At 40.1% G+C, this 253,140-nt stretch overlaps 4 protein-coding genes and 1 long non-coding RNA gene across 18 annotated transcripts; 3 read left to right on the top strand and 2 right to left on the bottom strand.

Annotated features, from left to right (window-relative positions):
- Positions 1-46,588: 46,588 nt before the first annotated feature.
- LOC118283566 (girdin) lies at positions 46,589-177,074 on the bottom strand. Of its 11 annotated transcripts, XR_004784592.2 has the most exons (38): positions 176,408-177,074; positions 176,198-176,298; positions 154,980-155,088; positions 109,078-109,147; positions 104,255-104,313; positions 102,905-102,988; positions 102,548-102,688; positions 101,624-101,796; positions 98,561-98,642; positions 97,642-97,800; positions 97,043-97,189; positions 96,131-96,275; positions 94,844-95,022; positions 89,312-89,449; positions 88,201-88,384; positions 87,974-88,104; positions 85,429-85,722; positions 84,405-84,587; positions 82,926-83,204; positions 82,326-82,450; positions 81,823-81,961; positions 81,130-81,306; positions 80,848-81,009; positions 80,106-80,383; positions 79,437-79,580; positions 78,440-78,626; positions 67,547-67,692; positions 67,325-67,417; positions 66,673-66,875; positions 63,996-64,073; positions 62,953-63,168; positions 62,691-62,744; positions 52,791-52,880; positions 51,451-51,731; positions 50,431-50,872; positions 48,291-48,399; positions 47,616-47,653; positions 46,589-47,522 (listed from the first exon to the last, which is right to left on the bottom strand). XR_004784592.2 is itself a non-coding variant. In XM_035605691.2 (36 exons), exons 1-36 carry the CDS (start codon positions 176,468-176,470, stop codon positions 48,344-48,346), a joined length of 5,592 nt encoding a protein of 1,863 aa, XP_035461584.1. In that variant the 5' UTR covers positions 176,471-177,074; the 3' UTR covers positions 46,589-48,343. The 11 variants fall into 11 exon arrangements, 5 of the variants coding, with proteins under 5 accessions (XP_035461584.1, XP_035461579.1, XP_035461582.1 ...); XR_004784590.2 differs by having other exon boundaries at positions 46,589-47,653; XR_004784591.2 differs by lacking the exon at positions 47,616-47,653.
- LOC118283567 lies at positions 139,543-141,111 on the top strand. Its single transcript, XR_004784593.1, has 2 exons — positions 139,543-139,676; positions 140,935-141,111. It is a non-coding gene; the product is annotated as an uncharacterized LOC118283567 (long non-coding RNA).
- Positions 177,075-178,843: 1,769 nt separating the features above from the next.
- LOC118283979 (polyribonucleotide nucleotidyltransferase 1, mitochondrial) lies at positions 178,844-189,237 on the top strand. The gene is made up of 28 exons (XM_035606494.2): positions 178,844-179,077; positions 179,990-180,050; positions 180,749-180,823; positions 180,986-181,091; positions 181,226-181,275; positions 181,413-181,476; positions 181,575-181,622; positions 181,761-181,874; positions 183,188-183,374; positions 183,645-183,696; positions 183,946-184,003; positions 184,114-184,210; positions 184,325-184,427; positions 184,653-184,723; positions 185,530-185,566; positions 185,678-185,744; positions 185,869-185,958; positions 186,144-186,197; positions 186,523-186,632; positions 186,857-186,928; positions 187,073-187,136; positions 187,232-187,315; positions 187,419-187,502; positions 187,639-187,745; positions 188,147-188,202; positions 188,345-188,423; positions 188,517-188,564; positions 188,658-189,237. Exons 1-28 carry the CDS (start codon positions 178,959-178,961, stop codon positions 188,811-188,813), a joined length of 2,313 nt encoding a protein of 770 aa, XP_035462387.1. The 5' UTR covers positions 178,844-178,958; the 3' UTR covers positions 188,814-189,237.
- A 3,281-nt stretch (positions 189,238-192,518) lies between these two features.
- On the top strand, positions 192,519-209,566 carry ppp4r3b (protein phosphatase 4, regulatory subunit 3B). 2 transcript variants are annotated; one of them, XM_035605973.2, is made up of 16 exons: positions 192,520-193,000; positions 193,596-193,651; positions 197,978-198,076; positions 201,850-202,473; positions 202,942-203,019; positions 203,584-203,700; positions 203,852-203,968; positions 204,272-204,403; positions 204,697-204,799; positions 204,883-204,924; positions 205,282-205,440; positions 205,691-205,860; positions 205,974-206,113; positions 207,514-207,659; positions 207,739-207,881; positions 208,310-209,566. In XM_035605973.2, exons 1-16 carry the CDS (start codon positions 192,859-192,861, stop codon positions 208,418-208,420), a joined length of 2,379 nt encoding a protein of 792 aa, XP_035461866.1. In that variant the 5' UTR covers positions 192,520-192,858; the 3' UTR covers positions 208,421-209,566. The 2 variants fall into 2 exon arrangements, with proteins under 2 accessions (XP_035461867.1, XP_035461866.1); XM_035605974.2 differs by lacking the exon at positions 197,978-198,076 and having other exon boundaries at positions 192,519-193,000.
- Positions 209,567-210,740: 1,174 nt separating this feature from the next.
- cfap36 (cilia and flagella associated protein 36) lies at positions 210,741-250,731 on the bottom strand. 3 transcript variants are annotated; one of them, XM_035605989.2, is made up of 11 exons: positions 250,317-250,731; positions 249,934-250,125; positions 249,285-249,349; positions 248,060-248,161; positions 244,093-244,207; positions 243,544-243,631; positions 241,501-241,660; positions 222,612-222,678; positions 222,029-222,204; positions 221,461-221,625; positions 210,741-211,660 (listed from the first exon to the last, which is right to left on the bottom strand). In XM_035605989.2, exons 2-11 carry the CDS (start codon positions 250,037-250,039, stop codon positions 211,580-211,582), a joined length of 1,125 nt encoding a protein of 374 aa, XP_035461882.1. In that variant the 5' UTR covers positions 250,040-250,125; positions 250,317-250,731; the 3' UTR covers positions 210,741-211,579. The 3 variants fall into 3 exon arrangements, with proteins under 3 accessions (XP_035461882.1, XP_035461883.1, XP_035461884.1); XM_035605990.1 differs by having other exon boundaries at positions 250,219-250,321; XM_035605991.2 differs by lacking the exons at positions 248,060-248,161; positions 250,317-250,731 and having other exon boundaries at positions 249,934-250,295.
- Between the last annotated feature and the right edge of the window lie 2,409 nt (positions 250,732-253,140).

Raw genomic sequence — 253,140 nt, 5'->3', positions numbered from 1 at the left:
GTTTTGACACAGTATCACAGTTTGAACCTATTGTGTCAAAACTAGCGTTTTCTCATTGAGTTACGTTGGTTTTGACACAGTATCACCTATTGTGTCAAAACTAGCGTTTTCTCATTGAGTTACGCTAGTTTTGACACAGTATCACCTATTGTGTCAAAACTAGCGTTTTCTCATTGAGTTACGCTAGTTTTGACACAGTATCACATTGACCTATTGTGTCAAAACTAGCGTTTTCTCATTGAGTTACGCTTGTTTTGACACAGTATCACCTATTGTGTCAAAACTAGCGTTTTCTCATTGAGTTACGCTCGTTTTGACACAGTATCACCTATTGTGTCAAAACTAGCGTTTTCTCATTGAGTTACGCTCGTTTTGACACAGTATCACCTATTGTGTCAAAACTAGCGTTTTCTCATTGAGTTACGCTGTTTTGACACAGTATCACCTATTGTGTCAAAACTAGCGTTTTCTCATTGAGTTACGCTAGTTTTGACACAGTATCACCTATTGTGTCAAAACTAGCGTTTTCTCATTGAGTTACGCTGTTTTGACACAGTATCACCTATTGTGTCAAAACTAGCGTTTTCTCATTGAGTTACGCTTGTTTTGACACAGTATCACCTATTGTGTCAAAACTAGCGTTTTCTCATTGAGTTACGCTAGTTTTGACACAGTATCACAGGTTTGAACCTATTGTGTCAAAACTAGCGTTTTCTCATTGAGTTACGTTGGTTTTGACACAGTATCACCTATTGTGTCAAAACTAGCGTTTTCTCATTGAGTTACGCTAGTTTTGACACAGTATCACAGTTTGACCTATTGTGTCAAAACTAGCGTTTTCTCATTGAGTTACGCTGTTTTGACACAGTATCACCTATTGTGTCAAAACTAGCGTTTTCTCATTGAGTTACGCTCGTTTTGACACAGTATCACCTATTGTGTCAAAACTAGCGTTTTCTCATTGAGTTACGCTGTTTTGACACAGTATCTTGAACCTATTGTGTCAAAACTAGCGTTTTCTCATTGAGTTACGCTGGTTTTGACACAGTATCACCTATTGTGTCAAAACTAGCGTTTTCTCATTGAGTTACGCTTGTTTTGACACAGTATCACCTATTGTGTCAAAACTAGCGTTTTCTCATTGAGTTACGCTAGTTTTGACACAGTATCACCTATTGTGTCAAAACTAGCGTTTTCTCATTGAGTTACGCTGTTTTGACACAGTATCACCTATTGTGTCAAAACTAGCGTTTTCTCATTGAGTTACGCTGTTTTGACACAGTATCACCTATTGTGTCAAAACTAGCGTTTTCTCATTGAGTTACGCTAGTTTTGACACAGTATCACCTATTGTGTCAAAACTAGCGTTTTCTCATTGAGTTACGCTTGTTTTGACACAGTATCACCTATTGTGTCAAAACTAGCGTTTTCTCATTGAGTTACGCTAGTTTTGACACAGTATCACAGTTTGAACCTATTGTGTCAAAACTAGCGTTTTCTCATTGAGTTACGTTGTTTTGACACAGTATCACCTATTGTGTCAAAACTAGCGTTTTCTCATTGAGTTACGCTAGTTTTGACACAGTATCAACCTATTGTGTCAAAACTAGCGTTTTCTCATTGAGTTACGTTGTTTTGACACAGTATCACCTATTGTGTCAAAACTAGCGTTTTCTCATTGAGTTACGCTCGTTTTGACACAGTATCACCTATTGTGTCAAAACTAGCGTTTTCTCATTGAGTTACGCTCGTTTTGACACAGTATCACCTATTGTGTCAAAACTAGCGTTTTCTCATTGAGTTACGCTAGTTTTGACACAGTATCACCTATTGTGTCAAAACTAGCGTTTTCTCATTGAGTTACGCTTGTTTTGACACAGTATCACCTATTGTGTCAAAACTAGCGTTTTCTCATTGAGTTACGCTAGTTTTGACACAGTATCACCTATTGTGTCAAAACTAGCGTTTTCTCATTGAGTTACGCTGTTTTGACACAGTATCACCTATTGTGTCAAAACTAGCGTTTTCTCATTGAGTTACGCTAGTTTTGACACAGTATCACCTATTGTGTCAAAACTAGCGTTTTCTCATTGAGTTACGCTGTTTTGACACAGTATCACCTATTGTGTCAAAACTAGCGTTTTCTCATTGAGTTACGCTGTTTTGACACAGTATCACCTATTGTGTCAAAACTAGCGTTTTCTCATTGAGTTACGCTAGTTTTGACACAGTATCACAGTTTGAACCTATTGTGTCAAAACTAGCGTTTTCTCATTGAGTTACGTTGGTTTTGACACAGTATCACCTATTGTGTCAAAACTAGCGTTTTCTCATTGAGTTACGCTCGTTTTGACACAGTATCACCTATTGTGTCAAAACTAGCGTTTTCTCATTGAGTTACGCTGTTTTGACACAGTATCACCTATTGTGTCAAAACTAGCGTTTTCTCATTGAGTTACGTCGTTTTGACACAGTATCACCTATTGTGTCAAAACTAGCGTTTTCTCATTGAGTTACGCTGTTTTGACACAGTATCACCTATTGTGTCAAAACTAGCGTTTTCTCATTGAGTTACGCTGTTTTGACACAGTATCACCTATTGTGTCAAAACTAGCGTTTTCTCATTGAGTTACGCTCGTTTTGACACAGTATCACATTTGAACCTATTGTGTCAAAACTAGCGTTTTCTCATTGAGTTACGTCGTTTTGACACAGTATCACCTATTGTGTCAAAACTAGCGTTTTCTCATTGAGTTACGCTAGTTTTGACACAGTATCTTGACCTATTGTGTCAAAACTAGCGTTTTCTCATTGAGTTACGCTGGTTTTGACACAGTATCACCTATTGTGTCAAAACTAGCGTTTTCTCATTGAGTTACGCTAGTTTTGACACAGTATCACAGTTTTGAACCTATTGTGTCAAAACCAGCGTTTTCTCATTGAGTTACGCTTGTTTTGACACAGTATCACCTATTGTGTCAAAACTAGCGTTTTCTCATTGAGTTACGCTAGTTTTGACACAGTATCACCTATTGTGTCAAAACTAGCGTTTTCTCATTGAGTTACGCTCGTTTTGACACAGTATCACCTATTGTGTCAAAACTAGCGTTTTCTCATTGAGTTACGCTCGTTTTGACACAGTATCACCTATTGTGTCAAAACTAGCGTTTTCTCATTGAGTTACGCTAGTTTTGACACAGTATCACATTTGACCTATTGTGTCAAAACTAGCGTTTTCTCATTGAGTTACGTTGTTTTGACACAGTATCACCTATTGTGTCAAAACTAGCGTTTTCTCATTGAGTTACGTTGGTTTTGACACAGTATCACAGGTTTGAACCTATTGTGTCGAAACCAGCGTTTTCTCATTGAGTTACGCTCGTTTTGACACAGTATCACCTATTGTGTCAAAACTAGCGTTTTCTCATTGAGTTACGCTGTTTTGACACAGTATCACCTATTGTGTCAAAACTAGCGTTTTCTCATTGAGTTACGCTGTTTTGACACAGTATCACCTATTGTGTCAAAACTAGCGTTTTCTCATTGAGTTACGTTGGTTTTGACACAGTATCACCTATTGTGTCAAAACTAGCGTTTTCTCATTGAGTTACGTTAGTTTTGACACAGTAGAAAAGTTTTGAACCTATTGTGTCAAAAGTAGCGTTTTCTCATTGATTTACGTTGGTTTTGACACAGTATCACCTATTGTGTCAAAACTAGCGTTTTCTCATTGAGTTACGCTAGTTTTGACACAGTATCACCTATTGTGTCAAAACTAGCGTTTTCTCATTGAGTTACGTTGGTTTTGACACAGTATCACCTATTGTGTCAAAACTAGCGTTTTCTCATTGAGTTACGCTAGTTTTGACACAGTATCACTTTGACCTATTGTGTCAAAACTAGCGTTTTCTCATTGAGTTACGTTGTTTTGACACAGTATCACCTATTGTGTCAAAACTAGCGTTTTCTCATTGAGTTACGCTCGTTTTGACACAGTATCACCTATTGTGTCAAAACTAGCGTTTTCTCATTGAGTTACGTTCGTTTTGACACAGTATCACCTATTGTGTCAAAACTAGCGTTTTCTCATTGAGTTACGTTAGTTTTGACACAGTATCACATTTGAACCTATTGTGTCAAAACAAGCGTTTTCTCATTGAGTTACGCTTGTTTTGACACAGTATCACCTATTGTGTCAAAACTAGCGTTTTCTCATTGAGTTACGCTGTTTTGACACAGTATCACCTATTGTGTCAAAACTAGCGTTTTCTCATTGAGTTACGCTAGTTTTGACACAGTATCACCTATTGTGTCAAAACTAGCGTTTTCTCATTGAGTTACGTCAGTTTTGACACAGTATCACTTTGACCTATTGTGTCAAAACTAGCGTTTTCTCATTGAGTTACGCTGTTTTGACACAGTATCACCTATTGTGTCAAAACTAGCGTTTTCTCATTGAGTTACGCTGTTTTGACACAGTATCACCTATTGTGTCAAAACTAGCGTTTTCTCGTTGAGTTACGCTAGTTTTGACACAGTATCACAGTTTGAACCTATTGTGTCAAAACTAGCGTTTTCTCATTGAGTTACGTTTGTTTTGACACAGTATCACCTATTGTGTCAAAACTAGCGTTTTCTCATTGAGTTACGCTCGTTTTGACACAGTATCACCTATTGTGTCAAAACTAGCGTTTTCTCATTGAGTTACGTCGTTTTGACACAGTATCACCTATTGTGTCAAAACTAGCGTTTTCTCATTGAGTTACGCTGTTTTGACACAGTATCACCTATTGTGTCAAAACTAGCGTTTTCTCATTGAGTTACGCTCGTTTTGACACAGTATCACTTGACCTATTGTGTCAAAACTAGCGTTTTCTCATTGAGTTACGCTGTTTTGACACAGTATCACCTATTGTGTCAAAACTAGCGTTTTCTCATTGAGTTACGCTAGTTTTGACACAGTATCACAGTTTGAACCTATTGTGTCAAAACTAGCGTTTTCTCATTGAGTTACGCTGTTTTGACACAGTATCACCTATTGTGTCAAAACTAGCGTTTTCTCATTGAGTTACGTCAGTTTTGACACAGTATCACAGTTTGACCTATTGTGTCAAAACTAGCGTTTTCTCATTGAGTTACGCTGTTTTGACACAGTATCACCTATTGTGTCAAAACTAGCGTTTTCTCATTGAGTTACGTCAGTTTTGACACAGTATCACATTTGAACCTATTGTGTCAAAACTAGCGTTTTCTCATTGAGTTACGCTTGTTTTGACACAGTATCACCTATTGTGTCAAAACTAGCGTTTTCTCATTGAGTTACGCTAGTTTTGACACAGTATCAATTTGACCTATTGTGTCAAAACTAGCGTTTTCTCATTGAGTTACGCTGTTTTGACACAGTATCACCTATTGTGTCAAAACTAGCGTTTTCTCATTGAGTTACGTCTGTTTTGACACAGTATCACCTATTGTGTCAAAACTAGCGTTTTCTCATTGAGTTACGCTCGTTTTGACACAGTATCACCTATTGTGTCAAAACTAGCGTTTTCTCATTGAGTTACGCTAGTTTTGACACAGTATCACCTATTGTGTCAAAACTAGCGTTTTCTCATTGAGTTACGCTGTTTTGACACAGTATCACCTATTGTGTCAAAACTAGCGTTTTCTCATTGAGTTACGCTGTTTTGACACAGTATCACCTATTGTGTCAAAACTAGCGTTTTCTCATTGAGTTACGCTGTTTTGACACAGTATCACATTTGACCTATTGTGTCAAAACTAGCGTTTTCTCATTGAGTTACGCTGTTTTGACACAGTATCACCTATTGTGTCAAAACTAGCGTTTTCTCATTGAGTTACGTCAGTTTTGACACAGTATCACATTTGACCTATTGTGTCAAAACTAGCGTTTTCTCATTGAGTTACGCTAGTTTTGACACAGTATCACCTATTGTGTCAAAACTAGCGTTTTCTCATTGAGTTACGCTAGTTTTGACACAGTATCACCTATTGTGTCAAAACTAGCGTTTTCTCATTGAGTTACGCTGTTTTGACACAGTATCACCTATTGTGTCAAAACTAGCGTTTTCTCATTGAGTTACGCTAGTTTTGACACAGTATCACCTATTGTGTCAAAACTAGCGTTTTCTCATTGAGTTACGCTCGTTTTGACACAGTATCACCTATTGTGTCAAAACTAGCGTTTTCTCATTGAGTTACGCTGTTTTGACACAGTATCACCTATTGTGTCAAAACTAGCGTTTTCTCATTGAGTTACGCTAGTTTTGACACAGTATCACAGTTTGAACCTATTGTGTCAAAACTAGCGTTTTCTCATTGAGTTACGCTGTTTTGACACAGTATCACCTATTGTGTCAAAACTAGCGTTTTCTCATTGAGTTACGCTAGTTTTGACACAGTATCACCTATTGTGTCAAAACTAGCGTTTTCTCATTGAGTTACGCTCGTTTTGACACAGTATCACCTATTGTGTCAAAACTAGCGTTTTCTCATTGAGTTACGCTGTTTTGACACAGTATCACCTATTGTGTCAAAACTAGCGTTTTCTCATTGAGTTACGCTCGTTTTGACACAGTATCACAGATTTGAACCTATTGTGTCAAAACTAGCGTTTTCTCATTGAGTTACGTTCGTTTTGACACAGTATCACCTATTGTGTCAAAACTAGCGTTTTCTCATTGAGTTACGCTAGTTTTGACACAGTATCACAGTTTGACCTATTGTGTCAAAACTAGCGTTTTCTCATTGAGTTACGTTGTTTTGACACAGTATCACCTATTGTGTCAAAACTAGCGTTTTCTCATTGAGTTACGCTCGTTTTGACACAGTATCACCTATTGTGTCAAAACTAGCGTTTTCTCATTGAGTTACGCTGTTTTGACACAGTATCACCTATTGTGTCAAAACTAGCGTTTTCTCATTGAGTTACGCTAGTTTTGACACAGTATCACCTATTGTGTCAAAACTAGCGTTTTCTCATTGAGTTACGTCGTTTTGACACAGTATCACCTATTGTGTCAAAACTAGCGTTTTCTCATTGAGTTACGCTCGTTTTGACACAGTATCACCTATTGTGTCAAAACTAGCGTTTTCTCATTGAGTTACGCTAGTTTTGACACAGTATCACCTATTGTGTCAAAACTAGCGTTTTCTCATTGAGTTACGTTGGTTTTGACACAGTATCACCTATTGTGTCAAAACTAGCGTTTTCTCATTGAGTTACGCTAGTTTTGACACAGTATCATTTGAACCTATTGTGTCAAAACTAGCGTTTTCTCATTGAGTTACGTTGTTTTGACACAGTATCACCTATTGTGTCAAAACTAGCGTTTTCTCATTGAGTTACGCTAGTTTTGACACAGTATCACTTTGACCTATTGTGTCAAAACTAGCGTTTTCTCATTGAGTTACGCTAGTTTTGACACAGTATCACCTATTGTGTCAAAACTAGCGTTTTCTCATTGAGTTACGCTGTTTTGACACAGTATCACCTATTGTGTCAAAACTAGCGTTTTCTCATTGAGTTACGCTAGTTTTGACACAGTATCACAACCTATTGTGTCAAAACTAGCGTTTTCTCATTGAGTTACGCTAGTTTTGACACAGTATCACCTATTGTGTCAAAACTAGCGTTTTCTCATTGAGTTACGCTAGTTTTGACACAGTATCACCTATTGTGTCAAAACTAGCGTTTTCTCATTGAGTTACGTTGTTTTGACACAGTATCACCTATTGTGTCAAAACTAGCGTTTTCTCATTGAGTTACGTCAGTTTTGACACAGTATCACAGTTTGAACCTATTGTGTCAAAACTAGCGTTTTCTCATTGAGTTACGCTTGTTTTGACACAGTATCACCTATTGTGTCAAAACTAGCGTTTTCTCATTGAGTTACGCTAGTTTTGACACAGTATCACTTTGACCTATTGTGTCAAAACTAGCGTTTTCTCATTGAGTTACGCTCGTTTTGACACAGTATCACCTATTGTGTCAAAACTAGCGTTTTCTCATTGAGTTACGCTGTTTTGACACAGTATCACCTATTGTGTCAAAACTAGCGTTTTCTCATTGAGTTACGCTAGTTTTGACACAGTATCACCTATTGTGTCAAAACTAGCGTTTTCTCATTGAGTTACGTCAGTTTTGACACAGTATCACCTATTGTGTCAAAACTAGCGTTTTCTCATTGAGTTACGCTGTTTTGACACAGTATCACATTTGACCTATTGTGTCAAAACTAGCGTTTTCTCATTGAGTTACGCTGTTTTGACACAGTATCACCTATTGTGTCAAAACTAGCGTTTTCTCATTGAGTTACGCTGTTTTGACACAGTATCACCTATTGTGTCAAAACTAGCGTTTTCTCATTGAGTTACGCTGTTTTGACACAGTATCACCTATTGTGTCAAAACTAGCGTTTTCTCATTGAGTTACGCTGTTTTGACACAGTATCACCTATTGTGTCAAAACTAGCGTTTTCTCATTGAGTTACGCTAGTTTTGACACAGTATCACCTATTGTGTCAAAACTAGCGTTTTCTCATTGAGTTACGCTAGTTTTGACACAGTATCACCTATTGTGTCAAAACTAGCGTTTTCTCATTGAGTTACGCTCGTTTTGACACAGTATCACCTATTGTGTCAAAACTAGCGTTTTCTCATTGAGTTACGCTAGTTTTGACACAGTATCTACCTATTGTGTCAAAACTAGCGTTTTCTCATTGAGTTACGTCAGTTTTGACACAGTATCACCTATTGTGTCAAAACTAGCGTTTTCTCATTGAGTTACGCTCGTTTTGACACAGTATCACCTATTGTGTCAAAACTAGCGTTTTCTCATTGAGTTACGTCGTTTTGACACAGTATCACCTATTGTGTCAAAACTAGCGTTTTCTCATTGAGTTACGCTGTTTTGACACAGTATCACCTATTGTGTCAAAACTAGCGTTTTCTCATTGAGTTACGCTAGTTTTGACACAGTATCACCTATTGTGTCAAAACTAGCGTTTTCTCATTGAGTTACGCTGTTTTGACACAGTATCACCTATTGTGTCAAAACTAGCGTTTTCTCATTGAGTTACGTCAGTTTTGACACAGTATCACCTATTGTGTCAAAACTAGCGTTTTCTCATTGAGTTACGTTGGTTTTGACACAGTATCACCTATTGTGTCAAAACTAGCGTTTTCTCATTGAGTTACGCTAGTTTTGACACAGTATCACCTATTGTGTCAAAACTAGCGTTTTCTCATTGAGTTACGTCGTTTTGACACAGTATCACCTATTGTGTCAAAACTAGCGTTTTCTCATTGAGTTACGCTCGTTTTGACACAGTATCACAGGTTTGAACCTATTGTGTCAAAACTAGCGTTTTCTCATTGAGTTACGCTAGTTTTGACACAGTATCACCTATTGTGTCAAAACTAGCGTTTTCTCATTGAGTTACGTTCGTTTTGACACAGTATCACCTATTGTGTCAAAACTAGCGTTTTCTCATTGAGTTACGTCAGTTTTGACACAGTATCACAGGTTTGAACCTATTGTGTCAAAACTAGCGTTTTCTCATTGAGTTACGCTTGTTTTGACACAGTATCACCTATTGTGTCAAAACTAGCGTTTTCTCATTGAGTTACGCTAGTTTTGACACAGTATCACTTTGACCTATTGTGTCAAAACTAGCGTTTTCTCATTGAGTTACGCTAGTTTTGACACAGTATCACCTATTGTGTCAAAACTAGCGTTTTCTCATTGAGTTACGCTCGTTTTGACACAGTATCACCTATTGTGTCAAAACTAGCGTTTTCTCATTGAGTTACGCTGTTTTGACACAGTATCACCTATTGTGTCAAAACTAGCGTTTTCTCATTGAGTTACGCTAGTTTTGACACAGTATCACATTTGAACCTATTGTGTCAAAACTAGCGTTTTCTCATTGAGTTACGCTGTTTTGACACAGTATCACCTATTGTGTCAAAACTAGCGTTTTCTCATTGAGTTACGCTAGTTTTGACACAGTATCACCTATTGTGTCAAAACTAGCGTTTTCTCATTGAGTTACGCTGTTTTGACACAGTATCACCTATTGTGTCAAAACTAGCGTTTTCTCATTGAGTTACGCTAGTTTTGACACAGTATCACCTATTGTGTCAAAACTAGCGTTTTCTCATTGAGTTACGCTAGTTTTGACACAGTATCACATTTGACCTATTGTGTCAAAACTAGCGTTTTCTCATTGAGTTACGCTGTTTTGACACAGTATCACCTATTGTGTCAAAACTAGCGTTTTCTCATTGAGTTACGCTGTTTTGACACAGTATCACCTATTGTGTCAAAACTAGCGTTTTCTCATTGAGTTACGCTAGTTTTGACACAGTATCACCTATTGTGTCAAAACTAGCGTTTTCTCATTGAGTTACGCTGTTTTGACACAGTATCACCTATTGTGTCAAAACTAGCGTTTTCTCATTGAGTTACGCTAGTTTTGACACAGTATCACCTATTGTGTCAAAACTAGCGTTTTCTCATTGAGTTACGCTGTTTTGACACAGTATCACCTATTGTGTCAAAACTAGCGTTTTCTCATTGAGTTACGCTAGTTTTGACACAGTATCACCTATTGTGTCAAAACTAGCGTTTTCTCATTGAGTTACGCTCGTTTTGACACAGTATCACCTATTGTGTCAAAACTAGCGTTTTCTCATTGAGTTACGCTCGTTTTGACACAGTATCACAGTTTGAACCTATTGTGTCAAAACTAGCGTTTTCTCATTGAGTTACGCTGTTTTGACACAGTATCACCTATTGTGTCAAAACTAGCGTTTTCTCATTGAATTACGCAGTTTTGACACAGTATCAATCCTATTGTGTCAAAACTAGCGTTTTCTCATTGAGTTACGTTGGTTTTGACACAGTATCACCTATTGTGTCAAAACTAGCGTTTTCTCATTGAGTTACGCTCGTTTTGACACAGTATCACATTTGAACCTATTGTGTCAAAACTAGCGTTTTCTCATTGAGTTACGTCGTTTTGACACAGTATCACCTATTGTGTCAAAACTAGCGTTTTCTCATTGAGTTACGTCAGTTTTGACACAGTATCACCTATTGTGTCAAAACTAGCGTTTTCTCATTGAGTTACGCTAGTTTTGACACAGTATCACATTTGAACCTATTGTGTCAAAACTAGCGTTTTCTCATTGAGTTACGCTCGTTTTGACACAGTATCACCTATTGTGTCAAAACTAGCGTTTTCTCATTGAGTTACGCTAGTTTTGACACAGTATCACCTATTGTGTCAAAACTAGCGTTTTCTCATTGAGTTACGCTCGTTTTGACACAGTATCACCTATTGTGTCAAAACTAGCGTTTTCTCATTGAATTACGCAGTTTTGACACAGTATCACAGTTTGAACCTATTGTGTCAAAACTAGCGTTTTCTCATTGAGTTACGTTGTTTTGACACAGTATCACCTATTGTGTCAAAACTAGCGTTTTCTCATTGAGTTACGCTAGTTTTGACACAGTATCACCTATTGTGTCAAAACTAGCGTTTTCTCATTGAGTTACGCTCGTTTTGACACAGTATCACATTTGAACCTATTGTGTCAAAACTAGCGTTTTCTCATTGAGTTACGTCGTTTTGACACAGTATCACCTATTGTGTCAAAACTAGCGTTTTCTCATTGAGTTACGCTAGTTTTGACACAGTATCATTTGACCTATTGTGTCAAAACTAGCGTTTTCTCATTGAGTTACGCTGTTTTGACACAGTATCACCTATTGTGTCAAAACTAGCGTTTTCTCATTGAGTTACGCTCGTTTTGACACAGTATCACCTATTGTGTCAAAACTAGCGTTTTCTCATTGAGTTACGCTGTTTTGACACAGTATCACCTATTGTGTCAAAACTAGCGTTTTCTCATTGAGTTACGTCAGTTTTGACACAGTATCACCTATTGTGTCAAAACTAGCGTTTTCTCATTGAGTTACGCTCGTTTTGACACAGTATCACCTATTGTGTCAAAACTAGCGTTTTCTCATTGAGTTACGCTGGTTTTGACACAGTATCACCTATTGTGTCAAAACTAGCGTTTTCTCATTGAAATACGTCAGTTTTGACACAGTATCAAGTTTGACCTATTGTGTCAAAACTAGCGTTTTCTCATTGAGTTACGCTGTTTTGACACAGTATCACCTATTGTGTCAAAACTAGCGTTTTCTCATTGAGTTACGCTGTTTTGACACAGTATCACCTATTGTGTCAAAACTAGCGTTTTCTCATTGAGTTACGCTGTTTTGACACAGTATCACCTATTGTGTCAAAACTAGCGTTTTCTCATTGAGTTACGTCGTTTTGACACAGTATCACCTATTGTGTCAAAACTAGCGTTTTCTCATTGAAATACGTCAGTTTTGACACAGTATCACAATTTTGAACCTATTGTGTCAAAACTAGCGTTTTCTCATTGAGTTACGCTCGTTTTGACACAGTATCACCTATTGTGTCAAAACTAGCGTTTTCTCATTGAGTTACGTCAGTTTTGACACAGTATCACCTATTGTGTCAAAACTAGCGTTTTCTCATTGAGTTACGCTCGTTTTGACACAGTATCACCTATTGTGTCAAAACTAGCGTTTTCTCATTGAAATACGTCAGTTTTGACACAGTATCACATTTGACCTATTGTGTCAAAACTAGCGTTTTCTCATTGAGTTACGCTCGTTTTGACACAGTATCACCTATTGTGTCAAAACTAGCGTTTTCTCATTGAGTTACGCTTGTTTTGACACAGTATCACCTATTGTGTCAAAACTAGCGTTTTCTCATTGAGTTACGTCAGTTTTGACACAGTATCACCTATTGTGTCAAAACTAGCGTTTTCTCATTGAGTTACGCTTGTTTTGACACAGTATCACCTATTGTGTCAAAACTAGCGTTTTCTCATTGAGTTACGCTTGTTTTGACACAGTATCACCTATTGTGTCAAAACTAGCGTTTTCTCATTGAGTTACGCTTGTTTTGACACAGTATCACCTATTGTGTCAAAACTAGCGTTTTCTCATTGAGTTACGTCAGTTTTGACACAGTATCAATTTGACCTATTGTGTCAAAACTAGCGTTTTCTCATTGAATTACGTCTGTTTTGACACAGTATCACCTATTGTGTCAAAACTAGCGTTTTCTCATTGAGTTACGCTCGTTTTGACACAGTATCACCTATTGTGTCAAAACTAGCGTTTTCTCATTGAGTTACGTTAGTTTTGACACAGTATCACCTATTGTGTCAAAACTAGCGTTTTCTCATTGAGTTACGCTGGTTTTGACACAGTATCACCTATTGTGTCAAAACTAGCGTTTTCTCATTGAGTTACGCTCGTTTTGACACAGTATCACCTATTGTGTCAAAACTAGCGTTTTCTCATTGAGTTACGCTCGTTTTGACACAGTATCACAGGTTTGAACCTATTGTGTCAAAACTAGCGTTTTCTCATTGAATTACGTCAGTTTTGACACAGTATCACCTATTGTGTCAAAACTAGCGTTTTCTCATTGAGTTACGTTCGTTTTGACACAGTATCACAGTTTTGAACCTATTGTGTCAAAACTAGCGTTTTCTCATTGAAATACGACAGTTTTGACACAGTATCACCTATTGTGTCAAAACTAGCGTTTTCTCATTGAGTTACGCTGTTTTGACACAGTATCACCTATTGTGTCAAAACTAGCGTTTTCTCATTGAGTTACGCTCGTTTTGACACAGTATCACCTATTGTGTCAAAACTAGCGTTTTCTCATTGAGTTACGCTCGTTTTGAGACAGTATCACCTATCGTGTCAAAACCAGCGTTTTCTCATTGAGTTACGTTAGTTTTGACACAGTATCACCTATTGTGTCACAACTAGCGTTTTCTCATTGAGTTACGTTCGTTTTGACACAGTATCACCTATTGTGTCAAAACTAGCGTTTTCTCATTGAGTTACGCTCGTTTTGACACAGTATCACCTATTGTGTCAAAACTAGCGTTTTCTCATTGAGTTACGTAGGTTTTGACACAGTATCACCTATTGTGTCAAAACTAGCGTTTTCTCATTGAGTTACGCTGTTTTGACACAGTATCAATTTGACCTATTGTGTCAAAACTAGCGTTTTCTCATTGAGTTACGTCAGTTTTGACACAGTATCACCTATTGTGTCAAAACTAGCGTTTTCTCATTGAGTTACGTCAGTTTTGACACAGTATCACCTATTGTGTCAAAACTAGCGTTTTCTCATTGAGTTACGCTCGTTTTGACACAGTATCACCTATTGTGTCAAAACTAGCGTTTTCTCATTGAGTTACGCTCGTTTTGACACAGTATCAGTTTGACCTATTGTGTCAAAACTAGCGTTTTCTCATTGAGTTACGTCAGTTTTGACACAGTATCATACCTATTGTGTCAAAACTAGCGTTTTCTCATTGAGTTACGTCAGTTTTGACACAGTATCACCTATTGTGTCAAAACTAGCGTTTTCTCATTGAGTTACGTCAGTTTTGACACAGTATCTTGAACCTATTGTGTCAAAACTAGCGTTTTCTCATTGAGTTACGTCAGTTTTGACACAGTATCACCTATTGTGTCAAAACTAGCGTTTTCTCATTGAGTTACGTCAGTTTTGACACAGTATCAAGTTTGAACCTATTGTGTCAAAACTAGCGTTTTCTCATTGAGTTACGTTCGTTTTGACACAGTATCACCTATTGTGTCAAAACTAGCGTTTTCTCATTGAGTTACGTCAGTTTTGACACAGTATCACCTATTGTGTCAAAACTAGCGTTTTCTCATTGAGTTACGTCTGTTTTGACACAGTATCACCTATTGTGTCAAAACTAGCGTTTTCTCATTGAATTACGCTAGTTTTGACACAGTATCACCTATTGTGTCAAAACTAGCGTTTTCTCATTGAAATACGTCAGTTTTGACACAGTATCACAGGTTTGAACCTATTGTGTCAAAACTAGCGTTTTCTCATTGAAATACGTCAGTTTTGACACAGTATCACAGGTTTGAACCTATTGTGTCAAAACTAGCGTTTTCTCATTGAGTTACGCTCGTTTTGACACAGTATCACCTATTGTGTCAAAACTAGCGTTTTCTCATTGAAATACGTCAGTTTTGACACAGTATCAAAGGTTTGACCTATTGTGTCAAAACTAGCGTTTTCTCATTGAAATACGTTAGTTTTGACACAGTATCACCTATTGTGTCAAAACTAGCGTTTTCTCATTGAAATACGTCAGTTTTGACACAGTATCACCTATTGTGTCAAAACTAGCGTTTTCTCATTGAGTTACGTCAGTTTTGACACAGTATCACCTATTGTGTCAAAACTAGCGTTTTCTCATTGAAATACGTCAGTTTTGACACAGTATCACCTATTGTGTCAAAACTAGCGTTTTCTCATTGAGTTACGTCAGTTTTGACACAGTATCATTTGAACCTATTGTGTCAAAACTAGCGTTTTCTCATTGAATTACGCTCGTTTTGACACAGTATCACCTATTGTGTCAAAACTAGCGTTTTCTCATTGAAATACGACAGTTTTGACACAGTATCACCTATTGTGTCAAAACTAGCGTTTTCTCATTGAGTTACGTCAGTTTTGACACAGTATCACCTATTGTGTCAAAACTAGCGTTTTCTCATTGAGTTACGCTCGTTTTGACACAGTATCACCTATTGTGTCAAAACTAGCGTTTTCTCATTGAAATACGTCAGTTTTGACACAGTATCACAGGTTTGAACCTATTGTGTCAAAACTAGCGTTTTCTCATTGAGTTACGCTCGTTTTGACACAGTATCACCTATTGTGTCAAAACTAGCGTTTTCTCATTGAGTTACGCTCGTTTTGACACAGTATCACCTATTGTGTCAAAACTAGCGTTTTCTCATTGAGTTACGTCAGTTTTGACACAGTATCACCTATTGTGTCAAAACTAGCGTTTTCTCATTGAAATACGTCAGTTTTGACACAGTATCACCTATTGTGTCAAAACTAGCGTTTTCTCATTGAGTTACGTTCGTTTTGACACAGTATCACCTATTGTGTCAAAACTAGCGTTTTCTCATTGAAATACGACAGTTTTGACACAGTATCACCTATTGTGTCAAAACTAGCGTTTTCTCATTGAAATACGTTAGTTTTGACACAGTATCACCTATTGTGTCAAAACTAGCGTTTTCTCATTGAGTTACGTCAGTTTTGACACAGTATCACCTATTGTGTCAAAACTAGCGTTTTCTCATTGAAATACGACAGTTTTGACACAGTATCACCTATTGTGTCAAAACTAGCGTTTTCTCATTGAAATACGACAGTTTTGACACAGTATCACCTATTGTGTCAAAACTAGCGTTTTCTCATTGAAATACGTCAGTTTTGACACAGTATCACAGGTTTGAACCTATTGTGTCAAAACTAGCGTTTTCTCATTGAGTTACGCTCGTTTTGACACAGTATCACCTATTGTGTCAAAACTAGCGTTTTCTCATTGAAATACGACAGTTTTGACACAGTATCACCTATTGTGTCAAAACTAGCGTTTTCTCATTGAAATACGTCAGTTTTGACACAGTATCACAGGTTTGAACCTATTGTGTCAAAACTAGCGTTTTCTCATTGAAATACGTTAGTTTTGACACAGTATCACCTATTGTGTCAAAACTAGCGTTTTCTCATTGAAATACGCTCGTTTTGACACAGTATCACAATTTTGAACCGTTTGTGTCAAAACGAGCGTTTTCTCATTGAGTTACGTTGGTTTTGACACAGTATCACCTATTGTGTCAAAACTAGCGTTTTCTCATTGAAATACGACAGTTTTGACACAGTATCAGTTTCCTATTGTGTCAAAACTAGCGTTTTCTCATTGAGTTACGTCAGTTTTGACACAGTATCACAGTTTGAACTATTGTGTCAAAACTAGCGTTTTCTCATTGAAATACGTTGGTTTTGACACAGTATCACCTATTGTGTCAAAACTAGCGTTTTCTCATTGAAATACGTCAGTTTTGACACAGTATCACAGGTTTGAACTTGTGTCAAAACTAGCGTTTTCTCATTGAGTTACGTTGGTTTTGACACAGTATCACCTATTGTGTCAAAACTAGCGTTTTCTCATTGAAATACGCTAGTTTTGACACAGTATCACCTATTGTGTCAAAACTAGCGTTTTCTCATTGAAATACGTCAGTTTTGACACAGTATCACCTATTGTGTCAAAACTAGCGTTTTCTCATTGAAATACGTCAGTTTTGACACAGTATCACAGTTTTGAACCTATTGTGTCAAAACTAGCGTTTTCTCATTGAGTTACGTTTGTTTTGACACAGTATCACCTATTGTGTCAAAACTAGCGTTTTCTCATTGAAATACGTCAGTTTTGACACAGTATAAAAGGTTTGGACCTATTGTGTCAAAACTAGCGTTTTCTCATTGAATTACGTTGTTTTGACACAGTATCACCTATTGTGTCAAAACTAGCGTTTTCTCATTGAAATACGTCGTTTTGACACAGTATCACAGTTTTGAACTATTGTGTCAAAACTAGCGTTTTCTCATTGAAATACGTTAGTTTTGACACAGTATCACCTATTGTGTCAAAACTAGCGTTTTCTCATTGAAATACGTCAGTTTTGACACAGTATCACCTATTGTGTCAAAACTAGCGTTTTCTCATTGAAATACGTCAGTTTTGACACAGTATCACAGTTTGAACTATTGTGTCAAAACCAGCGTTTTCTCATTGAAATACGTTAGTTTTGACACAGTATCATAGTTTTCATCTCATTGTGTTAAAACCAGCGTTTTCTCATAGAAATACGTTAGTTTTGACACAGTATCATAGTTTTCATCTCATTGTGTCAAAACCAGCGTTTTCTCATTGAAATACTTGCGTTTTGACACAGTTTCATAGTTTTGAACTAATTGTGTCAAAACCAGTGTTTTCTCATTGAAATACGTTAGTTTTGACACAGTATCATAGTTTTCATCTCATTGTGTCAACACCAGCGTTTTCTCATTGAAATACCTAAGTTTTTGTCATAGTATAATTTTTTTTAACAAATTGTGTCAAAACCAGTGTTTTCTCATTGAAATATGTTAGTTTTGACACAGTATCACAATTTTCATCTCATTGTGTCAAAACCGGCGTTGAAAACGTGCGCTTTAACACAGTTTCATAGTTTTGAACCAATTGTGTCGAAACTAGAATTTTCTCATTGAAATACGTTAGTTTTGACACAGTATCAGTTGGTTCAACTCATTGTGGCACCAAACAAGCGGTTTCTCATTAAATAAATTACTTTTGACACAGTAATATAGTTTTGAACATATCATGTCAAAACCAGTGTTTTCTCATTGAAATAGGTTAGTTTTGACACAGTATCATAGTTTTCGAATCATTGTGTCAAAGCCAGCATTTTCTCATTGAAATACGTCAGTTTTGACACAGTATCATAGTTTTCATCTCATTGTGTCAAAACCAGCGTTTTCTCATTGAAATACGTGCGCTTCGACACAGTATTATAAGTTTGAACGTCAAAACCAGCGTTTTCTAATTCAAATATGTCAATTTTGACACAGTAATATAGTTTTGAACATACCGTGTCAAAACCAGTGTTTTCTCATTGAAATACATTAGTTTTGACAGAGTATCATAGTTTTCATCTCATTGTGTCAAAACTAGTGTTTTCTCATTGAAATACGTGCGCTTTGACACATTCATAGTTTTGAACTTATTGTGTCAAAACCAGAATTTTCTCATTGAAATACGTTAGTTTTGACACAGTATAAGTTGGTTCAACTCAATCTGGCACCAAACAAGCGTATTCTCATTAAAATACGTCCATTTTGACACAGTATCATAGTTTTCATCTCATTGTGTCAAAACCAGCGTTTTCTCATTGAAATACGTGCGCTTTGACACAGTATTATAAGTTTGAACGTCAAAACCAGCGTTCTCTCATTGAAATATGTCAATTTTGACACAGTAATATAGTTTTGAACATATTGTGTCAAAACCAGCGTTTTCTCATTGAAATATATTAGTTTTGACACAGTATCATAGTTTTGAACTTATTGTGTCAAAAAAAATGTATTTTCTCATTGAAATATGTTAGTTTTGACACAGTATTGGTTTTGACACAGGATCATAGTTTTGAACTTATTGTGTCAAAAAAACAGTATTTTCTCATTGAAATACGTTAGTTTTGACACAGTATAAGTTGGTTCAACTCAATGTGGCACCAAACAAGCGGTTTATCAGTGAAATATGTCAGTTTTGACACAGTATTATAGTTTTCATCTCATTGTGTCAAAACCAGTGTTTTCTCATTGAAATACGTGTGCTTTGACACAGTTTCATAGTTTTGAACTAATTGTGTCAAAACCAGAATTTTCTCATTAAAATACGTTAGTTTTGACACAGTATCAGTTGGTTCAACTCATTGTGGCAACAAACAAGCGGTATGTCAGTGAAATATGTCAGTTTTGACACAGGATCATAGTATTGATTTATTGTGTCAAAAAAAACAGTATTTTCTCATTGAAATACGTTAGTTTTGACACAGTATAAGTTGGTTCAACTCAATGTGGCACCAAACAAGCGGTTTATCAGTGAAATACGTTCGTTTTGACACAGTATCATAGTTTTCAACTCATTGTGTCAAAACCAGCATTTTCTCATTGAAATACTTCAGTTTTGACACAGTATCATAAGTTTGAACGTCAAAACTAGCGTTTTCTCATTGAAATATGTCAATTTTGACACAGTAATATAGTTTTGAACATATCGTGTCAAAAGCAGTTTTTTCTCATTGAAATACATTAGTTTTGACACAGTATCATAGTTTTCATCTCATTGTGTCAAAACCAGCGTTTTCTCATTGAAATACGTGCGCTTTGACACAGTTTCATAGTTTTGAACTAATTGTGTCAAAACCAGCATTTTCTCATTGAAATACTTCAGTTTTGACACAGTATCATAAGTTTGAACGTCAAAACTAGCGTTTTCTCATTGAAATATGTCAATTTTGACACAGTAATATAGTTTTGAACATATCGTGTCAAAAGCAGTTTTTTCTCATTGAAATACATTAGTTTTGACACAGTATCATAGTTTTCATCTCATTGTGTCAAAACCAGCGTTTTCTCATTGAAATACGTGCGCTTTGACACAGTTTCATAGTTTTGAACTAATTGTGTCAAAACCAGAATTTTCTCAATGAAATACGTTAGTTTTGAAACAGTATCAGTTGGTTCAACTCATTGTGGCACCAAACAAGTCGGTTTAACAGTGAAATATGTCAGTTTTGACACAGTAATATAGTTTTGAACATATCGTGTCAAAACCAGTATTTTCTCATTGAAATACGTTTGTTTTGACACAGTATCATAGTTTTCAACTCATTGTGTCAAAACCAGCATTTTCTCATTGAAATACGTCAGTTTTGACACAGTATCATAAGTTTGAACGTCAAAACCAGCGTTCTTTCTCATTGAAATATATTAGTTTTGACACAGTATCATAGTTTTGAACTTATTGTGTCAAAAAAACAGTATTTTCTCATTGAAATACGTTAGTTTTGACACAGTATGAGTTGGTTCAACTCAATGTGGCACCAAACAAGCGGTTTATCAGTGAAATATGTCCGTTTTGACACAGGATCATAGTTTTCAACTCATTGTGTCAAAACCAGCATTTTCTCATTGAAATACATTAGTTTTGACACAGTATCATAGTTTTCATCTCATTGTGGCAACAAACAAGCGGTTTGTCAGTGAAATATGTCAGTTTTGACACAGGATCATAGTATCGAACTTATTGTGTCAAAAAAACAGTATTTTCTCATTGAAATACGTTAGTTTTGACACAGTATTAGTTTTGACAGAGGATCATAGTTTTGAACTTATTGTGTCAAAAAAACAGTGTTTTCTCATTGAAATACATTCGTTTTGACACAGTATCATAGTTTTCAACTCATTGTGTCAAAACCAGGATTTTCTCATTGAAATACGTCAGTTTTGACACAGTATCATAAGTTTGAACGTATCGTGTCAAAACCAGTGTTTTCTCATTGAAATACATTAGTTTTGACACAGTATTATAGTTTTCATCTCATTGTGTCAAAACCAGCGTTTTCTCATTGAAATACGTGCGCTTTGACACAGTTTCATAGTTTTGAACTAATTGTGTCAAAACCAGAATTTTCTCATTAAAATACGTTAGTTTTGACACAGTATCAGTTGGTTCAACTCATTGTGGCACCAAACAAGCGGTTTAACAGTGAAATATGTCAGTTTTGACACAGTAATATAGTTTTGAACATATCGTGTCAAAACCAGTGTTTTCTCATTGAAATACGTGCGTTTTGACACAGTTTCATAGTTTTGAACTAATTGTGTCAAAACCAGTGTTTTCTCATTGAAATACGTTAGTTTTGACACAGTAATATAGTTTTTAACATATCGTGTCAAAACCAGTGTTTTCTCATTGAAATACGTTTGTTTTGACACAATATCATAGTTTTCAACTCATTGTGTCAAAACAAGCATTTTCTCATTGAAATACGTCAGTTTTGACACAGTATCATAAGTTTGAACGTCAAAACCAGCGTTTTCTCATTGAAATATATTAGTTTTGACACAGTATCATAGTTTTGAACTTATTGTGTCAAAAAAACAGTATTTTCTCATTGAAATACGTTAGTTTTGACACAGTATAAGTTGATTCAACTCAATGTGGCACCAAACAAGCGGTTTATCAGTGAAATATGTCAGTTTTGACACAGGATCATAGTTTTCAACTCATTGTGTCAAGACCAGAATTTTCTCATTGAAATACGTTAGTTTTGACACAGTATCAGTTGGTTCAACTCATTGTGGCAACAAACAAGCGGTTTGTCAGTGAAATATGTCAGTTTTGACACAGGATCATAGTATTGAACTTATTGTGTCAAAAAAAACAGTATTTTCTCATTGAAATACGTTAGTTTTGACACAGTATTAGTTTTGACACAGGATCATAGTTTTGAACTTATTGTGTCAAAAAAACAGTATTTTCTCATTGAAATACGTTAGTTTTGACACAGTATAAGTTGGTTCAACTCAATGTGGCACCAAACAAGCGGTTTATCAGTGAAATATGTCAGTTTTGACACAGGATCATAGTATTGAACTTATTGTGTCAAAAAAACAGTGTTTTCTCATTGAAATACGTTCGTTTTGACACAGTATCATAAGTTTGAACGTATCGTGTCAAAACCAGTTTTTTCTCATTGAAATACATTAGTTTTGACACAGTATCATAGTTTTCATCTCATTGTGTCAAAACCAGCGTTTTCTCATTGAAATACGTGCGCTTTGACACAGTTTCATAGTTTTGAACTAATTGTGTCAAAACCAGAATTTTCTCAATGAAATACGTTAGTTTTGAAACAGTATCAGTTGGTTCAACTCATTGTGGCACCAAACAAGTCGGTTTAACAGTGAAATATGTCAGTTTTGACACAGTAATATAGTTTTGAACATATCGTGTCAAAACCAGTATTTTCTCATTGAAATACGTTTGTTTTGACACAGTATCATAGTTTTCAACTCATTGTGTCAAAACCAGCATTTTCTCATTGAAATACGTCAGTTTTGACACAGTATCATAAGTTTGAACGTCAAAACCAGCGTTCTTTCGTATTGAAATATATTAGTTTTGACACAGTATCATAGTTTTGAACTTATTGTGTCAAAAAAACAGTATTTTCTCATTGAAATACGTTAGTGTTGACACAGTATAAGTTGGTTCAACTCAATGTGGCACCAAACAAGCGGTTTATCAGTGAAATATGTCCGTTTTGACACAGGATCATAGTTTTCAACTCATTGTGTCAAAACCAGCATTTTCTCATTGAAATACATTAGTTTTGACACAGTATCATAGTTTTCATCTCATTGTGGCAACAAACAAGCGGTTTGTCAGTGAAATATGTCAGTTTTGACACAGGATCATAGTATTGAACTTATTGTGTCAAAAAAACAGTATTTTCTCATTGAAATACGTTAGTTTTGACACAGTATTAGTTTTGACAGAGGATCATAGTTTTGAACTTATTGTGTCAAAAAAACAGTGTTTTCTCATTGAAATACATTCGTTTTGACACAGTATCATAGTTTTCAACTCATTGTGTCAAAACCAGCATTTTCTCATTGAAATACGTCAGTTTTGACACAGTATCATAAGTTTGAACGTATCGTGTCAAAACCAGTGTTTTCTCATTGAAATACATTAGTTTTGACACAGTATTATAGTTTTCATCTCATTGTGTCAAAACCAGCGTTTTCTCATTGAAATACGTGCGCTTTGACACAGTTTCATAGTTTTGAACTAATTGTGTCAAAACCAGAATTTTCTCATTAAAATACGTTAGTTTTGACACAGTATCAGTTGGTTCAACTCATTGTGGCACCAAACAAGCGGTTTAACAGTGAAATATGTCAGTTTTGACACAGTAATATAGTTTTGAACATATCGTGTCAAAACCAGTGTTTTCTCATTGAAATACGTGCGTTTTGACACAGTTTCATAGTTTTGAACTAATTGTGTCAAAACCAGTGTTTTCTCATTGAAATACGTTAGTTTTGACACAGTAATATAGTTTTTAACATATCGTGTCAAAACCAGTGTTTTCTCATTGAAATACGTTTGTTTTGACACAATATCATAGTTTTCAACTCATTGTGTCAAAACAAGCATTTTCTCATTGAAATACGTCAGTTTTGACACAGTATCATAAGTTTGAACGTCAAAACCAGCGTTTTCTCATTGAAATATATTAGTTTTGACACAGTATCATAGTTTTGAACTTATTGTGTCAAAAAAACAGTATTTTCTCATTGAAATACGTTAGTTTTGACACAGTATAAGTTGATTCAACTCAATGTGGCACCAAACAAGCGGTTTATCAGTGAAATATGTCAGTTTTGACACAGGATCATAGTTTTCAACTCATTGTGTCAAGACCAGAATTTTCTCATTGAAATACGTTAGTTTTGACACAGTATCAGTTGGTTCAACTCATTGTGGCAACAAACAAGCGGTTTGTCAGTGAAATATGTCAGTTTTGACACAGGATCATAGTATTGAACTTATTGTGTCAAAAAAAACAGTATTTTCTCATTGAAATACGTTAGTTTTGACACAGTATTAGTTTTGACACAGGATCATAGTTTTGAACTTATTGTGTCAAAAAAACAGTATTTTCTCATTGAAATACGTTAGTTTTGACACAGTATAAGTTGGTTCAACTCAATGTGGCACCAAACAAACGGTTTATCAGTGAAATATGTCAGTTTTGACACAGGATCATAGTATTGAACTTATTGTGTCAAAAAAACAATGTTTTCTCATTGAAATACGTTCGTTTTGACAAAGTATCATAAGTTTGAACGTATCGTGTCAAAACCAGTGTTTTCTCATTGAAATACATTAGTTTTGACACAGTATTATAGTTTTCATCTCATTGTGTCAAAACCAGCGTTTTCTCATTGAAATACGTGCGCTTTGACACAGTTTCATAGTTTTTAACTAATTGTGTCAAAACCAGCGTTTTCTCATTGAAATACCTAAGATTTTGTCACAGTATCATTGTTTTGAACAAATTGTGTCAAAACCAGCGTTTTCTCATTGAAACACGTGCGCTTTGACACAGTTTTGAACTAATTGTGTCAAAACCAGAATTTTCTCATTGAAATACGTTAGTTTTGACACAGTATCAGTTGGTTACACTCATTGTGGCACCAAACAAGCGGTTTATCAGTGAAATATGTCAGTTTTGACACAGTATCATAGTTTTCAACTCATTGTGTCAAAACCAGCATTTTCTCATTGAAATACGTCAGTTTTGACACAGTATCATGTTTGAACGTCAAAACCAGCGTTTTCTCATTGAAATATGTCAATTTTGACACAGTAATATAGTTTTGAACATATCGTGTCAAAACCAGTGTTTTCTCATTGAATTACGTTAGTTTTGACACATTATCATAGTTTTCAACTTATTGTGTCAAAACCAGCATTTTCTCATTGAAATACGTCAGTTTTGACACAGTATCATAAGTTTGAACGTCAAAACCAGCGTTTTCTCATTGAAATATGTCAATTTTGACACAGTAATATAGTTTTGAACATATGTCAAAACCAGTGTTTTCTCATTGAAATATGTTAGTTTTGACACAGTATCATAGTTTTCATCTCATTGTGTCAAAACCAGCGCTTTCTCATTGAAATACGTTAGTTTTGACACAGTATCATAGTTTTCATCTCATTGTGTCAAAACCAGCGTTTTCTCATTGAAATACCTACGTTTTTTTCACAGTATCATTTTTTTTGAACAAATTGTGTCAAAACCAGTGTTTTCTCATTGAAATACGTTAGTTTTGACCCAGTAATATAGTTTTGAACATATCGTGTCAAAACCAGTGTTTTCTCATTGAAATACGTTAGTTTTGACACAGTATCATAGCTTTCATCTCATCGTGTCAAAACCAGCATTTTCGCATTGAAATACCTACATTTTTGTCACAGTACCATTGTTTTGAACAATTTGTGTCAAAACCAGTGTTTTCTCATTGAAATACATTAGTTTTGACTCAATATCATAGTTTTCATCTCATTGTGTCAAAACCAGAATTTTCTCATTGAAATACATTAGTTTTGACACAGTATCAGTTGGTTCAACTCATTATGGCACCAAACAAGCGGTTTATCAGTGAAATATGTCAGTTTCGACACAGGATCATAGTTTTGAACTTATTGTGTCAAAAAAACAGTATTTTCTCATTGAAATACGGTTGTTTTGACACAGTATCATAGTTTTGTTTTCTCATTGAAATATGTCAATTTTGACACAGTAATATAGTTTTGAACATGTGTCAAAACCAGTGTTTTCTCATTGAAATACGTTAGTTTTGACACAGTATCATAGTTTTCATCTCATTGTGTGAAAACCAGCGTTTTCTCAGTGAAATACGTTAGTTTTGACACAGTAATATAGTTTTGAACATATCGTGTCAAAACCAGTGTTTTCTCATTGAAATACGTTAGTTTTGACATATTATCAGTTGGTTCAACTCATTGTGGCACCAAACAAGCGGTTTATCAGTGAAATATGTCAGTTTTGACACAGGATCATAGTTTTCATCTCATTGTGTCAAAACCAGCATTTTCTCATTGAAATACATTGGTTTTTGTCAGAGTACCATTGTTTTGAACAAATTGTGTCAAAACCAGTGTTTTCTCATTGAAATACATTAGTTTTGACACATTATCAGTTGGTTCAACTCATTGTGGCACCAAACAAGCGGTTTATCAGTGAAATATGTCAGTTTTGACACAGGACCATAGTTTTGAACTTATTGTGTCAAAAAAAACAGTATTTTCTCATTGAAATCCTTTTTTTTTGACAGAGTATCATAGTTTTCATCTCATTTTGTCAAAACCCGCGTTTTCTCATTGAAATACCTACGTTTTTGTCACAGTACCATTGTTTTGGACAAATTGTGTCAAAACCAGTGTTTTCTCATTGAAATACATTAGTTTTGACACAATATCATAGTTTTCATCTCATTGTGTTAAAACCGACGTTTTCTCATTGAAATACGTCAGTTTGACACAGTATTATAAGTTTGAACGTCAAAACCAGCGTTTTCTCATTGAAATATGTCAATTTTGACACAGTAATATAGTTTTGAACATACCGTGTCAAAACCAGTGTTTTCTCATTGAAATACGTTAGTTTTGACACAGTATCATAGTTTTCATCTCATTGTGTCAAAACCAGCGTTTTCTCATTGAAATACTTGCGTTTTGACACAGTTTCATAGTTTTGAACTAATTGTGTCAAAACCAGTGTTTTCTCATTGAAATACGTTAGTTTTGACACAGTATCATAGTTTTCATCTCATTGTGTCAACACCAGCGTTTTCTCATTGAAATACCTAAGTTTTTGTCATAGTATAATTTTTTTTAACAAATTGTGTCAAAACCAGTGTTTTCTCATTGAAATATGTTAGTTTTGACACAGTATCACAATTTTCATCTCATTGTGTCAAAACCGGCGTTGAAAACGTGCGCTTTAACACAGTTTCATAGTTTTGAACCAATTGTGTCGAAACTAGAATTTTCTCATTGAAATACGTTAGTTTTTACACAGTATCAGTTGGTTCAACTCATTGTGGCACCAAACAAGCGGTTTCTCATTAAATAAATTACTTTTGACACAGTAATATAGTTTTGAACATATCATGTCAAAACCAGTGTTTTCTCATTGAAATAGGTTAGTTTTGACACAGTATCATAGTTTTCATCTCATTGTGTCAAAACCAGCGTTTTCTCATTGAAATACGTGCGCTTTGACACATTCATAGTTTTGAACTAATTATGTCAAAACCAGAATTTTCTCATTGAAATACGTTAGTTTTGAAACAGTATCAGTTGGTTCAACTCATTGTGGCACCAAACAAGTGGTTTATCAGTGAAATACGTCCGTTTTGACACAGTATCATAGTTTTCATCTCATTGTGTTAAAAACCAGCGTTTTCTCATTGAAATACGTGGCGCTTTCACACAGTTTCATAGTTTTTAACTAATTGTGTCAAAACCAGTGTTTTCTCATTGAAATACATTAGTTTTGACACAGGATCATAGTTTTGAACTTATTGTGTCAAAAAAACAGTATTTTCTCATTGAAATATGTCAGTTTTCACACAGTAATATAGTTTTGAACATATCGTGTAAAAACCAGTGTTTTCTCATTGAAATACATTAGTTTTGACACAGTATTATAAGTTTGAACGTCAAAACCAGCGTTTTCTCATTGAAATATGTCAATTTTGACACAGTAATATAGTTTTGAACATATCGTGTCAAAACCAGAATTTTCTCATTGAAATATGTTAGTTTTGACACAGTATCAGTTGGTTCAACTCATTGTGGCACCAAACAAGCGGTTTATCAGTGAAATATGTCAGTTTTGACACAGGATCATAGTTTTGAACTTATTTTGTCAAAAAAACGGTATTTTCTCATTGAAATACGTTAGTTTTGACACAGTATCAGTTGGTTCAACTCAATGTGGCACCAAACAAGCGTATTCTCATTAAAATACGTCCGTTTTGACACAGTATCATAGTTTTCTTCTCATTGTGTCAAAACCAGCGTTTTCTCATTGAAATACGTGCGCTTTGACACAGTATTATAAGTTTGAACGTCAAAACCAGCGTTCTCTCATTGAAATATGTCAATTTTGACACAGTAATATAGTTTTGAACATATTGTGTCAAAACCAGCGTTTTCTCATTGAAATATATTAGTTTTGACACAGTATCATAGTTTTGAACTTATTGTGTCAAAAAAAATGTATTTTCTCATTGAAATATGTTAGTTTTGACACAGTATTGGTTTTGACACAGGATCATAGTTTTGAACTTATTGTGTCAAAAAAACAGTATTTTCTCATTGAAATACGTTAGTTTTGACACAGTATAAGTTGGTTCAACTCAATGTGGCACCAAACAAGCGGTTTATCAGTGAAATATGTCAGTTTTGACACAGTATTATAGTTTTCATCTCATTGTGTCAAAACCAGTGTTTTCTCATTGAAATACGTGTGCTTTGACACAGTTTCATAGTTTTGAACTAATTGTGTCAAAACCAGAATTTTCTCATTAAAATACGTTAGTTTTGACACAGTATCAGTTGGTTCAACTCATTGTGGCACCAAACAAGCGGTTTGTCAGTGAAATATGTCAGTTTTGACACAGGATCATAGTATTGATTTATTGTGTCAAAAAAAACAGTATTTTCTCATTGAAATACGTTAGTTTTGACACAGTATAAGTTGGTTCAACTCAATGTGGCACCAACAAGCGGTTTATCAGTGAAATATGTCAGTTTTGACACAGGATCATAGTTTTGAACTTATTTTGTCAAAAAAACGGTATTTTCTCATTGAAATACGTTAGTTTTGACACAGTATCAGTTGGTTCAACTCAATGTGGCACCAAACAAGCGTATTCTCATTAAAATACGTCCGTTTTGACACAGTATCATAGTTTTCTTCTCATTGTGTCAAAACCAGCGTTTTCTCATTGAAATACGTGCGCTTTGACACAGTATTATAAGTTTGAACGTCAAAACCAGCGTTCTCTCATTGAAATATGTCAATTTTGACACAGTAATATAGTTTTGAACATATTGTGTCAAAACCAGCGTTTTCTCATTGAAATATATTAGTTTTGACACAGTATCATAGTTTTGAACTTATTGTGTCAAAAAAAATGTATTTTCTCATTGAAATATGTTAGTTTTGACACAGTATTGGTTTTGACACAGGATCATAGTTTTGAACTTATTGTGTCAAAAAAACAGTATTTTCTCATTGAAATACGTTAGTTTTGACACAGTATAAGTTGGTTCAACTCAATGTGGCACCAAACAAGCGGTTTATCAGTGAAATATGTCAGTTTTGACACAGTATTATAGTTTTCATCTCATTGTGTCAAAACCAGTGTTTTCTCATTGAAATACGTGTGCTTTGACACAGTTTCATAGTTTTGAACTAATTGTGTCAAAACCAGAATTTTCTCATTAAAATACGTTAGTTTTGACACAGTATCAGTTGGTTCAACTCATTGTGGCACCAAACAAGCGGTTTGTCAGTGAAATATGTCAGTTTTGACACAGGATCATAGTATTGATTTATTGTGTCAAAAAAAACAGTATTTTCTCATTGAAATACGTTAGTTTTGACACAGTATAAGTTGGTTCAACTCAATGTGGCACCAACAAGCGGTTTATCAGTGAAATATGTTCGTTTTGACACAGTATCATAAGTTTGAACGTCAAAACCAGCGTTTTCTCATTGAAATATGTCAATTTTGACACAGTAATATAGTTTTGAACATATCGTGTCAAAACCAGTTTTTTCTCATTGAAATACATTAGTTTTGACACAGTATCATAGTTTTCATCTCATTGTGTCAAAACCAGCGTTTTCTCATTGAAATATGTGCGCTATCATAGTTTTCAACTCATTGTGTCAAAACCAGCATTTTCTCATTGAAATACGTCAGTTTTGACACAGTATAATAAGTTTGAACATCAAAACCAGCGTATTCTCATTAAAATACGTCCGTTTTGTCACAGTATCATTGTTTTGAACAAATTGTGTCAAAACCAGTGCTTTCTCATTGAAATACATTATTTTTGACACAGTATCATAGTTTTCATCTCATTGTGTCAAAACCAGCGTTTTCTCATTGAAATACGTGCGCTTTGACACAGTTTCATAGTTTTGAACTAATTGTGTCAAAACCAGAATTTTCTCAATGAAATACGTTAGTTTTGACACAGTATCAGTTGGTTCAACTCATTGTGGCACCAAACAAGCGGTTTAACAGTGAAATATGTCAGTTTTGACACAGTAATATAGTTTTGAACATATCGTGTCAAAACCAGTGTTTTCTCATTGAAATACGTGCGTTTTGACACAGTTTCATAGTTTTGAACTAATTGTGTCAAAACCAGTGTTTTCTCATTGAAATACGTTAGTTTTGACACAGTAATATAGTTTTTAACATATCGTGTCAAAACCAGTGTTTTCTCATTGAAATACGTTTGTTTTGACACAATATCATAGTTTTCAACTCATTGTGTCAAAACAAGCATTTTCTCATTGAAATACGTCAGTTTTGACGCAGTATCATAAGTTTGAACGTCAAAACCAGCGTTTTCTCATTGAAATATATTAGTTTTGACACAGTATCATAGTTTTGAACTTATTGTGTCAAAAAAACAGTATTTTCTCATTGAAATACGTTAGTTTTGACACAGTATAAGTTGATTCAACTCAATTTGGCACCAAACAAGCGGTTTATCAGTGAAATATGTCAGTTTTGACACAGGATCATAGTTTTCAACTCATTGTGTCAAGACCAGAATTTTCTCATTGAAATACGTTAGTTTTGACACAGTATCAGTTGGTTCAACTCATTGTGGCAACAAACAAGCGGTTTGTCAGTGAAATATGTCAGTTTTGACACAGGATCATAGTATTGAACTTATTGTGTCAAAAAAAACAGTATTTTCTCATTGAAATACGTTAGTTTTGACACAGTATTAGTTTTGACACAGGATCATAGTTTTGAACTTATTGTGTCAAAAAAACAGTGTTTTCTCATTGAAATACGTTCGTTTTGACACAGTATCATAAGTTTGAACGTATCGTGTCAAAACCAGTGTTTTCTCATTGAAATACATTAGTTTTGACACAGTATTATAGTTTTCATCTCATTGTGTCAAAACCAGCGTTTTCTCATTGAAATACGTGCGCTTTGACACAGTTTCATAGTTTTTAACTAATTGTGTCAAAACCAGAATTTTCTCATTAAAATACGTTAGTTTTGACACAGTATCAGTTGGTTCAACTCATTGTGGCACCAAACAAGCGGTTTATCAGTGAAATATGTCAGTTTTGACACAGGATCATAGTATTGAACTTATTGTGTCAAAAAAACTGTATTTTCTCATTGAAATACGTTAGTTTTGACACAGTATTAGTTTTGACACAGGATCATAGTTTTGAACTTATTGTGTCAAAAAAACAGCATTTTCTCATTGAAATACGTTAGTTTTGACACAGTATAAGTTGGTTCAACTCAATGTGGCACCAAACAAGCGGTTTATCAGTGAAATATGTCAGTTTTGACACAGGATCATAGTTTTGAACTTATTGTGTCAAAAAAACAGTGTTTTCTCATTGAAATACGTTAGTTTTGACACAGTATTAGCTTTGACACAGTTCCATAGTTTTGAAGTAATTGCGTCAAAACCAGAATTTTCTCATTAAAATACGTTAGTTTTGACACAGTATCAGTTGGTTCAACTCATTGTGGCACCAAACAAGCGGTTTATCAGTGAAATATGTCAGTTTTGACACAGGATCATAGTATTGAACTTATTGTGTCAAAAAACAGTATTTTCTCATTGAAATACGTTCGTTTTGACACAGTATTAGTTTTGACACAGTATCATAGTTTTGAACATATTGTGTCAAAAAAACAGTATTTTTTCATTGAAAAACGTTAGTTTTGACACAGTATAAGTTGGTTCAACTCAATGTGGCACCAAACAAGCGGTTTATCAGTGAAATATGTCAGTTTTTACACAGGATCATAGTTTTGAACTTATTGTGTCAAAATAACAGTATTTTCTCATTGAAATACGTTAGTTTTGACACAGTATTAGTTTTGACACAGGATCATAGTTTTGAACTTATTGTGGCACCAAACAAGGGGTTTATCAGTGAAATATGTCAGTTTTGACACAGGATCATAGTTTTGAACTTATTGTGTCAAAAAAACAGTATTTTCTCAATGAAATACGTTAGTTTTGACACAGTATCATAGTTTTCAACTCATTGTGTCAAAACCAGCATTTACTCATTGAAATACGTCAGTTTTGACACAGCAATATAGTTTTGAACATATCGTGTCAAAACCAGTGTTTTCTCATTGAAATACGTTTGTTTTGACACAGTATCATAGTTTTCAACTCATTGTGTCAAAGCCAGCGTTTTCTCATTGAAATATGTCAATTTTGACACAGTAATATAGTTTTGAACATATCGTGTCAAAACCAGTGTTTTCTCATTGAAATACATTAGTTTTGACACAGTATCATAGTTTTCATCTCATTGTGTCAAAACCAGCGTTTTCTCATTGAAATACCTAAGTTTTTGTCACAGTATCATTGTTTTGAACAAATTGTGTCAAAACCAGTGTTTTCTCATTGAAATACATTAGTTTTGACACAGTATCATAGTTTTCATCTCATTGTGTCAAAACCAGCGTTTTCTCATTGAAATACGTGCGCTTTGACACAGTTTCGAACTAATTGTGTCAAAACCAGAATTTTCTCATTGAAATACGTTAGTTTTGACACAGTATCAGTTGGTTCAACTCATTGTGGCACCAAACAAGTGGTTTATCAGTGAAATATGTCAGTTTTGACACAGGATCATAGTTTTGAACTTATTGTGTCAAAAAAACAGTATTTTCTCATTGAAATACGTTAGTTTTGACACAGTATCATAGTTTTCAACTCATTGTGTCAAAACCAGCATTTTCTCATTGAAATACTTTAGTTTTGACACAGTATTATAAGTTTGAACGTCAAAACCAACGTTTTCTTATTGAAATATGTCAATTTTGACACAGTAATATAGTTTTGAACATATCGTGTCAAAACCAGTGTTTTCTCATTGAAATACGTTTGTTTTGACACAGTATCATAGTTTTCAACTCATTGTGTCAAAACCAGCATTTTCTCATTGAAATACGTCAGTTTTGACACAGTATCATAAGTTTGAACGTCAAAACCAGCGTTTTCTCATTGAAATATGTCAATTTTTACACAGTAATATAGTTTTGAACATATCTTGTCAAAACCAGTGTTTTCTCATTGAAAGACATTAGTTTTGACACAGTATCATAGTTTTCATCTCATTGTGTCAAAACCAGCGTTTTCTCATTGAAATACGTGCGCTTTGACACAGTTTCATAGTTTTGAACTAATTGTGTCAAAACCAGAATTTTCTGATTGAAATTAGTTAGTTTTGACGCAGTATCAGTTGGTTCAACTCATTGTGGCAACAAACAAGCGGTCTATCAGTGAAATATGTCAGTTTTGACACAGGATCATAGTTTTGAACTTATTGTGTCAAAAAAACAGTATTTTCTCTTTGAAATACGTTAGTTTTGACACAGTATCAGTTGGTTCAACTCAATGTGGCACCAAACAAGCGTATTCTCATTAAAATATGTCCGTTTTGACACAGTATCATAGTTTTCATCTCATTGTGTCAAAACCAGTGTTTTCTCATTGAAATACATTAGTTTTGACACAGTATCATGGTTTTCATCTCATTGTGTCAAAACCAGCGTTTTCTCATTGAAAGACGTGCGCTTTGACACAGTTTCATAGTTTTGAACTAATTGTGTCAAAACCAGAATTTTCTCATTGAAATACATTAGTTTTGACACAGTATCAGTTGGTTCAACTCATTGTGGCAACAAAAAAGCGGTTTATCAGTGAAATATGTCAGTTTTGACACAGGATCATAGTATTGAACTTATTGTGTCAAAAAAACAGTATTTTCTCATTGAAATACGTTCGTTTTTACACAGTATTAGTTTTGACACAGGATCAAAGTTTTGAACATATTGTGTCAAAAAAACAGTATTTTCTCATTGAAATACGTTAGTTTTGACACAGTATAAGTTGGTTCAACTCAATGTGGCACCAAACAAGCGGTTTATCAGTGAAATATGTCAGTTTTGACACAGGATCATAGTTTTGAACTTATTGTGTCAAAAAAACAGTATTTTCTCATTGAAATACGTTAGTTTTAACACAGTATTAGTTTTGACACAGGATCATAGTTTTGAACTTATTGTGGCACCAAACAAGGGGTTTATCAGTGAAATATGTCAGTTTTGACATAGGATCATAGTTTTGAACTAATTGTGTCAAAACCAGAATTTTCTCATTGAAATACGTTAGTTTTGACACAGTATCAGTTGGTTCAACTCATTGTGGCACCAAACAAGCGGTTTATCAGTGAAATATGTCAGTTTTGACACAGGATCATAGTTTTGAACTTATTGTGTCAAAAAAACAGTATTTTCTCATTGAAATATGTCCGTTTTGACACAGTATCATAGTTTTCATCTCATTATGTCAAAACCAGTGTTTTCTCATTGAAATACATTAGTTTTGACACAGTATCATAGTTTTCATCTCATTGTGTCAAAACCAGCGTTTTCTCATTGAAATACGTGCGCTTTGACACAGTTTCATAGTTTTGAACTAATTGTGTCAAAACCAGAATTTTCTGATTGAAATACGTTAGTTTTGACACAGTATTAGTTTTGAAACAGGATCATAGTTTTGAACTTATTGTGGCACCAAACAAGGGGTTTATCAGTGAAATATGTCAGTTTTGACATAGGATCATAGTTTTGAACTAATTGTGTCAAAACCAGAATTTTCTCATTGAAATAAGTCAGTTTTGACACAGTATAATGAGTTTGAACGTCAAAACCAGCGTTTTCTCATTGAAATATGTCAATTTTGACACAATAATATAGTTTTGAACATATCGTGTCAAAACCAGTGTTTTCTCATTGAAATACATTAGTTTTGACACAGTATCATAGTTTTCATCTCATTGTGTCAAAACCAGCGTTTTCTCATTGAAATACGTTTGTTTTGACACAGTTTCAGTTGGTTCAACTCATTGTGGCACCAAACAAGCCGTTTATCAGTGAAATATGTCAGTTTTGACACAGGATCATAGTTTTGAACTTATTGTGTCAAAAAAACAGTATTTTCTCATTGAAATACGTTAGTTTTGACACAGTATCATAGTTTTCAACTCATTGTGTCAAAACCAGCATTTTCTCATTGAAATACGTCAGTTTTGACACAGTATTATAAGTTTGAACGTCAAAACCAGTGTTTTCTCATTGAAATATGTCAATTTTGACACAGTAATATAGTTTTTAACACATCGTGTCAAAACCAGTGTTTTCTCATTGAAATACGTTTGTTTTGACACAGTATCATAGTTTTCAACTCACTGTGTCAAAACCAGCATTTTCTCATTGATATACGTCAGTTTTGACACAGTATCATAAGTTTGAATGTCAAAACCAGCGTTTTCTCATTGAAATATGTCAATTTTGACACAGTAATATAGTTTTGAACATATCGTGTCAAAACCAGTGTTTTCTCATTGAAATACATTAGTTTTGACACAGTATCATAGTTTTCATCTCATTGTGTCAAAACCAGCGTTTTCTCATTGAAATACCTAAGTTTTTGTCACAGTATCATTGTTTTGAACAAATTGTGTCAAAACCAGTGTTTTCTCATTGAAATACATTAGTTTTGACACAGTATCATAGTTTTCATCTCATTGTGTCAAAACCAGCGTTTTCTCATTGAAATACGTCAGTTTTGACACAGTATCATAAGTTTGAACGTCAAAACCAGCGTTTTCTCATTGAAATATGTCAATTTTGACACAGTAATATAGTTTTGAACATATCGTGTCAAAACCAGTGTTTTCTCATTGAAAGACATTAGTTTTGACACAGTATCATAGTTTTCATCTCATTGTGTCAAAACCAGCGTTTTCTCATTGAAATACGTGCGCTTTTACACAGTTTCATAGTTTTGAACTAATTGTGTCAAAACCAGAATTTTTCTCATTGAAATACATTAGTTTTGACGCAGTATCAGTTGGTTCAACTCATTGTGTCAAAACCATTATTTTCTCATTGAAATACGTCAGTTTTGACACAGTATTATAAGTTTGAATGTCAAAACCAGTGTTTTCTCATTGAAATATGTCAATTTTGACACAGTATCAGTTGGTTCAACTCATTGTGGCACCAAACAAGCGGTTTATCAGTGAAATATGTCAGTTTTGACACAGGATCATAGTTTTGAACTTATTGTGTCAAAAAAACAGTATTTTCTCATTGAAATACGTTAGTTTTGACACAGTATAAGTTGGTTCAACTCAATGTGGCACCAAACAAGCGTATTTTCATTAAAATATGTCCGTTTTGGCACAGTATCATAGTTTTCATCTCATTCTGTCAAAACCAGCGTTTACTCATTGAAATACATTAGTTTTGACACAGTATCATAGTTTTCATCTCAGTGTGTCAAAACCAGCGTTTTCTCATTGAAATACATGCGCTTTGACACAGTTTCATAGTTTTTAACTACTTGTGTCAAAACCAGAATTTTCTCATTGAAATACGTTAGTTTTGACGCAGTATCAGTTCGTTCAACTCATTGTGGCAACAAACAAGCGGTTTATCAGTGAAATATGTCAGTTTTGACACAGGATCATAGTTTTGAACTTATTGTGTCAAAAAAACAGTATTTTCTCCTTGAAATACGTTAGTTTTGACACAGTATCAGTTGGTTCAACTTTTTGTGGCAACAAACAAGCGGTTTATCAGTGAAATATGTCAGTTTTGACACAGGATCATAGTTTTGAACTTATTGTGTCAAAAAAACAGTATTTTCTCATGGAAATACGTTAGTTTTGACACAGTATTAGTTTTGACACAGGATCATAGTTTTGAACTTATTGTGTCAAAAAAACAGTATTTTTGCATTGAAATACGTTAGTTTTGACACAGTATCAGTTGGTTCAACTCATTGTGGCACCAAACAAGCGGTTTATCAGTGAAATATGTCAGTTTTGACACAGGATCATAGTTTTGAACTTATTGTGTCAAAAATACAGTATTTTCTCATTGAAATACGTTAGTTTTGACACAGTATAAGTTGGTTCAACTCAATGTGGCACCAAACAAGCGTTTTCTCATTGAAATACGTCGGTTTTGACACAGTATCATAATTTTGAACGTCAAAACCAGCGTTTTCTCATTGAAATATGTCAATTTTGAGACAGCATCATAGTTTTCATCTCATTGTGTCAAAACTAGAATTTTCTCATTGAAATACGTTAGTTTTGACACAGTATAAGTTGGTTCAACTCAATGTGGCACCAAACAGGCGTATTCTCATTGAAATACCTTAGTTTTGACACAGTATCAGTTGGTTCAACTCAATGTGGCACCAAAAAAGCGCTTTATCAGTGAAATATGTCAGTTTTGACAGGATCATAGTTTTGAACTTATCGTGTCAAAAACACAGTATTTTCTCATTGAAATACGTTAGTTTTGACACAGTATAAGTTGGTTCAACTCAATGTGGCACCAAACATCTGTTTTTTCATTGACATGTCAGTTTTCACACAATATCATAGTTTTGAACTTATTGTGACAAAACCAGCGTTTTCTCATTGAAATACGTGCGCTTTGACACAGTTTCATAGTTTTGAACTAATTGTGTCAAAACCAGAATTTTCTCATTGAAATACGTTAGTTTTGACACAGTATCAGTTGGTTCAACTCATTGTGGCAACAAACAAGCGGTTTATCAGTGAAATATGTCAGTTTTGACACAGGATCATAGTTTTGAACTTATTGTGTCAAAAAAACAGTATTTTCTCATTGAAATACGTTAGTTTTGACACAGTATAAGTTGGTTCAACTCAATGTGGCACCAAACAAGCGTATTCTCATTAAAATACGTCCGTTTTGACACAGTATCATAGTTTTCATCTCATTGTGTCAAAACCAGCGTTTTCTCATTGAAATACCTAAGTTTTTGTCACAGTATCATTGTTTTGAACAAATTGTGTCAAAACCAGTGTTTTCTCATTGAAATACATTGGTTTTGACACAGTATCATAGTTTTCATCTCCTTGTGTCAAAACCAGCGTTTTCTCATTGAAATACGTGCGCTTTGACACAGTTTCAGTTTTGAAATAATTGTGTCAAAACCAGAATTTTCTCATTGAAATACGTTAGTTTTGACACAGTATCAGTTGGTTCAACTCATTGTGGCACCAAACAAGCGGTTTATCAGTGAAATATGTCAGTTTTGACACAGGATCATAGTTTTGAACTTATTGTGTCAAAAAAACAGTATTTTCTCCTTGAAATAAGTTAGTTTTGACACAGTATTAGTTTTGAGACAGGATCATAGTTTTGAACTTATTGTGTCAAAAAAACTGTACTTTCTCATTGAAATACGTTAGTTTTGACGCAGTATCAGTTCGTTCAACTCATTGTGGCAACAAACAAGCGGTTTATCAGTGAAATATGTCAGTTTTGACACAGTATAAGTTGGTTCAACTCAATGTGGCACCAAACAGCTGTTTTTTCATTGAAATACCTAAGTTTTGTCACAGTTTCATAGTTTTGAACAAATTGTGTCAAAACCAGCGTTTTCTCATTGAATTACGTCAGTTTTGACACGGCATCATAGTTTTAATCTCATTGTGTGAAAACCTGCGTTTTCTCATTGAAATACGTCCGTGTTGACACAGTATCAAAGTTTTCATCTCATTGTGTCAAAACCAGCGTTTTCTCATTGAAATACGTCGGTTTTGACACAGTATTATAATTTTGAACGTCAAAACCAGCGTTTTCTCATTGAAATATGTCAATTTTGAGACGGCATCATAGTTTTCATCTCATTGTGTCAAAACTAGAATTTTCTCATTGAAATATGTTAGTTTTGACACAGTATAAGTAAGTTCAACTCAATGTGGCACCAAACAGGTGTATTCTCATTGAAATACGTCCGTTTTGACACAGGATCAACATTTTGAACGTGTTGGTCCAAAAACAGTGTTTTCTCATTGAAATACGTTAGTTTTGACACAGTATCAGTTGGTTCAACTCAATGTGGCACCAAAAAAGCTGTTTATCAGTGAAATATGTCAGTTTTGACACAGGATCATAGTTTTGAACTTATCGTGTCAAAAACACAGTATTTTCTCATTGAAATACGTTAGTTTTGACACAGTATAAGTTTGTTCAACTCAATGTGGCACCAAACATCTGTTTTTTCATTGACATGTCAGTTTTCACACAATATCATAGTTTTGAACTTATTGTGACAAAACCAGCATTTTCTCATTGAAATACGTCCGTTTTGACACAGGATCAAAGTTTTGAACGTGTTGGGTCAAAAACAGTGTTTTCTCATTGAAATACCTCAGTTTTGACACAGTATAATAGTTTTGAACTAATTGTGTCAAAACCATCATTTTCTCATTGAAATACGTTAGTTTAGACTCAGTATCAGTTGGTTCAACTCATTGTGGCACCAAACACCTGTTTTTTCATTGAAATACCTCAATTTTGTCACAGTTTCATAGTTTTGAACATATTGTCTCAAAACCAGCGTTTTCTCAGTGAAAGACGTCAGTTTTGAAACAGTATCATATTTTTTAATGTATTATGTCAAAACCAGCGTTTTCTCAGTGAAATACGTCAGTTTTGACACAGTATCATAGTTTTTAACGTATTGTGTCAAAAGCATCATCTTCTAAGCGAAATACATCAGTTTTAACACAGTATCATAGTTTTGAACTTATTGTGTCAAAACCAGCGTTTTCTCATTGAAATACGTTACATTTGACAGAGTATCAGTTGGTTCAACTCATTGTGGCACCAAACAGCTGTTTTCTCATTGAAATACGTCAGTTATGACACAGTATCATAGCTTTGAACGTATTGTCTCAAAACCAGCGTTTTCTCAGTGAAATATGTCAGTTTTGAAACAGTACTAGTTGGTTCAACTCACTGTGGCACCAAAAAAGCGGTTTATCAGTGAAATTTGTCAGTTTTGACACAGGATCATAGTTTTGAACTTATCGTGTCAAAAACACAGTATTTTCTCATTGAAATACGTTAGTTTTGACACAGTATGAGTTGGTTCAACTCAATGTGGCACCAAACATCTGTTTTTTCATTGACATGTCAGTTTTCACACAATATCATAGTTTTGAACTTATTGTGACAAAACCAGCATTTTCTCATTGAAATACGTCCGTTTTGACACAGGATCAAAGTTTTGAACGTGTTGGGTCAAAAACAGTGTTTTCTCATTGAAATACCTCAGTTGTGACACAGTATAATAGTTTTGAACTAATTGTGTCAAAACCATCATTTTCTCATTGAAATACGTTAGTTTAGACTCAGTATCAGTTGATTCAACTCATTGTGGCACCAAACAGCTGTTTTTTCATTGAAATACCTCAATTTTGTCACAGTTTCATAGTTTTGAGCGTATTGTCTCAAAACCAGCGTTTTCTCACTGAAAGACGTCAGTTTTGACACAGTATCATAGTTTTTAACGTATTGTGTCAAAAGCATCATCTTCTAAGCGAAATACATCAGTTTTGACACAGTATCATAGTTTTGAACTTATTGTGTCAAAACCAGCGTTTTCTCATTGAAATACGTCAGTTTTGACACAGTGTCAATTGGTTCAACTCACTCTGGCACCAAACAGCTGTTTTTATCATTGAAAGACGTCAGTTTTGACACAGTATCATAGTTTTTAACGTATTGTGTCAAAAGCATCATCTTCTAAGCGAAATACATCAGTTTTGACACAGTATCATAGTTTTGAACTTATTGTGTCAAAACCAGCGTTTTCTCATTGAAATACGTCAGTTTTGACACAGTGTCAATTGGTTCAACTCACTCTGGCACCAAACAGCTGTTTTTATCATTGAAATATGTCAGTTTTGACACAGTATCATAGTTTTGAACTGATTGTGTCAAACCAGCGTTTTCTCATTGAAATACGTCAGTTATGACACAGTATCATAGTTTTTAACTTATTGTGTCAAAACCAGCGTTTTTTCATTGAAATACATCAGCTTTGACAGAGTATCCTTCATAACCTTGCGCCTTATGGGGTAGGCCTACATGGAATGCAGGGTCTCTGTAAGCGGGCAGACCACTCTTGGCTGCTGGTCTGCTCTGGGTTGCAACCCCAGCCACATATTCATGATCCCCTTCTGGCTGCTCGTCACTCTGGCCAAGGGTGGTGGTGGTTCAGGCCGATCCTTTTCGGCCTCATCTTCTGCTGGTGACATGATGTGGACTGGTGGGGCTGCGTACAGTCTCCTCAAGCATCCTCATGTCCTCTCTGACTGAGTGCAGTACCATTTGCCTCACGCAGTGCAAACACAGCTCCTTCGCATAGAGTTGGTAAGGTTGTTGATTGTGGCCTGTGGAATGTTGGTCCATTCCTCTTCAATGGCTGTGCGAAGTTGCTGGATATTGGCAGGACCTGGAACACGCTGTCGTATACGCCGATCCAGAGCATTCCAAACAGACAATGGGTGACATGTCCGGTGAGTATGCTGGCCATGCAAGAACTGGGATGTTTTCAGCTTCCAGGAATTGTGTATAGATCCTTGCAACATGGGGCCGTGCATTATCATGCTGCATCATGAGGTGATGGTCGTGGATGAATGGCACAACAATGGGCCTCAGGATCTCGTCACGGTATCTCTGTGCATTCAAAATGCCATCAATAAAATGCACCTGTGTTCGTTGTCCATAACATACGCCTGCCCATACCATAACCCCACCGCCACCATGGGCCACTCGATCCACAACGTTGATTTCAGCAAACTGCTCACCCACACGACGCCATACACGCTGTCTGCCATCTGCCCTGTACAGTGAAAACCGTGATTCATCCGTGAAGTGAACACCTCTCCTAAGTGCCAGACGCCATCGAATGTGAGCATTTGCCCCCTCAAGTCGGTTACGATGACGAACTGCAGTCAGGTCGAGACCCCGATGACGACGAAGAGCATGCAGATGAGCTTCCCTGAGACGGTTTCTGACAGTTTGTGCAGAAATTCTTTGGTTATGCATTCGATTGTTGCAGCAGCTGTCCGGGTGGCTGGTCTCAGACAATCTTGGAGGTGAAGATGCTGGATATGGAGGTCCTGGGCTGGTGTGGTTACACGTGGTCTGCGGTTGTGAGGCCGGTTGGATGTACTGCCAAATTCTCTGAAATGCCTTTGGAAGCAGCTCATGGTAGAGAAATGAACATTCAATTCACGGACAACAGCTCTGGTGGACATTCCTGCAGTCAGCATGCCAATTGCACGCTCCCTCAAAACTTGCGACATCTGTGGCATTGTGCTGTGTGATAAAACTACGCTACATTTTAGAGTGGCGTTTTATTGTGGCCAGCCTAAGGCACACCTGTGCAATAATCATGCTGTCCACCTGTGAGGTGGATGGATTATCTCAGCAAAGGAGAAGTGCTCACTAACACAGATTTAGACAGATTTGTGAACAATATTTGAGAGAAATAAGCCTTTGGTGTACATAGAAAAAGTCTTAGATCTTTGAGTTCAGCTCATGAAAAATGGGGGCAAAAACAAAAGTGTTGCGTTTATAACTTTGTTTAGTGTATGTTGAAAGGTCAGAGAAAGTAGTTTGAGCAGATGCTCTGCGTGTCGCATGGACGAGGAGAAATAACTTGATGTGTTAATATATGGTTTGGCAATAAATTCAGCTCGCATTAATTTCACCACCTGTTGCATTGAAAATGAACAACACGACAGAAACATGCCTTGGATATAGTCTGCACGATGATTTGTTCAGAAACATGGGAAAGGCAGAGAATATGAGAGAGGAGATGCTGTGCTACAGTTCCTCCCCCTGGTTTCCAGGTTGAAGCACTCACTGCCAGTCACATCACAGCTCACACTACAAGAGATAGGCTCGCCATCGCATCCAGATATTCAGCCTGCTAGATATCTGGTAGATGTCGGCGAGGTGGCAATTTGAAAGCTCCCTGATTTCATGCAGATTTTTCTCCTATTTGCGCAAGCTCCAGAATTTGTCAGTGAGCGGAAAATCAGGCTATATATTGTGTAGTGTGAACTTGGCATTATGTGTTAACTTATAACTTAAAAAAATGCAATTAGTATAAATAAATAAAATAAATAAATACATTTTATTTATAGTGCCCTTTTCATCTAAAGATCTCAAAGGGCTACAGGTTAAAAGCAGTTTTGTTAAAAATAAGAATAAAAAGTAAAAGTTTTTTGTTTTAAATATCTTAAGACCTTTTTCAAAGCAGTCAGTGGCTTGTGGTGCCCTCAAGGTGTCAGGGAGGGCATTCCACAGGCGTGGGGCAGCAGCACATAGGCCTTATCTCCCATAGTCTTAAGTCTGGTTCTGGGTAAGTGTAGGATGTTTGAGTGAGTGGAGCGGAGGGAGAGTGTTGTGTTTTGTGGTTTTAGAAGTTCTTTGAGGTAGAGGGGGGGATGTCCATGGTGTGTGAGGAGGGAAACCATATACTCAATCCTGGTGGAAACAGGAAGCCTGTGGAGGATGGGGGTAATGTGCTCATGTTTGCGCACTCTCATCAGGATCCTAGCTGCAGAGTTTTGGATGAAGCCTCTGCAGGCTCTTGCTAGGGATCCCGATGAGAAGTGTGTAACAGTAGTCCAGTCTGGAGGAGATAAAGGCCCATGCCTGTTTTTCGGCGTCTGAGAGGGAGAGAATGGGGCGGAGTTTGGAAATGTTGCGGAGGTGATAGAAAGAGGTCTTGCAGAGGTGGTTGATATGGGATTCCAAACTGAGTTGGGGGTCCATTTTTACTTCAAGATTTGTGACTGCTGATAAGAGAGGGATATTGGAGCCAGAAAAGGTGATGCTGGTTATGGGCGATGATTTGGTCTGGTGAGAAGTGCCGACCAGGATGGCTTGAGTTGGAGGAAGTTGTGCTCCATCCATACCTTTATCTCCTCCAGACACATGGTGAGTTTTGACGGGGATGGCGGTGATGATGATGGTGGGGTTGCAGCTGTGGCATTGACATTGAGCTGTGTGTCATCGGCGTAGCAGTGGAATGAAAGTCCATGGCGGCAGATGACCTGACTAAGGGGGATGAGGTAGAGGATGGGGCCAAGGACTGACCCCTGGGGGACACCGCAAGTGATTGTGTGGGTTTGATTTGGAGGGACCCAGGGAGATGTATTCTTTCCGGTTTGTGAGGTATGACTGGAACCAATTGAGGGCAGTGTCAGTGAGTCCAGTGGTGAGGTGGAGCCGGTTTAATAGAACGTCATGGTCGACTGTGTCAAATGCAGCAGATACAGTAGGTCAAGAAGGATGAGGAGGGAGGGAGAGCCAGCATCGGATGACATCCGGAGGTCGTTTGTAACTTTTACGAGTGCAGTTTCTGTGCTGTGGGCTGTATTTGTTTCCATAGAAGTACTACAGAGTGAACTCCATGATTCAGCTGAAGCTGAAGCAGATTCATTGTTATGTAGTAGATTACACTTTAACATAACAGGCCTCACTAGTGTACATAGGTCACAGACTAAATCTAAACATGATAAGGGCTGATTGCACCATCTACTAACAAGAGAAAGACCATGGACTGTATTTATATTGCTTTTTTTGTCTTATAGACCACTCAAAGGTCACATTCACACACATTCATAGTGCTGCTATTGAGCTTGCTTTTGTACTATCACATTCATACTCTGCTGGAAGAGCCCCAGTAGTAATTAAGGGTAAGGTGTCTTGCCCACAGAAATGCTCAAAACTAAATTTGAAAAGGGAAAATGAAAACCATAATTTTCAACAGCAACACTATATATGCAGTTTCACAAATGGAAGAAATATGCACAACTACTTTCTTGTAAATTTTTTTTAGTGTTTACCTGATAATGAATTGGAAATGTATGTTACTTGCATCCTTGAGGTTTTGAAATGGTTATCTTACATTAAAATGCATAAAAGATTAGAAACATAATGTTTAAATATCCTTCTTATTAAATAATGACAAGTAAATTAAAAATGAATGTATATTCTAGGTTTTAGTAAAAGCGTACAACACACATTTTACAAATGTATTCAACGTTGCCCTTTTGTTTTTACAGATGATTTTGGATACAGTATGAGTGCAGTATTTATGTTTTATACATCAGTATCTGGAAAGTATTCTTGTTTATCTCATCATTTTATGAGTCATTGTAATAACTTTGCTTCTCTGTAGTAATTTTGCTACTGTGGTGATTCTGCATCCCTTTGTAACAATTTTGCACCCTCAGTGGCTGCTGTAATCATTTAATTAACTTTCTGTCGAATATTAACTCACTGAATACAGGACCCTGATCCTGGGAGTAAAACTTGAAGCAACTTGAATGAAATTATGGTACATAAAAATAAGACACACCTAGTGCTTAAGCATTAATTAAGCTCATTTTCTAATGTTGATTACAATCTTGGAGATATTTTAGCTAACCTCTACATCCATATCAGTGCTACACTAAAACAAATCTTGTGTCTCTCTAAACTAAACTGGACATAGTCAGTGGCTGTATTTCTGTCAGAATCATTCGCTGGTGATTCTAAATCATTTGCAGTATCTCCAACAACACTTTCCATAACGTTAACTGGTACACTGCCAGTTAACTCAGTTGCTAATACTGTGCTAAAGGCAGCTCAGTCTACTGACCAAGTCAAGACAGAAGTAGTAGATTCGATGATCACACCACTGTAACCATACGGCTTCAGACTTGAGTTAAGCCTGCCAACCCAAGTACCATTTATACCCTGACAGACACAGAAATAAATTTAGACATTTAGAAATACATAAATGTATTAGTGTAGAAATACAGAAATAAATAAATAGTCAGTGGTTCTATCCCCTGCTCATCCAGTCTGCTTGCTGAAGTATCTTTGGTGGCAGTGTATGAATGATGTGTGATAGAAAAAGCACTGTGTATATAAGTGGTCAATAAGATTCGAAAAGCGTTCTGTAAATAATAGACCATATCTCCTCTCTGTCGAGGTCTCGGGGTCAAACTGGTAGGGTTGGAAATTCACCAGTGATGTTTAACAGTGTGTTTTCAGCTGTTCAGCAAGTCAGCCTGTACCTGACATGGGAGTGACACTTCGTAGGTGCTTCTTATAAAATGAAAAAGTATATTTTTTCATATAAAAATAAATTTGATAAAGACACAAAGCAAAAAGACACACAGTAGTCTTGATGAGTTTTATTATATCAAATGGATTTATGTAAAAGTGGAAAAGGAGGAAAACATCTGGTCTCATCACCATCATGTTCAACATCACAACAACAGAAATGTGTATATACTAGGCAAGTTACAGGTCACCTATAGTCCTTCTAGTCAGATTTATAAAAAGTATCTTATGGAGTGCCTTATCACCATGTTAATGAACTGTCGTCGTGCTTTTACCATCTTATTATAGCAGGATAGGAAGCGATAGGTGAGATTATTTAGTGTGAGATGAGCAATGACTTACTATATGATGATATATAATTTAAGCTAAGAAGAAAAGTGCAGGGTTTGTTTGAGGGTGTCTCTCTGTGATGACATTAGCCACCACTGTCGTAAAGGGGGCCTGTAACACTCCCAAGGCGAGTCTCTCTCTCAGATCACACAAACTTCACTGTTGATTAGCAGGCAACAGACACCAATCACACAGCAGTAACGGTTTTCAGTCCGTCCTTTTGGCATCTTGGCAAGCAAAATCCCTACTGAACAAATTGCTCTGCTTGGATTGGACAAAGGAAGTGGTATAATTGATTGCTCCAATGCAAATGTGATTATTCAGTCTCAGAGTATGTTAAGTCAGAAATGTTTGCGCTGCCATGCTTTGTAAGTGCCTGATTAAATGATAGTTTTGCTTGTGCTGCTCATTTTTTCAGGATCATGGCGTCGGGTAGAAGAGGGTCCAACATGTAGTCATCGGTCTCCTTTTGGCTCGTGTGAACATTGGCACTCACATTTAGTCTAGTGCACATCTAGGAGTCCAACATGTGGCAGTGCAATCTGCCACAGCATTCTATGTAGAAAATCTGTCAGCGCAACACTTTCTTGTATTTTTCTGTTTCCTTGATTCAAGGCAGAAAAAAAAGAGCAGGAATCCACTGTTCTCTACTGAAGTGTCCTGGGTAAAAAAAAAATGAAAGGAAAGGAAAAAAAATGGCATATACAATCTTTTGTCACTGTAGATGGTCTCAGCAGTTTAACTGTAGCTTACTAGTTTTCAGATACACAGCTCCAAGGTCACCTTTCTCTCTGAGTCCCAGGCAAGCAAAATATGGAAAGAGTAAGAAAAGAAAGGAAACAGATTAGAAAGCTGAAAAAGCCAGGGTAGAAGAACATAGAAAAGCACAGGAAGACAAAGTAAACAGAGAAAAACAAGGTTATATGTCTGAAATTGTATCAGTAAAGACTGTTAGTGATATACAAGATGGGACAGCAGCCAGGCTAGGTCAACATGCAGGGTCCAGGAGAGGTGAGGGAGGAAGGGTTTTAGCTTACACCCAAGCCATGCAGCAACAATAAGCAGCCTTAAAACAGCCTTGAGCTTAAATTACCTATTTTTTTTACCAGAAGGATACTGAGCAGTCATCTTTACCAAAAAAACAATAAGCATTTCAGAGAAGAGCTGCTGGAGTCATAGAACTCTTGCTTGGGGATTCAATGGATTTCATCCATTCAGAGAAATTTTGAAAGAAAGCCCATATGCCATGCAGACCAGGGTCCCATCAGGCTGTCTGAACAGGCGTTTGGCACCTCAGGGACAGTGGGGCAACAGACAGGACAGTGAGGGGGAGCTTAGAGAAAACAGGGGAGGCAAGTGTACGGCAGAATGGACGACACCCCCCCCACACACACACAACCTATTCCTCCCGCTCGAGCACTCACTCACCACGCGCTCACAGCATGGTACCAGACAGTCGAGGGTGGGGATGGGGGCAGGGTTTAGCAGCTTTGCTGCGGCTCCCCGCTCCTGCTTTTAGACTTTCTGACCTTTTCATCTGTAGGACAAAGGCAATGTTTATGTTACATCTGTTGGCAGTGACCAGAACATTTTCATCTACTTCATACTTGCGTCTATGGTAGATCAAGATGAATACAAAAAAGCAACTTCAAAACAATAACTACAGAGTGAAAAAAGCAGAAATAAATAAGGAGCAGATACTGACGGTTCCACTATTATTGGCACATAATGCACTTCTCGTCTCTGATTATAACTTAATGATTGAAACAATCTGTAGAAAATCTTGTAAGTCTTAAATACAAAATCAAATAGTATTCAGATACCAAGATAAATTATGCTGGCTTCAGTCACAAAACAATTAGACCAATGTAAACTGTTCTCAACCTATTATGACGACTCCCTCTTTCAATAACTATCAAAACTGCCTAAAACTGAAATATAACTATCACTCTGATCATGTTCCACTACCTTCACTGTCAACTCTCACTTTATCAATTAAATCTTCCCCTCAGATCATTCTGAGATTGAAGCAAAACAATTTTGTCATCAGGCCAAGAAATCCACTTGGTCAAAACCCAGTTAATGTACAATCTAATCCCAAAAAGAAAAAGAAAAAAGCAATCCACACTGTCAATAGAAAACAAAGAGGATAAACAAACATTTTGATCACAGTAATCAAAATGACTGTCAGGAAGGACAGAGAGAACAAAGGCATCCAGTTTAGTGGATAATGCAACTGAGTCAGAAGCAGTGAAACACACACTCTCCCATAAAACATTATGATAAACATTATCATAACAATTATTATCTGACATACTGAAAGACTGTAAAGCTATTTATGCGATAAACATTTTCAGTACTTTACTGGCTGAATCTCTTACATTTCTAATCATAGGCAATTTAATATAGAAGCTCTAAACAGAAATAATAAGTCCTTAAAGGGGCAGTAAGCGATTTTTGAGAGAGCCTGTTTCTCTCTTTGTTGTTGTTGTTGTGATTTTACAGCTCTGGCCCGGACGCGAACTCACGACCTCCGGTATGGGAGTCACCCACTAGCACGTGTCTTAAGATGTCAACAAGTGATGTTTACAAACTGCACTCGCAGTGTTGTGTGGTATTTTTTTATGTTCGATTTACAGAGCCAAGACTGAAACGAAAAACAAAGGTTTCTTTTCCGCTGCACACACACAAGCGACAGTTAACGGAAGGTGAGGAAACATTCTGTGATTTTTACAAAACGTGTATTGCTTTAGAATCACTTTCTGCCCCTTTAACTGTGAGATGTTTTGTAAAAGCAAGAAAGTAGTGTATAAACCCACTACACCTGATAATAATTTAGCCTAAGCCAGTGAAACAGATTTGAAACAATAACATGGTAAATGTTGCTGGACTGAGGAACATTCAAAGTCCAACCTTGGAGAACAGAATGGGACAGATGGAAAAAAAAGGTGAAAATTAATGGTGACAAAAAAAAAGGAAAAAACAAAATAAGATATGAAATCACCAGTCAGCACCATGGCAAACAGGAAAGCATGAAACCAATACACCACATTGAGCTGCTCTGATAAATACATGCAGCGGAGGAGAATTTGCCTCCTTGTCATTCACACACACCCATACTCATACCACAGAGACTGGTTGTCCTCTGGGCTCAGTGACTGGGCCGAATTATTCACACAATTGCGATCAACACCCTCGTCATAAACTTCCACACTGGCTGGGCCAGATCTCATCTGGCTGATTGATTGGCAGTGAGTTGTCTGGTTTTGGGTGGAAATGTTGTTTGGGATAGGTGAAGCAGGTGGGGGTTTATTTGTAACAGGTGGCCCACTGATATTGCTGACTAGGGTGGGGTTAAGAGACAGGAAGGGGAGGTTTTTGCCCACTGAATCACTAAAAATGGAGTCAATGAACACAGACTCTACAGTAAAGGAAGGCCCAAGGAAAGACTCAAGAGTGGAGAGGTCGGGGTCCTCCAAGCTATGGCAAGGTAAGCTGAGTGACTTGGGAAGGGTGGTGGTGGTGATAAGGGGTCCTTTCAAGTTGGAGCTGTTGGGGTGGTACTCACTGGGAGTAGGCTTGGAGCGTACCCCAGCCTTGTTGGAAGCGATGGGAGGAGAAGAGTCGACAGAAACAGGCTGCCGGTTGTCCTTTGACAGCAGGTCGTGGATGCTGGTGCGCCGCGTGGAGCCTTCAGCCGTGGAGATGACGCTGCTAGCTCGGGGCAGTGTGGAGGAAGCAGAGTCCAGGCGTTCTGAAACGGATAAGGCTTTCCCTTGCGATGATAGACTGGAGCTGATGGGGACAGAGCCTTTCACACGGGTGCTCTCCGCCTTTCGCAGGGTTGGGCGCCCTGGCTGTCCAGGTCTCGGTGGGCGGTCAGAGCTGACTGGTGCGGCTTTCCCACTAGATGAGCGTAATATGCCCCGGCCCTTTGTGGAAGTGTGTACATGCTCAGAAGAATTGGAGAGACGATGGGAATCTACACTGAGGTTCTCCTGACTGCCAGACTACAAAACACATAGCAAACATACATGAGTACAGTAAAACATCATACAATTTGTTTAATGTAGATTTTAAATAATTTATCACCAAAAATCACTATTTGCACATTATGTTAAATATTGCCCTTAAAACGATTAGTTGATTAATCTGTGAATTGACAGTTAATTGATCAGCCACTATTTTGATTACCAATCAAACATTGTTTTTTTATTGTTCCAGTTTGTCCAAAAAGAGGCACTGATACTTTTCTCTGTCAAGTGAGGTTGTAAATAGAATATTCTTTTGGACTAATGATTACACAAAACAAGCTGCATGAAGACTTCATTGTGGCAACTGAGACTTTTCAATGTGTTATACTATTTTCTCTCACTTTACAGAGAAATTAAACCAATAAAGAAAATAATTGGCAGATTAATTGAAAATGAAAATAATTATTAGTTGCAGCCTTACATTGATTCCTCATATGATTGCAAACCAGCATTATAGCTTGGTGAAATGTGAAGATTGTTTTCATAAAAGCTCAGTCTACTTCATATGCATGTTTCAATCAAACAGAAAGTTGTAACGTTGTGAGAGGCCTTACCCCTGCACGATCAATACCCTCATCCAGGAATTGTTGCAGTGAAAGAACATCGCTGCCTGGGATACCCATCTTCCTGATCTGGGTTTGGCCGGGGCTGCCTGCGGTGGAAGATGGGTTGAGTGACTTGCCCAGCTGCAGGAGGCTCTGGTGGTAGGAGCGCGATGAGGTGGGCTGCTGGACGGGGCTGCTGCCGCTGCTTGACCACACCTCCTGGTCTAAGCTCAGGCTAAACTCTCCGCTGCTCTCACTTTGAGGACGGCTGAGGCTGCCGTTCAATGTGCCTGTGGGGAGAGGAGTCAATGATTAGACCATGGGGAAATTGTATATATTTTCACAATATATGCAGTAATAAATTAGTTAATTAGAAAAGAGTGACATCTACTGCAAAAAACTCTATTACTTCAATGTTATTTGCTTTTGCTGCTTGAGATCTAAGCTTATTGTCGCTCTCTGATTTATAAACAGTATAATTTACATGAGTATATTTATTTATGACAACAATCACTGCTGACTCAAAAATGAAAGAAAAGAGAAAGAAACAAGGAATGTGTTGGATTACAATAAGAAGTGGGGTAGAAGTGCAGTGGTGACCTATTTTTTTTGTAATTTTCTGGCAGTATCTGGTGGTAAAGTTGCAAACCGCAACCTACTAAGCAACCGACATGACACTGCGCTACGCTATGAGTACACATGTGTTATATAGAACTTCTAAATTATTCACCAGATGCTTGAGCTTAAATGTCATTACTACAGTGGCCCTCACGCTTCACGCTCACTGACCCATCTAGATCTCAGCGGCCTTCTGGAAGGCGTTTCACTCATTCAAAGTTGACAAAAAAACATTGGTTCTTTGTTGCAGGTGATTATACATATATGAACACATAGTTATGGTGTAAATAGTTACTAAATGGAGCTATCAGTACATTACAAGTACAATGGACTATCCTAATATATTGATATTGGGGCTTGAACTAATTATTATTGTCTTTTGATCCAGACAAGTGGTAAATGCCAAAGCCATCATCATCAAATCACCAAATTTCCTAGAGTTGGTGACATCGATAAATGTCTGAATTGTCTGACCAAAAGTCTAAAACCCCTAACATTTTCTCTTCACCATAATGTAAAATCTCACATTTGAAAACATCAAGCATCATTTTGCTATGACATAATTTTCTTTTGTGTAATTAACTGGCTAGTTAGCAGCTCTACATCAATCGATTAAGAAACTAAATTTCTATACTGCATAGGAGGGAAAAGAACAGGAGGTTTGAGTAAAGGCAAAAGAGGATAGAAAAAGGGGTTAGGGGAGAGGGGGCTTAAGGGAAGGAGGTGCATACCTTTGCTCTCCAGAGGAGAAGTGTGGTGGGAATTATTGTTACTATTACTACTGGTGGTCCTGTTCCTATGGAGACTGGAGGGTCTTGTGGCTGGGATAGGGACAAGAGGGAAGACACATGCACACAAATATACACACACTTAGGTTATACTGTATATACACATACAGTACATGTGTCCTCATCACCATCACTAACAAAAAGAGTAATATTTTTGGGCTCAAGCCAACAGTTTGTGAGATCATCTCCTGCTGTAACAGCAGATGGCACATGTCAGGCACAAGGACAGGAGAGGTGGCTCAGTGCCAGGCTGCATCTGAAATATGTCCAGTTACTAAACAAAAACTACTGACGGAGGGGGCCAAGTAACCTAAATCCTTGGACCGCAGATACGAAGGCTAAACTGGGTGAGGCTGAAGAGCGGACAATAAAAGCCGAGGAGAGAATTCAAAACACAGAAGATATCCTAACAGAAATGCTGAAGCTACAAGTTAAACTGGATGCATATTAGGGATGCAGGATATATATCGGGCCGATAGATTATCGGGGCAGATAGTGGGAATTATATACTATAATTTATCTACCGGATAATGAAATTATAGCCGATAAGTAGTCTGATAAAAAACAGCGCGCGGCTCGTGACGTCATACTGTGGCAAAACTGCGGCTCACAAGCGGCATGCTGCTCTCTCTGGCTGTGTGGCTTCTGTGTGTTTAGCGTTAGCAACCGTTCGCAGAGCAGCTCTCAGACTGCAGCCTGCTCCTCTCACGTTCTACATTTACGCGTGCGGATAACAAACTCTTTCGGTGAATCGCGACTCAGGACACAGAACCGAAACCGGAGACTTAAGTGTTGTGGCTGTTGTTGTGAACACACCGTTGTCACAGTTGGCAACGTCTTTACTGTCGTTGATCAGCTGTTGATAAAACACTGAACGTAACGCATGTCCAGCGCTTTCTTGGTCCCATAACAACACATGACAAGTGTGAGACTGAGAAGATGAACGGTTCTCGAGATATGACTGACTGACTGACTGACTGACTGACTCACTCACTCAGACTAATAGTGTTTTATACATCAACATGTCTGACTTGAGATTATCAGTGCATTTCATTTATTTTTAGGGTTAGAATATTTGATAAGCTTTGTTATGATTTAACCAAAGTACAGAAAAATCACTCAGAATAAACGAAAATTTAAAGGTCAGAACCTTTGGGTCGAACTGTTCTTTGTTTTTGTTGTGTTAAAAATAGGGATGTCAAATGCTGGGGATAGGGATATTAAATAATTCATCTTAGCTCACTACATCTGGGGTCTCATTTAAAAAAAAAAAAACTGTGCGTAGGATCCTTACCAAAAATGTGCCCAAAAGCCGAAAATGGCGTACGCCAAAAAACATTCTGACTTATAAAACCGTGTGTACGCACACCTGTGCGCAATTCTCCATTTTTATAAATCACAGATCACTGACAAGTGTGCATACGTGAATCAGCCTCATATGCCGCCCCGTACACGCCCATTTTTAACCATAAATAGTCAAGGCAAATCACTGCATGAATGCTGATCCGTATATTAATGAGCATGGCATCCAATTGTTGTTCGTTTCGACAGGTGAGTAAAGAACAAAAAAACGTCACTTCTCAGACAATGACATCGACACACGCCTGTAGGGGAGGTTGATGCCCGGAAAACAACGTTATTGTGCCACAGCAGCAGGATCACTAATAAAAAGCAGCAGTGCGAGTGGCGATGTGTTCCTGCTGCTGTCAACTGTCAGTCGGACAGAGCGGACAGTGGGAGTGTGTGAGTGTGTGGGGGGGGTTGGGGTAGTGGATTTTTACGGCAGGTTTCAGTCTGTCTGTTAAAACATGCTCAGTGTCTCATACCTTTTTCACACCAAAATTACCGTTTAGACCTGGGTTTTTTAAACGCGGGTCAACCCACAATTGGCAATTGGCCACTTTCACACTGCGAGCAGACCAGGGTCTGATGATCGTGTAGTGACAGGTGGCGGCCATAGATGGCGGTAGAGAGCGGTGTGCGCCATAAAACAAAGAAGGAGAACAGTGTAGTAAACAACAGAAAGCATGGTAGCCAGTGAGCCGTTGGTCAACGTTACCTTATATCTTGTACTTGTCACCGTCACTCTTTCAAAGTTTACAAACTCAGAGCTAAGCCTGGCCCTTTAAGCAAGGTGGCTTTATGGGTTTTGAAGTGTGTGTGTGTGTATGAGAGAAGAAGAAGCTTGGCTCTGTTGTTGTGTACGTAGCTGCAGCCACAAGGAGAATGGGCTCCGCACATCATCCATGTTAGCGACAGTTTATGGCCTCTGTGAGAAATGAGAGCCCGACTGATGAGGCCTTGTATGTCCGCCCAAGTGATCATAGATAATCTGGATTGTGTTAGTTGTTACCACCAACGAGCCAAAGCTAGGGTAAGCGAGCTAGCTACATGCGAGAGGTGTCTTTACTACAGTTGGTGAGGTAACAGCAGTTACCGACGGAGGAGACGAGCCTTCATTGCCTCCATCATCGCTCAAATTAGCGTGTTCACCCGGGTGTGACGTTCACATCAATGCTGATCGGAGGTGAACCCGATTATTACTCGAGTCTATTACAGAGTCATTTGACCCGGGGCTGAATGCCGATTAAACGTTTTCACACTGCAGAAAATGCCGGGTGTTAGCGGGTTTAAACAGGTTTTCTGGCCAGTGTGAAAGGGGCAAAGGGCAAAGGGCAAAGGGGCAGGATTTCTCTGTGTTATATGCCGCTATTGAGGAAGTAAAATGAGTTGGTCCCTGGAGCGAGAGAAAAATGATTGCGAGGCGCTGTGTGTGAGCCATCAATTTTTATAATCATTCTTCTCACATTTACTTTCTACAATCTAATTTTAGTTCACTACCTCACCATAGGCTGCACGGTGGCGTAGTGGTAAGCACCTTCACCTCACAGCAAGAAGGTTCTAAGTTTGAGTCCCGGTTCAAACCAACCAGGGCCTTTCTGTGTGGAGTTTGCATGTTCTCCCCGTGTATGCGTAGGTTCTCTCCGGGTTCTCCGGCTTCCTCCCACAGTCCAAAGACATGCAGAATGGGGTTAGGTTCATTGGAGACTCTAAATGAACCGTAGGTGTGAATGTGAGAGTGAATGGTTGTCTGTCTCTGTATGTGGCCCTGTGATAGGCTGGCAACCTGTCCAGGGTGTACCCCGCCTCTCGCCCAATGTCAGCTGGGATTGGCTCCAGCCCCCCCGCGACCCTTAAATGGATAAAGCGGTAGACGATGAATGATGAATGAATACCTCACCATATGTGTCGCCTATATCCCCTTGTCTCCTGAATGTGCGTACGCATGGGCCAGAGTTTGCTTACGGTGCGCACATTCTCCTGTCAAGTTTGTTTTTTATAGATTATTGGGGCGGCTGTGGCTCAGGACGTAGAGTCCTTCGTTCGATCCCAGGTTCCGCCAGGACACATGCTGTTGTGTCCTTGGGCAAGACACTTAAACTTGCCTCTGACGGCTCTTCTGACAGTGTATGAATGTGACAGAAAAATGCGTGGTAAATAGCAGCGCTGTATGAATATGTGTGACTGGGTGAATGTGACTATCCTGTAAAGCGCTTTGAGTGGTCAATATGACTAGAAAAGCGCTATATAAATACAGTCCATTTACCATTACAACCTTTGCATGGGAAGTGGCGTACGCTCTGTTCCAGCCCTGTTTCGTGCGTATGCCATGTTTATTAATGAGACCCCTTAGCCTTTTTATGCTCAGTGATGCATTAACTACAGTTATGAACTTATTTTTCAAATACAAAATGAGAAATTATCGGTATCGGCATTGAGAAGCAGGTAATTAGCAGTTATCGCATCGACTGAAAAAATCCATATTGTGCATCCCTAATGCATATAACTGACCAGGAGAGCCACACGAGAACATGAGGACATAAAGAGTTCCCGAGCTGTGCCGTTTTTGGTGTGATTTCATGCATGCGAAATCAGTAAAAAATGTGATCAGACGCGACACAGAATAATAATGAGAAATGGTGCAAATGCAAGAGGGCCTTTGCCAGCTTCTAGCCAGTCGGCGCTCAGGCCCTAACTAGAATGTGACACGTCGGAGTGTGCAGTTTTTCAAACTGCCAGCTGTGTAAAGCAGGCCCTCGTGTACGTGCAGGTCGGGTGTGTCACGGATTTCACACATACATGATGCTTTGAGTGCACTGTGTAAACGTCATGTAAACCGAATGTTTGTCACAAAATTTTGCTTCCTGTTGTCAGTAGGTGGCGCTATGACCATGGCTCAATATTGAACATGTGTTTCTAAAAAGGGGCCAACTCCGAGGCTGAGATATGAAGCCAATGTGGAAGTGCAAAAACTTTCAGTTCACTAAATGGCAGCTTGAGGCTGGCTCCAAAAGCGAGTCAATCCCCATAGACCCCCATATTAAAATGCCTAACTTTACAGCAGAATTAAACATGTTTACAGCCCGGTACAAAAAAAACGGTTTTGGTCCCAATGGCTAGGTGGATCTGATCAACCACCTAGGAGGAGTTTGTTAAAGTATGACCCCTTCAATAAGCCATAAAAAAACAAATTTGCACACTTAATTAAAAATGTCTGACTTCAGGTTAGGCGGAGCTAATGGCTCCGCCTAACCTGTAATGCCCTTTTTGTAGGGCATTACATGATGCACTTGCCTACCAAATTTCATTTATCTACATCAAATTTAAAGGTGGGAGCCTTATCGAACCATTTTGACTGAATTTGACTAAAATGCAATTTCCATCAATCGATCAGGAATTGCCACTCTAACATGTCTGCCAAGTACCGTGAGCTTCTAAGTCCCTCAAACACATTCATATTTGATGGCGAACAATGCGTTTGATATATTGTCAAAAGTTTCACACCATAACATCATCAACGTCTCACATCTTAGCTGACCAAATTAGGAATGGATCTTCGGAACAGCAAGTTTGAAAATATACAAAACTTTTAACTTCCTATTGCCAGTAGGTGGCGCTATGAACATGGTTCAATATTGAAATGCAATTGTGTTCCTGGAGGGACTGTTATCATTCCTAAGAAATTTGGTAGAGATATGACCACATATGGTTGAGTTATGACAGTCTGATGCTTCATGGTGGCACATTGAAAATTCGCCGCCATGCCACGGGGGTCTGATGGAAACTCAGATTTCTCTACATCACATCACCTAAGTGTTTTAGCTTTTTTGAGCTTGATCTGGTGAACCTGCAAGGCATAGGCCATAAAAGTATTAAACACGTCACTACCTGTTCCCAGCAGTTGGCGCTATGTCGTTAGGTCAATATTGACCGCAGATGAATTAAGGGCAGGACAGTTATCAGTCTGGGAAGTATGGGTCAGATGGGAATATGTACCTTCAATTGCAAGAAACTTCCCTTTTCATGGCGAAGGATTGAAATTCACCTAGCCATCAGGGCAAGGGCCTATGACGAAAAGTCAGAATTTCAATACATTTTCATCCCATAGGTATTTAGGTGACCCACGCCAAATTAAGGTCATGTGAAATCTGTATGAAGGAGTTTGATAAAGTAGGATGTGTGAAAATGTCAAAAAAAATCGTCAAAACATCCAAATGGCGGGCTTCCTGTTGGTCGGACATAATGGCGGCCGCTGACTTTTTTGTAGGTCTTTACATGATACACGTGCATACCAAATTTTAGGGCATGCTATCGAGTCTTTTTTGCCACAACCATGCAAAACATACCTTTAATGCAAATTACATCACATTTCTGGCAAGTGTGCAAATTTTGGGGACTGAAGTAAAATTTCTACTCTACTCTTCATTACAGAGGTGGACAATACAGCTGTTGCCACTTAATTTTCTAAAGCACCTTGCATATGGATCATCTCTGCAAATTAATCAAATGACTGTAAAGCTGATTAAAGAGTAGTGTTTTTATTATTTTGAAATTTGATTTTAGATTTAGAATGTAAATTTTCCAAAAAATATAATACATTTTAATGTAATGTAATTTCACATAACATCAACATTTATGTTTGGCCCCTGGCCTTCCATCCAGATACATTTTTGACCCTTCATAGGAAAGAATTTGGGAACCTCTGGTTTAAATGAATCAACACCTCCCACTTATAATAATACTCATATTCCTGCGACAACAGGCCGAGGAAGGGTAGCAGCAATTTTCCAGTCAGACTTATTGCTCTACCTTCGACCTAAACATAGTTTTAACTAATTTGAAAGACCTACTCTTAGCCTCATACACCCAAGCTGGAAATGTCAAAAAAGTGTTATCCTAGTCGTTGTATATCGTCCACCTGGTCCTTACTCAGAATTTTTAGCTAAATTTTCTGACTTTTTATCTGAGTTTGTGCTTTCAACATTCATGTAGATGTTGCCAACAACAGTCTTAGTTCTTGTTTTATTTCACTAATAGACACAATAGGTTTTATTCAACATGTGAATAAACCTTGTACCTTTTTTAACCACACCATTGACCTCGTTCCAAAATACGGCATAGAAATTGAAAATCCAATAATAACTAAAAACCCTCTGTCAGACCATCTTTTAGTCATATTTGAATTCTCAATTATTAACTACACTCAATTTGGAATTTGGAAGTTTTTATTACAGCAGGTGTCTATCAGAAAACTAAATAAATTCAAGAAGAAAAAAAATGCAATCGTTATTTACTCCAATGCCATGTGTCGGTACAGTGCAAGATAGTTATCAAAACTGAACTCCCACAAAAATTTATGATGTCGTTGATAGTGCACTACTATGTTCCACACTCGACACTGTCACCCCTCTGAAAAAGATAATAGTTTAACAGGCGAGGTACAATGCACAAACACATGCTTTAAAACAGACATCACATAGGTTAGAAAGGAAGTGGCATTCCACTAATCTAGGTGATTCTCACCTAGGCTGGAAAAATTGTTTAATTACATATAAGAAAGCCCTTTGAAATGCCAGAACCACATAATATTCTTCACTAATTGAAGAAAAAATAAAAACAACCCCAGATTTCTCTTCAGCACTGTAGCCACGCTGACAAAGTAGAAGCTCTATTGAACAGTCTATTCCTCCAACTCTTAGTAGTAATGATTTCATTAGCTTTCTTAAAATTATTACCGTCAGAGAAAAATTTGATCAGATTCATCCCACTAATAGCACGGATACACTGTACAACAAAGTAGTCTCAGCACCAACAATATCGCCTTATTTATATCTAGACTGCTTTCCGCTATAGACCTGGCTGAGCTGACTTCGCTGGTCATTTCATTAAAGCCATCAACCTGCCTTTTAGATCCTATTCCATCAAAGCTGTTTAAGGATGTATTACTTTTAATCAACAGTTCCATGTTGGATCAGATCAGTTTATCTCTTTAAAGAGGCAACGTACCAAAGGCCTTTGGAAAAGCTCACCACAAGCTTAAATCAGACTTTTTGAACTATGGCTGCCTGGATACCACCTACACCCAGCAGGACACTGCGGCACCGGGCTTGAGTAGGCGGCACAGCCGATGGACAGCAGAGCCGATGGCCAGCGCACACAAGGCGGAGAATAGGCAGGATAGGTGGGCTACATGCTAGGCTAAAGGCTTCAGCTACACGACCACCACTACCAAGCCTGCTGATTGCTAACGTCCATGCCCTCGAAAATAAGATGGATGACCTCAGAGCAAGGACAACAACACAACGTGAGATGAGAAAGTGCTGTGCTCTGATTTTTACAAAAACCTGGACTACAGACAACACGCCAGACTCCAGCCATCCAGCTTCAGACCCAGTCCGTCCACCGCGGAGACCGCACATTGGCCTCGAGGAAGAACAAGGGCGGCCGGTACTCGCGGCTGAGGTTGAAACTGGAAATCGTAGCGACTTAGAACTTTGACGTGACCCCCGCAGTTGACTAATTACTCCCAAATTCTTGCCCCTCTCACACACATTGGCAAACACTGGCAGACAAAGAAGTCTCGCAGTCTTGAGCCCTGTTGCCTACATTTGCATATTCGACAGCGATTGGCTGTCGTATTTGTGACGTACCAAATCTAGCTTTAACAGGATTCGTTTGAATTTGAAATTTCAGAGAAGTGCACAGAAATCTCCTCTTCCAGGAGAAGAATGTGAAAACACCTATATAGTGAAAAAAATTGCTCAGATACAAGTCCCTATAGTCAATGTCAGACATTTGTAGAGGACAGAAGCAGAATAAAAACACTATTTTGACTGGAGGGGGTCTTTAAGATGAAAGCAGCAGGAGATTGTCTGAGACAGACATGTTCACAACAGCAGGTTGAAACACCAGAAACATTCTGTGGTGCCTTGTTAGAGTATTCAAGGGGCAGCACATGCTGATAAATATACTGGGGAAACCAATGTTTTTGTTTGCAGTCATCAACATGCCTACTCACGCTCCGTAAATTTTCCAGATGTACTCTCACAAGTTTGAAGGAAACTTCACACTACTCATTAATGCTACCTACAATGCAAAACAAGTAAATTTGAGTTTGCTTTGGTTTGAAAGACAGACAGAAACAAAACCTTATTGAAAAATAGCCAAAAGTTACTAAAAAAAGGACTGATTCAGTGCAAAGTAGTTGTCACTTACTACAGATGTTACAAGGCAATCTGCAACTAATGCTCAGCTCAACAGGGGAAAGATACAGAGCCAAAGCATAGCTTTACACCTGCAGACTCAGACACATACATGAACAGTGTAACACACCTTGTGTATTGTGACACGACATGTTTGAAGGATACTTCACACTACTCATTAATGCTACCCACAATGCAAAACAAGTAAAGTTGAGTTTGGTTTGGTTTAAAAGACAGACAGAAACAAACCTTATTGAAAAAAGCCAAAAGTTACTTAGGTATCTGAAACTGCAATCAATGACTTGCATTCAATGCATTCAATAACATCTCTAGTAGATTACCTAATGGCTGATACATTATAAGTAATGTCCGGTGTGTTTCACCAGCCATTACAGAGATGGATCTGGCAACAGTGTAATGGATTTTCTGAGTGCATTCTGGGAACTCATCAGCTAAGTAGAATTCAGGTTGGGCACTAGCATTCAGCTGGACAGCATTGTCCGGCTGAATGCACCACCTAGTGTAAGTGCTAAGAATGTGTCAGTAGTTTCGTGGCAGTTTAACAACTGGGTAATCTCCATTAAAGTGGCACAGAACTAATGAATAGTTGCTTGACCACAGATCAACTTCCCTGGATAACACTAAGGCCCCATCCACACCACAAGATATTTCAAAAACAATCTCCCCCCCCACCCCATTTTCCTCAGCAGGGGGGCCTGAAACTTCTCCTTAATGATGGATTCATTGGAAAGACGCATCTAGCTGTAGAAACACTGTAGTACCTATTCCCGGCCTATATGTGGCACTGTTTTCTGCTACAGAACTCCACCAAAAAAGAAGAAGAGGCGGAGCATACAAATACTCATGGAAGAAGAAGCCGAACAACAACAACAGTACGAGGATGGCGAGTGAGAAGGGAAAAGTAGACTCCTTTGTTTGGTCCGATTCTGAGTGCGAACTGCTGTTGCGACTCGCACTGGACTACAAGGTTACAAGCCTGTAGTCCGCCATTGTTGTTGTTGGAGATGCCGCGGGCGAGCGGCGAGGGTGGAGGGGTGGGGTGGGGCGATGACATCATCGTTGCGTATCTGGCGTTCACATAAACTCAAATACACAAATGCAGAGGGGGGAGATTTATCTTCTCCACCCTGGGACCTGGATTCAAAAGAGTGCGTTTTCAGGCAGCGAAAACTCCGGGTGTGTCTGGACGGGAGGCCCATACGTGCAAGACTTCCGCGTATTTACAACAAATTCTTTTCTTTTTTTTCATTTGACAGTTTGATGTCATGTCAAGACATACCTTGAATCTTGTGGTCATCATAGGAGCCGGCAACATCCTCACAGGAGGCATTATCTGTTGAGACACAGCTGAGGGTTATACTACATCTAATTTTTACCCTCTAAAACCGTACAAATTTCAATAATGTCATATGACTTTTCAGTCTAGTCTACTATCTTTGGGGAAAATATATCCCAAACATACCAAGTCTCATACCTGAAATGTGAGATTTAATATGCCAGATTTTCCCCACCCCCCACACAATAAAAAACAGCTCCCTGACCTTTGACCTGAAGCTGGTGCTTAGCTCTGTTGGGCAGGGTGAGAGCTGCACAGTCGATAGCGTTGGTAGAAAAGGCAAGCTCTTTTACGTGTTGCCTGCCACTACCTGTCATGCCGGTGTCTCCGGCCTCAGTTCCATCTAGGTTGTCAGTGCTGCTTGTCCACTGAGCCCCGGGACCACCTACTACTGCCATCGTCTGCAGCAGGTCATTCAAGGCTGAATGGAAGGACAGAGGGATGGAAATGATCATGAGGACAGGAACATTATAAAATATATACATTTTATCAAATCAAATCTCAATGTAAGTCATGACCCAGATTTCGTAGCTAAATTTTTTTTCAAGACATTCATATAATAATCAGATGATAAAACTATTTTGGAGTCATGCTGAAATCAAAGATGGGAGCAAACACAGCACAGGCACAAAAGGCGAAATAGCAGTCTCTAACACTGCCTGCCGGCACGCACGCACACACACAAACTGTATAGTACATTGAAAGAAAGAAGTCTTTCACTGTCCTTTTTTTCAGATCTCCCATTAGTGTACGTATTTGCTGTCAGACAAAGTATGTGAAGTATGTGTTCATTATCTTTCGTCGGTTAGTAGTGAGGATTAAGTGGCACTGGTGGATGCTGATAAATCTTAAGAGAACACACTACAGTGAAAAGTGGAGGTGGCAGACGCAGGGCGGAGGAGGTTACAGAGGGGTTGAGTTTACTTGGACACTGACACAGCATGGGGTACCATTACTATGCAACAAATTTTTATTTAAATCTTTAATAGATCTTTGGCAGGCATCTCTAAAAGGCATCAGCTAATGTCACCACTCTATCAAACTCAGTCTTAAATATGACATTTTAAGTAATCCAAATAGGTTTAAGGTCAATGACTGAAACCTGAAACTGCCGCACTGACACTGCCACACCCCAACAGGGCAGACACCCTGAGATCAGTGACTATTCATCCTTTGTTTCTCCTAGTGTGACAATGACAGGGAGAAGAGGCAGTGGAAGGCTAGCATGGCCGCTACTGGAGGTCTTACACATGGAGCGCCGGTAGGTGGCCTTGACCTTGTCTTTGTCCTTGGATCTGTTCCTCATGAAAGGCAACCTTTTAATAGCTGTCAGAGCGCAGCCAGAGACAGACAGAAAGGGGAGAGAAAGTGACAGTTCATACCCGAAGGAGGCAGAGGAAAAGAAAACAAAGGAAAAGGGGGGGCATAATAGAGGGATGTGGTTAATGTTTTCGCAACGAGAGCAAGGGGAGACATGCCAAGAGAGCTGAGCTCAACTGGACACGGACCACAATCGAATCAAACTGACACAATCTATGACTTATAGGTGTGTATCATGTTTCTAATTCCATTTGATTTTAATAGATTCTACATTTCAGCGACTTTAATGCACATGACTTTTTTAAAACCTGAATATTATTTTTAAGGGCAGACTCTTTAAAAAAACAAAACATTATGCAATACAATAAAAAATAGGGCTGGTATTGTCAAGAACCTCACAATTTAATTCAATTTCAATTCTTCAGGTCACGATTCGATATCGATTCAATTCAATATTGAACCAATTTGTTTCAATATCGATTCAGTAATACGTGAAGATGACAAAAATACCTAAATCATTAATTAGAATACCTTTTGATATATTGTTAAATAACAATGTGTGCATTATTGTATGATTGATTGATTTAAAATTTGTAGTTACGTACTACATGTGCACATTGAGATTCTGTGTTTCCTCCAGGATTTTTTTCAGTAGCGGGGGCAGGCCAATAAAGTTCATCCATCCATCTCTTCATCTATCTATCTATCTAAAAGTCAAATTCAAGGAAAATAAGTCCATCAAAAGCAGCAATAGGGGCAGAATGTGGTAACTAAAGTACATTAGTGTACAACATCTAACTGCATGTTAAATATCTTTACTGGAGGAGCAGGTGCTGATCAGCAGACAGATTCAAGGTGCGACCCGACTTGGAGTTAATAAACGCTCCGCATTTACTGCACTTGTCACCACTTTCTCTGTTAAATACAGGCTGACTTTTGACTGTTTATCTCAGTCCATGTTTCACTCTGTGGCTCGGACGTACAAGCGCTAGCTTGTATCAAAACACGTTGATGCGATCTTTTAGGAACCGATTAGCATAACCGAAATAATTTTTTTTTCTCACTGGTACCTGGTAACCCCTACTCTGTCCACCGCTGAAAAATGAACATAAAGGAAACCCTGCCTACCAACCGTTTCTGTTTCCATTTTTTAAATAAACAACATGCGTTGTTTGTTTAAGTAGGGCCTGTGTACAAAGCAAATCACACTACAGCTGCACCCACAGGTGTGAGGTTTCATTCTAACGGAAATAATCGATAAATGGATTTTCTTAATATTCTTCTTCTGTTGAATTGGCAAAAAATATATTGCAATGCATTGATGAATTGATTTTTTTACCCAGCCTTAATAAAAATACAATAAAAAATAACATTGTGGAAATACACACAAACAACATACAAGCAATCATGTTTATGTTCGTAACAACTGGTTTGAAAGCATTACCAACATTACACAACAACACAACTGTTAACACATTACCACACCTAGATAAGGTAACACAGACAAAGACAAAGAGAATTAAAGGGTGCAATCAGGAGAGTGAAAAGGTAATTTTGATACAGTTGTCTTTCACTCTTCCTTTGACTTATGGCACTTTAAAAATAAAGTCTGTCTTTAATGTTTTAATTTTAGTGATTTCCCACTGATGTGAAAGAAACCCACAAGCTTACATTTTATGATGTTCACCTACTTGTCACTATATAATTCAAAAGATTACAAGTAAATATGACCAACTTGTTTTTTAACACATTGGATCTCGTGCAATAACTGTTCCTACGAACAGATTTATCCTTAATTTGTGCGTAAGAGTGATTTAGGAATGAATGAATCCTGCATTCACCAACGTTCTCGTTTTTTGAATTTTCCTTCAGGTCCAAACACAATTTATGAGTGGTCCAGACCTGTTGCAGGAGTCACAAAAATTTGTCTGCCGTTAGTCAAACTAAGTTTTGCATCATGTTGAAGCAAAAACTACATATAATCATGAATTTTAAAATAATTCCAAATTTATTCATGTACCTGCTAAACATTGTTTTACAATGGCCAGGGGAATGCACATCTCAGTTGGCATATGTGTTGTGCAAGTCGCGCAGGGGAATGGCTCGCTTGACGCGTCAATTGTTGCCATGAAAGCCTTTTTCAGATAATCAACTTAAATTCATTCAAATTATCTCATGACTTCTTAAGTCAACCCGCGAAACAGCCTATATGCGCACTGTGCGCCACGGGAAGTTAAATCGAAATGACGTCACCGCGGCTGTGCAGACGGACTGATGGGTCAAGCATAAATCCAGCTTTAGGCACACGCATGCACACACACGCATACATACACACCAAGAAGTACTGTGTTAATGTGTTTCCTTGTAACTTGTGGGTTATTATTTTGTATCAGGGTAAAATAATATTCAGCATCAAAAGAAACTTGATAACTACTGTTTCACTCTCTTTAAGTGCACATGTTTGCAATGAAATTTGCCTCATTTATCTTGAGCACACTGAGACAAGGTCCTGTAGTAATGTTTGAAACTGTACCTATGCTGACTTAAATGAGTGACTGAAATTTGGGTCTACATCTGTTTGTAAACGTGTTTCCTTTGTACTCACTGCTGCTCCTCTTTTGTGTGAGTGTATCATCAAGCGAGTTGGATCCGGAGCCAATGGAAGAGTTGTCCTTGCTCTCCTGGGGAAAAGTAAGATAACTGTCGCCAGACTCTGAATGAGGCGAAGTCAGCGTGAGAGAACGCATCCTCTCACGGCTCTTTGGCTTTATGAGCTTTCTCATCTTCAGAGTGATCCAGTTGCCACGCCTACAGAGTAGAGACAAGACAGAGAGATTACTGGAATCAGGAGGAGCAAAGAAAAGAGACAAAAAAGACTGAAGTGGTTGGAAGCTTTTCATCCGTCTTATTTATCTCCTGTGTGCTATACTACTTTAAGGTTTTCTTCCAGTCTCACAATACTCAAGATAAAAAGTGTTGCAATGTACAGCTGTTTAAAGCTCTGCAGACAATACATATTTGATACATCCCTTCCTGAATCTTCATTACGAGTGTTTTCTGCTATTCCTCAGCCTCAAAGATAAGACTTGACAAGCAAATACATTTATGTCATCATGGTTTTCCATGATACATTGATTTGTCTGAGACACTCAGATTCCCTACTGTTACACCACTCATGTTCAGGTCATTTACACAAACTAAATTAATTTGTTGTAAAATATTATTGAAAAATGTAACTTGATGAAGTTTAATTTTACCTGCGTGGAGGTGAGGGGTCGAAAAACTTGTACTGGTCCATGATCTTCTCCTCTAGCTTCTCTTTCTGTCTTCTCAGCTCATTGAGCTTGTCTCTGAAAAGACAGGAGTGGACATGCATACCATCCAAATGAAATGCAACCAATCAGTTTTGAAGAGAGCATATTGGTGGCGTATCAACAGACACTATATTTTTTGTGTATTTTAAACAAAAATTGGTTTACATGTATTGCCTTTGCTCTACGTGGAACAGGTCTTTGCTCTCCATTGTCTGCTCCAGTAGTGTGCGATTCTGTATCATTAGAGTCTGGATCTGGTCCAATAGGTGACGATTCTCCTCCTCCAGGTTTCCCTTTAGCTGGCTCAACAACTACACACACGCACACGCACACACACGCACACACACACACACACACACACACACACAGTCAGCAGTGGGGGAGACTTGGAATGCAGGAATTCAAATGATCATTCTAAATTATGTATAAACAGTTACAATCAGACTTGGAAACGATCATTATGGAGATCAGACATTACTTTTGAAGTAAATTAGATTATATGTAACTATTCCTGATGACAGAGATTAAAGAATAAAACAGATAAAAAAAAAGAATCTGTCGATGACTGTATGCACCACATTCAAACATGAGCCCACAGGTCATTGAAACGCCAGTGTGATATGGAAACCCAGAACCATAAGGGTTGTGATAAAATGACCATTCCTAATCTTCACCTGTTTGAATGAATGTTGAATGACAGTCCCAATAACACTGCATACGATGGAGCATTTTCTGTAGCTATGGCTAAGATGAGGGGGCTGAGACAGGACCTTAAGGAGAATGCGGGCAAGGACATGGGATTGGTTAGAAATATTTGGGAAAATGGGGAGCACTGTGTATGATAGGGATCAGTGCATTGGCTGTCCTAATTGTAATTCTTCTATTTTTCATGTTGCATCGTACCAACTGAGGAGAAAATGTCAGAGGAACATGGACAGACAGATGAGCATTATGGCCAACGCGCAAATGGCTCAGTGATCAACGTGATGGCGGCTGAGCAGATGGACAAGACTCAGTTTGCTCAAATGGTGATTGGACACCCGGATCTTTTTCGTAGTCCGGGTTGTCTGAACGAGGAGGAAATTGTTTGAACAGAACAATAAAAAGACGAGGAGGAAGTTGTTTAAACAGAACAAAAAAGTGAAATGTGTCTGTTTCAACGGGTGGAGCATGCGGGAGCGGAGGACTCGTTCTAATAATCACTATAAATCACGTTACATGTAAAGCGATCTGTCTGTCCATGTTACAAATGAGTTAGTTTTTTTATGTTTTAAGTTAGTTTTGTTTTCAATATTCCGTGTCTACGCTGATTGTTCACACAATTATTATATGCATTTTGGGTAATAATTACACTTTCATATTTCATCTTGTATTCATTTTTAATTATATTTTATGACTATATTTACAGTCTTCCTGATTTTCATGTTTTAATTATATATTATCACTGTATTTACAGTCATCTTGATTTTTATGTTTTAATTATATTTTGTGACTATATTTTCAGTAATCTTCAGTTTCATGTTTTAAATCTTTTTTTACATTTTGTTTATTATTCATTCATAATGTAAGGCAGATTCAATTCATGCCAAGATGGTGGCCGCTCTACACGGGAGGGGTCCATGAATGCTGTTTATATAGGTTTTTTCGTCCTAATATGTTTTGAATCTGTGTGGATCTTATAAAGGTTGAAGGCACTGAAAATGTCTCATTGTTGATCAGCATCGTTATAGTAATATCTGAATGATTTTCAGGTATTTGCATTTTTAAAGATTAATGCATGATTTTAGGTATTTGTATTTGTAATAATGATTAATGACACAGTGTTTTGAGGATTAGAAGACCCTAAAAAAGGGGGGATGTTTAATCCGAATGTGTCCTGATTGTAAGCAATATGAACAATATCTTGTTGGTGTTAAACATAATCATGCTAGCGCTGATGTGTCCTTGCTCTGACCAGTATCTTGTTGAAGCTATCTAATATGATGACACAGATGACCAGTATCTTGTTGAATCTACTGTATCTAGTATGATGGCGCATATGTGTCCGTCTGTGGACAATCGAACATGTGACACCTCACACAGACTGTTTCGTAGACAGTGTGAACTGTACACCCAAATGCACTTTGATTCTCTTCGTTTTATGCTGTGAACCACATCTCGAAATAAACGTGTCCCGCTGAAACTGCTCATCAGCTTCCTCAACTTGTCTTTCTGCAAACCTCCTGAAACCTGAAAATTCTAACACTACCTCAGTCAAATGAATACCTGGGGCCAGAGCAGGGGACGTTGAATCCTATTTAAAACTGCTGGCCAAGGATAACGGCAGATATGGTAAAATTATTATTCACGTCGGCAGTAATGACACCCCACTACGCCAATCGGAGGTCACAAAAGTGAATACTGATTCGATGTGCTCACATTCAAAAACTATGTAGGACTTTTCTCTGGACCCCTGTCTAACCTTACTGGTGATGACATGTATAACCGCTGGTTGTCGAGGTCGTGTCCAGATAACAGCGTGAGCTTCATAGATAACTGGTGCACCTTTGGCATTTGCAAAAGTAAATAAGAGATTTGTGACAGTCAAACCTTATAAAAATCAACACTAATACAATAAAAGAACCACAAAATAGAACAATTAAATGTGGATTATTAAGTATTAGGTCACTTCCATCTAAATCTTTGTTAGTGAATGATCTGATTACTGATGGTCACTTTGATTTATTCTGTATGACTGAAACCTGGCTACAGCCAGAGTAATATGTTAGTTTAAATGAATCAACACCTCCCATAATAATACTCATATTCCTCGGATCACAGGCAGAGGAGGAGGGGTAGCAGCAATTTTCCAATCAGAATTATTAATTAACCCACAGACCCGAAAATAGCTTTAAAGGTCCTAAATTGTCAAAATTGAGATTTCTTGGCTTTTTTAAATAATAAATAAGGTCTAGGGGCTCTGTCCGTACCATAAAAGTGTTAAAACGGCCAATCAACAGACAAATACACACAGACTGCATTCAGCAGCTGTTTTTATTTTTTCAGGGCGTAAGGACTTCCGTATTAATGTGATGTCACAGCTACGCAGTCACTGCCTTCAGCCTTGCCCCCAGTGTTCACCCGTCATTCCGTTGCTGAGCGATCAACAACACGAGAAAATGCCAAGGAAACGCTGTTCAGTCGCTTGATGTTAGGAAGATACATAATTGCACAGGCTTCCTAAGGATATTAATACAAAATTCATCGGTAACCGCTGTCGGCCACGGCCCGCATCTTGGAGCTGTTTGCTTGGGCAGAGACGTCGGCTGTTCTTGACGGTGAGTGAGCGGGCGGACCTCCGCTGTGGCTGCAAGTGAGCGCTCCTTCACCGTCCAGAACAGCCGGTGTCTCTGCCCCATGTCACGTAAGCTTTTTCCAGCTTCCAGTCCCTCAGCAGATCGCTCTGGCGTCTTCCACCTCGGGGGCCGCCACCGACACCGGTTACCAATGAATTTTAGTCAGGGAGCAGGGAGATAGGGCAGAAGCTGCCTTGCTCCAGGACAGCACGGCTCTGAGCATGGTGAACAGACACACCGTGAACAGAGGTGGTGGTTGGCCTGGCAATGCAGCCAATCAGAAGATGGCGCCGTGTATGGCTGCCTGGTGGTGGTATCTGTTTCTACATCAACAGTAGCTGGTGCAAAGATGTGACAGTGATCCTACAACACTGTTCTCCTGTTCTGGAAACTTTCATTGTGAACTGCAAACCCTATTATTCCCCCCCGTGAGTTTGCTTAATTCATTCTGGTCGGTGTTTACATCTCGCTGCAGGCCAACGTGCAGGAGGCACAGCGCGCGCTCGCTGACCAGATAATGTGTGTGGAGCGGAAAAACCCGGACTCTTTTGTTATTGTTCTTGGTGACTTTAACAGAAAGTAACACTAACACAATCCAGATCATCGGTGAGGTTTAGAACGGGGCACTTTATTTCAACCTTCGGTGGACACACACGGCCTCATCAGGCGGTCTCTCATTACACAGTGGCCATAAACTGTCACTAACATGGACGATGTGCGGAGCCCATTCTCCTGGGCTCCAGCCCATTCTGCGCTGAGCTTGTAAACTTTGAAAGAGTGACAAGTACAAGATAGAAGCTAGTATCCCCCCACCGGTAATTTTGGTGTGAAAGAGGTATTACAGACTATTTAAGAGACAGAACCCCCGCAAAGCAGCCGGACCAGACTCTGTCTCTCCCTCAACTTTGAAGTACTGTGCCAATCAGCTGTCTCCGGTGTTCACAGACACTTTTAACACCTCACTGGAGACGTGCCATGTACCAGCCTGCTTCAAGACCTCCACCATCATTCCTGTCCCCAAAAAAACAAGGCCCACAGGACTTAATGACTACAGACCCGTTGCCTTGACCTCTGTGTTAATGAATTGAGGACCTTGTCCCGTCTCATCTCAAAGATATCACTGACCCACTCCTGGACCCCCTGCAGTTCGCCCACAGAGCCAACAGGTCTGTGGACGATTGCTGTTAACATGGCACTTCACTTAATCCTCCAACATCTGGACACTGCAGGAACCTACGCCAGGATCCTGTTTGTTGATTTCAGCTCCGCCATCAAAACACAAATAATCATGACAAGCTCTCCCAGCTGCACGTGCCTGACCCCACCTACAGATGGAACACCAACTTCCTGTCTGACAGGAAGCAGCACATAAAGGTGGGGAAGCACGTCAAATTGGCGCACCAATAATCAAGATGATTCTCACCTAGACTGGAAAAATAGTTTAATAACATATAAGAAAGCTGAGACACAGCATATTACTCCAATTCTTAGTAGCAATGATTTCATGAGCTTCTAAACTAATAAGATTATTACCATCAGAGAAGATTAATCAGCTTCTTCCCACTAATAGTACAGACACACTGTCCAACACAGTAGCCTCAGAACCAAAAGTATCACCTAATTGGTATTTAGAGTCCCCTATAGATCTGGCTGACTTCACTGGTCACTTCATCCAAGCCAACAACCTGTCTTTTAGATCCTATTCCATCAAGGCTATTTAAGGATGTATTACCTTTAATCAACAGTTCTATATTAGATCAGATCAATTTATCTATATTAACAGGCTACGTACCAAAGGCCTTTAAGGTGACAGTAGTTAAACCTCTGCTTAAAAAGCCGACTCAGATATCTTAGCTAATTATAGACCCATATCAAACCTCTCTTTTATCTCAGAATTCCTTGAAAAATCTGTTGCTAACCATTTATGTGACTATTTACACAGGAATAGTCTGCTTGAATATTTAGAAAAACATCATAGTACAGAAACAGCACTGCTGAAGGTTACCAACGACCTTCTCATGGCCTCAGACAGTGGACATGTTTCTATTCTTGTCCTATTAGATCTTAGTGCTGCATTTGATACTATTGATGACAATATTCTATTACAGAGACTTGAACACATTATTGGGATTAAAGGAACAGCACTAGAATGGTTTAAGTCTAACCTATCTGATAGATTTCAGTTTGTTAACATTTAAAACCAATCTTCCATTCATACAAAAGTTTGCCATGGAGTTCCACAAGGTTCTGTGCAGGGGCCAAAACTTTTCACTGTATATAGGCTTCTTTAAGGCAATATTATAGGAAAACACCACATAACCCTAACCCTTTCGATTGTTACGCATAGGATACCCAGCTGTTATATCTATAAACCCAAACTTCAGGACTGTCTTAAAGACATAAAGGCCTGGATGACTTATAATTTTTTACTTCTAAATTCTGACAAAACGGAGGTAATTATACTCGGCCCTAAACTCCTCAGAGAAATACTATCTGAGCATATAGTGACCTTGGACGGCATTACCTTAGCCTCCAGTTCTACTGTGAGGAACCTTGGAGTTATCTTTGACCAGGACAAATCCCTTGACTCACACATAAACGAGTCTCTATGACAGACTTTTTTCACCTGGTAGTTTCAAGAACATTAGAAACATCCTATCTCAAAAGGATGCTGAAAAACTAGTTCATGCATTTGTCACTTCTAGACTGGACTACTGTAATTCATTACTGTTAGGATGCCCCAATAGTTTGTGAAAAGCCTCCAGTTGATCAAAAAGGCTGCAGCATGAGTTCTGAGGGGAACTATAAAAAGAGATCATATTTCTCCAGTGTTAACGTCTCTACAATGGTTTCCTGTAAAATCCAGGATTTAATTCAAAATACTTCTTAATAATCAGGCCCCATCACATCTTACAGAGCTCATACTTCCATATTATCCTAATAGATTGCTTCGCTCTGTAAACTCAGGACTACTTGTGGTTCCCAGAGTCTGTAAAAGTAGAACGGGAGGCAGAGCCTTCAGCCACCAGGCTCCTCTCCACTGGAACCAGCTTCCAGTTTGTGTCAGGGAGGCAGACACCCTCTCTACATTTATAGTTAGACTTAAAACCTTCCTCTTTGGGAAATCTTATAGTAAGAGCAGTGTCGACCATCGGAAGATCCTCACTTCTCCCTCTCTCACCTTCTCTCCCTCTCACTTCCCCTTTCAGAGAAGTGATCAGGGAAACAGCCTAGACAGGCAGGGGTGGATGTCTACACCGGGCACGCCACTTATCTCCTCTCTCTCACCTTTCTGCCCACCTCTTCTCTCTCCCCCTAAACAGTACTATTTTTTGTAATTTTAAGTATCAGTCTGGTAGAGATTAAAGCAACTGTTATACAACTCCCATCTCCCCTGATATGTTTAGTATACATGTCACTAACTGTCTGTGTTTTCTCTCTCTCCTAGTGTATCTCTGACTCCAGAGATGCAGGACCCAAATCTGTCATTATTATTATTAACAACAACAACATAATTATACCTATAAGTGTCAGTATTATTTTTGTTATTTGAAGTATCAGTCTGGTAGATATTTAAGCTGCAGTTGTACAGCTGTTCTTGATCTCTTTTCTCTCCTCCTGTCTCTCCTCTCCCCCTCTTACTGCCCGCCTCTCCTCTCTCCCCCATTTTCTCCTCACCCCAACCGGTCGAGACAGATGGCCGCCCACACCTGAGTCCGGTTCTACAAGAGATTTCTTCCTGTTAAAAGGGATTTTTTTCTCTCCACATGGTCGCCAAGTGCTGGCTCATTGTGGGATTTGTTTGTTTGGTTCTCCCTGTAATATTGTAATATTGACCTTACTATGTAAAGTGCCTTGAGACAATGTATTGTATGAATGTGTGTGAATGGGTGAAGGTGACTTTCCTGTAAAGTGGTCTATATGACTAGAAAAGCACTAAATATAGTCCATTTACCATTTACTAAAAGGGAGATCTTTATAACCCAAAGTGAGGAAGAGAAAAGAGAAAGATGTGAAGGGGAGCTGTTTTTTTATTGGCTTGGTGACCCCCTGGGTTCTGGGACACAAGGACCAATGGTAGCTATAGACCAAGATTTGATACAGTACGGTGAATAACCATTGTAGTCTGAGTTTTCTTGGTTTCCTTTGTCTTTGGAACAAAGGACCACATGTTCAAAAACCCTATATGACAACTGGAGGAGAAACCATTTCCATTTCCAGGCTGGCTTACAGTAATGCCCAGAGAGAGCTGAAGAAGGGCATTAGAGAAGCCATCATTAGAGAAGTCAAGTGCAGGTACCAACAGCGCATTGAGGGGCACTTCATTAACAACAATTCCAGCAGAGCTTCACCCCACAGAACAGCCACACTTCCTGACATCTTGAACGAGTTCTTTGCCCGCTTTGACGACACCATCAACAGAGAGGAACCTCAGGAAACCACAAACCAGTGAAGAGTCCAACAGCACCACCAGGTTAGATCCACTCTAATGAAGATTGCTATCACCAAAGCAGCATGACCTGACAGGGTGCCAGGCCTTCTTCAACCTCTCCCTTTGGCAAGCTGTGGTCCCTACATGCCTCAAATCATCCACTGATCTGAGGAAATGAGGGGACTCATTACAGGGAGGAGACGGAATATGTGAACATCATCAAATTCCTGGGGACCCACATCACAAATGATCTGACAAACCTGGTGAAAAAGGCTCAACAGAGGCTTTTCTTCCTGAGTGTACAAAAGTCTACCAGTACTACCTCAATATGGTCACGTTGCACATGCGGACTAACTCTCTCCCTCTTTCATCTTCCTGACACGGAGTCGCTGATCCGCTGTAGTTAACGAGCAGAGTTTTATCCTGCTGTCAACGTGGTAAAAACCCGTCGAGGGACAACAATTACTCATTGATGTGTGCATGAAGGACATACATGTTAGTTGTTGTGAATAACTGTCAGGAATCGACCCTTTACTTAATTATTCTACCTCATCTTGTAATGTTGGTTTCGTTTGTATACTAGCCAATCTTTTGGTTAGCTTAACTATTTTGCAAGTTTGGTAATTCGTAGACATAGTTCCCTTACAATCACTGTTAATTGTGTATTACTGTTCATCTGAGGAGTGTGTATAACCCCTCCTGCCACAACGATTCTATGACTGGAATCTAGAGATGTCACCAGAACCGATACTACCGTACCAAGTCGGTCCAAACATTCTGAAAACGTGATGGTACTTGGTTTTCTGCAGTAGCGTAAGTACCATGTGTAACCGAGGCAGTAATTCTTTCGGAACAGAGCGGGGCAGCATATAGCTTACAAGTGTTGTAGTCTGTCCTCAAATGGTAAAGAAAAAGAAGAATGCCCTCCAGCACACTGAAAAAGTACGAGTGGCAGATGGCAACAAGTTCTGCTCCGTCCTGACAAGAGTCACATGCGTTCGAGGCGGACGTCATAATTAATGCGCTAAAGCCTATATGCAAAAGATGCCATCGTGCATTTCAAACCACGGGAGTTAACAGCTACAAGACAGGCATAAAGATCAGTTCAAATAATTCAAGGTAAGTGAGTTTCAATTCATATTAACATTATATACAAACTGTTTAACTTCTAATCCGTATGCTGAAATCGCCATTCAATGTTAGCAATAGCCGTTTGCTAACAACGCTACCGCTAACTCGTATTGAGCTAACAGCTGTTCAGTCTTGTGTCCCGTCAACATGTTGCTGATGATCAGAGTATTTAAGGTGTTTGTGAGTTCCTGTGTGCGTCTGTGCGCTCGCATGCCTTTGTACTGTACCTGTAACCTCTACTGTTTTCTTAGTCATTGTCAGACGGTATGTTTGTTAACTGAAATCTCTCTTTTTTTCCAGTATGAGCCAGAGGAGGATCCACCAGGAGCAAAGTCAGCAAACCATATCAGAAGCTCTTCAGAGGCACAGACAATATGATTTCTGAATCTTATTGTGTTGTATTGTTTTAATACTTGGAAGGCTATATGCCCTGTTATTATTTTTTGCCATATTAAGAGTTGCTTAATTTTATTTATCATATCTAAAAGCCTTCCAATGGGCGGGTTTAAAAAAAAATAAAGTTGTGCCATAATAAAGTTTATTGCATAGTATTTCCAGCTTTTTTTGTAATGTTAAATTGTTTCTTTTCATTTATTATTTGAAGGCTACATGCCACTATTGTTGTTGTTATTTTTATGATTTATGTTCAAATATTTTTTTAATAAAGGAGTTATTGTTTAAGTATTATTGTCCTTTTTTTTTTTTACACCTTGGTATCGAATTTGGTATTGAGTAACGTGTTTTTGGTGGTATCGGTGCAGACTACTAGATTTTTTTGGTATCATGACATCCCTACCGGAATCATTTCCATAGTGTGCCAACCCATACCGTTTACCGTGTTTGCAATTCCTCACACTGAGGAAACTCAGGAAAGCCAAACTCCCCTCTCAGCTCATGGTGAACTTTTAGGGGGGCACTATAGAGAACATTCTCTGCCATGGCACCACAGTATTTTTTGATTAAGTATATATTTTTCAATTAGTTTTGTATATATATTTTAGATTTTTCTTCCTCTTCTTGTTGTTTTATATTGCTGCAGGTGTCTCCGAGATCTCCCAAACAAAATTTTGTTGCGAAACTACAATGATAATAAAGTCTCTTATGTCTTAGATAACCGCATGCACACTTTCACTGTTGCACCCTCCCATTTCTTTGTTTGAAAGCCTCAAAAAGCTACCAACACTTTTACTAAAGTCATCCCAGCAGACTGGGCACTGCCTGATCCCTCCATTGATCAACCAACAAAGCCTCACTCTTGCCCAATTAAGTTAAGCTACCTGACTTGAAACAAGAACATAAACATCATCTGCACAACCAGTAGAGCTGAACGATTAATCGTTTTCAAATCGAAATTTGATTTGAAACAGCTTTGCAAATCGCAAAGGCTGCGATTTACAATATGTTATGAAGTGCATCTGACCCAGGGTTTATACACCCACCAATCAGGAATGCCATGCTGCGCATGTACTAGTCATTCTCACTAATCAGAAATTGCCCAGGGCGACTGCGTATACACCCACCAACAACACACGTGTGAAACCAAAGAAAAACATTGCATTAATGGAGTGACCTCCGCAGAGCCAGAAGCAACGTTGGACAATTCATTCCTGACTAAAAGCCGCAATTCGGTGATACAGGAGTATTTTGGGTTTGAGCCGACAGATGTGCAACAAAAGAAAGTATTGTACAAAGCATTCAGTCGCTACATCCCGAGGCAATACCACTAAGCCGTATCAGCACTTGACAAAGCGCCACAGGCAGCGACATGATGAGTGTACGGCCAACAAGTCAGTGAAAGTAGTGACGTTTAGCAAACACGGTACCAAATCAGAGTCGTTTGCGACTGTTACTCCGTATGAAAATGTCTCACGTAAAGAACACCACACTATTCCCTATTTAAAGAAACAGGCTGCTAACAGAGAGAGAGCTAAAGTCTCTACACCGTCACCGTGTGTTCATTCACTGTTCTCTCCCCTTCTTCTCTTCAACACATTTCACTCTCTTTCAGTGTGTGTGTGTCTGTGTGCGCGCATGCAAACAGTAAGCGGATGTTCGGAGTCTGAAGACCCAGGCAATGAAAGACCACTGAGCCAACACCTCATCCTGCACAGCAAGGGCTCGACAGCTAAACTGTAACTGAGAAGAGAAGAAAAGACTGACTTCACACTGGTTGGTGAGCTTGGTGGAGGTGATGTCTAGTTGCTGGTACTGCTCCTTCAGTTTAGAGAACTCAGCCTCCAGCTTGGTCTGCTCCAGCTTGGCACCGTTTAACTGGCTCTTTAAGTTCTTATGGTCCAGCTGCAGATTCTCATTGTCCTTCACCAGCTGATGATAGGTAGTATTAAGTCTGTGGAGAGAGCAGATGGACTTTTCAATTTATAGTAGAACCCGACTGATATGGATTTTTGGGGGGTCAATGCTGATATTGATGTTGATATCTTAAAGGTTGATTCCCATAATTAATGTTATTTATTGATGTTAAGGGTGTAACGGTTCACAAAATTCACTGTTTGGTTTGATACAACCCCCGGGGTTAGGGTTAGATTTCAGAAATCACGTTCATTTTCATCCACAATCTTTTATAAAGGAATGAGGAATAAGGTGTATGAGAAAGTTGACCTTAAATGACTGGAATCCGTGATTATAAATGCACCAATTGTTGTCATTATTTGTTTTTCCCAGTTGCTCTGGTTTTCCCGTTTGAATCAGTTGACTGGCTGCGTAAATGCTGCGCGGATAGTTTGTAGCGTGTGTTGCTCTGTGTTTCCCACTAGTTCCACATATTGACATATGGGGTGATGTCATCGTAAATGAGTTGACATGTCTGAGGTAGTTCCGCTAAGACAGATGCGATACACCATTGTTTTAATGGCATTACTAGCCATGTTGCGACGAGCTAGCTTAGCTTAGCCCCCCGTCCACCTGCGGCCCACACTGCCTTGTTGTGCGCTGCGTGGTTGAGTGCAGTGGCTCTGAGAACATTATATTTTAAACAAATTAAGCTTGATTTAGGATTTCAAACGAATGGTTTGGTTGTTAACGTGTGATGACCCGAAAGCCCCGTACCGAACAGTTCAATACGAATACATGTATCGTTACACCCCTAATTTATGTGTATAGATTTTGAGAAAAAAATATTTATACAGGTTAATCTGACCTATCGTTTTCCTCTTTGAGTAATTTGCATTTGTCAGCTGTGGCTTGGTGTGTTTCATTCTCCAGTGCCATCATTTCCTGCTGCTCCTTCAGATTTTTCTCCAGCTCCTCCAGCTCCCGCTTCCCCTGCAGCAACTGCTTGTACCTGCATTCATTAAATCGCACATACACATTACAAACTGTTTTGATGGCAGTCAAATAAAGAAATACAACCCAAAGTAGATATATTTTCTTTATCCAAGGGGTCTACAATTTCTGCAAGTTTTTCAGCTAGGTGGCTTTTATGATTGTTTAAAGGGGCAGTAAGCGATTCTAAAGCAATATGCGTTTTGTAAAAATCTGTGAATATTTCCTCACGGTCTGCTAGCTGTCAGTTCTGTTTGTGCATTTTGTTGTTTGTTTGAGTGCAGTTTGTAAACACGTCGACACCTTACAGTAAGAGACGTGCTGGCAGGTGGCGCTGCAACTCCGCGGTTTTGGCCTAGTGGTTTGCGCATCGGATTCCTATACCCGTGGTCGCAGGCTCTCGGCCCGGCCACAGCAAGAAAAGCACAACAACAAAAAGGAGAGAGGGAAGCTTTCTCCAAAATTGCTTACTGCCCCTTTAATGCTTCCCTCATAGGATATTTTCTTTAATTAGATCATCCAATGCTTGTGAACCCCCACTCACTTGTCCACCAAGTCCTTATGCTGCTGCTCCAGGGTCTTGAGGGAACTCTTCAGGCCCCTGTGCTTTCCGATCAGTGCTTCATACTCGCCTGCCTGCCTTTCATGGAGTGCTGCAAGCTTCTCGTGGTCACGGAGGAGCAGTTCGTAGGTGGCCCTCAGCTCCTCTTTCTCCTTCAGTGCAACCTCGCGCTCACCCTCAACACTGCTCTGCTGACTCTGCAGCTGGTTGTTCTGGGCCATGAGGGCAGCACTCTGTGAGGTCAGGGTGGAGTTCTCCACCTAGAGGAGAGGATGGAAAAAAATAAATGAATTAAAGTAGTATGATGTGGGAGGTTTAAAAGGAGAGGAGAAGTAAAAAGTGTTGGATAAGTATGGAAATGACGTCGGAAAATAACAAATAAGGCACAAAGCTAAGAGAAAGGAGAGCTCAACACTGTCAGACATGCTCGCTCGACAAGTTGAGTTTTGAGACAGCCCAAAGCTCGCAGTGCAGAAATGCTCACACGCGAGTATAGTTTTACTCTCACGGTGTTGTTCTGTGCTCTCAAAAATTTCGTATTAGTCTCAAAACTTGCGTACGCAAGTTTTGTGACTAATTAAACGGCATAATCCTGAGATTTTAGATGTACACTGAAAGCGATATAGCTTTTCTCTCTGTACATATAATGTGTAAGCTATCAACCATTGTATGGTCACAATGTTTATTGAACAATGTGTATTATGTAGGATATGTAGGGGATTACCTGTAGCTTGGCATTCTGTGTCTGTAGTGTTGTATTGTTCTCTTGTAAGGAGGCGGTCTGTCTCTGCAGGGCCACTATCTGAGCCTGCACATTGGAGCTTTGAGTTTCCAGTTGTTTAAGCTGGCTCCTCAGGGCCGCCTTCTCAGCCTGCAGCGTGGCATTCTGGGAAAATCACACAGGTATAATATGATATCACACATCTATGTGTATGTGTGTGCGCGCGCCCATTGCTTCTAAAGAAACATAGTCACATAAGCAATTACAGCCCTGACATGAACTTACATTCCTCTCCACCTCAATGAGTCTGTCTTTGACTTTCAGCAGCTCCCTGGTGGCTTCATGACTCTCCTTCTCCCATTTACTGACACACCGAGGGTCCTCCCTTCCTCCAGGGGGCAAGCTTTCCACCATCCTCTCCTCTTCCTCCCTCTGACGCAGCGCTTCATAGTTTTTCTTCACCTGAGACAAATTGTCAACACAATCGCATAATACTTAAGTATATTAAAATTTACACTTGCAACACACATTTAACACAATCAAATCCAAGATGGTAGAGAGTGAGACAATGATCTAGGTTTGACTGGAAAAATATTTACTCACAACAGATATTCTGAATATAGCCACAGAACCCTCAACTTTTCCAATCAACATTAATGGTTTGGATTGGATTTGTGTCAGCAAGTTCAAAACACAAACACATCTAAAGGAAAGCAGACATCAAGTCCAGATTCCTGCCACCTCATGAATAGATAAACTGAGCAATAGAAGGGAAAGAGTGGATGAATAAATAATGCATCTGCCTTGAGAGCCCCTGTGTTTTTGTTGTTCCTAGTGTTTTACACTGTAAGTTGTGTTTTGGGTTTGTGAGAGTTTGTGGGATGTGTTTTCATACTGGGTCTTCTGTATTGTGTTAGTGCTGTTTCTGTGCAGATATTTGTTTGCTTATTAGTATGGATTTCTATATGTTTTACTTACTGTCTTGAGTTCCTGGCGAAGTTGCTGGTTGAGGTTCGAGGACTCCTGCAGTCTGGCCTCTAGAGCGGCAATCTTCTCCTCTTTAATCTCCAAAGATGATTTCAGTGTTGACTCCAGTTTGGTTTCCAGGAGCTTAAACCTTAGAAGAAGTTCAGTTACCTTGATGTGTGTGAGTGTGTGTGTTTGTGTCCAGTCTAGAGTGTTATTACATACTGTTATGTTAAATACAGGTAGACTATCATCATAGGCCACAGTAGCAAAGCCAACTGACTTTTTGCAAGGGTGTGCAGGTGGGGGTAATATAGGTTCAGAAATCTCCCACAGGTGGATTTTGCATTAGAATCTGAGCTAAAATAAGCGACAGACCAGAGTCCCACTTATACTGATCATTTTTAATGATTCTGATACAAAGACAATTTCTTACTTTGGGCTCCACGCTGAAACAGTTTAAACAGCAATTGCAGAATAGTAACTGTGGCTTGTGTAAGAGTTTGAGCCAATACCTGTCGTCCGAGTTCTCGTCATGTAGCAGCCTTTCCTTGTTCAGTCCAATCTTCTCCAACTCATTAGTCAGTTTCTCCAGATCATTAATCATCTGCTGAGTCTGCAGCTTCTCACTCACTAGCTCCTAAACACACATGTACACTGGATATCACTGACAAAATCAATTCATTAAAAAAATCCAAATTTTCAAGTTGAACGATTTTAATGGAAGAATTATCAGTCCTCAATGATCAGGATTGACAAAAATATAAATATTATAATATATATTTCAATAATCATCAATGTTTAATTGTGACATTACATGTAAGCAAAGTGTAAATATATTTTTAAATGTTTCTAATTCCTGCAGTAATCTAAAAGGCAGATCATTTAGAAACATTCCTATGATTAATCGAATACAATAATATATTGAAAAACACATTGCATTTAATTTTAATGAACAAAATTTTAGCATTGAAAAAATTCAGATTAAAATTATTCATTGTAGTTATTTTTCTACACATGTATTTGATGGTACTACAAAACAATGAATATGATTCTGAAATCTAGACATTTTAGAAAAATCTCCAAATGTCAGGCACAGTAAAAGGGCTGCTTACCTCTCTGAGTGTGACAAGGGTCTTCTTATCGATGGTGGCCTGTTTGACTAGCTCCTTGTTCTCTCGCTCCAGGTCTTTGACTCTAGTGCAGGAGTCCCTGAAGAAGATCATCTCCTTACCCATGGTTCGATTCTCTTTCTCCAAGGTGGAGATCTGCTGGTTGCTGTCGTCCAACTTGCAGTCGCGGATCTCTGCTTGTTGCCGCAGCCGTTTGTTTTCCTTTTCGAGGAGCTTCTTGTCTTTCTCTAGCTGAGAGCTCTCCTGCTCTAGAGTCTTGTTCTGGGGAAAAGGGTATAATGGAATATGAATTGAACATAATTTGATGGGATTACATTAAGTCTGAATAACATAAAAGTTTAACATAAAAGACCAAAAATCTAATTTGATAAATAATCTTGGATAATCCACATCTGCTGGGAAACATGTTGTAATTTTTTAGAATGTACTACAAGTGTTGCAGTGTTGTTTAAGTGCTTAATAACACATTTTCACATATTAAATACACAAATCTTTAGATTGTTATATCAAAAACACGACAGAGTTTTTGGGCCAATTGACAGGCTCCTGCATTCTCCCAGGCAGAATCAATTCATCCCACACAAGCTGTGTCAGTAGACCACCTACAGCACAGCTACCTGTCCTGCTCCAGATAAGCGTGCAGTCAAAAAAATTGTCTTTTATTTCATTCACCGTGACAGGCTGCCATTTCCCGCATTCCAGCATGTGATTATCTCATGTGAACTACAGATTTCCAATAAAACCAGCAAGGCAAAAGTGACTCACTGAGGCCTCGCTGACATGTCCAGATATCTAGCAGGCTAAATATCTGGACATGTCGGGGAACCCATCTCCTGTGTGAGCTGTGTGTGTCAACCTGGAAACCACAACAGCACTGTTCACCCATATTCTCTGCCTTTTCCGTGTTTCTGAAAAAAGCGCATCTGTCATGTTATGCGTTTTCGTTGCAACAAATGATGAGTGTGACCTCGAGCTGGGTTTATTGCGGAACCACATATTAACACGTCAAGTTATTTCTCTCTGTCAGCACAACACAGAGCGTCTGCTCAAACAACTTCACATAAGTGTTTTCTGACAAAGCGTTCCTTGGATACATTTCTCCTGGTGAAACATCATGTACTATCGTTGTGTGAACCCCCGTCGCAGATGAGTCACGTAGTGTGAACAGCACAACGACTGAAAGCCTCTTGATTACAAGAGAGCACGTTGTGTAGTATGAAGGTACAGCGATTTTACAAATTTGAAAATCGTGTAGGCATTGTTCGTATCCATCTTTAGCTAGGATGGCTAATTGCTAACGGTCATACGGCACACGTTGTCACATAGGTCAGCCGCCGCAGTAAGTAAACAAAATGCATCATTGGAGTTGCAATTTCTTAAAGCGTTAAACATTTCACAATTAACGCGTTAATTTTGACAGCACAACATTAAATTAAGGCATGGTAAGTCATTATTTCCTACCTCCTGCTCCAGCTGCTCCAGGCGTTTGCTGGAGATTTTGAGCTCCTCCAGGTTGCGTTGGAGAGTGTTATTCTCAGTCTCCACCTCTTGCAGCTCTGCCTCCAACTGCTGGATCTTCTTGTTGCTGTTCTCTAAAGCCTTCTGCAGGCGCTGGTTCTCTGTATCTAGGCCCTGGTAACTCACCTGGGAGAAGAATAGCCACAGTATTAAAAGCTTCCATGAACAAGTTGTTCTGTGATGCTTTTGAATGCTAGACCCTTGTAACTTACCTGTAACAAACACAGCTATTTTGCACAACCTTGACTTGTGTTATGGTAATTTTATGTATTAACCTTCAGTATGTGTATATATATGCATATATATGTATATATATACAGTGGTGTGAAAAAGTGTTTGCCCCCTTCCTGATTTCTTTTTTTTTGTTTTGTCACACCTAAATGTTTCAGATCCTCAAACAAATTTAAATATTTAAATATAAGACTGCATTTTGTGTTTACCTGTGTTATCTTTGTCTTATATTTAAATTTGTTTGATGATCTGAAACATTTAGGTGTGACAAACATGCAAAAAAATAAAAAATCAGGAAGGGGGCAAACACTTTTTCACACCACTGTATATACAGTATATATACAGTATATATATATATATGTATATTAATTAATCTCCATTGTATGTAATCGTTCTTATGTGTTTTGTACTATTCCTCCTACTATTCCTCCAGACAACTGCTAAAACTCTAAATAAGGAACATTCTTTCCTTTTATAATATGTGAGAGACCCTCTCCTCGGGTATTTTTCTCTTCTGCTGCATCAGTGTGCATGCAGAACAGAGGTCCTCTGCACAGAGCTGAATTTATACTTTACAAATAAACCAATAGACTACTTTGCAAGAATCTTTATTTCGTTCATCTCATCTAGGATCAAAAGATTTTCCACCACACTTGCCACACACTTTATTTTATCTGTGCTTTTCTGTCCAGTCAGACAAGAATTAGTTGTAAGTCTGGCATTACTGAACTCTTACCTCTAACCTCTCCGTCTTTTTGGATGACGCTCTCAGCAGTTCCAGGCTGCGCTTCAGCTGGCTCCTCTCACTCTCTAGCTCACTGTTCTCGGCTTCTAGCTGAGCAGCCTTTGCCCCTGCTGACCGGAGACTCTCAACTGTGCGCCGAAGCTCCAGGTTCTCCTTCTCGAGTTGGGAGTTCTCCTTTTCAAGAGCCTCCAGCTGAAAGGCCATGTTCTTCGTAGCATCCAGCTTCTTCTTTAGACGACGGCCCTCTGCCTCCAGTTCTGTATTCTCCTTCTCCAAAGAAGACACCTATATGCACAATAAATAATAAATAAAATAAATACATAAGTAAATAATGTGTATTCTTGAGAGTAGGACTTCTAGATGGACAATGTGCTTGTTAAATTGTTGTTATTGCAACACAACTCGAAATACAAGGCTGTTTTGCTCCAATGTTTACAAACAACACAAATGTAATGTACAATTTAAACTATACCATACAAGTAATTAGCAAAAAGTTTACTCAGTGCATACAGATTTCAAGAATCCAAATACTGGTGATGAATATTGCATACAATTTACAGCACCAGTTAATAGATCGCCTTTTACTTTTATATTTATGTTGAGTAGTTACTCCATTGGTAACTGCTCAATAGAGTATCTGTGTTGGCCTACAATAAATAATACGGTTTTATTGTAAGTCAAAAGGCATGGCTGTGGCGACTCATGATTCGCCATGAAATGGGGTTAGGGGTGCTTGAAACACACAAATCTTGGCACACGCATTACAAAAGATGAGTAGTTTAATCTGACATGAGCTTGGGTATTGCAAAATGGCTCCATAGCAACCCCTAGAAATGTTCTAAAAGACCCTCCTTACCTTTATGTACTAAATGTCAAGGGCACATGTCTCATCTCCAGCCTTAAAAAAAGTTGGGTTTGAAATTGTAGGCTTAAAACAGGCTTAACTGACTGTTACACTTTTTGTCAATATGTGGAGCAGGAAAGGTGCCTGATGGGAGAAAGTAGCCATCACATGATCTCAACTCAAAAATACATCAAAATTCTGAGCATCGTAAAAAGGCTCGCTGTCCGCCCGCGACTGCAGCATGCCCCTACTTGGGCATATGTGCGATGGCCCGATCATCGCTGCGTGCAGCTTTAATTATTATAATTAATATTATAATTATTATTAACAATGTCATTGTTTCTAGAAGCATCAGTATTTTTATTGTCATTATAAGAATCAGTCGGCTAGAGCTTAAAGCAACGGTTACACAACTCGTCTCTCTCTTCTCTCTTCCCCTCATCCACCCACCTCTCCTCTCACCCCAATTGGTCGCGGCCCACAACTAAATACGGTTCTGCTAGAAATTTCTTCCTGGTAAAAGGGAAGGAATTGTTGGGGTTCTCTGTAATATTGTGAGGTCTGAACCTTAAGTGCCTTGACATAATGTATGTTGGATGTATATAGGAAATACAGTGCTTGCAAGGCAGCAAAAATATAAAACCTTAAAGGTGACACATTATGTAAAAATCCCTTTTCCAGTGTTTGTGCACATAAATGTGGGTATCTGTGGTGCCTGCCAGCCCACAAACTGTGAAAAAAAGACCACCCTGTGTTTCCTTGTGAGCTGGCTAAACCCTAAAGCCTGGCTCTGAACAACTGGTTAAGATTTCTCTCCCACTCTTATGTCACAGTTTTACTCTTTTGGGGTAATCCCGGCTGTATTCTGAGAATCTCCACTTTTCTGGTGAAGGCACGTGACATGTCCTGCATATTTTGAAATCAGCTTACCAATCGCAACAGACTGGCTCAGCTGGCCAATCAGAGCAGACTGGGGTTTATCGGGAGGGGCTAAAAGAAATCCAGTCGTTTTAGACAGAGCACTGATAAGAACACTGATGCTTTTCTGAACATTAGGTGCAACATGAGGTTTCAAGTGGTAACCCAAATTAAAAGTATGAACCTGAATATGAGAAGAATATGTCAACTTTAATGCCATGAAAGTCTTTTAAGAAAGAAGGAAGAGAAAGAGTATGATAGACAGCAATAAAGTAATTGCTGTTAATCATTAAGCTTTATGCTTCTAGATTCATAATAGGAGGGGCGGGGCCTAAAATAAATGTGATTGGGTCAGCCGAGCCCAGCTGCTGTTCCTGCTTTATGGGCTGGTCATCGGTCAAAGAGTGTCGTTGTTGTTTATTTTATTGAAATAAATAATTATAAATTAAAAATGGAAAAATGATCGCCGATGGTCAAAGATATTTTATTCCTGAGGCTGACAGGGATAATAACAGACTTGAAAATGCTGCTAATTATAGAATATTATTTAGGATGCACAAGAGGCAAATACAAACATATATTGTTTCTTTTTCATGTTACTGCTAAATTTACTTAAATGACTCGGAGAATAACTAATATTAAAAATTATATCTGATATTATTAAACAAATAGTGTTGTAGTTGTATGTGAGGAAAACAATGACTGACTTACTGACATAGTACACACAAACACAACTTAAAACACAGACAAGGCATAAAAAAAAATACCCCAGACCTTATCACAGGTGATTCCAAGACTGGCCACTTTCTTCTGAAGGTACTCATTGTCCCTTTCAAGTTTCTGCATCTGAATCTCTAACTCCTCTGCTCTCTCACCTTTCTCCTTCATCACCTCAAGCTCCTTACCTGCATACAAAAGATGCACAAACAACCAAAATGTAGTAAAACAGAGTAGACATTAACACTTTTTGCAATAAATCACAAAAACAAAATGTCACTCACGTAGTTGTTTCCTGTCAAACTCCATCTTGTTGAGTTTGGCGGTTGTCTCACAGATGGACTCGTGGAGAATCCGATTCTCTTTCTCCACATCCTTGACCCGGGCCTCAGTGCTAACCTGGCAGCGCTGCCGCAGCGCTGACACCGTCTGACTCAAGTGCTTATTCTCCTGCTCCAGACCTTTCAGCTGAGAAGCAAACCATTATAATGACTTGGGTAGTGTTTAATACAAAGGATTTAGGGGTATAAACTTTCCATTCGGTATTACTCAGACAGGCGTCTCCCACTTGCAGTTTGTTGATCACTGAGGCTGCAGAATTCTGTGCTTTGGGATTTTTCTAGGGGCCAAGCTTGATGTAATGATACTGGTCATGGCAGATACAGCTCATACAAGCCATAATTTTCTGCTTAACAGTTTCATTTAATCTTATTTACTGTAGATGTTTCTCGAATAAACTCAAAAAATTCAAAGATGACCACTGATGACATGAAGACACAGAAGGCACAACAGTTTATGATGAATTTTCTAAAAACAGCAGTTCATTTGAATTGGTAAAGGAACTACAGAGTGTTAGTTATATTTCATTATGTTTAAAACCAACTACATTTTACAAATTAGATGGTTAAACTAATTATAGGTTTTCACTTTTGGGTCTAAAAGTTATAGGAGACACAGTGAACAACTGCCTCTGGACATTTTGTGATAGTTCCACATTTCTTTGAGCCAAATACAAATCAGTCAAACAAAGATTGCTCTCTAGAAAACGCAGCTTAGGCATTAGTAAATTACAATTTAGTCATGTTATTTTCTCGGAGCTTCTGACAACAAGAATCAATGATGGTTATGTGGAGAAACCAGCGTGTATGACTCACTCTTAAAGCAGTTTGTCTGTATTTGACCATTAACCTGTACAGCATACAGTTTCATAAAAGTTAAAAATATTTTAAGGCACAGGTATGATTTTAGTCATTCTCAAAAGAGGAAGAAAAAGTTGTTCTGCCATGTGAAAAATGTATTAAAGCAAAGAAATGTGTCTTCCAGGAAAAAAATGGCCAATTATTTCTGAGAAGATTTAATGCAACACTTAATTTATTGTGTGCGTGTGTACTGTACCTGTCTCTCAGAGTTTTCTCTGAGTGTTTCGAGAGTTTTCTCCAGTAAAGCCTTCTCCTTCATCAGGTCAGTACTGAGTGATTCAGTGCTGCGAAGTGATTCTCTCTCTGCTGTCAACTCCCTCTGCAGGTGATCCATCTGCATACAAACAAAGTAATATTTCAAGGTGTTATACTGTCTTGATTGGGCTGAAATGTATATTACGTTAACTGATGGTCACTCACCAATGGCTATATCATATCGTATATCATGGAGGAGTGCTAGTCAAATATGCTAATCTAGTGATACTGCAAAATGTTTTAAGACATAAAACGCTCTCAAGTTATCTTAAGTAATAGAACTGAAACATCTCATGTTTACCTTACTTACAACTAGTTTGAAAAAAAATGTATGTACTGGAAGCATGTTCTAACCCACAGATGTAACGGCTGATATTCCACACATGAAATAATATTGGCCAAATTAATGCATATTGTGTAAATATTTAAACAATTTGACCATTTCAAGAGCCGCGTTTTGACCGCAGGAACCAGGGTCGAAATTTAGTTCCTGGGTAGTTTATTAACCCTCCAAAAAGACCCTGCTTGGGAGGTAGTACTAACCGAAGGTTCAGGAACTATGGGGGATGCAGTGCTAAAGAATTGTGATTGGTCGAGTACTCGCCGTATTTTATTTCACCAACTGTGTTTGAAAGCCGGTGTGCAGCTGCAAGCTCGCTACTGTTTTGTCATGGACACCGACGACGAGGTGCAAGTTCTGCTGAGGATTTTCGCTACGGATCACTAAACTCACAGTTTGGATCGATCCGTGACTTTTGAGTGGCAGATCGGATCAACAACAACAACAAAAAAAAGAGAAATATAACATTGCTTTCCAGAACAGTTAAGCAGAGAACTGTTGCCCCGTGGACTTAAATGAAAACAACCTTGTTGTTTATATTAAATCTTAAAATAAAAAGTTGAGCAGGTGGTAGAGAATGGTATCGTGGTGCGTGATACTTTCACGCTGGTTCTCCCACTGTTGAACCCGGCGAAAAAAGATAATAATATCAAACGCACCTCCGTTTAATAAAAATGAAAATCTGGCCAAAGAGCTGTCAGGCAGCTCGTGTCCCCGATTAAACTGGTTCTGCTCTGGGAGCAAGTCTCCTAAACTGAAGCATGTTGTGTGCCACAGAAACAAGTTTATATGATCCCCAGAGACAGTACAAGTGACATCAACCTGATGTTCAGTTTCAAGGTAGAGGGTTTCAGTTACGTGGTGTTTGCCACTTCTGAAACCATGAAGTGTTTTGGTTGTGGGGAAGAGGGACATTTGATCTGACAGAAAAGAGAGAGCGGGCCAGGCTTAGCCGGCCGACTGGCCGGCCGGGCTGGAGCAGGCTGCTCTACAGCCGAAGGGCAGGTCGGTGTCACCTGATGTGCCGGAGCCAGCGGGTGACGCCGACTCGACCGGTGCACAGCGGTCTGTGGAGAAAAGACAGGAGACAGGACAGGAAAAAGAAATGGCAAAAGAGGGTGAAAAAAACAGTGAAGGAGAATGTAGCAGGAGAAGTGAGAAACTAGGGGCAAAGAAAATATATATAAAGATAAGGGAAGCTGCAGTGGTCAGAGTGAGAGTGTGAATGATAAAGGAAGCTGCAGTGGACAGAGTGAGAGTGTGAATGATAAAGGATGCTGCAGTGGACAGAGTGAGAATGTGAATGATGAAGGAAGCTGCAGTGAACAGAGTGAGATTGTGAATAATATAGGAAGCTGCACTGGACAGAGTGAGAGTGTGAATGAGGATGCGATGATGAGTGAACAGATTTCTGAATTTGAGAAAAGTCTGGTGAACAAAAACAAAAGAAAAAACAGCAGTGACAAAGGTCAGAACGGTGCTAAAGCGAGGAAAGCTCTGGAGAAGATTTCTGATAATGATGAAGAGTGTGAGTGGAGACAGGAGGAGGAAATGACTTTCTATCCTCTGGATAAAATCAAGGCCTTTTTGTCGCTCACTAAGGGGCTGAGGGCCGTGAAGACACAGGAGTTCTTCCCTGATCTTAGAGGGTTTGTGAGCTCTGTGACTAAGCTGAAGAGGGAAGATGACGCCTTCACTGACCAAGAAGTATACAGGCTTAACAAACTGGTGACAAAGGTCCGAGCTCATCTGATAGAAGATGATGTATAGTTTTAATATATTTCTCAACATACTTGTTGTATGTGTTTTTGTTGCTTTGAAATTTTTTTCTATGGCTGATATAAAATTAGGCTCTTTAAACATAAATGGAATAAGAAGTGATTTAAAAAGAGCTTCTCTTTATATGTGGCCACATATCCATGTGCAATATGAAAATGTAAAAATGTTTTTTATAAATATTTATGCACCAGTTTTTAGTACTGAATCTTTTAAAACATTTTTTTAGATGTTTTGAGTGATGTGATTGGATCTTGTTCTGATGAGTTTTTATTTCTGGGAGAAATTTTAACTGCACAGAAAATGACAAACTAGACAGAAACCACCTGGAGCCTCATCCTTTCTTCTGCAGCCAAACTTCGACATATCATCGCAGCATACCAGCTGAAGGATGTGTACAATACAATACACCTGGAGTCACTCCATAGATATTACCTCTTATCGTTAGCCAGACTCTACTGTTTTTATTGTTTTTAACATCAGTTTGGCATTTTTAAATCCTGTCAGATATCTTCAGTTGGGTTGTTGGACCATTGCCTGGTTCAATGCTCCTTTTATTTTCAGAATGTCAAGCTACAAAGTGCATATTGGCATTTTAACACCACTCTTTTAAATGACAAAGCTTTTAAAGAAAGCAGGAAGGTTTTAATTAAGCAGTTTTGCCAACAGTATATTCGCAATGTCACCAAGCACATTACCAGGTCAGATTCTACAGGAAATCAAGGGCATATTGAAGCTCATAAATCTAAAAAGGCTGCTTTAGCAAACATATTGGATGTTACAGCACGGGGTGCTCTGGTCAGATCCAGATCTTTGAACGCTTCACAGATGGATGCCCCCACACAGCACCTCTTCGGCCTTGAAAGGAAGAATGGACAAAGAAAAACCATTCACTCCCTGAGTGCTGAAAACAGATCCAGCATAAAAGAAACTATAGAGATCCAGAGATACGCCACATTTTTCTACAAGGAACTCTACAAGAAGGAGTATGTAGAGGATGCAGACGTGGCAGGATCCTTTTTTAATAGACTTCCTCAAGTCAACGCTGCCTCAAACACAGTTTTGAATGCAAAACTGACCAAAGATGAGCTGAATGAGGCAGCAATGAGTAAGGCATGTGGTAAAGCTCCCGGCATCGACGGATTACCTGTAGATTTTTACAAGTCGCTTTGGTCGGATGTGGGTGAGGATCTGCTGGAGGTCGTCAGTGACAGCCTCTTTGCAGGTCAGCTGCCACTGAGCTGCCTAAGAAAGGAGAACTGCAGGATTTAGAAAACTGGAGACCTGTGTCTCCTGTCAAAAGTTCTCGCCACAAGGCTTCGAAAGGGACTAGATGAAGTTGTTAATGTGGATCAGAACTACTGTGTGCTGAGGTCATGCTGGCCTGGAGCAGTTTGTACAAGCCTCCACTAACAAAGAAGGTGGCTGACCTCCAGTGGCGGCTGCTACACGGAGCAGTAGCAGTCAACGCCTTTGTGTCCATTCTGTCCAGACAGAGAAGAGCATCTGCTGCCGCTCTTCAGGTTGCTGCAGAGTTTGTTCAGCAAAGCAGGTGAAACTTTCTCGGAACAAACGTTCATACTTGGTTTTAGGTCCCAAAAAAATGTGGAAACACAAATGTCAACTTATCAATTTTCTTTTGGGACAAGCCAAAATGGCAATTTATTTGTGCAGGAGGAAAAATCTATGATTCAGTGGACATTGATCAGAATGATCAAGGCAAGAGTGATGATAGATTTGAATTATTATAGAGAGTTGAAAGACATAGATGAGTTCAGCAGGAAGTGGACTTATGGAGATGTCCTCTGCTCAGTAAGGGAAAACAAGCTGCTGTTTCCTGTAAATCTGCTGTGATTTTATCATGTTTATCTATTTATTGATTTGGCTGTGATATGAAGACTATTGTTTGTTTGTTTGTTTGTTAAATGTTTTTATTCAGTTTGTTTGAAAAATGTATAAAATAAAGTTTCTACCGCTGTAAAAATACCTTGTTCACATGAACAAAAAACGTCCTTCAACATCTCCCCATCATTATATTTTCCATGCAGTTCTCTGCATTTACATTTAGGGAATATTTTACGCTACTTTAAAAAGTAACAGCGCCAGTAAATAAAAAAGTAAAACGGTATTTTATGCATTATGGTAAATAAAAATTTGCAAGAATCAACTGCTTTTCCATACATCATCGACCTGATTTGCATGAGCTTCCCGGAACTCAGGCCCGTCGCCAGAATGTCAGGTGGCGCAAAGATGATGTGTTTTTTTTTTCATAAGTGCGCAGCAGCGAGCGAAAGCGAGATCAGTGTGCGCCAAGCTCCCCTGTTGACTGGAGTACAACAGGGAAGTGGCACGGGGACGTGCGCGACCGGGCGGGGAGAGAGACCCGGGGGGAGAAGTGACGATCCCCAGTGAGGATGCACAGATCGGCACGGGGGGCGACGGGCCGAGGGACGAGAGAGGAGGCAATGAGGGATCAGCGGGGGTGAAGTGTCCCGTGCAGGACTCAGTCCTCAGAGTTCTGAAGCCCTGCTGCTACACTAACTAACAGCAGTTCACCTGTTTATTCAGAGTTCGTTGAAGCTCAACTCAGACAGAGCCATGAAAAGGAGAACAACACGCCTTTGTCGTGATTGACAACGTCTCTCGTTGATGAGTCCCAGCTGCAGCTGCTCTAGAGCGACTATCAGCTGTTTATTAAAAATGTATCATGGTCATAACATGTCCAAATTCAACACTGCATTTTTTGGGCCCATTAACAACAAGAGTGTGACAGAGACAGACATATTTCTTGCTAGATTGGTACAATGTCTCAAGCAGTGGAGAGAACATTTACATTACATCACATTCTGCTGCCCTTTTATATAAAATGTCTGAAAATTATCTTAATTTCTTTGAGGATCACAAAACATATGTATGATAGGGGTAATTAAATGGAAATCATAATAAAGACAGAATTATGGTCTTAGAAATTTGAGGAAAAATCATCTGATATCTACAGATGATTTTTTATCCTCAGGAAATAATCTCTTCCAGCAGCACATACCTGTTTACAAGAGCATAAAGTTCTCCATAGATATAGCCTCCTAAATTGCTATCAAACTTCACCAGATTGTTGGATTTAACTATAAAATGTAAGGAAGAGTAGTTCCAGGAACGAAAAGTTCAATAGTTAACATTGTGTTTAAGGGATGCAGAAATGTTAAAAGACCACATTTTTTGTATGTAATTCAGTCATGTAATATAAGCCATGAATATGTTTCCTCAGAATAAAAAACAGGAAGTTATTTAAACTGTCAACAAGCCTTCAGTTCTTACCAAACCAAAGAAAAATACTGGAATACACACTTAATTACTTACTTTTTGGACTAGTCTCTGGTTTTCTTGAGCAACTCTAGACAGTTTTGCCACAGCATCCTGACTGGCTGCTCCTCTGAGCTCTTCCACTGTCTTCAGCAGGGTCTGGTTGTCTTTCTCCAGCTTCAACAGGCGACTCGAGGTCAGCTCATTCACCTCCTCACCCAGAGACTTCTGAGGGACTGAGTCAATTCCAGCAAGAAAATGCACCTCAGTGTTTTAATTCATTATAAAAACATGGTGTCACTGGGAATAAGGTAAATCCATCAAAAATCAAATTAATACAAAGTCCCATGGTCTACAGGTGGGGTGTCAACCTAATTTTCACCCCGGGCCACATCAGCATTATGGTTGCCCTCAAAGGGCCGCCGGTTGTAACTGTAAGACTGTATAAATGTAACTACTCATTAACATATTGGTAAATTTATGTCTCTGCATTTGATTATTATTTATTCAAGTGTGTAAATATTGTACATATATTTACATAAATGTAAAAAATATATGTAGGCACTAGGGATGAAACGATTACCGATTTCAAAGTAAACCATGGTGAAATTCCCCACGGTTAGTTCTACCGTTTCAAATTTTAAATCATTAAAACCATGGTTGATTACCACAGAAGTTTTCCCCAGTAAATACTGTCCAGCTCAGTTAGCAAGAGTCTCACAGATGCAGGCGCAGCAACATGGGTTTGTTGTGGACCTGAATCGAGCTTGGGAGTCGTTCTTTTTATTTTTCGGAGAGAATCAGTTAGTCATGAGAGCTATATGCTGTAGAGGTTCAGCGCAGAACACACACTTTCAGTTTCAGTTTCCCCTCCTGCACACTAGAGAGAGAGCCGGTGGTCTATGGAGTTATTTTACTATCTTTATTCAAGAGCGTGGTCTTTCGGTTTGAGCGCATTATTTACTGATTTCACATTTAGATTTGTCATTCTTTTCTTCCAACTCTGCCCTCGCACTCAAATAGCTCCTTCTTGTGCTCAAATAGTTTCTTCTGGTATTCACGTTTAATGTCCTGCTGCTCAAACTGTATGCTTGTGCACAAATATATTGATGAACGCACTTAGATATGTTGTTGCTTGCAAAGATTTCCTGCTCCCAGCTTCAGCTCTTCTCCTCACACTCACACTGCTTCTGTACGCTCTTGAGTTGTCTGCTTGCGGATTTCTATTGCGCGCTTGGATTTTGTGTGACAACCCTATCAAAAATCCTCGAACAATAGGATTCCAGGTGTAGTTTTGACCAAGGAAAAGATCGCTGTCTCCTTTCCGTTGCGTCTATGTCCTACCTTCAGTCAGCTCTGGTGTCTTGGACAGTTGTTCCAGCTCCCAGCCCAAGTGCATTGACTCATCCATGCTTTGTTTCTGGGCCATCTCAAGCACAAGGTTCTCCTCCAACAGCTCCTCTATACGCCTACGGTCAAAGTCCCGCTCCTGGAGTTAAAAGAAAGATTAAGGGTGTGTTGAGATAAACAAATGCTGACCAGATTTTTTTTAAATTTCTAAATGTAAATTATAGTTAGCTAACAAAATATAAAATGATAACAGAACTGAATATGTCTGTATGTTTCATAGCACTAGGATTATTAGTTACTGCATCTTATACAGGCCATAGCATGGAAGGTCTTCTGATGATTTGGTAACAATAACATCAACGTGTTCCCTTCACATGCATCACTACAAGCAACAGAGTGTCATCGGATAGACAATATCAGGCGTGAAATTCTTGCCTGTTGGATCCTATCCCACTCCTCCTGAAATGCGGCCACAGGTTTGTCAGCTGTTCGCCAGCTGTTGTCACTCATGGCTGTCCCAGTCATGGCCTATCAGTGACATTTCAAGTGATTCTCTCTTTTGCTCATGCAAGATGCTTATTGTGCTGTGATCACACCCCATCTAATGCAATACTTCACTACAGCTGAGGCCTGCCTGGAAAGAGGTCTATAGCACATTGTCCTTGTTTGATTGAAAGTTGCATACTGTGGCTGTACAATACTGTTCTGACATATTGTCTTCTTCACTTTTTTTACATGCCAGCTTAGCTTTAAATAGGCAAGGAGCCACACCCAAAATTTTACTCTCACATGAGGAACCATCCCTGATTCCAACAACTGAGTGATAAATATGGATACAACCAATCTATAGATTCAAAATGGTAGTCGCCAAAACACTCATGCTGATCCATAAATCTATCATCTCACCATCTCTAGGTCATGGATCTTGGATTTGAGGTGCAGATTCTCTTTCTCCAGGAGGTGCAGTTTGTCTGATCGGTTCCTGCTGGTATCCAGCTGTTCCTCCAGCATAGTCTTAGTCTCCAGGAGGACCTGATTGTCCTCCTTGAGCTCCTATAGTAACCACCATATTATAAGAGAAAACAAGTAAAAACATTCCCACTGCAGCTTGCACAACAATGTTTGTGAGTCCTTGTTTAAAACCCTTACATTCTTAGGTCTTTTATTTTACATTTCAGCTCTCCCTCTTCACAGTTTGCTTAGGGGAAAAGTGTCATTGAGGCAAATGCTTTAGCAAAGCATGTTTGTATGAGGTTGGCACTAAAAATTAGGGTTTTTAATCAATTTATTATACAATTCAGAGCACTGTATAGACAGTCACTGTTTGTCACATTTTGCTTTTTAGCTGTTCACACAGTTTGAACTCATTATCAAGATTTTTTTATGTTTTCATTTCTATCAAGAAGCTTTAATGTCAGCCAGATGATGCTCAAGTATTCCCAGCATGCGATTTTACCAACACCTTCTTCTTGGCTTAATATAACAATTTGTGTGCTGTTGTGTACCTCGACTCTGGCCTTATAAAACTCAATGTCATGAAGTCTCTCCTTGTATCTGCTCAGCTCACTCTCCAGTTTGTCCACACGAATGGCTTTCTCTCTGAGTGCATCCAACTCGTCACGGTATGCCCTAGCTGACCGAGCGTCCGACAGCAGCTGGTAGCTCTGCAGGAGTCGATAAGCAAATATAGAGATAAAATATGTGAAAATATCTTTAAATGTTTTTAAATATTCACCAAAAATGCATTCATCAAGAGAATATCTCCAAATAACATACTACATGAACAGAATGTACATAGATATATCTAGGGCTGCAACTAACGATGATTTTCATAATCGATTAATCTGTCGATTATTTTTTCGATTAATCGATTATTTGTTTGGTCCATAAAATGGTGAAAAATGTCAATCATGTTTCCCAAAACTCTAAGATTATGTTTTTCTTTCGTCCAGACACCAAATATATTTAGTTTACTTTCATAGAAGAGCAAATAAACCAGAAAATATTCACATTTAAGAAGCTGAAATCAGAGAATTTTTGACTTTTTCATAAAAACACTTGAACCGATTAATCAATATAGTTGGTGATTAATTTAGTTATCGATTACTAATCGATTAACTGTTACAGCTCTAGATATATCAGGAATTTTAAAAATATCAATTTTGTTTAGAAGTCAGTACATTCACTGACTTTAAACTAAATTCAACACGGGCGCACACACTTAAAATCAAAGCCATGTGAGGGTAATGCTAGACTTAAGATTCCTCTAATAGCCCCTAATAAGCTAAGGCATTAGCTATCTGATTGGCAGCATTGCAGAAACAAAGTACTTAGAAGGGAGGAGCAGTTGTAGGAGAGAATGTCAAATGACTATGCTCTGTGTCTATCTAGATTTGTGTAGGTAGTTGTGACTAATGGTATTACCTCTTGCTGAAGCCTCTTGAACTCCACCTCCATTTTCTCAAGCTCCTGTCTGGTGTCCAAAAGCTGCTCACTCTTCTCCTCTCTGAAATAGAAGTAATAATTAGTGCTGGCAATCAATTAAAAAAAATAACTAATTAATCGCTCAATTTGCTGTGATTAATCGCGATTAATCAAATTTTTTTTTCTTAAGACTGAAGTTTTTAATAATGGATATTTAAATGTAAAATGATGGATTTAATGTAGAATCATCACAAAGGAATTATTTAAATTTAAATACTATTGTTTATTAGCATCTCTTTTTCGAACAAAACCATCAAGGCCAAAGTGACTCAGTGAGGCCTCGCTGACGTGTTCAGATATTTAACAGCTAAATATCTGGAATGGTCAGGGAACCATCTCGTGTGTGAGCTGTGATGTGACAGGTAGTGAGAGTGTAAACCTGGAAACCACAACAACACTCTTCAATCATATTCTCTGCCTTTTCTATGTTTTTGAAAAAAATCGTCCTGCAGACTTGCGGGATTTGTTTCTGTCATGTTGAGCGTTTTCGATGCAACAGATGACGAGTGTAACCTCGAGCTGACTTTAATGCGGTACCACATTAACGCTTCAAGTTATTTCTCTCCCTCCGCATAACACAGAGAGCCTCCGCTCAAACTACTTCCTGTTTCTTTCAACATAAGAATATCTTGCGACACATTGATCGCTTTTCTTTTTGTATTCAGAGTATAAACAGGGACATTCTTTTAAGGATATTTTGATTTTAGGACTTGCAGCTAAATTATTTAATGGTGGAAACCTATTGCACAGGACAGTTTATAAAAATTTTCCTGATTAGCTTCACTATTTTTACTTTCAGTTTTTACAAGAAGCAGTTTCTGCACCTTGCCTTGTTTCAGTAAACCATTGCAATTAGTCATGCAAGAGGTGGAAGTAATGCAAGCTCTATTACGCTAAATGTGTTTTAATGGGAATAAACAGGAGGAAGAATAGCAGCCAAGCTGTAGTAACTTTAACAGAAGCATTGTCAAACAGACCCCGTGGGAATACTGAACCAGGGTCTATCTATCTACCCCATCTCTGAACTAGGGTCTATACTACAAAGCAATTTCAACATAAACTGGATATCTTTTCATTTTCTGGTTCAACTGAGACAAACATCAGTTATCAGTTAATTCTATGTTTTCACATCCAGCTTCAATTGCATTCATGTGGAAGACGTCGATAATTACAAGCAACATCATCAGTACCATGAAGGTCTTAGTATGTTATGAGAAGAAACACGTCACATGGAGTTAAATTAATTTAAAGAAACATCTAAAAGTTCTTTTATATATATATATATATATAATAAAATAACTAAAAAAGAAAAGAACCACTCAGTATACATTTTTATATTTAAAGTCAGCCTAAGAATATGTTGTAAATAAGTTTTAAGAATAAGAATTTTAAAATTAGGTTAACTTTTTTTTGTCTGACAATGATGAAACTATTAAAAGCTGAATTGATGTCAGACTGTTTCTGCTGCTAAAGCAGAGACCAGAGGAGAGAAGAAGTGAATGTAGGTAAAGCAAACTGAATTGTTCATTTACAAGAAATGGGAAATATTGAAGATTATGTGGATCATTTTTAGAATAAAAGACATAGTATTTAGTTTTTATTTCCATTTATCTTCACACTGTATTCTCCTGTTGATCCAAGATACAGTGATAGAATAAGACATGAACAAAATAACGCAAATTTTGTCTGGAATCAAATAATTTTTGTTGAATTCAAATGAAGCTATAAATGGATTAGCCTATACATTATTTGGTGTGATAATCTCTCCCTCCATTTATTTGAAGCTCTGTTTAAAAACTGGAAGGAACAGCAACACAATTCCACTCATCTATAAATATCTATAGCGCTTCATTATTTACCACATTAGTAAATGGATAAATGCACTGTATTCCTTTTCTTTGCAAGTGTCTTGCTAAGGAGTTAAGTGCTTGTTAAGTGTCAAGGACACAGTGGCATGTAGACTGGTGAAAGCTGCGATCGAACGGTCAACCTTCGGGTTGGTGGACGAACGACTCTACCTCCTCAGCCACAGGCGCCCCATCAAGGTGGTGTACAGATAACAATGTGGGCTTCATAGATAATTGGCACACCTTTTGGAGAATTCCTGGTCTGATGCGGAGAGCATTCATCCTACTTTGGATGGTGCAGCTCTCATTTCTAGAAACCTGACTCCTAGACGGCCAAACCCGTTACACATCAGAGTTGGGACCAGGGAGTAGAGTTGCAGTCTTACATGCTTCTCTGCGCTTCTTTTACAGCAGTCGCCCCCACAATACCCCATAGAAATAGTTTCTGCCCCCTGACCACTTTGTAAACAGAAAGTAAATAAAAGAAGTGTGATTCATACAAAGCTTATAAAGATCAACACAAATCCTCGTGCTGTTAATATGAATAGGCTGGACATAGGTACATGGGGCCATCGTGCAGAGTTAATTAGCTCACTATAGTGAGGAAGGGGGCAGAGGCAACCTGATGTAATTGTGTCCCTGCCAGGGTACTTACCAGAGTCATTTGCTCAGGAGCAACTCTTGCCGCTGTCTCTCCCTCATCAGAATGTTCAGGCTCAAGGTGTTTACTGCTGGCAGTTGCACTGCAGCCAAAAAGTTATGTTTTTTTGTCTTGGTTTTACATTTCAAAGCGTTATTTTTTAAGGACTTAGCTTTTTTCAATTTTTTACTTTTCCCCTTTGTCTTTATGCTTTTTGCTAGCCATCAAATTCTTCTTTGCGTTAGTTTCAGTATATTCTAAGAAAGTAAATTATTGCATTAGCGCCCCCTGTTGTTGTCCCTCAACGTCACTTCATCTGACACTTTTTGTTTGATAAACCCGTCGGGCGGACGGCCATTCTGGACTTCTCCAGAACGTCCAGAAGGCCAGTCCGCCCCTGCAGGTAGGGGTGAGCAGAGAGTAATGGGGGAGAGAGGAGGAAAGAGAGGGGGATATTTGTCACATATGCCCAATTTCATTTAATAATTGTCTAACTGGTAAAGCTGTGGCACTCACAGTTCCTGTCGAAGGCGCCTGATCTTTGCCTTGGCATCAGCCAACTCCACAGAGAGATGTTGTCTGCTTTCGGTCCTCCTCATGCTGGGGGAGTCACCGGGAGAGACGGTTGGAATGGGTGCCATTGGAGACAACTGCACACAATCTCTCTCCTGGGTTAACTCCACTATTGTCTAGATGGAAGGTGAAAAAGACAAAGAGCAGGAAATCAAATTGTCATCAATATTGCGACTTTTCAAAGCCAGATTTAGAAAAAAAAAAAAATCAACATACTGTAAAAATCTTTTTACAATATCATGCTGAATTTGTTGAAGTAGAGCTAACCAGTCACTAATTTCTAAGGCAACAATTAAAGGTAAGGTATCAACAATGGGACTAGAATTGTCTTCACAACAAAGGGGAGATTTGGCAAAAGCACTCCCATCCCCAAACCAGACAACAGGCTTTGCATTTTCTTTCATAGGGGAAAGAGAAGGCGCTGGTGTCACCAAGGAAGTGTTTTCTGGTTCTTCAGTAGACGGCAGAAATTTTTGACTTGCATTTGACTTTAAGTGCACAATGTTTTCAAATTTCTCCCACTAGAAACGGCAACACTCGTTCACAGACATTGTGGAATCATCATCACAGGCATCTCCTCTTTGCACGCTCTAGTCTGTTGACATTTTCATGTTGCACAACAAACGTCACATGATGCATTCCTCTCATTGATTGTATGTCTATCCAATTGCTAGAATAACTGTTTTTTTGCATATGTCCGTTGGTAATGCCTCTTGGAAATCGAAAATGAACCTAGAGGTCCCAGAATAATACGCATTTGAGTAGAAGTCTGGCTATGCCAGGCTAGTTGTGCTTTGCTCTGGCCTGTCTATTGTACACGATTGTTTAGCTCATGCTTCTTATTAATAAAAGTAGTTTTGTAATTACCTCCAGCTGTGTGTCCCTTTCATCCACCAGACGTTTGAGGTGGAAAGCCAGGTTTCTGGACAAGCAGTCTAAATCCTCAGAAGGAATTTCTCCACTTTCCAACCACTGCAGGTCCACTACATTCTCCTGGTTATGAGTCACCTAAAATCATCACCATCATATCATTAATTAGACTCAGTCACTGCTGGAAAGCAAAGGATTGCTCTTTAGTCTCTAGTTTGGATACTGGTACTGACATATTTATCAGCCCATTCCACTATAGCCACACATAAGGTAACACAGCCAAATTGGGTCTAGGCAGTTCTAAGAAGTTAAATATCTGATTACTCTTCAGTTTTCTTTACTATTGAGATATACCTCTTGGATGTGGGATGCTATGGCAGCTTTGCTGTCAAAGTCCAGGGTCTGGATACGCTCAATGTACTCCTCCTTCTTCTCGCACTGTGAGAAAGGGAGAGAAGAGAAACAATATTAAGTTCAATATTGAAGTTTAATTGTTGTATTCGTGAGTTTATCTAATGATACAAGTTTTAGAGTTGGTGAAAGGTTAATGATCTTGTTTGAAATGAAATAAGAGCTTAAAGGGGAAAGAGTTTGCTATGCGATTAGAGGGTCACCTCTAAAATTATTGCCGCCGCTCCTACAGAATTTCATGAAATGTCATGAAGTCCCAATTACACGACTCTGAGAGGGCTTTTATTTTGACATGACAAGACACAACGACAGAGCGCTGTAGGCGAAGCGCCCTCGAGGAGAGGGAGGGAGAGAGACAGGACAGAGTAGGGTTACCGTGTACATGTGAGAAAAAGTTACATTTCGCTTCTGCGAAACCCTAACCCAATGTAACTGCACCTGTGTTTTGATAGGAGCTAGCGCTTAGCATGCACTGCTACACTGTTGGTTGTCCTGCAGGCTCTGCGTGCGACTGCCTGCTGCTCAGGCTCCTCCAGTAAAGCTCTTTAACATTCAGTTAGATGTTGTGCACTGATACACTTTAGTATCACATTCTGCCCCTATTGTTGCTTTGATGGACTTATTTTCCTTGAATTTGTATTTTGACTCGTAGATAGATGGATGGATGAACTTTTAATGATCCCAAACTATACGAAAAATTACGGTGTTACAGCAGCCGGTATCGTTCACACAACAGACCTTACAAAATATATAAGAAATACAAATGTAAAAATATAAGAACTGCAAAACTATACAGGTATGAGGAATATAAATATAAAGAATGTACCTAATATTTGTGCAAGTGTGTAATCAGTTACCAGTAATGTGCATGAGAAGATGACATGAAGGTGAAAATGTGCTGGATTTGTGTTAAACATAGAGTCCAGATTGTCTCTGTTAGACAGAGGTATGGTGTTGTACAGTCTAATTGCTTGTGTCAGGAAAGATTTCCGATAATAACCAGAATTGATAAGAAGGATCGGAATCAATAAAATTCAAACGATATCCATCCCTAGGACAGAGACACTGAGAGGAGATAAGTGAGAGAAAGGTAGATTTAACAAGCCAACAGAGAATAGAGAAAACACTGCATTAACTGCGCAGCATTACCTTTATGAAAGAATTAAGAGTTTATTCAATTATGTATTCAGATTAAAAATCAAAGTAACATACATACTACTTGAAACCACAATTACATATTTAAGTGTTTAGTGTTTAAGCATTTACTGTAAGTGGACTACACAGCTCTTTTACCTGAACAGCACAGCCGAGTAGCAGCAGCAATAGTTTCTTCATTTCCTCCAGACCTTGTTCTAAAACACACACAATAATGTATTAACATGTTGGCAGCGGACAATTTGTAATCACTGTAATTCTGTCTTGTATGACAAAAACACAGAGGTCAACAAATTAATTCTGTTGATCGATGTTTGGTTGATAGTGGTGGAAACCCAATTAGCTAAAATCTTGGTTCGTAACAATCCCCCCTAATAAAACCCTATGCCAAAGTGTTTTCCACAGTGTAGTGGGTTGGGAGGATGAACATCCAGAACTTTCAGGACAGATTAATAGAAACTGTTGAAACCCACAAGCAGCCGGTGACATGCTCAAAAGGGCTGAGCTCATTTGTGGGATTTGGGACTGAACAAAACTAAATCAGGTGGTGTATGTGTCTGTTACACTCACAATGTGCATGGTATATATACAAGATGTTGGCATCTGTTTTCCATGTGCGTGCTTGGGTGTGAGAGAAAGAGATAAGCTAGCTCATCATGTGGTTAAGGGGGCGATGGGTACCTTCATAGGCTCTAATAACAATAAATCCAGATTATTAGGAGTAAGTAGGAGGATCTCTGGAGAATTCCCAGTGAGCAAATAGGCATGTTGATGACTGTCAACACGCAGGAGAGTTATCACCATATCCTGCCTCCTGCATGCTTTACCAAGATGCCACAGAATGTTTTGGAAATTATTTTGCTGTTGTGAATGCTCTAACTCAAACAATATCCTGCTGCATTCATCATATGTAAATGACAAACTCCTGATAATGTCCCAACACAATTCTGTTGACGTTGTCTTGAATTAATTTCTGAAAACAGTTTCTGTGACTGCAACCATTTTAGTAGGACCCAGACATACATGACATGGCTACATGGGTGTTAATTGGGACAATGCTGGAAAAGTTCATTTCCATTGCTTAAATCCATTATTAAACATATTCTATAACAGTAATAAGTGATTAAAAGCAAGAACTTATTGGTTATCTGCAAAGAGGGTGTACTAATGTTTTCAGAAATTAAATATAGTGGTGTGCTTACTCAGTCTAGTAGTCAGACTAATATTCAAATATGTATTAGTCTGGGACCTTGGATTTCCAAGAGAAGTTACCAACGGACGCAGAGCAAAATGCCTCTGGCCACAGTAGGATAACAATGTGACATCTGTTGAGTGACGCAAAAATGTCAACAGACTAGAGCAGAGAGGAGATGTCTGTGATGATGACGGGGCATAAAAGAGGTTACACACAATATATATCACAGAAATACCCGCGAAATGCATTACAACACACAATACTCACTCTCTTCAAGAATGCATTCCCCATGAGAGCTACGGTTGCCCCCGTAACATGTATAAACGCACTCTTACAATGTAAACAAAGGTCAGGACCCGAAGCTGCGCTCCGATGTCTGCCAAAATAGCCTGACAAAATAATGACAACGAAACTCAAAATAAAGGGGAATTTACAACAATATCTGGAACATTAAGTCAAATACTCGTTCATTAGTGGCAGCCTTGTGTCACTTCCGTCCAAGCATTACTAAGTGATTTCACGTTCAGATTTGTCATTCTTTCCTTCAAAATCTGCCCTCGCACTCAAATAGCTACTCCTTGTGATCAAATTGTTTCTTCTTGCATTCACATTTATTCTGCTTCTGCTCAAACTGTACGCTTGTGCGCAAATATATTGTTGCTTGCACAGATTTCCTGCTCTCAGCTTCAACTATTCTCCTCGCACTTCTTCTGTGCGCTCTTGACTTGTCTGCTTACGGATTTCTGCTGTGCACTTGGATTTTTTGAGTGACAACCCCATCAAAGATCCTCAACCAGTAGGATTCCAGGTGTAGTGTTGACCACTGAAAAGATCGCTGTCAATTTGCGGGTGCGTTCGGTTACTTCTTAGAACGTCCCGTACGAGCAGTTACTCTGTAACCCGGTTCAGCCACTCCCCTCCACCCCCCAGATTAAGAAATTGACATCGCCTTCTTGACTTTTAAGAGAGTCCGTGAGCGAATGGCCGGTGTTATGGCCCAACTGGTTTTCGATTTAACTGGTTCCCGAACCGTAAAAAATAAAGTGAAGAAAATTAAATTCTTACAAGATAGCATTGAGCTGGATTCGATCTCACCACAGCAAACATCTCAAAAGTGAAAGTCCTGGATAATCACCGTGAGCCACGACGACTCTACGAGGTGCAGGTGTCCTTCACATACTGAAATGATGTCATCCTCCGGGGAACAGTTTGATTTGGGTTCACCTGAATCAACTCGTTACTTTCAGCTCCTCTCAGGAAATACACAAACTGATCAAGACTGTTTTCTCTATGGTTCCGCCACATTTACCTCCACATTACAGCTGCGCACGACAGTACACACTAGGACAAAAATACTTTTAAATTGTAATGATCTAAGTCCAACTATATACTGTCAAAACACACTCAAGAATTAATTGTTAACGCTGACCCGCAGGAAGAATAAAATACGAGTGGTTGGTAATATTCTTTCCTATCAGCGCAGTACTGAAGGCATGGACTTTCAGTAATGATATAATGTCACTCTCCCTCCTTTTGTGTTGATATATTGGTTTATAAAATACAGATCAAGTGCTCATCAATACCGTGTTATTTAAGAGCTTTACGCCAAACTAAGTGACTTACTTATGAGTTTTCAAGCATTTATTACAAGAAAAGGCACTAGAAAAAAATTTAATTTATTTCCAAAGGCTTCAATCATTACCACTCGTATTTTACTCCTCCTGCGCTCTAAGAAGTAAGTGAACACACCCGCAAATTGACAGCGATCTTTTCATTGGTCAACACCTGGAATCCTCCTGGTTGAGGATTTTTGATAGGGTTGTCACACAAAAAATCCAAGCGCACAGCAGAAATCCGTAAGCAGACAAGTTGAGAGGGCACAGAAGAAGTGCGAATTGAAGCTGAGAGCAGGAAATCTGTGCGAGCAACAACATAATCTAAGTGCGGGCAACAATTTATTTGCGCACAAGCGTACAGTTTGAACAGAAGCAGAATAAATGTGAATGCAAGAAGAAAGAGCTATTTGAGTGCGAGGGCAGATTTTGAAGGAAAGAATGACAAATCTGAACGTGAAATCACTAAGTAATGCGCACAAACCGAAAGACCACGCTCTTGAATAAAGATAGTAAAATAACTCCATAGTATTCTGGCAGAGAAAATTAAATGAACCCCCAGAATTCGTCTGAATCCCAGGCTAATAGAAAAATACAAAACATGTGAATTCATAATCAGCACCTCATTCATCATATGAAAGTAAAAATTCCAAGTGAAAATATAAAGCAAATATTAGCAATATCTGAGTGACAGACTTAATCCTCACAGCTGCAGTCTGCCCAGCGCGGCAGGGGATTGCTTTTCCATTAGAGCAGAGCTACCTTGTTGTGGGTGTGCTCTCAACTGATGATGCGCCGCCCTGAGATGATGACGTATAAACCCACTGCCCACTCTTGCTTTTTACTTTTGCTTTGTGCAGCGGTTGTTGGTACGTCTCATGATGGATTTCCAGGCTGTTGTTTTGATTTTGCTCGGCACCTACCGCTTATGGTGCATTCACACCGGATGCGATGCAAAAATTCTCGTTGCTTTGCTTGCACGGGTTTGGTCGCAAGCAAACATTTGTGCTTATTACCATTATTTGCGCTATTATTTGCCCGTTCTTCCTTCCACTTTCTCCGACAAACCTCATCTGAACAAACGCGCGTGCACACACGCAGGTACACATGAACTGCTGATTTCAGTGCATTCCCACTGTTTAGTGTTGTGAGGAGACCCTTCCCCTATCCACTGACTAAACAAACGTGCATGCACTCACACATGAAGAGATGCCCCTGCCCCTTAATGAGGGCATAATAAAAGCCACATGGCCGATGATTTTCAGCTGGCAGTCACTGAACCATAGAGCCACATTCCACAGCCACCGATGGTCTGACTTGCTGGCTGACTGACATTATCTGACAAGCTAGACGGTGAAGGGCAAAAACCCTGAGGAATGCATGCTAATGCTTGTGAACCCGCTCTGGTCCTCTTGCTCAGAGCTGCCCAAAAAACTCTTGTCTGCTGTCGGTGGGCCCATGTGGTGGTGGCTCCATGTTTTCCCTTTCCAGGCAAAGTTACTGTTCTTTCACATGGCAGTCTCATCGAGGAACTTCTGAACCACTCTTAGTCTGGGGCCTCCCCTGGGAACAATTGGCCTTGGGAGCCCCACCAGGGACTAGTGCCCAAGATAACACACGTAAGGCTTCATTGTGGGCACATAAGAACATAAAGTAGCATTTGTTGCAAAGGTCAAGGTGCTCAAAATGTTTTCATGAAACACTTGACACTTCACTACTGTTGCTTGGCTGCTCCGACATCAAATGGGATCGGTGGGTTCAAAATGTCCTAGCTTTGCTCCAAAAAGGTTTAACTGAAGTCCACAGATTTGAACTCTAATGTGGAGGTGAATGTGAGGTCAACTTATTTTTCTCCCAAAAGGAATCAAAAAGTTATACCTAAAAATAAAATCAGCATTTTCCCCCTGATTAATTCTGCCATAATTGTGCATTGGTGAATAATGGCTAAATAGAAAGCCAAATACTGAGTAACAATCAACATTCATCGAGGCATTGTAATGACGTGACGGAGGCAATGCAAAATTGTGTCCTCTTTGTGATCTGTATGCAAGCTTACTGTTCATGTGATTCAGCTGGAGGTATGTTTTGGAGAAGGCATGAATAATTTTGTTGTTGTTGTTGGGGTTGTGGTTATTTAGTACACTGACACTTACCAGACAGAGGGTTCCGACCCAGTGTCAGCACATTTGGTAAAGGCATCATTACAAGTTGCTGGAGACTCTCCTGTGACACAAAGAAAAACAAGAAAGTGGTCAGGAGGAGAAAGCACTGGACAATATTTACTTTTAAAATTATTATGTATGAGAAAATTAGAAATTGAGAATACAACACTATGATGGCGATCTTACAGTTACAGTAAGAGCAAGGTGTAACTTCAAAAGTTATCAAGACAGGCAATGGACACGAACAGTATCAATAGTGTGTGTGGTGTGTTAGAGATGATTCTAGTATCCACGTATTACAAGTATATATGTAAGTTAATTCCTGTTGATATTTATATTTGAGACATATTTTCAAATTGTGGGCAATGCAACACAAGCTACCTACAACAACTACTTTCATTCTTACATCCATTACATAATCATACTGCCAAATGTTTGCTATTATGCCAAGCGCATTCACTTGAAAAGGCCATCTGACTAAGCGCAGCCTGCTTGGAGGAGAGGCCGGCTCGCTTTGGCCCCACTCCAGAGGGAAGGTCCATCTGGAGTGGGGCCAAAGCCAAATTGACACCACAGTATCATGGCCAGACCTACAAAAAAGCCTCTGGGAGCAATGCCCTATAACCAACAGAAAGTCTGACATTTTGTTTCAAAGTCCAATTTTTGGAATTTTACACATTTTTACACATACTATACTTATGGGACGCTTAGAATCTCATGAAACTTGGCAGACGCGTTAAGAGGGGCAAATCCTGATGTTAGAAATTGCTCTTTAGTCAGATTGTGTAAAAATGGCGCGCTAGCACCCCCTATAACATTTTTAAGTTTAAGCCCCTTTAAATTTGATGTATATTACGAAATTTGGTAGGCACACGTATCATTTGAGCACCTACAAATTAGCTCTGCCCAACCAAAACTTGACCATTTAGATTTTTGCAAATTTGGTGCATTTCAGGACATTTCCTAGCATCATACTTTAACAAACTCCTAAAGAATTTATCACAGCGACTCCATATTCGGTCGCTGTCATTTAAAGACCTTGTGTTGAAAAGTTATAAAAAACATTTTTATTATGTTGAAATGAGTGGGTGCCGCCATGAAACATCAGAATGCCATAACTCCATTCTGGCAAGAATCTGGCGATAAGATACTTATCAGGATACAGGGGTTGCGATTCAATATATTGCGATATTTTAAATCTATTTTTAGTATAAAGAATACACCATATGCATAGAATCGTAGTAATGTGCTTTAAATGTTCACAATATGCCACTTTTTATTCTTGTTTCTCAAAAGAAAATGCATAGTCCCTGTAACATCCAAATCACAAGACTTTTGTGCTGTGAAATCTCACACGATGGGAAAAACATCTGCCTGTATCAATAAAAATAAAAGTACTTGCAGGATTCCCAAAGAAAACATTAAACAAATGTAAACAAAAGCTCATACTGTAAGAGTCCAACTTCTACTCATCCGTTATGTAGATAGATAGATAGGAACTTTATTGATCCTAAGCTGGAAAATTCCGGAGTGTGTGTGTGTATCTGTGTGTGTGTGTGTGTGTGTGTGTGTGTGTGTGTGTGTGTGCGCGCGCACGCCCCCTCCTAGTTCCTACCAAGTCAGTGATATGTTGCCGGGAGGGTAAAGAGTATGCATCATATTACGGAAGCCTTTGTTCTCCATAACACTGAGAGGGCACATATATTTTCAAATTAAATAGTATTGACCGAGTTATTTCTGTTGCACGAGTTGAGGTCGGTGGTAATTTCAGTTAGTGAATTTGGTCCACAGTGAGTTGAGACCAGGTTGAGACGGATCACCGCGTTTAACGTTACTGTTTGCTGTTCCTATAGCGGCAAAACAGAGGGGTGTCTTGCTAAGTGTGCCCCTCAGAATTGTTGTGTTCCCCGAGTTTTTTACTTTGGCATAGCACATTTTGCAAACGGCACGGCTCTGTACACCGGGGGACCCGGTCTAATGTTTTCGAAAGCAGCCATGGTCAACTATGGCTAGGTTAGCATCAACGTCTCTGTTAGAACCGCAGTGCTTCTTTTTGTTACTACCGGTCCCAGTTCATGTTGGAGTGAAATGGCTGCACACTGCCATCTAACAGTCGGAGTTAAACACAAAATGAACAAGGGCTTCCCAAGAATCTTTGTCGCAATGTCGCAGAGTGAACCGGTCAAATGCCTGGTTGTACTTCATCAAAATCGATGGAGACAACGCTTGTTGCCACAAGTGTAAGAAATGTTTTTTAAGTTGGCGGTAACAAGAGCAATCTGTCGAACATTTAGAGAAAGTGAAAGTACACTCTACTTCTGCTTGTCCAAGTCTTTTTCTGACATGACACTCTTTTTTGGCTCAGTTGTTTTCTTGGGATAGCCTAAAAGGTGGGAAAAATTGTTATTCAGATCGTGGATCGTGATTCTATCCCAAAAGATCTTCATGCGATCTTTTGGTCAGATAGCCCACCCCTATATCAACCCCATGTCTAATAAATGCATGGAGAATTTACATCAACAAATAAGATGATGCCAAAAACAACACTGACAATGATGATATACTGTTATTATAATCAGTTATTATTAATATCAGGCAGTTCCAGTATGAAATGACCAAACAGCCATAATATATGAAGACTGAGACAGACTCAGCATCAAACAGAATAATCAGCATTCCCAGATATTCACTGTTGTTTTCTTATAGAGGGCCAAATTACCATGTAAAACTCATTACAGCCACTCTGCACCAAATCTGCCAAAACTAATAAGGGCAAAGAAACTAAGACAAAACCTCAAGTCTGCTGTTTTATGTAATACTGCTATGCACAGTTAGTGATACGGGAAGAAGCTGTATGGTTAAGTCTTGAATGTAAACACCTTGTATTTATGCTGCTGTGAACAGTTAGACATGAGAAAAGTTCACTCCGCCAAAACCACCTGTCCCACCTCTGACCATCACTCCCCATCAACTCATGCTTGCACCTGTCCAAGAGCCATATTAGGCTTGGCAGAAAGTGCTGTGCAAATGCGACATTTCAGCCTGTAACACTTTTCATGCCAACCAAAGATACAGTGATGAGTTAAGTTATCACTATGGGTTCACACAGTTGGGATTGAAGGATTTGGTTTATAATGAACAAAAGTGGAGGGCAAAGTTAAACTAAAGGCTTAGCTTCAGTGCACGGATCTCTTTACACAAACATATGGTGTTCTTTCTTGTTCCACCCCAAAAATTATTCAATTTAACTGATTTCTTCTCCTTTCAGTTAAAGAGCTTGTAATGGAATGATGTGTGATGTTCAGAGTCATGAGCTTGGTTCAACACCATAATTTATTCAGTATCGCTTTTCCTTACTTTCCATCCCTTCTCAGGGGTCCACTGAACTGCTCTTTTCAGTCTCTATTGCTAATTTTCCTGGTGTTAGCTTGGAGCTTTTAGAAATCGACCTAAATATCATGAGATTCTAATGCGTCTCTTAATTTTAATATATATTTAGCTCCTGACTTTATAACAATTAAAAGACAGGCACATTATCACTTTTTCTCTTTATAAACCGCAGATTAAGGCATGCAAGTACTGTACAACCAACTTAATCTGTTTGTTAATAAAACTGGATAATAACTGTACTACTAATACAGCACCTTAATTACAAATGTACAAATGTACCTTATTTTTGAGGGTTGTGAGTAATAACATGCATTGAGGATCAACTGCAGGCTTTTAACAAAGTTAAACTACAGTAACCTAATATGCCTCTTGGATTAACTGGCAAAGGCTTAGCTCTCATACATAAAACATGATGGACACTTCAGGACAGACCAGCCACTAACACCACATTGCGTATGTCATGCACACACATGCTAACAGCTTTGAAATGGCTTTCCCGGCATCACTGTGGCTGTGAGAGCAACGTCCTTGTCTCTTTCCCTGATCAGTTCACAATCTCACCAGAACACATGGGCAATGTGGAATAAGTCATTTAAATTTAAAAAAAAGCGGGGGGAGGGGAAGAATGTGATTAAGAGAGAGATGCACCATCATTTTTCACTCCAGGCATGCATGGCTGAGCCGCCTCCTGCTCTCTTCTTGCTCTTCTCAACATCTTACCTTTTCTCCCCCACCCCCCTTTCCTGACACTTTGCAGTATTATTGATTCCAGCAGGATTGTTGTTCCATCCTACGAAGATATTTAGTTATAAGAGATGTTTTGTTGATGGGGGACTTTTACTTAATCAGCTAAATATTGGCTGAATGGGCATCTTCTGACAATGATGATAATATTGTGATTGTGACAGTAGCCAGGCAGCTAATGGTCTCACACACAGACACAGGATGAAATATTTGACAAGCCCCATGCTAAGACAATAGTGTATGTGATTTTACTAGTAGGTAAGTATAGGCGCATAGGGGTGGGTGATCTGGCCAAAAGATCATATGACGATCTTTTGGGCCAGAATCCACAATCTGAATCGGGATTTTTCTCCTCCTCTAGGCTATCAAAAAACAAAACAAAAGAGTCAAAAAACAAAAAAAAACAAGTGAGCTTCTTGTGTCAAGAGAAGACAAATAAAAAAAAAAGTATTTCAGAAAATAAACAGGTCTGGTCTTTGACTTGGATTAGCAGAAGCAGAGTGTAATTTCACTTTCACTAAATGTTTTTACAGATTGTTTGTGTAACTGCCTTTACTTGCACATTGGTTACAACATTTGTTACACTTGTGGCATAAACATCTCCATCGATTTTGGTGATGTACAACCAGACTTTCGACAAGTCCACTATCTCCATTGTCACACGGAGAAGAGTGTCTCTGTCTGTGCTGCGTGTGTTAGGCAGTGAGAGCTGGCCACGCCCCCTCCACCGGACAGACTCGGATGCAGAAAGAGACAGAGATGCACAGATCTCTCCTCAGTACACTGGTACTCTCTCCATTAAAACGTTTGTATCTGTTGGCTGTAATGAATGCATACACAGTTTTATGTAACAAGACTGTCTTGTATTAGAGTAATTATGGTATCCGAATCTCCAGAGCGTTGCAGAAACTTCCCTGCGATCTGTACGATTCCTCTGTAAATCAGATCATATGCAAAATTAAGATGGATTACGATATCAAATCGTCAGATTGCCAAGCCCCTAAGCACATGCACATGTGAGTCTTAAAGTGGTGTCAGTGGAAAGGTTATCAACTGCTATGTTTCAGTCTGTCACCCCCCCCAACACACACACACACTAACACCTCCCATCTATCCACTCAAACACAAGTTCTGCTATTGACACAGCTTTAACAGGGGACTAATTGTACTGCTCTGTGTGTGTGTATGTGTCTGTGTTTGTGTAAGTGTGCATGTGTGTGCGTAGGTAAAAATGGTGTGTTGAGAGAAGTTGAATAAAAATGATGAAAGTGAATGAATAAATCATAGTGGTGGTAGGAGTAATCCAACTAGCCCTAGATTTGCAGGGACTGCTTAAAAATAAAGCGTATACACGCCAACAACACACAGTAACTATAAGGAGGAAATCTCCACCAAAACCTTGGCCCGAGCCTATATGTTTTATTATCATCATTTTATATTTTATCATTTCCCCTACATGCATTCAGGAACGCTACTGGATTTTGGCCGCTGCTCCAGAATTAGTATTATTCATAATTTTTTTTAACGAGAGAAGATTGGGCTCTGACTTGTCAATGGTTGGGAACAGAAACTCATGATTAAACGGCCCCGGGGCTGAATTATGAAAGACCTTAGTATCAATAAGCTCCGACGTTATCTGTGCTGCTCACAGTATTGAAGAAATTCATTCATTCAGTCGTCGAATGATGAATCTTCCCTATTCTCAATCCTGAGTCTCTCTGTTGGAGCCGATGTGCAGGGGGCTTGGCCAGCTCTCACTGCGCAACACACAAAGCACAGACAGAGAACCTCACCTGCTTCGTGTGACGGTGGCAGAGAGTGAACGTCTCATTGTACTTCAAAAAAAAGAAAACTTTATTTTCACAAGTGTAACAAATATTTTGCAAGTGAATGCGGTAACACAAGTGATCTGTGAAATATTTAGTTAAAGGGAAAGTGAAAGTTAACTCTACTTCTGCTGGTCCAAGTCAGAGACAACAGCTGCAGTCAGATGGAAGATGACTGAGGAGAAGGAACCTGGTTCATAGTGAAAGGCCTACTTTACATTAGTTATTTTTTCAAAATAGTGCTGTTCAGTGTTCAAAAATTTACTGAGTACAGTGCTAAAACAAAACATTTGTCCATTAAATTTTATTTTCATTTGGTTAAATTTTTTCTACTAAAAAGGAAACAAGAACTGGTAAGAGTACCGGCTCACAATTTTTCCCCCTGCACGCAGGCACGCTTCACCACCGCTGATACAATTCCATCCAAGGGGAAACATTGTTATATTCATTATATAACCAGTTTCATCATTTATTCAATGCTTGAAAGACAGAAAGTATTTGACAGTATTAAAGGTTGAAGGTTTTGAGTTCAAAAACCAAGTAATGCTTTTACCCCCACCAGGGGGCGTTCAGAGGATGAGGGAGGCGTTGGAAGCAATATTTGGGGGGCGTTTGTTTTAAGGCGAGTTTACACCAAAGACTCACAACAATTCAAAATTACACTTTAAACTTGTGGTCAGTGGACTGCAACATTAAAACCTTATAGCTTATGCCACTGCAACTGGATGAGACAGTGAATCATAACTCTTCTTCTCTTCTGTGCTTCTGTCAGCTTTGTGTGGCGCAGCTTCGTACTACTTTCAGGGGAACGGGACATCGAAGTTAAATTTTATATGAACTGCGTACTGCAGTTTTATAAAGCAGTCTTGTCGTGAACTTTAAAGTCTTCATTAAACATTGTTGTCATGTAGGGCGGAATGATTAATTGTTTTCAAAACTAAATCACTTTTTGTAACAGCGCGAAATGCAAATCGCAAAAAGCTGCCATTTACAATACAATATAATACAGCCCATCTGACCACGGTGACAGTCATGCCCATCAATCAGAAATGCCGTCCTGCGCACGTACAAGTCATTCCGACCAATCAGGAGTTGCCTATGGCGACTGCGTATTTGCCCACCAACAACACACGAGTGAAACCAAAGAAAAACATTGCATTAGCGGAGCCAGAAGCAATGTTTGACAATTAAGTTCCGAAGAAAAGACGCAATTCGGGGATACGGGAGTGTTTCTGGTTTTAGCCAACAGATGTGCAACAAAACAAGGTATTGTTCAAAGCATTCAGTCGCTATGTCCCGAGGCAACAACACCAACCCTTTATCAGCGCTTGACACAGCGCCACTGCAGCTACATGACGAGTGTACAGCCAACAAGTCAGTGACAGTAGTGATGAACACAGAACCACACGAGTTGTTTGCGACTGTTACTCCGTATGAAAATGTCTCACGTGGCACCGTGAGGTAACGAACACCACGACTATTCCCTCGTTAAAGAGACAGACTGCTAACAGAGAGAGAGCTCTCTCCCTTTCAACGCATCTCGCTCTCTTTCAATTTGTGTATGTATGTGCGTGCTATTTATAATCGCAAATCAATTAGCAATCGCAATATCTGTTAGAAAAATCGCAATTAGATATTTTCCCCAAAATGTTCAGCCCGATTGTCATGTTCATTGCTCTCTGTCAGCTAACTTCATTAATTCTTCATTATCTCCTGTCACTGGGTGCGCTTGTTTATGTCACCTTGCTGGAGACTAAATAAAAGGTTCCCCTCATTTTCTCTGTTATTCAGTAGTGTAATTCAAATAATATTCTGTACTGAACTCTAGCAGCCTCTTGTGGCTTCGCAGTGCTTCGAGTTCTGTCGGCTTTCTTCGTCAGTTAAACTCCCGTAACCCCTGGGTCAGGGCTTGGACTCTAGGTGACCTTAGCTGGGCAATTCCTTCGGGAGGGGTCTTCACTGCTCCCACTCAGTGGGTCTCAAACAGAGACCCACTGAGTGGGAGCAGGCTGTCGGCAGCTTGACAAAAACTGGCGGAGGTGGAACCTCTTTTCGAGCTAACTCTGTCTGGGTGAGCCGACGGTCTGCTCCTATAGGTGGAGTGTTGTTCTGTGCAGTATCGAGTTTTCATAGCAACAGAGAATGTTTCATATAAGATTATTGGAGAGTGACTTGCTATGCAAACTGGTAAGGCCAAGATGAAAGGCAGAGGATTGGATGGTTTGCTGTCAGTGTTGCTCTGAAATAATCTTAAGAAACATAAAAGCTTTTGAAAATTTAAAAGAGACATAAATTGATTTGATAAAAAACTTTAGAAAACTAAATTAATAAGATTTCAGATAAAAAGTGTTTTTCCAATTGAACTTGGTTCCTTTAAACAGAAGTTCACACATTTAAAAAGATAAATAGAACCAAATAGCAATAGAGAGAAGACATGCTTTACACTTTTTTAATTTCTTTATTAATTTAAATTAAAGTTTAATTTAGTTTAAATTTTATTTTGAATATGTTAGACATGGTTAAACATTTTGTGATGAAATTAAAATCACATAAGGTTTCCTATTTTACGCTACGGCGAAACATTACTGATAACACATCTCATATGGGTAGAGAAGCCCTATGGGGATTTTTTCTCTGAGCAGGGGTCTCATTTATAAACGTGGCGTACACACAAAACAGGGCTGGAAATGTTCGTAAGCCACTTCCCATGCAAGGTTGTGATCTATAAAAAACTAACTTGAAGGGAGAATATGCACACCTGTAAGCAAACTCTGACCCATGCTTATGCACATTCTGGAAACAATGGGGAATAAGCGACACAGATGGTGAGGTAGTGAACTGAAGTCAGATTGTAGAAAGTAAATGTGAGATAAGATTATAAGTATTGATGCCTAACACACAGTGGCAGATTTAGGCATAGGCAACATGGGAAGCCGCCCATGGTGGCATTCGACCGGGGGCGGCATGGAGCTCTGGCAAAAAAAGAAAATTCTCGCTCCGGTGACCAACTTCTTTTACTTCCTCAACAGCGGCACATAACACAGAGAAACTTCCCCTTTGCCCTCATACACTGCAACATTTATTAACAGACAGTCTGAAACCTGCCCTGCAAATTCCCTACTGCAGCCAACTCTGTTTCTCCGGACTTCCCTGCTCACTGTTACACTCGATCTGCCCCCCACCCCACAATCCTCAAAAACTCAAGCAACACAAATTAAATACATATTGGTAAAGTAGAAGAAAGGTGTAGTATACCTTCAGATCGGACCACTTTCCCCGATGATTCACCGTAACGAAAGAACAATTGCATGCCGGGCTCATTAATATACGGATCAGCATTGATGAGGTGATTTGCATCGACTATTTATGGTTAAAAATGGGCTTGTACAGGTATATGAGGCTGATTCATGTACGCACACTTGTAGGTGATCGGTGATTTATAAAGAGAGAATTGCTTACAGGTGTTTGTACGCATTGCTGACCTGGAAGGTTGCGCTACTGACCATGAGACCCGCATCACAGACCTGGAGAAACGGTGCGAGGAGCTGACAGAGATCAACAACACCACGAAGCGCAAGCTCATTGACCTAGAAAGCAGATCGAGGCGCTCGAACATTAAAATTTTGGGCCCACCAGAAAAGGCGGAAAAGGCCAACCCGACGCAGTTTGTGGCGGAGTTCCTACCGCAGCTTCTTGGGACAAACAACTTTCCCCGGGTGCATCGTATTGGAGCGCAATCCTAATCTGCACGCCCGCGCTCTATGATCGCCAAGATCCACCATTTCCCAGGAAAAGAGAAAATCTTGAAACCTGCCCGGTTACAAACTCCCCTGTCGTTCAACGGAATTTCTCACCTCAAATAATGGAGGAACGTCGTGCCTTTAACAGAGTCAAGAAAAAGCTCAGAGATGCTGGGATTAAACATGGTCTCATTTTCCCTGCGCGCCTGATCTTCACGTTTGGATCGGAACAGAAAACATTCCAGGACCCAGCAGCCGTTGAAACGTACATAGACAGGTTTATCAATGTTGCGGCTGCCACTGCCGACCACCTTGCCGATGCCAGCTGCGCAAGAGGAGCCTGCTGTTCTCAGGCTTTTTGTTAAGAACTTTTTGCTGCTCAAATTAATCTTAAGAGCAATCGTTATGGACATGAGGGTAGATGGGACTGTTCAACGAGACTTCTGATAAGGTATGCTATTTCTATTAGCCTACGCAGTTAGTATGTTAAGGCATGTAGTGCCCAGCTGTCTCTCAACGTCCATGAAGAAATTTGCACTTCGTTTGGGGAAGTGGAGGAATGGGGGGGAGGGTTTCCTGTTGTGTCTTTTTTTTATTGTTGTTTAGTTGTTTGTTTGTGTTTACCTAGGCTACTCCTGCTCTTCCCATTCTGCACTGTTGCCAGTGTAACTGTTCATATATTAAAACAGCCTTGCTTAGCAATCCTTAATTACAGCCACTAGAAGTTCTCATCTTTCGCTACAAGATGGCACCCTATCATTAAATTGCTGGAATGTCAGAGGTTTAGGGTCCATTCTGAAAAGAGGCAAGGTCTTTTCTCATTTAAAATCTTTATCTGAGGATATTATTTTTATGCAAGAAACACACATAAAGCATAGAGAACAATGGAGGTTAATATGTAGTTGATATCACAGGTATATATGTCCACCTTTTCATCCAAGGCCAGAGATGTAGCCATATTAATTCGTCAAAATATCCCATTTGAACATGTCTCAACCATCTCTGACCCAAATGGACGTTATCTCATTGTAACAGGCCATATATTATCACGACATGTGACTTTTCTAAACTTGTACGCACCAAACTTCGACGATCCTGGTTTTTTAAGGAGAGTTTTTAATCTCATCCCAGACCTATCTACTACCCACTTAATTGCAGGTGGAGATTACAACACCATTTTCGATTGCTTCACTGATAGGCTTTCCACCCGTCCTGTTTCCCCCTCTAGATCCTCTGTCGCATTAAATAATCTAACTGTAAATATGAATCTCGTTGATATCTGGAGACTGCAACACCCAACTGACATAGATTATTCTTTTTTTTTACCTGTACATAAATCCTATACAATAATTGACTATTTCCTCACAGATGCTGGACTGACTCCGGAAATAACCTTTACTAAATACCACAATATTACAATTTCTGATCACAGTCCTGTCGAATTAAAAATCACGTTTGGCAGAACAAAGCCCACATTCACTTGGCGATTCAATCCATTACTTTAAATGACGCACAATTTCTCCAAAACACATCCAACTTAATCACAGACTATCTTTCTCACAATGACACCCCTGAAGTGACTGACTCAACTATAGTGTTGTGCGTGGAAATATTATAGCCTACGAGGCCAAACTGAATAAAGACAAAAAGAAGATGTTGTCTGAAATTACCACACAAATTTCAAAGCTGAACAGGATTATAGAATCCCTCCTTCGCCTACCAAACTAAATGATATTATGAAACTGAAATTTTAATTTTATATAATTCTATTCTTTCCAATCAGGTGAGCTTGATGCTTTTGAAAATAAAACAAAAACATTTTGAGATTGCTGACAAACCAGATAAACTACTGGCCTGCCAGCTCAAAGGCCTACAGGCTAGGAGGATGATTCACAAAATAAAAACCAAAGCGGGAACCGTTTCCACAGACCCAAAAGAAATATATGAAAGCTTTCGTTAGTTTTTCTGAAGACCTTTACACCTCCAAGACCTCAGCTGACACTTCAAATATCCAACTTCCTTCGAGCCCTTCACCTACCTAAACTAAGCCCTCCTGCACAGAAAGAGTTGAATGCAAATATAACATTAGAGGAAGTTAAAGAAGCAATGGGAAAGCCCCTGGCCCACACGGATTTAGCATTGAGTTATATAAAGCGTATTCAGACAAGGTCGCTCCAATTATGTTAAGGATGTTTAATCACTTTATTGTAACCCGTCATCTACCTGAATCTTTATATTCTGCTAATATCTCCTTGATATTGAAATAGATAAAGATGAGACTGATCCTGCCTCATATCGACCCATTGCCTTACTAGGCTGTGATCTCAAGGTTTTCACTAAAATACTCGCAAATAGACTCAATAAATGTGTCGTATACATAATCCACCACGACCGAACGGGATTTATTCCAGGAAGATTTTCTTTTTTTAATGTCAGACGGCTCATGAATATTATGTGCACCAGATACAATGATTCTAAAATTGCTATTTTAGCGCTGGACGCCCAGAAAGCCTTTGACCAGATAGAATGGCGATACGTCCTAACAGTAATAAAGGAGTTTGGTCTTGCTTTGGCTTTGCTTCCTGGGTCGAAATGCTATATGCTTCTCCAACAGCCTCTGTCATCACTAACTATAACAGGTCCCCCATTTTCTCACTACAACATTCCTGTAGTCAAGGCTGTCCTCTGAGCCCATTACTGTTTGCGATTGCGATGGAACCCCTTGCCATCAGTATAAGAAGTCATCCCTCTATCGCCCAATTAATCCTAGGTAAAGTAGATCACTGCATCTCACTATACGCGGATGACGTGGTTTTGTACCTATCCCACCCCGAAAAATCCTTACCCCCTCTGCTAGAACTTATTAAAACATTTGGCAAATTTTCTGGCTACACCATAAACTGGGAGAAAAGTGAACTCATTGCCTCTTGTTGGAGACTTGGACCCTGATTTTCTTATCAATTTGCCCTTTCATATCACTGCAGACAAGATTAAATATCTAGGAGTTGTTATTCCCTAAAATCCTAATCTGTTTATAAACTGAATTATTTGAACTTGTTAGAAAAACTGAAGAGCAACATTGAGACTTGGAGACTACTACCTGTGTCAATGATAGGTCGCCTTAATGCAATTAAAATGGTTGCACTACCCAGGTTCCTTTACCTCTTCCAAAACCTGCTTATATTTATACCTAAAGCATTCTTCAAGCAGCTAGATTCAATTATCTTACCATTTGTCTGGGGATTTAAAGTTCACCGTATTTCTAAAAAGCATATAACTAAGCCCAAATCTGTTGGGGGCCTCAGCTTGCCTGTTTTAAGGCACTACTCCTGGGCTGCAAATGCTAGAGCACTAATGTATTGGCAAGACTCAAACACAGGTAACATTACTGCTTCCACCCCACCATGGCTTGCCATTGAGCAGGATATTCCCAAAAGCACTCTACCTGCTCTTCTCTTCTCATCAACCAAACCTCTCTCAACCATATCAGGTAATAACTTTATGATAAAACGCTCTTCAAGAATTTGGTATCAAATAAGGAAATCATTTCACTTGCCTGAAACCTCTATTGCCACGTTCTCTATAATCATGCCTTCCCCCACTCACTCACTGATACTGCTTTTGAGATCTGGAAAAATAGAGGCATCGTCACTGTAGCAGACTTCTATGTCAATAACACTTTTGCCACCTTCATCCAACTGAAGGAAAAGTTCACTCTCCCACCTACACACTTTCTTCGCTACTTCCAGATTAGAAATTACATCCGGACAAATTTACCACATTCTGAATTAATGCCAGCCCCCATTGAACTTTATACTTTCATGAATCAGCCCCCTGACTCCAAAAAATGTGTCTCTCGATTTGTTGACCTGTTTACAGCATTTAACCCAACTTGCACACAGAATTTAAAGGACGCGTGGGAAAGGGACCTGGGTGTGACAATTACTGAAAACTGGTTGTCTTATCTATTTAAGACATTCACAAATGTTGTCTCCCCAACCTGTTCAAAATGTAAGTCTGCAGAGGGCACCCGGGGTCACCTCTTTTGGTCCTGCCCTAAGTTGAACAGATATTGGTCAGATATCGCTTGCCTCTCCAATGTTTATGAGTGTGATATTGTACTAGACCCGTGTACTGCGGTTTTCGGCAGGACCAGTCATCTAAAAATGTTGCACCACCTACATCATAAGAGCAATATGGCATGATTATTGCCAAATATTTTAACATTGTGGAAAAGTGAGGATGTCCCCTCTTTTAGGACCTGGCTAGCAGAGATATCCAACTTGCTACATATGGAAAAAATACGATAGAATGTCTCTCTCAACTCCCATTGACGAAATGTGGCAACCATTTTTGTCTTATCTATCAAGAATGTCTTAAAATGCTTGATTTCCACTTGGTGACTGTGTCAACTGGTTTTACTGTTTCTCAGAAGAGCAACCTTTCTTTCTTTTACTTTATTTATTTTATTTGGACCTGTGTTTGTACATGTATATATAATGTATGCATACAATATTTTCTTTTTCATTTAGCTACTTAATTATTAGTCTATTGTTATTGTTTTTTGCTTGTCTATGAGTGGGTTACTATGCTGTGTTCTGCTGTGCTTTTTTCTTGTTTGTTAAACAGAAAAGCTATAAATAATAAATATGTTTTTTTAAATCTTACACTTACTTTTTTCTGAATCAGAATCAGGAATTGTATTTTAAAGGACACCCATTATGCTTTCTTTAGTTTTCCCTAAAGGGATGGGCAACTGGCAGCCCCCAGGCCACATCCGGCCTGCGCTGTCACTCAATGTGGCCCGCGAGTCAATTCCGAAATATCATTATATATCTATATATATCTATATAGAGATATAGATATATAGAGATATAGATATATATTTTTAAATATCAATAAATTGTTGGTTTCACAGGCGCAAGCGGCCCATTTGACCACATTTGAACCGGATGCCCACCATTAAAGGGCGCTCCCTCGCAAGGCAAGAGGCTACTTGGAAGGGGGATTTAATTATTGCATGTTTCGTTTTCATGTGCACCTGTAACAGTGTTCAGAGCTCTAGTCGACTGCTGCGTTGGGCAGTGTATCTGAACCTCATTTGGGGTTTAGCTCCTTGCTAGCGCAGGTCGTGAGTTTGAGTCCACCCTGTGACACATGTACAAGGCAGCTTTTGGGTGAGCATCACTAAATGCATTTGAATATGAAAAATAGAGATGTTGGTAAAATAAACTTTGATCACATTATAAATTTTGTCAAGTATTCATTAATTTAGTAGCTATAATGACCCGGAAGTGGCAAGATGGCGCCAGTCTGTTCGGCGATTCGTCTTCCACGGGCGCTCTGTTTCACGTTTGTTACAGCCCTGTTTTTATGCTTCTATCTGGATGTGTCTGCCCTACTGTGCTACGATCGTCAAGCCCTGTTTAACATCCGCGACCTAGATCTCCCTGAGGGTCAGGCAGCTAGACCCGAACCAGGAGACTGGACCAAACCTCCCCCTCCCGTGCTGTCAGGTATCCCAGCTTACCTGCGCCGCACGCCCGCGGCCCCTCCTCACAAGAAGCGCTCCAGGAGACGAGGAAGGAGGGGAGGTCTGCTGGTGAAATTTAAGATCCTCCATAGTTGCTTTGCGGATTATCACCGAGCCGTTAAAACCGCCAAATCAAAGTACATTTCCTCCGTGGTCTCCAGAAACAGTCACAAACCCCAGGTTCTTTTCAATACACTAAATTCTCTCATAAATCCCCGAAATGAATCCCCTGTTGAGCCCTCACCCGCCCTCTGTGAAAGCTTTCAAAAATTCTTCATCGAAAAGATTGCAGCACTCAGGCCTTCTGATACCTCTGCCACCCCACTCCCCGCCCCTCCCCCCCTCCCCCAGGTAGCTGTTCTCGAGCAGTTTGAGCCCATTACCCTATCCTCCCTCTTTAATGCAGTCAGACATCTGCAGCCCTCCAACTGCCCCTCTGACTGTCTACCCTCCCGCCTACTCAAGGATGCTACAGTTTTCGACACAGTTGCCCCCTTCCTTCTACTGTTGATCAACATCATCCTCTCCTCTGGTTGCGTCCCGGCTGCCTTCAAGCATGCCGTGGTGCAGCCACTACTAAAGAAGCCAAACCTTGACCCCTCTATCCTCTCAAACTTCAGGCCTATCTCCAAACTACCCTTCCTCTAAAGTCCTTGAGCGAGAAGTTTATGTCCAGCTGAAATCCTTTTTAACTAACAACAACATTTATGAGAAATTCCAGTCTGGCTTTAGAACAGCCCACAGCACAAAGACTGCTCTCCTGAGAGTCCTTAATGACCTGCTCCTAGCTGCCGACTCAGGTAGCCCCGTGATCCTGGTGCTTTTAGATCTTACAGCAGCCTTTGACACTGTGGATCACAGGATCCTGCTGTCTCGACTCGAGCAGCACGTAGGCATCAAAGGCACAGCCCTGAAGTTCTTTCAGCTCTACCTGGCCGACAGGACCTTCTCTGTCCAGCTTGGAGATTCCACCTCTTCTGTTGCCCCCCTCACCTGCGGGGTCCCTCAAGGCTCTATACTAGGTCCCATTCTATTTCTGTTGTACATCTTACCCCTAGGGGAAATCCTGGTCAAACACAACATCTCCTTCCACTGCTTTGCCGACGACATCCAGCTGTATCTCCCCCTAAGGGTAGATGGGCAGGCTGCACTCCATCCATTGCTTGACTGTCTGGCTGACATCAAGGCATGGATGGGTGCAAACTTCCTCAACCTCAATGAGAGTAAGACAGAGATCATTGTTTTTGGCAAATCATCAACGGGCTTCTCCACCGATGCCCTGGGCCCTTTTGCCTCTAACATCAGGCCTTCTGTCAGAAATCTTGGCGAGATTTTAGACAGTGCCTTCAAGCTCAAGCAGCAGGTCAGTGCAGTAGTTAGGAAAAGCTTTTTCCACCTGAGAACCCTAACTAAGATCAAATCCTACCTGCCCCAGAGTGATCTAGAGAGAGTCATCCATGCCTTCATAACATCTCAACTGGACTACTGTAACGCTCTATACACCGGCATTGATCAATCACAGCTCCGCCGCCTGCAGTTGGTTCAGAACTCAGCCGCCCGACTCCTCACCTGCACAAAAAAGCGCGAACATATCTCCCTGGTCCTCGCATCACTCCACTGGCTCCCCATCCGCTACCGCATTGATTTTAAACTTCTACTGACTGTTTACAAATCCCTCCATGGTCTGGCCCCCACGTACCTGTCTGATCTTCTCCACCACCACATCCCGTCCAGAGCACTACGGTCAGCTGACCAACTGTTGTTGGAAGTGCCCAGGTCCAAGCTGAAAACCAGGGGGGACAGAGCCTTTGCAGTAGCGGCCCCCAGACTCTGGAACTGCCTCCCCCTGCACATCCATGCAGCCCAGTCTCTGAATATTTTTAAGTCCCATTTAAAGACCCACCTCTTTTCACTAGCCTTCGATTAGTGTCTCCTTTTTTAAGTGCCAGTGCATAGTGTTCCCTGGTTACCTTTTAAATTTTCTTTTTGCTTTACTTTACCTATTATATTATTCTTTGTTTATTGCACTTAAGCACTTTCTTGTGAAGCACTTTGGTGTGGCTCAGCCGTCTGTAAATGCGCTATAGAAATAAATTTGACTTGACTTGACTTGATAATTGGCTAATTGAATGATGGGGATACAGTATCCTACTGGTGAAAGTGCACGTCACAATCTGGCCCTCGTAGTGAGGATAACATTTTTGTGGCCCTCCCTATCATCAAAGTTGCCCATCCCTGCTCTAGTGTGTTGTACAGCCCAACTCTCATCCCTCATTGGGAGAGACACGCAAGGCACCGCAACATCACAAACAAGAACACAATGCCAGCGTTCCCTGCTTCCAGGTAAAGCTGTCGCCCTGATCAGATGATCTCTGTCCGACAGAGGAAGTAACCACATCTAAAAGTAGATTTCGTCCCCTGCGACGATTGTGACGATATATCGGCAGTACATCGGTTTCGCGCCTTTTTGATTAATTTTGCTCTGCCTTCACGTTGTGTTGGTTATTTGCGGTCTGATTCTGACAACAGCTGAGCTCCGTGTCTCTCTCTCTGTGTCTCTCTCTCCGTGTCTCTTTCTCTGCTCCCTTCACAGCGAGTGCCGTGAAGGGAGCATGGCTAGCTCTCACACACGGAGTGAAGATAGAGACCTGCACCGTGTTAAGGTGGCAGAGTGAACTGGTCGAAAGTTGGTTGTAATTCACCAAAATCAATGGAGACAACGCTTGTTGTGTAACATATATGTTGCAAGTAAAGGAACACAAGTGATTTGTAAACATTTAGTGAAAGTGAAAGTACATCTAAGCCCGAAGCCCAAAGCCCCTTCACAGCTGCAGCTAGTGGGAGGATGACTGGGGAGAAGGCGAATGAGGAGAGGGTGATGAGTTCCACCCTGTGACCAGGTTCATGGTGAAAGACCTACAACCCTTTACAACAGTAGAGTCCAAGGGCTTTAGGTAACAGTCTGTCTGTACATATTGAGTTGTGTTATTTTATTTATTTGACAGGCTATATGTTAGTCCTATTACTCAACACACAACATCATGTACTTAAAGGGGCTGTCGGTAGGATTTGCAAAAATAACTTTTTTTCATATTTGCTGAAACTGTCGCTATATTCTGGTAGTTATATGTGAGACAGATCGTCTGTGACAGACTCTGGGTCATTCAGCTCCCCCTACTGCCTTTAATGCCATTTGCCAGAATGCCCCGCTTGAACAAAAATCTCCAATCACAGCCAGGGGGCGTCTCTCCATTCTGTCAATCATCCATGTACGAGCTGCAAAGCGCTGCAGAACCTTTGCACAGACTCACTCGGTCGGTCACGACCAAGTTCATGTCTTAGCAACGGGGAGCTCGCAGCAGAAGCGGAGTAAGTTTAAAAACACCGTGGCAGAGAAACACCAAGCATCGAAAAAACTGCCCTCCTCCTTTGCCAGAAACTTCATATACGACAAAGACCATGAGCAAAAACGAGCTAAAAAGAAGGAAACAGATCGAGCAGATGTAAACATCGGAGCGGCTCCTCAGAAGCAACGACACCGACAGGGTTCACAAACAATGCTTTCTGCTTGACCAGGTAATTATCTCTGTTTCATTTATCTTTTATTTTCTATGTTATTGTCACACTCTGTAACCATATGCTACTCTGTTGTTGTAATCAGGCTGCTAGTTGCTACGTTCACAGTGCTAAGGCTATTGTTTAGCGGTGTTTGTAGCATAATAGCTGAAAATATGTTTGTTTCCAAGCGGTCTAATCTGTTTTTGAGAGTATTCCAGACGTGTGTCGTTGTCTGTGATCTCGCAGCCAAATGCTCCCCCATCAGTGTCGTACTGTTTAGTTAGCATCACTATTTATCACCAAAAATAGCATCCCGTGCTATGCTAAACGCTAAGTATGTGTCGATATTCCCAGCTGTGGCAACAGTCACGTTCACGTACTGAATTTGCAAATGCGTGATAAATTTGCGAGGAAGAATAATTTTTCCTGGATCATAGTTTCACATACTCATGTTGCTTTTCTCCACAGATGCTGACTTTGTTGGGGGAACAGCTGAGGAAGGAATATTCAACACACCTTCTGTATTTTATTCATGTGGAAAATAAAGCTTGACAATATTATATCATTGTGTACTTTGTTGAGTTTGTTATGCTTTTCTTTGAGATACTGCATTGGTTGTACTGAACCAGTGAATCTTATAACCCCAAATTAATATTTTTGTAATGCCTTGAATTGATTCAAAAAGTATATTGATAAAAAAATGAAGTAATCCTCACATTGTTGTATATTTATGCAATGAGAAACCAATCACTTTTGAAAATACACTTTATTGCAAAGCAAATACTTAGGTTGCATAAATATTAAAATATAACGTTGAAATAAATAAATTAAAGGTACCAACTGGCTCATCACATGAAGATCAGCTATGTCTTCGGCTCCCAGGTCCTTGGGTGTCAGGCCGACATGCTGACATGCCGACCTCTGCCCCGTCTCCCACGGCTGCTGCACGGTGCGCCTCGTATGCGACTCCCTCTTCTCCTTCCTCATCTACTCGTCGAAGCAGCCGTGTTCACTTCCTCATCGGAGTCCAGTGTACCAGTCTCAAAGCTCTAATAATGTTATAAAATATAGATAAAACCGTCAGTCATCTTGCAAAGCAACAAATGATGTATGTGAAGATACAGCTGTTCATTTACAGGCCTACCATGTAACACTGCAGTAGCTAACGTGCTCCCTAGCGCTAGGTACGTCAACAAGCTAATATAAACTGATTTACGGCCGCCTACGTTCAAAAGCACTGATGATGTTGTTTTCACAAAAAGTCACACGTGAGGCAACGGTAACTAAAAAACGTGTTATAGTCTATCAATGTGGACAGTAGTCTGTGTTAGCTTCAGGTTAGCTTCTTACCAGTGGGAACATCATGTTACGTACCTTGCCTGGCTTCAGTTGCCATGGTAGCGTGCACGGGCACGGCGGGCTGGGAGGAGCTGTGGAGGCAGAACCGAGGTGCAGCAGAGAGGGAGCAGGAGTCGTTGGATTTTGAATGTCCACACTTCTCTCAATCCTACTGACAGCAGCTTTAATAGTTGTTATTTGTTCAAAATAGTGCTGTTCAGTGATCAACAATGTACAGAGTACAGTTCGAGAAACAAACATTGACACTGAACTGCTGTGTCTCAGTCTGCGGCCATTCTATCTACCTCGGGAGTTTGGAAATATTTTGATATGTTCACTCTATGTTCCCCCCGATGGTAACGCCTCCAGAGCTGCTTCCCTAGTGGCGGAATGTGTACATGACCAGCTGCAAGGGACACCAAATGCTCCCATATTCATCATGGGAGATCTGAATCATTTCAACCTGAATATCACACTGCCTGGTGTTAAGCAATATACAAAATGTGACACCAGGAAAAACTAAATATTAGATAATTGCTATGGTAGTGTTAAAGGTATATACACTGCTATTGCAAAACCACCCTTGTCCAACTCAGACCATAACACTATCCATCTGACACCTACATATAGAACAGTACTTAGGAGCAGCAAACCTCTGGTCAAATCTGTCAATGATTGGTCAAAGGACAGCATTGAAACACTCAAGCGCTGTTTTTTATGTACAGTGGGACACATTCTCTGAGGAGGAAAATCTAAACTATGCTACAGAGGTCACTCCTGACTATTGTTTTGCATAGGTTCACTACTAGTTAAATTTGAATTCTCAATTATTAACTTTACTGAATTTGGAGAAAAGTTATATTACAGCAGTTGTCTATCAGAAAACATCATAGTACAGAAACAGCACATCTGAATGTTACCAACGACCTTCTCATGGCCTCAGACAGTGGACATGTTTCTATTCTCGTCCTATTAGATCTTAGTGCTGCATTTGATACCATCGATCACAACATTTTGTTACAGAGACTAAAACACATTGGGATTAAAGGAACAGCCCTAGAATAGACTAAAATCCTGCTCCTTACCTACAAAGCCCTTAATAATCAAGCTCCATCATATCTTACAGAGCTCATAGTTTCATATTATCCCAATAGATCACTTCGCTCTGTAAAAGCAGGACTACTTGTGGTTCCCAGAGTCTGTAAAAGTAGAATGGGAGGTAGAGCCTTCAGCCACCAGGCTCCTCTCCTCTGGAACCAGCTCCCAGTTTGTGTCAGGGAGGCAGACACCCTCTCTACATTTAAAGTTAAACTTAAAACCTTCCTTTTTGATAAAGTTTATAGTTAGAGCTGCTCAGGTGTTTAATAAACCATTTCTTTACTATGCTGCTATAGGCCTAGACTGCTGGGGGGACATATATCATGAGGATCTTTGTTTGTTTGTTTCTTTCTTTCTTTCTTTCTCTCTAGCTCTCCCTCTCTGAGGATGAGGACGACAGGATGGGGATGGAGGACGAGGAGGAGGGCGACTTTACTACAGTCAGTCCGCCTCTTACTGACTCAAAGGTCACTGTTGGTTCGGTGCAGGAAGAGATGTACCACGTACAGCAGATAAAGAAGTTCCTTCAGAACACGAAACACTGCAAAAATGTCAAGTTTGAAGACCATTTTGGGGATAAGATGGTGTTGTTGACCTCAATGCGAGCTCAGATGAACCTTAGAGGTGAAGGAGGCTTCACGGAACAGGAGTTCTAAAGATTAAATTATCTGGCTCGGAGGGTCAAACTTAAGCTCTGTGATTGAGGAAAATGAAGACATGTAAGGCAGTCCGTCTGCTGTCGGCCTCAGCTTTTGAGTAATTTTACCATCTGCACTCTTAATATAAATGGTGGCAGGGATGTGAAAAACAGGGCTTGCCTCTTTGAGCATTTACAGCTTAAGAGAATAAACATAGCAATGCTACAAGAAATGCTACAAGAAACGCACTGCAATGCTTTAAACGGGACAGACTGGAGGCGGGAGTGGGGTGGGGAGGTGGTTCTAATTCATCTTAGCAGCACCAGCAGAGGAGTAGCTCTCCTGTTTGCTAAAAATTTTCTGCCAGAGTCCCAAACTGTGGACGAGAGAATGGAGGGCAGGCTTTTGGTAGTCAGAGCCAAGTATGAGCTTTTTAATCTGTTTTTTATGAATGTCTACGCTCCAAACTCAGGACCTGATAGAGTTCTTTTTTTGAATGAGCTCGGTCAGGTTTGAGTGTGACCCAGTGGAGTATTTGTTTTTAGGGGGAGATTTTAACTGCACTAGTGATGATGGACAGGAATCATAGTGAACCACATGCTCCTTCTAAAAAGACCATGAAGCAGCTGATGAAGACACAGTTTGGCAGATGTGTGGAGAGAACGACATGCGGCACAGAAGCGGTACACATGGGTTCATAGCAGGGAAAATGTTTTCACTATGGCTAGATTAGACAGGTTTTATTGTTTCACGCACCATCTTAATGTTTTCAAGGGGTGCACTATATCACCTGTTGGTTTATGTGCTCATTCATGTGTCTTGCCATGTATATATTTCTAACATAAAAAGCAGATCTGCATATTCACATTTTAACACTGCTTTGCTTTTGGATGCACACTTTAGGGATGTTTTCATTTTCTTTTGGAAAGGTTTTAGAGACAGACAGGGAGAGTTTAGTTCACTGAGGCTGTGGTGGGACCGGGGTAAAACTGACATCAAGCAGCTTGAAATCGGGGTTGTGTTGACGACCTCAGGAAGGGAAAAGCCGTTTTTGCAAACCTAATGGGTTTGAAAACACAGGGGGCTCTGATTCGGTCCTGGTTCCGGAGCGCTGCACTGATGGACTCGCCGACAAAGTTTTTTTTCAGCCTGGAAAAGAAGAATGGACAGAGCAGAATGATCCACGCTCTGCTTTCGGCAGGAGGACAGCAGCTAACCACGGCGTCACAGATAAGGGGGGGAGCCGTGGAGTTCTACTCCGACCTGTACGGGATACACGGCAGATGGCGAGGCTTTTGATGTGTTCTGCAGGGGCCTGCCCACGGTTTCTGAGGACGACAACTAGGAGTTGGAAGGGCCCCCGACTGAAGAGGAGGTTTTCAGAGCACTATAGAGCATGCAAAGGGGAAAAGCCCCTGGCATCGATGGTCTCCCCCCGGAGTTCTACAAGACTTTCTGGGAGGAAATGAAAACAGACATTATGGATGTGTTCGCCGAAAATTTTGGGGACTGTTCACTTCCGCAGAGTTGCAGGAGGGCAGTGTTAACTCTCCTCCCTAAGAAAGGTGACCTAATGGACATAAAGAACTGGAGGCCGGTCTCTCTGCTGTGTTCGGACTACAAACTGCTGTCCAAGGTCCTGTCCTCCCGGCTGAAACAGGTGATGGACCAGGTCATCCACAGGACCCAGACCGTGTGCCCGGCAGGTCCATTGTTGACAATGTGTCTTTAGTCCGGGATCTTTTGACCATCTCTGGTTTATTGGGTTTAGCTACTGGGCTAGTTTCATTGGATCAGGAAAAGGCTTTTGAGCGGGTTGAGCACCGTTACCTGTGGAAAGTGCTGGAAAGGTTCGGCCTCAGCCCTGGTTTCATCGCCAAGATAAAGGTAATGTATGAAAACATTGAGAGTGTGCTGAGAATTAATGGTGGTTTATGTAAACCTTTCAAGGTGACCAGGGGGATAAGGCAGGGTTGCCTGATGTCAGGTATTTTATATGCTTTGTCTATCGAACCCATGTTGCAATATGTCCGCTCATCTATCAATGGCCTGGTTTTACCTGGTTTTAACACACCTTTTACTGTATCGCCCTATGCAGAAGACATCATAGTTTTTACAAAGGGTCAAAAAGATGTCGATAGCTTAGGACACATTGTTGAGGTTTTTCAGAAGATCTCAGAGGCCAAAGTGAACTGGGCCAAAAATGACGCCTTGGCTGTGGGGAGATGGGCGGGAGGTCTCCCTCAGCTTCCAGGTGGGTTGACCTGGAAGAGAGGGGGTCTAAAGTACATGGGGGTTTACCTGGGGGATCAGGGAACCACGGCAATGAACTGGGAAGGGGTGGTTGGCAAAGTGGAGGGAAAGTTGAATAAATGGAGGTGGCTGCTTCCCCACATGTCATACAGAGGCAGGGTGCTTATCATAAACAACTTGGTAGCATCCAGCCTCTGCATCCAGCCTCTGGTCTTTTGAAGAGTATCCAGTCGATCATCCTAAAGTTTTTTTGGGACGATCTACACTGGACTTCTCAATGTGTTTTGTACCCGCCAAAAGAGGTGGGTGGGCAGGGATTGGTGGACTTAGTGAGCCGGACAGCTGCTTTTAGACTACAGTTCATGCACATATTTTTATTTGAGAATGATGATGTCGTATGGAGGCCAGTGGCCAGCACCATTTTAAGGGGGGTAGCAGGTCTGAGTCTCGATGCTTCATTGTTTTTAGTGGACTGTAGTTTTGTCCCTTTGTGTAAACTGCCTAATTTTTATCAAGGACTTTTTAAAGTGTGGAGACTTTTTAAGTCATGCTGACTCACCGGACACTGCTGCTGATTTTCACATGCAAACTGGAAAAGGTTTGTACAGAAACTGTGTTCTGGCCACTCACAGGAAGACGCTGGGTGAGAGGAAGGACATGGTGTGGAAGGAAAGACTACCACGAGGCAGCAAGCCGGTGTGGAGACTCTTGTACAAGCCTCCACTGAACAAAAGGTCTGAAGACCTGCAGTGGAAGATCCTCCACGGGGCTCTGGCAGTGAATCTCTTTCTGTCCAAGATAAATCCCGCCATGTCGTCCACATGTCCATTCTGTCCACACACAAAGACCATCATTCACTGTTATCTGGACTGTCACAGACTGAAACCTCTTTTTAACATTTTAAAAACTGTGTTTTTCGACTGTGGGGAAGTTTTTACGGAGACTGTTTTTATTTTGGGGGCTGGCTACAGCAAACAAGATGCGAAAAAGTGGCAGGTGCTGAATTTTGTGGTTGGTCAGGCCAAACTGTTGATTTATAAAAGCAGGAAAGACAAGATAGGAAATGTGTCCGGACACGAGCTGACAAAAATGTACGTGTCTCTGGTAAGAGCCAGAGTGAGAGTGGATTTCAGATTCCACTCTCTGATGAACGACGTACAGGAGTTTTTAAACCAGTGGTGTTTCACCACAGCTGTGTGTTCAGTGAAAGAAGGAGAGCTCATCTTTCACTCTGTTTTTATGACCTGATTTATTCTGTTTTTTCTGGGGGGTTTTTAGTTTTGTGTTGTTGTTGTGTGTTTTTTTTCCATTTCATTTGTAGAGGACCGTGATGTTCTCTGGTAAATCTTAATAAACATTGTTAAAAATCCTCTCTCTCTCTCTCTCTCTCTCTCTCTCTCTCTCTTTCTCTCTCTCTCTCTCTTTCTCTCTCTCTCTCTCTCTGGTCGACCCGCGTTCAATAGGCAATTGGCCACTTTCACACTGCGAGCAGACCAGGGTCTGATGAAGGTGTAGTGACAGTTGGCGGCCATAGATGGCGATAGAGAGGAGTGCGCTCAGCGCAGTGTTACGAGCCAAGCCTGGTCCTTTAAACAGATGGCCATATGGGATTTGAAGTGTGTGTGTATGAGAGAAGATGAGGTTGGCTGTGTTTGTGTACGTAGCTGCAGCCACAAGGAGAATGGGCTCCGCCCATCATCCATGTTAGAGTCAGTTTATGGCCACTGTGTAATGAGAGACCGCCTGATGAGGCCGTGTATGTCGGCCGAAGGGTTCAAATAAAGTGCCCCGTTCTAAACCTCATTGATGATCTGGATTGTGTTAGTTGTTACCACCAATGAGCCAAAGCTAGTCTAAGCGAGCTAGCTAAATGCGAGAGGTCTCTTTGCTACAGTTCGGAGGTTGCGAGCTGGTGAGGTAACAGCCGTTACCGACGGAGGAGTCGAGCCTTCCTTGCCTACGTCATCGCGCAAATTAGCGCGTTCACCCAGGTGTGACGTTCACACCAATGCCGTTCGGAGGTGAAGCCGATTATTACCTGGGTCTATTTCAGTCATTTGACCCGGGGCTGAATGCCGATTAAACGTTTTAACACTGCAGTAAATGCCGGGTGTTAGCGGGTTTAAACAGGTTTTTTGGCGAGTGTGAAAGGGGCTCTAGTGTATCTCTGACTCCAGAGCTGCAGGATCCAAAATCCGTCATTATTATTATTATTATTATTATTATTAACATCATTGCATTTATAAGTGTCAGTTTTTCAGTAATTATAAGTATCAGTCTGGTAGAGATTAAAGCAATTGTTATTAAACTCTTCTATCCCCCGATATGTTTACAGTACATGTCACTAACCCTGTTTGTGTTTTCTATCTCTCCTAGTGTATCTCTGACCCCAGAGCTGCAGGACCCAAACCCGTCATTAGGGCCCGAGCACCGAGGTGCGCGGACCTGGGGCATTGCATGCACCAGGGCCGCATGCACCGAGGTGCAAGGCCCTATTGTTTCCGTAAGGATTATTATTATTATTATTCTTATTATTCTTATTCAGCATCGTTCACTCATTTTACACCCTGTTCCCATATACGCAAATACGTGAAAATTGGCACACACGTTAAGAATTGCTCCCGCTACTCAGGCCCAGAGGCCCGGCACTGGGTGTGGCCCAGGGCCTCCACAGCGCCCCCTGGAAAAATCAGCAGGTATAGGAAAAAAAAATTTGGCATATCCTACATAAATGAAATTTGGGAGGCAGATACATCTTGTCGGGACTGACAAAAAACCTCTTGGCAAAATTTCCTCTGACCAACAGGAAGTCGGCCATTTTGTGTCAAAATCCATATTTCACATGCCATATTTTAATGAACTACTCCTACAAATTTCACATGAGCAACTTCAAATTTGTCGTGTGTCATCTGAAGACCCATGGGATGAAACGATATCAAAAGTTTGAGTGTACGTCAGAGCCCCCCGCTGTGACGGCGTGGCGAAAATGTGGCGAATTTCGATCCCTCGCCATGAAAACGGAAGTCGCTCGTAATCGAAGGAACAGTCTCCGAACGGACCCAAACTTCTCAGGCATGATAACAATCTCGCCCTGAACAGATTGCCATGTCAATATTGGACATAGGTCATAGCGCCACCTACTGGCAACAGGAAGTAACATGTGTGTACACTTTTACGCCCTCTGTCTTATAGGTTGACCACATCATCATCAAATTTGGTCAGCTAAGTTGTAAGAAGTTGCTAACGTGGTACTATGAAATTTGTGACCATATGTCAAACGCTGTCGCCATGGTGACGCCTTGTTCGCCATAAAATACGAATACATATTTGAGGCACTTATGATGCTTTGTGTCTCACGAAACTTGGCAGACATGTTCAGAGTGGCAAGTCGATATGTCCGATATGTGTCTTTTGTCCAATTGTGTCAAAATGGCTCCATAGCGCCCCCTACAACACTTAAAAGTCAATTATCCCACCTTTAAATTTGACGTAGAAGAACCAAATTCGGTGGGCTCATGTACCTCCCGACGAACTACCAAAAAGCCTCTTGGAGCAATTAGCTCCGCCCAACCGGAAGTCAGCCATTTTGATTTTACCTTGGCGTAGGCGGCGAACGGAAGGCGTCGTACTTTCGCGAACTCCTCCTAGGCGATACATCGTATCCGTCTCAAACTTCGGTAACGCGTAGAGGAGGCCTTCCGGATCAAACGATATCAAAAGATTTAGTCTACATCAAAAGGCGTGGCCGCGGTGAAGCGTGATTCGCCACGAACAGGAAGTTGCTCCAAATCAAAGGTACATGGTCTAATCTGATCCAAACTTCTCAGGCATGATAACAGTCCCGCCATAAACACATCTACATGTCAATTTTGGACATAAGTCATAGCGCCACCTAATGGTAATAGGAAGTTTGAAATTCTTCTTTTACGTCCTGTGCCTCGCAGGTTCAATGGAGAAACCTCAAATTTGGTCAGCGTAGTTGTGAGACGTGGCTGATATTGTACTGTGAAATTTTTGACCATGTGTCAAACGCTGTTGCCATGGTGACGCCCTGTTCGCCATCAAATACCGATACATGTTTGAGGCACTTATGATGCTTTGTTTCTCACGAAACATGGCAGACATGTTCAGAGTGGCAAGTTGATATGTCCGATATGTGTCTTTTGTCAAATTATGTCAAAATGGCTCCATAGCGCCCCCTACAACATTTCAAAGTCATGGCCCCCGCCTTTAAATTTGACGTAGATGAACGAAATTCGGTCGGCTAGTGTATCTTCCAACGACCTACAAAAAAGCCTCTGGGAGCAATTAGCTCCGCCCAACCGGAAGTCAGCCATTTTGGATTTTACCTTGGCGTAAGCAGTGAACGGAAGGTGACGCACATTGATGAACTCCTCTTAGGCGGTTATTCGGATCCGCCTCAAACTTTAGCAACGCGTAGAGGAGGCGTCCCTGATCAAACGATATCAAAAGATTTAGTCTACATCAAAAGGCGTGGCCGTGGTGAAGCGTGATTCGCCATGCACAGGAAGTTGCTCCAAATCAAAGGTACATGGTCTAATCTGATCCAAACTTCTCAGGCGTGATAACAGTCCCACCCTCAACACATCTAAAATGTCATAATCTAACACAAGTCATAGCGCCACCTAATGGTAACAGGTCGTTAGAAATTTGACTTTTACTTCCTCTGCCTGGCAGGTTCACTGGAGAAAACTCAAATTCGGTCGGCTTAATTGTGAGACAATGCTGATACTGTACTGTGAAAGTTTTAACCGTGTGTCAACCGGAAGTCGACCGTTTTTATTTTTCAACCTGAAGTCTGTCGGTGACACGAACTGAACCCGTCGGGAAGACGGCATTTTCAAAGTGAGGACACGGGGAAGGGAAATCGGCGCGTCCCGACCGGCCGTCGCGGGACTCGGCGGACGCGTCGAGAGCGGCTGCCGGCGCGACTCCGACGGCGAGAGTGCGAGGGCCCGATCATCGCTGCTCGCAGCTTTAATTATTATTATTTTTGTTATTATTATTAACAGTAATAACAACAACATGATTGTTGAACATTTATAAGTATCAGTCTGGTAGAGACTAAAGCGGCGCTTCTACAACTGTCCTCTCTTTCTCTTTTCTCCTACTGTCTCTCTTCTCACCCTCTTTCTGCCCACCTCTCCTCTCTTCCCCATTTCTCTCCTCACCCCAACCGGTCGAGACAAATGACCGTCCACAACTGAGTCCGGTTCTGTGGTTCTGTCAGATCTCTTCCTGTTAAAAGGGAGTTTTTTCTCTCCACCGTCGCCAAGTGCTTTGCTCATTGTGGGATTTGTTGGGTTTTCCCTGTAATATTGTTATATTGACCTCACTATGTAAAGTGCCTTGAGACAATGTATGTTGTGTTTGGCGCTATACAAATAAAACTGAATTGAACCTGGGAAGTCACATGCCGTCAGACAAAGGTGGGGCTTGAGACGTTAAAGACATTAAACGGCAGCTACCTTTAATCATGTAACTAGAGATCGGGGACGAAGTCAACTTCCCTTCTGCAGGGATCATTTCACAGAGTGTTCCGTCGCAACGGCTCTGTCTCGGTACCGGCGTTGTGTTTTTCAACACGCACAGAGAGAAAGAAAATCTACCAATAAGGTGGGAGATGCAGGCCGCTGCGGGGGTCCAAGAGTCTTTGCGCTCTTTTCTTTGTTTGGCTTCACTCAGGCTTCTGAGATGACATGCAGGCCACAGTTCATGTTCATGTCAATTTCTGCATCGACTCTGTGATCCTAAAAAAGACAATAAAGGTCTTCCCAAACAGCAATCCTCTCATCACAAAGGAGATCAAGGACTGTATTAACAGGAAGAATACTGCATTCAAGAACAAAGACCAACTGTTACTAAGAGCAGAACAATCAGAGTTAAACCAGAGACTGAGAGGCAAAACAACAGCATAAGATGACACTTGAGGACAACCTACAAAACATGAACATTTGGAAACTATGGGACTCTGTGAAAACTACAACCAACATGAAATTCAATAAGAAATTATTACATGCTAAGGACGAGCTATCCAGAGCAAATTAATTGAACAGTTTTTATAAAAGGTTCGACACACATTTCTCAACTGAATGCAGCAACGTTTTGGAAAACATGTCCACTGATGGGGTGGAAAGACACTTAATTGACCCCAGAGAGGTGGAAACTGTTTGTTTTTTTAAACCGTTACTGTAAAGAAGGCCGCTGGACAGGATGTCATTTCAGTATTTGTGTTAAAAACATGTGCGGAGAAATTAATATTAGCCTGGCACCCCATCTTTCAGAGGTCTGTGAATAGTAACACTGTTCCAGTAATATGGAAGAAAGCAGTCATCATGCCTGTGCCCAAAAAACCCGTCCTAAAGGATATAATGATTTCAGACCAGTTGCATTAACCCCTGTGGTGATGAAATGTATGGAAAGATTGATGGTGAGCAGATGGAGATCTGAGGTAGGCCCATACCTAGACACATACCAATTTGCTAACACACAACAAAGAGGCACCGACGATGCAATCAATAGCTTAGTGCTGGAGAAACCAAAGGCCTATGCTAGATAAGATAAGATATATCTTTATTCGTCCCACAATGGGGAAATTTGGTCATTACAGCAGCACAGTGGAGAGAATATAGAAGAAATAGCAGAATAGAAAGAAATTTACAGGAATTTTTTAAAAGCAGTATGTATATACAAAATATAACAAAATATAAAAATATAACTAATATGTACAGAGCAGTAGCAATAGTTGCGCATGGAGAATAAATATAAATATTGCACAGTTGGTTATTGCACAGTGGTTGAGTCCTGTGTGTGTGCTTGTGTGTGTGTGATAGTGTGTGTGTGTGTGTGTGTGTGTGTGTGTGTGTGTGTGTGTGTGTGTGTGTGTGTGTGTGTGTGTGTGTGTTCTATTGGGAGCAGTGCTGGTTGTACAGTAGACTATTGTTTGTTGATTTTAGCTCTGCATTCATCAACTTGCAGCCACACATATTACTCAATAGTTTAAACCAGCTCAATGTCAATCCATTCATCATCAGGTGGTATCTTTCATTTCTCACTAGCCGCACCCAGCAAGTCAGAGTGAACAGAACACTGTCTGAACTCATTCTAGGACTTGTTCAAACCAATTCTGATGTTCAGAAGCATAAGTCTCCCATTCAAAACTTTGTACAGTGGTGCGACAAACACCATCTTATCCTCAACACAAAAAAACAGAGGAGATGGTGTTTGACACACAGTCTCTTGGTGATCATTCACCAGTCATCATTAATGATGGGCCATAGCGTGGGTGGACTCCTACAGGTAGTCGTCGACTCTTTAGGCAGTGGTCCTGTAGAAAGAATGTCACAAGAATAAATCCACTTACTGACAAAGACAGACAACACTACAGCAGCATTATCTGCAATGACAAACACAGTTTTCTGTTTTCATGATTTGTTGGTGGACCAGCCACTTTTTCATATGGATGTGTTATGACTTTGTTTAAATAAATATTGAAGATCATAACAATTAGTTCTGAGGTTCAGCATCTGTAAAAAAAATTAAAACAATCCGCCTGGCATAAATGTTTACACTTTGGAATTGTTGACAACATTGCCATATGGATTTTAAATTAGCTTTTATGCAGAAATATGTTACCACTTCATACTAAACCTAAAGTATCAGAAGCTGACTCTCAGCCTCTGCTGACTTGCTTCTCTTGCTGTTGACAGGATCGTCTGGTCTTGTTGCTCTGGTCCGTGGCAGACAACCTCCAGGTCCTGGACTTCTTCATGTACAACTTGCCATACCTGGTATAAGAGAAAGGAGGTCAACTTAGTGAAATAGTCATATTACCTTAGATTGAACAGTACTTTCATTTCCTGCCCGTCGTCCAGACAGTATTCGGGGAGCAGGGAGACGGTTTCTCTAGGGCCGAAGGTCTGCCTCGCTCCGGGACCTACCCCACATGTCGGGCAGCGTGATGAAAAACACAGAGAGTTCTTGATGGAACTTGAGGCGTTGCAGCCTTTATTATTGCACGCAGACTGCAATATGCTCATTAACTGCTACTACAAGCCTCTAGCCACGCACACTGGGCATTCTCACTACGGCCGCTCCACACACACGTAGCGTTATGTCCCATTCAAAGCTAAAATATATAAACAATCAAACCACATTTGCTCATAAATACAATGAAGACACCCAGCGATCGCACAGGCAGCGTTAGCTGTAGATACACCCCTGCTAACCTAGCATTAGCTAACATACCTAGTGTCCTCCAGCGAAGCTAACTGGTTAATAAACACGTTATCTCACAGTTCTGTTGGTTACGCAGTGCAAGAAAATGAACAAAACAAAGTATATAATTACCTTTCACCCTCTTTTCCTCCCTGAGTTGACGCCAGCGTCAACTCAGCGTCAACTACTAATTCTTGTAGTATCCATCCTCTTTTTGTCCGTAGCCGTCTCTACTGCTGTCTTTCTGTTGCGACCGGAAGCTGTTGTACTTTCTGTGCCGTTTCTTTAACTCTTTTCTTCTTTAATTCAGTCTGCGAGCTGTAGCTTTAGCTCTGTAGCTGTAGCCTCTGCTCTGGTTGTTTGCCGTGCAGGAGAGTGGTCACGCGCCCCACTGTTTGGTGAACGAGAGGAGTGTGCGCAGGCAGAGAGAAAGCTGGTTCATCCAATAATTTTCTTCAACTTTCTGATTGGTCGTGGTTTTTACAGTCCTGCCACTGCCACAGATGAGGGATTGTTTTCGTTTCAGTTTCAGATCATTCAATGTATTCATCGCTATCGGTACGTTATGAGAGTTTCAAGTAATATGACAGAAAGTTCTTCTCACAAAAAATGCCTACCCCACCTTTAAACTTCGTTGCAAGCCCATTGAAGCGACAATAAAATTTAAATTTGCCTGCTTAATAAGTGAAATTGTTATGTTTAGTTGAAAATATTAAATCATTGTCCACTTGTTATGCTTTTCTTTGAAATATTGCCTCTGTCGTACTTAACCAGTGAATCTGATTACCTCAAATTAATATATTTGTAATGCCTTGAATTGATTCAAAAAGTTTATTGATAAAAAATTAAGTAAACTTCACATTGTTGTATATTTATGGAATGAGAAACCAATCACGTCATTGCAAGGCAAATACTGAGGTTGCATGAATATTAAAATATAAGTGTAATAAATAAACTGAAATGCAAAAAAGTGTAGCTACACCATCTTTGAATGAAACCAATTCAAGCAGCAGATACCAACTTGCTCATCACATAAAGATCAGTTATGTCTTTGGCTCCCAAATCCTCATCGAAGTCCAGTGTACCAGTCTCAAAGTTCTAATAATGTTATAAAATAGGGCTGAACGATTTGGGGAAAATATCAAATCGCGTTTTTTTTAACAGATATTGCGATTGCGATTTGAGATTATAATTGTCTCCCGTGGCACCGTGAGACATTTTCACACAGAGTAACAGTCTCAAACAACTCTCGTGTGGTTCTGTGTTCATCACTACTTTCACTGACTTGTTGGCCATACACTCGTCATGTAGTCGCTTTGCCAAGCGCTGATAGAGGTTGGTGGTGATGCCTCGGGACGTAGCCACTGAATGCTTTGCACAATACTTTCTTTTGTTGCACATCTGTCAGCTCAAACCCGAAACACTCCCGTATTACCGAATTACTTTTCTTCTGGACTAAATTGTCAAACATTGCTTCTGGCTCCGCTAATGTAATGCTGTGGCACTGTGCCAAGCGCTGATACAGGTTGGTGGTGTTGGCCCGTGAAGTAGCAACGGTAACGCGGCATGTTCTGCACTACACCTGATGCTGCGCAGCATCGCCCTTTTTAAAACCGACGTTCTGTTCCTCTTCGAGACTAAAGTCTCCGCTGTATCAGTTTCCGACTGTTCTGTCGAGCTTGAGGCCATTGCGCAGCAGGTTAGTGCAGCGTGACTGATGCTTGTTCTTGGAACCGAGTGCTACACTAGCTCGCATATCACGTGACCCATGTAATCGCGTCCCTTGCGGTTAGAAAATCGCATTTTATCACATCACGATATTATCAAAAATGCAATTAATCGTTCAGCCCTATAATAAAATATAGATAAAAAGCGTCAGTCATCATGCAAAGCAACAAATGACGTATGTGAAGATAAAGCTGTTAATTTAAAGGCCTACCATGTAACACTCTGTAGTAGCTAATGTGCTATGTAACGCTAGGTATGTAAACAAGTTAATATAAACAGATTTACTGTCGCCTACGTTCAAAAACACTACTTGTGACTTTCACAAAAAGTCACAGGTAGCTAACCCTTACCCTAATGATGTGAGGCAACAGTAACTTAAAAACATGTTATAGTCTAGCAATGTTGACAGTAGTCCGTGTTAGCTTCTGGTAGGAACCTCATGCTACGTACCTTGCCTGGCTTCAGCTGCCATAGTAGCCTGCGCAGGCAAGGCTGCTGGGAGGAGCTGTGGAGGCAGAACCGAAGCACCACGGAGAGGGAGGGGAAGGGAGCAGGATTCGTTGGATTTTAATTCTGAGACTAAGTCCACACTTCTCTCAATCGTACCGACTGCAGCTTTAAGCTTCTATCTTAAAATAAAAGGTTCTAATTTCAATAATCTGGCTTAATGTTTTTGAAATTGCTGGAGTCTAAATGTAATTTTAGACGCAGTCAGCAGCAGCTCACATGTTGATGTTTAGGTTACTGCGGTCCTGCATATCAGTCCGTCAGGAGTGAGAGCGACATAAGTGAGAAAATGACGACAGGAAATGTTAACTCGAGCGAGCCCATGGCTCAAAAGACGAGGACATTGTTTAAAAGACGGGTCTGAGGAATTCGGTAGTGTGGAGATATTTTGGCTATTTAAAGTCCGACAAGAAGCTGAGTAGTAGTTTGTGCTGCAAACTGTGTCGAAAGCATATGTAGCAGTTGCAGCAGTAGAATTTATACAACTGCATTATACAGTAGCAGTTGTATAATGTTTTACAGCACATTTGTCATGTTCAAATTCTAACAGAAAATAATTAATATTTAAAGCAACAGTGTACAATATTTTGAAGAATTTATTCACAGAAATAGAATATATTTTACATAACTATGTGTTTATATATGTATAATCACCTGCAACAAAGAACCAATTATATAGTTACATTAGGTGGAGCCAACCTCCGGGTAAGTAGCCATGTTTGCTAACGTTGTGTTAAATACAGTTGCACAAACACTCCAGAATACGCGCAGCTAGAGAAGCAAGTCAGCAGAGGACCAGGTGAGTCAGCTTCTGAAACTTTACGTTTAGCATGAAGTGGTAACATATTTGTGTATAAAAGCTACTTTAAAATTGAATTAGCGGTGCGCCACCATAAAGTGTCACTATCGGGACCACAATTACCTTTGGTTTAAATATTATAATATCTTCACATCTCACAACCTTTAAGCTTGACAGAAATAGTGATTTGATTTATATCATGATATAAATCAATATGAAAATAATTATCATGATAACATTTTTTCCATATCACCCAGGCCTAAATTCTTGTCACATGAGTTACACGACTTTTGCAAGACGAGCGCTTACCCAAAATTCTTTCTTGTATTAAATGTAAATGAACAGGAATGAATACCCGTTAGTGAGGATTGTATAAAAGGACTGTATGTCTAACACTTCTACTGCTTAGCTGATTCAGCTTCAAGCTTCGCTCCAGGTGTGTCTATTAAAACACAGATGGGGACGACTTCTCTCTTTTCAGGCTTTAACAGTCTTCAGCACAGTACATGAGCTGCAGGTGAATCGGATTTACATCGAATGGTATGAACATGAATGTGAACGTGCCTGAGTGCACGTGTCTGAGTGAACGTGGTGAACACGGTTTCTCAACTTTTCTCCTTTTCTCCGCGCTCCTCGTTTACTCCGTCGCTCTCAGTCTACAGCCCCTTCCTGCTCTCTCTGTGTCTGCGCGTTCCCGAGCAGGGTGTTCCGCGGGTGCGTGTGCGCTCTCTAAAGTTTCATGCGCACTCTCTCGGAGGCCGCTGATTGACTGCATTTGTACAACCCCATTATCATTATCTATAAATCATAAAAAAATTAAACATTAAAAAAACAGACAACCTGAGAGGAGTAATGTACAAGTAATATATTGGTGAGGATTGTATACAATAATATATTGTTGAGGAATGTATACAGTAATATATTGTCATTATATTGTTGTTATACTCTAGAACATAGCATTCAGCATTTAGAAATCAAATTAGCCTTACAAACAGATGCAGGTATTAACATATACAGCAAAATAAAAGTGACCTCTAGTGGGTATACAGACAGAGCTGCTTGGATTTCATCCACCTGTGTCACACTGTTCCATGAGTAAATAGGATTCATATTTTAGTTATTTTTACAATTGCCCCATTTTAAAGACAAACTCGAAATGTAATCAAGTAATCCTTGACAATCTAGCTATAATTCTAACTAGAGGATGTCATTGTGTGCAGTTTTTCAAACTGCGAGCAGTGTCAAGCGGGCCCTCACTTACGTGTCGCAAGTCGGGGCGTGTTGCAGATTTCACATCCTGTGTCTGCGTACATGATGTGTTGAGTGCACCATGTAAATTGGATGATGTTGGTCACATAAGTCATACTCTCTGTTGTCAGTAGGTGGCGCTATGACCATGGCTCAATATTGACTTGCAAATGTGTTGAAGGTGGGACTGCTTTCATTCCTGAGAAGGTTGGTGAAGATATGACCACATGGAGTGGAGTTAGCTGTAACGTCACAGACGTGTCTTCATCATCAAGTGTTTTCTGAGGAAGTTTGAGGTGGATCTGCTGAACCTGGGAGGTAAAATAAAATTCCCCTATCATAGAGCAACATCTAACTTTGCCAGGAGGCCACGCCCATGACGTTTTGACATCATAAAAATCTTTTGATAACTTTTTCATCACAAAGTACTTCAGATGACAGCAACCAAATATGGAGTCGCTATGATTAATTCTGCAGGAGGAGTTCTTTAAAGTATGATGTCCCGAAATGCAGCATTTTTGCACACAAAAATCTAAATGGCCGACATCCAGGTGGGCGGAGCTAATGGCTCACAGAGGCTTTTTTATAGCTCCTCAAATGATACATGTGCGTAGCGAATTTCGTTCATCAACATCAAATTTAAAGGTGAGAGCCTTGACTTTGAAATGTTATAGGGGGCGCTGGTGAGCCATTTTGCCACAATTAGACTGCAGAGCCATTTCAGAAATCAGGATTCGCCCCTCTTAACGATGTGTTGAGTGCACCATGTAAATTTGGATGATGTTTGTCACATAAGTCATTATTTTGTCAGTAGGTGGCATTATGACCATGGCTCAATATTGACATGCAAATGTGTTGAGGGTGGGGGACTGAAAGTTGGTGAAGATATGACCATATGGAGTGGAGTTATGGTAGTCTGATGTTTCATGGCAGCACATCTAAATTCGCCGCGACGCCACAGTGAGGGCATTAGTCGAAACATCATAGACACCTTCACATCACATCATCAAAGTGTTTTCTGAGGAAGTTTGAGGTGGATCTGGCCAACCTGCAACACCTTTCCAGCAAGTCTGCAAATTTGGTGAGTTTTCATACATGTGAAACCAATGAAAAATGAGCTCAATCAGGAAAGACATTAATAATAAGAAACAGAGGAAATACAAAAGGGGCCTCGCCAGCCTCCTACTGGTCGGCGCTCAGGCCCTAATAAGAAACAGAGCAAATACAAGAGGGCCTTCGCCAGCCTCCTGCTGGTCGGCGCTTGTTATCTGGTCTGATTAGTTACAATTTTTTTTGTAATCTGATTACATAATCCAGATTACATGTAATATATTACTACTTAACAGAGGAAAGAAGAACCCATCTTCTAGCTTCCCCTTATACAGCAACTCTTCTAGTGCTTAAAATAGGTCTTTTTTAGCATATGGGAACCTACTCTAGGTCATTATTGCTGCGAATTCCCCCTTACGTGCTATCTCTCACTAGGCACACATATATACAACTTAAATTCTTGCAGATATGTATGCAGTTATTTTGGTGAGCCAATGTTCAGTTCCCATTCAAGGCTAGGATTATATGATGAGTGTCTCTGGGCGTATACTGTAAACACATCTTAACATGAAGGTCTTTAAAGCTCAAAACTGGATGGATGGATGATAGATTGATCAGGAAAACTACTTTGTGTGACTGTTCAAAATGATGGGAAAATAAAAGTTGATAAGTATGCCACATGGAAAGCCATCACAGCACAGATAGAGTTATAGAACCATCAAAAACAAAAAATGCAAGGCTTAAATGAGTTAAATTTATTTTATGACTCGAGCCAAATAGAACAATCCAATTCACATCCAAATTGAATTGCATTCCCCTTTCAGTGTTTACAGGGGCTTCAAAAATATTCTCATATTGGTCTGTGATAAACATAGTCTACAGATGATAAAAATAACAGCTAAAGAAGGCCCGATAACCTTTTCTGCATTACCCATTTTCACTGCTTTGCCAAAGAACCTTGCAAATCTTTGGGGCCAAGCCTGCCCTAAATGAATGGTGGCCTCTGTTACCCTTTAAACAGTCAAACTTTATACAGCGGTTTACAAGCCTGCCAGGGAAGGCCAAAAACCATCACAATATAGTTTTATAGCTCCTATCTCAGGAAACAGGGCGATTTTCGCCTGTATACTTAATATTCATGAGCCTCTCTTCTGATTGGCCGACTGTTTTCTGCGTGGCGCACATCCAGGCCAACCACAGATAACAAATAATCTGTGGTTGAAATAAAGAGTTGATAGATACTATACTAGATAGACAGATACTGAAGTCTCGGGGCCGGCTGTCGGTTACTTTTCCCACCAGTAGCTCAGATATTGGGCTGCTGACGCTTTTGTCGCCTTGGTGGTTGCAACCTCAACCCATGGGTTAAAGCTCCATTTCAGACGCGAGCCTCCAGTTCAACACCTCCCTCTTATAATAATACTCATCACTACTTAGTTACATTTGAATTCTTGATTATTAACTTTACAGAATTTGGAGAAAAGTTCTATTAGAGCAGGTGTCTGTCAGAAAACTCTAAGTAAATTCAAGGAAAAAGTTCCATCATTATTTACTCCACTGCCATGTGTCGATACAGTGCAGGATAGTTATCAACAGTTTACTCCCAAACAAATTGATGATGTTGTTGATAGTGCAGCAGCCTAACTACGTTCCACACTCAACACTGTTGCCCCTCTGAAAAAGAAGACAGTCAAACAGAGGAGGACATCTCCATGGTTTAATGCACAAACACGTGCTTTAAAACAGACGTCACGTAGGTTAGAGAGGAAGTAGCGTTGCAATAATCTAGATGATTCTCAATTAGAGTGGAAAAATAGTTTAATTGCATATAAGTAAGCCCTCCGAAATGCTAGAACCAAATATTATTCTTCACTAATAGAGGAAGATAAAAACACCCCAGGTTCCTCTTCAGGACTCTAGCCAGGCTGACAGAGAGTAAAAGCTCTACTGAACAGTCTATTCCTACAACTCGAAGTAGCAATGATTTCATGAGCTTCTTTACTAATAAGATTATTACCATCAGAGAAAAAATTGAACAGCTTTTTCCCACTAATAGCATAGATACACTGTCCAGTAAGTAGCCTCTGAACCAACAGTATCGTCTAATTTATATTTAGAATGCTTATCCCCTATAGATCTGGCTGAGCTGACTTCCCTGGTCACTTCATCCAAGCCATCAACCTGTCTTTTAAATCCTATTCCATCAAGGTTATTTAAGGATGTATTACCTTTAATCAATAGTTCCATAATAGATCAGATCAATGTATCTATATTAACAGGCTATGTACCAAAGGCCTTTTAGGTGGCAGTAGTTAAACCTCTGCTCAAAAAAATGACTCTAGACCCAGATTTCTTAGCTATCTATAGACATATCAAACCTCCCCTTTATCTCTAAAGTCCTTGAAAAATCTGTTGCTACCCAGTTATGTGACTATTTACACAGGAATAGTCTGCTTGAAGACTTTCAGTCAGGGTTTAGAAAACATCATAGTACAGAAACAGCACTGCTAAGGTTACCAACGACCTTTTCATTGCCTCAGACAGTGGACATGTTTCTATTCTCGTCCTTTTAGATCTTACTGCTGCATTTTATACCATCGATCACAAGATTCTGTTACAGAGACTAGAACACATTGGGATTAAAGGAACAGCACTACAATGCTTTAAGTCCTACTTATCTGATAAATGTCAGTTTGTTAACATTAACAACACATTTTCCATTCATACAAAAGTGAGTCATGGAGTTCCTCAAGGTTCTGTGCTGGGGCCGATACTTTTCACTTTATATATGCTTCCTTTAGGCATTACTATAGGAAAACACGACATCAATTTCCATTGCTACGCTGATGATACCCAACTGTATTTATCTATAGAGCCAGATGAAACTAATCAGGTAGACAAACTTTAGGATTGTCTTAAAGACATAAAGGCCTGAATGCATTTTTTATTTTTTACTTCTAAATTCAGAAAAATGAGTTTTTACTCGGCTCCTAAACACCTCAGAGAAACATTATCTGATCATATAGTTACCTTGGATGGTATTACCTTGCCCTCCAGCTCTACTGTGAGGAACCTTGGAGTTACCTTTGACAAAGACATATCCTTTGACTCACACATAAAACAAGTCTCTAGGACAGCCTTCTTTCACCTGCGCAATATCAAGAGCATTAGAAACATCCTATCTTAAAGGGATGCTGAAAAACTAGTCCATGCATTTGTCACTTCTAGATTGGACTATTGTAATTCATTACTGTTACGATGCCCCAATAAGTCTGTGAAAAGCCTCAAGTTAATCCAAAATGTAGCATCAAGAGTTCTGACAGGAACTAGAAAAAGAGATATTTCTCCAGTGTTAGCATCTCTGCATTGGTTTCCTGTAAAATTCAGAATAGAATTCAAACTCCTGCTCCTAACCTACAAAGCCCATAACAATCAAGCTCCACCATATCTTACAGAGCTCATAGTTTCATATTTTCCCAATAGATCACTTTGCTCTGTAAACGCAGGACTACTTGTGGTTCCCAGAGTCTGTAAAAGTAGAATGGGAGATAGAGATTCTAGTTAGAGCTGCTCAGGTGTTTACTAAACCATTTCTTTATTATGCTGCTATAGGCCTAGACTGCTGGGGGAACTTATATCATGAGCATCTCTCTACCTATCTCTCTCTCCCTCTCTCTCTCTGAGTGCATGCTGGGAGTGAGTTGTGTGAGCGAGAGACGGAGCGAATGATTTAATTTTCTTTTTTTCGATTTCTTTAATTGTTTAAAAGTATTATTTTCCTATAGTTTATTAGTTATAGTTCACTTTGATTTAGATTTGGTGCTTTAGGTGGGGGTTTAGGGGGGTTTTCTTTGTTTGTTTGTTTTCTCACTGGCGTCTTGCCAGTGGCGTGGCAGACGCCATGAACAGCGGGGATTTTAAAACCCTCACCTGCAAACATGGTGTTAAAATCACTGCCACATTCCCCTGCAGCGTGGAAGACATCAGTCTGGCTGTGGGGGAGAGGGTCGGACATAGCAGCATTAAATCGGCTGCTCGGGTGAACAGCGCCGTGGTCCCCTTCCTGGATCAGGTGGAAAAGGTGAACAGAGTCGTTGAGACAGGAATCACCGTGAAGGAGAACTTCGTACAGGTACTACCGCCATCACAACCGGCAACCAAGGTAGTCCTGTTTTCCATGTTTTTACTGAGTGTAAGAGACTCACTGGTTTCTTCTCTCTTTTAACAATGGTTTTTAGTCTCTTTAATGTGTTTTTTACGGAGAGGGTTTTTATCATGGGAGCTGGTTACAACAAGAGCAACAAAGAGAAGTGGCAGCTTCTTAATTTTCTTTTAGGTGGAGCTAAGATGGCCATTAATGTGTCCAGGAAGAACCGGGTAGAGAACAGGGAAGGGCAGGTGGCCAGAACAGTGTGGTTGGTGAACCTCAGGGCCAGACTCTGGTTAGAGTTCAGATTTTATTAAAACATAGGAACTTTTTAAAAAAATTTTGTGTTACGAAAAAATTCTTTGTTATGCTGGTGATGACGATTTACAGTTTGCACAATTTTTAACTGACTGATTTGTTTAAAAAAAAAGGGAAGTAGTCACTTGCACTGTACTTGAACTTGTTTTATTGTGAAAACATGTAAATAAAGTGTTTTTGAAAAAATAAAAATCTTTCTCCCTCTTTTTCTCTCTCTCTCTGCCCCCATGTATTTACATTACATGTCACTAACTCTGTTTTCTCTCTCTCCTAGTGTATCTCTGACCCCAGAGCTGCAGGATCCTAACCTGTCATTATTAGGGTCTGAGCAGAGGTGCAAGGACCCTATTGTTTCTGTAAAGATTCTTATTATTATTCTTATTCAGCATTGCCGCAGCATTTTTCAGGCTGTTCCCATATGGGAAAACTCATGAAATTTGGCATAAACGTCACAAATTGCTCCCGCCACTCAGGCCCAGAGGTCCGGCACTGGGTGTGGCCCAGGGGCTCCATAGCGCCCCCCAGAAAAATGGCCCTCTATGGGGTAATTATCTGTGTTTCCAACATGAACGAAATTTGGGAGGCAGATGCATCCTGTCAAGACTTACAAAAAAGATCTTGGAAAAATTTCCTATGACCAACAGGAAGTCGGGCATTTTGTGTCAAAAATCATGTTTCACGTTCCATACGTTAATGAACTCCTACAAATTTCACATGAGCAACTTCAAATTTGTTGTGTGTCATCTAAAGACCCATGGGATGAAACAATGCTAAAAGCTTGAGTGTACGTCAGAGGCCCTTGCTGTGACAACGTGGTGAAAATGTGGCGAATTTCGATCCTTCGCCGTGAAAAAGGAAGTCGCTTGTAATCGAAGGTACATGGTCCGATCGGACCCAAACTTGTCATGCATGATGACGGTCCTGCCCTCAACACATTTACATGTCAATATTGACGGTAGGTAATAGCACCATCTCCTGGGAACAGGAAGTAACATGTTTCTATACCTTTACGTCCTCTGTCTCATAGGTTGACCACATCAATGTCAAATTTGGTCAGCTAAGTTGCGAGAAGTTGCTGACATTGTACTATGAAATTTTTGACCATGTGTCAAACGCTGTCGCCATGGTGACGCATTGTTCGCCATCAAATACGAATACATACTTGAGGCACTTGGGATGCTTTGCGTCTCACGAAACTTGGCAGATATGAGTGGCAAATTGTGATGTCTGAAATGTCTCTTTTGTCTAATTGTGTAAAAATTGGCTCCATAGCACCTCATACAACATTTCAAAGTCAAGGCCCCCGCCTTTAAATTTGACGTAGATGAATGAAATTCGGTCAGCACGTGTATCTCGCTACGACCTACGGAGCAATTAGCTCCGCCCAACCGGAAGTCAGCCATTTTGATTTTCTTATGCGAATCAAAGGTGTTGTACTTTGACGAACTCCTCCTAGGCGGTTAATCGCATCCACTTCAAACTTGGGCAACGCGTAGAGGAGACCTTCCCGATCAAACGCTACTCAAAGTTTTAGTTTAGATCGAAAGGCGTGGCGAAGCGTGATTTGCCATGAACAGGATGTTGCTCGAAATCAAAGGTACATGGTCATATCTGACCCAAACTTCTCAGGCATGATAACAGTCCCGCCCTGTAATTACAAGTATCAGTCTGGTAGAGATTAAGCAGCGGTTGTTCAACTGTCCTCTCCCTCTCTTCTCTCCTACTGTCTCTCTTCTCACCCTCTTTCTGCCCACCTCTCCTCTCTTCCCAATTTCTCTCCTCACCCCAACCAGTCGAGACAGATGACTGCCCACAACTGAGTCCGGTTCTGCCAGAGATTTCTTCCTGACCAAGTGCTTGCTCGTTGTGGGATTTGTTGGGTTTTCCCTGTAATATTGACCTCACTATGTAAAGTGCCTTGAAACAATGTATGTTGTGATATGGCGCTAAACAAATAAAATTTGATTGAATTGAATTTGGCATCCCAATCCTCAGCGCCTCCAACTGTGGGTTTGGTCGCTGGAGGGTTCGAACTGTTGCTGAAAATATTAGAATACCACAGTTTAACCCCCCACCAAGCGAGGGAGTGAACAAGCCAGAAATGCTGTGCCCAGTACAGGCCCTGAGGACTTATGTTCCAGCTACCATAGGTTTTCGGCAGTCAGAACAACTGTTCCTCTGCTATGGTGGCCCGAATAAAGGTTGCGCTCTCGGAGCAGCGCCTCTCCCACTGGGTCGTGGATGTCATTAGCCAAGCATATGGGTTGAGTGACCATCCCCTGCCATCTGGTGGAGGTGCCACGTCATGTCACGCGGAATCCTTGTGATCCTGTGAGAAGATTCCGTAGGAACAGAACCTCTGATGACACTGGAAGATATAGCCTCTCGGGTCATCCAGGTGTCACAGGTGTGACATTGTTGGTATACATACTCGAACTGCGCATGCGCTAAGGGAATATTCAGTGCTTAAACCACCGTTTCTGGCGGTCTTTCGGGATTCATATATACCTAGTTACGTTCGTAACTTTAGTTTTAATCTGTTTAGTACAGTGGTTCTCAACCATTTTTGGGCCAGCGCCCCCCTATCCATTATCCAGGTCGCTTACCGCCAGATATCGTTAATATTCCATGAATATTAATGATTAGGGCCATATTAGTATTATTATTGTTATGATGATTATTATTGTTGTTGTTATTAGGCCTGTTATTGTTGTTACTATGGTTCAAACCTTTAATTCGTGTTGCACAAAACTCTTGCTCAGCAATGATTGGAAGGACTGTCAAATTGATGATTTAAACCAGTCTGAATATTATTTGAATTACACTACTACATAACGGAGAAATGCGGAAGCTTTTATTAAGTCTCCAGTCAGGTTACATAAACAAGCGCACCCAGCGTGAAGAGTAATGAGGAATGAATGAAGTTAGCTGACAGAGCAGGGGACTTCACATGACACGGCTGAACGATTTGGGGAAAATATCTAATTGCGATTTTTTCTAACAGATATTGCTTTTTGATTTGCGCTTATAATTAGCACACACGCAAACACACAGGAACACACACTGAAAGAGAGCGATATGTGTTGAGGAGGAGAAGGGGAGAGAGCTCTCTCTGTTAGCAATCTGTCTCTTTAACGAGTGAATAGTCGTGGTGTTCGTTACCTTACGGTGCCACGTGAGACATTTTCATATGGAGTAACAGTCGCATACAACTCTTGTGTGGTTCTGTGTTCGTCACTACTTTCACTGACTGGCCGTACACTCATCATCTAGCTGCTGTGGCGCTGTGTCAAGCGCTGATACAGGTTGGTGGTGTTGCCTCGGGACGTAGCGACTGAATGCTTTGCACAATACCTTCTTTTGCTGCACATCTGTCGGCTCAAACCCGAAACACTCCCGTATGACCGAATTACTGCTTTTCTTCTGGACTAAATTGTCAAACACTGCTTCTGGCTCCGCTAATGTAATGTTTTTTTTTGGTTTTACCCGTGTGTTGTTGGTGGGCGGATACCCAGTCGCCCTAGGCAACTTCAGATTGGTCAGAATGACTAGTACGTGCGCCGCACGGCATTTTTGATTGGTGGGCATGACTGTCACCCTGGTTAAGATGCGCTTCATTATAATGTATTGTAAATGGCAGCCTTTTGCTGTTTGCATTTTGTGCTGTTTCAAATTGCGATTTCGATTTGAAATCGAAAAGTGATATGCGATGTTGACACATAGGCTGAAATCAATCTTACCTGATAATAGGCTTTGATCTGCCTGATGAGAGTAGAAAGGTTCTGGATTCGCAGAGTGGGATCATTGTTCACCTTTTTGTTGGTCCTCTGCACCATGGCCTTAGGATTTCTGTAGGGAAAAGGTTGCATACTATTATGCAAAAGCTGTTTATAGCAAAGAAATGTCAGATGAATATGTGGACGAACATTATCAAAGTTAATGTTATAAACCGCTACAGGGCCAGCCGGGAAGCAGACCAAGGGTGGAAGAGAACACTGAAGGCGAGTCGGGAGACCCTTGCACGCGCGTAATCCAGGCATTGCCCCATTGGCAGAGGAGGTGGATCTACACTGATCTCATGCGTGGCCTTTCTGGAATCTAACTGACGTAAATCATAATGACTAAGAACTTTAATTCCTGCGTAGACGCCAAGACGCACCGAGGAGGGACCCCCGTAGTTGACTAATCACTCCCGGACTCCGCCCCCTCTCACACACATTGGCCTACACTGGCGGAGTGCTTTTTTTTAGGCAAACTGTACTTGAAAAACGTGAAATAATTTGGTCCAACTTTCAATTTGATGCAACAACAACAAAAAAACACTTTAACTGGCATATCAAACAGGCTATCTTGTTTTAAGAAGTGTACCATAAATTGTAATTATTTATATAAATATGAAATATTATATAATACATTATACATAAATATACATTTTTTAATTATCAGAGACCAGTGTGCGCCATTAACGGGGGAGCGGCACGAAGACACGCACGACTGGGCGGGGAGAGTGACCCAGTGGGAGAAGTGACGCTTATTTCAGTGAGCAATGCATTCGTCCTTAGCAAAACCAACTGCAGTGGTGGAAGTCCAACAGGCACTGGTACAAAAAACAGTGTGCCAGCGGAGCGTGTCTTCTCCGCAGTGGGACTGATCATAAACAGAATGCATTCTTGCCTTTCTCCCTAACACGTTGACATGCTTGTTTTCCTGAGAAAGAATGTAATTCATTTTAGGTTTCCAAATTAAATTTTTTCTGTGTTAAGCCCATGTTTGTTTGTTTGTTGTTTTTTTTTGGGGGGGGGGGGGGTGGGGTGGTTACCATTACAGGCCTACAGCATTTGTAAAGTGTGACCTGGGAATTTCATTACATTTTTGTAAGGAAGTTTTTTTGAAGTTGTGAAAAACAAAATCCTTAAATGGTAACTGTGACTGTTTTGATTGAGAATGAGCATTACGTGTCGGGTAAGCTGTATTGCCGTGTATCATTATTCCTGCAGAAAGATGCTTAGCATTCTAAAAATAGGTTTAGAAAAACGAGTACTCGATTGGCCCTCAAGGAATTGATGCGATCCCTCGATCTTGGAATTTACTACTCGTGCCCATCCCTACATTTTACAATTATGCAGATAATTTTGTTCATAGTGGACTATATCAATAAATTAAACAATGAGCAGATCATTTGTAGTGCCAATTAACTGTGATGCTTATCAAGTTGCTTCATGCAAGTTAGTACATTTACAATTAACATTTAAGAAAAGCAGAACGTTATATGGACCAAAAGTCATATCTCGATATTTTTTAGCTGAATGGCAATACTCAATATATATGTCAATATTTTTTCCGGTAGAGAAACAACAAAAACAAAGTAATTTCCAAGTCAAATCAACATGTGCAAAATGTCACATAATAACCAGCTGCACAATATCGACATTTACATGAAATTGACACAAAAATAAACTAATGGCTTGTTAAATAACAATAAATAATAATATTAAAAAAATGTTCCTTAAATAAAAATTGCTCCTTTTTTTGCACAACAGAATACACAGAGCTGTGCAAACATGCACAGCAAGGCTGAATGAAGCTTGCAATGTTTGTTTTCGGTGCAGAAGGCTGCGAAGGCTTCAATTTCAGTGTTGCAGCCCTACGTTTTACTCACTCGTAGTACTGCACTTCATGGCGCTGTTGTAAATGGTGGTCGAGATTCGTCATGCTCGAACTTTTAGTTGCAACCTTTTTGCGGGATACTATACACATCTGAAACTTGGAATCCAAACCATCTCCGAATAATCGAGCCAATATTTTTAATTTGACTAACCAACTCCCCCTCTTGTTTGTGTCAGTCTCCATGTTGGTGCTGCATGCAGGACTTGTGAGCGTGAGTGGGTAGGGGAGGGGCAGGCATTGTTTCGCTCAGAGAGGAGGAGAGGCGGGGCAAGGCGTGAGCTAAAGGCAGCGCCGTAGTGTGACCAAGTAGAAGTTTCTATGATCACACCACTGTAACCAATCCGGCTTTAGATCGAATTATGCCCGCCTACCCAATTACCCTTATACACTAACACAGAAACATAGAAATATATTAATAAATAAATGTAGAAGCGTTGAAATACAGAAATAAATAAATATAGAAATAAACAAATGTAGAGAAATAGAGAAATTGCCTTTTTCATCTCAAACTTTGCATTAATACATTTATTTCTGGATTGAATTATTTGTTTCTGCATTTATTTATTTATTACCCATGTCATTGTCCTTCATAGGAGTGAACAGTCATCTGAGCTAAAAAAAAAAATGAGGTCAATAATTATCTCATGATCTCTATTTCTTCTTGTTTGTCTCAATCAAAGACAAGCTGTATCTTCTTAAGGCTTGTAGAATAGAGAGGATGTGTGTTGATGTGTGTTGCCTAAGGGACTTGGAGCATGCATGCCAACCAAAGTTAACGCGGGTGTCAACATGTTTGAGCCTCGGACATTCCACACACTAACACAGTACCACCTCCACAGCTGCTGTCATCTAAAACAAATTATATTTGCATACATATTGAAACCTTTTAAAATCAAATGTAGGGACAAAATGATTATTGTAACTAAACTAAAAGTATGTTCAAGTGCTAGTTTTTGCATACAAGTAAACGGTTTGACAGAGGAACACTATGCAAGACCTGTGGCCTTAATGTGATATTTACTATGACCCAAGGGAATTTACCATTTCATACAGGGCTCCACACCCAAAAAAATATTTAGGAGCCAAAATCGAGGTCAGAGTACAATATTGCTTTATCTTTCCTTTCCCCTCTGTGCTCTCTGCCTTTGTCTGCCCTGCATCCCATAGTGTGCACAATGATTCTTTGCACACTATGTGCCCTGTCCAATATGCTTCAATCTTGTTACAATAAATGTCCCCCAAAAAAACTAAAATAAGCACATGAAGCTGTGTTTGCCTATTTGACAAATGTGTATGTACTTGCACTTTTAGGTAAAAAAGATTTTAGTCTTTTTATGGTCAACATTATCCAACTATGTGGTTAGCTACATTTAACATGTAAATGCAAACTCCTTCAAACAAAATGACATTGAAAATAGCCTTAATAAAACACATATGATACCATTTCAAAGTTATAAAATGAAACGTGATTTTAAACCGTCCTCCCGGTGTTGCGCTATAGCGGTGGGAGACAAACACGGCGGCAGAGAAGCTAACGTAGGAGCGCTGCTCTCTGTGCTGCTCGATGATTTGGAGATTTTATCCCGGTGAAGTTTAACTTCAAGTGGCGATGTCTTTGCATTGTGTTTTCAATTTGCTGCAGTTAAAGCCGTTCCTTCCTTCTCCTCCTCTGACACCAGCACTCCCGCTGTCTTCCTCAGCCTGTCTTCAGGCTGTAACATTACAGACCGACCGTAATGTGTCACAGTCAGCCACCGTCATGCCCAGTAGGTTCCCACGTCACCTCCCCTCTGTCCCGCACGAGCAATCAGCTACACCCACCTCATCACCTCACCTGGCCCCGCAGCTGCAGCTCATCACCAATCAGGTTTGTATTTAACCTCCTCTCACTCAGTTACTCACCGCCAGATTGTACTGTAACGAACCAGTTTAGACCCAAACGCGAGACACACGTAGCTCAGTCGGTAATCAACTTTATTGTGGAGAACACAAGCAAGGCTCAGAGTCAGGGACAGAAGGTAGACGTCTTTTCCGGGATCGTGGCGAGATGGGAAGGTCGGGGGCAGCAGGCAGAGATCTTTACCAGGATTCAGGCGAAACGGGGAAACCAGTGACAAAGGCAGGGTCGTAACCAGGGCTGAGACGATACGGGGAAGTCGGGGGCAGAACCAGAGCCGAAACCGGGAGATCCGTCCGTGGGTTAACGCTGGAAAGTCTGACATGGAGTACAAAGAACAATCTGGCCAGACATGGACCCAGCGGACGCACCGACACCTGCCAATCAATTCGAGCGGATTGAAGGCGTTCTTCAGCGACACGAGGAGGCAGCCTGCCACCAGGCACAGGCGCTGGACAGGTTAGCTACGCAGATGCAGCAGGTAGCAGCGGTGCTAACGCAGCTGACTTTGCCGACACCAGCGGCGGCTCCAGCTCCGGTTCAATCTCCGGTTCCAGCTCCGGCCAGAGAGGTTCCAGAGGTGTTTCTAACGAACTGTACGCTTCTGTTCCACCTACAACCCCACACCTTCGCTTCAGAGGATGCTAAGGTGGCGTTCGCAATTACCCACCTGACGGGAAGAGCTCGGCTCTGGGGAACCGCCGAGTGGGACCGCCAGACCCCCGCATGCTCCTCGTTCCGGGCATTCTCCGAGGAGCTCCGTAAGGTGTTCGGCGTGGGAGATGTCAGCTCGGAGGCGGCACAGGGTTTGATGAGCCTGCGTCAAGGAGACCGGTCTGTGGCGGACTTCTCCATTGATTTTCGCACCATGGCTCGCCAGAGCGACTGGAACTCCCCGGCCCTCCGCGACGTTTTTCTGCACGGTCTCGCGGATTATATCAAGGACGGCCTGGTGTCACACGAGATCCCACCGACGCTTGATGAACTGATCGGGTTGGCGAACCGGGTAGATTCCCGGGTGCAGGCAAGACGACGGGAGAGGAAGTTGAGCATGGCAACGCGTCCTCCTCAGAGTCGGGCTTTTACTCCCGCCAGCGGCTCTTCTTCACCGGCAGGAGCGCGGGTCGAGGAGGCGGAGTCGATGCAGCTCGGCCGATCCAGCCTCACCCCGCAGGAATGGGAGCATCGCATGCAGTTCAAGTTGTGCATGTACTGTGGTCGGCCTGGACATTTCGTGTCCTGTTGTCCGGTAAAAGCCAGGGCTCATCAGTAAGTAGGAAGGTGTTGGTGAGCCATACCTCCATTAAAACCTTCCAGGAGAAGAGACCTCTGTTTCATATCAAGCTGTTCCTCCCGGAGGCCTCTCACACAATGTCAACCTTCATTGACTCTGGGGCTGACGCCAGTATTATGGACGAGGGGCTCGTACAGCAATTGGGGATCGATCGGGTTCCGCTTCCTCAACCAGTGGCAGTACACGCGCTGGATGGTCACCTGCTGGGGACAGTTACTCACCAGACTGCTCCTATCCATATGCTCCTGTCCGGCAACCACCACGAAACGGTGCAGTTTCATATTTTGTCGTCTCCACGCATCCTGGTGATTTTGGGGTATCCATGGCTACGCCGACACAACCCGCATCTGGACTGGGCCACGGGTGCCATTTTGGGATGGAACCCTTCCTGCCATCAGGTGTGTCTCCAGGGAGCGGACGTTTCTCGGCGCACCACTGCTACCAAATTGACTCCAGAGATGGTGGGGGTCCCGTCGGTGTATCACGACTTACCTCCCCATCGGCCGTATGACTGCGCTATCAACCTGCTACCCGCCACGTCTCCACCCAGGGGACGCCTGTTTTCCTTGTCGGCTCCAGAGAGGGGGGCCATGGACATATACATAAATGACTCTCTGGCTGCAGGCATCATTCGTCCCTCCTCTTCGCCAGCAGGGGCAGGATTTTTCTTCGTGGGGAAGAAGGACAAGACACTGCGGCCATGCATTGATTACCGGGGACTCAACGATATAACCATAAAGAACCGCTATCCCCTTCCCCTCATCTCTTCCGCCTTCGAGTTGCTGCAAGGAGCCACCATTTTCACCAAACTCGACCTCCGCAACGCCTATCACCTGGTACGAATCAGGGAAGGGGATGAGTGGAAGACGGCCTTCAACACCCCGTCAGGACACTACAAATATCTCGTTATGCCTTTCGGACTTACTAACGCTCCAGGAGTTTTCCAGGCCCTGGTGAATGACGTTCTCCGGGACATGCTCAACCGCTATGTTTTTGTTTATCTGGACGATATCCTAATTTACTCTGAGTCACAAGAAGAGCATGTCCACCATGTCCAAGCAGTTCTCAAGAGACTCCTGGAGAATTCACTATTTGTAAAAGCGGAGAAATGCGTGTTCCACGCCCCAACCGTCTCCTTCCTAGGATACATCGTGGCTCAGGGGACGGTAGAGATGGACCCAGAAAAGGTCTCTGCGGTCTCCTCCTGGGCGGTTCCGGACTCAAGGAAGCAGCTACAGAGGTTCTTGGGATTCGCGAACTTTTACCGCCGCTTCATCCGGAATTACAGCACCATTGCCGCTCCCCTCACAGCCCTTACCTCCTCCAAGGTCTCCTTTACCTGGACCCCAGCCGCCGGGGAGGCTTTCCAAACTCCCAAGAGACAATTCACCTCTGCTCCTATCCTCCAAGTTGCGGATCCGGACCTACAGTTTGTGGTGGAGGTGGATGCCTCGGACGTAGGAGTAGGGGGGATTCTCTCTCAGAGGTCGCCGAACGACCAGAAGCTGCATCCATGCGCCTTCTTCTCCAGACGGCAACCGGGAACTGCTTGCCGTCAAACTGGCGCTGGAGGAGTGGCGTCACTGGCTGGAGGGAACGAGGGATCCTTTCCTGGTATGGACTGACCATAAGAACCTGGAATACATCCGAACCGCCAAGAGACTCAATTCACGCCAGGCCCGGTGGTCCCTGTTCTTTACGCGATTCAACTTCACCCTCTCCTACCGGCCGGGGTCCCGGAATACAAAGCCTGATGCCTTATCCCGGCAGTTCCAAGAGGAGGAGAGTACACCCACCGGGCCTGAATCCATCCTTCCGGTCCCCTGCCGGTTGGCGGTCCTTACATGGGGGATAGAGGAGCAGGTGCGATTGGCCACCGAAGGCCAGCCCGGGCCCAGTGCTTGTCCTCCTAACCGGCTATATGTTCCTCCTAACCTAAGGTCCGACGTCATCCAGTGGGCCCATGCGTCCAAACTCACCTGCCACCCAGGTATCCAAAGGACTCGTGATGTCATCGTTCAGCGGTTTTGGTGGTCAACTCTGCAGGAGGACACCAAGGAGTTTGTTAATGCCTGTCCAATATGCAACCAACACAAACCTTCTCATCAGGCGCCAGCGGGGCTCCTCCGAACTCTGCCGGTTCCACATCGTCCCTGGTCCCACATCTCCCTGGACTTCGTCACCGGTCTACCCCCATCGGAAGGTTACACGGCCATCCTCACCGTGGTGGATCGATTTAGCAAGATGGCTCATTTCGTTCCCCTGGTCAAGCTTCCTTCGGCCAAAGAGACCACTCAGCTGATCATCCACCACGTCTTCCGGCTCCATGGTCTTCCGGTCGACGTGGTGTCTGACCGAGGACCACAGTTTACATCTGTATTTTGGAGGGAATTCTGTGAGCAGCTGGGGGCCTCGGTCAGCCTCTCCTCCGGGTTCCACCCTCAGTCCAATGGCCAGACGGAGAGGAAGAATCAGGAGATGGAGACGGCTCTCCGGTGCATGACATCCAGAAACCCCTCATCCTGGTCCCAGTTGCTACCGTGGGTTGAGTATGCGCACAACACACTAACCAGCTCTGCCACGGGGCTTTCCCCCTTTCAGAGTGCATACGGCTACCAACCTCCTCTCTTCCCAGCCCTAGAGAAGGAGGTTTCCTGCCCGTCCGTGGAGGCGTTCATCCGCCGCTGCCACCGCACCTGGTCTCAAGCCCGAACGTCGCTCCTCCTTTCCGCCGAACGGTACGCCACGGCTGCTAACCGTCGTCGCTCCCAGGCACCCACTTACCAGGTTGGACAGAAAGTGTGGTTGTCCACTAGGGATCTTCCCCTACGAGTGGAGTCTCAGAAATTGGCACCTTGATTCATCGGGCCATTCCCCATACGGAGTATCATCAACCCGGCAGCAGTAAGACTACAGCTTCCCCAGACTATGCGATGTCACCCCACCTTTCACGTGTCAAAAATTAAACCTGTACAAAAAAGTCCTCTGGTCCCGGCTGCCCCTCCTCCTCCTCTCCCTCGACTCATTGGTGGAGGCCTCACGTATTCGGTCCGTCGCCTCATCAGGTCCCGAAAGCGAGGGAGGGGAATTCAATACCTGGTTGACTGGGAGGGGTATGGCCCGGAGGAAAGATCCTGGGTTCCTGCTCGCCACATCCTAGACCCTCAGCTTATCCTGGAGTTCCACCAGCAGCATCCCCAGCAACCATCTCGGTCCTCAGGGGATCCGAGGGATCCTGGGGATAAGTTGTCCTCGGCTCCTCCCCTTGATCTTCCTGATGAGGGGGAATCATCGTCAGACGGGGAGGAGACAGCTAGGGAGGACCAAGGATCCCTCCACCGAACCCCCTCCACCCGCCCAGCTGAAAGTATGGATAGGTCAGCTTCTGACGAATATTAGGCCCACTTTTTTCCAACCCTCCCCCTTCCACCCATCTGTCTGTTTCCGCTTATTTGTTTTTGAGGACGTCAGGAGACGTCCCTTGAGGGGGGGGGGTTCTGTCACATTCAGTCACCGTCATGCCCAGTAGGTTCCCACGTCACCTCCCCTCTGTCCCGCACGAGCAATCAGCTACACCCACCTCATCACCTCAACTGGCCCCGCAGCTGCAGCTCATCACCAATCAGGTTTGTATTTAACCTCCTCTCACTCAGTTACTCACCGCCAGATTGTTCTTTGTACTCCATGTCAGACTTTCCAGCGTTAACCCACGGACGGATCTCCCAGTTTCGACTCTGGTTCTGCCCCCGACTTCCCCGTATCGTCTCAGCCCTGGTTACGACCCTGCCTTTGTCCCTGGTTTCCCCGTTTCGCCTGAATCCTGGTAAAGATCTCTGCCTGCTGTCCCCGACCTTCCCATCTCGCCACGATCCCGGAAAAGACGTCTACCTTCTGTCCCTGACTCTGAGCCTTGCTTGTGTTCTCCACAATAAAGTTGATTACCGACTGAGCTACGTGTGTCTCGCGTTTGGGTCTAAACTGGTTCGTTACAGTCATGTATGTGAAACAGAAACCAAAGCCGGTCATGCAGGGCAGGTAGATGCAGGCGCGAGGAGATGAGAATTTATCGGGCAACACAAACGAAACATATGCATTTTGACTTCTGGGATTCTACTCAAAGACTGCTAGATTAACGGAGTGTATTTACTTTTCTGAAATTGGCATTTTCTGCTAAACTGTGCTCTATCTGTTGTTTCTGGTTTTCAGTTTGTCTTTGTAGACTGTCTAAGCTAAGTTATGTTGTGATTAGTATTATTGAGCTACATTTACTTATCTTCTAGTTTTAAAAAGCCTTGTTTTAATACACTGTCTCTACAGACTGATTTTAAACTGTTCTGCTGTGATTGAGTTTATCTGTGATTAGTATCCCTGAGTTAGACTAGTTTCTAGTGATCTAGATAGCCTTGTTTTATTCAATTGTCTTTGCTGACTGATTCTAAGCTGTGTTCTGCTGTGATTGAGTTTATCTAGTTTCTGAAACTGGAATTTCCATGCATAACAGTGCTCTGCCTGTTTTTAGATTTAATAATTTGGCCTTGTTGACTTAAATCTAAGTAATGTTTATTGTCCATCTTAGAAATATATCTCCAGTGACTAAGGTGGAATCTGCTGCAGTTCACCTGTCTCTCAGCAGAGGTAGTTTCAATTGCTCTCTCACCAGGGGGGCAGAGTTGGCTGCAGTAATGAATTTGCAGGTTTCAGTCTGTCTGTTAATAAATGCTGCAGTGTCTCAGTGCAAAGGGGAAGTTTCTATGTTGTGTGCCGCTGTTGAGGAAGTAAAAGGAGTTGGTCACTCGAGCGAGATGAAAAAAATATTGCAAGCGCTGTGTGTGAGGCATAAATATACTAATTATCGTTCTTCTCACATTGACTTTCTACAATCTTACTTCAGTTCACTACCTCACCATCTATGTCGCCTATTCCCCTTGTCTCCAGAATGTGCCATACGCATTGGTCAGTGTTTGCTTAGGTGTGCACATTCTCCCTTCAAGTTTGTTTTTATAGATCACAACCTTTGCGTGGGAAGTGGCGTACGCATGTTTCCAGCCCCGTTTTGTGTGTATGCCAAGTTTATAAATGAGACCCCTGGTCTCCATAGCCATGGAACCATAGCTATACAGATGGCACCCAACTCATGTGGTCCTTTCCACATTCTGAAACCAAGGTGGCAGCATGAATCTCTGCATATCTGGCTGACATTTCTCAGTGGATGTCGACGCACCACCTGAAGCTGAATCTGGACGAGACAGAGATGCTCTTCCTCCCAGGGAATGCGTCTCCCACCAACGAGCTCTCCGTCACCATTGAGAATTCGATGGTGACCCCTACTCAAACTGCAAGAAACCTGGGTGTGACACTGGATGACCAGCTGTCCTTCACTGCCAACATTGCAGTGACGACCCGCTCCTGTATATTCATCCTCCACAACATCAGGATGACACGTCCGTTCCTCACAGAGAAGATGACGCAGGTATTGGTGCAGGCTCTTGTCATCTCACGCCTAGAATACTGCAATTCTCTCATAGCTGTTATGCCATCCGACGAGGCATCCGACCTCCGCAGCTCATCCAGAATGCAGCGGCCTGGGCGGGTCTTCAACCTACCAAAGTTCTCCCACACTATATGTCCTCCACACCCTGCACTGGCTTCCGGTGGTTGCTGGAATCAGATTCACGGCACTTTTTGAGTAATATCTTCATGGTGGAATGCACTTATTGTAAGTGGCTTTGGACAAAAGCATCTGCTTAATGAATGTAATGTATATGGCCATCTCTATTTTTATTTCAATGTATTGTTTATTTGCGTCTGGATGGTTGCCACTGGCGAATGGCAGAAAAAAAACTGGTCGCAAAATCGCTAGTCACATTGGTGAGCATTTTAGTCGCCATCTGGAGCCATCATAGACTGCTCACTTTACAGAGCAGAGGTGGTGACAAAGCAGCAACTCCACACCGGATATGTTTTCACAATTAGCACACACTTTAAAAGAGTGGACACTTGGATCTCAAATATCTGTGTAAGGCAATGGCTAAGGATTTGGCTTTTTCCTCCAGTGTAATTGTTCTGGATAGCTTTATTTTCTTTACATGAGCCTCGCTTCTGAAGTTAAAACGTAATGATGCAAACTTTTTGAAGAAAGAACAGGGTTCTCATTGCTTTCATCTTCAGTGATGTGACTCAAGCTGTTTTCAGACATGAACTCCAGAAAATTGGGTCCAGACTGAAATGGAATAATTTATGGAGTGGATGCGGATTCAGGAAGACGGTAACCGTGGATGTCTTAAGCAGAAGAATTTCTTATAGGAGCTCAATATATATCAAGGAGATTCATGAGATCATGAGGAGATCATGTTCATTTACACAGATCAACAAGGTGGTCAGTGTATGACGTCCCAAGACAATCTGGCTGTTCCCGGTCTCTGTAGTGTATTTAGTTTAGGGTAATGTCGTCATCTCCCTGCGACTATGACACCTTGAGAGAGACTTCAGCTGCTCAATGATTGTTTTGGTTTGCCACAGACAAGATGACCTTGTTTGGTGCCTGAGAAGACTAATCTTAAGAGTTTTTCAGGGAGGATAAACAAAATTCCACAACACAGACATTTTCTGGAATTTGCCTTTAACATATGACCAACGCAGCAGGGGACTGTCTGCAGGGGACACTGAGTGAGTGTCGCCCCTCTCTTCCCCTCCACTCCAAGTGTCGCTCGCAGAACAGCAGCGATGTGTGGGGTGGTGCTTAGATATCATAATTTCACTTATTTAGAAGGCATTGAGGGTCAAAGTTGTGTACACACTATCCACCTTTTTGTATGAAAACCTATGGTAAGCGACCGCATGCCAGAAAAAAGTGGCCTATAAAAAAGTAGATGGTGAAAATGACCTGGCCAGAATTTTTTTTTTTTTTTTTTTTAAATCAATCAGATTCTATTTTTTTGCATTAATCCCTGGTAACGTCTCACTCAACAATGGCAAAATAACCATTGACCCCTTTTCCTCATTCAATTCAATTAAATTGTTTTAATGTGAACTTAAAATAAAACAGCACATTGTCATATCTGTCAGTTGTCTATTCATTACCAATGCATTTATCAGTAATACAGTTAAAATGGGCAAAAATGTTGTAATGTCCAATTAAGGGGCTACAGTGCTCCTAGTAGAAGTTAGTCTGGAGCCCTGTAAATGCTTGATTCATACCATATAATTGATATATAAGAGCCGAAGGGAAATCACATCATCAAAATCATGACTTGTATCGCAATCTATCAATGTAATCGATCAATATGATCGTTCTCAATTACTATACTCTCAGCTGCTGTCTGCAGCGCAGCTGATTAGCTCATGGAGCTGCCGACAGCAGAGTTTCTGCTGTAACTAGTTTGTGAAATACATGCAGGGAAGTTAATAAACAATGACCCCATCATTTCCCTTTTCAATATAACGAATTCATTATCCCTGCTCCCGACAACCAGCATGTCACTCATGCTTGTTAGCTGCTAGAATTTATCAGAACAGTAATGTAGCAGGTTGAAAGGTAAACATCAGATCATCTTTCTGCAGCTAAGCAGACAACAGTGCGGTGGTGGATTGAGTCTGTTGAGTGTTGATTTCACCGATACGTTGTTACTTAGTTGGTGAGATGCAGAACTGGAAAGCTAAAGCATGTAGCTACTTTCATAGCTTGTCAGCTGAGTGAAAGCTAATGTGTGAGCATCTTAGCCCATTCTACCTATAATGCTACGTTATAACATTAACAGAAGTGTAACTAACGGTAGCATGTATCCACACCAAACTGTTTTGTGCAGGACTCGCAGTTTGGAACGCCCTCCAGCTGAAAAGTTTCAGTGGTCACATTTACAAGTCACAATTTAAAAGTCTTGTTTTGCCGTGCTCTGATAGGCCAGACGTCGGCTCAATTGCATGCAGGCTCAATTGCTTTTCCTATCCTGGGTAGCCCGGAAGTTACTGTGTGAATTTTTCGATCTGAATTGTTTCTATCTGAATACTGAAGTAAAATAATTAATAATTAATAATTTCAAAGAGATGAATTCCGAACAAATAAATTCAGATACATGTTTTACAAAATAAAATATTTCAATATTAAGTATTCAGTGGCTGTTAAAGTTCAAAGACTTATGTCTCTTATTTCCTTCCATAGTTTTCCACATTGAATGTTTCCCTTGAACGTTAGCAGAGGCCCTGTCGTTGTTCATGCCTTGACTCGGCAGCAACGAACCATAAGTTACTGTTTTTGACAGTTTACATTGTACATTACCAGCGAAATATTCCTAAAGATGACATGTTTTGATTAGCAAGAAAAAGTGTTTCTGATTGGAGTTCAAACCATTGAAATAATGATTCAGAAACAGAACAAAGCTGTAGCTTGAATCTAATAGCTACCTTGATAGACTAGAGAATACCTGGTTTAGCAGAGAGCCTTGGTGGAATGTAACTAAGTACATTTACGGAAGTTCTATGCTTTAGTACATTACAATTTAGAGGTACTTGTACTTGAGTATTCCCATTGCATTTTCTGCTGCTTTATACTTCCACTCCACTTCATTTTAGAGGGAAATATTGTGACATGTAGATGTATCATTTGATGAAATTAGCTTTCCCATAAAGAATATCAGCCGATATATCAATATCGGAAATCTTTTAGTCTGTAATATCGGCATCAGCCCCAAAAATCCAATATAGTCGGGATCTAGTTGCCACATTAAATAAACACCATAAAAGTATTGTTCACTGTTTAGTTGAGGTAAATAAACTAATAACGTCACAGTTGACATGCTAGTATGTAAAAAATAATACTACATCTGCAGTAAAATGAAAAGTAGAGCAGTTCTTCAGATGCCAAGATGGAAAAAAAATGGTAAAATCCGACCAACTCCCTCTTAAAAATACATACATTTGATACATTTGCCTTGGCGTTGTGTAGAAAAACAACACTAGTCATGTACTTGAGACTTTTAAAGTCTAACATCAAGACGATTAGAAAGCAAACTATTTTCATTTCGCACACTTCAGACTTCAAAGCATGTATGTCCCGGGACCCATATATAAGGGTCAAAATGCTATAAGTAGTGGAGGGTCCCGGCAACTTGTGAATGTTTGCATGCATGTGGAGTGTAGCGCATGTTTAGTCATGCTTGCCTGTGTGTGCATGTCTGCATCTGTGCTCTTGCACTCAAGAATAACATGACCATGTCTGTGTATGTTCAATAAAGTTAAATCCAAATATTCTTTACTTTATATTAACTGTCGTACTCTGTCTTAGAGAGGGGGTCAAAGTTGAAGCAGTCTTCATCTTCATCATCATTAGTCAGTCTATTAAGACTGATTAAACATCAATTTCACGGAAAGAAGTGGTGTCAGGAATTTGCTAGAATACTGCTTAAATAGCTCACCCCTAAAATCGAAATTGTCCGAAAGTATTTGTATAAAGTATTATGTGACAAAGAAAAAAGGGTTGATTGTGGTTTGAAATGAAAAAGCTGGTCTCAAGTCCATTGGCTACAGTGTAATTAGCGCACGCACACACACACACACAGATCTTTTTAATAGGGGCGTCCCAAGACCTCCCCATTTCCCCCCCCTCCATACACAGTAAGCCCCTTTTGAAGGTCCATGGTAGGGGGTCTATTTAACCCATTAATTAGAAACTAAAGAGGAGGCTGTAATCCTGTCAGGGTGAGGATGGCGATGTGGTGAATGAGTTGTGTGTGAGAGAGGCTGAAAGAGAAAAACTGCAGGAAAAAAAAGGTTTCCTATTCACACATTCCATCCTAAGACCATGACAACACTATAAATTTCCCCTCTAGTACCTCTGACTCCATCTCTAAATTCCACACAAACAAGCAATAGGACGAAACAGGCCAATTTTAATACAGGGACTTAATACAGTAACAGTAGTCAAAAACATATTCCCTGTTCCTGCTGATAAAGGAAACTCAGAGCGACAGACAGACAGTCAAAAAGCCAGCAAACAGCCAGCAAGGCAGACGGCCAGTCAATTAGCCGATGCCTTTGATGGGCACTGGGCACTGCAGCCTTGTGTGGAGCCTGGGGGTATGCGCTTTCTCCTCCCATCTCCTGGCTTTGCTAGGCCGGGTAGGTTTGGGAGTAGTGTTAACCTATATATGACAGGCTACATTACAGTCAGCGGGGCCAACCATGCACATGCGCCCCCCGCCACACACACAAGGCTAAATGCACACACACAAAGAGAGAATTCATGCAACATTTGGCCACGTGCTAGGGACAGAGCACAGGAATAGTACTGTCCAAACACAGCAGGAGGAGTATGTTTATGCCTCCATTTAAAACACATGCACGCACGCACGCGGTAAGAGGAATATCAGGAGGATGAGCTCTTATTTAGCTACAGTGCCATGGTTAACAGTTCATTTCAGAATTATTCTCCAAATTTGTTTCTGTAATATCTTAATATAAACAGGTTGACACCAACATGAGCACTCATCCACTCACAAACACTCATCATTGACAAACATCAAATCAAGTTGTAAATTTTTTCTATACTCTTTAGAGGCAGATAACTCAGATTTAAGTCTAATTTCAAATAAAATATTTACATAGAACTAACTCAGCAACCAATTAAAAATAATTTTTTTATATATAAGTATTAGCTGACAGGCTGAGCTGTTTGAGCTGTACTTTGAGATTAAGATCCCACTGAAACTGCATTCTTGAGTCTCTTTTCAATAACTCCAACCATGACAATGGAAGCTTCTAAATAAAGTAAGCTTAAAAAGGCAAGATGTGGCAGTTGTGAAGACACTGTTAATGAAACTCAAGACATCCTGTTGGATGGATTTCACAACTGAAATCTTCCAAGGAACAAACATAATATTGCCCCGAGCCACCAAATGGCCTGTAACATGAAACAGAGGAAGAGTTGCCTTTTCATTAACAGCAAACAGCAGCAAAAGTAAATTAACAGTATGGGGGCAGATCCATTATAATCAAATATAAAGAATGGAAAAATAGAAATAACCACTTGTCTCTGGTAACACTTCAGTTTCAAATAAACATCAGGTTCTTTCTTAAATTGAGGTAAAAAAAAAACTCCTATTGGCATGCCCCCAAATTATCAATGGAAGCTGCAGTCCATCGAAAAACAAAATGTGTAATTTGTATTGGAATAATATCTACTGTGTTTCCTTACAAATGCTGAAGATGGTGAAGATGATAAATTCCGATATATTTCTTTAGAGGGGCAGTAAGCAATCTGTTTTTTAGGCACAGCCAGGGGCGTATCTAGCCCGTTTTTAGGGGTGCTCAAGCACCCCTAAAATTAGTCAAAGCACACCTAAAAAAAGTGAGGTGGGTTTTTTTACGCAAGTTCGTGTTTGACGAGCTTAAACATGGTCAAAATAATACACTATGGGTACCTAGTGGGTACCTCCCTAAAGCTCTGATCCTAGAATCGCCCCTGGCCCTGGCTCTGAATGTTAAAAACAAAACAAACGGTGCAGACCACACATCACAACACTATGATCACAACACCGAACTAAGCGGCTGCTTAGGGGCCCCTGACCACCAGGGGGGGCTCAATGTCCAATGTAGCTATAGGCACGATACAGCCATAGTCAGTCAGACAAGATGGAAAAGGCAGTAGCGTTTAAAGTTAAAGATAAAGACAATGTCACAAAAAAGGACATGCCTGACTATTTTAATGTTTTACAATAAACATTCACCGGCTAGATAGCCATCAAAAAAGCCTTAAGTTCAGTCAAGGTATCTTCAGCTAACATTAGCCAGAATACCATTAGCTCAGGAAATATAACAACAGCTAGATTCCACTCAATACTGTATCACTTTGAATATTAAAGAGTAAATTAACACTGGACCACTATTGTGAGTTTTAACATTAAACAACATAGACACATAAAGGCCGACATTGGTATAGTGTAAGCAACACAGCTACAACTAATTTAATTGATAATGGGTGTGTTAGATTTACAGAAGGTGTGCGATCAAGCATTGACAATAGTATTAGTGGCGTTGGGGGCCAACCAAATCAAATTCTGCTTAGGGCCCCATATAGGCTAGGGCCAGCTCTGGGTTTGACAGAACTGAGGGGCAATCGTATTGGCTGGGAAATGTCAGCGACAAGGGGGCTGGAAGGTGGGACATGGCGCCATCTGGGTGTCAGCAAACCGTTAGATAATCCTGGGGTCTCTTTTTCTCTCTCTGTGCTATCCCAAACTCTCTTGATGAAAACTGCTCCTAGCCGGTCTGCTATGTGTGTTTCTAAGTGACAGCCAGAGCCAGAGAGAAAGAGAAAAATGTAAAGTTAAATAGTCAAATTTTCATTTGTGCAATACATTGCCCCATGCTGATGTTCATCTACTATCATGTGTAGTTTTATTATCCACTCTAGAAGATAAGCGTATTTCTTGGCTGCACTGAACATTTTTCCTAAATAACAACAATGGACATCAGAACAGAGAGAGCAAGGAGAAAATGCAAATGTCAGTGAGATTATGGGAGCCCAAAATGGGAGAGAATACTAACCCTGTTAATTACTGTTTACAGTATTTCGAGGAAGTTGGAAAACCCATCTGTAATGAGAGTAACAGTGTCAGAAGTAGATGAAGGAAGGGAGGGAGGGAGGGAGAGAGGGAGACATGACTTAACAGCCATTTAATTCTTCCAGGCAACCAGCAGTTTAAAATTTGAACAGCCTATGGATAATGCATCAATTCATGTGACGGTTTTGAAAAAAATTGTAGGACTAGGGAAAAAAGATACAGTACATGTGTTTGATGGGTTTCGCTATCCAAAACTCCCTACAAATAGCAGCAAAGTTTAAATGCATGGGCTCTAACAATACGTTTTAGCTAATGATACATGCAATTTATTTTATCTAAGCCTGCTGGAGTTTAACTAGCTTCTGGTTTAGTGAGAGAGGCAAACAAAGAGTCATCTCACCAACATAACATCTGACCAATACTGAAGGCCTTCTGTGTGGGAGGGTAGCTGGGCAAGACAACTACCAACAGCTGCTTCTGTCCAATATCAAATACACAGGGGGCAGAAAACAAAGACACCCGCAAGTATACTAACACCCACGCAGACACAGAAGTCCTGCAGAAGCGCCCGCGCTGAGAGAGAGAGAGAGAGAGAGAGAGAGAGAGAGAGAAATGGCGCTGACTGGCAATCCCTGACATCCTGTCAGGCGACCATTAAGCCACACAGTTCATTTCAGCTCAACGCTGGCTGTTCCCTGTAGGAGCAGTCAACCAAATCCAGAAAATTCCCAATCAAGCACATTAAATGTACTTGGAGACAGAAATCTCTCTCGGTATTTGTTCAAACATTTTATTCTTAATATGAAGGATAAGGAGCAGCCATGTGGCTTGGCAAACCCATGGTCTTGAAATTGTCTTTTGCATGTTACACTTACGTACTTTCACGCTCACTCCTCCAACCTTCCCCTCTCCTCTCCAATTGCTTTCCACTACACAATGTCCCACAGTGGAAAATACTGCTGAATGGTTCACTGTTTTTAAGAGGCTGTGTGTGGAGGAGAAAGACACACTTGTCAAACTAAACCTGCATGGCCTCAATAAAAAACACTGTTTTGAAGGATTTCTCTTAAGAGTCTACAAGCAGTCTGAATAAGTGGGAGGATGAAAAACAAGCATGGGTAGAGAGGTGTGTGAAGGTTGTCAAAATCTGAGGGGAGGCAGGATTTTCTCTACGTCCATTTAGAGGATTTTAGGAAATGTCAGGAAGTCGAAATTACACGAATCTGTGAGGACTTTTATTTTGACATGACAAGAAACAATGACATAGCTATGTAGAATCTTTGGGCGAAGCACTACCGAGGAGAAGGAGGGAAAGAGACGAGCAAGGACAGAGTAGTGTTATTGGGTACCCGTGAGAAAAAGTTACATTTTGCTTCTGCTTATCGGTTCCCAAAAGATCGCATCAACGTAACGTTACGTGCATGCTAGCACTAAGCTAAACACTGACGTAACGTCTAAGCTAGGGAAAAAAATCCTAGAGGAAACACTGGTAGATAACATGCAAGAATGATACAGCCAAGCAGCAGGAGGTCGAGGACAGAGGAAGAAGAAAGAAGTAACAACACCAACCAGAGACAGGAAACAGCGAATCGGGTTAATCAACTCCTCATTCAACACAACTATAGCTTAATCCTTCTTGACGCAATTCAAATTACCTACTGAAGTAAACCCTGCACAGATGGAAATACAAAGAATACCAGCTTCAACATATCCATACAAATCTGCCAAACTAACCTTTGGATATGAAATGCAAGTTGATACAAGAAGTTGTAAATTAAATTCAAGTGCAACACAGTATAACCTCTAAAGAAGTGAAAATCACATTTCCACTTGAAGAAAGCTTGGTTGAATGCTCATTTGGAGGTCACGTTTCACGGATTTAGCCCTGATTTCCGCTGGCCGACAAATTCTGGAGTTCGCGCAAATCGGGAAAAAAAGCAAGAGGTAGGCTAATGCTGACAATTTTTTGATTTTACAACCAGTTTTTTCCTGCTTATACAATACATATAAATAAATAATTAAAAAAGAAATGGCCATATATTTCTTTTGTGTTGCTAAACTCTCATCTCGTCTGCATCTACCTGCCCTGCGTGATAGGGTTTGGTTTCGGTTTCATACATTGTTGGTCTGTAATGTTACCAGCCTAAAATCAGGAAGACAAGTGGTATCAGAGGAGGAGAAGGAAGGAAGCGGTTAGGAAACTGCATCAAATAGAAAACAAATCAAAGACACCGCCACATGAAGTTAAACTTTACTGGGATAAAAACTCCAGGTCATCCAGCAGCACAGACAGCAGCCGCTCTAACGTTGTCTCATCCGCCGCCGTGTTTGTCTCCAGTCGCTATTGCGCAACACCAGGAGGAGGGTTTAAAATCCTGTTTAATTTTATAACTTGGTATTATGTGGTTCATTTAGGCTATATCAATGTAATTTTGTTCAACAGAGTTTTAATTCATTAGTTAAATGTAGCTAACCATATAGTTGGCCATGAAAATAAATGCGTAAACTAAAAGTGCAAGAATCAATAGATTACATAAACATTTGTAAAATAGGCAAAAACAGCTTCAAGTGCTAATTTTAGTATTTTTTATATTTATGTATTTATGGTAACAAGACGAATTGAAGCATATTGGACATGGCTCATACTGTGCAAAGAATACATTGTGCATACTATGGGATGAGGGCAGACAAAGGCAGACAGTACAGAGGGGAAAGAAAGGGTAAGGGAGACATTAGACATCGTACTCTGACATCGATATATTTTGGCTCCTAGATATTGTTTTTGTCTGGAGCCCTGACTTTGTCTTGAGCTAGACAAAGAAAAGGATAAATGCTTTCCCTGCCGACATCTAATATTAGGCAGTGACTGGAAACTCAGATTGGACAGCTGATGCCACAGCCTCATCCAGCAGCCACCATGTCTCACAACCAGGAGAACTGCTATAGCATCCACTTTACTCTTAATTGAATAAAATAAAACAAAGTGTGTGTACTAGCCACATCAACATGAAACGTGAGCACTGCAATGTCCAAGGGCAGGATGTCTCCCAGTCGGATGCAGATGACAATGTAATGTGAAAAATAAAACAGAGCAATGGTAAGATGTGGAACAGCTTGCTGCCTCCTTCCACCACAGAGGCTTGTAGACAATCTGCACAGATCTGGAGGATACTAACAATAGCTGCAAATATTTCTGTCAGTGTGAACATTGCCCCCATTACAAAGTCCCTCTGTGCACATGCATTTCAATTCAGGAGCTGGACAGAGTTTGCAGTCCTTTAGGAACTGCTTGATTTGCTCACAAAAAGAGGCCCCAACTACACACATAAGCCTATATACTCTATATCTAACTATTGAAAGTGGCAACTGTATTATGTTTTTGAGGCTAAATGTGTCTATTAACATGGTGAGTTTGAAAACCCATGCATACAGTCAGTAGGCATGCACTTATTTGGCAAATCCTTTTACACTGTGGTGGCTGGCAAATGTAGGGGACAGATGGATTGGCCTGGATCATTTCTGAATGCGTGTCAGATTACTTACATCTCCAGCATTATCTCGTTTAGGTAAATCCCATCCACTAATTCAATATATTCCGATAAATTAGTGCCATTGGTCACTGTCGGCTGGCCAACTGTCTTCACCTGAAAACAAAACAAGAAGGTGTTAAGGTAACCTATACACAGTTAAAAGAAACGCTTTCACGGGTTGGGGGTGTTTAATCACATTTGAGTGGTTAATTAGGGATCTTACCCAACAGACCAGAGGCGTCAGCATGAACTGCTCCAGCAAAGGGGTGAAAACCTCGCCTTCCATATTTTCCAGAGCAACTGGCACCGCTTATTTAAGCAGAAATGGAGGGGGGAAAAACACGGCGCAGTGCCCGGGAAATGGGTGTTTGTTTATACTCCACTTATGTAGCTTATTCAGTTAAATCGACGCTCATTTTGGATGAAGGCCACAGAACACGCGTCCGGGGTTTCTTCGGGGGGGAGGGGGGCGTTAATCCACAAATCTTCTCGACACGACCCAGCTGTTTCAGATGACAGACACGACGAGGCTTTGTGTTCCTCGTGGAGAGCAAAATAACTCACATTTTCCTTGATAAAAACCCCGGAATTAAGGGTGTTGTCCAATTTTTCTGTCCAATCTACATACAGACTACGAGAGCCGTGCCAGGTAGGCTATGGCTTACTATGGAAAAAGGACCGTTACTAGCAAAACATCTCAGCTAACAGAAGAACATCTAAAGACAAACATTCCACCGGCACGATTAAATAAAAGAAAATCTCCAGTCCGGAAAAATCCAGAGGTTTATTTCACTCCGCATAAAAATTGTTGAGTAATTTGTGACCGGTTACTTGTATCGTCCGCACGTCCGCCTCTGTTCAAATGCTGCATAGAATTGAACAGGGAGGGAATTGAGAGGATGAATGGAGGACCGCCTCCCCCACTGCTGTGCTGCTCCCTCCGCCTCTTTGGCTCTGAAAGAAAAAAGGGGCATTGCTCAAAACGTCCCTTTCTATTAAAATGTATTTTTAAGTGTCAGTGAGGCTGTCAGTAAACATTTTTTTCATAAATTGCAACTCGTTTATTTGAAAGAGCTGTGTGGGAAAGAAGAAAGGGGCTTTTAAGGAATGATACATCCATAAATGGGATGGAAAACAAGTTTAGAATAACTCTAGTGATATGGTATACAGTTGCAAAATTTTTTTACTTTCACTTTTATTACTTGACAAGTATAAAAACTTGCAACCCATGCCTACAATTTGTCTGTTTTTAACCTACATTATACAGTGCGTTATACACTCAAGGCAAGTAAGCTACTGACACCTAGTGGGGTTACTGTAAGGTATAGTAAAAAATTACAGTGAGAGCTCTTTCAAAATGTATATGTAAAAATAGTACTATCCAGTGAATTACATTAGACTCATGAAGCTGACATAATGCACTTCTCTATGTGGGAAATGCATTTGTCTATTTTTACTATTTTTACTTGTCACTATAAAGTTGCAACTCAAAATTATTGCTAGCTATTTCCTCTTTTATTGATGTGATCTGTTAACCATCAGAAAACAGAGAAAATACTCATCATAATAATACTATACAAAATAAAGCATGAAATCCTCAAGTTTAAGATCCTGCAGCCATCACATTTTGGTATTTTGCTTGAAAAATGACATTGAGCAGTTAACTCAAGAGGTCCAGATGGATTTTATGTATAATATCCTATCTAGCAACCATCTCAATAGATGATCAATTATTTAAGTCAGTTTCTAAACAAAGATGCTAAAAGAAAATTCCCTCTAGTTTCTCTAGTGTGAGGCTTTGCGGCTTTTCTTTGTATTGTACAATCTGGAACTTCTTTGGGTTTTGCTGTGTAAATTGGCCAAAACAGAATATTTCAAAAAGATAGTTTGGGCTTCAGGACACTGTGATAGGCTTTTATAGTAGGTATACATATTTTATGCACATATTGATTTTGTTTAGATTGTTTGTAATGCTTGAGTTTTATTTTTGAAATCAAAGGTTTAGATTTTATTGATATGTTGTGATTATGTTATAAAAAAGTTGTATAATTAAAGACAAGTACTGAAGGTCTTGTTTCTGTTAGATAATTATTGTAATATTTCAAATGGATTTTGAAAATCTTGTGTGTTCATTATGAAAGATAGCGTCCTTTCTCCCTGTCCTCATTCTGTTGGTATCTCTGACTCTGGAGCACCAGGTTCAAGATTTGACACTACTACTCAACTTTTGATATTGTTACCTATTATTTATTATAATTATTATTATTATTATTATTATTATTATTATTATTATTATATCATTACTATCGTAATTACTACTTTCAGTTGGTGTTGGTATTATCGCAGTTGTTTGAATACGATAATTACATCTATAAGTATCACTATTATTGTACAATTTAAATGGTTTATTTTTCTCTCCACTGTCACCACTGTGGGGACTACGTTTCTCTCTACAATATTGTAAGGCGTCTCCATTACTATGTGAAGTGCCTTGAAAATACTTGTGCGAAGAGCTAATTCAATCGAGAAAAGTTCCCGTAAAAAATAATATTCCGAGTAATGGTAACGTGTAGCGGAACGAATGTGTGTTGGGTTGTACGGATGGTACGGACACTTTTGATATTACACCATCTCCTCGGTCAGTCCAATCAGATAGCGCGGCTCTACAACGTCTTTCCGTACACGTGATGGACTGTCATGGAAGCCCCCGCACGCAGATATAAACTGTAAAGGCACCGGATCATTTGGTAGTTTTGTGTTCTTGGTTTGTAGACATGAGGGACTTGCTCCGACTGCGGCTTTCGTTTGCCCGCCTTCATGTCCGGTTATGTCATCAAAGTGTGTACAACAGCCACGCTAAGCTAAGAAGATTGGAAGTGGACCTTGGGGAAAAGTGAGTTGACTTTACAAGCTTCTTGTTTCTTCCAAGAGCTGTTAACAAACAAACCATGTGTTTTCCCTTAAACTCAGATTACATACACCGGTGTGCATATTTTGATAATTTTGTCGATCAACCCTTGCAGCAGACATAACTTTAAAACGACCCCTTCTCAATTTGTAAATGAGCTGTTATTTTATACTACATGAACTAAAACTTTAAGGTCAGCGCTTTGTAACCATGCTTGGCCGTGCTGTCAAACACTTTTTGCAGCCTGCTAACACTCTTTCAGTTCTTGGTCCTCTTTGCTTCTAGTTCTGAGATTCTTTTTCTGCCTTCTAACTCAGAGGACTATGAGTGTCACTCTACAAGCTTGAGATTTACATTTGTTTTGTTGTCTTCTGAATCAATTATACCCTTTATCCCTGTAATATTTACTGTGCCACTATTAAGACTTTGACACATGCAAAAATTACTGTTTATATTTTGTCAATTTTTTGAAGTTCGTGAAAAAAAGTGTCTGTGTCTCAGGAGAAGGAGAGGGTTGTCTACTAACCAGTCGATGGTTCGATCCCCAGCTCCTCCAGTCTGCGTGCTGAAGTGTCCCTGGGCAGGACACATAATCCTCAATTGCCCCTGTCGGCTTTACCGACAGTGTATGCATGTGTGATAGAAAACAGCTGTATGATTGTGTGTATGAATGGGTGAATGTAACTTGTTCTGTAAAGCACTTTGAGTGGTCAATAAGACTAAAAAAAGCCCTATATAAATGCATTCCATCTACCATTGACTTGTCAAGAATGTCATATATGTCTGTTTGGTGCACAGGTTGTTTTTACTTATTCATACTTTAAAATGTATACAACTTTAGATATTGGATGTAAACATGTGAGTGGTTTGTGTCTCCTATATTTTTATGTTTTGTAGGAAACTTGAGATTTCTTCTGGGAAGTATGCCCGGTTCGCTGATGGATCAGCTGTAATACAGGTACAGAAGAAAGTCAATATTTGCAACAAACAAGTGCTTTGTGTAAGAATTAAGAAACATTCCTACATATGATCTAATATAAAGTTACACAGACTTTTCTGAGTTTTCGGATGATTGTTTAATTTGTTATCGTGTACACTACACATTTATAATGTTGTGTCTCAATAGTTAGATTAACCCATTTGGGAGCTTGTGCAAAATTACTTCTGATCCTTTGTTTGTGGAAGTTTGGTTTAACAAAAATGCATGTAGGAATATGCGTCATGTACATTTCCAGCACCACTGAAAAACAGTTTGACAAGCCAGTTGATAATGCACAACCCGATTCTAATAGGCTCTTATTTGGGTCAGTGTTGTACATGACATTTGTATATTGCCATACAAATTTGTAGTTGATCAAATTAACGCCAACCAGTTGAAACATGGTATGGGACTAAAGGACCTATGCAGCCTTTGGGCACTTTGAACAATTTGCCAAGCTGGAAATCCAGTAACTTTGTATAATTGAGCTCATGTAATCTTATGTAAAGCCTTTTCCACAAAAAAATGCACGTGGCTGATACCTAAAGTGTAGTGCAGACTTCTTCATGAAGAGATATAAAGTGTACTGTAGGACTAACTGGTCAGTCGTAGATGTTGGTTATTAGGTGTGTTGTATTAATATATATAACCCGTCCCATCATTTTCTCTGTCTAAAGTTGGGGGATACCTCTGTGATGGCGACTGCTGTAAGCAAGACCAAGCCTTCTCCATCTCAGTTCATGCCTCTTGTGGTACGTTCTCCCAACAATGTTGCCAAAATAGATTTGGTAGAGATAGAAAGTATTATCCAGTCTGACACCACGAGTCATTTGTAACTCAGTCTTCCTGGACTAAGATTTGCTTATGGATAAGACGATTTTGCACAAAGTTTGTGTCTTGTCTGCGATTGACAGGTGGACTACAGGCAGAAAGCAGCTGCTGCAGGACGAATCCCCACAAACTACTTGAGGCGAGAGCTGGGCACCACCGACAATGACATCCTCACCAGCAGACTAATAGGTAAGTTGATATGAATGTGTCTTATTATATTTGTACCTTTGATGCAGCAGGTCTGTGTACTGCTGTTGTAGTGTGAATTTCTTGAGTAGTAGACTTGAGTAGTTTGACCAATTCCTCATGTTCCTGGTCCTCAGACAGGTCGATTAGACCACTTTTCCCCCCTGGTTACTTTTACGACACACAGGTGAGTTCTGATTGAAAGTGCTTTCACCATTACATTATTATATTTTTGCCTTTTTTGCATTTGTGAAAAAAAAAGATATAATGTGAATCTGTCCCCAACTTTGTGTCAGCTTTTTTATACGTTCATGTCTCCTGAAGATCCTTTGTAATCTGCTAGCAGTTGATGGTGTCAATGATCCAGATGTGCTTGCTATAAATGCAGGTGAGTTCAAACTCATTCATCTATGTTTTCAAAAGAGCATACTTTTGTTTTTTTAGATTATTAGCTAAAACAATATTTCTTTCTTTCTTTCCTTAAAGCTTCCGCTGCTCTGGCACTTTCTGACATCCCTTGGGATGGACCCATTGGTGAGGAACACACAACCTTTTTATGCCTATCCAAATATTTTAGTGACCCTAAATCCTGTTCAATTTTAGTTACTGGGGTATTATTGTACTCTTCTTTAAGTCCAACTTGGGGCTACTTGTGCCTTTGTGTTTTTAAAGGTGCCGTGCGTGTGGGCATGGTAGATGGACAGCTGTTGATCAATCCCACCAGGGTAGAAATGACTTCCAGTAGTCTTAACCTGATTGTGGCTGGAGCCCCGAGCAGTCAAGTTGGTAAGTTGGCAGACACGATAAAGCTCCCAGCTGAAGCTAAGGGGTTTGTTTACTGAAAACACTTTCACTAAGCACAAATAGTAATTTAGTATTAATACTTTACATTAACATTAAAATATCATAATACCATAAAATTACAACAGCTCAAAGTTCAGTCGCAGAACAAACCTCTCACAGTATGTTTCACCTAGATTCATGAAATTTGGTTGGCAGATATATCAGGCCAAGACTTGGTTTACCAGGAAATCCACAATTTTGAATTTTTGTATTAAGTATTTGGACAGTGACAACATTTTTGTAATTTTGTGTCTGCACACTACCACAAAATAAAGCTGTCGAGATGTGATTGAAGTGTAGGCTTTAAGGTTTAATTCAATGGGTTTAACAAAAATATGGCTTTAACCTTTAAAGAATTACAGCCATTTTATTCATAGTCCCTCCATTTTCAGAGACTCAGAAGTAGTTGCACTGACAAGCAGTTTCGTGGCCACGTGTATTCCCTCATTATACCCAGACAAATTAAGCAGATAAAAGGTCTGGAGTTTAAATGTTGAATTTGCATTTGGTAGGTGTTCGGTGGAATTCTCAATATGAGATCTAAAGAGATGTTGATGCAAGTGAAGGAGGCTGTCATTAAGTTGAAAAAAATAAAATAAACCTATCAGAGAGATAGAGGAAGAGAAAGTAAGTAAGGAGCTTATCAATTCTAGATCTCTCTTCTAAGGCCTGTTTAATATCAGATTTTGGTACCCATCCCTAAATAAAGTTATTTTACTTATTCGTTCAGTTTCTCCCAGTCATTTGCCATGTGTTTATGGTGCAAATTCATATAGGTTTAAAGACAATTTATCATTCAGCACTACTACTGTGATTTCTGATATTGCTGGTATCTTTGTCTCTTTCTGCCATTTCATTTGTACCTCTAGTTAAAGAATTAGAATCCATGTCTCACCTCCTTGTGCATGATCCATTCACACAGCAGAACAGTCTGCTCCTTTGTGCAGAATCCAAAGATCATATTGGTTCAGATTTGTGTTGTTCTTTGTTAACGGCATGACATCTGCACCACCCCCTCAACTTGCACAAAGTTGCAAGGGCCCTTCAGTGCTGCTTAAATCTTAAATCATTAATATTACACCATCATAAGAAAATGCGTCATACCTTGTTGTTGTTAAAGTGATGATAACCGTCATTTTTTAAATACGTAATTACTTTAGGTGCTTTCCCTCAGTCACAATATCATGTGGGATGATCAGATATTCCCTCCCCCCTTACAATTGTAAATATGTTCCCAATGTGACACTGTCTGCCAGTGATGATAGAGGCGTCAGCTGAGAATGTGCTGCAGCAGCACTTCTGCCATGCGGTGAAGGTGGGAGTCAAACACACCCAGCAGATCATACATGCAATCCAGCAGCTGGCGCGAGAACAAAAGGTCACCAAGCGTACCCCAGTCAAGGACTTCTCAACCCCGACTGACATGGTGGAACATGTTCGGCAGTAAGACCAATTATGCAGCTCTTTTCCAATGTTTCAGAGTGATGAAGGTGATACAAATGTAATTCAAAGCATTTAAAACTGTATTAAGATGTAATATCTAAAATGAAACAAAATGCATTTCAGGATATTTTTGGGGATAAAACCATTTTTCAGTTATTTATTTACTTGATGAAGCATTGTCTGAACTTGATCACTCAGAACTGGCAAAAATGGGATTCAACTTGTTTTAAATGTAAAGTAAAATCCTTTTTTTCTATTTCGTCTTTACAGATTAGCTTCTGAGAGGATATATGCAGTATTCACTGATTTCATGCATGACAAGGTAAAGTTGGACCTCTTTCCCCCATATATTGATCCAAAATTTGTATATAAACTAGCTGTCTCTTGGCAACTAATGTGACCCAGTTAGTGTTGAAATGATTCTTTTTCTGTTTCTGTTGTGTTGTAAAGTAAAACTATTGTTATAATCAAAGCAGCCAGAATAATTTAGTCTGTGCTCGTTATGGGAAGGTTTATGCACTTTAGAAGAAAGCCTTGTTTGTTGATCAATAAAGTAAGAATATTTTCTTAGATTTCTAGAGATGAAGCTATCAACAAAATTCGTTTAGATACAGAAGAGGACCTAAAAGGTGGGTCAAACTCAGTATTTATGCTACATGGAAATTTGAAGTGTTTCAAATAATGTTGCAGCTCTAAGAAAGCATGACGGTCTTTAACATTTAAGTTTTGTCTTAACTAGAAAAATTCCCTCATGCTGAGCACTTTGAAGTCATTGACTCCTTCAACATTGTGAGCAAAGAAATCTTCCGCAATTTAGTGCTTAATGAGTACAGGAGGTAAGCATGGATCATGGTGAATGAATGGATACTCCCATGACATATTGTGCCTTTGTAAGTGATGCAAACATTGTATGTGTATAATATCAATGTTTGTTGTCTGTATTTGTTAAGGTGTGATGGAAGAGAATTGACTGCTTTAAGGAAAATTTCCTGCGACAGAGACCTGTTTCAGCCGCTCCATGGCTCTGCCCTGTTTCAGAGAGGACAAACACAGGTGTGTAAGAATCTGAAGACCACAAAAATCTTATTTAAATATGAAACATTAAAAAAGGAAGGAATGCTTTGGCGGCAAATATTATACTTAGTGCAACGCCAGTAGGAGGGAGGGCATTAAAATTCTTTGTTCTGATTTCATAGTCAAGTGATTGTTTTGCTAGAAAGAAGCCATTAACGTCTGTTAAAATAGATAGCTCAGTTGTCATTCTCCTCTTTCCTTTAGGTGCTGTGCAGTGTCACATTTGATTCGCTGGAATCCAGTATCAAGGCAGATGTCATCACCACAGCTTTGAGGTAAAATGATCACTCATTTTCTAAGCAGAGGTGGGACGTTTTGGAGAGGCTGTGGTGGGGGAGGTGGTGCTGGTGATCAGGTGCTGGTGATCAGGTGCTGGCGTGAGGTGACGTCATGGGGGATGGTGTCAGGTCTGTCCCATTGTCCTTCACAGCGACAGTAAAACTTTTCAGATGGGACGCCAGATGAGGGTCGTTCGTTGTCTAGATCCCCTCCATTGGGAACTGATTTCCTCCGGCAGAAAACTTGCAGGTCCGATCACAACCGATTATCTGAAAATGGCCGGGTTTTATTCCATGAACGAGCATTTGACTTAAAGTACCCGATATTTTCAAATTTCTCCCACAGAAAATGACAATACTCGTTCACAGACATTGTGGAATCATCATTACAGGCATCTTTTCTCTGCTCTATTCTGTTCACATTTTCACACCGTGCCTTTTGGAAATCGAAAATGAACCGGGAGGTCCCAGACAATACACATTATGCCAGGATACCTTTTTGGTACTTTCCTGACATATCTGGATGAGTATTGTCCTGTGTGACAAACCCATCTTGAATTATCTGTACAGTGTAAAATTAACCATTAAGACAATTTAACCCATTTCTTCCTGTTAAAAGGGAGTTTTTTCTCTCCACCGTCGCCAAGTGCTTTGCTCATTGTGGGATTTGTTGGGTTTTCCCTGTAATATTGTAATATTGACCTCACTATGTAAAGTGCCTTGAGACAATGTAAGTTGTGATATGGCGCTATACAAATAAAATTGAATTGAATTGAATTTCATTCTTTAAAAAAAATCTGTAGTGGAATCAAAGACAAAAACTTCATGCTTCATTATGAGGTGAGTAAAACCTTCTTTTTTTTTTTACAGATGTTAAGTAGCATTGATTATTGGATATGATTCTACTTCCTTTCAAAGTGAATTTACAATCAATGTTGTCTTTAAATTCAGTTCCCTCCATATGCAACCAATGAAATTGGAAAGATGGGAGGCCTCAAGAGGAGAGAGCTTGGTCATGGTTTGTATTAGAATTTACATCTTTGACTGCTAACCATACATATCTATTAAGAATCGTATGTACAGAGACTGTGTGTAGAAGGATGTGAATGCCTTTGTATTTGATCATGGTTGTGTATTCCTAGGGGCCTTGGCTGAGAAGGCTCTGAGACCAGTCATTCCTAAAGACTTTCCATTCACTATCAGGGTCACTGCTGAGGTCTTAGAGTCAAACGGTGAGTGTGGTGACCCAATTTTTATAGTGTTAAAGCAATGCAGTCAGCACAAGAAATGTGAACACTGTCAAGCAGAATGTCTAAGTCATGAACAGTTAAAATGTCTGAATGTCTACCCCCCCCACACACACACACACATACACACACACCTCTCTATTTCCACCTCTATCTCTATCTCCTCTCAGGATCCTCCTCGATGGCTTCAGCATGTGGAGGCAGCCTTGCACTAATGGATGCAGGTAGCAGAAATTGATACCTGCTGTAAAATTTCAACTTCAGTTAAAATTTTGAAAATAATATATGATTCATGCATAATATATGAATGAATGAATATCTGCTGTTCATTTTCAAGACTCTTTATAGTGCCTAATAAATACTCGCGACAAACAATTCAACAATGCAAAAAATATTGAATGTTCTACCACAGAGACTTTTTGACAGCTTCTTGTCATGCAAGTCAAAGCAAACAGACACTACTGTTGAGAAATTAATAAATAGATTTAGCTGTTTAGTTAAGTGCAGTTATATGATAATAGCTGATTTGTCCAAGTTTGTGTCTCCCAGGTGTGCCCATCTCTTCTCCTGTGGCAGGTGTAGCCATTGGCCTCATCTCCAAGGTCAACCTAGAGAAACCTACTGAGATCCAAGACTACAGATTACTCACTGATATTCTGGTATGTGTGACCAATCCTTAATTCAATTCAATTTTATTTGTATAGTGCTGCATTACAATTTTCATTATCTCAAAGCAATTTACAAGGCAAGGACAAGACCTTAAACTATTACAGAGATTTATCAGCACAAGTGAAAGACAGAGTGTAGCTAAGCAATGCAAATAAAAAACTTGAAGCCAGTTGAGATGAAGATGAATAAGAGCTGTTTACTATTTTCCAAACAGGGAATAGAGGATTACCTCGGAGACATGGATTTCAAACTGGCAGGAACAAACAGGGGCATTACTGCTTTACAGGTACTGCATCTGATAACCTTTTTTGCTCACTCTTTAGCTGAAAAGGGCTGGAAATGAATTTTAGTAGCAGTTAGTTTTGATCAACAATATCACAGTGAGCCTCTCAATACCCATTCCAGTTGTTTTTCCTAATTTACTCTCTAGGCTGATGTAAAGATACCAGGTTTGCCTTTGAAGGTGGTTATGGAGGCTATCCAACAGGCCACAGGTAATCCCAAATGGCAGTGAGACTTTGGCATTTTACAGTGTGTGTTGAAAAATTAGTTGATTTGATGCCCTTGTTTCTATGTTATTGTGTTTCAGTGGCAAAGAGGGACATCTTGGAAATTATGAACAAATGCATAGTAAAACCTAGAGAGACTAGGAAAGAGAATGGACCTGTTGTTGGTAGGTGTGGCATTTGAATATGTATAAATATGTGCACATGTATGAATAGGAGGGGGGGCATTCTTGAAGTTTAACATATTGTTTTCTTTTATTCTGTCTTCAGAAACTGTCCGGGTGCCTGTCTCAAGACGAGCTCGCTTTGTTGGCCCTGGGGGCTACAACCTCCGCAGGTTACAAGCTCAAACAGGTAATATCATCAAATGAGACTGATTGTTGATCAAAAGTAAAACTAACCAAAGATGACATTTAATCTTTCCTCCTACACAATATAAATTCTTTGACTGGATGTTAAAACTCCTGCACATTTTGTTTTTCTTCTGAAGGTGTGACAATTAGTCAGGTGGATGAGGAGACTTTCTCTGTGTTTGCTCCATCGCCTGGAGCTATGAATGAAGCTCAAGACTTCATCAGTGAGATCTGCAAAGATGATGTGAGTCTCCCCCAGTTGTAGAAGACTCTGAATAACTGCCTTAAAAAAAACAAGCTATTTCATAATCTGAAGTGGATAATAAATATCATGAATGGACCTGCAACATGTCACCGTTACTATGCTGAAAAAGACAAATCAAATCAACTAACATTAGAGACAGTGAAAGACATGTTACTCTGTGTGTATATTCAGTCACGTATGTGTGCTTTCACCTTCATGTACAGTATTTATGTACATTTGTAGAGTCAGGGCTACACATATAGTTTATTCACTTAAATATCACAATACAAAAGAAACAAACAAACAAAAAAATGTATTAGATCCATATATGTACATCTCTATACATACATATACAGAGTATGTGCATGAGTGTGTATGTATTTTCTTTGTTGTTTTTGCAGCAAGAACAGCAGCTGGAGTTTGGTGCTATCTACACAGCCACCATCACTGAAATAAGGTAAAGTAATACATATCACTCAGTTTAAACATTCTAAGAGAATGTTATGCTTGTTATAGATTACACTGGGAAATTAAAATATAGGTAAATTAGACCTTCAGCATTCACACAACTCCTGAAATCTTTTCCTCCCCTGCTACAGGGATACTGGTGTGATGGTGAAACTTTATCCCAACATGAGTGCTGTCCTGCTGCACAACTCACAACTGGACCACAAACGGGTCAGTAAATTGGCCTCTGCATTACCCTTTGTTCCTATGGGTGTTAAAAAAAATTCTATTAAAAGGTAATTTCTTTGTTTTCCTCTATTTTAGATCAAACATCCAAGTGCTTTGGGTTTAGAGGTGGGACAACAGATACAGGTATGTGTCCGTAACTGCAAGCCGCATTGTGAAAGTTTGCCTCGTGCGTTTCCATCCTCGGCTGCTTGTCTCTAATTGGAATTCTGCCATCAGGTCAAGTACTTTGGACGGGACCCAACAGACGGTAGAATGAGACTTTCACGTAAGGTGCTCCAGTCTCCTGCTGCAACTGTTGTCAAGACAATGAGTGAGAAACAGAGCATCTCTGTGGGGTTGAGCAAAAGCCACATGACCAGCACTGATTTGTGACATGCCAACACAACAGGCTTAATTCTGTGGAACTGACCAGACTTTTTTTTAAACAGTCGTTTAGAGAAAGATCATCAGATTTTGTCACAAATAGAAGCAGTGTTGTACATGAAAAATGTTACCCAATTAAAATGTATCCCCATGTCCTGCTTATGTTATGTTTTAATGGATGTGCCCAAACGTGTCTTATTTTCACCTCAACAAGCAATATCAGTTGTAAGAGGGTTAGATTTCCTTTTAGCTTCTCTCAACACAGGCATCTAGCCACTTTTACGCAACAGACACAGTTCAACAATTGATCAATGGTTTTGTTATTTACATGTGTGATAATATGCCTCTTGTGGGACTTGCATGTTTGGTGTCCCCTACCAGGATTAAGATATGGGCAAAGGAAGAATGAATTAAATTTTTCTTTCAATATTCACTTTATGTTGTGTTTCCTTTAAAATGTATGGTAATAAACCAGTTACTGGTCGCTTTATAGTCTTAAAATTCTGTCACTTATAGCAAAAAATATCATGCACGCATAAAGAACCAGACTTAGTTCTGGTTCAATATTCCAATGCCAGATTGACAAAAAGCCAACAGTGTTAAATTTAAAGGTGACATATTATGCTCATATGCACGTTCATAATTTTAATTTGGGTTACCACTTGAAAAGGTTTAAATGCTCCAAAGTTCAGAAATGCATCAGTGTTCTCAGACTGTCCATTCTAGCTCCTGCTCTTTTCACCCTCTGTCTAAAACACCTGGATTTTTTTTAGCCCCTCCTCCCGATAATCCCCAGTATCCTTTGATTGGCCAGCTGGCCATGTCTGTTGTGATTGGTCAACCAATTTCAAAATGTGTAGGAAATGTCATGCACCTTCACCAGAAAAGTGGAGATTCTCAGATTGCAGGAGGGGTTACCCCAAAAGAGTCCAACTGTGACATCAGAGTGAGAGAGAAATCCGAACCAGTTGTTCAGCGACTACTGAAAGATGATTATTGTAAAACCAGTCATTTAAGACATTATGAATTGCTCCCAATTTTATACATAGCTGTGGCAATTCAGCCTCTCAGTGGCTCAAGTGGGGACAGGCACAAAAGCCTCCTCACCATAAGAAAGCCTGTGATGACAGCTGCTTGATGTGCAGGATAAAGCCTCTGCGCTCCTAAAAAAATCTAATGGCAAGGAGACATTTTCATACACTCATGAGATGTGTGGGGGAAAAATCTGGATTTGCTGAGGCAGAGGACATACTATGGAGCCATTCTTTCTGTTTGAGGATGAGATGATTCTGAGGGTTAAATACTTCACGTTGACCGGGATAGGGAGGTTTTTTGGGACATCATGCACATGACCACATTTTGATCTGTGTAATGAACCAGAAATCTCCTCAATATTGAGCTTCTGTAATAAATACTTCTGATTAAGACATCTACGGTCTCAGTCTTCCTGATTCAACGGCATCAATATTTCCAATAAAAGGTGTACAGGCCTGAGTCCCATGTCAGGAATGGGTACCCCTTGGTTATTTAGATTTTAGGCTGTAGAATTGTACATAAGAATGTAAATGAATGAATGTAACCCTGTACCCTAAAATTTGACTCAGAATTTAAAAATCAACATATTACGCAAACAGCACTGCTGAAGGTTACCAATGACCTTCTCATGGCCTCAGACAGTGTACATGTCTCTATTCTCGTCCTATTCGATCTTAGTGCTGTGTTTGACACCATTGATCACAAAATTTTACTACAGAGACTAGAACATATTATTGAGATTAAAGAAACAGCACTAGAATGGTTTAAAAAGTTACAAGTACAATGAAACAACGAAAGTACAAGTATAATTGGGTTCCCTTACATTTTGTGCACAAATGGATGACTTTAATGCAAAGAGAAGTGAATGAGATGAAAATATTGCACCATCTATAGCTGAAGAATCAATATGGATATGATAGTGTCACTGACAGTGTGGCCAAACATGAGCCTTGTCAGACCTAAAATACATATAAAGTATAAAGATGCATGTTAAATTTAAAACAACAAAGTGTATTCAGAAGGTGTTGGGCCATCATATCAATCAATTTTTATTTGTATAGCGTCAAATCACAACATACATCGTCTCAAGGCACTTTACATAGTGAGGTCGAGACCTCACAATATTGTTGAGAAAACCCAACAGCTCCCTCAATGAGCAAGCACTTGGTGGCTGTGGAGGAGAAAAAACTCCCTTTTAGCAGGAAATCCCTCGCAGAACTGCGACTGGTTGGGGGTGAGGGAGACAAATGGGGGAGAGAGGAGAGGTGGGCAGAAAGAGGGGGAGAGAAGAGTGAGAAAGAGAGAACAGTTGTATAACCGTTGCTTCAATCTCTACCAGACTGATACTTATAATTACAAAAATAATACTGACACTACTGGATGCATTGATGTTGTTAATAATAATAATAATGACTGATTTGGATCCTGCAGTGTAAGAGATTAACTAGAAGAGAGAGAAAACACAGTAAGTGACATGTAATGTAAATACATGGGGACTGGAGAAATATGATCTCTTTTTCTAGTTCCTGTCAGAACTCATGCTGCCGCATTTTGGATTAACTGTAGGCTATTCACAGACTTATTGGGGCATCCTTACAGTCATGAATTACAGTAATCCAGTCTAGAAGTGATATATGCAGGGACAAGCTTTTCAGGATCCTTTTGAGATAGGATGTTTCTAATGTTCTTCATATTGTGCAGGTGAAAGAAGGCTGTCCTAGGGACTTGTTTTAATTGCGAGTCAAAGGACATGTCCTGGTCAAAGATAACTCCAAGGTTCCTCACAGTAGAGCTGGAGGCCAAGGTTATACCATCCAAGGTAACTATATGCTCAGATAATGTTTTTGTGAGTTGTTTAGGGCCGAATACAATGACCCCAGTTTTGTCTGAATTTAGAAGTAAAAAAAAAAAAATTGAAGTCATCCAGGCCTTTATATCTTTATGACAGTCCTGAAGTTTGTCTGCCTGATCAGTTTAATCTGGCTTTATAGATAAATACAGCTGGGTATCAACTGTGTCGCAATGGAAATGTATGTTGTGTTTTCTTACAATATTGCCTAAAGGAGGCATTTATAAATTGAAAAGTATTGGTCCCAGCACAGTAACTTGTGGAACTTAATGACTTACTTTTGTATTCATGGAAGATTTGTTGTTAACATTAACAAACGGAAATCTATTAGATAAGAAAGACATAAACCAATCTAGTTCTGTTCCTTTAATCCCAATGTGTTCTTGTCTCTGTAATAGAATCTTGTGATCAATGGTATCAAATGCAGCACTAAGATCTAATAGGACGAGAATAGAAACATGTCCACTGTCTGAGGCCATGAGTAGGTCAAATATGACTTTTCTGTGCTTTTTATGAGCTTTGGGAAAGTTTTACAAGGATTAAACCTCCATGACTTAAAATATACAAGACAAGGAGTAAAGAATGACCATGTTTACAGCTGGGGATGTCCTGTTAACAGTTCTTTTATATTTTTAGGCCGCATTACCGGATTTTTTTTTTGCTGCAGTACGACGAGTGGCCAACAGGATTTATTTGCTTCAAGTCTGAGCGGCCTCTCACCATCTAGTTAAATAGTGCTGCTGTTACTTTTGTCGCCTGTAGGTGACGCGTTGAACGTATGGGGCCGCTGCTCTACCATTGGATGCTTTCGGTCGGAGGGGGGAGACCCCGCAGCATCGAGCGCCTGATTGACGTCGAGGAAGAAAAAGAACACAAGATCGGATTACAAGATGGCGGTCTGTGGACGTTAGCAAGGAGGCCATTGGAGTTGTTGTGCTCTGTGTAGATTTTATAAACTCCTGTTGAGTTGTTTCACATCCTAAACGTAATGTGTTTATAAAATAGCTACTTGTATATTTTACTGTGATTGTGAACTTTGCTTGGACGTGCATGTTTTGTAACATGCAGGTGGAAACAAAGTTAACAGGTCGAGGGTAGGAAAACACCAGACGGGGTGAGGTGATAGCCTGTTAGCAGCCAGCTAGCCTGCTAGCTCCGACTCGGTTAACCATGTCGGACACTCGGCGGCGAGTGAAAGTATATACGCTGAATGAAGACCGACAGTGGGACGATCGGGGTACCGGACATGTCTCGTCAACCTTTGTCGAACGACTGAATGGTATATCATTATTAGTTCGAGCAGAATCAGACGGTAAGTTTCTTGTAAGCATAGGCGCATTGACGTTACGTTGGCTAACGTTAGCATTATAACTCTTGGTTCGTCTCCCAGAATGGCTCGATTGGTTACTATACAGTCCAGGTTAACTTTTTGCCCCTCTTTTAAAACATTGCTTAAGCATTTGAAGCCAACACTTTCTGACTGCTGGAACACCCGACATTAACATTTCTTAGAGGCATTGATTTATTCAGATGTTGGTGATAGCAAAATCCTGAGCAGACGACGGTTACTCAGTAGCATTGGGGCCTCAAAATCTCGTCTCAAAAGTACTAACTTGTTCGTGTTCATGATAGTAAACAGTAATGTGTTCACGCACATATCACAGAAAATAAGTATTTAAGGAAAAGGCTGGTGTAGAGTAACAAGCCCCTCGTTTAAGGTTTAACGCAGTATTGTTTGCCTCATTGTTCTTTCTACATCATATACTCCACACGAAATGCTCTCTTGTCATAGACGATAATTGACCTTTACCATCAAAGATTAGTAAAGTTATCATTTTGTAACATTGGCTGTGATCGTTTACACAAACTAACTGGAAAGTTAATTTATTCAAATCTTTGTGTTTTAGGATCACTACTATTGGAGTCGAAGATAAGCCCAAATACTGCATATCAGAAACAACAGGTAATGCAGACCATCTGAGTCTGGTTCAGCCACATAAAGTATGCACATTCATACCTGATATTTAAAAATTCTTAGTAATTTTAAGATTTTGGTGTTAAATATTAGTCATTTCAACATTGAGACTTGTTGCTTGTCAGTTACTGTTACAATAATAAAGTTTAAACTAATACTAATGCAAACTTGGTGAATGGAGGGGCACATCATTAGTAATTACAATAGAATCAAGTTGTGTTCTCATAATTTTAGTAGACACTTGCATGGCTAAAACCTGTAACAGTTACTTGTCACATGGTTTGAAATAACATCTTAGCTTAATGTCTGCATATTGTAGAAAAGTTGGCTCATTCAGTGTTTTAAGGGACTTGTTTCCAGGCTCATACAGTTACAAGAATGAAAGAGCCTTTTTGGCTATTAATAAGGTCTCACTCTTTTTCTAAGTGTGTCTTGAATATGTAACTTATGTGTGAGAGTTCATTCTAGGGTTGTCACGACAATTTGACTTTGATACGACACATGTATAAAAAAAGATACTCAATAACCACTTTCGATACCACTATAAAAAGATAAAAGGTCAAATACGCTTCTTAATTTTTTTGTTTTATTAGCAACTCAATACTGATCGCATACCAACATTATTAATACTATTCTTCAATGTTTTAGTATAATTTTTCTCTATTGTTGCTTCCCTTGTGGACACAGTACAGTGGTCACAGTGGGATAAACACCAGTCTTTGTTTTAAAACGGCTGTATTTAGATTGAATATATACTTATAAAGACATAAGCAAAATAAAATTTAGTTTCAAGTGAGAAACTTCAAATGGAACAGCTGACCATGTCCCCATGGAGCCTGTAACTTTGCTCTGCTCCACTTATCAGCATGAAATTTGAGATAATGTTCAGATGTTGTGCCATGGACTGTGTATGGAAGTTTTTTTCTGGAAGCTTTATCTGCATTTATTACATAGAGAATATTCGCTCTAAGTACGTTTTCTTTTTTAGGAGAAAATGAAATCTTTTATTTATGTTGTTCCATCTCCATTAACTCTGACCCATTAACCAAAGGATAAATCGACTAAACAAAAAATAATAAGGTTAATCGATAAAAAAAGAGCTCACCTGCGTCACATCACAGCATCTCTGCTTTTATGCAAACTTGTGGCATTTCCTCCTCTGTGTCCCCTGTATACATAAATGCAACATTTAAATAAAGCAACACCACTCTGTAATAACAAGCATTTTGTCACTTTGGACTCTGTTATCAGCAGATGAAATAATCAGCAAATTAATAATGAATATAATCATTGGTTTAAAAAAATGAGCTCCACCTCAATAAGGTTTTTAATGAATGACTACTTATCTAATGAAATTAAAGTATAACTGTGAGGGGGCATTTCTCTCCATAATTGAGGAAATTTTTCTGACTTTTAAAAATGGTATTGTTAGTGTGGTATTAGTTATTTTAGAAAGTGAAAGTACCCTAACCCTCTACTTTTGCTGGTCCAAGTCAAAGACTGGATCTTTTATTTAAAAAATACATGTTATTGTTATTTGTCTTTTTTCTGACATAAGAAACTCACTTGTTTTTATGTTGTTTTTTTGGAACCTTTTTTTGGGTGGGGGGTAGCCTAGATGGTGAGAAAAATCGTGATTCAGATTGTGGATTGTGATTCTATCCGAAAAGATTGTGATATGATCTTTTAGGCAGATCGCCCGACCCTAATCCCCAGTGATCAAGGCAAGATCCGGTGAAACAGAGTTTGTTGAAGCAATGACTGTGCGGTGCATGCTACAGTCTAACTGTTCATGATCGCTGCCGCGTCTAAAGACAAATGAGAAGTTTCTCTGCGTTATTTACTGCTATTGAGGAAGTAAACGGGGTGAGTCCCAGTCAGAGCGAGACAACACTTTGGCCCTGAAGCAAGTGAAAGCACATCTCCCCCGGAGGAAAAGACTGCAAACTCAGATACTCATGCGAGTTAAGCGACGTGAAAATTTGCGGCAAACAGTTACATACTACGTTGTTATTGTCACAATAAGTTAGGGCTGGGTGATAAAATGATAAAGATAATTATCCCAAAATAACTTAGGTAGATCCCTCAATAGAAATATAAACACGGTCGATATAATTTCGATAAAACTAATTCCGTCCATGTTTTGACAGATAAAACAAACAGCCAATGATAATGAGACTAGCGCCGTACCAAACCAATCATGTCGTTGGAATAGAGTTACAGCCGTGTGAAGTTAGGTTGAAGCACACAGCAGAGCGTAAGAGAAGCAGCCGGCAGCAGGGCACATGTTAATGTTTGGGCTACTGCGGTCGTGCACATCAGTCCATCAGGAGTGAGAGCGGGATAAAAGAGAAAATGACAACAGGAAATGTAAATTCGAGGGACAGTTACCGAAGAAGACATCCCGACAGACACAGCCCAAGTCTCAAAAGATGAGGACATCGTTTAAAAGATGGTCCGAGGAATTCGGTAGTGTGGAGATATTTTGGCTATTTAAAGTCCGACAAGTAGCAGAGTAGTAGCGTGCGCTGCAAACTGTCAACAGCATTTGTAGCAGTTGCAGCAGTTGTATAATTTTCTACAGTACATATGTCATGTTCATCTTCATCATATTTAAACAAAAATGAACGTTGGTTTAAATTGACAGAAATTGTGATTTTTATTGTGATATATAGCGATATCAATCAATATCACAAAAATTATCGTGATAAGATTTTTTCCATACAGCCCAGGCCTACGATAAGTTGTTTTGATCCAAAAATCTGCTAGCTAGCACAAACGCTACCTGTCACTACCCTACCGGAAGCTCTAATGTCATTACGCAGCACAACTAAGTGTCGCTAGAGAGATAAACATCAGTCTTTGTTTTAAAACGGCTGTATTTAGATTGAATAAATACTTAAAAAGACATTATCAATTTAGTTTCAAGTGAGAAACCTCAAATGGAACAGCTGACCATGTCCCCATGGAGCCTGTTATTTGCTCTGCTCCACTTATCAGCATGAAATTTGAGATAATGTTCAGATGTTGTGCCCTGGATTGTGTATGGACGTTTTTTTTCTGGAAGCTTCATCTGCATTTATTATATAGAGAATATTCACACTTAATATGTTTTCTATTTTAGGAGAAAATGAAATCTTTCATTTATGCTGTTCCATCTCCATTAACTCTGTCCCATATATCTGATTCATATATAAATATTTTTGATATGTAAATTAACTTACGGATAAATCGACTAAACAAAAAATAATAATAAGGTTAATCGATAAAAAAAGAATTGTTAGCTGCAACCTTAGAAGTGAGTCTGTCGGTGTTTGAGAAAAGTACTAGCACGTAGCTGCAGTCACAGAAAAGTTTATTCTATTAGGGGTATGTTATGATACTTTAGCCATAACGTGTGACTAGATACGCATAATAACTAGCCACCACAGAACAGAAAAAAAGGTCCCTGCTCATGCAACATTACTACATCATTCTCCTGCATTTTTCACGGCAGCAGAGACAGAAACACTGACACGCTTTAGGATAAAAAGCTAATGTTAATGATAGTTAATGTTAATGTCTGCTAACGTTACCGTTGTTCGCTCGGGGGAGTGGTGGCTTCTGAGCTCACCTGCGTCACATCACAGCATCATAAGCCACTCTGCTTTTATAAATGACACATTAAACTATATTAACGCAACATTGCTCTCTAAATTCTTGGAAAATGTCAGGGTGCCAGTCTTTCAAAGTTTTTTGCCAAACTTGTGGCGTTTCCTCCTCTGGTCGACACTGATTTGCAAAACTGTTTACATGTAGGCTTGTTGGAGTCTTTTGCCTTTCTTTGAGAATCTGCCGGATAGGAGAAATATATTGACGAACAGCACTCTGACCATTTTGCTTTTCTACACTCTTTGGTAATTCTCCAGGCCTCGACATGGTGGCCGTCTAGTTAACGTCACCACAGAGACAAGTATCTCACCGGCTGCAGACATGCTGCTGCCGGCTTGTGCCTCAGCCTCTAGTGATAGGGTCACTTCACGGTTGCAGGTTGAGGATCAGTTGATTTTCTCCCGTATTGTATCTTTAAGCAGCCTTGGGCAACTTGAAAATGTGATTGGAGATCAGCTTTCGATATTTGCGATACTATCAAAAATTTAATTAACGGATATTGTATAGTTGTAAACATGTATACCATGTGTTAAAAACGATACAATATCCGTTAATTAAATTTAAAGTATCGATACTTTTGACAACCCTAGTGCGTTCAAGGATTAATCAGTGTTTCCTGTGAATATGTTGATACAGTTTGATGTTTCTTCCTCCCCTTTCTAGGACACGCTAATTGTCTGGTCAGAAGCAGATAACTATGACCTTGCCCTAAGCTTTCAAGAAAAGGCTGGCTGTGATGAGATCTGGGAGAAGATTTGTCAGGTAAAAACAATCCAGTTTTAACAAGTTTTCTACAATATTTTCTTAAGAGCTCAAAAACGGGAGTTCATTAATAGACCATTAAAACATTTTTACCATCCTTAAACACCAAATCTTCATCCTTGTCGGTCAACTCTCCTGTCATTTTGTGATAAGACTCAGTCACCCGGTGATGTGACGCTGCTATTGTAAGCAGCAGACACTCCCTTTATAACTAACATCAGACTAAGAATTGATTACTAGTATTTTTCAAATTAGAGTACTGCTGATACACAAAAATTAACCATTTCTGTTTATTAAAACATGAAACGGACCAGTGGGGCTGGCTTTACTTCAGTAAAACAGAATTACAGCTGTGACCCTAATGTGTGCTATTAAAAAGTCTGCCCCAAATGGACCAATTCACACACATTCATACAGCTCTGCTTTTTACCACATTCACTTCCGTCAGAGGCGGGGAGCAAACCACCGACCTTCCGGTTTGTGGATGTCATCTCTAGTCACAGCTGCCCAATCAGGCTCTTTTTTTGTTTTTTTGTCTTTTTGTTGGATAGTTTTTCTAGTTGGTTTGCTAGCAATGTAAAGCATGGCATCAGTTATTCATTACTTCTAAAGAACGGGTGCACCAAAACCCATACTGGCAGAGAATAGTGCTGATGCGGATCAGCTTGGAGGGGCCTTCATTAAGCCCCTTTCACAGTGGCCAAAAAACCCGTTTAACACTAACACCCGGCGTTTGAAAACATTTAATCGCCTTCACCTCCTATCGGCATTGATGTGAACGTCACACCCGGGTGAGCCCGCTAATTTGAGCGATGACGGAGGCAACAAAGCCTCGACTCCTACGTCGGTAACTCCTGTTACCTCACCAGCTGTAGTAAAGAGACCTTGCATTTAGCTAGCTCGCTTAGCCTAGTTTTGGCTCGTTGGTGACAACTAACACAATCGAGATCATCGATGAGGTTTAGAACGGGGCATTTTATTTCAACCCTTCGGTGGACATACAAAGCCTCATCAGGCGCACTCTCATTACAAAGTGGCCATAAACTGTCGCTAACATGGATGATGTGCGGAGCCCATTCTCCTTGTGGCTGCAGCTACGTACACAAACACCTTCTTCTATCATACACACACTTCAAACCCATATGGCCACCTGCTTAAAGGGCCAGATTCGGCTCGTAACACTGCGCAGAGCTTGTAAACTTTGAAAGAGTGACAAGTACAAGATAGAAGGTAACGTTGACCACCGGCTCGCTGGCTACGATGCTTTCTGTTGCTACCACACTGTTCTTCTTCTTTGTTTTTTACGGCGTGCACCGCTCTCTACCGCCATCAATGGTCGCCAACTGTCACTACACAATCATAGGACCCTGGTCTACTCGGAGTGTGAAAGGGGCCAATTGCCGATTAAACGCGGGTCGACCCGCGTTTAAAAAAACCCGGGTCTACACGGTAGTTTTGGTGTGAAAGAGGTATTAGAGACTGTTGATCCCAGTCCTGCTGTAGACTGCTGACTAAGCTCACAGCGGGTCAGAAGCAGTGATTCCCCCTACATGCATTCAGCAGCGACGGTATGCCGCTACTGGATTTTGACCACCGCCACTGAATTATTATTATTTTATTTTGTTTTATGAGAGGAGATTGGGCTCTGTCTTATGTTTGGATGGGAATGGAAACTCAGTATTAAACGGGCCTTGGGGCAAAATTACGAAAGACCGTAATATAGGCCTGGGTGATATGGAAAAAAATCGTATCATAATCATAATTTTTCTTATTGATCGATATATCACGATATAACTCAAGTTGTGAGATGTGAAGATATCATAATATTTAAACCAAAGTTAATTTTGTTTTAAATATTGTTTAAAGTTGAACATGACAAATGTACTGTAGAACATTATACAGCTCCTGCTGTATAATGCAGTTGTATAAAACAACTGCTGCAACTGCTACAAATGCTTTCAACACAGTTTGCAGCTCACGCTACTACTTTGGCTCTTGTCGGACTTTAGATAGCCAAAATATAGATAGCCCAGCCCTACCATAGTATCAATAAGCTCTGACGTTATTGGTACTGCTGTGTTCTGTGCAGGGGTCGACACACGGAGTTCAGATAGAGACACTCAGAGAGTGAAAATCGTCAAAGTTGTACATCGCCAAAATCAATGGAGACAACGCTCGTTGTCACAAGTGTTACAAATGTTTTGCAAGTAAAGGCAGTAACAGCGATCAGCGAAGTGAAAGTACATCTAAGCCTAAAGCCCTTCACAGCTGCAGTTAGTGGGAGGATGAATAAGGAGAGAGTGAATGAGAGCCACCTCGCTATGAGGTTGCTATTGGGTTGTGTTACTTTTTTCCTTAGATGGGCTTTATGTTAGTCCCATCACTCAACACACAACATCATATACTTTATATTAGTTATTTCTTCAAAATAGTGCTGTTCAGTGTTCAACAATGTATTGTGACAGTACGAGAAACAAAACATTTGTCCATTCCATTATATTCTCAAAAAAGGAAGCAAGAACCAGTAAGAGTACTGTTAAAGTACTGGATCGATAAGCAGTATCAATAAGAGTTGGGCCCATCCATCCGCTGTGGTCTTATTAACGTTAGCAATGTAGTGGCTGTTCTCAGCATGAATGTTTGGCCTGCGGAGTTGCTAGTTGCAGTTTTCTTTTTGAAACTGCAAAAGGTGACCTGCAATAATTGAGCCGCGGTGACTGACGCCGCGCTGCTGCAGTGACATCAAAGATCAGTTCAGAACCCTGAACACGCTGTTGTTGTATTTACAACGTATCCCGTCTCCAAAATGTATCAATACCGAACATAAGGGTGTCCAAATTCAACACTGCACTTTCTTGAGACCTAAACAACGCACAATCAAGTGTCAGGCTGATGAGATATGACTGACATTTTTTGAATAATCAACAGGATTAGTATGAAGATGTCTCAAGCAGTGCAGATTAGCCTCTCTGCCACACTTAAATATAAAATGTGTCTGAAAATGTCCTTAATTTCTTTGAAGAAAAAAATTATATATATATATATATATAACCTCAGGAAATAATCTGTTCATAATTTTATACACCTTTTAATCAAAATTCCTGCAGGTACCATGTTCAGTATTTATGTTTATTTTAATTAATTGTTAATTTTAGTTCATTGTTCTTTGCTATTATTATTTAAATGCAAAGAATATTTTCAAAAAAGCTACTTTTCCTCCATTTTTGTAGTTGTAAGTGGGTGGGGGTCACCAGTGTCCATACAACATATATATAGGTTGTAAGACTACAGCACACAATTGTTTTATTGTTAAATATTATATTTAAATGCCCCAGCAGTTATTATTTTTTTTGTATATTTGATACACCTGATCCAAGAACATATTCATCCATATACAGGGTAAACCAAAGAGAATAGGAAGAATCAATTCATTCTTTTGGTGCGTATGTGGGGGTAGGGGGTGAGGGTGGGGGGGCCTGTCTTGTCTTGGACATAAGCAAGGGGGGCAAAAAAGGTTGGGAACCACTGGTCTAAATCAATGACTCCAGTCTAAATGGACTGAGCAGACTTTTCTTTTGGCGTTAACAACTAAGAATTGCTATAGATGTTAAAGCAGAAATAGTTGAAACCTTGTGTACTTGTAGATTTAGCTGAATTCAATCATTTTGCATTTAAAAATGTCTTCTTGTATCCCTTTATTGGTAGTAAGCATCCAGCCCCGTTAATACTTGTTTAATTCTAAATTTCATATCTTCTGACTATTTAATGCTCAGGTTCAAGGCAAGGACCCTGCCCTGGACATCACCCAGGACCCCATTGATGAGTCAGAGGAGGAGCGCTTCGAGGAGATACCAGAGACAAGTCATCTGGTGGAGCTCCCTCCTTGCGAGCTAAGCCGACTGGAGGAGATCGCTGATCTGGTAACCTCTGTCCTGTCTTCACCCATCCGGAGAGAAAAACTCGCACTGGCCCTGATGAGCGAGGGTTACATTAAGAAACTCCTAGGTCTTTTTAGAGTATGTGAAGACCTGGACAACAGGGAGGGACTACATCACCTTTATGAGATTGTCCGGGGTGTCTTGTTCCTCAATAAAGCTGCCCTCTTTGAGGTGATGTTCTCTGATGACTGCATCATGGATGTGGTTGGCTGCCTTGAGTATGACCCAGCACTGGTCCAGCCTAAACGTCATCGGGAATTCTTGACCAAGACGGCAAAGTTTAAGGAAGTAATCCCTATCACGGACTCTGAGCTACGGCAGAAGATCCACCAGACCTACCGGGTGCAGTACATCCAGGACATTATCCTGCCCACACCATCTGTCTTTGAGGAGAACTTCCTGTCCACACTCAACTCTTTTATCTTCTTCAACAAAGTGGAGATTGTCAGTATGTTGCAGGTAAGGATCCAAACCAGGTAACTTGTATTATTTCTTAAGGCACATTTATCAACATTCATCTCACAAAGGTTTTTTCCAGACCTAATGTCACTGCAAATTGAACATATTTTGGATATGTGTAGATATGTGGTTCAAGATAATAACGTATTTTTAATGATTGTAAACTGCCTTACAATCCAATGATCCCACTTCCCAGAGTGCGCCAGCCCATCCATTTCATTGCAAAGTGTTGGATATTCAATGATTGTGTTTGAAGGATAACCATAAGCTAAGTAGCTTTCTCTAAGATGCATGGATTTTTCTGAGTCTTCGGAAAAATGCAGTAAAAATCTTGTTGCAGTAAAATCTTGTTGCAGTAAATACATTGAATACAAGTTTTGTTATATTCCATTTGTTTTCTGTATGTTAGCTTTTTATTTCTTATTATTCATGTCTTGATGTTTTAATCCTGTTTCTCCTGTACCTTAGGAGGACGAAAAATTCCTAACAGAAGTCTTTGCACAGCTCACAGATGAAGCCACAGAGGACAGTAAAAGGAGAGAACTTGTAAGTCAAATGGTTTTCAAATATCTTGGCCAGATGTTTTGATAATATTTTGGTAAAATGTAGAAGCTTAAATATGTCGGGCAGTATTTTAATGTATTGTGATGTTGGCTTTTATTTTTGTCATTGCACAGTGTTAACGTTCTTGTTTATTTGGATTCATTCTGCTGTCTGTAATGCCATTTCTTTCGCAATTGCTAATTATTCAATGACATTTTCTGCACTGTTTACCACAATGATTTGAATGCAAATTGCCTCCTTGTCTATTGGCTTGTTGTACAACAGCTTTGGCAATGTTATTCATTCAACACTATAAACTCTCACTGACAAATGAGAGATAATTCAACGCAATGGTCCATGTAGTTGTCAATTATTCAACTTTGGAAAAAAAAGTCCTTCCTGAAACAAAATGTTTGAGACTCTACCAATAATGTTTTTTCCACTGCTGTAGAAAAAAATCACAAATTAATCAATGTTTGAGGTCTGTGTTTGCTATTGACGATTAATCACTCGCATTGATATATTAAATGCTGAATAACCATTATATCTGCTGTTTTTTTTCTGTAGGTGAACTTTGTCAAGGAATTCTGTGCTTTTTCACAAACATTGCAGCCACAAAATAGAGACGCTTTCTTCAAAACGCTGGCAAATCTAGGCATCTTACCTGCTCTTGAAATAGTCATGGTATGTCATATATGATGGTGCTCATTAAGTTATTCTTGGGTATAACATTCTCCATATCTTTTTTTTTTGTGTGTCTATAAATGGGGGAAAATACTATGTACGCGTTTTTCTCTATGGCTGTATCTTCAACCCTTATTTTTCTCTTGCTCAGGGAATGGATGACCTGCAGGTAAGGGCAGCAGCTACAGACATCTTCTCTTACCTGGTGGAATTCAGCCCCTCCATGGTCAGGGAGTTTGTCATGCAGGAACCACAGCAGACAGATGATGTAAGCATCTTGATATCACGATCAACAGGCATTCCCACATTTGATCAGACCAGTTTGGCATAGCTCTAACCAAAGAAGAAACAACCCATAAATCATACACACTAGTTGTTTGGTGCAATGGCATTATTTACATGAAATCTGAAGCAAATCCAACATAGTCACTCGGTAGGCCTCTGTTGATTTGACATTGAATGACTCTTTCCTGTAGAGTTGCAGTTGCTTTGCTGTCGTAATAATTTTTGTTTTTGGACTGAAACTGCATCATTTTGACTCTACCTTCTACTCTGTGTGTTTTTCACCCAGGATGTTCTGCTGATAAATGTTGTTATCAAGCAGATGATTTGTGACTCAGATCCAGAGTTAGGAGGAGCTGTCCAGCAGATGGGTTTACTAAGGACGCTCATCGACCCTGAGAACATGCTGGCGTCCACCAATGTAAAACATACACACGTGCAAGATTTGTAATGTTGACTTGTTATACAATTATGTTTTGATGAACAGTAAGGACAGCATCATTTGATGAACTCCAATCAAACTTCTAAGCTCACAAGGATAGCCAGATAACTGATAAATGTCAGTATAATCACTGTTTTCCCAAATATATGTTCCCGCATAAATCATGATGCATCCAGAGCTCACTGTTGTCAGCTGTTAAACTGCAAACCTCATTTGCTTTGTCCAACAATAAAACATAAAAAGCGCTTATTTAAGTTTCTTTTCCTTTTTAGAAAACGGAGAAGACGGAATTCCTGAGTTTCTTCTACAAGTACTGCATGCATGTCCTGACTGCTCCTCTGCTGGCCAACACGGCACATGACAAAAACTCAAAAGGTGATTCGTAGAAACAAACTTCAAATAAACTGGAATGTTTCAGATTGTAAGATAAAGGATTTGACAATTATTCTGTGTTTCAGATCCACAGGAGGGATCAACTAAGATCAACCTAGTCTGTCCAGGTGAGTATTATTTGACTCTAAATCAACTACCCTTATATATCACCTGTATCAATCTAACAGGGTAAAATAAATGACCAGTACCTGCTTTTAATGTGACTCAAATTGTGTAATGGCTGTGATGTTGTCCATTATATGAAGAACATTTCCTGAGTTGCAAAGTATTATAGCTGAGATTTTGTTTAATACAACTCAACTGTAAGATGAGATTTAAATTTTCTACATGTATGCGCTTGCTTTCAATTGAAAATTGACTTGTATTTAGAAAAAATGACAGGACTGTAAGGAAGTATGTGTATGTGTGTAATAAGAATTTTGTATTGCATATCTGTAATGTCCTGGTGTTTTTTTGGTATGTAGACAACTTCCAGACAGCTCAGCTACTGGCACTGATCCTGGAGCTCCTTACCTTCTGTGTTGAGCACCACACCTATCACATCAAGACCTACATCATGAACAAAGACCTACTCAGGAGAGTGCTGGTGCTTATGAACTCAAAGCACACCTTTCTTGCTCTTTGTGAGTCCCCACTTACACAAAACCTACACAAACAGTCACACACCTTTCTGCTGCTTTGTCTTTCTTTCCCTTAGTGTTTTCAATAGATATCTTATTTTCTGAATTTACATTAACCAAGTCTACTGCTTTTAGTTTTCAACCATACCAGGGTTGTGGATCTGCTATATACATCCAGCCTCAACCCAATGACATTGTGTTGTTTTTCCTTACTTAAATGCAAAAACAAAGTTGTCATCTGTTTTTGTCCAAGGTGCCCTGCGTTTCATGCGCAGGATCATTGGCCTGAAGGATGAGTACTACAACCGCTACATCATCAAAGGGAACCTATTTGAACCTGTTATTAATGCCCTGCTGGACAATGGCACCCGATACAACCTCCTGAACTCAGCCATCATAGAGCTCTTTGAGTTCATTAAAGTGGTGTGCAAACACGCAGACACACGCTTCCACAATGAAAAATGTTGATGTGCATTGTTTGTTCATGGCACTGACTGTGGGTTTTTTGTGATTTCCACTCTGTCTTCACTTTTTAGGAGGACATCAAATCTCTCATAGCTCACATTGTGGATAACTTCTACAAGGCACTTGAATCCATTGAGTACGTCCAGACTTTCAAAGGCTTGAAGGGTCGATATGAACAGGAAAAAGACCGGCAGAGTCAGAGACTCAACAGGTCAGAAAAGACTGATGTGCTGTAATTAACACGAGTTGTTATGTTTATTGTTGCATACTAGGGATGGGCACGAGTAGAAAATTCCAAGATCGAGGGATCACATCAATTCCTTGAGTCAATCGAGTACTCGTTTTTCTAAATCTATTTTTAGAACAAGATCAATTCTTGCTCAGAAAACGAGCATGTCAATGTGTTAGGGAGAAAGGCGAGAAAGAATTCTGTTTATGATCAGTCTCGCTGCGGAGAAGACGCAGGCACAGAGGTGGCAGGTATCCGCAGGCGCTGGGTGTCCAGTGCCTTTGCGCTTGCGATCCCGTGCATGTCTTTCACTGTAACCCCGTTGTTTAAGTCAGACAACTTTTCTCAGATGGTGATGCGAAGTGCTGGTTCTAAAAATGTAAGGTGTTAGTGTCTTGGGTCAAGCGCAGGAGCAAGGAGTGATGCACACGCGCACAAAAAAAAAAATTGAGCGCCGTTGATCACCAATCAAGTTCATTTAAAACGAGGACTAGTCAAGGAATCGGACACTCACGCCCATCCCTATTGCATAAATCTTTTAATTTGCAATTAGATGCTGTGCACTGAATGCACGTAAGTTATCACATTTTGCCCTGCCATTCAGGAGGTCAGAAAAAATCATCACCCCCCGAAACCAGGGTCTGAATTGTTTGTACTTTTCTGGCGGCATCTGGTGGTAAAGTTGCAAACTGCAACCAACTGAGTATCCGACAGGACACATTTTATGGTGGCGCACCGCTAATTCCATATCCAGTTTCCCGCAGTGCTGGAAATTCAATGCGAATCCGACGTATTCTGGACTGTTTTGTGCAACCATATTTAATGCTGCGTTCCATTATACTTCGAAACCGCTCAGAACTCAGACCCCGGAAGTCGAGGTGGTGATTTATTTATTTTTTTACCTCCCGAATTGCAGTGGAACAGGAACGCAGCACAACACATCGTAGCAAACTGGGCGCTTTACACGGAGGTCGGGTCCCCCTAATGTAACTATATTTAACTCATTCAAAGTTGACAAAAAAATAAGTTCTTCTAAATATTACAAACTGTAGCTTTAAAGATATTTTTGTTATCCAAACATTGGACCCCTTTTTTACCATATGGTATCGATAAAGTCGGAATTTATAAAATTCAATCGATACCCAACCCCATTTTAAATAAAAGGATGTGATTCGCCTGATCTTCGCAGGCAAATGGAAGTCTGCCTGAATGGGAGGCGCTACAGACCTATCTGTTAGAGCAAATACACATGCGCCTTTGATCTGGTTTCCAGGCTCAAATCAGTACAAGGATCTTTATAACTAATACGAGTTCCCACTTCTGCCTCACACTTTTTTTCTGTAGATAACTGAACTATATCAAGCGTATTTTTTTGGGGGTAGATATCGCAGGGATGCAAGGTCGTTGGATGAAGATGAAGAGTTGTGGTTCAATGATGATGATGACGATGATGATGGAGAAGCGGTGGAGAAGAGGATGGAGGATGACTTCTCTGACAGCTACGGCAAGTACATGGAAGCCAAAAGAGGTAAGCTGCACTGTCATTACTGTATTTGGCTTCCTACACATTGCTACATCTTAGTCTGATATTTACATTGTTACCGCAGGAGCTGCCAACGGAGCTAATATTGGCACCAACAACAACAGTAAAGCTGTTGTGATCCCACCTTTACCACCAACCAACACTCCAAACAACAGTTCAACTTCCTCTCTCAAAACAGTTTCTCTTCCTGCCACACCAGTAGTGAAGGTAATGGCTCTCTTCAAATTGTGCTTTTTGTTTAACTTCAATTCTCTACTAAACTCTGCCTTAGCCAACATTGTTTCCAATTTTTAATTGTGTATTTTAGGTGTATGAAGTGCATTAATTTTTTTTAGTATACCAGAAATAAAAATTTGTTCCACATAATTTTTCGATCATATCTTTGGAAAAGCTGTTTCGTTAAGGATGCAGACAAACAGTCAGTTAATTACCTGGGTGAGGCTTATGTCTTCAAAATTGCGCATTTTAGATTATGCATAAATATGAATAGTGCTAAATGAGAAACTTGCGTGTATTTTAAATATTTTTAATACCCCTGCAAAATTATTTTTTGGGTTGAGAGAACTTGTTTTAATGGGTACATTTTCAGTTTTTTTTAATGTTGTCATTGTCATCTTTTCTGTTGTTTCTCTTAGACTGCTCTGGTTGGTTTGGTGGACTACCCTGACGATGAGGATGATGATGAAGATGAAGAAGATGAGGAGGAAGAGCAGACTCCAAGAAAGCGGCCCCGTCTGAACTCTTAAGGATAATTGTCCTTGAATTGGTTGTGATGGATGGAGACTGAGTCTCTCCCATCCTCCCTCCTTTGGTTGTCTCATTGGCCCTTGGCCTACTTGTGCCACCTCCTCAGTCTCACTGAGTAGACGGGCAAAGATGAGAACCCACTTCACTCAGTCCCTCCAGATTTCTACTCCTCTTTTTTTCCCCTTAGGGGAAAGAGATGGATAGCTTATCTTTTACTGGAAACAGAGAGAGCAGTCTGTTCCTTCAGCCTGTCAACTTAACCTCTTCCTTTTACCAACAGCCTCGACCAGGAGGTCCCCAAAACACCTTTCTTCCTCCCAACCTTTTCCAAATTCACCCCTGCTCTCCTAGTTCACGCCTCTTTTTGAACTACCTCTTTCTTTCTCCTTCTCATCCACCATCGTACTTACCGATCAGAGAGGCTGCAGGGGAGGGCCAAGGCATTTCTCAACTCTGTTGTTGCTACAGCAACAGAAGCAAGGAATCTGCGGTACTACAGCAAACCCAGAGGAACCCAAACGCGTCCTTTTTTGAACTCTCCCTTCCATTCCTCTCGAACCCGAACTGGTGAGCTCTACAGACGGAGGAAGCCAGAACACAACCAGCGTGTGAACTGTTCAGCAGGCCAGTCAGGCTAGCAGGACTAGCAGTTATAGTTGTAGAGAGCTTGACTGGCAGAAATAGTTAATGCACCGCCCTGCCACAGAACTGTTCCCTTTTGTTGGGGATAAGAAGAATCCAGGCAACATTGAAGAATTAAACATAACATCAGAAAACAGGGCAGGTAACAAATAACAAAATGTATCAGGATGAAAACAGAAATGAGGCTTTGATCCAGGGAAGCAGGACTCGAAAGCCATGAGCTAAGTCTGTTTGGCCAAGGCGTACACAATGTCTCACACACAGGACTGCAATTTCATGACTTTGTTAAAAACTGCTGTACAGATGTTTTTTTCCCCCTTTTTAATCATTTTCCCTTGCTCTGATTTTGAAAGGGGGGAGAGATGCCTACCTGTGTATTTTTTGTTGTTGCACAAAAAGGTGGGGTCACTTTTCACCCTTTCAGTCCAGTTCATTGATTCAATGTAAAATGCTGGTTTTAAAAATAACGTATTAAACTGCAGTAAAGTCATTTTTGCAGCCAACATTTTGAGGGTGTCTGTAGTTTTGCATTTTAGTGGATTTAAGAATTCAGTGGCCTCATTGTGATGAACACGCAGTCCGGTTTTAGTTATAACTGGGTGAAAAACCTGAGCTGTTGATGTGTTTACAAGTAGATTAAGTGCACACTTTCTATTTCAGGAGGTTTGGGTCCCCGCAACCTCCTTCCAGACAGGTATCAGGTTCACAGCTTGCAAAAAGCTACCCACCTTGTCTGTGTGCTGTCATGCTTCTTGCTGTTGAAACATCTCACCTCTACAACTGAATGGAGATTCTAGTGAATCCACAGTTGACAACTTCTTTGGCCTGTCCACCAAAACAACTCTGGATGAATACAACTTTTTTGTCTTTAATGCAAACTTTATGCACAGATGAGCTGTCTGTATTAGTTCTGATAAAGATGATGCTGTGCAGCTTTTGATATGTTAAGGTGGAGTACTTCCGACACAACACAGGTTTGACAATGTCAGAGGGCAATGACACATTTCAGTGTCAGGTCAAAAACATTTCTTGTGTTGTATCTTCTCTCCTGGTCTCAGCATAAGCACACAGAGGAAGGGAATTGGAACTCACTAAAATGTTAGATCTTAAACTTCTTAAAGGCCGTGTATGCACATGAAGTTTGATTCAGTGCATTTACTACCATTATCCATTCTTAAAATTTGTATGAATTTGATACATTTTGAAATTAAATGTGACCCTGACACTAATTGTGACCCAAGCTTTGTTTCAATAATTGACTGATAATTGATTAGTTTGGCAATTGGAGTGACCAAATTTTCTCAACTGTTAAAATTTGACTTTTGGTAGAATTGTACCAGAATTCATTTTATACTATTTCTCTTAGGATATTGGTAAATTTTGGATTAGTTTATTCTAAATTCTTTGTTGGAAATTATTCTACAGAAAGAATAGATTCTTTTTGCCTTTTTGCTGTTGGAAAATTAATTGTACACAATTTTCTTATGTTAGGAAAGTTTGAAAGTCACAAATGTGATTATATGGTAATTTATGATGAAATTCATCACACTTGGCTCTGCCAACCACACTCAAACCCCTCTTTTAGACTAAAACACATCGGTCGGAGACCAGGTAAGTGACCACTTGTCGACTTACTGTAGCTTCGGTTTCTGTACTCAAACTCTGGAGTCCAGGATGTTTCTATAAAATGTGATTTATCAAAGAGCATACCTGATACAATATCACATAAATGACGACGATTGCTTAAAGTGAAGACTGCTGATTATGGCATTCCTAGTAGAAAGTAAAGGTTCTCTTGGCTCTGACTCTTCCCTCTGAGAATGCTAATGACAGTGAAAAACAAGTGCTCATGGGACCCTCCAAGTCATGTCGTTATGTCACATAAATGTGGGAAAACTGCCCAAGACAACGCTTGGCCAGTTGTGCCCAATGTGGAGTCAATGGCCCATTTGACACCTTATGTTGTTTTCAGACATGAACTCAGTGAATGTCTGAAAGCAGCTTATGATCCGTACATCAATATTTTGGGGGACATATCGTCAATAAATTGTTCAATTCAATTTAGACAATCTGAATTAAATGGTTACCACAGTGTCAAATGAGGAGTGATTTTGGACATTTGCATCTAGTAAAGTAAACTCTAATAAAAGCCATTTAGGTTCTCCACTAAAGCTTGGTAACATTGGCAGCTTATTGCATGACTGGTCTGTGTGCATTTTAATTTGCATGACTTTCTGAACTTGATCAAACAGTTGTAACTATCTGACAGATTTTAGAATTCTTGTGTGGCATGGTATGAGTGGAAACTGCCAGACAGTGGTACTTGAAATATTTAAAATATGCATGAAAAAAAAACCTCAGAATAAGGAAGGTCTCATTTTTTCATGTTTGGGAAAAACCTTGAAATGTGTAGAGTGAATTATCTGACAGGTGGAGGCTATGTAATGGAAGCCATGTGTTTGATTTTTGGATCATAGAGATAATATATTAACAAGAACGGTGCAGAAGAGGGGATGTTATTTCTTGATCACTTCCTCTTTCAGCTTGTCAGCCAGATGTTTTCTCTTCTCTAGCTTCTTCCTCTCCTCTGCAGACATCTGTGTGAAGAGAGCAGAACAGTCAGTCAGGTTAACAACATGATAACTACCACCAGTGGCTTAAAACAAAATGTTGAGGGGTGGAGAGCAACGAGAAAGACTACTAAAATACAACACAGCACATGTACAATGTACTCAGGGTTGCCACCCGTCCCTTATAGTACAGAATCGTCCTGTATTTGATTATTATTATTTTGAATCAATAAGGGACACGATTTTTTCTGTATTTTCATCCTGCACACATTGCACTAAGACCCGCCCTACTCTACCTTTGATTGATTGCCCTCGTTGGTTTACACACAGAGCCAATCAGAGGCATAGTAGGGCGGGTCTTCTTTGCAGAATGCAGCAAAAGCGTTTAAAGGATTCGTTTACAGAAATAAACACTCGGCTGGACAGTGTTGGCGAAAATGAGTACAAAGCCACCTGCAAGGTCTGTCGTGGGGTGTTTCGCGTGGCGCACACTGATCTGGCAGACATTAAGCCACGTTTTGCCAGAAATAAAGTTAAATTCTCCATCATTAAAAAAACTGAATATGTAAATATTACAATTTTCCAAGGTTGAACTATTGGACACAACATCTTTCCTACTTCACTGTAAATTCAGTTCTCAGTGTATGTATGTGCACTGGATGTGCAACATTACATTTGTGAAAGTTGCACACTGGAGCAGGATCTGTTACTAGTTGTGTGTCATGTTTTATGAGCACAACGTCTTTCAGACTGAGACTTTCCACTTTCAGAAGATGAATGTGAAAACAGCCTGCAAAATACATAATTGTGCACAGAGAAGCTCAAACATGCAACTGAAGGAACAAAAATAAAAACATTATTTTGAGTGGAGGGGGACTCTATTCCTGGTCTACCGCTCCGCAGAGAAAAGAAAGAAAACTTTCTGATCAACCAATGATGGAAGGAGGAATGTTTTGCAGTTTTTAAATTTCATAAATTGTTCCATCAATTTATAGTTGCTTATTTGAAATAATCAAGTTCTGGTTTTCAATTTTCAAGTTATTTCTAATGTTGTAATTAATAAAGCACTAAGCAACAATTGTTTATGAATCTAAATGCTTTCTTGAAGGTTTTAAGTTAAGATTTACTACCAGTGAACTTCCGGTGAGCGGCGCAATGGAGTAAGTCGCAATTTTTCCTTGCTCCCACCCTATCCATCTGAAACCTTCTTCACAGTCCAGCCAAAGCGCTGCAACTAGCCACGTATATTTAACTATGCTCGGCAGCATTTTCGCCAAGTCGAGAGGATGTCCAACAAGTCGAAGAAAGTTCCAAACTCGAGGCGAGCCTATATAACATCCAGACTACTATATTGGATCACCAACAGCGTCTTTCGTCATTGGAGACATTCGCCAACACCACAAGCCAGGACATGAAAACCGTGAAGGCTAGGCTAGCTACGGTGTCTGAGGAGAACACTAAGATAAAGGCTAAACTCACCGACTTGGAAAAAAGAAGCTGCCGGAACAACCTCCCCGAAAACATTGAAGGTGCTCAACCTTTACTGGATTCAGCCCCAGAGCTGGAACGAGCTCACCGCATGCTCGCACCGAAACCAGGCCCCGGCGAGAAGCCTAGGGCAATCGTGATGCGTTACCACAGATTTCAGACCCGTGAGTTGGTGGTGCGCGAGGCTCGAAAGCTGCGGGGCAAGCTGAAATACAAAGGCTCCCCGATCCACATCTTTGAGGATTATTCTCCCGAAATAGTCGAGCAATAGTCATTCATTATGACCGGAGAAGGACTGAGGCGTCGGCTCATTTCCCCCAAGGTTGCTCAGGATTTCCTCTCTTCTCAGCGCAGTTCGGGACCCACGGAGGATTGAACTTGCCTGATATCTTAGCGGCTACGGTAAAACTGCCCAGATAGCTGGTTTTTGCTAACCTCACGCCCACATGACGGGCTAACATAGCTTGATGGCTCTCAGCAACAGGCCACTGTTAGCACTCGGCCTGTTTTACTTTAAAACCATATTTATTTTCTTAAAATAATAAATCTCTTATTAATGTCATATCAGTAGATTAGACTCCACGAACCTACATAAACGCTTGCTTAACTCATTAACTGTATTGCACTTTTGGCTTAAGCTTATATATGGGGCTGGATTTTTAAATTGTTTTAATTTTAGCTTCCTTTGTGTATTTTTTCCTGTTGTTAACCACCATTCCTTTCTTATTTGGTTTTAGTTGGGGTTCAGTAAAAAGGTCTTCACGGTATAATCAAAGGGAATTATTCATAAAAAAAACCCCACACAAACTTATATAACTGAACTAATCATCTGATCCGTTTTCTTTTATTCAACATAAAGATCGTCCCTTTGGCATTCACAGTATGGCAAATATTGTTGGCCATCAACAATTTCTTCACAGAATTTCCTGAGGTCTTCTGTATGCTAGAAATGGATTTTGAATGGCTCCAGGATCGACTGTCTCTTGTCTTCATTCAGGCCATCACTACTTTTTTTAAGGTGTGTTGTGTGACAGATACCTGCTGCTGTAACACCGGGATTTCCCAGTTTATCTACAAGTCAAATTCAAGGAAAATAAGTCCATCAAATCAACAATAGGGGCAAAAAGTACAGGTATACTTCATACTGTTTATCTCTGTCCATGTTTCACTCTGGCTCGGGCGTTAGCATGCATTCTATGCGCTAGCATGTATCAAAACACAGGTGCCGTTATGTTGATGCGATTTTTTAGGAACCGATAAGCAGAACTGAAGTTTAACTTTTTTCACAAGTACCCAGTAACACATTACTCGCCCCCACCCTCTCCCTGTCTCATGCCTTGCTGTAGGCGAGCAGTGGCTGCAATAATCATATGAATGTAGCGGAAAACTTGTAATGAAGACATGTAGCAGTTAACCAGCTGGCGCATCACGCTTTATCAACATTTAATAAACCGTTAACACTAGCTTACAATGCTAACATACGAAAGCTAGCCACCATTAGTGTAACGCTGATGCATTTAATACGTCAGTCTAACTCATGCTCGTGCTGAGAGTGGAGAATTTGTTTTTTAGTTTTTATTTTTATATTTCAGGGCATTTGAAACCGCTCCATAGCGTAGTTTTTTTCTGTAACGATATCCAGGCAGTGGCTGATCTTCCACACACAGGGGAGTGCAACATACAGTTCCACCATGCAGAATATTGACAGTTTATTGTTCGGCAATATGGAGCATTAGGACAGGGTCACAGAGTTGTGATACACAGTTGCTGTGTCTGGAAGATATGTGATGGCTCCCAGATCCACATGGACAATCAGGGGCAGAGCCATCCTTTCAGAAGTGAGGGGGACAGATTGTTTAGAAATAAGACAATGATTCATTGAGAGATCCTCTCTTATTGGATTGCGCCTCTACTTAGCAGCTAAGGAACCAAACCAAACAACCAAAAACACCTGATGACGAGGGAAAAGGTCATCTTCTGCAGTGGGCAGCCAGAGTGCAGCACCCAGGGACCAACTCCAGTTCTTTAAAATTATCAAAATCAAAAGATTCAGTGGGTGAGCTCTGGTTGACTGGACTTGGAATGATGCACAAGCATCAACATGGTAAGGAGCGAAATAATTAAACAAGAGAAGTTCAGTAAAACATAATTCCCAGTAGCAGTTATGGCAAATCAATAGCACAAAGTGACAAACAATTTAATGCCAGGCTGTCCTGATCCCTAAGACCTGCCAAGTCCCTGCTCTTTCTATTGCAATAATTGTAGTATCCAACCTCTTTTTGCCGTAGCTGTTTCAAATGCTGTCTTTCTGTTGCGACCGAAAGCTGTTGTAGGCACTTTCTCTGCCATTCTGCAATGCTTTAGTTTAGTTTAGCAACTCGTCTGCTAGCTGTAGCTCATTAGCTGTAGCCTCTGCTTTGTTTGTTTGCCTTGGAGAAGATTTGTCACTCGCCACAAGGTGTGGTGCACGAGCAGAGTGAAGGCAGGAAGAAAGCAGGTTCATCCAATCATTTACTTCGGACCGAACTTTCTGATTGGCCAGTGTTTTTACAGTCCTGCCAAGTCAACAGATGAGGGATTTCTTTTTTTTTAAGTCAGAACATTTAATTATGGCCCGAGCACTGAAAGTGCGGTGCCTCCGGTGTCCACCAGAGGACGCCATGCTCAGCAGTTGCAAGGCTCTATTGTTTCCGTAAGGACAATTAGGGACCCGTATTTTTCCATTTTCACACATTATATTTTAACAAACTCACCCTATATATTTCACATGACCTCCTTCCAATTTTAATTGTGTCATAAAAAGACCTATTGGATGAAAAGTTATCAAAATCCTGACTTTTCGTCAGAGGCCCTTGCTGTGACGGCCTGGTGAATTTCGATCTTTCGCCATGAAACAGGAAGTTGCTCGTAATCGAAGGTACATGGATTGATCTGACCCAAACTTCCCAGGCATGATAACGGTCCTGCCCTCAACACAACACTACATGTCAATATTGACCGGACGTCATAGCGCCACCTGCTGGAAACAGGAAGTGACATGTTTTATACTTTTACGTCCTCTGCTTTGCAAGTTCACCAGATACACCTCAAAATTTCTCTCAAAAGCTAAAACACTTTGATGATGTGAATGTAGACAAAAATCTGTGACTTTTCATGGTGTGGCGGCGAACATTGATGTAATGCCATTAAATATCAGGCTGTCATAACTCCAGCATATATGGTCATATCTTTACCAAATTGCTCAGGAATAATAGCAGTCCCGCCCTCAACACATTTGCATGTCAATATTTAACCATGGTCATAGCGCAACCGACTGGCAACAGGAAGTTTTAAGTTTTGTACTTTTATGTCCTCTGCCTTGCAGGTTCACCAGATCCACCTCGAATTTGGTCTGCTAAGTTGTGACACGTTGATGATGTTACATGTTAGGTGTGTTTGAGGGACTTGGGATGCTTAGAATCTAATGAAACTTGTCAGATGGGTGTCTTTTTCTAATGTCATATTTTGACTAACTCCTAGAGGATTAATCACAGCAACTCCATATTTGTGCACTGTCATCTAAAGTCCTTGTTGATGAAAAGTTATCAAAGGATTTATATTCCGTGGATCCCAATGGGCGTGTCCTTGTGGCAAAGATTGATGTTCCTCCATGATAGTGGACGTTCCTCTGCCGTGCAGGTTTACCTTATCCACCTCAAACTAGCCCAAAAAGTAATAACTCTTTGATGGTGTGATATTTTGAAATCTGTCAGTTTTCGTGTAACTCCACTCCAGGTTTGTCATATCTTCACCAAATTTCTCAACATTAGACACGGTCCCTATTGAGCCATTATCATAGCACCATCTACTGACTACAGGAAGTCAGACCTATGTGACAAACATCATCCGATTTACATGAAAATTACACGGTGTACTCTATGCATGATTTACAGAAACATCATGTAGTATTACTGGGCATTCTCTAGCACCACATAGTGCACTCACGGAAGGGATATCTGCGACACACCCCAGCATTCTTGTATGTGCAAGAGCCCGATTATTGCTGCTTGCAGCTTTAAATTCTCATTTTGTTGCTGTTGGGATTCTTCTGCTCTGGCCGGGCTGCAAACCTGCAGCCTCAAGTATGGGAGACTGATGCACTAACCACTAGACCAAAAGCCCTGAGTCGTAGAATAATTTGCTAGGCCTGGCGGGGGAGAGAGACTCGTGGGTCCCCAATGACGCTGCACAGATCGGCTTGGGGGAGAGAGGAGGCTTTGTTGGATCCACGGGGGCGGGGAAGAGCCCCGTGCAGGACTCACACACTACATTCAAAATCGCCGAATTACTGTTGGTCAGAGGTATTGGCTACCAGAGGCATTTTTGTAGGTCCTGACATGATGAGCCAAGTTTCGTGCGTGTTGAAGCATCCCTAACCCCTTCAAAACTAACTCATCGTTCCAACTAGGGGGGGAAATCTTTAGGCACCTCACGATTCGATTTCGATTCAGAGGGCTACGATTCAACCGTGAAACGATTATCGATGCATCCCGAGTTATATATATATATTAGTGCTGTCAATCGATTAAATAAAAGTAACTAACTAATTGCACAATTTGCTGTGAGTAATCGCAACAAATTGCTTTTTTTCTTCTTCAGACTGAAGTTTGTAATAATGGATATTTAAATGTAAAATTATCGAATTAGTTTAGAAACTACAGAAAGGAAGTATTTAAATTCAAATACTATTGTTTAATAGTATCTTTCTAACTTTGAGCACAGATTCTGTCCTGTGAACTACAGATTTCGAATAAAACCATCAAGGCCAAAATGACTCACGAGGCCTCGCCGACGTGTCCAGATATCTAGCAGGCTAAATATCTGAACAAGTTGGGGAACCAAACTCCTGTGTGAGCTGTGAAGTGAGTGTGTCAACCTGGAAACCAGGGGGAGGAACTGTAGCACAACAACACTCCTTACCCATATTCTCTGCCTTTTCCGTGTTTCTGAAAAAATCAACACGCAGACTATATGCAGGGCTTTTTTCTTCCATGTTGTGCGTTTTCACTGCAACAGATGATGAGCGTAACCTCCAGTCCCTTTAATATTACCACATATTAATACTTCAAGTTATTTTTCTCCGCACAACTCAGAGAGCGTCCACTCAAACTACATCCTGCTTCTGACCTGTCAACATAAGAGTATCCTGCAATCCCTCATGATTACTAGACAGTACGTTGTGTAGTATAAACAGTACAGCGGTCATACGACTTTGAAAATTGTGTAGTGTACCCGAGGCATTAAACTCCTTCCTTGTCCGTATCCATCCAGGATGGCTAATGGCTAATGGTTTTGTGGGACAGCCGCCACAGGAAGTAAACAAAAAGCAGCTGCATTAATTGCGTCAAATTTTGACAGCACTAATTTATATAACAGATTTTTTTAAATCATTTTGTTTTGATGAAAATAAACAAATACATTATTAATAATAATCAACGGAAGAGATATGTCAAATGGAATGTTATATTTGCCAATATATTTCCCGGCAAAAAAAAACAACAGCAACAAAGGTTTGCCTGTCGCTATGGAAGAGTATTAGGGCCAGTCAAAAGACAAAAAAAAATTAGGGTTATTTATTTATTTATTTTTTACATTTCGAGAATAAAGTCGAAATGTCGAGAATAAAGTCGAAATGTCGGGAATAAAGTTGAAATGTCGAGAAAAAAGTTGAAATACTATATCGAGAATAAAGTCAAAACACTAGAATAAAGTAGAAATATTAAAGTAAATATAAAGTCGAAAAATGATGACCCGGAAGCACTTCTCCGTAGCTCCAAACAACCGGATGTTGAGCTAGCCAGTTTGCTCGCTAACGCTAGCTGCTAACCAAGTTTTAAAGTTGCGATATTATTATTGACAGCTGAATCTGGAAAAAAACGATTCGGGACAACAAGTGTTTGTACATGAATGTCAGCTTATGTCCATGACATTTCTACTGTATTCTCGACATTTCAACTTTATTCTCGAAATGTTAAATAAATTAAAAAAATCTTCCTCCTCATTCAAAAAAAAATCTTCCCCCTAATTTTCTTCTTCTTATGCCTGGCCCTCATACTCCTCCGTATGTTCCAGCATTCTTGTAGTAAAAAAAAAGAAAAAAGGCTTCAACTAAACTTGAAAACATTAAAAGCTGTTCTCATCCACAAATAAATAAAGACTTCTCTCCCGACAAAACCTCCTGCTATGGGCAATGAGCATAGAATCCCTGAGACAAAAAATACAAACCTACATTTAGTTTTAGCCTATATGAAAATCAAAACAGCTTTAATTAAAAAAACCATATAGAAGTTTGTACCAGCTCGCATACAAAAATAATGCTTTCTGTGGAATATGTGGTAAAACAATAAACAAAAAACAAAACAAAAACAGGGCACAATTAAATCATGATCGAAGTGCAACATAACAAAGGTGCTTAGCTGGTGTATGCTGTGTAAGAGCAGGGGGAGTCTACTTGCACCTCCGCTGCGCAGTAGAAAAGACTCTTTCTGCAGAGACACTGTTGCATGGTATGCTTGCGTATCTCTTGGCCAACTTGAAAATAGGAGGAAACAAGACAAAATGCTTCCATACGCTAGCTTTTCATGCAGCGGTTGACGGTCAAATCATTTTGGTCAGTTGCTCTTGTTTAGCTTTGCTAACATGTAGCTTACAATGTAAACACGAAAATAAAGTTGAAAAATTAAAGTAAATATAAAGTCGACAAATTATGACCCGGAAGCACGTTCCATACATCCGTGAGGTTCAGCCGCAAGGAATGTAGCGAACGTCTGAGGGAAGTACGTTACGTGCCTTGCTTGCAGCCGTCGGCCATACAGTCTGAAGCTCGGCGATGTTAAGTTGCGTCTTAATTTTGAAAATTGAGTTGTAACATTCCTATTATTAATTTTTCTGCATCGAGACAATCGTTCAAAAGAGAATCACAATGCATCTAAGAATTGATTATTTCTACCACCCCGAGTTGCAACAGCCATGCCTTTCGACTTAAACTAAAACGAGTATCGTTTAATCAGTAAGGTCTTTTCTATAAGTTGGCCAAGTTTCACGTGCATACGTTAAGGTATGAGCCCTTCAATTAGCCATAAAAAAAACTAATTTGCACACTAAATTCAAATAGCCGACTTCCTGTTAGTCAGAGGTAATGGCTGCAAGAGGCTTTTTTTGTAGAAACTTGGTCAAGATATGACTACATATGGTTGAGGTGTGACAGTAATTGTAACGAAGTTCGCAGCAGATTCTCTACATCACATCATCAAAATGTTGTAGCTTTTCTGAGCAATTTTGAGCTTGATCTGGTCAACCAGCAATGCCCTACCAGAACAAGCTTGTTTGGGGTGACTCCTCTCAACCCAACCGGTCGCGGCAGATTGCAGCCCACAACTGAGCCTGGTTCTGCTAGAGATTTCTTCTCGTTAAAAGGGAGTGTTTTCCTCATTGTGGGAACTGTTGGGTTTTCTCTGTGATATTGTGAGGTCTCGACCTTACTATGTAAAGTGCCTTGAGACAATGTATGTTGTGATGTGGCGCTATATACATAAAATTGAATTGAATTGAAAAGTATACAACATGTCACTTCCTGTGCCCAGCAAGTGGTACTATGGCATTCAGGCAATACTGACATGTGTTGATGGCAGGACAGTTATCATGCCTGGGTGTACCTTTGATTGCACCGTCATGGCCACATACTCTAGCGAAAACTCATGCCTTTAGCAAATTTTCATCCTATAGGTCTTAAGATGACACCAAATTTGAAGTTGCTCACGTAAAATCAGTAGGAGGGGTTCGTTAAATGAGACGTGTGAAATGGCAAAAAATGCCAAAAAGATCATTTGAAAAAAATGTCCGCCTTCATGTTGGTTATAGGGTGTGGCTCCAAGAGGCTATTTTAATGTCTAGACATGATACATCTGCCGTACTTGTGGGATAAGCGCAATTCCAAGACTGACATTTGGCGGTGCTTTCATTGGCAGCTGGGATTTTGCCCTGCCCACTCACAAAAACCTTAAAAGACATACATTTCCCCATGGGCTGAATATTGAATAAGGTTTCATCCAAATCGGAAGACATTTCGCCCTTTGCCAGCCTCCAGGCTGTCAGCTCTCAGGCCCTAATTATGTCTAACCTCAAGTGCATTGTAATGAGGCCTTATTATAAAAAAATTGCATTCAAAGTCATTATCTGCTCACTATTTGTCCTTCAACCTCAGACATTATTTCCAGGTCCCTGTTTCAACAGGTATTCAATCTGCCAAGTGTCCTACATTAGGAGATAATAGAGGGAGGGCAGGAACAGGCAGTATTTACCGGGGTGGTGGTAGGTGCTGGTGTTTGGCTAGTGGGTTCCTCCTCTGATGTGGTTGTCTGCTTGGATTTCTGCTGTTCTTTCTTCAGTGCGAGCAGCTTGTCTCGCTGCTGACGAAGATACACTGCCCTCTGCTGGAGCTGCTCCTGCTGTGATACTGACAACTCCTACAGGGAAGAGGAGGCAAGGGTAAAACAGGAGGAGAGTGTTTTTACTGTGGTATACTCACATGGGCTTACTCTGACATGCTCTGGAATTTTTTCTAGGGGGCTGGCAGGAAAAGTTCCAGACAATGTCTGAAGCAACATTTGCGTTCTCACATACAGGCCCTCCTGAGAAGTTCAGGAAAATTTCCATACTTCAGTGCAAGTCTAAAAGCAGCTAAAGTAAAGAGGGACATGTCTGCTGCTTCTATGTATTTATTGTGTTGGAAAATAATTTAACTGGTTCCATCATTTAGTCCCGGGACAGCCATGTTTAATGTGTGAATGACACTCAGCAGAGTACATGACATGCAGCAAACTGCATCTCACATATGATGAAGTGTATGCAGCAGGCTCACAGACTCACAGTAAATGGCTTAGAGAAGCCTGCTTCCCTGTGTGCCTCCTCCAGCCACGTCTCGACTGCAGTCTGGATGCTGCTCTGCTCCTTCGTATGAGGACCGCTACTGATGGAGGGCTCGCTGGACTTTACTGGAGCTCTCACTGCTGGAAGGACTCTGGACTCACTGGAACTGCCACAATCTTAACACAAATGTTGTCAGTTAATGACAATACTATAAAAAAAAATGTTTTAAGTTTACAGTTAACAGTATTTTAATCTTCACTTTATACATTGCCTGTAACCCACACTTTCCTTCAGAGACTGACGAGGTTTTGAAATATAGATTAGATTAGAGTTCAGAGATGGCAATGAAGAGTTCACTCCTTTTCTGAGCTACCTGGTATGAGTTCAGTTTAACGATTGTTGTCCTCTGACTTTTGTCTGTAAAACTGGTCCTTGTGTTTAATCGTGTAGAGCTTGTGTTGTTTTTTTTCTTGGGTTTTGGGATACTTTAATGTATAGCACTTTGGTCAACTATTGTTGTTTTTAAAGGTGGTCGATAAATACATTTGATTTGATTTAGATGAGTATCTGCTCTGAGGTGCACCTTTCTCATATCCACCTCCGGGGACAGCCGTCTTCCTCTCCAATGTTCTGACAGGGCTTTCGTTGACCTGGACAGAAGAACCCAAAGGCATTAACGGGGTAGAAGGCGATTCTAAAGCAATACACGTTTTGTAAAAATTTGCGAAATTTCCCTCACGGTCCTCTAGCTACGACGCCGTTTTAGGGTCAAGTATGAAGAAAAAAAAAAAATGACGGACCCGGGGGAGGGGGGTAGTATTTCGAGAAAAAAGGCGCAGATTTATGAGATTAAAGTGGCAAATCTACGAGAAAATAAAGTCGCAGATTTATGAGATTTAAAGTAGCAAATCTACGAGAAAAAGGTTTCAGATTTACGAGAGAATAAATCCGAAAATCTGAAAAATTGTGTTTTGTTTTTGTCAAGCAACCTCAACACACCACAGGCGCCGGCCGGTAAGCAGGGAAGGCCACACGTACACGTTAGTGAGGAGGTGCAACGGTATGGAACATGGCTGCATCAGGTACGTTTACCTATAGTGAAATTAATGAAGTTGGAAGGTTATATTGCATTGAACGAACATCAAAATAATCCGCTCGCGTGTCCTACGCTAGCTAGATAACGTTAACCTTTGTTTGCGTCGTCGCAATCATATGAGTCAAGTAACGTTAATGTTAACATTTAGCTAAACTCCAAGACATAGACAGTAGCTAAAGCTAACAATTGTTTTGTTTGTTTTTAGCAAAGCTCTAGATAACGTTAACAGTAAACTTCTCTCAGCTAAGTAAATGCAAGCAGCGGCGTTATCAGAAACGTTATCTCTGGCTCCTAGGTTTCTGGTTCCCAGGGCCCGGCTGTGTAACGTCACTATATCATAAAACGTTACAGCGGCCGGGTCCAAGGGTAAAGTGAATTGTTGTGGATAGGATTCATAATAAGCATACTAGCCTACAGATTAACTATACAAACGAGTTTCAATATTTTACAGCAGTAGCCCAACCTGCTAGGTTCATTGCAATTTCATTGTAGTGTTGTACTGTTGGAATAATGATGGAATAAATCCATACAATTTGATCAGTATCATCATTTTTAATCAATGCAAATTAACTTGGTGGTGCTGAGGATCAGGATTTTGAACCCAGGCTTATTTAACCCTATTTAAACACTGTTTGGCATGAGTGTTGACTAATACAGGCTGAAATTGAGAAACGTAGCACACTGTGTGCATCTCCTCAATAGTAGGCTTTAATGGGGCAAGTGTTTTAGCCTTCAAAAGCCTGATACATGTCATTTTCCAAAACATAAAACTCACAGTATAATCTGATGTGTCTTCATACAGTATGTTCTACTGAGGAAAATGTTGCAAACTGTCCACGTAACATTTTAATGAGTTTCATATGCTTTGTGCTATCCAAATTGCCCAGTTACGCATAACTTGTTAACAAAACTAAATTTAACATTTGATATGATGAACGGTTTGTGACCTGATTTCCTCAGAAGAACATATGAAAGCACATCTGATTATACTGGGAGCTTCCTGATTTGGAAAAGGACATAATCAATTTGGCACAGTGCAATGTTTCTCAATAATAAAGCTAATAGTGTAATTATGGCCTGCACTAGTGGTCAACGACTTCCTGCCAGACAATGTTTAAGGGTCTGGGTTAAAAAAAAATAGTGAACCCGTCCTTTAAGAAGGGATAGGTAGGTTTGTCCCTGGCAGTGGCATGCAATGTTATTACATCATACGTGATATTGTGCAAACTGGACACAATGCAACAGTTACAAATATTTGGGTATTCATCATTGTATTATGTTCTTCACAGCACTGTCCATATGTAGAGTCATCACAGTCTCTGATTTCCTACGTGAACGCAGAGTCCCTGAAGAAGTGATCAGCTGTCTGGAGGAGGAAAAGGTACTAGTATGTGATAGATAAGTGTTTGGTTCAAAGGATGGACTCACCACTATAGCGCATTGTAGTAATGGACGATATAAATGATATTCGATATAAACGATAAAACATAGCCTGCGATAGAGGTTTTAATTCTATCGCTTTCTCTCGATAATACATATTGATGACGCAATCTACCCACGACTGTGAGATTTAGAGCCACGAGGTGCAACCGGCTGCAATGCATCAGTAAACATGGCTGAAAGCGAAACGGAGGAGCTGGTGAAAAAGACCGGTGCAACTTCCACCACTTGGACTTGGTTCGGATTTAAGCTGTCCGATAAGCAGCAGCAAACTATACTCTGTAAAGTGTGTGGGGCAACAGCTCTGACTAAGAGCAGTAACATAACTAATCTATTCTACCACCTCAAAACAAAACATGTCACTGAATACCAGCAGTGCCAGGCAATGCAGCCAACCCCAAGCTCCAGTTGGAAGAACGCACAACAGAAAAAACAGGAACCTATCCAGTCCTCCATCCAACAGTCATTTGCAAAACGTAATCCTTACAATAGGAAGAGCCCGCGATGGATTGAAAATACCAGGGCCATTACTGTTTACTTGTGTAAGGACATGGTCCCTTTTCCGTTTTGCACTTTTTACTGTTCATGTGCACTACTGTAAAGAAACTTTTATTCTGGAAGTATTTTCTTTATTCAAAAAATTTATTTTGCTTTCATTTTGCACTTTTATGTTTTCATTTGAAGTATATGTGGACTACACTTGTAATAATTTTCTTTATTTAAAATACTGGAAGTATTGTTTGTATGTTTAAAACAAAAATCTGTTACATTAGGCTGCAGGTAAGAATGTTTGTTTGAAATATGTTTTTATTTAAAGTATATATTTCTTTACCTATTAGGCTGCAGGTAAGAATGTTTGTTTGAAATATGTTTTTATTTAAAGTATATATTTCTTTACCTAATACTGAGGCCGTTGCAAGTATTTTCAGTACAGTGTCTGTTAAGTGCCTTTTAGAATGGTTTGCACTAAAGGAAAGAAACCTTATACTTGACACTTTTTCTCTGTTAAAGTCTCTGCAGCTAATTCTAACTTGAATTTTTCATTTGTTGAATTTTTTCTTGTTCTTGAATTTTTATTTATCTGCAACATTATGTTGTATGTTTGCTGTTTTTGCACAATAAATGTTCTCAAAACTACATATTATGTTTCTTTCTTCCTTTTTTTTCAAAAACATTTAGCAGTTTGGCTGTCCTTAGGGTCTATGAAATGGTTCTATTATAATTTACATATCGTGATATATATCGTTAACGCAAGAGGCTGCAATGTATATCGTGATATGGATTTTAGGCCATATCGCCCATCCCTAGCGTATTGGTCAGTATGCAGGACAAGAAATAATAATAGTCCAATCTAGTTCAGCGACCTTTCAAAGTTTTTCTTTTAATGCGTTATCATCCTTTATTAGAGTATGTATGTCAAGCGAACACTGTCGTTTGGGGATATAATAACTACTGTAACATAAGCCAAGAGTAGATACATCCTATTTCTCACTCACTCACTCACTAGTCTAGAGCTGGCCCGAGCTAACCTTAATATGTATTCTGTAAAAACTGTGTTTCAGTGAGTTATTTATGTAATCTTTAAAGGAAGACAAAAATGTATTAAACTTGTTGCGCTCATTCAACAGATTGACAAAGATGTCATCCCACTTATGGAAGACGGGGATCTGGCAAAATACTTTTCCTCATATGGGGATCGACTGGCATTGATGAACTTCTGCAAAAATCAAACACCACTTCAGAAACAAAAGATGGGCCTTTTTGAAAAGCTTTGGGCAAAGCTCCAGTTGAGAAAGGAAGCTGATGCAGATAAAATAAAAGATCAAGTGCCAAACATAAATTCACCAACCCCTGCAAAGAAGAGAGGGAGAGCAAGTCATTGCAAAATTGAAATAGAGTGGCTGCACAGTGAGAATGGACAAGTAAAGCAAGAGAGTGAGGATGATGCTGGTCGAGAGATTGCTGATGATTTTCAGAAAGAGGACAATATCCTGCTAGATGAGCAAGATGATGCGTCCAATATTCCAAAAATTGACCTCACATCTGATGTATCTGACTATGAAGTTACATTTGGCAGCAGTGAACACACAGATGACGAAAATGACACAGAGCCATATGATTTTGAGGGCATGCTCCAACAACAGCCACCATCCTCACCATGTGCTTCCAGTGATTTGCCACCCTGTACGTCTGGTGCGTCCAGTGATTCCCCACCACCCTCTACGTCTGGTGCGTCCAGTGATTCGCCACCCTCTACATCTGAAGCGTCCACTACACAACAGCCACTCTCCACGTCAAGATCTCCCAAGATAGTGACCATACACCATGGCAACTGCCTGAATGAAATGATCAATGGATTCTTGGATCTAGCAGTGCTGACACAACCCTTGATTATAAAACGACTACTTCCTGATAATACAGAGGAAAATGGGACTGGCTCAGGTGCTATGAGAGATGTGTATAGTTCTTTCTTGAAAGAATTTTATGATCGCTGTACAGTAGGAACAACAAGTGCCTACAAGTCCCTTTCATCAGGCATGACTTCAACAGTGACACTTGGAAGGCCATTGGCAGGATTCTTCTTAGAGGTTATCGAACATGTCAGTACCTACCAATCAAGCTGGCTCTCCCTCTTGTGGAGGAGATCTTGAATGGAGAAGTGTGCAGTGACCTACTTGAAACTTTCATGCAGTTTGTGAGTAGCCATGATCATGCCATCCTCCAAAAGGCTCTTAATGATTTTTCAACTGTTGATACTGATGAACTACTGGACATCCTTGACAACTATGAATGTCGAACGAGATTTACAGCTGAGACGCTCAGAGAGATCCTGCTGGAGATTGCACACAAAGAGCTTATACAAAAGCCGATGTATGTGATAGATTGTTGGAGGGAGGTGATACAACCAAATATCTCCCTTAACCATGATGAGCTTGTCGAGATGTATGGCAACCTCAAACCTTCACCTAAGAGAGTACAGGGACTGTGATCGTAGGTAACATTTTTTCGGTAAGTAAAATGATTGTATTGTTCTATTTATTTGTTTGCAGTATTTTTATTTATTTATTTAATCTTTATGTAATCAGGCAAACTCATTGAGATTAAAAATCTCTTTTTCGAGAGAGGCCTGAGAACAATTTTACATTTACAGCAACAAAAGAAAACACAAATTACAGACAGCAAGAGTAGACAACAGACAAGAATGGAAAACTAAAGGCAGTTGCAAGATTCAGTGAAGTGTTCTAATAATAACTGTTTGAATTCTCCAAGTGAAATGAGACTGTTCAGTTTGAAGTGGGTTTGTAATTAATTCCATTTAAAAGCTGGATAATAGTAAAAACCTGTTTTTCCAAGATTAGTGTGAATGCGGGGAATATCCAAAGTGGAATAGTTCATGGATCTTGTGCTGTAGTTACTGGTTTTAACAGAAATGAGTGATGTAAGAAAATCTGGCAGTTGTAACAGTAAAGATTTATATATAAATAACATGATGTGAATATTTCTTCTTGATTATAGTGATGTCCAACCAACACTGTGATAGAGAGAACAATGGTGGGGGTGGAATTTGTCATTAGTTTTAAACCTAAGTGTGCTGTGGTAAACGGTATTTAACTGATGCAGAGTTGTTTGTGAAGCGTGACAGTAAAGAATATCTCCATAATCCAGAAGAGACAGGAATGTTGATTGTACAATTGTTTTGCGACTTGATTGGGAGAGACAACCTTTAATTCTATATAGAAAAACAATTTAGATTTTTAAATTCTGAGCCAGATAATGAATGTAGGTTTTGAATAAAAGTTTGCTATCATGCCAAATTCCAATTTATAGTATTGGTAATATTCAACTAATGAAATATTTGTGCCATTTAATGCTTTAATTGATGGTTAATATAGGTCTGTAGTGGATGAGGAGAAAACCATTGAACTTAGTTTTTTCAGTATTTAAAACTACTGGGCTGACTGGAACCTATCAGTGGCTGATTGCAGATGTGTGATGGCTTGAGTGGGATTGTGACCAGATGCGTATAAAATGTTATCGTCTGCGAAGAAATGAACATGTAAGTGTTGGTTGGGTAGAATCATGTTATTTATATATGAGGTAAAAAGCAATGGTCGACCCATGTGGCACCCCGTTTTTGATGACAAGTTTACTTGACTGGTTACCTTCAGCCAAAACATTTAGGGTTCTTCCTGAGAGGTAAGGAACCATTTTATTGTGTTTTCATCTAAACCTGAGGACTGCAATTTGTGAAGAAGGATGTCATGATCAACTGTATCAAATGCTTTGGAGAGATCAATAAATAAAGCTGCACGATATTGTTTATTATCAAGAAATGTGACTATGTTGTTAATTCCTGAGGCTGTGGCTGTAATTATACTTTGACTGGGGCGAAATCCAAACTGCTGCGGCTGAAGATGTTCTGGGAGCTAATGAAGTTGCGTAATTGAGAATTGACCAAAGATTCTAGAATTTTGGCTGTAAATGGAATTTTGGATATTGGACGGTAGTTGTTAAGATCAGAGACATCACCATTTTTGTGGAAAGGGACTACAAATGCAGATTTCCATGGAGAGGAAATAATGCCAGTTCTGAATGTTTGGTTGAAAATATGGGCTAAATGATGACAAATTAATGGGGAACTTATTTGAAGGAGATATGTATCGAGATCATCCGCACCAATGTATTTGCATAATTTGATTTTATGAATAGTATTATAAATATCTGTAGTACTGACCAGGTTAAAAGAAAAATTTTAAATCTGACACGGTTGATTGGTTTTGTTCACCCTCTGCAGGACAAAAGGGGGATTAATGGTAGATTTGTTGAACAGAGAACCAGAGGAGAGGAAATGTTGATTAAATGTTTCAGTCATGACAGATTTATCAATGGTGTGAGAAGATTGATGGGTGATATGAGGGGGAAGACAAGAACGAGTAGAATTTTTGAATGTTGCAATGATTTTCCAGAATTTATCTGATGAATCACAATTAGAGAGAGCTGATTGATAGTAATTTGATTTTGCTTTTCTAATCATACTGGTGCAGATGTTCCTTTATTGTTAAAATGCTAACCAGTTCTCAGGGGTAACACGGAGTCGAGCCTTGGGTAGGTATCGGTGTCTGCACTCGCTACCTGGCTTGTTAGCTTAGCTCGCTAAAGCGCTAATTAGCCACCTATCCTGGGGTTAGCCTTCAAGCAAGACTCCCAGCTCTGTTGATGAGGCTAGCAGGAACAACACAACACTGACAAGAGCCAGTAAAAAGTTGTCTGCGTATGGTTTGAAAATATGGTCCACCACGTTAAATTTGCAATACGAGCAATGTAATGTTAACGTAACATTAATGCTAACTGTCAAGCTACATTAAGCTGTTTGTAACTTAAGTGTTATGTCGCATATCAGCATTGTTTCAGAAGATAACGTTAACATAGAGGATGCAGTGGGTTCTTAGTTGTGATGGAGTTTTTTATTGCGCCTGTGCGGTAACTTATAATGCAACAGAAGAACTCTGAGAAGTTTGATTAATATTTTTTACTAAAACCGACGCGATAGATTATTACAATGCAGAAAAAGACTTATTGTGATCGCCTGTAACGATGTAGTAGTCGAATTCTGAAGTACTGAAATCTGTTAAGGAGGTGAATCTATTTGTTTGTGTTAAGTTTTCCTCCAGGTGATCCAGACAGACAGGACCAGTGGAAGCTCAACATGAGGCAGAACTGAACACTAACTCATCACTTCAGCACTGACTCCTAGTACAGACCCGTTTTCATATCTCACAAAGAATCAAGCAAAAATATTTAACTGATGGAGTATTGAACATGTTGCGCCTCACCATACAGACTCTGACAAGAGAAAGCCTCTTCTCTGACAAAGCACAGAAAATTGTCCGAAATCAGAGGCAAAGACTACATTTCATTACTGCAGGACTACCGTAAACCCCCAGCTCACCGGTGGGCGGGGTCCTCTAAGGCCAACCAGCGCCCCATATAAACGAAGAACGGACTTTCATTCAGCACTTTCGAACCGTGAGAAGACTGTAAGTAGTCGGACCATTGTAGAGAGAAGGACCCGTAACTTCTTTGCAGAAGTTACCACATGCACGGTAAATTTGGCCTTAAAGGATCTCCACTCGCTGGCCGAGCTGAAATCCGATTAGTATTACCGAGAATACACACAAGAACCCCGGTATACCGGTTGAAGCCCGCTGCGACACGTTCTTCAACCGATGCCTGCATAATTGAGACAAGGGAACCCCCTCGTGTCTCATCGATCGTCGACTGCTGTTCCTCCGACGCCCGGACAACAGCCCCGCCGTTAACGACTGTGCGCACAGTCCCGGCCATCGTCTCTCACCGCAGCCCGCGACGCAACCCGCCACGCGCGCCCAAGGAGGACGACTTTTCTCTACACTCAAACTCTTCCCCAGGAATCACAGTAAGAGGCATCTTAGCTCTGGGCAGATGTTAGTCCGATTTTCAAGTGTGTTTATTGTTGTTGTGATTTAAGGACCACCGTGTCCCTTTTTGCTGCTACACCGCAAGTATTACTGTTAAGTGTATCTTTACCTCTTTTCTGTTACCCCGCAGTGTTTGTATAGTGCTAGCATATAATAGAGGTTTATTATCATAAGTGTTGTTGGTTGTAAATTGATTTCACTGTTGTTAATAAATTCTGTTATACCTAAAAGAGAAGTTTCCTAGTGTTATTTTCATGTATATTGTGACGAAGGCTTGTTGACAGAGTCAGTGCCTGAATTCACCGACTTCCACTTCCCTTGTTCAGTCTGAAATATCAATATCATAAATATTGCTATTTCAGGTGAACACCCTTTTGAGACTGAGATCACAGGTTTAGATAATTAGTCCCTGTTCACAGGGTGGTGCCCCGATTACTGATTTCAGTAATACATTTATGAATATTAATATTTATCCTTGATAATTATTAATAACTTGCTAATTGTCAAAACTGCTCCTATCAATGCACAACAAACATAATACATTAATATTACATTACATTATATGGCATAATACATATGATAATTAGACTGTGCAGTCACTGTTTTGGTGAATTTACTGACACCGGCAAAGTTTAATGATCTAATGCAAAAGGCCAAATAAAGATTTTACCAACGCAAATACTTTTTATCATAGAGTGAGAACTCCACTTTTCCTCCACATATGGATTGTGAATAACTTAATGGTTACATATTTCCCAAGTGAAACATGAGAACAAAACATGATTCTACGGTGCCCGTAAGCTTTGATAACAATAACATATTCTATACATCCTGTACTGTACATCCACTGTCTTGGTAGTACACTGTAAAATCTAAAACTACATTCAAATACGCAGTTGAATGTCTACAGAAAATAAACACACAAACGTATTTATTTACAAACTTGTCTTACTATTTTGGATTAGTGTCTTGTCATTGTTATTAGGGAAGGACATGTCCAAAGGACTTCACTGTGCTGACAATGTTCGGTCTCCAAGAGTAAAGAAGAAAAATTAAACAATCAGTTCTTATCATTACATGTACTGTTACTCAAATTTTAAAATACATTTAAATCACACAAACCTATTAATGCTTAATGTTTTATCTGTATTGTATGAGTTATTTGTCAGTTAAGAGTCAGATTTGAATTTGAAATCTCACATATTCAGTCAGTATTAAAGACAAAAATAGCCAGAACCAAAAGTTAATAGCAGAGCTGTATGAATGTGTATGAATGGGTGAATATGACTTTCCTGTAAAGTGCTTTGAGTGGTATATATGACTAGAAAAGCGCTATATAAATACAGTCCATTTACCATTTTACCATATACAGACTAGGCCTGTGCAAGCGGTAACAGCTGAGCTCAGAATAAGCCCAGAGCTGCAGAGTCCATGTAGTGTAGCTATAGATAGAAAAAAAAAATTTCAACCATAACGAACATAAAAATAAACTCAACATTGTCCATGAAAGTCAGGGACATGTTTAGGCTTAACAAAGTGTGTCATAAAGGCCAAATTCAATAGCAGTGACACTTCAAACTGTAGCAGTTACAGGTAACCCTCAGGTGAGAGAAGTCATGAGGTGCTGGAGGTGAGTCTGCTGCAGGTTGTCTTCATGTTGACCAGCCTGATGCTACTGATCTCCCTTGGGTTGTCGTCACAACAGTGGAGGATGGGCACATCAGCTGTTGCTCTTCTTCACAGGGAGTGGGAACAGAGTGGAAGAAGGCTTTTCCACCACAGTCCACCAGCCAAACAGCACACCAAACTCATCCCCAGGTTGTGACTGTAGGATTAAATTCATAAATGAGTGTGATAAATGCTTCAGATAATGAAAAATATAAAGTCCACTGTAAAGGGTAACTCCCTTTTTTTAAGTTGACTACACTTTTATGTTACATCTGTAGGATAAAATGGAACTAAAGAGCTCCTTCTCAGAATAAAGATGACAGTCTCTAATCCTTTTTTTGAAGACAGACTTTATAATAACTTTAAAGTCAAACAGCCAGGACTGGTATTTAGTTTGTTTTGTGCAGCAAGTGAGAGCATCACAGGTGAACTCAACAACAACCGATGTGCTGAAAGTAATAAACATTTTGTAACAATTATAAAAGTGCTGTCTTACAGTCATATTCAAAGTGATAATCTTGCACAGGAATGTCTATAGTAGTACGGGTAAGATAGACTACTGCAGACTTCTGTCAGTGTGAAAACTTGATATGTGCTGTTCACTGTTTACGGCAGTAGTGTGAGGAATTATAGATTTTCTACTTTCTTGTTTGGTGTATGTGTATGTCCCTAATAGGGTTAAAAAAACAACAACAATAATAACTAAGACTACAAGCCAGTGTCAATAAAAAATTTACTGTATGCCAAGAACACTAACCATCCCATTTAACTTCTGTTTAGTTACTGTTTATTTGTTTTAATTTATTAGAATTAAAATATATTGGTTCAAACCACCACTTAATTTCAGTAACATTTTGTTGCACAGTTACAGTGTTACTTACCAAATGTAACGTTGGCTGGGATGACTGTTACCGGAGCTCACATTATTGCAGTCATTACCGACCCGGTGCAGCATCAGGGCCATGGCGCAGGGCCGGCTCGCATCGAGGAGTAGCACTTAGCCTAGCTTATAAGCCTAGCTCCTTAGCCTCAGCTAACTGGTTAGCTTCGAGGTAGGTGGGTGTGTTTCAGCTATCGGTCTTGTTCGGCCCAACTCTTTGTCCATATTTGGATTAGCCCGGTAAAGGAGGAGTCGGCCCTGCCAAGATGGCGACGGCTGAACCGCCCACTTTGGGCTTCAAAACCGGCCTGCAGAAACCTATGGGTGACGTCACAGATGCACTGTCCATCTTTATATGCAGTCTATGGTCCAAACATCCAAAAAAGTCTAATGGAGGCTGTTGAGGAATTTTCGTCTATTCCCCCCCTGAGAAACTCTTAAGATGAGTCTTCTCAGGCAGCAAGCAAGGTCATCTTATCTATGGCAAGCCAAAACAATCATTGAGCCACTGAGGTCTCACCCGCGGTGTCATAGTCGCGGGGATATGACGACATTACCCTAATCTAAATACAATACAGAGACCAGGAACAGGCAGACTATCTTGGGACGCCGAACATTGTGAACCTGTTGATCTGTGTAGCGAACCAGAAGTCTCCTCACTGTTTTCGTCTTCCTGAATCAGCATCCACTCCATCAATTATTCCATTTCAGAGGCCTATCATAATCTCAAAAGAAAGTCAGCCTTTTTGATTAGAAATTATATTTTGACCCGTATTTTGCCATTTTCACACATTACATTTTAACTAACTCCTCCTACAGTTTTCAAAAAACCTACTTTAAATTTGGTGTGTCATATAAACACCTAAAAGTTATCAAAATCCTGACTTTTAGTCAGAGGCCCGTTTCCATATGTGAATCATGTTATAGATTATGGGGTTGTTATTATACGTGGATTTACTTATGGGTACTGGCAAATAGCGCCATCGCAGAAATGTTGAAGGGCGCACAGTCCTCTAGCCAGGTTCAATCAGTGAACATCTTGTCCATAGTATAACCAAAATCAAAAAATCTTAAATTTGATACCTAGTAGTACAACAAGAAATTTGGTAGCCCCAGTTCACCCTCTGATTTGTGCTGACATAGGTGTTTATTCTGTGGCTTTTGTAGTCCCAAATAAATGGCAGTTTAATTGCATCCTTGGGGACGAAAGACCTTGGTGATAAAAAAGATTTGTGGCAAAAAAACCCCAACTTTTTTAATTTCAGGATCAAAGGGGTCAAATTTCCATCATACAACAAAGAAAACTTCCTAGTAATCTCAATTCCTAAATATGTAAACCTCTCCTTTGGGATCTTGGAGGGAGATTGGTCCAGCCAGGAGGAGTCCTGCTCCCTTAAGGCATAAGTTTGCTCTTATTCCAATTTGTGCAATGTCAAGAAAAGGACCCAATTTCGCTAATTAGGTCCAAGATGTTCCAAAAGCTTGTCTGAGGTTTGTTTATAAAGAGTAAAATGTTGTCCTTGTGTAAGGACATTTTATTTGATTCGTTTTCGGTGACATCGCCATTGGGTGGGTGCAGATTCGTTCAGCTAAGGGTTCCAGGACAAGAGCGAATAACAATGGTCTGTTTCGTCTGTAAAGTCAGAATTTTATGAGATATATTCCTATTTGTGAGAAAATTGGGGCATACGGAGACACATAAAATTTTAATCCAATTAATCCAATTATTTCCCAGATTATATTTTTTAATGGTATTACGTAGTTCCAGGTTGGTTATTGGAGAACCCGAGGTGGCAGCTTCAGATTGGCTCAAAGATGACAATTTACAAAGGTCAAGAAATTCTTTCACGAAAGAGACCCCAGCTGTTGTCCGAGATGTATATAGGGATTTATAGAACTGTTGAAATCGGCTTTTGATCTCCTTAGGATAATTTCGTATCTCACCGGATGCAGATTTTACCTAAGGAATGCTGCTGTTGTTCTCCATTTCACAAAGTTGCCAAGCCAATAATTTACGTGGTTTATCGCCTATTTCAAAGAATAATTTGTTAGGGAATTGGCGAGATCTGCAAATTTTTACTGAGAGTAATTTGTTCAATTTAAATTTTAGAGCCAAGATCTTATTGTGTTTTTTTGTGTTTTTCTTGGTTGTGCAGCATTTTCCTCATCTTGTTGTTTGATTTGTTTTTCTAAATCCATCTGTTTTGCCTGAGCTTTTTTCCTTTTGGATGCTTGATAAAATATAATACTACCCCCAATAAATACTTTCAAGTCTCCCATAACAAAGTTGGAGAGGTTTCTGTATTTTCGTTTGTTTGAGAGAAGAGCTCCCTCTCCTTTTTATCAGTCAATGGGAGAGGTTCCACTCTCCAAATTCTTTCAGTTTAAAGATCCACTATTTTACCCCTTTTGACACGTTTATATTTGATCTCTGAGGTCCCCAAAACATGTCTTCGAAGTTTCCTTCTTAAAATACCCCTCAGGTCCCTCATACTGTGAACCCTCTTAAGCCCTTTATCTCAGCCATTCTCTGGGTGAGCTGTTTCTGTGTCTGTTGCTTTTATGTAAATGAGCTTCGGCTGGTTTCACCCCTCTCAGCAAGTGGATGTGGCCTAGTCTTTCCCGGGCCCCCCCCCCCCCCTTGTTAACACTGAGCGTACACAGACAGTGACGGCGTTTGCCGGTGTCACTCCGGTGTTCGCCCCGGTGTTCACCGGCGTCACCCCGGCGTTCACCGGCCGGTAAGAAGTTTCTCAAAAAGCTAAATGAAAACACAAGTGCAGGGCCAGATTACCGCTATAACTCTAAATAATAAAGTGGCGTTCAGTCATGCTTTATTCACTCAGTCTGTCCATCAATAGTATGTGCTCTACAACATAGCCACATCAGCTGCGGCGCTGAGGCAGAATATGGACACTTCTGTGTCCATTTTTGCAACCAACAACAGAGCAACCTCGTATCTTGGCCATTGTTGTTAACCGGGAGCCGATGATAGCGAGGAAATGAAACATGGCCGCGGCGAGATACGTTTAGCAGGTTTCAGCGGGCGTGAACCACACCGAGCTCTGGGTGTGACACTACCTGGAGGAGGTGCTGAGGCCAGGCTGACGCGCATCATGACGTAACGATGCGCAACGAGCTGAACAGCTCTCTTGAGCACACGTTTAGTGAAAGTTGGAGCAAGAAAAAAAGAGAGAGGAAGGACTTTTCTGACATTTGGGGGGTCCGTTAACACATATTTAGGGTAAAAAACATGAAAAATAGTAATTTTCATAATAGGGGACCTTTAATCCAATGAGTCTAACCATAACCTGAATGGAACTGGACAATGATCTGAGATAATTATATTGTGGTATAGGGTCAGAAGTGTGTGGAATAAGATTTGAGTCCACCAAGAAGTAATCAATTCTAGTATTGAGTTTATGGGCTGATGAGTAGAAAGAATACTCTCTTGCCGTGGGGTTGAAAGCTCTCCAGATATCCACCAAATTCACGTTACTCATGATCTGGTTCAAGAATTCACTGGAGCTGGATGGTGGAGTTCTGTGAGGAGGATCTGTCCAAATACTGATCTATAACATTATTAAAATCTCCACCGATTATTGGATTGGTTTTTGATATATCAGGGATGAGATTCAACACTTGCTTAAAAATTGAAGACATTCAAAATTAGGACCATATATATTTACCAATGTCAGGGACACGGAGTGTAACTCTCCTACTACATTCACAAATCTACCCTCCTTATCTGCAATGTTTTTTTTCATGAGTAAAGTGGGTTCCCTTACAGATTAGTAGTGCTGTACCCATAGCTGTGCTTTTGTACTGAAATTTGAGTGATAAATTTGGTTGACCCATCTACAACGTAATCTATTATGCGAATCAATCCTGAGTTGTGTTTCTTGTAAACAATATATTGACAGAGAGAGATTTTAAATGAGCCAGCCCTTTGCCTCTTTTATCTGTCCATTAATCCCTTAGTGTGGTACAATGTTTAGTTGTTTAGTTGCCGGCCATTTTGCCACAATTAGACTAAAGAGCCATTTCAGACACGAGGATTCACCCCTCTTAACCTGTCTGCCAAGTGTTTCATGGCGAACAATGCCTCGCTATGGCAAAAGCGTTTAACAGATGGTAAAACCTTTCAGTATATAACATTGGCAACATTTCACAACTTCACTGACTAAATTTGGATCTGGTGAACCTGCAAGTCAGAGGACATAGAAGTACAAAACGTTTAACTTCCTGTTGCCAGTAGGTGGCGCTATAACCCTGGTTCAATATTGATATGTAAATGTGTTGAAGGTGAGATTGTTATCATGCATGAGAAATTTGGTAAAGATATGACCACACAGCCGATTTATGACAGTCTGATGTTTCATGGCGGCACATCGAAGTTCGCCGCCATGCCACATGGAGGATGTCAGACATTTTGTACATCACATCAAAGTGTTTTAGCTTTTTCTGAGCAATTAAGAGGTGGATCTGGTTAACCTGCAAGGCAGAGGACGTGGAAGTATAAAACATGTCACTTTCTGTTCCTAGCAGGTGGCGCTATGGCGTTCGATCAATATTGACATGTAGATTTGTTGAGGGCGGGGCCGTTATCTTGCCTGAGAAGTGTGGGTCATGTACCTTCGATTACGAGCAACTTCCTGTTTCATGGCGAAGGAACAAATTTCGCCACGCCGCCACAGCCACAGCAACGCCCTCCGACGAAAACTCAGGATTTTGAGAACTTTCCATCCCAAAGGTTTAGATGACACACATCAAATTTGAAGTAGTTAATGTGAAATGTGTAGGAAGAGTTAGTGAAAGTATGATGTGTGATAATGTCAAAAATGCGCCGAAAAATCTAAATGGACGACTTCCTGTTGGTCTGAGGTAATGGCGGCTCCTGACTTTTTTGTAGGTCTTGACATGATACACGTTCTTACCAAATTTCGTTAATGTACGTCAAAGGAAAAGCTGGGAGAAATCTTGTAGGTCGCGCTATAGAAATTACATCAGTGTGCAAATTTTGGGGACTTTTCATGTAAGTTGAGGCAGTGCAATTTGAGGGCAATGGCAAAGAGAAAAACAATAATAAGAAGAAACGAAGCAATTACAAGAGGGCCTTCGCCAGCCTCCTGATGGTCGGCGCTCGGGCCCTAATAAAATATAAAAGTCTGTGCCTCCGTTTGCACATGACTGACACCAATATTTAGAAACCAGTTTGAACTTCCTCCGTGAAAATAAGGAGAGGATAAGAATATAACAGAAATTATTATAGCAATCATAATATTCCTGCAATTAGAAGGAAAGGGGAAACTATGGAAATAAATGCATTAAGCAAATAAACTGCTCTCTGAGAACTCACATAGGAGCTACTTGTTTAGTCCAGTGTTCATCGGGGCTCACCCTGTGGGGCTGCTCCCGAACTTGTGCTAAGCAAACCACAGGGCCTCTTTTGGATCAGTAAAGACAGACTCCGCACCCTTGTATGTCACATGGGAGTCTCGCTGGATGCAGTAGCCCGAATTTGACTCTTAGTTTGCCGTGAAGGAGCTCTCTGGTCTTAGTGAAGAGTGCCCTCTGCTTCACTACTTCAGGTGGCAGGTCTCGGAAAATGTGGAATTATTTCCCCCTGAAAGTTGAGTTGACGTGCAGCTGCCACCTTGCGTAGAATCTCCACTCCAGGTCCTGGAAGTGATACACGCGGAGTATTAGGTGTAGTTGTGCCTCATTATTGCCCTGACGTGTCCGCAGCGCTCGGTGAGCTCTATCGATCTTCGGTTAGCATTTAGTTCCAGCACCTTCTTTAGAAGGTTAGCCACGAAGTCAAGAGTGAATTCTGGCACAAAGGTTTTGCTTCATATTGTGGGGTTCAGAGTGGAGTGGTTCGAAGGTAGTCAAGACACAGTCTGTCAGCGCCTGACATAGCGTCGTCACCACTGTGCAAGTTGGGTTCTTCATAGTCGGCCATACATTCATATTTTGTTGTTTCAGTTGTTTTCCTGAGTTTCGGTCCCATCTCTGGATCGGATGTGAGGATTTGGGGAGGCTGGGATGTATTTACAGCGTTTCAAATCAAAAAAAATTCTTCAAATTATTGGAAAAGACGCAGAACCACCAAAGTTTGGGTCTCTATTCGTTCATGGCTCAACCGCAAGTCACCTAAAGACCTTTTTTATGAAAAGTTATCAAAAGATTTGTATTCAATGGAACACGATGGGCGTGGCCTCGTAGCAAAATTAGCAGTTGCTGCATGATAGCGGACGTTCCTCGGCCTTACAGATTTACCGTATCCACATCAAACTAGCTCAAAAATCATTACATTTTGATGATGTGATAGTTTGAAATCTGTCAGTGTTTGTGTAACGCCCTCTCCGTGGAATGGAGTTATGGCATTCTGATGTTTTGTGGTGGGGAATTTCGATGTGGCTTACTTGTATAACAGTCCCACCCTCAATACAACTACATGTTAATATTGAGCCAAAGTCTTAGCACCATCTTCTGCAACAGGAAGTCACACTTATGTGACAAAATTCATCCGATTTACATGTAATTTACATACAAAATTACTTTACATATGATGTACAGAAACATGATGTAGTATTACTGGGTATTCTCTAGTGACACATAGTGGACACAGGAACTGATATCCGTGCGCTTATGTGCAAGGACCCAATCATCGCTGCTTGGAGCTTTAATTAATCCATTGATACTTTACAAGCAACCTAATATACAGGCTTTAAAACTACATAGCTACTACATCACAAACTCACTTTGGAAGTTATCATACGTATCAAAAGTTTCCATGTGCCCTCATTGTTGAATTCGACATTCATACCTATATTTTGAATGTCATGCCAATACTAGTGCACCATACATTACATTTTTGTATCAGAGAAAATCCCTGATTCTTGCCTGTTTACAAGAGCAGACATACCATGTGCAGAAAACCTAACAAGAAGAACTTAAACCCAATAAAATGTGGTCAGTTTTACATTTAACTGTCATTTTCACTCTGTTAGCCTTCACAGAAACAACGGAAATAGTATCACTGTATCCTCATAGAAAACTGTGGTCTACCTATAACCAAATCTCAGATTAAAATGATACCACACATTTGGTACAGTTATCAGATTAATTCAGCGGCAGTGATACCCTTAACTTGTGGGGTGAGGTGACCATTACTGCTGCTGCTGTTGTCACCATTCCCCTCAGCTTTGGCCTCAGCTATTATTTTGTTCAAGGTCTTTTTATTGACATCAAAAATTTAACAATGTGCATTGATACAGTTAAACAGAAATTAGTTCCACCCCCTGTTCAGCTCCAGCAGAGCCCCACCACTATTAGCAGTTTACTGTATCACATAAAATAAATCAGATACCCATGCATATAGATAAGTTATGATGAAACTCATGGGTGAAACAAAGGATAACCAATCAGAAACAAAAATAAACAATAAACAATTATAATAAATTAGAAGAAAAGAAAAATTAAACAATAATAATTAGTTCAAGAGTTGTATCGAAATAGCTTTACAAGATACTGTAATAAAGGGTCTGCATTAGACAGTTGCTATATCAGTAGCATCCATTTTTCCTACATTAAAAAAGGGTTGCCATGTAGTGTATAATTTCTGAGCACACCCTCTTGTAGTGTAACGGATTTTCTCTAGTGCTAAATGATGTAGAATGTCCTTTATCCATAGCCCAAAGATTGGGGGAGATTTATCCTTCCACTTCAACAGTATGCCATCTGGCTAGGAGATCTCAGCATTAAGCTTCATGGTTATTAGCTAATCGCAATAACAATCAAGCAAATTTCTGATTCAAAGGATTCATGTTTGTACAGCTTGCACAAAAAGCTTCACAAGGTTCAAATGAGGTCCCAGTTTTGGTCCACGGATCTTATTTGGCGCATGCAGCTCATGATGCCTTACCTTGGCACTGTTACTTCGCTGGCTGGGAGAAGAGTTGGTATTCTGGGCTTCGCCACTCTCTGCCATTGACCAATCAGAGCAGTCACTGGAAGTGGAACCAGCCTCTTCCTCTGAGAGCAGCCTCCTGGACATTTCCTCATCATACTCCTCTTTTGATTTTCTGAGATCAATCAGCAGGAGAGAAAAAGTATGTGTCCAGTTTTACACAGCTTTTCAACATTGGAGTTGGTCAAGGGCTAATTGTTTGAAATGTTACTAAATGTTAATAAGCTCATGCAAAAGTAATTTCTTTAGCAAAGCCTGAAACGTATCCACCTACACAGCATTCAATGGCCCCTTTGGATTGTTTCAGGGTATGTTCATTAGCCCAGGTGTGATTTTGCCTTGTTAATGTAAAGTTAAGCAGGTTCCATTATTTATTTAGCTTCACTAGCACATATGGAATAGATACTAGAATAAGACAAAAACATCAGGGATTTCCATACAGTGTCACACTTTGCCCTAGCTTGCTCACCAGTGCACCAAACACAAATCATTTAATTGATTTATTTAACAACTTTAATTGCCTTTGAGGAGATTTCCGCAAAATATTTACCAGTGGGTACAGATATAGGGCGAGACCAAGCAAAATAAATAGAAAATGATGGCACATCGTCACTTTTTCTAAGAAAAGCTGTACAGGATCAACGTGTAGCTATTACAGGTGTTTAATGAAACATATATCAAGATTAAAGATTAACACCAGCATGATGAACACTTGTGTCAGTGGCTTTGTCTTTTCAAAGGTGCTTATTCAGCTAGAGCCATATGTGACTATCAAAAGATAATGAGTAGTGTCATGTCAACGTATCAGAATTTCCCAGCTTGGGATGAATAAAGTATTTATCTATCTATCAATCAGATTTTGTTTCAAAGTGTAACAGCTGCAACAGCGGGTCTGTAAACTGCTGATTACTCATGTAATAATGTATTAATGACTACTGAGCACTCATGGGTCGGAACATCAACATGTTCACGGGCATCACAGCTGGAGTGATCCAATCACGAGTCTCTGGTTTGTACTTCAGCATTTCAGCTGTTACTGTGACTGACCTGTCTTTCAGTGCGTTGAAACTCTTCAAACCACTAGTTTTCATGTCTGTAAAATGAAAATCAACTTGCAGACTTGGCTGAGATTGCTCATTCAGATCCATCACAGAAAACATTTACACAAATTAATATTCTCAAGGTGTGTTGGAAGTGGCAATCTGGGACAAAGGAAAACAAATCCTTCATGTTGCAATCAGGTGGTTGTAAATTAGTCCATTGCCAAAGGTATTTAATTGACAGCATATGTTTTCAGAAACTGTATCTCAGAAGACAACATGCAAACATGAAAGGAACATTTGTTGGTATAAAAGTGGGGATCTGGAAGGGAGGAAATACTGGATTTTGTGCTAATAATTTAACCCTAAGGAGCTTAAATGCAGTCCCTTTAGAGTCAATGTGCTCTACTTTGTGAGACTGCCGCCAGCAAAATCCCATTAGAGAGCAGAGGCAGGAGCATCTAGAAAAGCTGGGTACATACAGGCAACGGGTGCCTAAAAAAATGTGGATTTTTTTAGGCGGTAACAGTGTAATTGAGAAAAAACTAATCGTCAAAGTAAATGTTCTATTTCAGCCTTAATAAAGTCTAGTAAATTTAGACTGAAAAGTTATTGCATACAAATATATGTAAAAAACTTCATAAAATGTTCAGGATTTAGACATCAAACAAGGCTGACATTTACATTCATGAACAATGACAACCATAGTCTGCTGATTTTTGTGTTTTTTTCTTAGAATCAAGGGAGTAAAATGTTAAACCACTCATGGATGTTTGTTTATTGATTATTAGCTTACTCATCGTTACTACCCATAACATCACAATTCCACAATCTGTTTCTACCTTTGTATCATGGAAATGATTCAAGACACAAAATGTCTGTCCTTCATCCAGGTTATAGGATATCAAAGAAAATCAAAGGCACTTTGGATCAGTGAGAGAGAAAACAAGCGACTTACTTGAGAACCTGTTGCAGGATTTTCATCTCTTGTTGTTGCAACTCTGTCATGACATCCAAACCGTCAGTCAGACACTCAGGGAGCGCCCCTACGCACACAGAGGCATATTACTTGTAGCTAAATCAGCCATGTTTCCCTGTTTGTGTGTTTGGGTGTATGTTTGTGTTGAAACCCAAATAAATTTAGAATTTAGGTTATAGTTTATTATGAATGTTGTCTAATTTCTGTAGACTTGAATTTATGAACTGTTCCTTATATCTGTCAGGTTAAATTATGAATTTTTGTTATTTCTCTGATAGTAACTGGGAGTGGGGTAGGTCATTTTAATGAATGAGTTTGGGTCACCTGTGAGAATGGGAAGGCACAATAACTTTTCAACCGCAAAAGGTTTTGTGTACACATATATACATTATATACATACAAACACACATACACACCATGGACCAGCAGGCTCAGTTTGATTTGGATTGCGGGATGTCAACAATAATGATGCAGTGGCTTTAAGACTTTTTGATTTTTTGTTGAAACTGCTGCAAGCATTCATCGTACCATTTCTGTCTTTAATGACCCTGAGGGCTTGAAGCTGCAGCTCCATGTTCTTCTGAACCATCATTGAGCGGAACATCTGGTAGTCATCTGAGGCAAGAACGGGCTGGAACACTGACTGAAAATTGGAAAAACAACAAAATAAGACCATTAAAAATCACTGCACTGAATGAATTGAATTCCAACAAGGATTAGAAAAGCATCTCAGACTGTGGATAACGGATCATTAGACACAGCTTCAAAATGAGTTCACAGCATTTGTGAGTGCCGATATAGGTTGAACATAACAAGCTTTATTTTGATGCCACTCAGCGCATGGAAGTAAAAGATCCGTTATCAGCCTGAGATTTGTTTAAAATTACAGTCTACTTGATCTATACTACAGTTTTCAGTTGGTAAACGTTAACAACAAATCTTCCATTCATACAAAAGTTAGTCATGGAGTTTTATACGGTTCTGACCTGGGGCCGACACTTTTCACTTTATATATGCTTCCTTTAGGCAATATTAAAAGAAAGCACCACATACATTTCCATTGCTACGCAGATGATACCCAGCTGTATTTATCTATAATGCCAGTGAAACTTATCAGGTAGACATCTTCAGGATTGTCTTAAAGACATGGTGGATGACTCCGAATTTTTTTACTTCTAAATTCAGACAAAACAAAGGTCATTGTAATCCTAAACACCTAAGAGATACTTATCTGAGCATATAGTTACCTTAGATGGTGTAACTTTGGCCTCCAGCTCTACTGTGAGGAACCTTGGAGTTATTTTTGACCGGGACATGGCCCACACATAAAAAAAAGTCTCTAGGACAGCCTTTTCTCACCTGCACAGTATCAAGAACATTAGAAACATGCTATCTCAAAAGGATGCTGAAAAACTAGTCCATGCATTTGTCACCTCTAGACTGGACTATTGTAATTCATTACTGTTAGGATGCTCCAATAAGTCTGTGAAAAGCCTCCAGTTAATCCAAAATGCGGCAGCATGAGTTCTGACAGGAACTAGAAAAAGAGATCAGATTTCTTCAGTGTTAGCGTCTCTACATTGGCTTCCTGTAAAATCCAAGATTAAATTCAAAATCCTGCTCCTCACCTACAAAGCTCTTAATAATCAGGCCCCATCGTATCTTACAGAGCTCATAACTCCATATTATCCTAAAAGATCGCTCTGTAAATGCAGGACTACTTGTGGTTCTCAGATTCTGTAAAAGTAGAATGGGAGGTGGAGCCTTCAGCCACCAGGCTCCTCTCCTCTGGAACCAGCTCCCAGTTTGTGTCAGGGAGACAGACACCCTCTCTACATTTTAAGTAACACTTAAAACCTTCCCCTTTGAGAAATCTTATAGTTAGAGCTGCTATAGGCCTAAACTGCTGGGGTTATTTCCATCACGAGTATCTAACCCCTACCCAAACCAGGGTCTGTATCCAACACCTACCCAAACCAGGGTCTGTATCCCAACCCCTACCCAAACTGCATCCCACTCCTATCTTTTTTCTCCCCCCTCTCTCTTCCCTAACCCCAACCCTTACCTGAACCAGGGTCTGTATCCTAACCCCTACCCATCCCACTCCTATCTTTCTTCTCCCCCCTCTCTCTTCACTCCCCCTCTTTGCCCACCTCTTCTCTCTCCCCCATTTTCTCTCTCTCACCCTGCTATTAGTACTATTTTTGTACTATTTAAATTATCAGTCTGGTAGAGATTAAAGCAACTATTATACAACTCCTCTCTCCCCCGATATGTTTACATTACATGTCACTAACTGTTTGTGTTTTCTCTCTCTCTCCTATCTCTGACTGCAGGACCAAGAGCTGCAGGACCCAAATCCGTCGTTATTAATATTATTATTATTACATAAAAAAAACCAACATCATTGCATTTATAAGTGTCAGTATTTTTTTTTGTAATTATAAGAATCAGTATGGTAGAGGGGGTTGTACAACTGTTCTCTCTCTCTCTCTCTCTCTCTCTCTTCTCTCTCTCTCTCTCTTCTCTCTCTCTCTCTCTTCTCTCTTCTCCTCTCCCCCTCTTTCTACCCACCTCTTCTCTCTCCATTTTCTCCTCACCCCAACTGGTTGAGACAGATAGCCTCCCACAACTGCGTTTGGTTCTGCCAGAGATTTCTTCCAGTTAAAAGGAAGTTTTTTTTCTCTCTACACTCGCCAAATCGCCAGTGCTTGCTCATTGTGGGATTTGTTGGGTTTTCTCTGTAATATTGTAATATTGACATTACTATGTAAAGTGCCTTGAGACAATGTATGTGGTGATTTGTCCCTATACAAATAAAATTTAATTGAATTGAATTGCTATTGGCCTGGACTGCTGGGGGAACATATATCATGAGAATCCCTCTCTCTCTCTTGCTCCCTCTCTCTCTCTGCCCCCATGTATTTACATCATGTCACTAACTCTGTGTTTTCTCTCTCTCTTAGTGTATCTATGACTCCAGAGCTGCAGGGTAATTATAATTATTATCATTATCATTATTATTATTATTATTATTATTATTCTTAATAACAACAACATCATTGCAGGGCTCCAGACTAACTTTTTACATTGGTTGCACTGGTGCGCTTACATTTTCGCTGTGCCTTTTAAGCACTGCAAAATTACACCTATTATACATTTTTAAGCAGTATTACATTTTTTTATCATTTCTGACTCGAAGCAGTGAAGAGTAGAATGGACAAATGTTTTGTTTCTCGGACTGTACACAGTACATTGTTGAATTACAGCAATCTTTTGAACAAATAATTAATATAAAGCACATGATGTGTGTTGAGTGATGGGACTAACAAACCCTCAGGGGAAAAAAAGTAACAACTCAATATGTACAGACAGACTGTTACCTAAAGCTCTTGAACTCTACTGTTGTAAATGGACTGTATTTTTTATAGTCATAGTCATTTCTAGTCATATAGACCACTCAAAGTGCTTTACAGGAAAGTCCCATTCACCCATTCACACACAGCTGCTATTCACCGTGCTTTTTTTCTGTCATTCATACACATTCATACACTGTCAGAAGAGCTACCAGAAGCAATTTAGGGTTAAGTGTCTTGCCCAAGTACACATCGGACTTCTGGACTGGCAGAAGGTGGAATCGGACCGCCAACACTCAGGTTGATGGACGAACGACTCTACCTGCTGATCAAAGGGTTGTAGGTCTTAAGAACTGGGTTACAGCAAGGTTGCTCTCATTCACCCTCTCCTCAGTCATCATCCCACTAGCTGCAGCTATGAAGGGGCTTTGGACTTGACTGGGCCCAGAAAAATTAGAGTTACCTTCACTTTCCACACGTTACGAGTTTTGCCATTGTTTTGTCGAGTACGACCAGACTTTAAACTGGTTCACTCTCTGCGCCATTGCACTCTGGAGCCCTGCATTGCTTCTATCTAAGTGTAAGAATTATTTCTGTAATTATAAGTATCAGTCTGGTAGAGATTAAAGGAACTACTATACAACTGTACTCTCTCTCTCTCTCTCTCTCTCTCTCTCTCTCTCTCTTCTCTCCTCTCCCCCTCTTTCTGCCCACCTCTCCTCTCTCCCCCATTGTCTCCTCTCACCCCAACCGGTTGATGCAGATGGCTGCCCACAGCTGAATCTGGTTCTGTTAAGGAGATTTCTTCCTGTTAAAAGGGAGTTTTTTTCTCTTCTCACAGTCACCAAGTGCTTGGTGACTGTGAGAACTGCTGGGTTTTCTATGTCATATTGTATCCCAACCTCACTAGGTAAAGTGACTTGAGACAATATATGTTGTGATTTGGCACTATACAAATAAAATCTAATAAAATTGAATTGATTTTGGTTCACTTTAACGGTTCCTCACTTTACCTTTATCTCTTATTAATAAATTATGGATGTGTGGATGGATGAGAAAAACAAACATCCTCCTTGAAGGACGAGAAAGAACCCAGTTATGTTTGGCACCAGGTAAAAAAGCAGCTGGGGTTGTGATACCTGCAGAGCTTTGGACTTGGCAAAAGGAGAGGTGCATGCATCCAGAAACTGCTGCTCATTGATGCCAACCTCCTGAATATAATTCTCTAACAGCATCTCCACCTACAAAGGCAAAGCAGCTTATGTTATTCAAGTTTGATGAATCAACAATAAAAAAAATGCATGAAAACCGGACTCTTTGGAAGAATGTCGATCTTTCAGTTAGCATTAGGGCTGGAACGGTTTGTGTATTCATGCGACAGTTCGGCATGAATACACGAACCGGCACAGACGTTATGAAATGTATAAAACTGAGTTGCGTAGATTGATGACGGTAATGCAGAACCAGTATTTCACACGTGCAACTTCTTTCTGCACACTTTAAACTGTGAGCCCTACCTCCAGCTGATTGGCTAGATCGGTCACACATGACATACTGAGCAGAAAGGATCCGCCTGCTTCTTTTAAATCGGCGGTATGATAGCATGAAAGTCTGCATTTATCTTATAGACAGAATATTTTTAAAGTATTTTTTTTATTTGCATGATTGCCGTTACTGTTTAGTTCAAAAACACTCACAACACCAAAGTAGGAAGAAGACATAGCGGACTAGACGCAAGCTTTTATTTTGAAAAGCAGAGACAAGAGTGCATGAGGTGGCTGCATCCATACAGTCTTGCAGCGGCACGGGAAAACTTCGGATTCCCAGAGAGCTACAATAGCAATGGAGTGGTAATCGGATGAGGAAGGTGTGTCGGTGGAAGGTTGGGCTAAGTGTTGATTGTTTAAATATAGCCTCAGTGGAACAAACATTCCTAATGCACAAGTTTTATTTTTTTATTATTATATTTATTTTGTACATTTATAACATACAAGATGTTTTTTTTCAGTTTTGTAGCCGATTGTGACTTATTTGTTTACATTATATTATTAAATTATTTATTAAAAAATATGACCAGTAGAGAATGTATGTTCACTGTTTACATTTTATGACACGATACACTACAAGCTGTACCAGCTCCCTCAGGGGAGAGTAAATGACACGAGGTGGAACAAACTGTAATTCGTACAATAAATTTAAAGAATCATATGCATTTGGGGTTTTTTGTTGCTTTTTTCCCCACTACACCGTACTCGTACCAAACCTTGATGTCCAAACCGCGATGTGAACCGAAACGTGAATTATGTCTACCGTTCCACCCCTAGTTAGCATGTTTGACTAACGTGAATTAAAGACCATACTCACCAACTTCTTATACTGTTGATGGATTTCTGTGTATGATAACTTATTTTCATCTTCGTCATCAAAAACTGAAAAATAAGGCCAAATTAAAAGTATGTTAGCAATTCATCATTGGGACACATTTCAAAAAATACCTCCCACACTACCACATTAGTGGTAGCATTAATTTGTTTGATTTTATTTTGATGACATGAGACAATCCACACATCACACACAAATATTCAAAATAAATGGATTGATTCAATACAAGATGAATCATTCACAACAGAAGTACAACAGATATCGTACAATAAAGCCACAAGTAGCATACAGAGCAAACAAAGTGTTATGCATAAAACCTAAGCATTACACATGTTTGATTAAAACATGTATTTCCACAGTTCTTATTCACAATTCATATACGTGAGCTGTTTGGTGGACGGAATGTCACAAATATAGTGAATTGACTTGCTACCTTTACCATCACCTTCGTCTTTTATGGCTGAATGTCGAGACAAATGTTCCGACTAACTCGCAACACGTACGCGTATTAAGTACAGTGTTAAGTTGCAGGCGGTGTATCATTAGATATTAAAAATGATGCCAAACTCAGTCACAAGTTAGCATTAGCTTAGCCACCACGCAAACGATACTTAGCAGGCTTTACCGTTACCTGTGCATCTGCTTTCCATGAAATCCTTGACAGGAATGATCCATTCAGGGCTTCCCAGGTAGCCAACGATGCTCTCCACAACCCATCCACTGCCATCCTCAGCCATTTCGGCTGCTACTGGGTAACGTTAGCAACAACAGCACTCGCACAGTGATATTCTTCAGGTCGGCACAACTAGCTCCGCTACAGCCCCTACAGCCCAAACAGACAGGAAAAGACATTTGGTTTATTTTACTTCATATAGCCTACTAGGCTAGCCATAGCGTGACTCTGTGGCTGCCTTTCCTCTCCCGACTGAACGGTCTCCGAGAAGATGTGGGAACTCCTGAATTTGCATGCCAGAGTTATGACGCGTTATAATCTGTTGCTAGGATAACCCTTACGTCAGTCCGCTGCTGCTTGAGTCAAGGTGGACTTATGCTTGACGCATCGGTCCGTCCGCATGGCAGCGATGACGTCATTTTGAGGTCACTTCCCGTGACGCGCAGTGCGCATCTAGGCCGGCTCATATGATCCGTCAATGAGGCAGATATTCACAAATGGTAAAAACAGAGAATAATTCATGGCCCTGTTGAGATATCTCCTACACCGTGACGTTTAAAAGTGAAAGCTAGAGCCAGACAATGTGGTTCAGGGAGAATGAGGGGATATTTTCACTACGACCCCCCGTCTATCGTTCAGAGGACGAACAGACGACCTTCTTCTTTTGGGTCGCTTTAGCAAGTTTAAAACCACAATTTCTTCCTCATCTACCGATCTCAACACCAGCTCTGTCGCAGTTGCCATGGTGCTTGACGCCTCTTTCTTCTTCTTGTGGTGATTCCGGAGGTGTATATAGTGTTTTGTCAGCAGCGACACCTTTTGTTTAGGAGAAGACTGCACTGTGTCAGACGGGCCTATGACGCGCGAGGACTGATGCGTCGGGCAAATCCAGGTAATTCAGGTAATGGGCTACTTGTCTACTGTAACTTTATTGTGTACCAACCAAAGCAGGCTTATACATTCTTTTCACTTAGATATGTAGTACAAACGACTGAGCGAATATAAGAAATAGAACATTTAACAAAACATAAAAGCACAAAGAACAACAAAACAAAAGAACTTCAAATAATTAAATTAAATACCTCATACACCATATAGTAAAAAAATAAAAAATAAAATAAAATAGAGGCCTTATCAGGAATCAAAAATTGCAAGTTTACATAAAAAAGCAAGCCCTTTTTTGATTTCACAAGTTTTGATTTAATTTTTACAAAGGTTTAGAACCAGTAAATCTACTTCTGTCGATATATTTTTGGGCCATTAAGGTTAGACAGTTATATACTACTATATACTACTACAATAAATGATAGTGAGTTCTCGACAGAAAATATAATTTAGAAAATAATTCATACATTTCCTCAGAAATTACTTTTGGGTCAGAGCATTCACAATTATTAACCATTAAGGCATTTGTTTCCTTTGTTTCTTGTCTTTTCCTTTCCAATCCAAGAAATAAGATGTATTTGATCTAACATATGCTCTCTGAGCCCTTTGGATGAGTAAATCATCTAATCTGGTTTATAAGCTTAATATTTTTAGCATTGTCTTCATCAGAAAACTCATATTTTTCTATAATACTTATTAATTTCCTTAACCACTCTCATTTCGTTTTCCTTATGTTGATGGCATCTAATTTCACCAAATTTAATGTATAAGCTTCTGACTTTAAATTTGAAAAATTCCCATTTTCTACAATGTTCTGTCATTTTTAAGTTCCACTAATAAAGACTGGACTTCCTCTACATATTTTTCTACATTTAATAAATCAGCATTAAACTTTCAATATTTTTTTTTCTGTGTCTAGGATTACTATTTCCTTTCAATGTAATTTCAGTCACACAGTGGACTCTGAAAACAAAACGCCACACCTCAAAATCTGTTGCTACTGTGAGAAAAAAGAATCTTATCTCCACACTGTTCTTCCAAAACAAAAACATCCTCTTCAGATGAATGAGTCTCTTGCAGAAATAAGCAATGTGCTTTAAGTCCTTTACAAAACAAAATGTTGATGTTGAATGACACAATGGACTCGACTGAGGATTCCTTGTTTGATCTCACCCATTTACGAACGTGGGTGTTCTTGGTTGGTATGTTCAATGAGGAATTTTCCAGTTCATCGATTGAACGTTTGTCGTTACCCTCGGGAGTGACATCCATCCCGTAGTCATGTTCGAAGCACCGCCGCAGCAGGTGCAACATCGTTGTTCCTAGCTTGTTTGCTATTAGTTTGGTTGTCCTTACCTTGCTTTCGCTAGCTAGCTTTTCTTTGGTACTCGGCATGAGATTATATTATATGAGAGGGGGTCCTTATTTCTTATTTTTTAGGAAATACTGCTATGCTCTCAAAAGTGTGATGCATTTTTTCTACCTCGCTCATTATCGGTTCTACTTAGTCAACTGTTTCCGGTCAGGTTCAACAATGTCGCTGTTTTGTTAGCTGATCTGTAACGAAGTGTCTGCTGCAGACCTTTGTGTGAGAGGTGACAGAGAACCAGCCATCGTCTTCTGAGGTCGGGATGGGTCTGAAACCCTTGAAAAGTATGCCATTCAATTTCGATGACGCTGAACAAAGAGGGATACAGCAGTGCTCTGAGTACTTCTTCATCTGTTTTTGAAAATGTCTAGTTTTTGACATTTTCCTGTGTACACTTGTGACAAAACTCTGAATGAAGTAGTGAGTAAACAGTAATGGTAAACAGGCGAGCAGCATTATTTTGAAAATGAAGTACGTCACGAAGCCTCATGTGTACACTACTCATGTAGTGTGTAGGAAGGACTAACAGCCATAGGATTACTGAAAAAAACTAAATAAATAAAATAACATAAAAGCCACGTGGATCAGTGTTTCTGTCTGTTGTACTGTTATTGTTTTTTTCTCTTTCTCTTTTTTATTTGCAAAAATGTAATCTCACATCCGAAATTCACTGATGAAGCCTAAACCCTTTCTCAATTGTAACAGAATTAATGCTTTAATTAATGTCTTTATGTCCACCATGCCAACATGTGAATCCAGTTTGTGACATACACGACAGTGCCAAGCTTTGGGAACTACAGGGAAAGTGAAAATACTTTAAAAAAATAATGCCACGAACAGCTTAAATTTTAACTTAAACTGATATGAAACGTCAGGCTACTTGGAATGAACTGGAACTCTTATGTTGTCAA

This window comes from Scophthalmus maximus, chromosome 10 (genome assembly GCF_022379125.1).
Source record: "Scophthalmus maximus strain ysfricsl-2021 chromosome 10, ASM2237912v1, whole genome shotgun sequence".
Classification (NCBI taxonomy): domain Eukaryota; kingdom Metazoa; phylum Chordata; class Actinopteri; order Pleuronectiformes; family Scophthalmidae; genus Scophthalmus; species Scophthalmus maximus.
Note: the sequence above shows the minus strand (reverse complement) of the source record. Positions and strands in the feature narration are given on the sequence as shown.

What these genes read in the sequence shown, in the direction of transcription:
- LOC118283566 (XM_035605686.2), bottom strand. Translation starts at nt 176,470, where the DNA reads ATGGAAGGCGAGGTTTTCACCCCTTTGCTGGAGCAGTTCATGCTGACG. An exon ending in AAAGGGACACACAGCTGGAG is followed by an intron (nt 101,797 to 102,547) that starts GTAATTACAAAA and finishes CCTTCCATCTAG; the next exon opens with ACAATAGTGGAGTTAACCCA. An exon ending in CACAGAATGCCAAGCTACAG is followed by an intron (nt 80,384 to 80,847) that starts GTAATCCCCTAC and finishes CCTCTCCTCTAG; the next exon opens with GTGGAGAACTCCACCCTGAC.
- LOC118283979 (XM_035606494.2), top strand. Translation starts at nt 178,959, where the DNA reads ATGAGGGACTTGCTCCGACTGCGGCTTTCGTTTGCCCGCCTTCATGTC. An exon ending in GTGCTTAATGAGTACAGGAG is followed by an intron (nt 184,211 to 184,324) that starts GTAAGCATGGAT and finishes GTATTTGTTAAG; the next exon opens with GTGTGATGGAAGAGAATTGA. An exon ending in TTCAGAGAGGACAAACACAG is followed by an intron (nt 184,428 to 184,652) that starts GTGTGTAAGAAT and finishes TCTTTCCTTTAG; the next exon opens with GTGCTGTGCAGTGTCACATT.
- ppp4r3b (XM_035605973.2), top strand. Translation starts at nt 192,859, where the DNA reads ATGTCGGACACTCGGCGGCGAGTGAAAGTATATACGCTGAATGAAGAC. An exon ending in CTGCATATCAGAAACAACAG is followed by an intron (nt 193,652 to 197,977) that starts GTAATGCAGACC and finishes TCCCCTTTCTAG; the next exon opens with GACACGCTAATTGTCTGGTC. An exon ending in ACATGACAAAAACTCAAAAG is followed by an intron (nt 204,800 to 204,882) that starts GTGATTCGTAGA and finishes TCTGTGTTTCAG; the next exon opens with ATCCACAGGAGGGATCAACT.
- cfap36 (XM_035605989.2), bottom strand. Translation starts at nt 250,039, where the DNA reads ATGGCTGAGGATGGCAGTGGATGGGTTGTGGAGAGCATCGTTGGCTAC. An exon ending in GGTCATTAAAGACAGAAATG is followed by an intron (nt 243,632 to 244,092) that starts GTACGATGAATG and finishes CTGTGTGCGTAG; the next exon opens with GGGCGCTCCCTGAGTGTCTG. An exon ending in GCTTCTCTAAGCCATTTACT is followed by an intron (nt 221,626 to 222,028) that starts GTGAGTCTGTGA and finishes TCTTCCCTGTAG; the next exon opens with GAGTTGTCAGTATCACAGCA.